The 288358-nt window shown below is 36.7% G+C and overlaps 16 protein-coding genes and 1 long non-coding RNA gene across 28 annotated transcripts in view; 8 read left to right on the forward strand and 9 right to left on the reverse strand.

Annotated features, from left to right (window-relative positions):
* The window catches only part of Prosbeta1 (proteasome beta1 subunit), a 276237-nt gene extending 191790 nt beyond the window's left edge, over nt 1–84447 (forward strand). The window contains exons 1-4 of one of the 2 annotated variants that reach the window (XM_069509827.1): nt 81966–82070; nt 82241–82507; nt 83266–83400; nt 84121–84447. In XM_069509827.1, the coding sequence (XP_069365928.1) occupies nt 82258–82507; nt 83266–83400; nt 84121–84398 (663 nt within the window). In that variant the 5' untranslated portion in view covers nt 81966–82070; nt 82241–82257 and the 3' untranslated portion in view covers nt 84399–84447. Of the gene's footprint in view, nt 1–81965; nt 82071–82240; nt 82508–83265; nt 83401–84120 lie in introns of those variants that run through there. The other variant, XM_069509828.1, reaches the window with a different exon arrangement.
* LOC117997020 (uncharacterized) lies at nt 6601–9012 on the reverse strand. Its single transcript, XR_011236665.1, has 2 exons — nt 8558–9012; nt 6601–8471 (listed from the first exon to the last, which is right to left on the reverse strand). It is a non-coding gene; the product is annotated as an uncharacterized lncRNA (long non-coding RNA).
* Nucleotides 35058–41169, forward strand: hb (zinc finger protein hunchback). Its single transcript, XM_034985183.2, has 3 exons — nt 35058–35252; nt 38100–38185; nt 39220–41169. Exons 2-3 carry the CDS (start codon nt 38102–38104, stop codon nt 40978–40980), a joined length of 1845 nt encoding a protein of 614 aa, XP_034841074.1. The 5' UTR covers nt 35058–35252; nt 38100–38101; the 3' UTR covers nt 40981–41169.
* A 2097-nt stretch (nt 84448–86544) lies between the features above and the next one.
* On the reverse strand, nt 86545–106961 carry MBD-R2. Of its 7 annotated transcripts, none has more exons than XM_069509751.1 (18): nt 106629–106961; nt 106249–106445; nt 103802–104224; nt 102966–103101; nt 101957–102216; nt 97548–98000; nt 96509–96774; nt 95245–95604; nt 94395–94658; nt 94033–94127; nt 93563–93866; nt 92721–92826; nt 91777–92604; nt 90464–90615; nt 89125–89336; nt 88406–88734; nt 87346–87489; nt 86546–86810 (listed from the first exon to the last, which is right to left on the reverse strand). In XM_069509751.1, the coding sequence occupies exons 3-18, from the start codon at nt 104172–104174 to the stop codon at nt 86683–86685; spliced, it is 4410 nt and encodes a 1469-aa protein (XP_069365852.1). In that variant the 5' UTR covers nt 104175–104224; nt 106249–106445; nt 106629–106961; the 3' UTR covers nt 86546–86682. The 7 variants fall into 7 exon arrangements, with proteins under 7 accessions (XP_069365849.1, XP_034841072.1, XP_069365854.1 ...); XM_069509750.1 differs by having other exon boundaries at nt 106249–106455; XM_069509748.1 differs by lacking the exon at nt 106629–106961 and having other exon boundaries at nt 86545–86810; nt 96632–96774; nt 106249–106593.
* Nucleotides 106962–107525: 564 nt separating this feature from the next.
* On the forward strand, nt 107526–110569 carry LOC117997017 (small G protein signaling modulator 3 homolog). The gene has a single exon (XM_034985182.2). It carries the CDS (start codon nt 107663–107665, stop codon nt 110051–110053), a length of 2391 nt encoding a protein of 796 aa, XP_034841073.1. The 5' UTR covers nt 107526–107662; the 3' UTR covers nt 110054–110569.
* Nucleotides 110570–110870: 301 nt separating this feature from the next.
* Nucleotides 110871–112713, forward strand: RpLP1 (Ribosomal protein LP1). Its single transcript, XM_034985197.2, has 3 exons — nt 110871–111041; nt 111252–111504; nt 112604–112713. Exons 1-3 carry the CDS (start codon nt 110970–110972, stop codon nt 112615–112617), a joined length of 339 nt encoding a protein of 112 aa, XP_034841088.1. The 5' UTR covers nt 110871–110969; the 3' UTR covers nt 112618–112713.
* Nucleotides 112714–113297: 584 nt separating this feature from the next.
* mRpS14 (mitochondrial ribosomal protein S14) lies at nt 113298–114051 on the reverse strand. The gene is made up of 3 exons (XM_034985195.2): nt 113882–114051; nt 113563–113786; nt 113298–113467 (listed from the first exon to the last, which is right to left on the reverse strand). The coding sequence occupies exons 1-3, from the start codon at nt 113945–113947 to the stop codon at nt 113365–113367; spliced, it is 393 nt and encodes a 130-aa protein (XP_034841086.1). The 5' UTR covers nt 113948–114051; the 3' UTR covers nt 113298–113364.
* A 2120-nt stretch (nt 114052–116171) lies between these two features.
* On the reverse strand, nt 116172–118832 carry RpL10Ab (ribosomal protein L10Ab). The gene is made up of 5 exons (XM_034985189.2): nt 118695–118832; nt 118314–118469; nt 117163–117318; nt 116649–116814; nt 116172–116370 (listed from the first exon to the last, which is right to left on the reverse strand). Coding segments are annotated over exons 1-5 (651 nt in total). The 5' UTR covers nt 118697–118832; the 3' UTR covers nt 116172–116199.
* A 1334-nt stretch (nt 118833–120166) lies between these two features.
* Nucleotides 120167–237926, reverse strand: LOC117997364 (uncharacterized). Of its 2 annotated transcripts, XR_011238573.1 has the most exons (8): nt 237766–237926; nt 222047–222327; nt 171606–171983; nt 161805–161929; nt 161117–161395; nt 159334–159523; nt 154862–159237; nt 120167–120197 (listed from the first exon to the last, which is right to left on the reverse strand). XR_011238573.1 is itself a non-coding variant. In XM_034985629.2 (7 exons), the coding sequence occupies exons 3-7, from the start codon at nt 171959–171961 to the stop codon at nt 155556–155558; spliced, it is 4632 nt and encodes a 1543-aa protein (XP_034841520.1). In that variant the 5' UTR covers nt 171962–171983; nt 222047–222327; nt 237766–237926; the 3' UTR covers nt 154338–155555. The 2 variants fall into 2 exon arrangements, 1 of the variants encoding a protein (XP_034841520.1); XM_034985629.2 differs by lacking the exon at nt 120167–120197 and having other exon boundaries at nt 154338–159237.
* On the reverse strand, nt 120492–121693 carry LOC117997026 (uncharacterized). Its single transcript, XM_034985194.2, has 3 exons — nt 121501–121693; nt 120994–121164; nt 120492–120650 (listed from the first exon to the last, which is right to left on the reverse strand). The coding sequence occupies exons 1-3, from the start codon at nt 121642–121644 to the stop codon at nt 120510–120512; spliced, it is 456 nt and encodes a 151-aa protein (XP_034841085.1). The 5' UTR covers nt 121645–121693; the 3' UTR covers nt 120492–120509.
* On the forward strand, nt 123361–127073 carry LOC117997024 (polyisoprenoid diphosphate/phosphate phosphohydrolase PLPP6). Of its 3 annotated transcripts, none has more exons than XM_034985191.2 (4): nt 123361–123470; nt 125136–125282; nt 126004–126103; nt 126534–127073. In XM_034985191.2, the coding sequence occupies exons 2-4, from the start codon at nt 125172–125174 to the stop codon at nt 126926–126928; spliced, it is 606 nt and encodes a 201-aa protein (XP_034841082.1). In that variant the 5' UTR covers nt 123361–123470; nt 125136–125171; the 3' UTR covers nt 126929–127073. The 3 variants fall into 3 exon arrangements, with proteins under 3 accessions (XP_034841082.1, XP_069365930.1, XP_034841081.1); XM_069509829.1 differs by lacking the exon at nt 123361–123470 and adding an exon at nt 123489–123753; XM_034985190.2 differs by lacking the exon at nt 123361–123470 and adding an exon at nt 123489–123718.
* LOC117997029 (single-pass membrane and coiled-coil domain-containing protein 4) lies at nt 127583–128577 on the forward strand. Its single transcript, XM_069509833.1, has 2 exons — nt 127583–127742; nt 127898–128577. The coding sequence occupies exon 2, from the start codon at nt 127905–127907 to the stop codon at nt 128085–128087; it is 183 nt and encodes a 60-aa protein (XP_069365934.1). The 5' UTR covers nt 127583–127742; nt 127898–127904; the 3' UTR covers nt 128088–128577.
* LOC117981974 (thiamine transporter 2-like) lies at nt 128577–147654 on the reverse strand. Of its 2 annotated transcripts, none has more exons than XM_069509786.1 (8): nt 147509–147654; nt 146908–147412; nt 135837–135967; nt 135018–135162; nt 133909–134051; nt 133317–133493; nt 130925–131142; nt 128577–129795 (listed from the first exon to the last, which is right to left on the reverse strand). In XM_069509786.1, exons 2-8 carry the CDS (start codon nt 147140–147142, stop codon nt 129543–129545), a joined length of 1302 nt encoding a protein of 433 aa, XP_069365887.1. In that variant the 5' UTR covers nt 147143–147412; nt 147509–147654; the 3' UTR covers nt 128577–129542. The 2 variants fall into 2 exon arrangements, with proteins under 2 accessions (XP_069365887.1, XP_069365888.1); XM_069509787.1 differs by having other exon boundaries at nt 147496–147650.
* On the forward strand, nt 148876–154346 carry LOC117997119 (uncharacterized). Its single transcript, XM_034985292.2, has 6 exons — nt 148876–149289; nt 149735–149856; nt 150100–150309; nt 151965–152102; nt 152850–152915; nt 153426–154346. The coding sequence occupies exons 1-6, from the start codon at nt 149171–149173 to the stop codon at nt 154172–154174; spliced, it is 1404 nt and encodes a 467-aa protein (XP_034841183.1). The 5' UTR covers nt 148876–149170; the 3' UTR covers nt 154175–154346.
* Nucleotides 237927–249736: 11810 nt separating the features above from the next.
* Nucleotides 249737–262090, reverse strand: LOC117997365 (MFS-type transporter SLC18B1-like). The gene is made up of 10 exons (XM_034985632.2): nt 261713–262090; nt 258113–258282; nt 257358–257505; nt 254980–255166; nt 254287–254402; nt 253807–254012; nt 253364–253459; nt 251794–251962; nt 251089–251240; nt 249737–250638 (listed from the first exon to the last, which is right to left on the reverse strand). Exons 1-10 carry the CDS (start codon nt 261818–261820, stop codon nt 250467–250469), a joined length of 1524 nt encoding a protein of 507 aa, XP_034841523.1. The 5' UTR covers nt 261821–262090; the 3' UTR covers nt 249737–250466.
* Nucleotides 262091–264573: 2483 nt separating this feature from the next.
* On the forward strand, nt 264574–283429 carry LOC117997366 (protein takeout-like). The gene is made up of 5 exons (XM_034985634.2): nt 264574–265161; nt 277331–277571; nt 279048–279181; nt 281459–281608; nt 282308–283429. The coding sequence occupies exons 1-5, from the start codon at nt 265065–265067 to the stop codon at nt 282457–282459; spliced, it is 774 nt and encodes a 257-aa protein (XP_034841525.1). The 5' UTR covers nt 264574–265064; the 3' UTR covers nt 282460–283429.
* The window catches only part of LOC117981975 (protein takeout-like), a 5238-nt gene continuing 146 nt past the window's right edge, over nt 283267–288358 (reverse strand). The window contains exons 1-6 of the mRNA XM_069509822.1: nt 288349–288358; nt 288162–288251; nt 287227–287374; nt 285846–285979; nt 284738–284890; nt 283267–284060 (exon numbers count right to left, since the gene is read on the reverse strand). The exon at nt 288349–288358 is cut by the window's right edge and continues 146 nt beyond it. Coding sequence (XP_069365923.1) covers nt 283915–284060; nt 284738–284890; nt 285846–285979; nt 287227–287374; nt 288162–288251; nt 288349–288358 — 681 coding nt within the window. The 3' untranslated portion in view covers nt 283267–283914. The remainder of the gene's footprint in view (nt 284061–284737; nt 284891–285845; nt 285980–287226; nt 287375–288161; nt 288252–288348) is intronic.

Genomic DNA, 288358 nt, shown 5'->3' on the forward strand with positions numbered 1-288358 from the left:
TCCTCTCAGAGTGAGAAGGGGTTTGGCCATAGTCTACCGCACTGGCCAAGTGCGGATTGGCAGACTTCACACACCTTTGAGAACATTATGGAGAACTCTCGGGCACGCAGGTTTCCTCGCGATGTTTTCCTTCACCGTTAAAGCAAGTGATATTTTAATTACTTAAAAACGCACATAACTCCGAAAAGTTAGAGGTGCGTGCCCGGGGTCGAACCCCCGACCTCCGATTGGAAGGCGGACGTCCTGACCACTAGGCTACCACAGCTTCTCTAACTATGTAGGTAACTATGTACTTACTAATTTACTAAAGTGAGGTTTAGACTAGCAAGAACTTCTTGCAAGTTATTCCGCAAGTACTTGCAGAATTGTTTACACTACGAGCAATATTGTACGTGTGCCTACATACATTAATTGTGACTTGCGGGCAGCAAGTTACAAAACTTGCGGAAGTGAGCTTGACGTGACACGGTAGAAATAGCTTGCGGAAGTCAACTTCTGCAAGTTTTGTTGCTAATCTAAACCTCGTTTAAACCTCGCTTTACATTAAAGATCACAAATTGTTATCCAAACCTCTATCATGTTAATGACTTACGCAATGATTACAGATAAAGCAATAAAGCAAGCAGGTAGTTGGACCGATTAATGACTACAATTACTACAAAAAAATAAAATCGCTTAACACCATTATTTTATTACCTATCCCTCAAAACAAAACTCGAACAACCTAGTTGTAACTTCTTTCTAAGATTTTAAAAGTAAGTTCATATTTTATTATTGTTTGAATGTGCAATGGTTATTCACTCACACACCCACACACACAAAACTGAGTATGAACTTGTGAACATCACGTGTCATCTACTTGTCTTCGAATCACCCTTGTCAGTCACGCTGGAACTGTACGCTTTCACCAAGCTTTCGCCAAAACTATGACTTTTTTATTATTGCTTGGTTAAAGTTATTATAAGTTATTCACCTCATAAATTTTAGCTGAAAGGAATACTTACATTTTAAGGCGATAGAAAATAGTATAACTATGCATTTCAATAAAGCTAGTAATCACTTTGAAAGAAAAGTGAAAGAAAATGCTATAACAAGGATAAAAAGGCGACCATCCTTGGTGTCTGCCTGAATCTACACTTTACACAGTAGGTACTAAAGTACTTTGTTTCTACATAGGTTACACAGTTTTTTAAAGTTGAAACACAAAGTACCACTAACTTTTTATACATATTAAGTAGAGGCTGTAATTAAATCAAGATATAAAATTTCGACCGATTGAAAATACTTCAGTTTGTGGACGAGCTTAGATCTTATATTATTTCCGATGTGTAGACTGTACAGAATAAGAGATTCGAGTTCAAAATAATGCCCGCATATCTCAGTTAACTGACCATCCGAATATCATGTAACGCACTTTCTTAAACAACAAAAAATACAGCTGCACGCTATTAAGCAAAAATGTCCCCCATTCGGGACATCTTTTTAACAATGGCCCTTAAAATGACCAGAAAAAGTTCACTCTTTAACACAAAGCGGGGGTGGACGATCGATGATCGTTTTAGGATATTTCAGTTTAAAAAAAGCAATGGTTAAAATAATTGTAGATTGTGTAGAGTAGATTTATGTGCAGTAGTCATTGTGGTCCGTTATAGGTGTCCGGTTGCAGATGTTTTGTGAGATGTGCTTTTGTTGAGCTGATTTTGTGCTAAATCAGCTGTATAGGTGAGAGCTTAAGATTGTGGCCCATTAATTTGTTCCGAAATATAAGCGGTGATACTTATAGCCTAGTGGTTAAGATGCTGGCAACTTTTTAGGAGGATTAGAGGTTCGCTTCCGAGCACACACCTCTAACTTTTCGGAGTTACATGCGTTTTATGCAATTTTAAAAATGATTAGAGAACATATATATCTATCTTCTTATATACATCTTCAAGATATTGAGAGGGAAGGTTTGCAATGCAGACATTGGCGCAGGTTAGTCTGTGTGCCCCGGAGAGGTACGTGGAGCGGAGACGCCGCCGCCCGCCGCTGCTGGCCGTGCCGTACGGGCGTACCAACTTGCTCAGGCAGGCGCCGCTGACGCGCGCACTCCGCACCCTTAACTTCGTAGCCGAAAAAATAGATATTTTTTGTTGCTCTCTGACTGAGCTCACAAGGATAGCAATGTGGATTATTAGTTACACATAACTATAAGATAGCCGTTAAGTAGTAGATTAATAATGGTCGTTGTAAATAATTAATTTTTTAATTTTAAGTATAATTATTGTTAATAGGTATAAGATAGATTAGAGTAGGTACACTGTCGCATTAGGACTCCCCTGTAAGGACAGTGCACGTTATGGTATAATAATAAAAATAAATAAAAATATATTAATATATGAGCTTATCGAAGAAACGCTTGCAAAAAAGTGTAGGTACCTACCTGCTTATACTCTAAATACATAGTAGGTACCTTCATGTAGTTATCTTAACCTTTTTAGGGTTCCGTACCTCAAAAGAAAAAAGGAAGCCTTTTAGGATCACTAATTTGTCGTCGGTCTGTATGTTTGTCCGTCGTGTCTGTCAAGAAAACCTATAGGGTACTTCCCGTTGATCTAGAATCATGAAATTTGCTAGGTAGGTAAGCCTCATAACACAAGTAAAGGAATAAATCCGAAAACCGTGAATTTGTGGTTAAACCACAAAAAAAGTGTTCGTGAACAAATAATTAGTTTTTTAATTTTCAAAATAAGATAACTATAGGTATGATATAAAAGGGCCTTATCTGTACATTCTAAAACAGATTTATTTTTTATTTTTATGCGTAATAGTTTTTGATTTATTATGCAAAATGTCGAAATAATACCACAGTAGTAAGGAACCCTCGGTGCGCGAGCCTGACTCGCACTTGGCCTTTTTTTTTGCATCGGCTCTGGCCTCTGACTAATAAATAAGGACAGAGTAAAACAAACATTTTGGTCACATTGTTCCGGGTGGTCAGTAATTAAGTGACCATAGTGAGGTGCCGCCGCGCCACCTCGGAGGCGATCTGATAAAATCTACTTGCCACCTTTAAGAATTTCGAAATTACTACCTACTTTGACAGATAAAGATTAATAAGTAGGTCCAAAACTGCGATTCGATTTTTTGTGGAATCTACTACACTTAAAAAGACTTGTCCTTACTGACTGACTGACTGCTATTGTAATGGGTAAGAAAGGATTTTTGGAATTACCACCCTTAAGGGATTTAAATAGGGGATAAAGTTGTGTATGTAAGTCTGTCGTTTTTCAAGTCATATCTAATCTAACCATGAAGTATTTGGGCTTTCGGTCAAAAATGAAGAATTGCGTGTTTTAGGATTTTTTTGGGAATTCCACCTTCTCAGCGATTTTGAAAAATTCCGCAGTGAAAAGTGAAAGGGGCACAGAGTTTTAGTATACCTATACATTATTGATTTAGTATTATTGTACAAAAGAAAAGAAACCAGCCAAGTGCGAATCAGGCTGGCGCACCGTAATACAGTCGTATTTTTCGACATTTTGCACGATTAATCAAACACTATGATTCATAAAAATAAATAAAAATCTGTTTTCGAATCCACAGGTGAAGCCCTTTCATATGATACCCCACTTGATATAGTTATCTTACTTTGATAATTGAAAATACTAATAATTATTAGTTCATGACCACAATTTAATTTTTTTTGTGTGGCCTAACCACATATTCACGGATTTCAGATTTTTCCCCTAATGTCTGTTATAAGATCTAGGTACCTACCTGCCAAATGTCATAATTCTAGGTCAGCGGGAAGTACTTACCTAAGTACCCACCCTGTAAGTTTCTTGACAGACAGACAGGTAAGGGTTGCGTTTTTCCCTTTGAGGTACGGAACCCTAAAAATTATATCAATGGTCTTTATTGCCTTACATAAACAGACTCTGCTCTCAGTCGACCTTTCTAAACATAATACCTAAAAACATTGGGTTTAAAAGACACCAATTTCCGACCCTATGAATTTTCCCAACAATGACAAAACAAAATACACTTCAACGTTATCTAGAATCTGTATTTTAATCCCCACCCTTCGTATAATAATAATGATTATTAGAATAGTCTATAGATAGTAATTTGTTATCAGAAACGCAAAATCACACATCAAATTGTAAATCACGATCGTAAACTTTACCCCCATAATAATTAATTTTGTACCCGCATTTAGTTTTTTTTTTAATTGGTTATATTACCACAATTTTTAAAAACTACCTTCTCAATTATAAGTCACTAGCTTATGCGCGCAACTTCGTCAGCGTGGACTACACAGATTTCAAATTCCTATTTTACCCCTAGATTTAGTTGCTTTTCGGAAGCTCAATGCCGGGATTGAAAGTTCCACTCCGTGCACACTACACATAAGTACAATCGTACGCACATACATACTTAGTTAGGTACGTTACGTACTTAGTTCATAAGGCGCATGTCAATTGTCACATAAAAACCTCAAAGAACACTAAAGTTTCGCTCGCAAACAGGTGTAAGTACCTACTTTTTATCTGTAAACTTTTTCACGCCATATGCCGTGTATAGCACGGGGCGTTCGATATTCAAACGCAGCTGAAGAGACTCGGAAATAAATAAGAGGCCGTGACACGAGCCGCGCGCCCTCCCCTTTTATAATTATTTCATTTTATTTTTAAATTGTTTTTTCTGCTCCACAAGGATTCCCCTCTTTATGTTCTCCGTTCGAAAACAATGTGTTCTCCCCAACACCTAAGCTAATGGTACGCGAGCGTGTGTTGTTTTAAATTGGATACGGGTCCATAATAATAAATTGACGGTTTTAACTACGCTTAGAGGAGCGTGAGTAATGATAATTAAATTGATCCTTATTTTTGTATCTTTTGTTGTTCAGGTTGTTGACATTTTCTGAAGCATTTTCGTTAATAGAGCCGTTTGAATGCTTTAATTTCAATTTATACATAAATATTTTTCTTATCTTTACATTATTTTCCTGTTATTCTATAGAGAAGTGGAAAAAGCTTTGAAATCATAAATAATGTATGCTAAGTACGTATGTTAAACAGAAAACTTGAAAGATATGCTGATTCATAGCTCCATGTATGATACGCATTACAATTTTTGAAGAACTATCAAACGTCATTTATGTGTGTTACGATTGTCGTAGCGTACGAGGGCCCAGGAGTAGGACCGGAAAATGTAACTTGAACACAGGTAAACATTACAATATCTAGGAAACCCGATCTGCCTCGTGACCATACCAAAATAGCGCCCACAGTATGCCGTATATTGACAAATCTTACGGCCTCACTGAGCCAACACACGCTGTGTATTATGAAAATCCCAAGTAACACCGTCAATATATCAAGCGAGTCCCCCTATACAAGGGGAACGTTCTATTTTTAAATAGTTCCCTACTCATTTTATATTTTTTCCAAGCCCACGTATTTTTATAAACCAACCACTTTTAGATGGTCTCTATTTTTAAATATCACTTCGTTAAAAGGAACAAGGGGAGGTTATTTTAAAATGGTAAGTTTACAATAATAACTTGCAGCCGCTCGTATGAGGCGTACGAGCGCGTGCGTTCGATATTTGAATTTGAATGGAGGAACGCGTGCTCGTATAGCACGCGTCTTTAGCTTTTTTATAGGGGAAACCCGGCCAATGAGGTTGATTTTATTTTGGTATTAAAAAGTAGGGGAGTTTTTTTAGAACTGTTATGTAGACCGTAACTTTTTAGGAGAAGGCGTGTTATTTGTTACATACTAGTTAATAGTCCCCTCTGGTCTACGCCCGTTTTTTTAAATAGTAGGTCTATGTAAAGACCACGTAAAACTGCTTGCATTTTGATATATCGAATGCTTTAGAGTAAATTAGGCATTTTCCCGGTAAAAAGACATATTTTTTGTAATTTTAATCTCGGCTTTTTAAAAGACCCAAGTGATACATTTTTTAACCGACTATATACTATATAGCTCTGGGTTCTAGATATTTTGATTTTATTAAGCCTTGCATATTACCTATTACCTACTTACTAGGACACTAGGTAGGTAGGTAATGGCCGTTCATCGTAAATTGACGCGTTTGGCGTGAGTAATATTATGTTGGCAGCATTGCAAATCACACAATAATAAACCCTAAGTCCTAAGGTATAAAGAAACAATGCAATGGTGCCAACATAATATTACTCCACGCGACAAGTTACGATGAACGGACAATAAGGACACATTGTACATAAATAAATAGATCAAAAGACTTTACTGCTTACACCACCCTAGATACCTACTCAGCGTCATTAAAGAGAGCTCTACCATAAACAATAATACTTGGCTGGCAGTATATCATTTTCCTAATCCCGTTATTTTCCGGAGCAAATAAGTCTACGGATAATTGATTTCCAAATATTAAGTTACGGCTTTATTTGCGAATCTACTACTTAGAAAGAATATCCAATTTTGTGTTTGTATTTCTTCTGTTTACTAAGCGTCCTAATTCTGATTGTACCTACTTACCAGTCAATATTTTTATAATTGAGGCATGGAATCAACATTTGGGCTAAGTGCCAAAATACATTTTGATGATAAATAAAATAAAACTGTATTTATTATGGATCAACATTTATTAAGACACATTATTATGTGCAAATGATTACAAATAATACTGTTTATTCACACACCTGTTAAGTATACTAATTTAAAAAAACATTTATTTCAAAAAAGACATTATTTAAAAACTAATTTAGAAATGGGTCAAAATGCAAGGTTTTTGTAATTTATAAGGACTTAAGTGCCAATACAGTTTTATTATCATTGGGGCTAAGTGCCATATTAGAATTTTTTTGTTTATGTTTGTTTTAATTAATAAATGCAATTTTTCCAGGTTTTTTTTTAATGATCAGCACACAAATTCCTGTAGAATTCTTGGCAGTTGTCTGGCAAGTATTCGATCATACTTTCTAGATCCCTCATTTTTTCTTTGCTTATTGTGTTGTGAGTCAAAAGTCTATGTAACTCCACATTTTTTAAATCTGAAATAGATTTTCCTCTTTTGAAAACATTAACTACCTTCCATGGTTCTATGTCTGTGAAATTTTGTTTTATGAGAACTTCACCTGGCTTATCTTTCGTTACTAGCAACCTTGATGCTGTTGAAATATTCAACTTTTTTGTCACAATTATGTCATCTGCAGCAGCTTGGAAGTTGAAAAAACATTCACTTGTCATATCAAGAACTTGGAAAGGTTGTGATGTATTTTTCGCACCGGTAATCACTTTTTTTAGGTCTTCAGGAACATAACTTTTCATAACCTTTTTTCTTTTTTCTATAATTCCGAAATCCCTGTCGCACTGTAAGAAACTGTGGCCTGTTATAAGAAATTTTTGTTCGATTGATTGGAAGTGACCATTTGCTACTAAAAACATCAATAGGAACAGAATCATTCTGTTTTTATTTTGGCCGGCACAGTTATCGCACCAAATTATCAGATGGTCTTTGTTTGTATTTCTTTTATTTACAAAACTCAAAAGGCATGATGCTATTTCATTGCCTCCTCTGCTACAGATTCCTTCGTGCCAAAGACACATGTAAGAGTTCCCAATATCAGCTACATTGATGCACAAGTTATAACAGCTAAGCTGGCGTTTGTAGAACATTTCTGAGTGTGTTAATGTAGGTACAAACAGCACCTGCTGAAGATCAATGGCTATTGTCATAGTATTGCTGCCTGGCAGTTGAGATTGCTCCCTATCTGTGGCCATAATCTGCCGAGATGATTCAGCTTTTCGATGATGTAATTCCAAAGTAGCTTTTGCGGACCGACTTTGTGCATTTTGAGATCGCACTACTGCAGATAAGCGATCACAAACTTTACACGTATCTGTTCTGGGCCTCTTGAACTTTAAATCAGGAAAATATCTCCGAAATACTTTTCTGTAAAATTTATATGTTACTTGTTTACCAGGGTGCAGTTCATTAAAGGCTTTATAACATCTATGTATGTTTAAATCAGGGCTAAGGTATTCTTTTGTGCTTTTTGCTCTTGTGTAATGGCTTTCATCCCTGGGGAACATATTAATATGTTCTTTAACTCTAAGCACATCCTCTTCCGTATACTTTAAACTTTTATGTGAAGTTCTATTATCACGAAAAGACGTATCACCATGTTTTTTTTTGTTTATCAATGTCTCTATTTCTTTTTTAGTAATTGCAAAAATGTCTGAAAATGTTTTCTTGCATACTGGTATTAGTGTACCATCACCTTTAGGCACAACATATGTAATGGTCGTTTGTCGTCTGCTATCAGATGGTACGGTATAATTACCATGTCGACGACGCTTAATATTATGCAATTGAAGCAAACCCATCAAATACGTTCTCTGTGTTTTTAAGTCTTCACGGTAGAACTTTTCAAATAAACTCAACTTCATGTCATGATCTAATTTGTGGCACTGATTTTTACATTTGCATATTTTCTGTAACATAAATATTTATTTAGCGTTGTTGTAAAATCAACTCAAAATGAAACAATAATAAACTACATGGTTACTGAGATACTAACCTCCATAGTCGGTGGCATTTTCGCCGGTATCACTTTTCCTTTCCTGTTCATATAACTTTTTCCCTGTACCTTCAACGATTTTCTTATTATAGTTTTATTTTTTGTTCTTTGTTTTGTGTTATCGTCCATTTTGAGATGCAAATTATTTCAAAGAAACAATAACGCCCATGAAATGACCATTGAACGAATCAACGAATGTTATTTTGACAATTTTGACATTGACATTTCTATGATCGGATACACGCACGACCCATTTGTAAAGAAACAACATTTGGCACTTACTCGTAACGCCATCTACCAAAAACTCTCAAAACTACAATAAATTTTACTGGGCACTTTGCACCTTTGTAACGGAATGGCTAACTAATGTAGCACATTTGACAGGCAAAATTCCAACTTTGATTTTTTTGGCACTTAACCCAAATGTTGATTCCATGCCTCAATTAAACTAGATTTTAAATACCCGCAACTTCATCCGCGTGGTCTACACTTTCAAACCCCTATTTTACCTTTCCAAAAATCAAAAAAATCCTTTCTTCCTGTCATAATAGCTACTTAGGTATCAAATATCAGCATGCCAAATTTTAGCCCGATCTATCCAGTAGTTCGATCTATGCGTTGATACATATCAGTCAGTCAGTCAGTCAGATATGGGTTTTTGAAAATCCTGTGTGAACTCTTTGATTTTCCGGACTAAAAAGTAGCCTATGTCACTCTCCAGATCTTTACAAAGATCACATCGATCCGTTGCGTTTTGACGTGATTGAAGGACAAACCATCAAACCAACAAACAAACACACTTTCGCATTTACTTATAATAATATGGGTACTGGGTAGTGATATACTTAGGTACTTAATATGGGTAGTACCTAATAGATGACGATCGTACCTATTTTTGAAAAGTTGCAGAGCCGGGCAAATACACGAGTACCTACCTAATAATGATTCTGCAGAGGACCAAATGGATTTAGTCATCAAGACCTAATCGGTGACCATAACACAGCCTGATAAGTTTTTCCTAACATTTAAGGGCTTTGAGCGTAGTTTAGGCATAAACTGGTAGTTCGACAAGATAACTTTTTCTAATCTTTCACATAGAAATCTTGACAGAAGATAAATGAGTTGCTTCAGCGATATCCATGCCAGTAAAAAGAACGTAGGTACATTTTTGCTGGCTATAAAATAGCGGGCTTTTATCGGTGGGCGGGGGCGGGCGGTTGCTAGGCAACGCGCGACCCTCCGAGGGGAAAAAACGGGTAAAAATTCCGGGAGCGAATGGACGGTGATTTTTTATGGCATCGTACATTTTTTCCTTAGCGCCGCGACGCTCGGCGTCCGGGGAGGCGGATCTGTGTGAGTATGGATCGTTATAGAGGGTGCTCCAAATATTTATTTTAATTTACCTGGAGTACAAGTTCAGATAAACACTTGCATTCATCTAGAGCCTCGAATGTGGCTTTTGAATACGTACGGGTACGTATTCAAAAGCCAGGATATAGGATGTCTCAAGTTGTGTGGCTAACCAGCTGTTCCAAAAGGTTCGATTAATTTACTTTTTTTTAATTACATACTAATTATTCATTTATTAAAAAATCTTTATTGCTAACGACATTACAAAGAATGAGAACACAATAATTACATGAGACACTCAAAACAACAAATATTATCACATACTAAGTATACCTATGTAATAATATTTTGATGCTGAGTTTACAGGCAAAACAAAATGAAGTTGTTATTAGTGGATTAGTATAATACAAGTACCAACTTATGTTTCCACTAATAGGTATATCTAGGCAGCGGATTCTACTGATAAAAGCCGCCAAGAAACTTTTAAAACATAGCCTACAACAATAGCTAAGAAGCAGGATTTTTTAATTTTGTACTTTCGGAGTAATTTTCCAATCAAAACATCCTGTATTCAGTCCGAAAGTCTCCAAAGAGAAGTAAATCGCATTGCACGTGTGTGAGTGAAGTGCGGAGGCTGCAAATATTATAAGTATGGATTTTATCGGCCTCTCCCTCTAACCTCGCCTCTCCCATTCCAACCTTCGGAAAAAATATTCTCCAAGAGAATCTAAAATTATGAGAGCAAGGGAAGTTTCCCAGTAATAAGAAAGGAATCTGGGAGTCATTTCAATCCATATATCTTGTGGTACTGTGCCGTTGATGGCATTGTTTACGTCGGACCTAAACGTAATTATGAGCTACAAATAGTTCCAGGTTCGGTTCCCGCTGGCAATTTTTTTTATTTTTTATTATTCAGATATACAAGTTAGCCCTTGACTGCAATCTCCCCTGGTAGTAAGTGATGATATGATGCAATCTAAGATGGAAGCGGGCTAACCTGGAAGGGATGTGGCAGTTTTTAATTTATATTAAACCCATACCCCGTTGGTTTCTACACGGCAACGTACCGGAACGCTAAATCGCTTGGTGGCACGGCTTTGCCGGTAGGGTGGTAACTGGCCACGGCCGAAGTCTTCCACGAGGCCAGACCAGAAAGGAGATCGAAACACTCCCATAGATACCTGGGCCCTGGTGATAACAAGATGAAAGCAGCACCATTTAAAAGCTTACATTTAAATAATCCATAATTGATAATTTGGCAAAATTTGTCAATCTAGGAGCTGAGCAATTCCAGAAGTAAAAAATGAGGTTACCTATGCCCTAAACTAAAATATGCTGACAGCTGATCTGTAGTAGGTTTATTAAATGCCTTGCTGCTAAGAATTTATCACATAGACTTATATTAGGGGGGGTAAGGGGGTGCGCTAACATCTTAGCACCCCAAATGTCAACCTCACCTGCACGTGGTGCCCCCTGCAAATCAGCGGACGAGGATATGACGACCGAAGAATGGCGGGATAACCATTCCATATGGCTTGGCTTTAAATAATACAGACCAGAGACGGGCAGCAGCGTCACTGGTGCGAAATAGCCTACAGCCCTGCGCTGACCAACCCGCCTGCCCAGCGTGCTCAGTATGGGCACTACTTCTAATGAGCACCGCCAATTTGGCGCGATCTTGGAAAGGCCTATGTCCAGCAGTGGACGCAAACAGGCTGATGGATTGGATTGGATTGACTTATATTAGGTAAGCAATTAGAAGGCATTTGCAGTTTCAGGTGCACACCATTCACGAATTACAGACTGTCGTTTGGTCCGATGAATTAACACATATGTAGACTAGATACTTCCACTAGATACACATATGTAGACTAGCTGTCCAACTGTAATATAATACCATCTGTGGATGTCGTAGAGAATTACATCTACCTTGGATCCCAAATTTGCAATGATGGCAGTTGTGTGCCAGAGATAAAGAGACGCATTGCGATGGCGAAAAATGCCATGACAGGATTAATTGGGATTTGGAAGAACAGAGGCATATCACTCAAAACCAAGACCCGTCTCGTTCGTGCCTTAATCTTCCCAATTTTTATGTATGGAGTAGAGACATGGACTATCAAAGCAAGAGAAAGGCAAAGAATAGATGCGTTTGAAATGTGGTGCTGGAGGCGGATGCTACGGATTCCGTGGACAGCCAATCGCACAAACGTGTCTATCCTTTCGCAACTCGGGATCACTGCTCGACTCTCCTCCATATGTTACCAACGATTACTCTCATATTTCGGTCACATCATACGGCGGGGGGACGACAGCTTAGAAAAGCTCATAGTGACGGGCAACACTGAGGGCAAAAGACCGAAAGGCCGCTCACCAACTAGGTGGTCCGACCAGCTAAAGGAGTCCAGCAGGTGTGGATTTCATCACATTGTAGAAATGGCCACCGACAGAAGCCGATGGAAACAGATAAGCCATTCGAGGGCAGTTTGCCAGGACCACGATCTTCAGCAATGAAGGAACGACCGGAAAGAGAGAGACTAGATACTTATTATCCTGCAAATAAACAATTAAAGAGTTTAAGAGACTAACAAACCTATATCCACGCGGACGAAGTCGCGAGCATCATGTTGTATTAGAAATAAGTAAGTATGGATATGGATGGAATAGCAAATTAATTTTTAAAAGAATTTACTTATTTTCTGCCGAATCACGATAAGATACCCTAACCCTTTATCGCAGACTGAATGAAAATAAATCAATACCCTTATATATTGCTCTGCGGACCCCATAGTCGACTGTCACAAAAAACTGTGGGAGCGCATTTATTAAATTGGTAACGGGGAAAGGGTTGATCCCCCTTGTCAATCCGCCATGTTTTATTCATGTTACGTTCGAACCGAATCAGGGCCCCCAGTTTCGCAGATTCGCAATCTTTCTTATTTACTTGTTTGGGAATCGAAAAAAGAGTTCTTTACTTAAAATACATAATAGGTGCCTACCTACATGAGCTACCTATATCCATCCCGAAATTGACCATAATATACATACCTACGAATAGGTACCTACAGTAGGTACTAGCTGATGGCCACAAGGATTGAGTTTTTTAAAAATCCCATGGGAACTCTTTGATTTTCCGGAAAAGTAGCATAAGTAACACTCCAGGCAAAAATTCACGTTGAACCATTGTTGCTTCGTTGCGGTCTAATTGAAAGACAAACCAAGAAACAAAAGCACTTTCGCGTTTATAATAATACTTTTTAGGATTAAGTTTAGAAGTTTTTTTTTCTTTATTGGAACACAAACAGCATTTATATTGATACTTACCTACTTATTCCTAGTTAGTACATACGCCATACCAATTTTGTGATGTTTTTTTTTTCTTTTTCTTTTTTTTTTTTTAATTATCATTTCTTCTTAATAATAAGAAGTATGATATTCCAAAAATGCCAAATTTCATAATTAAAGGTTTCATATTTGAAAAATTTCATAATTGATCTAAGTGTGCATATTTCTTATTATACCTATTTTATTTTAACTTCATGAAAACTGATAAATAAAAAGTACCTACTTACTACTTATGTACCTACTAGATTTTTACGTTCCGTTTGTACATTTGATCTCTACAAAGAATTGCTTAATGCAGGTGCGAAAAATGCATCGATCAAATGTGGCATTTACTACCGCCGACGATAAAACGTTACAAAATGGACATTCCTAATCGCCTTGTCCTTTTTAAAAAGCACAAAAGAATCCATAAAGAACGCCCGCTTTACACTTACAACAAAATACCTACTTGCACCTCTAATACGTATCCTTAGTTCTTAAATATATGGCGCGAAGAATTATAGTTCTTTGCAATTCATCTAAAAATAGGAATTTAACAGACTTAAAAAATGGTTTGCGAAAGTAAAAAAGCTCATCGATCTTGCTATTTGTGGCATGAATTGTTTAAAAAAATGAATAGTGGGTGATTTGTGCAAGTACCTGGGTATTTTATCGTTTATGCATTTAATACAAAAAAAAACATAATTTCGTTAGGTAAAAATTCAAGCTCAGAAGAAGCTTAAAATTTTACCGCTGTTAGGATCTCTGCAAGAAAGTAGGATATGTAGGTATAGCCACAGATAATAATTCAGTAGCTAAGTACAGTCTTATTTTGTCGATAGGGTATTTTACCCCTTTTTTGAAAGTGTCTTAATTTGATCCTAAAGTGATATTAACTACCAAAAAATTTATTCAACTTATTGTACCGTGAAAACCCAACCCGCCATCTTTTTAGGTTAGCAGTCATGACGTCACACGGATAGGCAAGCAGCGGTGTTTTCTAAGTGAAATACATTACAATTTCAATCCATGTGACGTCAAAGTTGGAATTAATATGGCGGTTACGGTATCATACGTTTTGGATACTCATAGGATGGCATGCAGGTTTCCTCACGATGTTTTCCTTCACCGTTAAAGCAAGTGATATTTAATTACTTAAAACGCACATAAATCCGAAAAGTTAGAGGTGCGTGCCCGGGATCGAACCCCCAACCTCCGATTAGAAGGCAGACGTCATAACCACTAGGCTATCACAGTTTTTTCGATTGCTTATTGCTAATACTATCTTGTTTACACATAGTACCTATACATTTTTAGATTTTTTCTCGCATGGTGTAAAATACTGGAGGTAACTATTACATTGCATTGAATATTTTATACATAGGTAGGTAAGTCGCACAATGGTTTAAAAATGTGTCTGTGAACCATTTGTTCGAAGCAAATAATAGCAGAAATTAAACTTTCCTGTGAAAATGTCTATCGTCAATGTAACGGTTCAATCCAATATTTTAGACCAAATACGCCCTTTCAAATGAAACTACAACCGTTTGTTGAAAATTAGCACTTAACTAACAGAAATAAAGATTATTTTAGTGTTCCTTTTTGCGGTTGGTGGTCATAAGATCCGATCTCCGTCAAGGGGTATTTTTGAGGCATTTTTAATTTATCTGCCCCCTGCCATTATTTTTGCCGAGGGGTCAAGCGTTATTGTCTGTCCAACTAATGGTCATCCACTGAGTGCGTTTTATGGCCGAACTAAATTTTGAGCTGACGCATGTGCTTGCGTTTCCTGTGAACATAGTTTAATTTATGGACTGTCCGAATGATCGGAGTCTTTTGTCCAAAGAAAAAATTACGATAAATTCCTCGTAGGTAGATACAACCCGTCGGGAATATCTGCGAACCTGGCTTAGTGACGTCATGCAACGCGCTCGCGTTAGCACCGGTATTGGATAGGCGAAAACTGGCTGCCGGTAAGCGTGAGGGGAAGCGCATTCCAGCGAGGTGCCCAGATATTTCCGACGTGTTGTATATACTTTAATTGGGAAAGATTCTTAACAGCCTTTGGTTTAACAGATTCAGTGTTAAATTTGACTTAAAAATGAAAATATGTCAATGTGTAAAGTGATACATTAAAAAAATCCCATTTCGATTTACTGAATTAGTAAAAAAGTCCACCTTCTAATTATGTTTTTTACTAGCTTATGCTCGCGACTTCGTCCGCGTGGACTACATAAATTTCAAACCCTTATTTGACCTCCTTAGGGGTTGAATTTTCAAAAATCCTTTCTTAATCGGATGCCTACCTCATAACAGCTATCTGCATGCCAAATTTCAGCCCGATCCGTCCAGTAGTTTGAGCTGTGCGTTGATAGATCAGTCAGTCAGTCAGTCAGTCACCTTTTAATTTTATATATTCAGAAGAAGATTTCCAGTTATTATTTTTCACTGTTTAACTTCGTAACGTACGTAGGTAGGTACTATCTCTGAAAATAATTGAATGTACAAAAAGTCAAGATTGTGTAATGTATACAGTAGGGCGATTGTCTAAATCCTGCATCAATCATTATTACAATCTCAATAGTTCTGATTGGCTGAATTGGTGCGATTCTTGTTGCAACAATGCATTGTAGCCAATAGTGAGCGAGCGTTAACCAATCAGAGATGATTGCGATCGTGACATTGTAGCTGTCATTCTCCCGCAATCGCGCAGCTGGTAAGATATAATTTCAGGAGTAATAATACTTATAGGTATTTCTCAAAAAGTTGTAACACGTTACCTACGCAACTTGGTTTCGTTTACTTGTGTTTTTTTTTTTTTTTTATTCGGGTACAAGTTAGCCCTTGACTGCAATCTCACCTGGTGGTAAGTGAAGATGCAGTCTAAGATGATAGCGGGCTAACCTGGAAGGGGTATGGCAGTTTTTATTAAACCCATACCCCTTTGGTTTCTACACGGCATCGTACCGGAACGCTAAATCGCTTGGCGGCACGGCTTTGCCGGTAGGATGGTAACTAGCCACGGCCGAAGCCTTCCACCAGACCAGACCAGAAATTTAGAAATTATAAAATTCCAAACCCCTGCCAGGAATCGAACCCGGGACCTCCCACTAATAAGACCACAGCGCTCACCACTGCGCCAGGGAGGTCGTCAATTGTGTATTTAAAAATAGGTATTCGCTATTGTATTAAGTCTAGACCACGTCATTACCAGTTATCATCTGTACCTATACATTTCTGTGACCGAGTAAAATAGCAAAGTATAATAATTTTATGCATATATAGGTACATTATATTGTGCATAGGTATAGAGAGTGAGCCAGCCAGACCTTCCTTATTTTATAAAGCTGATAGGTAGTTTCTCTGCGTATTGTTCCCAACACTGGGAGGAACGTTTGTTTGGATCATGGTGGCTTTGGGAGATAACCGGTAATAATTTTTTTTCCACCGCAACTCCTAAATGCCTGAACAGATTTGAATGTATCGTTAGAATCCTTACATCATGAATATAAATATAAATGATAATATATAAGTGGATATAATTTTTTTGACAAAAAGTTCAATATGGTGGCTGGCATGGAGCCATTTTCAAATGTGATTTTTTTTACTTTTTAGTTCGTTTTTGGCGTTTTTGGCGGCGCAATCGTGTTTTTTTTATAATTGCGACTTGTTTACATAATTTTTAAAATGTAGGCATTTGCTACTCATAGTAATAAATAGTCATCTGGATTATTATTTATTAGGAAGGTACTTAAGTAGTAATCGTAAATCCGACCAATATTTGTATTTGTAATGTAAATCTTACCTACCTTGTCTACCTAGTACTTACTGACGAACTGATTTTTTTTATCGTATTAAAACTTTCGGATTTTTGAACAGCCGAATCGTATTTGTCGATTCTTCGAAAAGAAATACGCACAATGATTTATTGTAATAATTACGATAGGTATCGATTGAAAAACTTAAAATCCGCATTTCAGACAGACGGTCACGGATGAAGCGAACCTATTGCAAATTGGTGCAGGCCTGGGGTCAAACACAAAGGGCCGGTCACACATATTGACACCCCGACAATGGTGGGGTCACTTTTATTTGTAGCTGAAACTTAATTTATAATCTTTTCACACACGCCATTAAGAAGATTACTACCCTTTTTCCTTCGATAACAATTGTACATTGTTGCGTGAAATAAAATGAAATAAAATAAAATGTAACCGTACCTATATAACTATTGTGCATACAGTCCATAGAGTAGGTAACTGTAATACTCTACAGGGTGTGGGTTTTAGTAGTATTTAGATACCGTGGATTTCAATTTAGAAAATAGAAAAACTGTCTCTATTATTATTCTTTAAATAAACTAGCTTATGCCCGCGACTTCGTCCGCGTGGACAACACAAATTTTAAACCCCTATTTAACACCATTAGGGTTACCCACCACAAGTCCAGTAGTTTGAGCTGTGCGTTGATAGATCAGTCAGTCAGTCAGTCAGTCACCTTTTCCTTTTATATATATAAGATAGATAAGTGTAAATTACAATATTTCGCGATTCTAACTTCAAAACTGACCGACTTTCATACAAATTTCAAACCCCTATTTTAACCTTTTAGAAGTTGAATTTTGAAAATTCTTAGCGGATGCTTACATCATAAAAGCTATCTGCATGCCGAATTTCAGCGCGATCCGTCCGTTGAGCTGTGCATTGATAGATCAGTCAGTCAGTCAGTCAGTCAGTCAGTCAATGAATCAGTCAGTCACCTTTTCCTTTTATATATATATATAGATTATTAGGTACTTAGGTACAGGTTAAGAAACTAATGGGGAAATCGTAAGCCCTGATTTCTTTTTATGAAGATTGATGATAAATCTTTCACATCCAAATTGAATCCAGCGTGAAAAGGTGAATGTCATTTTCATTTAGGCCAAATTCTTTAAACTTTCGCTTCGTTCGTTCGTTTAAATCTCATCCTGTACAAAGAAAAAAAAACTTAGTGACCGTAGACCATTGGTCTCGATTTTGACACATTTTCGAATGTCGAATTGTGCTCGATAGGTGATTTATTTTAGGAAAGTACGGATAAGCTGGGATGGGAAGATGTTTAGGTTACGGGTCAAAAGGCTGATTGTGCGGGATTTAATTGCCTAACGGTCAGATCGCACGCTTGCAGTGCAAAGGTTAACGGTCGACTTGAGAATACGATTCCTTGACAGATATATTTCTTTAAATTATATTAGGTGGAATGATAAATACCTCCATTGAAGCTTTCGAAATCCTAGTCATAAATTGTCCTGTTTTTTGGACAAGAAGGAACGTTGGTTAAGTACGTAGGTAGGTAGGTTGGTTAGGTACCTAAACAAGTGGAATGGCGACCTCGCACCGGAAGACGCAGCGTTGAAAGACCCCCCCACTAGGTGGACGGACGACATCAGACGAATCGCAGGGAGCCGCTGGATTCAGGCGGGGCAAGACCGTGGCGTGTGGAAGTCCCTACATGAGACCTATGTCCAGCAATGGAAACAAGGCTTAACTTATTCCTACAGTATTTATTTTATTTGTTTATAATTATTCCTACGATATAAATATAACTAGTTACCTACCTATTATAATTATTACCTACTTTTAATTTTTATATTCACTTTGATTGTAATATTGTTGTAAGTACCTAATGTATCTACATCAAAATACAACATTTTGGTTTACATTCTAAAAGCTTAATGGGGTATTTTAGCCTACCCTTTTTTGAAAAGTGGTGATAATATATTACGAAAAAATTCATAAAAACTTTATTCATATAAACTTTTCAAGTATATATATTTATAATAAGGTAGGTATGTAGGTACTTTGGTTCGTATTGCCTTAAGCCGCACAATTGGACGAATAAGATTAGATACAATCAACCTCTTCTCTTCTCTCTTCCTCTTTCGAATTCACTTTGCCATTAATTAAAGAGGATATAAAACAATAACTTAGCTAATGTTAATGGATTTAATTTACAGGTTCTTAAATATTTTTTTTGATATCACTTTTATTTCATAGTTTTAAGTTTTCATTTCTGTCGACAGTCCTCACTGACTGCCAATTTTTTTTTTTTGTTAGGTACAAGGTCTCGTACTTAGTTCGAAGTCCATAATATAATCCTAGCTTTACAAAATTTGAGGACAATGTCACGGATGTAATTTTTGTGAAAACGCAATAAATTGTTGACCCCCCGACCATTTGACCCCAGCGGCCGTCACAAAAGGACCCAGCGTCTTGGGGCGGCTGACCCGTAATAATAGCCTCAGCTACAATGCTTATTGAGATAACATAAATTATAAATTACTATTTACAAAAGTGCAAAATAAATTATTGTAGCAATCATGGGATTCAATCATTTTATAGTTTTACTAGCTGATGCCCGCGACTACATCCCCGTGGATTTTGGTTTTTAAAATCCTGTGAAGACTCTTTGATTTTCCGGTATAGAAATTGAATGACACTGTCCCACTGAGATACAGCATAACCCTGTTTGTTGTATCCTCCATGTAAAAGTCACGTCGATCCATTGCTCCGGTGCGAATGGTTGAAGGACAAACCAACAAACTTCGCATTTATAATTTACTAGCTCTTTTATTTTCCGGGATAAACATTGCCTATGTTACTCTCCGTCTCTTCAACTATCACTATGCCAAAAATCAGATCGATTGGCTGCTAAGTTAGGGCGTGAAGAAAGGACAAACAAACAAACACACTTTCGCATTTATAATATTAGCTTAGATGGGTAGTGAAGTAGGTACCTAGTAAATTACTAGTAGTAAAGTAATAGACAAGGGTAAACTAACTGACTGATTAGATAATTATGACCATCTTACGGTTCAAAGATTGAAAGATTAAAAGATTCTTTATTTGCGGAAACATTTTACAACGAGATGTTATTACATAAAATTGTCCAGTAAAAATGTTTTGCCTTAAATATTAGGCATGCAAAACGATTAGTAAACCTAGTAAAACAATAACTATAAGTAATTTGACGCACGTTGTCTTTGTCTATGGTAAAATTCAAAATTTAAAAATGTCTAAGTTGAAAAAATTCATTAATGTTATATAATGTCTTGTCTATTAAAAAATCATGCAATTTATTCTTAAATTTATTTATATTATTACATTTCCTTATCTCCCCTGTTATCCTATTATATATCTTTACCGCCATGACATAAACACTTTTGTTAAGGAATGAGGTTCAATCCGCTTGGTCTATAAAAGTTCCAAAAATTTTAAAAACTGTTCAAAAGACTTTATTTTATCAAACATCCCTTAACAATAATAGGTATACCATTCATATCATTCATTTTTATAAAAGCCAGAAAAAAGTTAACACGTGTAAACATACCTTAATCAAGTGAAATGAACGTGACACGTACAAAAACCTTTTAAAAAACGTGAGAGAGATCGTTATCTTATTAAAAACCTGCATCAAAATCATAACGTAAACGGCGAAATCTGTTTCGTGGAGCATAGAAGCAAAGAGTAAGATAGAGATAGCTGACAGCTTTATGAAGCAAAATATTTCAATGCAGGTTTCTCTTTCAATCGATCCCTTATCTATGACGAAACGCGCAGGTAATGTTATTTTTGCATGTAAAAAACTCACCCCCGAATATAAAAATAAATAAAAAAGACCCTCACGATTCACGCCGCAAATCGCTTTATCGTTGAATGTGTGCCTTCTAAAAAACCTGTTAGGTTTTTTATAAACCTGATATGTATCTAATAATATACCCCTGAATTAGGTACCTACCTAATGCAATTTATTGTAAGGTATTTTTATTACAGTGCGACAAGGCTATCTTGGCGCGTGGCGAGAGTAAGTAGTTTTGAGTAGATTTTCTGAATAGGTTCCCTATTTAGTATAGTTATTATGTAGTAGCCTAGCTACCCTAGATATACCCAAGTGAACCAGAAGTGATCAAAATCCGTCATTAACTCATAAGGCATTCCGAACCAGTGGTAGATGCATCCGACTATTCGTAAGTACTTGTAAAAGTATTTACGAATAAAAAAGATTTTTATTTATTTATTTTAAGAAATATGTAACAAAAACTTTCTGTTTCTTTACAGCAAAATCAAAAGCCGATCAAAAAAAATTGCATTCACTTTCTGTATTATCTATGCAAGTCCTTCTCGGAATGTGCGCAAAAAGCATTTTTTTAAGCAATTAGCTACTGGTTTGCAACCGGAAGGCCAAAACAGACAATGTAGCTAGTGTATGTAGGCAGTAAATAAATCCAACAAACTTCTCACATAAGAGGATAGAAAGTAGCTTACATTTTATATTTGAACTCTGTAATAATATGGGTACAATTTGCCTGAAACAAATAACATTATTATTAATATTTTTCGGTTTGCACAAAAAAAATGAAAATTTACCTATTTTTATTTTTAACTAGCTGATGCCAGCGACTTCGTGCGCGGATTCAAAAACCCATGGGAACTCTTCGATTTTCCGGGATAAAAAGTAGCCTATGTCACTCTCCAGGTCCTAAACTATACCTACCCACGAAAAAATCACGTCGATACGTTGCTCAGTTACGACGTGATTGAAGGACAAACCAACAAACCTGGTGCTGCAAATGTGCGTGGACGGCGGTAATCACTTAACATCAAGTGACTGATTGGCTGCTTAGATCCTATTCAGGCGCCTATATCTATTTTAAAAACTGAAAGTAAAAGAAAAATACCGATTTTACCGATTATTTTTAAGACTGTTTTTTTATTCTGATGTTTCCGTAGGCCTATAACTGCAAAATACACAGACTTCTTTTGGTGACAGCTCTTGATACCCAATATTTTCAGAGGGTTTTTATTTTTTCTAGGAAGAGGAAGCGACGGCAGCTGTGCCTCGTGCCGACTTGTGCCGTCAATACTTTTTGCATGCTCAACTAACAGCCATTTTTTTGTTTTCGAACGTTACATTTTTTTTATACTTAGGCCTACCTTAAAATTGGTTACAAGGTGGCTACTGTCCTGAAATTGCAACTTAAAATAGGTAAGTTTAATTTTAATACAATATAGTGGCTAATTCCTTTGTACACAATCTCTAAACTAAACTAAAATATCACGTCTAAATCTATTGCTATCCCTTTCATAATGTTGCTTGCGGAAAAGGAAAGCACTAGATTTAGACCTGTTAATTTAGTTTAGTTTAGAGATTGTGTACAAGAGAATCGGCCCCAATGTTTGGTTTCACGTTACACAGCATCGTACCGGAACGCTAAATCGCTAGGCGGCACGGCTTTTGCCAATAGAATGGTAACTAGCCACTGCCGAAGCCTTCCACCATACCAGTTCCAAACCCCTGCCAGGAATCGAACCCGAGACCTCCCACTAATAAGACCACAGCGCTTACCACTGCGCCAGGGCGGTCGTAAACGGGGTGGCTAGTAGGTAAGTAGGTATAAATCAGCTAAAAATAAATAATTATAATTTACTCAAAAGGTGTGCTCAAAAGTTAAAACAAAGTACATTAGTAGGTACCTACTATATCTAAGTAAGTAGGTATTCACCTATTTACATTGTACTAATTTGAATAACAATTGTTTGGCCAACCTTCGCTTAGAATATTAATTTACGAAAATATTTGAAACTGATTCATTGCTGTTTTCAAAAAATAATTCGCAAATTCTTACAAAAAGTTCCCTATAAGTACTTCCGTAACAATTAGGCCCTAAACCATTTAAAAAGTGTAAAGGTCCTAATTTCTGAGTAAAGCGAATTTTGGCTACTGAATGAGCCAACACTTGATTTATGAGAGCAGCTGATTCGGCCAGTGTCGTCCATTTTAAGCAAAAAAATCGTAAAATGAAGCTCACTTTCATAGGTCACTTTGCTTTATATACAGGCTGATTCGTTAATTACAGTAAAACTAAATTAGTAGGCAGGAATGTAAAGGTTTAATAAAGTAAGTAGGTACTTACATAACTAATTACGAAGAAATTAAACAAAAATTATAAGTTAAAAGTGTTATAAAAATAGTACAGTACGCGAAAAGTAATGTAAGTACATCAATGTAAGCCTTTAGAATGACATTTCAGCTTTGTAGAGCGTTGTCTTTGTCACTCATACCTATATGATGTTTTGTCGGTCTCAACGACAGAGACAACGCTCTACCAATCTGCTATTTCCTTCTAAAGGTCGATGTACGTTACTTTCTGCCGCGTACTGTACGAATATTACTGCTGACAGATAATTCAGAATACAAGATTAGTCATTTATTCCTAGTAAGTGTTTGCTCTTGATCACGAGAATGTTTTATGACATCAAGTAAGAATTATCTAATTAAGTAAAAGTAAAGTAAAGTAAAAGTAAGATAAGTATGCTTTATTGTACATCAAACCCAAAAAAAAAACCTGTACAATGTAAGTACTTACCTACATAATATTAGGTACTCAATACTTGGTCAATTCATTTTTTTTCATTATAGGCGCACGCTTGACCACGATCACATGATGGGAAGTGACGATGTGGCCTATTCACATTCCCTGAAATAAAATTATAGAGAAAGTTGTTCTTTTTACCAGATCCTGAGTTCACACTGATGTCGGTAGCGCACACGCATCGATCGCGGGTCAGCGCCGATGGCAGCATCCTGGCGGCGGCGTCAGTAGGTATCAGTAGGTATACGAACTACGGACGTATGCGACGGACATCAGCGAATCATCAGAATTTATTCTTAAAATGTTTGGCACTAGGTCTTCTCTCTTCTTTGCCGCTACACTCTTGACAGAGCGGTCGTGGTCGTCACTGCAGTGCTGTGGCCTGTGGTACGCAGAACAATACGTCTCCATTCCTTGTGCAGTGTGCACATATAGCATTATACATATTTAGCATTGATTAATAGTTAGATACAATTACCTATATCCGTAGAATATCTAGCGAGTAGAACTCTATCGATAAAGTCACCAAAGATTTTATAAAACCAAATAAGAATCATCAAAATAATGTAGGTGGAGGAATTGGAGCATCCTTTAGCAGAAACAAGATGGCAGCGCCAAAATACAACAATGGAATCTAATTTGGCAAAACATTGCGAATTGGCGCAAAAGGGATCACGCAGAGCCCACAACCACTTCCATTGCACGACTACGCGTAGGTAGCTGGTACATTTTCATTTCACACAATAGTTTAGCATTAGGTACCTCTTCCTTCTATATTATTCTTCTTCTTTTTCTATATATACATATATACACAGAGATCTGTACCAATACTAACTCTGTACCAAATTTCATCAAAATCCATTAAACTGTTGGGCAGTGAAAAGTTAGCGGACAGACAGACAGACAGACACACTTTCACATTTATAATATTAGTAATATAATATTAGTAATTATAACTAGTTTGGATAGGCCTCTCCATAGCTAAGTAGGAGAGTTCTCCGACACACTTTTTAATTTTCGTAATTTTTAGTAAGTATATTTTGTTCTTATAGCAGCAATAAAAATACATATTCTGTGAAAATTTCAACTCTCTACTTAGGCTATTGCGGTTCACGAGATACAGCTGACTGACAGACAGACGGACGGATGGACAGGGGAGGCTTAGGAAAGGGTCCCGTTGGCACCCTTTGGGTACGAAACTCTGAACTCTTTTCTTCTTTCACTATCTTTTTTTTTTGGTTAAAAAAGAAGAATGTTCGAAAACCTGTAGATACCTATAGGTACCTAATCTAATCGTTCCATAGTATTATTTTTGAGGATTCTTTATTGCCACTCTCGCTTTTTGCCGTTTGTCCTGCTTCCGGCACCCGGGTTTTGGAGCGAAAAATTGCCACGTGGCTGTTGTTAGTGACGTTGTAACGAACTTTAACGCTAATAATTATTATAGCTAACATGAGTAGGGTATGCCTAGAGAAAGTAACTTCATTTGGGATAGGCAATTTATCGATTCTTTTTAGCATGGATTAAACTTTAATTAATTTATGGAACGCAATTCAAAGTAACGTATGTAAAAAAAAGTATGACTATACGAGTGCAGGTGCAGGTACGAGCATGGCAGGCGGTTAATGTTAAGTTACGGTTGCCGATAAACTTTGATCACCAATAAAACTAAAAGTGAGTTTTACAAGTCAGTATTCATACCTACCTACTTGCAGGGTAAAATGTTGAAAAATTACGAAGCTAAGCCTAGGTTAAATCACTCATTTTGATTTTATTGACCAAGCTTAGCGGGAATCGTAACATTAACCGCCTGTCATACAATATTAAGACCCGATTCAACTAAGCATTTAACTCCCGTTTAGTTAAACTGTAATGCTATCCCTTTTTGGCAGAAAATGACATACGCAGTTTTCAAAGTTCACAGCCATTCACAGCCGTTTACGTGACTAAAGTAGACAAAAAATCATTTTCTTTGTCGATTTTCTATTGAATATCTCGTATTTTTCTTAACTGACTAAATAGTTGGTTTCAAAAATTCATATTCAATACGGATGCCATCAATAGATCCTATATTTTACATGCTGTCAAATATCCTATTTCATCATCATTTTAATTTAACTCATATTTTTGCTAAGTACTTATACCTACTAAGGATTCCTAGAAACCTTAACCTGAAACACCTGAACAATAGTAGAGTTAGTATGAGACATTTCGCCAACGTTGATAGAATTCGAATGTCAAATGTTAAACACAATAACGTCAGCCTGAAATGGAACTAAAGATTCTTGATTTACAGTCATTCATACATTCAATACCTACCACTGATTTTTATTTCGCATGGTTCTAGCTTTGTACCTACGCATGAAGTAAATGTATGAGCATAAACTAAAGCTTTAAAACATGGCACTACAAAAGGTGTTTAAGTAAGTTCCATTTTACGTGGAAAGTGTTTCGATGCTCGAATTCTATCAATATGTAGAATCTCGTACTAACCCTACAGATATAACACAAATATTACAGTGAAAATATTTAATCAAGTGTTTTAAACTTATTGTATGGTCTTTATTGGTTTATTTTTTCAGTTTTTTTCCGTTACGTATCATATATTTCTTTTTACGTACCTACGTACATAATACAACAAGATACCTATTAGTCAAAATAAGTTTCTTTATTGATACAGCTGAATTGTTTTATTTATAGTCCACCTGTGTTGCGTAAATTTTTTACCTCTGAGTATTAATTTTACTATGAATAGGTCCGTCTACAGTCCCGTAACTTTTTTTATTACATATCTTAATTTTATGGGACTTTTCTTCGACAATGACATGCCAGCCCCATCTTAGCTTATCATCAAACAGCCTGTTTGCGTCCACTGCTGGACATAGGCCTTCCCAAGAGCGCGCCACCACACACGATCCTCCGCCTTCCTCATTCACCCACTTATTCCGCTACCTTCTTAAGGTCGTCAGTCCAGCAGGATATCCTGTCCACTGCCAATTCAGCTAGCTCATTTGTTGAGCTATGTTTGGTTTTCCTACGGATTTCCTCGTTACGGATTTTGTCCCTCAGAGAGATAGGTACCCACTCCATGGCACGCTGAGCGACTTTAAACTTGTAGACAAGGCTAACTGTCAGTGTCCACGTTTCAGCGCCATACCTCATCAGAGGTAGTACACACTCATTAATGACTTTCGTCTTTAGGCTTTGGGGTATCGACGAATCGAAGACTTGACGCAATTTTCCAAATGCTGTCCATCCCAGCTGTATTCTTCCTGTGTTAAGTTACATTCTGATGTATTCGTTCAAGTTTATCTACACGTCATTCATTAAGTAGGTACCTATAGGTATTATTATAATTTTATAATTATATAAATGTCGATAATATTTTTTTATGTCACACCTAAAATATTACATTGTTTGTTGTATATTCTATGTTAGTTATTGTATATTTCCGTACATATATTTCTTCAAATTTTGTAAAAGGTCAGTTTAATGAATAAATAATACGTCATGTTATAATTTATTTTGTATGTTAATTTAATCAAAGAGCAAAGTGCGTAATAAACAGTACATAATAAAAAGTATTTTACAACACACAATATAACAATGGGTTACAACTTGTTTTCAAATTAAAATTAGCAAGTCATTTCCAAATGATGTTAAACACATATTTTGTTTACCTCAAAATTTATACGTACTAGGTTTAAAATACATAAGCTATGGATATTTATTAATTTTAATTGAAATACATAAAGTAAATGCCACATGTTCCAAATGAAATCCTTGGGAAATAGTACCTACCTAAACCTACCACATTAGAAACTAAATTGTAAGTACACCTAATAGAAATGACCGATGCTGTTCTGTTATTTTAATACCTATAGTACCTACCTAGAGCTAGAATTAGGCCCACTTGCACAATGACATTTAAACTGATTTAGTTATACTTTGTAATGCGGTTGCCAAAAAGTAAGAGCATTAAAAAAATTACATAGGTATCTAAATCAACTTAAGCTAAAGCGTTTGTTTTTATTCAGATATATTTATTTATTTATTTTATTTACAGATACCAGTTAGCCCTTGACTGCAATCTTACCAAGTGATGATGCAGCCTAAGATGGTAGCGGACTAACCTGGAAGGGGTATGGCAGTTTTCATTAAACTCTTTGGTTTCTACACGGCATCGGAACGCTAAATCGGTTGGCGGCATGGCTTTACCGATAGGGTGGTAACTAGCCACGGCCGAAGTGTCCCACCAGATCACACCAGAAATTTAGAAATTATAAAATTCCAAACCCCTGTCAGGAATCGAACCCGGGACCTCCCACAAATAAGACCAGCCTACCACCGCGCCAGGGAAGCCGTAAAAGTAGCTGAAGCTAATAGTATTTCGTCCTTAATTAAGCTTGTACCCCATGTCTTTAAAATAACCTTGACTTCTGCTAAGTGCTAACCAAAGTGACTTTTTTGACGGTCAAATTTAACGTTAACCAAGACAACCTTTTGTGCGCCTGGCCGTAAGCGTCCTTGTGCAAGTGGGTCTTAGCATTTTCTACTTCGTGGTTTTAGCCAAGCCCATTTGCATGAATAGGTACGCTAAATCTGGTTTAGATTTTGTAGTGCATTTCAATAGTAACATTTTAACTAGTGATATTTTTCTACAAAATTAACTAAACTAGATTTAGGTCTCCCAAAATATTTCTACTTAGGTATAGGTTGTAGAAGTCAGGATTCTTTAAATTATTACCGAAATTTGATATATGGCATAATTATTTAAATAGGTATATAGAAGGAAAAGGTGCCTGACTGACTGACTGATGTATCAACGCACAGCTCAAACTACTGGACGGATCAGGCTGAAATTTGGCATGCAGATAGCTATTATGACGTAGGCATCCGCTAAGAAAGGATTTTTGAAAATTAAATACCTAAGAGGGTGAAATAGGAGGCTTGGTTTTTGGTAGGCAGTAGCCAGTATGAGTAGGTATCTCTTTTTGTAGTTATTTAGTCAGAGTAGCTATAAGTGCAAGCCCGAGTCAAAAAGAAAACCTACTTAAGAAAACAGAAAAGCAAAGCCTCCCAAAATCAACGGCTCTCCAGACCATTTTATCGTACAAGATAGGCTCATTCATATACGCAGTGGGGGCTCATTGCGGGCGCATTGCGGGAGGGAGAGGGGGAGGCTGCGAGGGAGCTGCCCTCGGGCGGGATAGATTTGAAGGTACAATCATTTTTTATGCGAGGGGAAATAATACCCGCCCTCCCGGGGGCACACTGAGCTCTAACTTTTCCAGTCATATTATTATTTGACTTTATTCTTATTGTATGTTCTACAGCTAGGCATTACGTAAGTATCTATTTTTTAATCCCTGATTTATAAGAAGACAAATCGTAGAAGACTTCTTAGAGATACACGTAAAAGCGACATCATTTGCCCGGGTGGCGGCGCTTCAAATGGAAAAACTGGAAAAAGTTTTAAATAATTTTAAAATAGTTCGCAGTAGAAGCGACATTTGCGCCGTTTTTAGGGCGTCGGAACCGCTTACGCGCTTCTGTGATAAGTCATCTAAGGAAAAATATAATATTGCTGTAAGGACAACGATTGGAGAGATTGGATCTAAATATTTGCTCTTGCAAGATTTGTTTCTTTGATATATCGCGGGTGGTAAAGTCATATCTACTAGAACAGTCAGCGTCATTTTACCCATAACTTCAATTAATGACGTCAAATTAGATAGCTGACTGTACGACTTGGAAGACAACGGCCCTCCATGGCAGTCTGGCAAAGTTACAGAATACACAACAAACCTGTAGTCTGTCGACTGATTGCATATGAATGCAAATAAAAATAGACAGTTCTTGCTCGAAGAGCTTTTGAATTATGAGCCTCTTTTTACTTTTATTTATGAGCCCGTTGTGCCCCAAGCCTACTCTCCTGCCCTCCGTAATAAAGAGCGTGTCTCACAACTGCCATAAAGGCCGAGCACATTACTTTTTACTCGCGATAAGGGCACTTTCGGGCCCTACGCGAATATTTCTCCACCCGCTATCCACCGGCACCGGTCACTCTCCGAGCGCTGACCGGAAAAAAGTCTTTTCTTCGCGCCTAGCACGTTGGTATACCTAAGTTTATGGGCAAAACAGACTTGCGATAAATATAGTACTTAGTTTTAACTCATTTTGAAAGTAAATTTTGGTTCATTTACTTCTAGGTATTTTATAAGTAGGTACTAGCTAATGTTCACGACCTGTCCGCGTGGATTTAGGTTTTTAAAATACCGCGGTTGGAAAAAAAATGTAAGAACTGTTCGGAAGAGATTTTCTAGTACCAAACTGACTGCAACTACTACTAAATTAAACTGTACTAAACTGTAGGTATTACTACTTCATCATCATTATCAACAAACGGACTTCCACTGGGCATATATCGCGCCACGATCAGTGGCGTAGCTAAGTAACCAAGGGCCCTGGGGAAGATCAAAGAATGGGGCTCGGGGCTCCACTGCTATCTAAACTGGTTAGGTTTTATCAAGTAAAAATATTAAATATACAAATACATTCACAGAAAGAATTTAGGGGAATTCCCTAGTAACTTTCGAATTTCTCTCAACTGAGATTAAAGTCAGGTTGCAACCTGTCATATTTATTTTGAAAATAAGAGAAATTTTCAAAAGTTTAGTTCGATGGAGATTTTCTGGTAAGGATTCGAGGGCCCCCTGAGCTTTAGGGCCCTGGGGCATTGCCCCGCCTTGCCCCTAGGTAGCTATGCCACTGGCCACGGTCTCGCATCGCCTAAATCCAGAGGCTCCCTGCGACTCGTTTGATGTCATATGTCCACCTAGTGAGGGGGTCTTCCAACACTGCACTTACCGGTGCGAGGATTTTAGCACCTTGGGATCCCAACGTCTATCGGTTACTACTATGTGCCCTACCTACTTCAGCTTCCCAACCCGTTGAGCTATGTCGATTACTCCGGCTATCCTACGGATTTCTTCATTTCTAATTTGATCACGCAGAGAAACTCCAAGCATAAGTAGGTACCTAGCTCTGCACATCCCCCGCTGAGTGAATCTGAGCTTTCTTATGAGGCCCATCGACGCTTATCAACCATGTCTCGCATCCATGTCATCACTGTCAACACGCACTGTTTGAAGACTTTGGTCTTTAAGTACTGAGGAATTTAGAACGAGAAGAGATCTCGAAGCTTTCCGAACGCTGCCCTGCAGCCAAGTTGGATTCGGCGACTCGGTTCTTTCTCGAAATTGGTAAAAAGCTGGATTTTACTTATGTCCCAGGTAGGTACCTACCTAAGTAATATTCGTCTTTACTCTATGATTTCGAGTACAGAGCTGCAGACTGGATGGGAGGGAGTTGGAACATGAATATTAGACATGATTTAGTATTACTTAGTAGGTACCATCGATAATTAGTACCTACCTAAGTATAACTATTTAAAATTACTTTTTATCTCTATTAGGCAGGTAGATATATGTATGTCATTCCCATTGATTGTTTACACTTTTGAACATCATATCATTAACAGTTTGTTTATCATCTTAAATCACACATCATCACAAAATAAAGGGATATTAACTCGCAATTAGCTTTAATTACTTTCGTTTTATGAACCACTTAGTAACTAGGCTACTCTTCTTTGTGAATGCCGCTCTGTGATATCGTTGTGGCTATTAAAAATCAAATAACTATTAACAAAAAGAACCTTAATTGTCTTGATTATGACTGTGAGCGATTTGTTTATTTACAAGCCAGACATAGCTATACGGACGAGTATGTTTTTTTTCCTTGTTTCTGCTACAGCTAGGGTTGCCAAATGCCAACTCCACTATAATCCATATCCATACTCAATACTTAATATTATAATTAATGCGAAAGTCTATCTGTCTGTCTGCTAGCTTTTCAGGGCCCAACCGTTCAAACGATTCTGATGAAATTTGGTACAGAGTTAGCTTACATCCCGGGGATGGACAGGCTACTTTTTATCCTGAAAAAACAAAGAGTTCCCACGGGATTTTTAAAAAAGTACCTAAAGTAAGAGTAAAATGTAAAACACTACTAGATTCCTGTTTTTAACCTTCCAATAAATTACCTAGCTATACTTTATAGAAATATAGAAAAAAAATACTTTAATAATTAGTTTAAAATATATTGGCAACCCTAGCACAGGTACAACTCACACACAGATTACAGAAACTAAAGGGAAACGTACCTAATTTTATTTTCTGAAAACTTCAGAAACCATACTTCCTGAAAAAGTGCATGAGTGCAGTGAGTAGTGCATATTCCATAATTAATGGAGGTATTAAGATGGGTAAAGTGGAAAATTTCTCGAATTCTCACAGGTAAAGTGGGTACCTACTACCTACCTACCTTGATAGGTTCCTTAATGGAGTTTATAGTGCTTCATTTTAAATATAGCTTTACAGTATTACATATTATTATAAATTCTAATCAGTTAATGGGGCCGATTCTATAGGCGTTTTTCTAAATTTAAAATGGCTTATATTAGACTTAGAGAGATGTGCTATTCTAAAAACACACTTAAATGACAGGCCTAACATAAAATTTTAGAAAGTCTTTTAGGATAGGTAGTTAAATTTAGTTAAAGCTAATAAGGGAATGCAGTTTAGAGATAGAAAACCTTAAATTAAAGATTCTATAATTTAGTTTAGGTTTAGGTTAGGGGGCAACAGAATCAGCCCCAATATTTACCCATTTATTTTGCGTATTAGTATCAGGTGTTCATTTACAGTTGGCATACGCAGATGGTAGTTAGATGTAGATACGCATTACGCGTAGGTTCAGTGTATGCATATAGGCATAGGCATAGTAGGTAGGTATACCTACGCAGTTATATAATGGGTCCCTCAATGGGACCCATTTAATGATGGGTCTATAATACTGGTTCGGGAGTTACTGAAGTACGTTGAGAGCATTACATGAATATGTCATTCAATGTTCTCAGCGTACATATTCAAAATCCATTGATCTTTTATCGTTTTGTATTGTATGTCTTTTTTCTTGTACCTTTATTTGTATTTAAATTTATTATTAATTATCTAGTTAGTGTAAGTGGCACTGCCGTTCTAATAAGATATAAAAAATAAAATAAATAAATATTATTTCGTGTAGGTACCTACCTACAATTTATCATGTAAGTAGTTACCTACTGTGATAATTATACAAGTTAATATTTTATACAATAACTAGCCTAGTCCGCGTGGACTACTCAAATTTCAAACCCCTATTTCACCCCCTTATGGGTTGAATTTTCAAAAATCCTTTCTTTGCAGATGCCTACGTCATAATAGCTATCTGCACGCCAAATTTCAGTCCGATCCGTCCAGTGGCTTGAGATGTGCGTTGATATACGAGTAGATCAGTCAGTCAGTCAGCTTTTCCTTTTATATATTTAGATAATAAAAGTACCTATCTACCTAATAGTTACGTAGGTAAGTCAGTATTGTTACACTCACAATCCTCTTCCTATATTAATCTTGTGTACATGTAAATCCATGTACTGAAAATAAATATCGTATCGTATTTCCCATAAGATGTCGATTACAAAAAAGTTGTATATATATACGAGATTCCTTTTTTAAACGAGCTTCCACGATTGGTCGATTCAACGTAGTAAAAAGCTCGACGCCCTCTTTACGCGCCGGCCTTTTCAAGCGTTTTTTATGAACCAAAACATTTCCCGTTTAAAATATGTAGGGCTGATTCTGAAGGATAGCAAGTACCTACCTATATTATTTCCCTTACGTACCTATGTACCTACCTAATATAGTATCTGCAGTCTATACCTACTTTATTCTTATTGTATCCTATTTTGTTTTAAAAAACTTACGTTCTACTGCCAGAAAAAGGACTTAGATAGTTTTCAGAGTGTAAGTATGTATTAAATAGTCTATAATATGTGAGTTTCTTTAATAAACCATTTTAAATTAACGGATATGGGGTATCGTTAAAAATTAAAATCCTTAGCTACATCATCCCAACTGACACTGGGTATAAATTTTTAGAAAAAAAATTAAAAAATCAATATACCTACACGGCTGTATGGCACCATTTTGTGAATGTGTTTTTTTTTACCTTTTTTTTAAGTTAGTTTTTTGGCAGAGCAGCCGTGTTTTTGATTTTTAATTACGACTCAACGTACCTACGTACCTACACGATTAAAGCAGAGGCTTGTTAGAGTTAGAGGCTTGTTTGACTACCTATATGGTAGTCATCCTAACTTAACGCTAAAAGTGTTTGTATCATAAAACTTATTGTGACAAATAAACATAAAAATCTCATTATCGCATTAACGAATACAATGGGAAAACAATCTCATTTGCCTGTACTCCCGCTTTTATAGCCGTATAATAACCGAAACAGCGCGCACTTTATTACAATAACAGCCCGCCAGGAGTTGCTTATTTTTTTATCTACACTAATATTATAAAGAGGAAAACTTTGTTTGTTTGTTTGTTTGTTTGTTTGTTTGTTTGTTTGTTTGTACTGAATAGGCTCAAAAACTACTGGACCGATTTTAAAAATTCTTTCACCATTCGAAAGCTACATTATCCACGAGTAACATAGGCTATATTTTATTTTGGAAAAAAATAGGGTTCCGTAAGATATTTGGGTTTTTCGGACACAAGTGTAAAAAATCAACCAGAAAAGTTACTTATTTTGCGTACGCTGCCTAAACTATAAAAGATAGAACCATAAAATGTTCTAATTAATTGTAGATCTTATAAATATCTACAAAAAAGTCCGCGACACACTATACCCATCTATGTCGAGTGAGGCACAGCAACCATTTTTTTATTTAAAAATCTTGAATTTTTTTTGGACTACATTTAAACGCGTTTATTTTACTCATGCTATTAATCCTTATCAAAATAAATGATTTCATCACTAAGAACAGTTTATGGAGATAATATTTGGTCTTTGAATGATTAAAATTGGACGTTTGGTTTTGAAGTTATGGCGAAATTAAAATATTACGATTTCTGCTGCACGGCCCGTTGTATTATATAAAGAGGTAATAATGTCGTTAAGTTTGTTTGTAGGGGGTAATCTTCTGATGATCCTGAGTGACATAGGCTATACGGGATCTTTAAAAACCTAAATCTACGCGGGCGAAGCCGCGGGGATCAGCTAGTTATTAATATCGCATAAACAATAACTTAATAACTTGATCCCCACCCACAGTAGTCGGCCGCGTATTGGCTCGGGTAAAAATAGGCTGTGGGGGTGAGAAAAGGACGTGCATATCGCTGAATCATCCCGTCTAGCTCGCACTGGAAAACTCGTCGCCTTCAAATGTAGAATACATTTATCGATGTTTGGGGCATAAAAATTGACAGATTTTTTTTCAGTCCATTGTGAGACTTTGTCGAAGTCACACCAGGCTCGACCGCGGAGCCGAAGGGTTGTCTTTAAAAAACATTTTGAGCTTTTTTGCGTTCGCGAGCTTTCGTTGCGATTGTAGACCGAACATTAAGTGAAATATAAACAACAGTGCAGTTAAACTAGATTAATGCTAGGACTATCGAAGTGTTGTGTTTACTAACAAGATCTGATCTTAAGGGGAAGGTATGTAGCATATTTTATACAGACGTTTTTTACGTTTTTCAATTAAACTTTATAATATTTTCCTTATAATGTTACCTATTAACATTTTGTTATTTGTTTCAAGGTTGTTTTAAAAAATAATAACATTCATACGTAGATAGATAGGTATGTATTTTCATCCATACATAAATAATTAATGATTAAGTTTAATTTACTTCAGTGGTCTTTTAAATCATAACGTAGCTTTTACGTTTTAAGCTCTGGATTCAATTTTTTTAACTACCTTCTAAGGCGGAAGGCTTGAAATTTTAAACATAGATTGAAACTGGATGTACCTACCTAAATGGTATAGGTATAAACTCGCTTTCTCGTCTCTGTTTGTTTGTTTGTCTTCTCGATAAGCTTTAACTTGAAATTTTAAAAATGGATTGGAACTGAATGACATTGCAATATTAACTCACTTTCTTGTGTCAAAATGAGCCAGCCCTTCTGTCACCAGATGAGGTTATAAGCCACGTTGAAATGCCTCGTAAAATTTTTTTAGCACTAAGACTACATGGCCCTAGGGCACAGGGCAAAATAGCTCAATGTTAATAAAATTAGAATGGTCGTAGATTCGAAGTCCGAACCTCTTTCTTTAAGGTCCGCTCAGACGAGGGACTATATAGTTGCCTGTTGACGACAAAAATGTTTCTCTATAAGAACTTAGAGCTTAGACTATTTTCAGTAAGTCTTATAAAATAAGTAAAAAAGTAGAATACAAGTAAGTATATTTTTATTCAAATAATCTTTTATAAGTTTGACTTTTACATTTGAAATCGTCAAATGCATCTACCACTGGTTCAGAATGCCTTTCCTTCCGGGAAGAACCAGTAAGAAACTCAGCGATAGCTCTTTTCAAAGGTTCGATTTATATTATTATGTAATATTAATATGCAATCAGGTAGGTAAGAGCTAAGTATCTCTCATTCTGCATCGTATTAGGTAGGTACCTATTAATTATTGCTGCGGATTGCGACACCGTTTCCATTGATCACAGTAGCGGTTTTCTGTGAGGGTTTTCAGATAAAAGTATTTGTTTTGTTTTATTTACCTGGATTTAAGTAAGTACCTACTAAACATCTCGAGGGTAGGTAAGAATGTACTTCAAAGGAACTTGGAACCGTTAATCACTTTTAAAAACAAACTAGGTACCTACCTATACATACCTAAATAAATTAAAAGCCGTCGGTACCTTTGACAATAACACTGACGGTTAATCAGTTAATTACTAATTTATTATAAACGACCCGCCCCGGCTTCGCATGGGTGCAATGTAGATACTTACTAATGTGGTGTCATTGCCTCGGAAACTCTCAAATGAGAGGATTTTTTCCGACCTAATTCACATTATTTCAATTTCTCTAGGGATCTCTAATTTTTTGAGAATTAAACTATAGCTATAAATCTTCCTCTTGAATCACTCTATCTATTGGTGAAAACCGCATACATACAGACTCGGGAAGCGACTTTATTTTATACTACTATGTAGAGATATTGCTACAATGAGAGCCGTGATAGCTTAGTGGTTAGGACGTCCGCGTCCTATTCGAGAGGTGAGGGGTTCGATCCCGGGTATGCACCTCTAACTTTTCGGAGTTAGGTATGTGCGTTTTAAAGAAATTAAATATCACTCGCTCCTTTACTAACGGTGAAGGAAAATATCGTGAGGAAGTCTACCAATGGCCAGCGTGGTGGACTATGGCCAAATCCTTCTCATATTGAGAGGAGACCCATGCTCTGTAGTGAGCCGGCGATGGGTGGATCATGATGATTGTTCTTACTTGTAAGTAGGTACCAACGTGACCTAACGATTTACATTTTTTTACCTATTCGCGTTTTGCAAGCAAATTTTTTCCACGAAGCATTATTGTTTAGATTCGAAGACATCGTCATTCTTGGAAAATTCATACGTGAAATTACTTTCATTATACTTATACCTAAAAAAATGTTTTATGGATTTCTAATTAAAAAAGCCAGTCAAGTGAGAGTCAAACTCGCGCGCACTGAGGGTTCCGTACTTAGGTATTTTTTTCGACATTTTATGCGTTGATAGATCAGTCAGTCACCTTTTCCTTTTATATATATAGATTAATAAAAATCTGTTTTAGAATGTACAGGTAAAGCCTTTCATAATATGATACCCCACTTGGTATAGTTATCTTACTTTGAAAATTGAAAATACCTAATAATTATTTGTTCATTATCACATTTTAATTATTTTTTTGAGTGATGTAACCACAAACACGGTTTTCGGATTTATTCCTGTACTTGTGCTATAAGACCTACCTACCTACCAAATTCCATGATTCTAGGTCAACGGGAAGTAGGTACCCTATAGGTTTTCTTGACAGACACGACGAACAGGCGGAATATAGTATCGCAGGGAGAAGCTTCATTTTTTTCATAATCTGCTAGTGGTGAGGAAACTTGCATACGGTCAACCTGAAAATCCATAGTAATATTATAAATGCGAAAGTGTGTCTATCTGCTAGCTTTTCACGGCCCAACCATTCAACTGATTTTCATGAAATTTGGTACAGAGTTAGCTTATATCCCGGGGAAGGACATACGCTACTTTTCATCCTGGAAAATTGATGAGTTCCCATGGGATATTTAAAAACCTTAATCCACGCGTACGAAGTCGCGGGCATCAGCTAGTTAATAATAATGAAACAATGCTCTCAAAGATGTTTGATGTCTGCTAATCTACACTTGACCAGCGTGGCTATGACCTTCTCATTCTGAGAGGAGACCGGTTCTCAGTATTGGGCCGGCAATGGGTTGATGATGATGATGAGTGATGAATAGTATTTTTGTTTGTTTCAGGTATGCTAAGTTGCGCTTCCCCCGCCGGCATGCCGCCCGCGCCGCACGCGCAGTCTTGGGGCTCGTTCAACCAACAACCTATTATTGTAAGTTGCCTAGTTACCTTATACCTAGTCCATGTTTCTTAAGTTTGCATAAAATATAAATCACAAAAAAAATTAAGTCGCTTGTGTGTTTCTCCGGCGACTGAGACCATGTGAAGTTTAGGTTTTCCACTCGTAGGTATCATTTTCGTACCTATTGGCCACACATAGTGCGCCTCTTATGCATTTCAGAGAGAAGCTACTTAAAAATAATAGCAAGCAAACGAGCAGTCAGGTCGTCTGATGTTAAGTGATTACCGCCGCCCATGAACATTTGCAGCACCAGATTTTATAAAAGCTGAAAGTTTATCTGCATGTTGTCCCCAACACTGGGAGGAACGTTTGTTTGGATCATCGTGGCTTTGGGAGATAACAGGTAATAAAGGTGTAAAAAATTGTACGTCAAAGTATAATTTTTTTTAATATTTTCTTCGGAGTAGTAGTAGAAATCACGTCATCCATTGCCAGACACTTTAGTGTCGTGGGAACCCCCGCCAGACACCCTTAAACGTTAATAGTTTATTAAACTTTAAAGATGTCTGGCAGGGGGTTGCCACCATACTAAGTGTCTGGCAATGCATGATGTGATTTCTAAAACTATTTTGAAGAAAAAAAAATTGACTTTATACTTTGACGAAAGATTTTTTACACCTTTATTACCTGTTAACTCCTAAAGTCACCATGATCAAAACAAACGTTCTTCTCAGTGCTGGGGACAATACACAGAGAAACTTTCAGCTTTTATAAAATAAGGCAGGTCTGGCACGCGCTGGCTCCTAGGCCATTAGTAAGTATCAAAGTCTACCAATTTTCTGGTTCCTAGAAAAATGCCGACAAATGAATATCAAAGAACGCCGATTTCGTAAAAACGGTGATTTTCTTATGATCAATCTCATAATCATTAGTTACCGATTAACCCATAAGTCTAATTGGGGACCAATTTTTTGTAACAACATTAGCATCAACATTAGTCTCGCGTCTTATTGATCTTAATTGATAAAAACTAGGTACTTAATTATTTATTTTTCTTTCTATAGAAATCGGAACCAATGGAGGATGGAAGCTTCTCGAAAGAACAGACAAGTGGATTCTATTCGGAAGGCTTCCACAGTGCATCGCCGTCTTCATCGAGCAAGGACTCCAATGGTCATTCGCCCCGAAGCGTCGGCAGCGCGGGAGAACCGTTACCGTTCTACGAAAACATGCCTTTGAAGGCCAAAACTAATCTTGGTATGCATTTAGAATCTTATCGTAATGGCCTGCCATACAGTCTTCTTACTCCTCCTGGTTTCGAGCACGGTAGACACATTGAAGAACGCGAGTCGTCCCCATACGAACCGTACTCTCCGCGGTCTGTTGCAGCGCCCGCTCACGTCTCTACCCCCTTGGCACGTGCTGATGCAACTCCACCCAAATCTCCCCCCAGAACCCCTACATCTCCCGACAGAGAACATGATAGGCGGTCATTCGATCGATTCCATGACTCCGGCTTCGATGGCGTCGGTCAGAACAAACCCGATGGCGATGACGGTCAAGAAGGATCTGGACTCGAAGATTTTGATGAAGAACCAGGTCTACGCGTTCCAGCAGTTAATTCCCACGGAAAAGTGAAAACTTTTAAATGTAAGCAATGCGAATTCGTCGCGGTGACCAAACTTAGCTTTTGGGAGCACAGCAAAGAACACATTAAACCCGAAAAGATGCTAACGTGTCGGAAGTGTCCCTTTGTTACGGAATACAAACACCATCTCGAATACCACATGCGAAATCATCTCGGATCTAAGCCTTTCCAATGCACTCAGTGCTCTTATTCTTGCGTAAATAAATCGATGCTCAACTCGCATCTTAAATCACATTCGAATATTTATCAATATAGATGCGCTGATTGTAATTATGCTACAAAATACTGTCATTCTCTCAAACTTCACCTACGCAAATATAAACACAATCCTGCAATGGTGCTGAACATGGATGGAACACCAAATCCTTTGCCAATAATAGATGTGTACGGCACTAGACGAGGGCCGAAACAGAAGCCCATTTTGAAGATGTTTGACCAACACCACATACCCAATAACAATAAACCCCAACCTCCTCCACCATCCCATCCTCTGTTTGGAAATCATTTCCCTGTCAATCTACCGTACTTACCTCCACTCTTGCCCCATTCATTTTTGTTCCCGCCAAACAATAACTACGAACAACAAAGAACTTCTCCAAAAGTACCTGAACATACAGTCGAGCAGCAACCTTCACCACAATCTATTTTACACCACCGTTTGTCATATGGAGAGGTCCCTGTCGAAGTTTCCTCTCCTCCACCAGTAAAATCACCTGCAAGTTTACCTCGGACACCGACGGCTCCACGCTGTGTTTCTCCACCTCCTGCTAACGATGCCCTCGATTTAACAAACACGAAGATTAGTGAGGCTGGCTCACCGCCGCCCACAGAGCGTTCTGCCAATGCAGTGACACCCACCACAGCGATGAAAAACAGAAGAAAAGGGAGAGCTTTCAAACTACAACCTGCGGCTTTGAGGTTGCAACATGAAGACAGCAAAATGGAAGCAGATGCGTCTGACTCGGAATCTGATGCGTCAGCAGAAGCTGCTACTTCTACAGCCTCTAATTCATACACTTGCCAATACTGCGACATTACGTTTGGCGATCTCACTATGCACACCATACACATGGGATTCCATGGATACAACGATCCCTTCATGTGTAACAAGTGTGGCGAACGAAGTTCTGATCGTATAGCGTTCTTTATTCACCTCGGTCGTGCGCAACACGCTTGAACTCTTAGAAAAGCTATGATTAAAATTGTAAACGAGTTTAACTAGTCCACGCTGTACTAGTGTTGTAAGCTACTAGAATAACTGTTGACAAACATAAGTGACTAGCTGATGTCCGCGACTTCGTCCGCCTGGGTTTAGGTTTTCAAAAATCTCGTAGGAACGCCTTGATTTTCCGGGGCAAGAAACTAGCCTACACTCACCAAGTCTTTAATTATATCCACGCAAAAATTCACGTGGATCTGTTGCAAAGTTGCGGCATGTTTGAACGACAAACCAACAAACAAACACACTTGCGTATTTATAATATGGGAGATAGTGATTAGCTGCTTAAGGTAAAGTATACTAGTTTTATTGTAACTTAACATATTGATATTTCAGCCAAAGATTAATTTCAATAATATACAGGAATGTGTTTTGTGTAACACTAAAATGTCGTTAGTTTAAATGTAAGTTAAGAAAAGCTTGTAACCTTAAAATATAGTACCTATTTGCGTTTTTGTGTTTAATTGTAAGCTCTAATGTAAATAGTAGTAGGTTTGTGCTTTTAGAATTTAAATCATACTACTACAAGTTACAGCTATGGATGTACCCGTACCTCATAAATAAAATTAGTGAGTGACCAATAAGTAAATAAGACTGTATCGTTTTAGTACAAATCTAATGTTCAAGTCAGTAAGGAGTTTGTTTGTGATAGCTTTTAAGAATATTGTGTAAGATGTACATTTCTATATTTACGGTGAAGTTACCTATTATCAGCGTTAAAATTTTACGGATCCGAGAGGTTGTTCATTTTTTTACATTTTCTGAATTGTTCACACTCCCTAAACACATGACATTAAATACAAATAAATGAACAGCGCCTTAAGAGGGGTTTACTCGTAGTGCGCTCCAAACAAACGTAGTTCTACTGCTCGATTGCGGTAGAATGACAGCTACAATGTCACGATCAAAATCATCTCTGATTGGTTGACGCTCGCTCACTATTGGCTACAATACATTGTTGCAACAAGAATGCCACAAATTCAGCCAATCACAACAATTGAGATTGTACTTAATAATGATTGGTGCATATTTTACGAAATCGACCTATGGTTCTCATTTGAATATGTACTAACTTATCAACCTCAATGATTTGTAGATACGTTCTGGGACTAATGGAGCCAGCGCGTGCCAGACCTTCGTTATTTTATAAAAGCTGAACGTTTATCTGCGTATTGTCCCCAACACTGGAAGGAACGTTTGGTTGGATGTTTGTTTGGATCATGGTGGTTTTGATAACAGGTAACCTTTGTCCTTTATTACCTAAAAATTCTCACGGAAAAGTCTAATTTTTTTTTATTTTCTTCAGAATCCTAGTATAAGAAATCACATCAGGCATTGCCAGACTCTTAGTGTCGTAGCAACTTCCTACACTTAAACTTAACCTTTAAAGGTCTGACAGGGGGTTGCTCTATAATGTCTGTGTCTGTTTTCCGTTAAAATATTCAGATTAGAATTTACATGACATAAGTAACTATTTTCATACCAATCATTAAACCCGTGTAACTTTTTATCTAGTATTGTAACGGAAATTGGGCAAATCAATATAAATAGAATATATTAGTATCTAGAACACGTCTACAAAATTACATCGAGTTTGACTGGTTAATATTCAAATAAGAACAAAACTACGTTTGTATGGAACGAGTGACGCAGAGACTGTCGTTAAATGTAAATTTTAATGCAACATTTACAGTACCCGGCAAGAAATATTGTACATCGACCTTTAGAAAGAGATTGTGGTTTCGTAGAGCGTTCTCTCTGTCGTTGAAACCGACAAAACGTCACATAAGTGTGAGTGACAGAGACATCGCTGAACAAAGCCGAAATCTCATACTAAAGGTCGATGTACATTGTACAATATTTCTTGCCGGTCACTGTAAGTCAGAGCGTATTTATTTTATAGTGGTAGAAAAAGATTTATTATTTTATTTATTTACTCGCTTAAGTTATTAATATAAGGTTTTTTGTACGGTTAGTTGCGGCACCAAATTGTGTTTACTATAAACGAGCATAATAATAATAGCGCCAAAATTCTGGCAACAATTTTTGTCAAAATAATATGATAAATTAATTATGCATGAACGACTGAAAATAATAATTGTAATTTGACTAAAAATATTCGTTTGTGTGCTGGAAACAAATTAATAAAAATACCAGTTTTATTCAAGTTTTTTATTCAACTCGTATAAAAAATTATCTACTCGTACCTTTAATATTGTTTTAAGGCGTATTAAATAAACAATACGATATATCTATTTATAAAATAACGGGAAATATTTTATACTTACAACAGCATTGATATTTTTTTTAATTGAGAACTAAATAAATTTATTATTAGATATTTTTATATACTTACCTTGGACTTCTTTACAAAAAATGAGGTAGGTATCTACTGAGTTCCCTTTTTAAATATTACCTACCTATTTACTAATCTGATTAAACGTACACCTACTTAGCTATCCTATCTAGAATAAAAAGTATAATGAATACAACAATTTCAACTAATTATAATAAATACTCAATAAAAAAATATCCTCAAAATATAAGAATTAATATTTTAATTTTGGATTGACCTTGTGGCTTTTGAAAAAATAGATAGACTGCAAGGATTTAGTTTTGTAAAATGTCAGTCATTTAATTTGTAATAGGTATGATTTTTTCCCAAACATATTTGTATTTGTATTTGTATTTATTTATTTCGATTTAGACTCATTACAAGCGCTTACGAAAGTCAGATCGGCATAGAACTATACAATAATAAAATGATTGTACAAAATATGGAATATTATAATCTAGATAATACTAGTTAAAGATGGCATAAAAATTATTAATTTACTCAAGCACCTTGTCGTAAAGTGTAATCAAATGTTATATTACAAGTACACAAGTAGTTGAATAGCTTGTGCAGTACTATATTTTCCTTTTTTTTATTAAAATTTCTTTTATTTTATTTTTAAATTGCCTATCAGAAAGGTCGGTTATATCCTTTGGAATCCCGTTGTAAAAGCGTATCGAACTGCCCATAAATGATTTACTCGTTTTAGACAACCTGAATGCCTGCCCAGTTAACTTATGTTTGTTTCGTGTATTAAAGTGATGAGAATCCGAGTTTTTCTTCTACGATGGTAGATGTTTTCTAACGTACATAATATTCTCAAATATATAAAGTGAAGGCATAGTCAGAATGCCGATATCTTGAAAAAAATGTCTTAGAGAATCCCTGGGCTTCATCTTATAAATGGCGCGAATAGCTCTTTTTTGAAGTATAAAAATTGTTTTCCAGTCAGCAGCAGAACCCCACAACAAAATTCCATAAGACATCAAGCTTTGAAAATAAGCAAAGTATACTATTTTAGCAGTTTTAACATCTGTTAGTTGCCTTATTTTACAAATTGCAAATACTGCTGAACTTAGTTTACTTGCCAGAATATTAATGTGCGGTCCCCATTGTAATGTAGAATCAATAGTTAGTCCAAGGAATAGAACCTTGTCCACAATGTCTAATTTTTCATTGTTGAGAAATATCTCAACATTTCTTTCACCACGAAAATTCGATGAAGCAAAATATACACATGTCGTTTTTTTACTATTTAATGCTAAGTTATTGACCGAAAACCACTGCGAAAGCTTGGTGAGTGCTTGATTAAGGTTGCTCAAATCGCAGTCTTTCCTATTAACTTTAAACACGAGAGAAGTGTCATCTGCAAATAATACGATATCTGCTAATTCTTTTACTATATTAGGAAGATCGTTAATATAGACTAGAAACAAAAATGGACCGAGAATTGATCCTTGCGGCACTCCTAATTTCACTTTTGTTCCCACAGATGTTCCCTTATTGACATATACTCTCATTTCTCGGTTAGTTAAGTATGATGAAATAAGTTTTAGGGCCTCATCAGTAACTCCATAGAACCTCAGCTTTCGGATTAGAATTTCGTGGTTTACGCAATCGAAGGCCTTTGAAAGATCGCATAAGATGCCAATTGCATTTTGCGATTTTTCCCAGGCCTTTAAAATATTCTGTATCAGGTCAGCTCCAGCGTGAGTTGTAGATCTGCCCTTCGTGAACCGTGAACGTGAATATAACCTACCTACCTAATTTTCAGCCATTTTTCAGCTTATCCCGATAACAAAGAAACCAAACCGGAAGTTTTGATTTGATTTGTGAATACTTACTTAGGTCAAGTCAAGTGACTGAGCAACTTACGTACTTTCCTAAGTAGTAGACATGTGTCCGCTATAGCTTAACTTAACTGAAAACCGCTGCCGTGCCTATAGCGTACCGTAGCGTTATTGTCGTAGCTAGCAACGGTTTTCAGTTATCATCTATGACGAACCACCTGACAACGCAACACTGCCAACTGGCAACTGACAATGCATTGTTTGGTTTTTTGGTAACTAGAAACGCAATAATTATGCCTTCTCTTTCTTTCTTTCACTAAAAGCTGAGAAGGAGCGGTTATTGGCTACCGGCTTAGTAACTAAGAACTTGGTAAACCAAAGCCGACCTTATCTCTATTACTCTAAGGCTTAACTGTACAAGTACTTGTCCATTACACTTTGATCTATCATTCTAAATACAGTTAGCCTTAGAGTAATAGAGATAAGGTCCTCTTTGGTTTATCAATCTTCATGAAATGTTTTTGGTTAACTGGACTGTGGCAAACTATTCGTGCAGGCGTCCACTATAGTTTGACCTATGTCAATGATCAAATTAAACTTTACTGCTATGAACTTAAGGTTGTGATTACTTCACGATATTCATGAAAGTAAAATTGGTTTTATTTTAGTGAATATGCGCGCGCTAGCTATACAGACGGTATTGATACGGCAGCTAGCTTAGTTACTACTACGGAAACCGCTGCGCGTTGCGCATATTAAATTAGTTGAAACACAACTCTGATACCGATATTCGGCAACGGTTAACAATATCGGTATTGAAACTAAGTAACTGTTGATTAACCGTTGCCGTAAATAGCCAATAACGCCCATCTTTACTAAGTAGGTACCTAACTACTTAACCTCTTTTCATACATCTGGTTCTTTAGTGCCATTATATAAGTATGGCAATAAAAAAGAACAGTGATTTGAGATTTTGCATGTAGCTAGTTTTTCTCTATAATCTGCAGTGTTACTTACCAAACTTATAAGAAACATCAGTTTTTCTAACCTAAATTTTTGGCAATAACAAGCTAAGCTTAGAAATAATTCTATAGATAGATTGAATAAAATAGAAAACGAACGTTAACGATACCGTCTATTCTACCTAGGTTTAAAACATACGCTTTTACAATAGATAAAAATCGCACGCTTAATAATATTAAAGTGACCTTATTCAAAATGAGTCAAGCACACTTTGTACCTACTTACAGTGACATTTTTGCTGTCCAAGTAAACAGCAAAGTCCTAATTGCAAAACATTTTTTGCGATTCGTCAAAAAACTAATATTTTGACTAGGTCATGGCATTTTTTGTAACTCATTACTTAATGTGTAAGAAAGTTGAAAAAAAACCTCCTAGAAACGATGCAGAATTTTAAACGGTAGCATGCCTATAGGTACTTAGATACGTGACGGCTAAAAATACAGCAATCCTTTGTTTTAGACATAATTGTTATGGCTCGGCTATTTTTTTAAAAGAACAATACTATTTTATGTCACCGTTACGGGTAAAAACTGCGTATGAATATTCATAAGCTCTTGTCGAACCTCTATTGCTTTGAATGATTTAAATATATTTTTAAGATTTCGCACACAATTTTTGCGATTGAAAAATAATCATACTTCCTACTTGGTAGCCTCTCTGTTGGTAGGTTAGGTAGGTAACGACGACTAGATACTTTTTATGAAAAATAATCCTATTTGTTTGTTAGTTCGTTACATAAAGGTATGCATTCGCGCATCGTTCGTCCGATTGAGTTGAGACGTTGTACAGTTGTGGTCATGCTTGGCAGGATATGTGATTACCTAATTTTTAAGACCCCATGTAAATAATATACCTACATATACCTACCATATCTGAGCAAAATAAATAAATGACTATGAGTATGAACACTTGCGTGTACATTTCTGGCACAATACCATCAAGTTTGCTTAAAAACATAACCAGGTTTGACCTAGGCAAAGCTATGTTATCCCGGCGACTCCATCACCTGATGCCTTAAGCAGAAAAAAAGGCCAGAATAAACATTGTCACGTGTACCTAGCAGTCGGGCCTCGCTCTTTTAGGGTTCCGTATATAATTATGAACCACATATTTTGGTTGTATGAAATATTTCTTTTCCGAGCCCGACATATCGCAACAAACCGTGAAACAAAAACCCAAAAAATGTTTTTGTTTTGGTCACAGCTTACAAAGTCTAAGTACCTACCTACTTAATGAATTGTTGATTTCAGTATTTATTGTTTAAATACAGTAGATAATAATATATGGTACATAATATGCAGAAATTTCATATTCCTAACGAGTTTAGTTTTTGAGATAGACCTCGTCACAAAAATGGTCTACAACTGACAACTTTCATGGCCCCCAATTTCTTTATTTTTAAGACAAAAAAGAATAAAAAAATATATTCGTACTTACCCTACTTTATTCAATAGTAGGTAGTACCTATCACTTGCTTTAACGTCCCATCTTAGGCCGCATCATCACTTTCCATCAGGTGTGATTGCGGTCAAGCGTTTGCCTATAATACATAATAATAAAAAAACGGTGAAGAAAAACATCGTGAGGAAACTGCATGCCTGAGAGTTCTCAAAGATGTCTGAAGTTCGGCAATTCGCCCTAGGACAGCGTGGTGGACTATAAACCCTTCTCACCAGTCCTCAGTAGTGGGCCGGCGATTGATCATGATGATGATGATGATGAGGATATTTGGAAAATGCTTACCTACTTGTTTAGGAAAAATATAAGTCCAAACTTGAAAATTAAAAACTAATGTAACTGAAATGCATCTTTTGTATGCGCAAACCTTAAAATAATTAGTCAAAAAAAACTTACGGACAAAAACTCTTTCCACGTGTAACTGCAAACGTTTTTCTCAAGGCTGAAAATTCAAACGCTAAATCATAATAATAATGTATAAGTAGGTACCTACTTAGTAGTTTTTTAAACATTAATTAACATTTACATTTTCAAGTCTACGAAAAAACTTCAATTAAATAACGCTATTGTCTAAATATTTCCTTGTTAGATAATAATGTATGAGTCTAGCAATTCTACCATATGGACAAGGTATACGTATAGCTACATTAAGATACTTGTGTACTATCTATGCAATACTGAAAAGCACAACGTAGGCAAACCCTCTCCCTAGCTAGAAATGGACAGACGATATCAAACCAGTCACAGGGAGCCGCTGGATCCAGCCGGCGCAAAACCGCGGCGTGTGAATTGTGGAAGTCCTTACAAGTGATGCAGCTGTGAGCTTCTATCGATCGACGACGATGACGACTAAAGTAAGTAAATAAATAAATAAATGAAAATATTTTTTATTCAATTAAACTTTCACAATGCATAGCTACTATTCGGTAACTATCATAAGGTAGCTAAACTAGTTTTGACTACAAAAGAGTAAAGACGTCATAATATTCAGTCGAGAGGCAGTCTGGATTGTTACTTGAAAAAAGCTAAAGCTTACATTATCATAGCTTTTCATAGAACCTTGTAGGTAGATATTAAGTATAGTGTGAACAACGTAGACTAGTAATTCCGTGAAAGTTATATCATTTAGGTAAATTATATAGGAATACAACGCAAAGGACAATGAGATGTGGTATAGAAACAAATTTTTAGAGAATTTGGGAAACAGGTAGGTACATACCTACCTATTAAGTACAACCAACTGAACATCTATAAAACGTAAACTAAGTACTTAGTCAAATCTATACTCTACTTTACATTTACATTTAGAATAATATATCTACTAGCTAACCAGCCCTTTGCTAGGGTGTTTTGTTGCTGAAAAACTTTTGCTAGTGGGGTTCTAAGTTATAGAGAAAACCATGCCCAATTTCTAGGCCTGGTGGTTTGAGCTGTACGTTGATATTATGTCAACCAGTTCTACCTAGGTAGCTACCTTTTAATAAATTCTTTGAACTTTTTCGTCCAGTATAGATGGAATATTTTAATGGCATTTACTAGAAATGGTTTCAATAAAAGTAATACATTATCGCTCTGGGATCGCAACAATTGTCGTCTGACCCAAATCCTACGGATGTTGCAGATTCATGAAACGCGAAAAAAACTTAAAAAGAATTCGGTTTAACTCCACATAAAATCAGGACAGCGAAAATGTGGAGTCGACTGATCGTAGCATAAAATAGTTAAAATGGTTTACTATAAATATGTATGACTTTGATGTAAAGTTCAATAATCTAAATATATAAAAGGAAAAGTTGACTGACTGCCTGACTGACTGACTGACTGATCTATCAACGCACAGCTCAAACTACTAGAAGGATCGGGCTGAAATTTGGCATGCAGCTAGCTGCATGCCAAATTATGACGTAGGCATTCGCTAAGAAAGAATTTTTGAAAATTCAAATCCCAAGGGGGTGAAATAGGGATTAAAATAGGGAAAATTCAACGTCTTAGAAGGTGAAATACGGCTTAGAGGGGACAGTGTAGTCCACGCGGACGAAGTCGCGGGCATATAAGCCAATCCTTATATATATGTAATCATCATCAAAAGACTGATTGCGAGAGCTTTCCGCAAATGGTCCAGCTTATCGAATTGATAATACTTACCTACATAATAATTAATAATATACTGCATGTATTGAAGTGAAATAAAAACTAGTGTAGGTATATTTATGTATCCTAAGCTCTCAAAGCAAGTGGTATTTGTCTAAAATATACATAACTCTGAGAAGCTAAAGGTGCGTGCCTGGGATCGAACCCCAGACGTCCCACTATATTTTTAGTAAGGCTACCATCACCCAATATTCCACTAGTAGGTACTTATCTACAGTAAAAATAATTTGAATAAAACTACTCCAAGACACTCTGCGTTCTACTTACACCTCAAATAAACCTATGAATCGGTGTCTGAATGGCAGAGAATGCATGTTTTTTCACGGTTCGTGCTGACGCAGGTGTCTTTACGCCACAAAAAATCACGAGACCTGCTTAACATACATTTTTAGCGCACAATACCTCTGCAACTCAGCCAAAAAATGCTAACCCACTTAGATTTATTTGCCATTTTAGAGCGCACCGTACTTCTTCATACCTTTGTCAATTTAGAAAATACCGTATAAAGGTCCCTGTATTGGAAATCACAAAGAGGTGCTAGGTAGGTAAGGCACTGGATGTAGACTTGCTTTGACTCTGTCTGATCTTCATCATGACATACAGAACTACTGAACTCATTATACCTAGATAGAGCTAGTTTATCAAGAAATTATCTACTAGTACCTACTTGTACTCCGAGAATGCTCTCTCGAGAGTCTGTTTTACTTTTAGATGATTTGAGTGGTGGTGCGAATTGCTTGCATTTTTGCATATTTAAAAAGTGGGAGGGCTGGTTGTATATATCGCATGCTACACTTTGTACCATACAAACTTGTCTGTTTTGGCCGATTACAGTGAACCAAGCTTGTTTTTCAAATGGACTTCCGCAAAGTAACGCCTGCTTAGTGATAGTGATATTAGCTGAGGACATTGATATAAAATAGATATGTAACTTTAAGTTGTATATTACCGCGTACCGGTAAGCGCAATGTGGGACGACCTCCAGCCACACGAGTAGAATATCTACTTATGTGCTCCAGCCCGTTGGACTGATGACCTGAAGAAGGTGGTGGGGAGCGGATGTATGAGGAAGGCGAAGGACCGTGTTTGGTGGCCCGCTCTTGGAAAGGCGTATGTCCAGCTGTGGACGCAAACAGGCTGATGGATTGGATTGAATTGAAATATTATATTGATGCCTTATGTAGATAATAATGAGGTCTGCATCTCTATAATGGTCTCAAACTTATTGTGTAGAAAATCATTAGGTCTATATATCAAAAAAATGAAATAAAATGCTATTAAAAACAATAAACACAAAACCTAATTATTATAGCATCATAACAGAAATGATGGAAAAGCAAACCGTAATCTCAATTCCCTGCATTTTTACGCTTTTGTAGAAATATGTAACACAAATGACTAGCTACAAACGAAAAATTAAGCGTGAAACTAAAAAGCTCGGGGACAGACTTCGTTCATAAATCATTCATCAAAGGGCGGCGCCAACGTTTCTGAAATACCTTTTTTAATCCTACACACAAATGAACGATAATTTGTGATTTTTCACACACTCCTCCCTTATACTTATCTATTAAATAGTAAAAGATCGGATAATCAATCTCTTTTTTAATATTTCTATAAAAGCTTTCAGAAGCTCCATCAAGTATTCTCATTGGTTCCTTTTTTAATTTAGAATGTTATTTTATAAAATTGAACACACTTTCCAGCGTTGTTTTTTTCCACTTATTCTTTTTAATTAGGTAGGTAGGTATACTATTCAGTTTTATCTTTTATTTTTTTGGCGTGATAAGCTTGCGTTTGATGACAATCATGCATTAAAAATGCAATGAACAGATGAGGTCTAGGTTGGAGCACAACTATTAAAAATGAATCGTATTTATTATATTTTCTTTTGCGAATATATCCTGCAAAGGTAAGCCAATGCCATATGGCCGAATAACCACATAGGTAGAGGTACCCTAGCCGCCTTTTAATAAAAAAAGTAATCTAAGTAAAAACGCAGTAAGAGGCGGTACTGGGCCGGCACGCTTCAGAACCTCATATGCGTATTTTTTCTCTTCTTTTTCAAAGACAGCTGTTGTTTGATGACCACTCGTGAACCATACAGCACATTTTTTTGGGCAGCGGACCATGTTAAATGATACTATGATTGAAGTGGTTTCCAGAAACGTATCCGACCTTTAAAGATTTTATTCGTACAGTAGCAGATGCCACTAATTTTTAAAAAAAGAGATATTTTTTAAACCCACGTGAAATTTGGAAAAATTGGTTTTTTATACATTTCGTTTAGAAATCCGTACCTGTACAAGTCTGTGTTTTTCTCACTGTTATAATGAACTGAATATACACATATACAGTGGCGTGCACAGGAGTTCAAGCCAGGGTATGCAATTAGGTTATAATGAAACATAAGCATTGATTTATTACAACGAGGGTAAGCAGTGCGTTTATGCCTCTATGAGCTGCACGCCACTGTACATATACCTAATCAAAACTTGGTTATATATAAGTTTTATGGAGTCCTATCCCCTATAGTAGGAGAGCGGAGAGTACATCAATCAATCAGCCATGTTTGCGTCCACTGCTGAACATCAGGCCTTCCCAAGAGCGCGCCAGCACACACGATCCTCCGCCGTCCTCATCCACCCACTTCCCGCTACCTTCTTAAGGTCGTCAGTCCAGCGGGTTGGAGGCCGTCTCACACTGCGCTTGCCGATACGCGGTCCCCACTCCAGAACACGTCTGCCCCAGCGGCCATCGGTTCTGCGGCAGACGGCGGCCCGTATACCAAACCATACCAAACCATACCAAAGTACCATTCCAAAGTAGTTAATATAATAGACAAAATTTTCATCTCTTAATCTTTGCCACCAAAATTGTCCTAACATTTTGTATAGATACCTACTAACGGTTTAAAAACAATAATTGATATAACTATTAACTTTACATATACTTACCAATATTGTGCTTGTGAAGTGTGGTTAAATTAAATTTAAAATTGCTGATTCCATTTTAGTACTTATCCACAAAAAAACTATCCGCGTTAATCCTAGAGACGCGTTCAGAAACACATTATTGGAATAAAAATCGATTTCACCCGCTTCTCGGAAGAGAATGCGACACTTGCTTAATCTTCCATCGCAGATGCTCTATTATTCCGCGACACGTGTTCAGTTTGTTTTTTGACAATCTGTGACAAATAAATCTGTTGTTGCTTTGATATTTTATCCAAAACACCAGCCAGCCTCAGAATACAGTTGTTCTGTATTCCGAGCAGTGGCGTGCAACTCATAGAGGCATAAAAGCGCTGCTTACCCAAGAAATAGTTAACTCTGTTGAAATTGCTTAATGCTCATTATTCTTTGACTTGCTTACCTAACTACTGCTTACCCTGGCTTTAAACCCTATGCACGCCACTGATTCTGAGCAGCCAGCTTAGAAAAAAGCAAACCTAATCTGCATAAGCCTAATGTCTTCCACATGGTAGAATTTTTATTGTTGAAAAATTGTTTTTATTTACTTTAGTAATTAGTACTTTTTACCTTTCGCCCTAAAATTTCTATCAAATTGTGACTTCAGTAGGAACACAGAAAAAATAGAATCTGTTTTTAGCTTAGTTTCAATATCCTACACTAATATTGTAAAGAAGTAAAAGATATGAAAAATTATGAAAGAAAGGTTTATGAGCTTTTATAGGGGGGGTAATCCCCGGATCTAATAATTCGATTTTGAAAATTCTTTCACTGATACATAGACATTATCCCAGAGTGTTAGGACTACAACTTATCGCGGAAAAATACACAGTTCCTGAACGTCACTCAGACGAAGTCGTGGGCAAAAGCTTGTTGAGTAGGGTAGGTAGGTATACATTTTGTAGCTAGGTATGTCCTACGGGCTACGGCTACGCGGTTACGCAATGCTACGCTACGACAAGACGCCACGCCACGCCGCGACGCGACACGAGGTTTTAAAAATCATCCTCCTATTTAAACTTGAAATCATATTTTTAGAGGCTACTAATCGACTTGAAATCGTCCTACCTAGGGAAGAGAAAAATATTGATATTAAACCTTGATTAAACAGTATTTGAAATTTGTTTTTAATAATTAATTGATGGTTTTCTACAAAAAAACATTTTAATATCACTCAGTGGAGCAGCAATGTAGAACCACTCAATTTCAGATTACTTTATACACTCACTTTATATCGTCGGTCGTCGTGCTGGAGGGCGTCCCACAATACACTTTCTTAACCGCGGTCTCCAGTCAAGGACTTTCCGGCTCCAACGGCCATCGCCTCTACGACAGGCATGACCTGCCCACTGCCACTTCAGCTTGCTAATAGTTTGGGCTATGTCGGTGACCTTGGTTCTGGTGCGGATCTCCTCATTTCGGATCTTATCCCTCAGGGAAACTCCTTACATAGGCCTCTTCATAGGTCATAGACTAAGGATTATAAATAGGTAGGTACACACTACAATGCGCCTTGTATCTGAGACAGTGAGCAATTTATACATGTATAGGACAGAGGTAGATAGGTTAGTATATTCCAAATAATCATCTTACCATTTCCTTTCTTGTCTTGTTCGATCTTGTCTTATTTCTTTTCTTTTTATTTGCAGTAAAATGAGAGTGGCACCCCGTAAATAAACGTACAAACGTATTGGAAATTCAAATGAGGCCCAGCAAATTTATGGCCTCGTTCCCGCGCCATTCCACCCTCCTCTGATGCATATATCACATTTATATACAGACTACATACTAAGTTGTATACCAATGAACGTTGCTTTACTTAGTTACTTGGCTATTGTACATCAAAGATTAGATAGAGCCTCAATAGCTCAACCGGTATAGGAGTGTACTGAAAACCGAAAGGTCGACGGTTCAAACCCCGCCCGTTGCACTATAGTCGTACCTACTCCTAGCACAAGCCTGACGCTTAATTGGAGAGGAAAGGGGAATATTAGTCATTTAACATGGCTAATATTCTTTATAAAAAAATAAAAAAAAAGATTAGTAAGTAAGTAGGTAAGTACCTATGTATTATGTACTAAAATTCCTTATAGACAAAGTAGTAATACAATTGTAAAAAAGTGAAGACAAATCCATATGCTTGTAGGTATGTGTAACAAATATGCGTAACGTCACAGAAAACATAGATATTGGCGGGGGCTTACGCACCTTTCGACTACTACGAAAGTGCTTCAAAAATGGGTTTTTCTACATAAGACAAGACAAAAGTTCACTTTGCAATATTTCTTATGTCATCTTTCCAGCTCCTGTATTGTTTCGCTCTTTGCCTTTGCCCATCTCTACAGGTATAAGGTAACCGTTCGGTTATTTTTTGTGTTCATTTTTCATTGATTTCCCTTGATATATTAGCCCTGACATAGTAGTAGCTATAGAAAGAATTAAATAAGTTACTACAAAAAAATTGATACAAAAAATAAAAAGCAGGCCATACAGCAATTATTATTTTAAGATGAATCCCTGTCAAGCGTTGTCGGGATTATTTATTTAAAAGAAAGTTTTTATTGTAAAAAGCGCGGAAAGGAAATGCAAAAACGCGAGTACCCAACCTACCTGCTTATTCTGTCCCTTTGCAGCCACATGCATTCCATTTCAAAACGGAGACCATACGAAAAATATAGACAGTGTCCTGTCAAAGTGAAGCCAGTTGTAGAGGTCCGTGTCACACATGTAGCGTTGCATAATGCATTACGCAGCGTTCACATGACAGGGCAATATTAAACATGCTAGCACCTCGATAGTCGATACAATGCCGCGTAGATGTGTCTGTCTATTAAGTCGTGGCCTCGAAGACTGCGGTGAGCAGAGCGGGAGCGGTGGCGGGAGCGAAGCGATGATACGCATACATCTGCTCTGTTGTCGTCCAGGACGGCATCATATAAATGAATATGTACTGCATCATCGCCCAGCTCCTGCTGCCGCTCCCGCCACCGCCTTGCCCACCGCTGCTGTCGGCAAGGCCGCGGCCTTAAGCTTCCATATAGGTAATTATCACTTAAGCACATTACCAGCTTTAAACTTCTAAATTACTCGACTGTAGTTGCGACTGCATCTACGTGTATTTCTCGTACCGTTAATTTGAATGCACAGACTCACGTGAGATTACAGCAAACATTTTAATCGAAAAAAAAATCGACTTCTCCAGAAGTGGTAGTGGTGGTTCAACACCTGTCTATCGATTTCTATTAATCTATGGTTAAATATTATTCCAGTGATCATCAGGAAAAAACGACCATAGAGCGTAGACATCCATCTTTAACGCGCGAAAAAATCTTTTGTCGATGCATTGCAATTTCTTTGTTGGGTTATGGATAGAATTTGCAAAAAAATAATCCTTTTAGTAAAAGGCTTTTACCATGCACAAAATGTTAGGTATACCTACTTACTTGAAAATATAAGCTATTTTTTTAAAGTAAGTACATAAGTACATCTTCCAACTCGGCTGGGCGGCATTCGAGAAGCTTCGAGATGTCTTCTCGTCCGGAATCCCTGAGTACTTGAAGACCCAAGTCTTCGAACAGTGCGTGTTGCCATTGATGACATATACTTATTATGGATTCGGGACATGGTCGCTAACTATGGGCCTCATAAGAAAGCTCAGAGTCACTCAGCGGGCGATGGAGAAAGCTATGCTTGGAGAAACTCTACGTGATCTAATCAGAAATGAGGTGATCCGTAGGAGTTCAGCGGGTTGCGAGTTTTACGGGGCAATGGGCAGGGCGCATATTTCAAAAAACCGATAGACGCTGGGGCCCAAGGTGCTGGAATTGTGACCTCGCACCGACAAGCGCAGCGTTGGAAGACCCTCCCACTACGTGGACGGACCACATAAAGCGAGTCAGGCGGCGGCGTGAGACCCTGGCCTACAAGAGACCTATGTTCAGAAGTAGATGTCTATCAGTTGATGATGATGACATACCTCTTCTTATATCTCTCCGCTGCGAATTAAACAAACATCTTTTAAGATTTAAATTAAATAGGTAAGTATACCTACGAAAGTAAAGCTACTTAAATGAAAAAAATTGCTATTTGCTAAGTAGCTAGACTGAATTGTAATGACCTTCTGTTGATTTTAAATAATTACTATTTTATTCTAGTGCTAATTAAAACACTTAGTTAGGTACTTAGTTTGAGATTATTTTTTGTATTTTTTGCATACCTTGCATAATAGATGAGTTTATTTAGTTTTGAGCTTCGGCGCGGCGCACATTGGCTAGGTAATATAATTATTTTCACATTAGCATTTAGCCGCTATATAGAGGACATAGTATAGCTAATAAATAAGCCCAAGCCTCTGCAACAGCTTTGCTTTGAAATGCTACAAATACTTCCAATCGGGCGCCTGGGCCGACCACGAGCTTCTTGGTGGTTACACATTCTGAAAGAAAGCGATTGCTAAGCAATTAATCTGATGCTATAGTAGCCGTGAGAATTCAACCCGGTACCTATATAGGTACCTATTGTAAAAACCTTTAGAAGGAGATAGCAGATTTGTAGAGCGTTGTCCCTGTCGTTAAGACCGACAAAACGTCATATAGGTATAAGTGACAGAGACATACGCTCTACAAAGTCGAAATGTCATTACAAAGGCCGATGTACATTACTTTCGGGCGCGTACTGAAAAGTTTTAGCGTTTAAACTACCGTGAGTGATTTCCATTATAAATACTATCTGTCCCGGCTTACTCACGTGTGTAATCGACGTTAGCCCGACTAGTTTCGAACCCATCCGGGGTCAAACCCCGGGGGGGGGGGGGGGGGGGCAGTCAAAACCGCGGCGCGTGCGCGGACGGACTCCCTTGAAAAAGGACCCCGGATGGGTTCGAAACTAGTCGGGCTAACGTCGACTACACACGTGAGTAAGCCGGGACAGATAGTATTTATACTGAAAAGTTGTTGGTCTTGGTGGTAGCGCCACCAAATTTCTAAATCCTGGCTGTTACATAGTTAAGTAGGTACTTACTCAGAATTTCGACCCGGGAGTCTAACGTGGGACCTCATGTTCCGCAGCCGAATAAAGTTAGTTAAGTATACTAGGTAGTACTAGGAACTATATTAACTCTTGTATACATAATATATTCGGTAATAAATTAAATTATTTTTCAATTTTTAGTGTTTGTGTATCGAAGTCGGTTTTTTTTTTTTTTTTAATTTCATACAAATAATTCCCGATGTAAACTGACAACATCTGAATTCGAACGAATTGAAAATCAGAGTATCTACTACGATAAACGAGGAAGTAGGTACTAGGTAGATTATCGAACAGTGACCTCAAATCGCCAGTTTGGCTGTATATGGAATAAAATTATTGTTCGACTAAAGGCCAACCTGTTCGTCGCCGAGTTCACTTCATGATTCATGATAGCAATCAATAAAATAGTTGCGTACTTATTTTGTGATATTATAATAACATCGTGCTTTTAGTCTCTGCAAGTTGATTTCATGATTGGCTTTAACGTAACTTAGTGATTAGGTACATACTCTTTGGTAGCTATCGCGAAAAAAAAGAGGAAGTGTTTAAGTACCGATATAGGTAGGTAAGTGCTCCATTATATTCAAACTAGCTGACGCCCGCGACTTCGTTCGCGTGGATTTATGTTTTTAAAAGTCCCGTGGGAACTCTTTGGTTTTCCGGAATAAAAAGTAGCCTATGTCACTCTCCAGGTCTTTAACTATATCCATGCAAAAATCACTTATTATATGGGTAGTGATATTTTGGTCTATAATGCAATGAACCCTTATTAAGGTGAATGCATTGACTCACTCTACATGTACAGTAGGCAGGAACGTAGGACTTATTTACTTCTCTCACCGGCGACATATTTAGATAAAAAATACAGTATCATTAACAAATATAACAAAAACAGAAGGCGTTTGTGTGATTATTTAATTAATTTGGGTTACAAACATTAACAAAACAAATATGACACATCTGTTTACTTACTTTGATTGTAACTAGTTCCTAAAAATGCATGGTTATCACTATTCACTATCCCTGAGACGTGACTTCTTGCGCGCGATAGGTGTCCCATCTATAGTCGGCGAGTCGCGACAGTACGAGATGGCAATCGGGGAGGGAGCGCCACGCACATCCGCACAGACCCCGCACTAACCCGGTGTGGGCGAGCGCGGCTGACAAGCGGATGTGTGGAGCATCCCCCCGCCTCATACCCCGATTGCCATTGGTACCCATATGGGGGTGAAATAGGAGTTTGAAATTTGTGTAGTCCACGCGGACGAAGTCGCGACTCGCGAGCATAAGCTAGTAATAATATAGAGACGTGCCAAAAGCAGGGCATATCTAAAGCCTCATTCATTTGCATTTTATAACGCTAAAATAAAATTCTGTACGAGAAAACATCTTAGAAAAAGAGTAATTTTAAAATCTGCATAAAACTCATAAAGTGGGCAGTTGACAACGCGTTCACATTGATTTACATTTTATAACTCAACTCTTTGTCAACGAGAAAAATATAAAAAGCCCTTCGCTCCACAAACAAAATGCAAATCCGGTCACAATATGCAAATATATTACTTTATTTCAGCGACAAAGGGACATCGGCCGACGTCTTCGCCCGTCGTAAAAAGCTTTAACTGAAAACAATAGAAATGTTCTATATATTGCAGGAAAACGGTATTTTGGACAGCGGGAATAAAAAAAGGGTTGACGAACCGACAGTTTTTGCGAACGAAATCCTTTTAACTTGATTAATGAACAAAGGTATTAAAATTTGTTTAGTTAGGACTGTCTTCTATTGCTTGTAAGTATAAAGTAACGGTGCTCTAAGTACATTCATCTTGCCGTTGCAACTTTTAAGCTCTTTTATCTGTCTTAAAACTTTTTTAAAGAAAGCTTTTGATGATAGCGAAATATAATATTTATTACTGCATTATTATTTTTTACTTTTCAGGGTTCCGTACCTTAAAAGGAAAATAGGAACCCATATAGAATCACTTCGTTGTCTGTCTGTCCGTCCGTCTGTCGTGTCTGTAAAGAAAACCTAATCCCGTTGACGCAGAATCATAAAATTTGGCAGGCAGGTAGGTCTTATAGCACAAGTAAAGGAATAAATCCGAAAACTGTGAATTTTTGGTTACATCACAAGATAATTAGTGTTTTCAATTCTCAAAGTAAGATAACTATACCATACTAGGGTTAAGGGTATCATATGAAAAAGCTTTACCTGTACAATCTAAACTAAAACAGATTTTTATTTATTTTTCTGCATAATAGTTTTTGATTTATCGTGCAAAATGTCGAAATATACGACTAGTACGGCCCCCTCAGTGCGCGATTCTGACTCGCACTTGGCCGGTTTTTTCTACACAAAAACTTATATAAGCTGACTAAAAACTTAAAGATTTATCCAACGAGACCTTACCATTATTTGCTAAATTCTATTTTCATTTTATTGAAGTTTCATATTTAATTAAGAAGTTAATAAGTATATAGTATACAATTAATTAAGTTTCTAGTTTTTACATATTATATTACAATTCTGTAAATAAACTGAAGTACCTAGGTATAACATAGGTACCTATTTACTATATTTTTTACAAAAAGATAACAAAAAATATTATCTTAACTTGGTATCAAAAAAGCCACGTGTAAAGCCATAAAAGATATTTTAAATTTTAATTACGTGTAAAACTTCTTCAATTAATTCGCATTAAGTATATTTTGTTATCATGTATGTGTCTACCTGTTTTTATTATTATATTTCACACACTAACTTTTTGTTCTATTCTCTGACGTTTCTAGGTACGTCGTTCTTCTATAAGTCCCGCAAATTGCTATTGCGCTGGAACTATGTCTCATTAACATCGAAATGACGTCATTTTGACGTCAGCCGAAATAAAAATATACCATCAGCTCGGAACTTCGGTCTAGTGCTGACGTCACTAAAATGGTGGCCTGCATGCGCATTAGCAATTTGCGGGACTTAGGTATACTTTGACTATTATTTATTAATTGATAAAATAGGAAAAGTGAAGATATTTTTTTTTTTAATAAAAGGAGAAACTAACTGACTGACATAATTATCAACGTACCTACAGCTCCAAACCACTAGCTCTAGAAACTTGAAAATTTGCATGTTGGTTCACTTTATACCTATCGAAATCCTACCCGAGAGAAACCGAGGTGGGTAAAATAGGGGTTTGAAATTTGTGTACTTAGTCCACGCGGACGAAGTCTGGTGCATAAACTAGTCATTTATAAAATGCATTCTGCCCAAAGCTTCTAAAAGAAACGACGGTTTTCTACTATGGTTTCCTCAATGTATGAACAGATTCCAAAAACCGGTCAAATAAAACGCAAATTAACATAATGCGTACAAAATGAGTTCTCCCCGATTCATCCCTTTTATCCTACCTCCTTCACCTTGTATATATAAAAAAGTAGATAGAATAGAATAGAATAGAATAATGTTTATTCGAGGTATATAGGTGGTACATGGTGTAGGCAATATCGTCCTGTACAGCAGTGCAACACCTCGAACAGGTAGGCCACTCAGCTTGTGTTGAGACGTCGGGCCCCTCAGACACAAACCTCTAGAGCAAATATCTGAGGTACCAGATGCCCCAACGCTGATTTTCAGTGACCGCCTTTTAAATATTACCTAAACGTCAGTAGCATAGAATATATAAAGTTGGCGAGTAAATGGATAAATAAAATGAAATAGTAGACACCTACACTAAGATTTGTGTCTATTCAATAATACTTAGCGCATTTTAATAGTCACGTGCCAAATAAAAGGTTCCCCGTGATCAAAATAACAAAACATACGAGTTTGATTGTAAAAAGAACCCTCGTGGCAATCTTAAAGAGGGTCGCGGTTTCCGGAAGCACGCTTGACATTACACGCCTTCGAATAAAAACACGCACGCGAACTCCAAAAAAAAGCACATCAAAAAAGCTGGAATTGTTTAACCCACGTTTTAAGCTCCCCTATAAAGTATGAGGCACTTAGCGGTTTTTTCTGCGTATGGTACCGTTTTAGTATTACACGCATGCTCCTGCTAATTCCATGTTTGCGGTCAACAGGTGATGTTTTGGTTGTCGGCAGGTTTTTTATTTTTAGTAAAAAGTTACAAGCCGTAGGATAGGTACAGGCGCGGATCCAGCCCTCAAAAAAGGTTGTGGGCACAGCGACCCAAAAATCGGACAAGTGAAAGTCGTTTTTTTTTTAATTTTATTAAGGCGTTGGATGTAATATCATTAGCCTATCGTCCCTATCATCAATAGACCTTGAAAGTGCAAGGCATGCTTTTACTTTAGAGGCCTGTGGCAAAATCGGATAGGGCTCCCCGTCAATGCAAAGGAATTGACGGGGAGCCCGATGCAGTTAAAACAATCAATGATGTATGCGTAGCGAGCAGACAGGCGCGTTGAAATCCAAGTTTTTGGGGATCAGTTCTCAGGGTCAACTTTAATAGTTAAACAAGTAAGTAAATAATAACAAAATCAGAGCCGGTCCGGGTCAATTTTGCCTGCAGTGCGAGTATCCAAACCAGGCCTCAATTTGCAATTTTTTTACATTAATTTGTTTACTTATTCACATCAAGTCAACCTTTATTCAAAACATTTTTTTTCTCCCATACACCATTAAAGTACACAACTACCTACAATTTTTTTTATTATTTATGTAGAAAAATTTACCGGAAAATAAATTAAATCTAGGTACCTACTGTATCTACCTAGATGCTACTAGCACTTGGCTACGCTACTGCATTCGCATTTTACTGAAAATTAAAGAAGGTATCTTAATAATCGCAATCTAATATTTAAATCAGTTTAGAATTGCATTTAGGTATCCTTATAATTATTACTAAGTAATAAAATTATAAAACAGACTTATTTTCCTCAATTATATCCCACATTATACTTCATTTACATATAAATTGGTTAAAAAACTGTACTTAATTTAATCTTTTTTAAGAAATCCAGATACCTACCTAATTATTATTCTTAACTATTTGGTGGTTTTCAGCAAGGTAACATAAATTACGTTCTCTTCAATTTTGTTTTTTATTATTTTCATAATCTCTATTGCCTCCTCCTGTCCTATCCTATCATCCTGCACTACGTTTTTACGTAATTAATAATTATCTATCACTACTTAGCATTTAGGTATGTTAGCGGTATCTAGTGGATAATAATTATATGGGTGAAAACTGTTCGTAACATTGACTTATACTTATAATATTACTTCGTATGGACAGGGCTATTGAACAAACAAAATGGCACCGACTCAGTGGTGCTTTAGAACCAATACAACCTCAGTGAAGTCTGGATTTCAAACGGGTCGTTCATTAGTATCTAAGAGGTGGCGCTGATTTATTTGGTTCCAAAACCGTAAAAAATTTTGTTCGCTTGACCATATCTTGTCATTTATATCGATGTATTGAATGCTTTCAAAGTGTAATACCGCAGGCTGACTTTACTTTAGATAAAAACTAGCTTTTTCCCGCTACTGCGTCTGCGTGATATAATTTAAAACCTATATCACTCGTAGACAATGTGGCTAATAATTAATCAGTAAAATAATTTTCAGGATCGGATCATTAATTCGTACATCCAAACTTTAGGTGCCTCTTTTTAATAAGTACTATAGCCTATAGGTATGAGTCTAAATAGTGTAGATATAAAAGGGACAATGAATTAGGTAGGCGCAGGTCCTTACCTAGCAACTAAAATGCGGTCTCCCACATCATTATTTCTAACCAAAACACTTAAAAAACAACAAAGTTTAACCTGTCCTCTGTCATTTATCTCCGTACCATAAAAAGTCCCCTTCTAAAAAGAGGTCAATTGTCGAGGTGTAGTTTTAAAAACTGTGGGGTCTTTTTTATCTCGTTTTTTATTTAATGGGCGTGTAAAAAGTGGTTAGTTTACAATTTTTACACAATTTGTTTTCTATCATCACTGGTTTGTAGTGCAAAATACATTATGGGGTACTAAGTATCTTCCTACCTACCTATTACTTAGTTCTTTTTAGTTTTTAGGACTTTATTGAAAAAAATGTGTTTAATCGAATTTCAATGAAAAAACCAGACAAGCGCGAGTTAAACTCGTGTAGAGAGAATTCCGTACCATGAATAGGTATACCTACATACATTGTAGTTTGTTTTATACCTAACGAGGTACCTACGCGCAATAGGTATACTTATGTATTGAGAAAGTTAGAAAAGTGTGATTTAGTAGTTAGTTTTCTCTTGAATGTGGAAGTAATTTAATAGCGTTCTTGGAAATTGTTCGCCTATGGAGGTAAAATAAGAAACGCGAATACTAGAAAAGTCAGATGTTCCTGATGAGATGTAAAATCCCATCGGCATCGAAATATAACGCTCTAATCGGGCACACAGCTACTGCGCTAGTTTGAATAATTGCATTTTTATTTAAAGAGCTCTACAATATAATGTTATCAAAAAGATATCACCTTCCATCTGCCAAGGCCCAAGACACGAGGCAAACGTAGCAAACAATTTGCTACACAATTGAGTTTTCATTCCTCAAAATCGATAACCAATTTCACGTTCCATCAATGCAGATATCTTCATTACTTTGATCCGTATCAGAGTTTGGTCATTGCCAATATCAAGATGTGAAATCTATCCCCCGTTGGAGTAATCCGTTATTTTGGAAAAGTTATGTTGAAAAAGTCGTCGGTCAGTCAACAGGGCTTAAAGTCTTTGTATGTATTTTTCGACTTCGCTCCACAATACCGAATAATCTCCAAAAAGTGACCCCAAAGTGCTCGGATAGGGCCCCTGAATACCGAGGATTCCCTAAAAAAATCTTTTAAATCGCGTATTTAATGTGGATACTTTTATGTAGATACACCATGTATATGCAGGGTGTTTTGAAAAAGTTAGACAGTAATTTGTATTAAGTATCTATAATAAGTATAATATTAAGTATAACAAGTATTTGCACTTTCATGAACCTATTCATGAACTTTCTTTTTGTCTACACTAATATTATAAAGAGGAAAGATTTATATTTTTGTATGTTTGTAACGAATGAACTCAAAAACTACTGGACCGATTTCAAAAATTGTTTGTCATAACTAAAAGTGTTTCAAATATCTAGATTTTTAGTTTTGATTAGAAGCTGAAAGGGCCTTCTATTTTCCAAGAATGTGTAGCTCAGAAGATTGTTCAGCTGCTCGATTGCTTGAAAACTGCATCAATCATTATCACAATCGCAATCGTTGTGATTGGCTGAAGTTATGGTATTATTATTGTAAGCCAGGATCAACCGATCAGAGATGATTGCGATAGTGACTTTGTAGCTGTCATTCTACTGCGATCGAGCCGCTGTATTCTGAGACTCTGCGTATGAGAATCGCGCGTACGTAGTTTATCGTGAGGTAACCGCATCACCCTGTACACAGACACAATGTGCGTGATGGGTGCCCACTCCATACAGTATCCGAGCAGCTTGTCCCATACGAACAATAACATAAAGGATGGACGCGCGTCCACACACCTGCGTGCAAAAAAATATTACAAAAAGTCCTCTAGAACAAATATAATATGGCCTATCAGCAGCGATCATCATGATCGCCGGCTCACTATAGAGCACGGGTCTCCTCTCAGAGTGAGAGAAGGGTTTTGGCCATAGTCTACCACGTGCGGATTGGTAGACTTCCCACACCTTTGAGAACAATATGGAGAACTCTCAGGCATGCAGGTTTCCTCACGATGTTTTTCTTCACCGTTATAAAGCAAGTGATATTTAAATTACTTAAAACGCACATAACTCCGAAAAGTAGAACCGTGCACAGTAGTGTCCCGGCGATGGGTTGACCATGATGATGATACCTAACTCATAGAAGAGAAGAGATCCGATTCTTCAAAACAAAATTAAGGGATAAGTACTTAATTGAATATTTAATGCCATTTTACCTAGAGCTTCGTACAAAATCTAAGAGCGATATAACACGAACTGCCAACGCACGCTGGATCAATATTGCTCGCCGTTTCATCACGTCGATGGGAAAAAAGAGGAGAAAAAATACATAACTTTTTAGGGGCCGGCCTCCCTGCGGTCCCGTGCCACCCCGCCCCTCCCCACAGCCTCCGAAGGGGGAGCAATCTTAAAAAAAAGAACAAAATATCGCGCGAGCTCAGCGCGTGCTTACAATGGCCCCGCTATAAAATAACGTATCAAATTTATATAAAGGGAAGAGAGTAACTTGGCCGGCACGAGGAAGGAGCAAAAAACCGATGCTTATTATGAATGGAACTCATAGGGGTTGGATAGACTATATAATATGAGAGAATTTAACGTTAAGCAGTGGGTGTTTGGAAATAAGAAACACCTAGGTACATCAAAGGACTTTTATTTTATACTTAAGTACTTACTGGTAGGTAACTAAAGAATAGTACCTACTTTTGACGTTCAGAAATTGAAAAGCGGTGTAGGTACTCGTAGCCTGAGGAAATGCGGTAAAAGGGAAGCCAGATCAAGAATCTTTCTAACTTCTATACCGTCTAAAAACCTACTGTAAGGGATATTTAGGTGTTCGAGCCTCCGCTTGACCCACATTGAGATTAGCTGTCAAATATCGTGCTTATTTGTCTATGGTCAGCCTTCATTAATGTGTCCAACCCCATGAGTATTTGATCATCCTGGTCTGTGACGCGACTTAGTGCCGACTAGGATCACAGATCACTTTCCTTCAGTACGCTTTCAAACATCGTGCAGAGTAGAAGTATTGAAGAGTGAAATATACTTAATATTTAGGTGTTCGAGCCTCCGCTTGACCCACATTGAGATTAGCTGTCAAATATCGTGCTTATTTGTCTATGGTCAGCCTTCATTAATGTGTCCAACCCCATGAGTATTTGATCATCCTGGTCTGTGACGCGACTTAGTGCCGACTAGGATCACAGATCACTTTCCTTCAGTACGCTTTCAAACATCGTGCAGAGTAGAAGTATTGAAGAGTGAAATATACTTAATATTATTATATAAGGCTCATACTGATAACAGCCCGCTCGCAAGACGGCTGAGTTGTAAACAGTCATAGTTTCGCTATACTGTTTAACATGTGAGTTGTCTGATTATTACTTCAGCAACGTACATAATACGAGCCATGTATTGCTTTGGAGGCTGCTCAGCCGACTGACGGCTGCGTAGCCGACCGACGCGTCGGCTGCGCCTGTCCGACTGAGGGCTGAAGTCTGTTGACGACTTGACGCCTGCACAGGCGACACAGCAGCCGACCGAAGGCGTGAGTCGATTGACGTCTGGGACGTCTACACAGCCGACTGACGCCTGCACAGCCGACTGTCGCCTGCCTATTCAAACAGCATCTTAATTTTTCTTGTTTTACTGGCCTCTGTGGCTCTGACTTAGATTCATAGCCGATCACCTAGATCGTCGGATTATATGAATATATGGGTAATCTTTGGTCGGATTGCTTACATTGATAGCGCTCTGCGCACTTGGATGAAATCGTAACCATAGCGTTGAATGTCTATATAGAGTAAAGTAATAACTTGGCTAGTTTGACGTTTCACGCACTAAGTAGTGAATACGTTCTAGTACTCGGTGTGTACATGTTGCAACTTGCAAATTGCATTAAAGGTGTTCTAAAGCTAGCCGTTTGTTTGCAGACATTATTGTTGCTGCATCGCTGCCCCAATGGCCTTGACTTTTGACGATATATTGAAGTGGATTCCTCCAGAGGAAGACGCACAAGTCTTTAGAAATCTGACTACAGTGCTGGATGACCATTACCCAGATGGATGGCGCAAGTGGGAGGTGGAAAACTTATCCTATACCGAACTGTTTGGGGAGGGGTTATCAGCAGATACAGAATGCAGACTTCGTTTTGCAATTCCCACAGTAAAATTAATACAATGTTTCGATATTAATGCTACTTCTATTAGCGAACGGAAGTTTAAATATATCAAGCGAAAGCTAATTCGTTGGCCATTAGGGCGCGCTTTAATCTACGCCCCGCACGCTCTAATGGAAAAGATGCACAAAGGTGAATTTTATTTAAAATTTATGGATACGGTACATAACCTAAAACAAGCGTTCATTTCGCGCAATGACGCTCAAAAAATTTTAAAAGAGAAAGAAGGGGGAATGACTCCCCCCTCAAGTCTTGATAGACGCAGACCTTGGAGCGAGGAGAGATTGGATTGTTCTCCTGAAAAAAGGACCAAAAGAGAAGATCAATTAATTCTGATGATTCAGAAACAGAATGAAATGTTTAGTCAACTAGTAGATATGTCGGCCAAGCAATGTGCAAGTCTAAATGAGTTAAAAGACCAAATATCTACACAGCCTATTGACACTGGACTTAATGAATCATTTGAATCAGTTACAAGTACCCAAGAGGAAGCAAATAGTCAGAGTAATACTGAAACGCAGAGTGGGGAATCTGTACCGTGGCAGGCTCCTACATTTCAGGAGGCAGTTATTTTAAATGATGGGGACCTTCAGCTGTTTAACTTTGACCCAACAACTTCGGAGACAGAACCAAAAATTACTGCAGCTGATCCCCCGCTGGCAAAACAAGGAAAACAATGTCAACGATTAGACTCTCCAGGATGGGCAAACATTAAATATGGGGATGTCCAGAAACAATTTCAGGCATCGCCTGTGTTCTCTAATTTGAAAATAAATAGTATACTTGCTAATGTGACCCCTCCATGGCAGCAAGTTGCCACCTTGGAGAGAATGGATTTATGTTTGGGAGCAATATCACATGGGCTCCTAAAACAGAGAAAGTACTTTCAAGAAATTTATGATCAAAGTTCACCAGATATCAAGGGATTTATCAGTAAATATTTCTTAAATCCGGACTCCACATTTAGAAAGACATCAGACTCATTACTACAATATGTGTGTGGTAGACGTGCAGAGACAATCCAACATCGAAGAGCGATATATAAAGGTCGTAATAAACAGCTAAACGAAATCCTCCAAAGTATACCCCCATCGGAGTCACATCTATTTGCAGAAGCAAAATTATCGGAAGTTATAAAGGAACAAGGCGGGCTTTTCAAGTTTTTTCTTGACAAAAAACCTCGTACCCAAAAACCTGCTCTACAAACAAAAAGGAGTTACCATTACAAAGGCAGAACTTCTCAGTCAACGCGGCCACCAACGATGCGGCCACCGACCACACGACTACCGACCACACGAAAACATGACTTCTCAGCAAATAAAAAGCCCTTTAGACAACACCAAACAAAAGGGCAAAACAGTAAGTTCTTTGCAGGTCAAGTAATTAAGAGGATGGATGAATGGAGGGCAATAGGAGCCCCGGATCCGGTTATATCTATTTTATCAGGCTATAGGATCCCTTTCTATAAAAAACCGCCTTTAGTGAGATTATCTAAATTAAATTCCTTACGCTATCTCACTAAGCCTTCTCTTAAGATGGATGAGTGCATTGCTCAAATGAAAGAATGTGGTGCTATAGCAAGAAACTCAGACAAAACTGGATTTTTATCCCAGATGTTCACTAGAAACAAAGGGGATGGCTCATACAGAGCTATTTTTAATTTGAAACAATTAAATGATTATTTAAAGCCACATAAGTTTCATATAGTAAATATATATAGGGTGCCTTCCTTTTTGAAACCGAATGATCATATGATCAAAATCGATTTATCTCAAGCATATTTTCACATTCCTATTGTGAAAGCACATCAAAGATTCCTTAGCCTTTCTTATAAGGGGTACTTCTATCAGATGACATGTCTCCCATTTGGATTAGCTTCGGCGCCCAATGCATTTGCAAAAATCACTAATTGGTTGGCCCATTATTGCAGGGAACAGGGACTAAGGATAATCGTCTATCTCGACGACTTCTTGGTTGTACATCAAGATGCTCATGTACTACAGAGACATGCAAAATTCCTTATAGACTTATTGGAGAGGTTGGGCTGGTGCATCAACTACCAAAAATCAAGAACAATTCCAAGCACACAGCTTATCTTTCTAGGCGTCCAGTGGGACACCAAAAACAACATAAAAGAACTCCCGGAGGAGAAATCAAGAGAACTGATGAGAATAATCAACATCATACTAAAAAAGAAAATTTGGTGCTGGAAAACGGCAAAAATGTTACTAGGAAGACTGAATTTCGCAGCATTTACGGTACCAAGGGGGAGATTGCATTCAAGACTCATTCAAATAAATGCGAATCGATTACCAGAGAACAAACCATACCAAAAATATGTTATTCCAAGGGACGTTACCAAAGAGTTACAGTGGTGGCTAGACCATGCTCGAGATCAATCCCCAATAGTCATGAAGAGCCCAACGGTCTTCATGATAACAGATGCAGCAGACGTAGGATGGGGGGCATTGGTGAATTCCCTTCATCTAAACGGCTTATGGGACCCTATCCAGAAATTTTGGCACAGCAATCAAAAGGAACTCTGGGCGGTATACGAGATTCTCAGGTTACAGGGGTCCAAGTTGAAAGGGGAATCAGTAATGTTACAAACAGACAACAAAACAGTCGTTGCTTACTTGACAAAGCAGGGGGGAACAAAATCAATCAGACTCTTAAAAATGACATTTGCAATATTCGAACTACTGAGAAAATTCAACATACATCTCTTGGCTCGGTATCTCCCAGGTCGATACAATGGAATCGCAGACAGTCTGTCTCGTTGCAGTCAATTGCCAGAGTGGCACCTGAACAGGGAGATAATACAAGTAATATTCCAGAGATTCGGTCAACCGCAGGTAGATTTGTTTGCCTCAAAGGAATCTGCAGTGGTGAATGCATATGTGTCAGAAGACGCTCGGGATCAGGAAGCCCTATTCATAGATGCTTTCACAAGGACATGGCACTTCAAGCTAGCATATGTCTTTCCTCCTCCGGGACTGATACCCAGAGTTTTACATCACCTAGACAATTGCACGGGAAGTTATCTGCTCATTGCACCCAACTGGGAAAGAACTTTTTGGCAGCCAATGTTGAAACAGAGGGCAGAGTTAGCCCCAATGACAATTCACAATTTAGAGAACCACTTAATAGACCTCCGGACGGGGAGGCCACCCCCAGCAGTAGAGTCCTTACAATTGCAGGTATGGAAAATACGGAGTGGTCCAATCTCTTAAGGGGATGGCCCCAAAATAATATCAAATTACTAGAAGCGTCATGGCGCAGGTCTACACAAAAAACCTACAAACACGCGTGGGATAGATGGCTGCAATGGTGCACACGGGAAAGGTATTCACCTCGTAACCCATCAGTAACACAATTAGCACAGTACCTGGGCTATTTACACAACGAGATTAAACTCGCTCCTAAAACGATATTGCTACACAAATCTGTGGTGGTGAATTTCGCTAATCCAGAAAAGGCTGAGCTCATGAATAACCACCCAGTCATAAAACACATATTAAAAGGAATTCAACTAATACATCCCAGTGTGGGAATGCCAGCAATATGGCCAATTGGAAAACTCATTAACTATTTAAATGAATATACTATCAACACAGAAAGTTTATTCGAAGTGTCACGACACCTAGCAGTTATTCTTCTGTTGGCTTCAGGTCGCAGGGTTCATGACCTCACCTTGTTAAAGATGGACAACAACTCTCTGGTGGACCACGGGTCTGAGTTAACTTTATGGCCACAGTTTGGTTCAAAGACAGATAGGGCTGAATATCGACAGTCAGGTTGGAGGATTATCAAATCTTCCAATCCAAAATTGGACTTAGTCACGTGGGTACGTACTCAAGTTGAGAAATCGAGTGAAAGAAGAGCGAGTCATAAAGAAATATATAATCTTTTTATTACAACAAGGGGAAAAGTGAAGAATGCCTCTCGTACAGTCATAGCAGGCTGGATACGGACATTATTGAAGGAAGCCGGTATACATGGCCCATCAGGAAGCTTCCGGGCAGCGGTCGCATCTGACATCTTGCATAACAGGCATGAATCAATAGATGATATCTTGAAGCGGGGAAATTGGAAATCTGAAAATACAGTATTCAAACATTACTTTAGAGAGATTAGTCCAATGAATGTAAATAGGGCTAGGAATAATCCATTATTGAGCAGTTTTACTCCAATATAATAACATTTGATTTGTATAAACCGATTTTGTGTAATTGCATAATATAGTGAATAATTGGGTTCCTATATGTTTTTCATTTCATTACAACCATACATTCTGGTCACAGTACGCGATTAGCGCCGTCAGAATATAAACACGTCTCAATGTGGGTCAAGCGGAGGCTCGAACACCTAAATAGAACCGTTTTCCCCCCCGTAGGGTAGAAAACGATTATTTAGGTTTCAGCCGAAGCTTGACCCACACACTTAAAAACTTGACAGCTATTATGAGACAGGTACTGAAGGAAAGTGATCTGTGATCCTAGTCGGCACTAAGTCGCGTCACAGACCAGGATGATCAAATACTCATGGGGTTGGACACATTAATGAAGGCTGACCATAGACAAATAAGCACGATATTTGACAGCTAATCTCAATGTGGGTCAAGCTTCGGCTGAAACCTAAATAATCGTTTTCTACCCTACGGGGGGGAAAACGGTTCTATTATTATATAAGGCTCATACTGATAACAGCCCGCTCGCAAGACGGCTGAGTTGTAAACAGTCATAGTTTCGCTATACTGTTTAACATGTGAGTTGTCTGATTATTACTTCAGCAACGTACATAATACGAGCCATGTATTGCTTTGGAGGCTGCTCAGCCGACTGACGGCTGCGTAGCCGACCGACGCGTCGGCTGCGCCTGTCCGACTGAGGGCTGAAGTCTGTTGACGACTTGACGCCTGCACAGGCGACACAGCAGCCGACCGAAGGCGTGAGTCGATTGACGTCTGGGACGTCTACACAGCCGACTGACGCCTGCACAGCCGACTGTCGCCTGCCTATTCAAACAGCATCTTAATTTTTCTTGTTTTACTGGCCTCTGTGGCTCTGACTTAGATTCATAGCCGATCACCTAGATCGTCGGATTATATGAATATATGGGTAATCTTTGGTCGGATTGCTTACATTGATAGCGCTCTGCGCACTTGGATGAAATCGTAACCATAGCGTTGAATGTCTATATAGAGTAAAGTAATAACTTGGCTAGTTTGACGTTTCACGCACTAAGTAGTGAATACGTTCTAGTACTCGGTGTGTACATGTTGCAACTTGCAAATTGCATTAAAGGTGTTCTAAAGCTAGCCGTTTGTTTGCAGACATTATTGTTGCTGCATCGCTGCCCCAATGGCCTTGACTTTTGACGATATATTGAAGTGGATTCCTCCAGAGGAAGACGCACAAGTCTTTAGAAATCTGACTACAGTGCTGGATGACCATTACCCAGATGGATGGCGCAAGTGGGAGGTGGAAAACTTATCCTATACCGAACTGTTTGGGGAGGGGTTATCAGCAGATACAGAATGCAGACTTCGTTTTGCAATTCCCACAGTAAAATTAATACAATGTTTCGATATTAATGCTACTTCTATTAGCGAACGGAAGTTTAAATATATCAAGCGAAAGCTAATTCGTTGGCCATTAGGGCGCGCTTTAATCTACGCCCCGCACGCTCTAATGGAAAAGATGCACAAAGGTGAATTTTATTTAAAATTTATGGATACGGTACATAACCTAAAACAAGCGTTCATTTCGCGCAATGACGCTCAAAAAATTTTAAAAGAGAAAGAAGGGGGAATGACTCCCCCCTCAAGTCTTGATAGACGCAGACCTTGGAGCGAGGAGAGATTGGATTGTTCTCCTGAAAAAAGGACCAAAAGAGAAGATCAATTAATTCTGATGATTCAGAAACAGAATGAAATGTTTAGTCAACTAGTAGATATGTCGGCCAAGCAATGTGCAAGTCTAAATGAGTTAAAAGACCAAATATCTACACAGCCTATTGACACTGGACTTAATGAATCATTTGAATCAGTTACAAGTACCCAAGAGGAAGCAAATACTCAGAGTAATACTGAAACGCAGAGTGGGGAATCTGTACCGTGGCAGGTTCCTACATTTCAGGAGGCAGTTATTTTAAATGATGGGGACCTTCAGCTGTTTAACTTTGACCCAACAACTTCGGAGACAGAACCAAAAATTACTGCAGCTGATCCCCCGCTGGCAAAACAAGGAAAACAATGTCAACGATTAGACTCTCCAGGATGGGCAAACATTAAATATGGGGATGTCCAGAAACAATTTCAGGCATCGCCTGTGTTCTCTAATTTGAAAATAAATAGTATACTTGCTAATGTGACCCCTCCATGGCAGCAAGTTGCCACCTTGGAGAGAATGGATTTATGTTTGGGAGCAATATCACATGGGCTCCTAAAACAGAGAAAGTACTTTCAAGAAATTTATGATCAAAGTTCACCAGATATCAAGGGATTTATCAGTAAATATTTCTTAAATCCGGACTCCACATTTAGAAAGACATCAGACTCATTACTACAATATGTGTGTGGTAGACGTGCAGAGACAATCCAACATCGAAGAGCGATATATAAAGGTCGTAATAAACAGCTAAACGAAATCCTCCAAAGTATACCCCCATCGGAGTCACATCTATTTGCAGAAGCAAAATTATCGGAAGTTATAAAGGAACAAGGCGGGCTTTTCAAGTTTTTTCTTGACAAAAAACCTCGTACCCAAAAACCTGCTCTACAAACAAAAAGGAGTTACCATTACAAAGGCAGAACTTCTCAGTCAACGCGGCCACCAACGATGCGGCCACCGACCACACGACTACCGACCACACGAAAACATGACTTCTCAGCAAATAAAAAGCCCTTTAGACAACACCAAACAAAAGGGCAAAACAGTAAGTTCTTTGCAGGTCAAGTAATTAAGAGGATGGATGAATGGAGGGCAATAGGAGCCCCGGATCCGGTTATATCTATTTTATCAGGCTATAGGATCCCTTTCTATAAAAAACCGCCTTTAGTGAGATTATCTAAATTAAATTCCTTACGCTATCTCACTAAGCCTTCTCTTAAGATGGATGAGTGCATTGCTCAAATGAAAGAATGTGGTGCTATAGCAAGAAACTCAGACAAAACTGGATTTTTATCCCAGATGTTCACTAGAAACAAAGGGGATGGCTCATACAGAGCTATTTTTAATTTGAAACAATTAAATGATTATTTAAAGCCACATAAGTTTCATATAGTAAATATATATAGGGTGCCTTCCTTTTTGAAACCGAATGATCATATGATCAAAATCGATTTATCTCAAGCATATTTTCACATTCCTATTGTGAAAGCACATCAAAGATTCCTTAGCCTTTCTTATAAGGGGTACTTCTATCAGATGACATGTCTCCCATTTGGATTAGCTTCGGCGCCCAATGCATTTGCAAAAATCACTAATTGGTTGGCCCATTATTGCAGGGAACAGGGACTAAGGATAATCGTCTATCTCGACGACTTCTTGGTTGTACATCAAGATGCTCATGTACTACAGAGACATGCAAAATTCCTTATAGACTTATTGGAGAGGCTGGGCTGGTGCATCAACTACCAAAAATCAAGAACAATTCCAAGCACACAGCTTATCTTTCTAGGCGTCCAGTGGGACACCAAAAACAACATAAAAGAACTCCCGGAGGAGAAATCAAGAGAACTGATGAGAATAATCAACATCATACTAAAAAAGAAAATTTGGTGCTGGAAAACGGCAAAAATGTTACTAGGAAGACTGAATTTCGCAGCATTTACGGTAACAAGGGGGAGATTGCATTCAAGACTCATTCAAATAAATGCGAATCGATTACCAGAGAACAAACCATACCAAAAATATGTTATTCCAAGGGACGTTACCAAAGAGTTACAGTGGTGGCTAGACCATGCTCGAGATCAATCCCCAATAGTCATGAAGAGCCCAACGGTCTTCATGATAACAGATGCAGCAGACGTAGGATGGGGGGCATTGGTGAATTCCCTTCATCTAAACGGCTTATGGGACCCTATCCAGAAATTTTGGCACAGCAATCAAAAGGAACTCTGGGCGGTATACGAGATTCTCAGGTTACAGGGGTCCAAGTTGAAAGGGGAATCAGTAATGTTACAAACAGACAACAAAACAGTCGTTGCTTACTTGACAAAGCAGGGGGGAACAAAATCAATCAGACTCTTAAAAATGACATTTGCAATATTCGAACTACTGAGAAAATTCAACATACATCTCTTGGCTCGGTATCTCCCAGGTCGATACAATGGAATCGCAGACAGTCTGTCTCGTTGCAGTCAATTGCCAGAGTGGCACCTGAACAGGGAGATAATACAAGTAATATTCCAGAGATTCGGTCAACCGCAGGTAGATTTGTTTGCCTCAAAGGAATCTGCAGTGGTGAATGCATATGTGTCAGAAGACGCTCGGGATCAGGAAGCCCTATTCATAGATGCTTTCACAAGGACATGGCACTTCAAGCTAGCATATGTCTTTCCTCCTCCGGGACTGATACCCAGAGTTTTACATCACCTAGACAATTGCACGGGAAGTTATCTGCTCATTGCACCCAACTGGGAAAGAACTTTTTGGCAGCCAATGTTGAAACAGAGGGCAGAGTTAGCCCCAATGACAATTCACAATTTAGAGAACCACTTAATAGACCTCCGGACGGGGAGGCCACCCCCAGCAGTAGAGTCCTTACAATTGCAGGTATGGAAAATACGGAGTGGTCCAATCTCTTAAGGGGATGGCCCCAAAATAATATCAAATTACTAGAAGCGTCATGGCGCAGGTCTACACAAAAAACCTACAAACACGCGTGGGATAGATGGCTGCAATGGTGCACACGGGAAAGGTATTCACCTCGTAACCCATCAGTAACACAATTAGCACAGTACCTGGGCTATTTACACAACGAGATTAAACTCGCTCCTAAAACGATATTGCTACACAAATCTGTGGTGGTGAATTTCGCTAATCCAGAAAAGGCTGAGCTCATGAATAACCACCCAGTCATAAAACACATATTAAAAGGAATTCAACTAATACATCCCAGTGTGGGAATGCCAGCAATATGGCCAATTGGAAAACTCATTAACTATTTAAATGAATATACTATCAACACAGAAAGTTTATTCGAAGTGTCACGACACCTAGCAGTTATTCTTCTGTTGGCTTCAGGTCGCAGGGTTCATGACCTCACCTTGTTAAAGATGGACAACAACTCTCTGGTGGACCACGGGTCTGAGTTAACTTTATGGCCACAGTTTGGTTCAAAGACAGATAGGGCTGAATATCGACAGTCAGGTTGGAGGATTATCAAATCTTCCAATCCAAAATTGGACTTAGTCACGTGGGTACGTACTCAAGTTGAGAAATCGAGTGAAAGAAGAGCGAGTCATAAAGAAATATATAATCTTTTTATTACAACAAGGGGAAAAGTGAAGAATGCCTCTCGTACAGTCATAGCAGGCTGGATACGGACATTATTGAAGGAAGCCGGTATACATGGCCCATCAGGAAGCTTCCGGGCAGCGGTCGCATCTGACATCTTGCATAACAGGCATGAATCAATAGATGATATCTTGAAGCGGGGAAATTGGAAATCTGAAAATACAGTATTCAAACATTACTTTAGAGAGATTAGTCCAATGAATGTAAATAGGGCTAGGAATAATCCATTATTGAGCAGTTTTACTCCAATATAATAACATTTGATTTGTATAAACCGATTTTGTGTAATTGCATAATATAGTGAATAATTGGGTTCCTATATGTTTTTCATTTCATTACAACCATACATTCTGGTCACAGTACGCGATTAGCGCCGTCAGAATATAAACACGTCTCAATGTGGGTCAAGCGGAGGCTCGAACACCTAAATAGAACCGTTTTCCCCCCGTAGGGTAGAAAACGATTATTTAGGTTTCAGCCGAAGCTTGACCCACACACTTAAAAACTTGACAGCTATTATGAGACAGGTACTGAAGGAAAGTGATCTGTGATCCTAGTCGGCACTAAGTCGCGTCACAGACCAGGATGATCAAATACTCATGGGGTTGGACACATTAATGAAGGCTGACCATAGACAAATAAGCACGATATTTGACAGCTAATCTCAATGTGGGTCAAGCTTCGGCTGAAACCTAAATAATCGTTTTCTACCCTACGGGGGGAAAACGGTTCTATTTTCTGAAAATAAGCTTATTGCTGCTAACGCTTAGGGATACCAAGGTAGGTACATACTACATACATATTAATACAAGCGAAATCAGTTCAGCTGTTCTCGAGATTTGCGATCAGCAACACATTCAGCGATTCATTTTTATATATATAGAGCTTTGTAAGTTGTAACACCAAAGTTTTTGAACTTTTGGTGCATCAAAACAGTCTTTAAATCTAGAATTCATCATCATCATCATCATCAACCTTGGACGAATTTCGTCCAAGTCATCAAATCATGCCGGCCCATCACTGAGAACGGGTCTCCTTTCAGAATGAGTCCACCACGCTGGCCTAGTGCGGATCAGCAGATTTCACATACCTTTATCACATTGTGGATAATTTTCAAGCGTGCAGTTTTCCTCACTTTCGTCTACGTGCCCGGAATTTCGGAACCGCCGACGTCCCATGATAGGAAGGAGGCTGACATCTTAACCTATGTATTATTAGGCTATCATCGCTCTTTCTAGAATTACTATGAGCTTTATGTGCCATTTAGTTACTAGGCGGTTATGCTTATACGAGTATATCCAGACGTTAAGCGATAACCAAAAATGGACATCCATTTGATACTTAACGGAAACTGCCATCTCCGTCACAAAGCCGAATTGAAACTTAAAATACATTGTAATATCAAAAAAATACCAACATCTGGCCATTGTCTCGCCGGCGGGGGAGTCTCTATAAAGTGGAATAGAATAAAATAAATAAAATATAACAAAATGTCTCCACCGCACCGCACGCGTCATTATTCAAGTGCGATTGACAGCTACTTCCATAGGAGTTAGGACGGGGATTCCGCATAATAATACGCCTACTTATTGCTCCTGAAATTATAGTGCGCGAACAGTCTTGATATTATCAAGTCGTCATCGTCATCATCATGATTAACCCATCGCCGTCTCACTACTGTAAAATCGTAGTATTTGTTTCCTTTTTGCACCGCGACCGCCTGAAATCAAATCTAGGTAGGTAGGTAGGTAAATTTATGGGCGGTCGGCTTGCGCCCCCTAAGAATCTGCGCCTGGGTGTACCGCACCCCTTGAACCGCCGCGCCGCGCCGGGTAAAGACGGCCCTGCATATTCATATAGTCCACAAATCGGACCAGAAACCTCGAAAAAAATCGATGTACATAAGTAGGTACATTAAAAAAAACCGCAGGCTCGCGCAATGAGGGTTCCGTATAACAGTCGTATTTTTTCGACATTTTGCACGATAATTCAAAAACTATGATGCATAAAAATAAATAAAAATCTGTTTTAGAATGTACAGGTGAAGACCTTTCATAGGATACCCCACTTGATATAGTCACTCACTTCGAAAGTTGAAAATACTAATTATTAGTTCATGACTACAATTTAATTTTTTTTGTGTGATCTAACCCTAAATTCAGTTTTCAGATTTTTTCCCCAAATGTCAGCTATAAGATCTACCTAGCTGCCAAATTTCATGATTCTAGGTCAACGGGAAGTACCCTGTAGGTTTCTTGACAGACAGACAGACAGACAGACAACAAAGTGATCCTATAAGGGTTCCGTTTTTCCTTTTGAGGTACAGAACCCTAAAAACGGGCCAAACCACCTCTATTTTGGAAGTCGGTTAAAAACATAACAACTAAAGAGTTTTTATCAGGAAGAGCAAAATAGAACTACCTAGAGTAAATTATATTGTTCCATAGTTACATTATTTAGCTTTATCGATAATAATAAACAAATATTTGTGGTATTGGCGCCTCTCGAGATAACATCCTAGGTACTTACCTACCAGCTACCTATACCTACATGGCTATTTGTTAAGCACACACTTTCCCAATTAAATAATGCACACTATCTTTTAGTACTTACTAAGAATTATGGCGGTAAAACGATAAAAAAATAACTAGACAATTAATTAGGTACTTATATGTGTAGTGTGTGTAGGTACTTAGAGCAGAAGCTTCTTCTTTATACAGTTGGTAAACGCCAAAAAACATGGGATTTTTCAAAAACTGATGTTTCTAAAAGTTGCATTTTTTTCTAGAAACTCTCTCTCTAGTTGTTGAAAATCTCCTTGTTGCGTCTTTTTACGATACCTAACGGAAAACTACTTTTTGTAGAATACCTACCGCTTTTTAGAAATAGGATGGCAGATGTTTTTGTAACTCATGTTTAAATTAGGTACCTATGTACGTAGGTATAGGTATAGTACACGACAGGTCGAGATGGCAATCGGGGTGAGAACGCCCTACATACCCGCACAGCCCCCGTGCTAACCTGGTGCAGGATAGTGACGCGCGGGTGTGCGGGGTGTCTCCTGCCTCATACCCCGATTGCCATCTCGACCTGTCGCGTACTGTAGGTAATAAGTTATCTGTAAAATGTACTACGCAAGTACACACGTGAGACGGTGCACCATGTGGCCATACCTAGTATTAAGACTACTGTGCTTTCGTTACAAAATAAAAATACAAAATATCAAGACTTAACGCAGCGCTACAATATCAGCAGAAATGTTCCAACTTCCAAGACGCTTGGTCGTAGCACCCTGGACGACGGTGGCGAATCGCAAACTCCATGAATTAATATAAATTCGATATTCCTTTTAAATAAAATTTCAAATAAAAAAGCGATTTATCAAAAACTTCTGCTCATTCAAAGCTATCAATGGTCTTTTATATTTTAAATAAACATCGATTTGGGATGACGGACAAAATGGTGCGTGCAGAATTGTGATATTTTTGTAAAGGAACGTTTTCAGTGGTGTTATGAGTACTAATGAGTGGCGGACACCCACGCTACGATGATCTGCAATTTCTTTCATAGTGATACAACATTGTTTATCAAAACTTATTTCGTAAAAATCCTTACTTATAGCTACAGTGATTGCAAAACAAGTAGGTAGGCCAATCTGAAGTTGCACCATGGCGATATGGTCATAAACAAAAGATTATACCTATAATAAGATACCTATAAAATAGGTACTTACAGATTACCCAAGAACCCAAGAACGATGACAGCATCGTATTCTATTCGGGACGGCACAGGAGCTCAATCCTAGGCACGCACCTCTAACTTTTCGAAGATAATACCTAAGCATCTTCTCTATATGCGTGTTTTGATAAGCAATTTAATTATTATAAATATCTCATGCTTTAACGGTGAAAAAAAACATCTCGAGGAAACCTTCCTAGCTGAGTTCTCGGTATGGCGTGAAGGTATGTGAAATCTGGCAATCCGCAGTGGGCCAGTGTGGCAGACTATGGCCTAAACCATTGATTTAGAATAGTATGACTTATATCATATCGCTGGCCTAAACTCTTCTCATTCTGACAGGAGACCCGTGCTCAGTAGTGATCGATCATGATGATAACGCAAGCCCAGTTGAGATCTGTTTTTAAACAAAGCTGTTTTATGCCTCGTGTTTAAATCAGACTAGGGCTAAATTTTAAATAAATAAATATTTATCTAATTTAAAAAAAATCTGACGGTGAAAAAATCTCACGTGTATGCTTTAAAATGCTGTAACTTGTCATACATTAGTAAAATATCTAATGTTTTTATTTCTTTTGTTGATGGTTGAACTGTTGAAAGCATAAAAGAAAGACGGCTTTTGTCTTATTTTAAAATTAGTTTTTGCAGGTGATTGATGTTTTTACTTGGATACCACTGAGCCGCGTCAACTCACAATCACTACCCATATTACAAATGCGAAATTGTGTCTGTTTGTTGGTTTGTCCTTCAATCGCGTCGCAAGCAACGGAGCAACGGATCGACGTGATTTTTGCAAGGGTATAGTTTAAGACCTGGAGAGTGACCACAGGCTACTTTTTATCACGGAAAATCAAAGAGTTCCCACGGGATTTTTAAATCTAAATCTACGTGTACGAAGTCGCAGGCCTGCATCAGCTAGTCTTTAATACGTTTACAATGTTACCCGTGACGACTATAGGGTAAAACCACAGATGTACATGAAAACCTTAACACTGCAGCCATAGAGTAGGAGGTCATTGTTGACAGTTGACACGTCTTGACAAACGTCAAAGTCAATAAAATTGCAGCTGAGAATCGTGACTTTCAAATATTGTTTTAACTTTTAAAATTTTATATTGAAAAAACAACGTAAGTACCTACATACTACATATCTAGAAAATAAATAAATTAATAGGTAAATTTTACAAAGAGTTTGAACCATTTTTCTAACTTTTGTACGGATACAGTGCTTTTTAAATTTTTCCAAGTTATCAATTCATTTACTCAATTTTAACTCTTTATAATACGGATTATTACAGTTCTACGAACCATAAACATGCCTACTTCAGTTATGGACCCAAACATGAGTTGGATGGACGCACCTCATAGCACCGGCACGTCGATCATGGCTTGCGAATTTGACGGCGGCGTCGTGATCGGCGCCGACTCCCGCACCACCACCGGCGCGTACATCGCCAACAGAGTCACGGACAAGCTCACGAGGATCACGGACCACATATACTGCTGCCGCTCAGGGTCTGCTGCGGACACGCAAGCCATTGCTGATATTGTTACTTACCACTTGAGTAAGTATGTCTAATGTGCACTCCATAATCATATTCCTCATTATCATCATAAGCTACTCATCACACAACTGAGCCTGGGTTTGAATGAGAAGGGCTTCTTCATTGCGAAGGCATTGTTTCTTTCCATTAATCACATAATAGTAGGTGTTTTCTTAGGATATTAAGGCAGTGGATTACCAGATCCTTCTGTGTACAACTTGACTAAGAGAACAAGATTTTGACTTAGCTGTTTACAGTTACACTTAGTTATTATCTGATGTTAATGATAATAACTAGGTCTGATTCTTGTCTTCGTCCCTCTGTCTCGGGTGTCATTTGACATCAGTTCAGATGATTGTCTGCATCATTTACACCGGTTCATTCTACTAGCTTGGGATAAAAACCGGTCAAGTGCTAGTCGGTCGGACGTGCACACAAAGGGTTCCATACCATCATACAAGATTTACCTTACTTGTTTATGTAGAACACTGCCTTTTAATGAGGGACTGTGCCATATAAATATTGTGATTTAATAAATTATTTTTTTCAAGAACACATTTTAATTTTTTTTTGTCATGTAACTACCAATTCACGGTTTTCGTGATTCTAGATCAACAGAAAGTAAGTAACCTATTACCTATAGGTCTTGACAGACATCAAAGTGATCCTACAAGGGTTCCTTTTTTTCCTTTTGAGGTAACCCTAAAAATGAGCCTATTCTAGTCCTAGAGCAAAATTCATTCCCATTTCATACTACGATCATGTAATGCATGTTTCAGACTTCCACAAGATGGAACTGGGTGAAGAACCACTTGTGCAGACTGCTGCAGCAATCTTCCGTGAATTGTGTTACAACTACCGTGATTCACTCGTTGCTGGTATCCTAGTTGCAGGCTGGGATAAGAAGAATGGAGGTATATTCATTGTTACTTGTAGAAATATTACCACACTAGCTGCCCTGGCGAACTTTGATTCAACAGTTGATTCAAATTTTTAAAAAAAATCTCTCAGAACCATCCTCGTGCTTCAAGGAATATTATAAAAAAAGAATTAGCGAAATCGATTCTGCTGTTCTCGAGATTTGCGATCAACACATTTAGTGATTCATTTTTATATTATAGAATAATCACTATACAATCTTTCTACTAAGTATCTAGTTGTAAAACGATTAGCGCAACCTTTATGCACTGTCTAGTTGTAGACAACTACTGTATAGTAGACTATGTGGCACTAGGGTCACGCCATAACTATAATTATTATTCATTAATTGAAAACTTGTAATTAATGAATAATTAATCAATAATTTATTTTAATGACACAAAGTTAGCCGCTTGCCCTAAAATTTTGGGAGGATTTAAGAGGATCCAGTAACTTTTCATGAGTCAGATTAGTAAAATAAGTGTAGGATCTTATAATATGTCGGTTCTAGGAGGTAAACTGTCAAGATCAAAATTGCAAGGAATCATACTATGTATTATTTTATACTAGATGATACTCACAACTTCATTAGGATTTTGAAAAATTCTATGAGAGCTTTGTTTTTCTGGGATAAAAAGTAGCCTGTTTCTGTCCCTGGCATGCAGGCTATCTCTCTGTACGAATGTATTATTAATATAATATTTTTCATCTTCTAGGCCAGATCTACTCAGTGCCAATCGGAGGAATGGTGCAACGTCAAGCAGTCTCCATTGGCGGATCAGGTTCCTCCTACGTTTATGGTTATGTTGACGCCAATTTCAAGCCCAACATGAGCAAGGAGGAAGCTAAGAAGTTTGTCACTAACACCCTAACCCTGGCCATGCTTCGCGATGGTTCCTCTGGTGGTGTGGTGAGACTTGGTGTGTTAACTGAAACAGGTGTTGAAAGATTGGTGATTCTTGGTGACCAACTGCCCAAGTTCTATGAAGGTTGAATGCATTTGTATTTTTAATTTTATTAATAAATTTTACTTAATACCTCGAGTTTTTATTTTTCTTTTATCCATATTAATATTATAAATGCAAAAGTGTGTCTGTCAGCTTTTCATGGCCCGACGGTTTAACCGATTTTGATGAAATTGGGTACAGAGGTAGCTTATATCCCGGGGAAGGACATAGGCTACTTTTTATCCCGGAAAATAAGTTCCCACAGGATTTTTAAAAAACCCTAAATCCACGCGGACGAAGTCGCGGGCATCATCTAGTAACTCCTACTTTGATTTGATATGCATTGGGCTGTTGTTGCCGAGCGGTAATGCGCAAGCAGAGTGAACTAGAATCAGGGAACTCTCGGCTTGATCCTGAATCGACGATATTATGTCAAATAGGCTATGGGTGACGTGAAATCAAAGAAAAATAGGCACCTGTTGTAAACTGTGGCTCAAGTTCCATTGTTTCGGTGGAGCATAGTGTAATATGGACATTCTGTATTTTATAAAACCTGAAGTTTCTCTGTGTATTGACCACAACACTGGGAGGAACGTTTGTTAGGATCATGGTGGGCTTTGGGAAATAACAGGTAATAAAGGTGTATGTGTAAAAGTCTTACATCAAAGTATATCCATACTCCATACTAATATTATAAATACGAAAGTGTGTCTGTCTGCTAGCTTTTCACGGCTTAACCGTTCAACCGATTTTGACGAAATTTGCTACAGCTTGCAACCCGGGGAAGGACATAGGCTACTTTTTATCCCGGAAAATTTAAGAGTTCCCACAGGATTTTTAAAAACCTAAATCCACGCGTACGAAGTCGCGGGCATCAGCTAGTATAGTATATTTTATGTTTTCTTCAGAATAGTATTAGAAATCACGTCATGCATTGCCAGACACTTAGTATTATGGCAGTCCCCTGCCAGTCACCCTGTTTAAAAGTTTAAGGGTAGGGGGTTGTCACGACACTCATGCTGAGATCTATAGAGCGCACTCTACCTTTGCTTAGACTTTAGACAGAGCTATATATCTCACATAAATCTGTCTCGTGTTAACTCAATCTTAAGTTTGAGCAAAGTTAAAGTGCGCTCTATAAATCTCAGCCTAAGTGTCTGGCAATGCATGATGTGATTTCTAATGTTTCTAATACTATTAAAAAAATATTATTAATACTTTGACGTAAGATTTTTTACACGTTTATTACTTACCTTTTCGACCAAAGCCACCATGATCCAAACAAACTTTCAGCTTTTATAAAATAACGAAGGTCTGGCACGCGCTGGCTCTCTCTATATAGAATATATTTCAGAACTAGCTGACCCGCCCCGGCTTCGCTCGGGTGGAGTATTTCGGAATGGGAGTGTCATCGTGAAGCCATTGCTTGATACCTAAAATATCAATTCACTATCAGAAATTCTAAAATCCCCACGATTTAGGACTTTAGTACTTTGCAGCATCAGGATTAAGGAGTTGAATCCAGAATTTTTTATGTGACCACCACGAAAACTTTTTTGTTGATTAAAAAAAATTTGCAAATCGGTCCACAAACCTCGAAAAAATCGATGTAGAAAAAAAACCACCTCCTTTTTGACAGTCGGTTAAAAACCGATGACCTTGAAATATTTACGGAACAATCTTTAAAATATCCCCTTTCTAACAAAAAAAGAATGGACGACGGACTACGCGTTAATGAATTACAACTCAGTATACAATTTAACTTTCATCCCCTCTCCTACGGGAACCATGCTGAATTTCGGGATAAAAAGTATCCTATATTCTTCCTCATAGTATGACCTCAAATCGTACCAAGTTTCATTGGAATCCATTCAGTGGTTTCAGCGTGATGCGCGGCCGTGCTACAGACACAGACAGAGAGACAGACAGACAGACAAAAATGTAAAAAATTACAGTTTTGGGTTCAGTATCGATTATAGAGTGCCCTCGAAAAAAAATTTTCTAAATATCTTCAATGTACAGAATTTGACCTGTTACAGTTTTATTATAAGTATTGATTTCCAGGACATAGCTACTGTATCTATTGGCAAATTTTTATCAAAATCTCTTCAGGATTACTATAATTACAAATATGAAATATTCAATACTTAACGCTAAGTAAACCTATACACAATATTGTAATAATATGTGGGTAAATAATAATAATGTTATATGGATGCCACTATTTATTTCTTGGTTCTTAATTATTTTCTATATACAGTAATCAATAAAGTTTAATTAATTTACACGCTTAAGCAAGACTCCATTTTCCATTAGACTAGTTTTGTTATATTATGTTATAATTCCCAGCTCCTCCATAGTGTCGAGGTCCCGCATGAGCATCTGTATAGTTTGCTTGGTGCGGGGGAAATAGTCTGCAGTCTCATCGTCTTCGAAAGAGGGATCTTGAGACTCCAACTCTGCAAAAGATTCATTTTCATTTAAATTAATATTTTAGGGTTTGCAAGATCTACTGGGAGGCCTATTCTTTGTTGAAATATGCATGCATTACAACTTTTCAGTTATGCGTTTAAATATCACCTGCTTTGACGATGAAGGAAAACATAGTGAAGAAACCTGCACGCCTGAGAGTTCTCCATAATATACTCAAAGGTGTGTAAAGCCTGCCAATCTGCATTTTGCCAGCGTAATGGCAGCCTCTCACTCTGAGAGGAGTGAGATGTTGATGCAAACGAATGCTCATGACAATCGTCGCACGGAGGAAGGTTTCATTTTTCAGTCATCTACAATGAGGATCCCTCTACGAGTTTCCACGGTTGACCTCGAAATTAATATAGCCGGAAAAGTACACCAAGTGGTTTGATGATATGTAAGGGAGGGGACCCAACAAATACTCAAAAATAAAGAAAATTATGCAAGACTGGGAAAAGCTGCTGACGCTGACCGTCTCATGATGAGCTATGACAATTGAGAAGTCCTAGTTTGTTCACTCACCAGCGACCTGTGCCTCTATAGAGTCGAGCCTGGCGTCAATGAGCGCCTGGCTTCGTTGCACGTGGCGCAACAGGCGCTCTCGACACGCGCCATTCTCGATGGCCGCTTCGGGCTGCGGGGCTGATACGTTACGAACTTCTTGCTCTGTAGAAACGTGTAACTTTCAGTTTTATGACGAAACTAGCTGCGCCGGCGAACTTCGTACCGCCTAACAGTCGATTATTTTTCAGGATTAAAAAAAAAAAAAAACTCTCCGTAAGAACCATCCTCGTACTTCAAGGAAGTTCAGATGTTTTCGAGATTTGCGATCAGCATTAATTTGCATTCAGTGAACATCATTTAAACAAGAGGGCGGGTTTGGATATGAAAATGTATGACATCGACTGGCTCCGGGGACCGGGGGGCTCGGAAGCGCGCCATAAATTAAGCATTGTCGCGTCAGTTAGTTACCGTCAGTTACCGCGCATCATGGAAGTCTACCTTGGACACAGACATGGACGATGTGATTATCATACTGCAATAATCGAAATGTTGTTAATCGTGGTTTTTTGTAAATATTGTAATTCATTGAAATTCTTGCAGCATCAGTGTATTTAGTGGTACAGGTTTATAGAACTGCTTAATTTCAACAGCTCTGATATAGTTTGTTTTCCCTTTGTTTTGACAGACACACTTGACAGGCGTTTGTTGTGGCAATTTTACGTCAATTTTTAGTGCCGTCATGATTTCTTCTGAATTTCACAGGCATTTTCGCATTTGGATCATGGCAAGTTTTTGTTGAAGTTACTTGCCGATGAAGTAACTGTTCCGATTTATAATGCCTAAAGTGCGAGTCGGACTCCCACGCGAATGTTTCCGTACCATCGTACAAGATATCATATTATATATTTTTTAATTTACAAGGCAGCCATTTTAAAATTTTTATTATATTTTGTTGTTATAGCAGCACTTTGCGAAAATTTTACCTCTACTTATTATTGTTCATGAGATACAGCTCGCTGGCAGACAGACAGACGGAGTATCCTACAGATCAAACTACTAAATAATGATAGTTCCTCACCTTGTACAGACTTAGCCAATCTCTCCAACTCAGACGTAGTAATAGGCAGATCCAAAGTACCTCCAGGACTGGACAGAGCTGCCGTGAGATTCAGCAAGGAGTTGGAAGAGTCCCTTTGACTAAACCTATCGTGGTCCAAATCATCAGTCAAAGGCGCCCGCAAGTCTAAATGCACGTCTTCATGTTTGATGGGCAAGTTCTCTTTGCCGATGTTATTGATTATTATGTTCAGGTCGGAGTAGTCAGAGTTCAGTCTCTCTTGAGTGAAATTCACTTCGGCGTTCTCCCAGTCTTTCGCCCAGAGGTAGAGTTTTGGATGGTCCTTTTTACTGAATCATTAAAAAATAACTTATTAGTTCCAAACTGAAAAATTTAAGAGAAACTTCGGACTATCTATCTATGTCGTTGACATGCCTTCTACACGTACGAAACGCTATACGTCATCATTCCTTATACGCATGGCTAGGGGTTTAGAATACTCTTCAAAGATTAGTGTTTCATACCAGCTGTTATAATGAGGGTATCTTTAAAACAAGAGTGAGTAGGCATCTTCTAGGCAAACGTGTCCCATCTTAAGCCACATCATCACTAATTGCCATTACGCATGATCGTGGTAAAGCATGTAAAAAAGTTTGATAAAAACCTGTTTCAAAATTGTCACGCTTTGAAACTAAGATATCAATATCAACATAGAAAACTAGAAAAAAAGATACACTTACGTGGCAACATAGTACTTGACTCTCAATGCATGCAAGGCGTCCTGTATCCGGAGCAGGTTGCCCGACAGTTCGTGCGACCTCCTCAGCGACTCGCAGGGCTTCGCCCCGGGCAGCAGGCCTTCGTACAATCTGTCCTGATCGTGAAGGAAGCGCTTGGACCGTCGCCCGCGCTTCGGGTTGAGACATATACTGCAGGTGTACTTTTCTGGAACCTGATGAGGGAATAGCAAAATTTGTTAGTAGAAATATTTGCCCAACTGATAATAATAATATAGAGTGGAAAAACAACAACAAACAAAAAAAAAACAATTTTATAAATCGAATTTATAGATAAAAGAGCATAATCCTCGATACTAAATATTATAAATGCGAAAGTCTGTCTGTCTGTCTGCTAGCTTTTCACGGCTCAACCGTTCAACCGATTTTGACGAAATTTAGTACAGAGGTAGCTTGCAACTCGGGGAAGGACATAGGCTACTTTTTATCCCGGAAAATTTAAGAGTTCCCACAGGAATTTTAAAAACCTCAATCCACGCGTACGAAGTAGCGGGCATCAGCTAGTGAGCACTATTTTCTTTTGCATAATTGTGACGTTCGTATGCGCATAAAATTAAAAACAAAACTCGTTAAGGGCTTCCGATTTCCGAGACAGTCAAGCGGCTGGATGGCAAGCAAGCAGATTTTTGCTTGAGCCAAGCATGTTGAATGTTTTCAATGTTAGCTTGATGCTTGAAGTCAAGCATTTACGTGTTTTGATGACTGATGATTGACGCAATTTTTACTTGACGCGACATTCAGACTGTTCGAAAAATGAGAAAAGTACCTTTTGCTGGATCAAGCTGCTTGACGGGCGTATCAAACTGCTTGAGCAAGCAAAACAAAATTACACTGGCATCAAACCGCTTGACCGTCTCGGAAGTTCTTTAGATGTCGTGGAACCGGGTATTCTAAAACATCTATTGTCATGTCTTCAGTTGACAGAAGTGAAGCTTTGTATACAAATTGCGCTGCTTGATGCATTTTTTCGCTTATGTATCTCTTCCGAGGATCATTTACAAAGCGATTGGCGCGCGCTACGGGCGCGATTAGACTAAGCACTATGGGAGATTTGTAGAACGCACTCTGACTTAGCTTAGCCTTAAGACAGAGTTAAAACGAGACAGAGCTATATCTCTCACATAAATCTGTCTTGTTTTAACTCAATCTTAAGTCTGAGCATAGTCAAAGTATGCTCTATAGATCTCAGAGTATGAATCGAAAATGCATTGCGCCACCTCTTGTGCACGTCGCGGTCGCTTCGAAGCGTTAAGAAGCTTCGATTCCTTGTTTTCCTAATTACCTCGGACTCCTTCTGTATGTTATGACAAAGCGCGTGCTGCCAGCACAGACACAGCTCGCACTGCACCATCAGCCCGTCCTCCTCGCGGAAGCCGCAGTGGCAGTTGATGATCTCCTCCCGCCTCATGTGCTCGATCTTTATACGTTCACCAGCTAAAAAGATAAATTGAGGACGGGTTAACCAAAGCATTTTCTTACTGGCCAATTTTCTAGGGATCAATGTAGCGGAATTTGTTATATCTTCGGCAGGAACAATAATCTTAATTCGCTATAATCCACACAGAAAAATCTGTACTGTAAATACGTCTGCACTCTGCACGTTGTGATATATACGCAGGAAACGTAGCTTGCCGTTCCTGAGGACGGACGGTGCACGGTACAGTGCGACAAGACTCTCTTGGGACTTGAATGACATTGACAGGGGGCGCTGTTGGAGAACAAAGGCTTGACGGCAACATTAGTTCCGATTTTCACCACGCGCCATACAGATTTGTCTGTCTTGGTGGGTTGTAGCATATTAAGCTTGTTGTTCCTTGTGTATCACGGACGTCAGTAAAGTAATGCCTGCTTCTATCCAACATAATGTTATCTTCGGCGTATTGTCTGCGCGTATATTAGGCCACATTATAACGTAATTCTGCTTGATTTTTCCGTAGCTTTAGGCAGCCCTTCCACCGAGAGTGCGAATGTTTAACGAGTGTTTTACCCGTGAGCAACGCCAATTTTTTTACCATTTTTAGCTTCTTTTTTTTTGTATATTTGCCCAAGCGTCAAGTTATCGCACACGTATCGTATAGCAGTAATGCTTCATTTTCATAGCACTAGTGGCAAAAAATGAAGCAATGAACTACGCTAAAAATGTACCGATTCTTATAGTGAGTTTCACGCATATCTCTTGCTGTGTACGGCGTGCCCAACATATTCCTGGTGGAAATGCTGCCTATAACCGTATTTAAAGTTATCAGGCAATTTGCAAGATGCATAATATATTATAAAAATTCGCAACTAATCTTGCAGAATAGCGCAACTAAATATAAGGTACTTATATAATAATTTGCCAAAAATGTTAATATGTGCAAAATTAAAACAAAATTCATGCAATATCTAGACAAATACAAATATGTAATCAAATTTAATTGATTATTAATATTTCGCCGTTTAAAAACTTTGACTTTCATTAGGTTATTTTTATCAAGCGACCATGACCGATCCAAACTACAAACACCATTGCTGGTGGTGAAAATAAAATATTGATAAATAAATAAATGACCGTTAGAATTATAAAAATTATTAATTTTGCACAACAGTACTTACTTTCCGTAAACATATACGTATTAGCGCCCTTCTGGTCTTCAGCAGATTCTGACGAAACCGCAAGTTGATGATTCATCACTTTATCCATGGTTTTTGAATCCGGAGTACCAGAACCGGGGAAACTTGACCTGGTTTCTACATCAGAGTTCATTCCAAACCATTCATCTTCCTCACTGGCCGGTCTCTTAGGAGCAGTCGAGAAACATTTACGTTTCTTGTCCGCCTTCTTTCCAAAAACGTCGATCGGCCTTGTGACGGTATGCGTTGAGATAGCAGTTTCGAAATCTTGCGGTTCCATTATATCTAACGTAGACTCCATGGTGTCGTCATCGTAAACTAGTGCTGGAGATTCTTCTTCAAATTCGTCAGGAGTCGGCTCAGAATCCGGTCGACGGACCGGTAGTAAAACTTTAGGCCTTTTGACCCGCGGTTTATTAGCTAATGCTTGGCGAAGTTTCGGCGAATCTTGTGACCTTGGTATTGGCGGGTCCGTTTTTGTCGGAATCGTAGCCTCAACATCAACATTCATTTCAGAGGACACCTTTAATTCCGGTTTAGGATCCTCGACACGTTTTGGGGGTCGCGAAATTTTAATTTTCAATATTCTAGAATCCGGCTGTCTAACTGGTTCCAGTTCTGTAGGTAAAGTTCTTTGTTGCGCTAAATCTAGAACTTTCGGCGTCGCTCCCAACATCTTTCTCAGTTCTCTATGGTAATGTTTTATATGCATTTGCAGTAAGGTGTTGTTTCGGAAGTTTTTAAAGCAGCCCTCGGCCGGGCACCGTAACAAGTTTTCGAGTATTTGAACCTTCAGTGAACCAACATATACTGAAAATGTGTACGAAACATAAAGGAATTAAACCATGCAGCATATAGGAAATGTACAAGCTAACGATATACATAGCATTTAATTATAAACATATTATACTATATTACAAACATACCATATCCATCTTCAAGAGCGGGATATTCCATAGGTGTAGCTTCGAATTCTGTCGAGCCTAAAGATGCTTGGCCACTTGTTCCTGCCGTTGTAGTAACTAAGGACGCCTAAAAGGCATGGAAATATTGTTGCTTCAGTTGTCATGGCAACAATAACAACACGCGTAAAATTCGATATTATATCAATGATTTGTTTCGTCGAAAGTTGGTGTAAGGGCCGAAACTCAAAACCGCAATGCAAACGAGTGTGGCCAGATGTTTCTTTTTTAGCCCTTTCAGAACGCGCCCCGTCAGCACCCAGAGTGGGACGCTCAAAATCCCACTTTTTAATCTAAAGTTTTCGTTGAAAATAAGATGAAGATTTTTTGAGCTGTGAGAATAAAACTCTCTAGATAGAATAGGACTAAAATGATTAAAGAGTTCTAACAACTGGTAAAAGAGGAGTTTCGAGTCGAGTGTCTGTGGCGACAGTGGCGCCGAATCACGTTCCCTATATATTATACCTACTAGCTGCCCCCGCGAACTTCGTACCGCCTAACAGTCGATTATTTTTCAGATTTTTTTTAAATTTTTCTCTCCGTAAGAACCATCCTCGTACTTCAAGGAATATTATAAAAAAAGAATTAGCGAAATCGGTTCAGCGGTTCTCGAGATTTGCGACGAGCAACACATTTAGTGATTCATTTTTATATTATAGAGATTATGCCTACTACATTAATCTGTTGCTCTGTTGCGACGGCACTGTGCGGCGCCACCGACGTTACAAACGCTCGACTCGAAAGACCACTTTTATCAGTTGTTCAAAGTCGTTGACTGAAATAAATAAAACGTCGCGCAAACTTACATTTTTTCGTCGGAATGCAGCGATCTGGTTCTTTCTCTTCTTCTTCTTTTCTTTCCTGTCATCCTTTCTGTAAACTCGGTATTTCTTCGCCTTGGCCAGTGGGGACATGGTATTTACAGGCGTGTTTACTACCGGGTCTGAACTGCCGTCGACAGTGGTCGTGTACCAGCCCATCCGTCGGGATAGTTTCAGGTGGACCCCGAAATCTAGTAACGCGTATTCGTAGGGTTTCAATTCCTCGCTCCGATTTAATTCTAAGTAATTACGCATGTCATTTTTCGTGTGAAACCGATGGTTTGTTGGACTAAAATAAGAAATTAAATGTATTAAGCCTCTACATTTTTTGACGTCTAAAAAATCTATGTTCGGCCATACCTACTTCCAATATTATGAATGAGAGTGTCTGTCTGTCCAGCCGTCTGAATGGATATAGGATAAAAAAATTGTTAAATCAAATGAAAACAACGTACCTGACCAGTACCACATCCCACTTCCCGGCCGACTGGCCCAGTCTGCGGCGTACCATGTGCTTGGACCAGCCTTCAGGCAATCTCTTATCTTCAACCTACAACCAAAAATTAAGTAATAGTACATTACAGTCCAGTCCTGAAATAAAGTGATTACTGGCCGAGTGTGATTGGAAGGCCTACTTTGAGCACAGGAGGATTTGCAACAACATTCAACGTGTACTCACTAAGATACTCTCCATGTGGCGCAGCGAGCTCCAGCGCAGACTACACACGACAGGCGATCAAGGAGTTTATACCTATAGCGGCTAACAGATATGCTGCTCAACGTCCTGAACAGCGCGACGACTGCTCAGTCTCGTTACCTGTACACTGCGTCGCGGCAAAGCCACCCTGTTGTTGGCGTCCATCTTGCAATCGCCCTCGATCTCGCTGACGGTGCCCACTGGCTGGCCGTCGCGCCACTTGCAGCACCACTCGCCGGGCAGCAGGAAGCTCTCCGGCATCTCGCTGGGACGCGCGACCGGCGACGACAGCTCTGTCTTGAGGAGCATCTGTTTTCTCATCTCTTCGACTTGACGTTTCATCTCCTCCAACTCACTCTTTACTTTTTCCACTTGCTTCTTGACCTGTAATTTTTATACTTTCAATTTTTAAAATCAAAATTTAACCTTAGGCCAGCCATACATGGACTGCTCGAGCGGTTAGCCAGTGATCAACATACACGGACCGCTCTTGCAGTCAGAGTCAACAGCTTGAAGCTGCCATCGAGCAGTTAGCTTAACTGCTCGATGGCAGCTTAAACGACGCGTGCGGGCGGGAAACGTGCGCTACGTGGAATGAGGAGCGCGGGCGGAGGTAACTGCGCGAGAGCAGTCGACAGCTCGAGCAGTCAGTGTATGCCAGGCGACTGCTTAACCGCCCAACCGCCCGAAACAGTTTCAACTGCTTGAGCGGTTCGTGTATGTACGTACGTAGAAGTCTGTCGTTCAATATGCAGTCGCAGCTTGAAGCAGTCCATCCTGACTGCTTCAAGCTGTCTGTGTATGGCTGGTCTTAGACCTAACGTCATATTAAGTGACTTTGATGTTTGTTTCGTCCAAGAAAATCGATAGCTAAGCGCCAATTAATAGTGTATTATTGTAGTAAATTTTTACACACACATCAACACAGACTCGAAATTAAAATACAACATAAATATATAAATAAACGAACTTTTTTCTCCTGCAGCAGCCTCAACTTTTTACTCTTCTTTATCTTGGACAACTTTTTCTTCGACTTTTCTTGTGGCTCCACTTTATCAACCTTATCGACTTCGCATGCAGCCGGGTTCACTTCTATCACTTCAATCTCTGGCTCAGGTGCCAAATCAGATTTCAGCTCTGATTTCAATTCTGTTTTCAGTTCTATTTTCGGTTCAGGTTTCGGAGAGTCGACTCGATTTTGATGATCATCTTCGATTTTGATCAGTCCAACCTCTAGCTTGCTTATGACTTCCTTCATTTTCTCTATGACTTCTTTCTTGCTTTCGTCCGGTTTTTCAAAATTCTCCAATTTCACCTCTTCTTCTAAATCCTAAATTTTCAATAAACCAAATTAAAATTTCAAGTCGCCAGCTTATCGGGAAGAATTAGTTTCAAATCGATTGCATTTGTATTGAACAAACAAACAGATCAACAAGAAAGCATATTAATAAAAAACGTGTTACAACAAAATCGCACATTTAAAGCAAAACTATACCTATCCAAAATATCGATTTTTCAATATCGCAAGATTTTTAGTTATTGAGCCTAAAATGACAAAGTATAATAAGACACTAGTGTCATCTAGCATATATAATAGAAAATACTGAAAAAAGAGTCTTTAATACCTGTTTTTTCCCACAGAATTACAACTTATGTATAGTACGCGACAGGTCAGGATAGCAATCGGGGTGGGGACGCCCCGCACACCCGCACAGCACCCGCGCTCGCCCGCTCCCCGCGCTAACCCAGTGCGGGCGAGCGCGAATGACGTGCGGGTGTGCGAGGCCTCCCCTCGCCTCATACCCCAATCTCGACCTGTCGAGTACTTTTTAATCCAAACTGCCCCTTCTTCTGCGTTTCGTGTACGTCTGCCCCAGAAAGGGGAGAAAGACAAAAAGGGACAAAGAAAGGATAGAAAGAATTTGTAGGGAGTCAAGAAGGCGCCCCGGGAAAGAGCCACCGAGCAAGTACCGAACGGGCGCCCTCCCGCGTTTCGGCCCATATAACCGCGAGGTTGGTGGGGCCATGGGAGGTGGTGGGTTGCACCTTCTTGGGAAAACGCTAAGCAAGAGTAAGTACCGGACGGGCGCCCTCCCGCGATTCGGCCCATATAACCGAGGTTGGTGGGGCCATGGGAGGTGGAGGGTTGCCCCTTCTTGGATAGTGCTAATTTTGTTTTCAATGTGCGAAATATTAACTTCTGTACAGGAACATTATTAATTGTAAACACTTACAGGTTCCATATCTAGTGTAGGTTGTGGCAAATCTAAGTCAACGGGTATCTCGATTTCTGTGCTAGCTACTGAACGGTTATCAACCAGATCGTCTAAAGTAATTTTATCACTTCCTTCCTGTACCTCAGATTGTTCAAGTTTAATTTCTTTGTTCACTTCGATTTTGTCAAGCGATTGTTCTGTGTCTGGTTCCATCTTTATTTCGGGTACTGTCGGTTTTGCCGCTTCTTCTTTCGCGACGGTACCAATGATAGACGCTACAGCATCTATAAATTTTAATAAATGTCAGCGAAAACATCGCGAGGAAACCTTCATGCGTGAGTTCTCCATAATATTATTCTCAAAAGTGTGTGAAGTCTGCCAATCCGCATTCGGCCTAGTACACAGCGTGCAGCGTAGTAGTACAGCGTAGTGGATTATGGCCAAACCCTTCTCATTCTGAGAGGAGATCCGTGTTTAGTAGTGAGCCGGCGATGGGTTGATCATGATGATGATGCCGACAATGTTGTCGCTACGTAAGGCGTATACGCTACGTATACGTAGCGCTACGTACTACGTATACGTAGGCCGTATTCCGCTGCTCGATTGCGGTAGAATGACAGCTACAATGACACGATCGCAATCACCTCTGATTGGTTGACGCCCGCTCACTATTGGCTACAATGCATTGTTGCAACAAGAATCGCAGAAATTCAGCCAATCAGAACAATAATTGAGATTGTAATAATAATTGATGCAGGTTTTACGAAATCGACCTACAATCTGCGTCCGTGACGTGTCATGGCGTAGTATAACAATAATAATCAGCAGCCAAGAATAAAATACAATCTATTCTACTATCAGCGACTATGTCTTTGCGTAAAAGCATATTGTCGGTTTGGTGTGAGCCAAAAGTGGAATATCTATGGAAAAGCAGTAAACTGTGTAATGCTTGCTCACAGTCGGCGGCTGGCATGTTTGACGTGCTTACTTTAACATTTTTCAAAATCCAAAATCCTACATTGAATAAATTGAATTGTATTGATATTATAACACTTACCAGGAATCTCAGCTTTAGCTTCAGTCTTGACTTCCTCGACTGATTCCTCTTTAATTTTTCGCAGAAGTACTCTTGGTTTCTTTTCTTTTACAACCCGTGCAACTTTTTCTTTTGGCGGCGTGTCTTTTTTCTTTTTCTTTTGGCCGATATTAAAAATTTCTTTGATATTTAGCTTTCGTTTCATTTCGCGACGTTCGGATTTAGGCCCTAAATAGTCACGGGTGGGGTCAAAGAGGTGGGTGTGGAATATAGGGGTAGAGGTTATTGGATTTAAGGGTAATGCAGTGCTAGGTCCGGCCCCTGCTTGGACCGGAGAAGGGGTAGAGGGTTTCGGAGGCATGGATGTGTCGACGGATAGAAACTCTGAATGCTTTCCTGAATCTTTTAATTTGTACAATCGAGACGTATTGCACTTCCAATGGAAGCCGTCGTCGAAAATGACTTCGTAAACGCCTGTTGATAAAAAATCAAATAAGTTAATAAATTATGAATTTGATTACTTATTTCTTACCCTATTACCTACGTGTTAAATAATTTTATACTACCTAATTATAATAGGATAGTAATATCGTAAATTATTACAGTTTTTTGCATTAAAAAATAAATTAGCAATTGCTAAAATTAAATCAAATGCCAAATAATTAATCATGGCGTCGTGGCCGTCACGTTTTATTTTTAAAAACATTTTTTTATTTTTAAAAATAGAATACCTATTATTGTGCAATAAAAACATTGTTTTGTCGTCTTTGGCGAATTCCAATTTCAAATTTAGTTTGAATTTGCCGCCTGATGCTACTTGATTCGATTGTATGCGATAATAATGCACGCAAATTATACGTGCCCTGCTTGGACGATTTAACCTAAGGACGCGCCTCGCATGATTATTCCCCTCTGTCAATAGAAATGGATTTTTAATCCACTGCGTTTATAAACACTGTTTGCGGAATCGATTTTGTCATTGTCAGAATCGTTTTCGATGTGTGACGACGTCTTACACGCTGGGTGAAAAATGCCTGTTTGTGCCGTTAGTGAGTGCAAGAACAAATCAAACACATCAAATTTACAAAAAGATGGAATTTCATTTCATAAGTAAGTATTTTTGGTGTAATAAACGCTTTCTATAAATTAAATTACATAAATTATTATAATAAAATAACAATCGAGAACTTTACCGATTCAGTAATTGAGTACGTAATAATTCGGTAGAAACGAGTCATACTCCTCACGAGACTATATTTTGTTTTTTCTAAACAATTGCAACCCTCGATAAATACAAATTAGGTTAAAATTTGAATACGCGTGAACAGCATGAAATTACGTAGTAGTACGATAGTGATTGCGGTTCGATTATCGATATCGATGTAAACATTTTCTTTATTATTAACGACTAAATTAACGTCTTCAAGTCAAGTAAAGAATAGTTATTATTAATTACCACAATTTTTTCGCTACCTATACTTGTAATAAAACTGGTCGATTTCTGTGATAATAATATAAGTGTGTGTGTGTGTGTGTGTTATATAATAATATAAGTCATTAATAAGCACATTTTCACTATCGAAATTTTAAATGAAAATTTCGTTATATAAAAAAATACAAAAGATTAAAAATGATATAAAATAAGTAAAAAAGTATGTGCATATTTTTTAAATAAATATTTTTCTTATTTTTACGTTGCATTATTAGTTTTTGGGATAATTACCTATTAAGTGAGGTGAATGTATGCAAGAATACGCTACGCTTACCAAACACTGGTTTTAAGTAATTAAATACGAGTAATAAATTCTTACTTCTACTTTTGTTTCTGAAAAACTATCGATATATTTTAAAATATCGATACGGTAGCATCGCAAATCAATTTGACTGTCTTACACTCGTAATAACTTTGTATGTTGATGTATATAACTTATTAGTGTGCGTAAAATGTAGTAGTGTTGAAGATTTAGATATGTGTGTGTTAATAATGACACAAACCTTTGTTGAGTGAGTGTGTCAAGTTGTCTATGTAGTGTTTCCTCGTCCCGCACCAAAAGTGACAGAAATTTTTATTCGTAATATTAGGCGCGTTACAAGTCCATAGGTTAAATCGTCCAAGGTGCCCTGTCACCCGAGCGTAAAAAATTTCAGTACAAAATATAACGAATGCTATCATCAAATACGCGTTGACGGCATCGGACGCGCCATAGAGTTGCGGAAAACGTCATCAGCCGCATTTTGCAAGAAGTGTTTCTTGCGGCAATGTATAAGTCCCGCAAATTGCTATTGCTCTGGAACCATGTCTCATTAACATCGATATGACGTCGTTTTGACGTCATCAGCCGAAATAAAATATACCATCAGCTCAAAACTTCAGTCTAGTGCTGACTTCACTAAAATGGCGGCCACGCGCATTCGCAATTTGCGGGACTAGCAACCATCCATCCATCAGCATTTATTATGCGTAATATTTAGCATGTAAATAAGCTTTTATCAATTAAATTAGAAATAATTAAAAAAACTAAAATTTTATTGCATTAAGATTTATTTATTATATTAGTAATTATAAAATATGTAAATTTATAGAACAAATTAAACTATACATTAATAAAAATGGCTCCAACACCACATCACCACTATATACCACAATAGGTCTAGATACACGTAGCTACTTTGATCGACAGCGACTTGATAGAAAGAAAGAAAGAAAGAAAAGACGTTTATTTATACAAATTGTATAGCGATCTATCAGTCTTTGTTTTGCGGTACACACCTGTCTGTTTTGCCTGAGCTCTATTTATAGTAATGTCCGACGAAAGGCAAAGTGTTGTTAGCGCTAGTAGCTGTTTGCAAACATACATGTATGAAAACGATAAAAAAAGAAAAATAGACGAGTTTTCAGATTTGGAGATTTCGGATATCAGATTCAATCGCTGTATTTTCAGAAATATCGCGATCGCCACTATTTCCACGTCCACACAATTCGCCAGCGAGTCGCTGTCGACCAAAGTCACTACCTTGTGTACCAGCATTATATCAACAAAAACAGCAGAATTACTTGTGACTGGAGTAAATATAGTCCGCGAAAGATCAAGATGGCCCTCAGGGTGGGAACATCCCGCACACCCACACAGCCCGGTGCGGGCGAGCGCAGGCGCTGTGCTGATATGCGGGGCGTCTGCCCGCCTCATACCCTGATTGCCATCTCGACCTGTCGCGTACTATACGTGTCTCTACAAACTCTTAAAACTAATTACTATTGCTATTCTTAATTACATTTTAAAATTACAATATTTTATAAAATTTACCAAAAACTTTAAACGGAAGAAAACAGATCTACACTCGAGAAATTTCTTCCAATAGGCTTTAAATTTTAATATTTAAATCGTGATGTGTCGAGCACCGAGCTCCAGCTTTCTTGATTTCGTCTGGTCGGAGACAACCAGTTTGTGTTTTAAATTAATTGTGTTTATCCTGAATTATATCTTGTAAATATGTGAGCAGCCGTTTCATTCATACTCCGTGCTACCACATATTCTGGTGACCCCGACGTGATCAAGAACGGTCGCACACCTCAACAACCGACGAAATCAAGAATGGTCGCACACTACAACAGCCGACGTCATCGAAGATCAACCGCACACCACCGCACTGCGCGCACATAACGTGATCAAGGGTGATCGCATACATCGCAACACCTTTGGATCACACACCGCAAGCCCGACGTCTCCTCCAACTCCAAGTCTACAAGCAGCAACAGCAAGCACATCGAGGCCTGTAAGACGGATGTAGCCACAGCTTCGGGGCACAATGGCTCTGCACTCCATCACCAGCTACAAGCGTCCTGGTCCACCGCTTCTCTGGATGGTTAGCAGCCATTGCCCTTCCTTCACACGCCTTCACGCTACAACGCCACCTCTCTTCACTGCTTCACACTACGCGTTCGTCTCGGAGGGGAGTGATGTGGCGGTTGCCACAATAGAAACTAGATGGCGCTGTTCAATCGATGACATAGTCCCGAACAAATGTACCGCCGACAGTACTCGCAATAACAGAGTGTTCTGCAATCTGGACTATATATAGAAGTTTCAAGATACAACCGTCGGCCCAGCTGGCGCTACCGAGCACAACCAACCGCTCGGTGGGAGATCTCCCCTTTGGTATGGTCGAGCCTGCACACCGCTCCCGTACACTAAACTGAAAACAGCCATGCAAATTTGCGACATGCAAAAACGAATTCAGAACAAAATGCTTGATCATCATCATCATGATCAACCTATTGCCACTCACTACAGAGCACGGGTCGCTTAAAACGCACAGAACTCCGAAAAGTTAGAGGCATACACGGGATCTAAACCCCAGACCCTCCGACTAGGAGGCCGACGTCTTAACCACTAGGCTATCAGTCACTGTTCAAATTCCAAAATGCTTACCATTGCTCAAATCATTAGCAATCGTAGCAATAAATCTACGATTGTCCCTCCATCGGGCCAAACATCTCTCTCCAACTACAAAATGTAATTTCGGTTTGTCTTCTACTTTGATCTCCTGAACTGGTTCCGTTGGAGCTACTTGGTCTTGAGGAGGAGCCTCTTCTGCGATTGCAGGTGTCAATACTGGTGTCTCTGTCAGTGTCGATGGTTTAGTTATAGGCCTAAGTCTGGGACTACTTATGTTTATCCACTCGTCATGTCTGAGGAATAACAAGTTATATCAAACACCAAGTAACTACAGTACGCGGCCGAAGGTGATGAACATCGGCCTTTAGAATGACATTTCTTCCTTGTAAATAAATAAATAATAAATAATCTTTATTTCACAGACATCAAAGGCCCACAATATTATGTTAGTAACCATCTTAATCTATGTTAGTAACTATATTATAATATAATGTATGTTAGTAAGAAACTTATTCTATGTTAGTTAATATAATTAATATACTTATTAACTAATGCAGACATCCAGTGCGCCTTGAGAGCGCTGTCCTGTCTGTCTGCTATCACGCACGTAAAGCGTTGTCTCTGTCACTCATACCCATATAAATATATGACGTTTTGTCGGCTCCAACGACAATCTCCTTCTAAAGATCGATGTTCATCACTTTTGGCCGCGTACTGTATATTCTGTTCATCAAATTCGAAGAAGAACAAAAGCGACCGACATAGCTCAAAGGATTAGGGCGAAACATTAAGAGATATATTTATATTTATATATTTTCAAAGTAGTTTCGATAACTGTGTCGCTACTAGATGGCGTTAAGTCGCCTCAGTTCTGAGTGAACATACATATCACACATTTCGTCACTGGCAGCGAGCGAACCTTGGCTTAGCGGTCTGAGCGTCTGGCGCGATCCCATGAAAGTGATGAAACGCAGGTTCGAATCCTGCCGGTTCCGTAATTTTTGATAATATGTATTTAAAAATTATTGAAAGCTATGCTTACTTGTTGGATACGTTTTCATAGTGCACCAACACTTCCATCTCATCATGATCAACTTCCACTATCTCTGCTGGGTACCAGAGCTCCGCAAAATCTTTGGCTACCACCTTTGATCCCACTGATAATGCTATGCTATTACCTATAAAATATAATTGCACAGGTTATAAAAACTTAGATATGCATTACGCTTTATAAATCCAAACTAATATTTAGCTTTAGCTTTGGCTTTAGCGATAAGGCCGCCTTTGCATGCTACAGCTATTAGATTAAGATCCTTGTATGTTTTTCCAATGTTTACTTTGTGTTGTGTGCAATAAAGTATAAATAAATTAAATAAATAAATAATATTATAAATAAGAAAATGTGTCTTTCTGTCTGTCTGCTTTTCACGGCCCATCTGTTTAATCAATTTCGACGAAATTTGGTATAGAGATAGCTTGAATCCAGGGTAGAACATAGGCTACTTTTGGTCCCGAAAAAACAAAAGTTCCCACGGGATTTATAATGAAGAAGAAAAATTGTATGATGTCAAATTGTATGATGTTGCCTGTACATACTAAATAATAGAATAGAATAGAAAAGAATAGAATTTATTAGCTGAATATGAGTACATCGGATGTTTACAATAAGTTATAACTAAGTATAACCAACCATCATATTCTACTACATATCTAGCATGCAAATATTCAATACTCATCAGGAAATCTATACATTTACATGGATACATATATTTTTATATAGATATCTATATTTATATAGATTTTCATCAATGCACATGACAAGTTACTCATAGTTTACTTAAGAAGTTACAATATACTCCTACATAGTCAAGAAATTACCTTTTGGACTCACACTCTGCTTAGATGTAGGTTTTATGTCCTTCTTAGAATCAGCTTTGTCCTCAGATACACTCAATATCATGTCCATCACTCTTGTACGTAATACCACATTCTCAACTTGGTCTATAACATTTATTTTTTCTATAGTTTCTGGCCTTTCTGGGAATTCTGGATTTTCTGAATTTTGTTTTTCATCCATATCTGCCTTTTCTTGTGTTTCATCCTCGTTTTTTTTATTTTGTATATCAATTTCTTGTTTGTCTATATATTTTTGTATAGCATCCACATTTTCTTCTTCAGATTCTTTACTGCTCGATGAAGTATTGTGCGTTTGTTCTGCAGAATTTGATTCTTTGGTTGATTCTGGGTCCATTTTGTTAGATATTATATTTGGAGTCCAAGAAAATATTGATGGCACAGCATCTAATAAAACAATCAAAATATATAATTAAAATTACTTACGTTAACTTTTGTAACTTGTAACTTTTGTACAATGTAGGAGCATAGGAGGTTTTCAAAATCAGTAATTAATACATCCATAGAAAGTAGCGAAACAAAACTAAAAGTTTACAATTGAATGTTACTTTTTTAAGTCAAGTAAAAGATTTACTAACACTCAAGTATTTTTTAATACAGGATGCTGTTTCAATTCACTTGACAACAATCATGCCTTATGGAAAACAATCATGAGAAGTCTAGGTGGATAGTGTTTGCCTAGAAAATTCCTATGCACTCTTGCCTTGACGGTACTTAGGTCCGATGTGGCAGGAATACGGACGCCGGAAGGGCATTCCAAACTTTAGCAGTTTACATAAGTTTCTGAAACAAACTGCTAAAGCTAAAGCGACAGCCACCCAAACAAATGGTATTAGTAGTAAAGAAAAGCAACTTTAAGTGAATGAATATTAATTATTCTACACAACTATCAATTCATTATCAAAATGATGAAATTGTGCCAATTTTTGAAATATACAATTAGCTATTTGGTTATGTGTGTGTAAAAAAAGCTGTAATAGCCTAGTGGTTAGGACTTCCGCTTTGTAATCGAAGGTTGGGGGTTCGATCCCGGGCATGCACCTCTAACTTTTCAGAGTTATGTGCGTTTTAAGTAATTAAATCTCTTGCTTTAACAGTGAAGGAAAACATCCTGAGGAAACCTGCATGCCTGAGAGTTCTTCATTATGTTCTCAAAGGTATGTGAAGTCTACCAATCTGCACATGGCCAACATGGTGTCCCTCTCTCAGAGGAGACCCGTGGTCTGTAGTGAGCCGGCGATGGGTTGATCATGATGATTGGGTTGGGTAAACCATTGAAAAATTTGTGGAGTACAAAACACAGATCACAAGACATATCAAACCATAAAAAACTAGAAAATATCAAAATATGACAAATTAGAACAATCATAACATCTACAGTAGCCAGCAAAAAATAACAAGCTGATGCTCACGACTTTGTCCGTGTGGAATTAGGTTTTTTAAAAATCCTGTGAGAACTCTTTGATTTTCCGGGATAAAAAGTAGCCTATGAGGCTATGTCACTCTCCAGGTCTTTATCTATACCCATGCAAAAAATCACGTCAATCCGTTGCACCGTTACGACATGATTGAAGGAAAAACCAAAAACAAACACACTTTCGCATTAATAATAAGGGTACTGATTCACACTTATAGGAAATCGATTTTGTGTTGAAACCTACTGCCACTGGAACATCAAATGACAAACGAAGAGTAGGAAAGGGGGGGTTATGCATCAACTATGTCAAGTTGTAATATTGTGGCTAATTCCTTTGTACACAATCTCTAAACTAAACTAAAATATCACATCTAAATCTATTGCTATCCCTTTCATAATGTAGCTTGCGGAAAAGGAAAGCACTAGATTTAGACCTGTTAATTTAGTTTAGTTTAGCGATTGTGTACTAGAGAATCGGCCCCACTATTGCATATTAAGTGTTACGATCTTAATGAAAATATTCACAACTTTAAATAGCTGGGACCTATGTTTTTGTCACCACAGTTCAGTAATTCTACAATAGATAAGATGTTGTTATACATGATTTTTATTGTATTTACATTAATAAAATATTATTATAGGTTTTCTATCTGCTGTGACATTTATTTGCTACTAATAACTAGGTATTTTAGCGTGTAAACTACCGTGAGTGATTTCCATTATAAATACTATCTATAGATAGTATCTATAGATATATAGATAGTATTTATAATAACTAGGTACTTATGCTCAAACAAATAACTGCATCCAGAAAAAGCATTCATTTAAAAAGTAGACAAGAAACAATAATTAAAGTGCAAAACCAATGTCAATGGCTTTGATTAAATAAATATGAAGGCAAGAAAAATGAAAATGTAGAAATTAAAAACTAAGTTCTATTAGAAAAAAATCAATCATAGCCAGAACTAAACATTTATACATTTTAAATACCTACCTGACTTCAAGGCATATTTTGAGTCCTGATACACTTTAAAATCACTTTTGCAAAAGTGGCGAGAGCACACATATGTATAATTATCTATGTTATTATAAGTCTGGCGTGTGGCAGACAACCAGGTCTCACGTATTCGTGTATCTTTAGGATACTTGTGGTATGTCACACCAATATCTTCAGGTCTTGATAATGTAGAACTACAATTTTCTATAGAACATTTTTTTACAGCCATCCTATTTTATGAAAGTTGTTAGCCAAACACAGTAATTGTAGTATTAGTACACATTCTCATTTTGGTTTGATGGTTTACCAAATACCTCTAGTTTTACACAGTTTTTTTCTACAGGTTATAAGATTTGGTTTTATTTAATGAAACTCACCTGCATTCTATTTAGCACAGGCTATTCCTATTACTTTAGCTTCACTTTAGCCTCTATTATTATTTAATAAAGTATTATGAAACACAATACAAAAACTGTTTACATTTGCTGGGTTTATATGGTTTCATAGTTGTCACTTCAGTACTGCATAAGTATACTGTTTTGTCTAATTCAAAAAGCAAAAGCTGGAAATGAAAAATATAATATTGAATACGAGCACGCTGAGTAAATAGCGTCGTAAATAGTAAATACAAATCTTGCAGCACGCAATAAAATAAGATCGATGCAAATTGCAAAACACAGATTACAAAGCAAAGAATATAATAATTAATTTCTGGTCGGTGATAATAATCAAAGAGTATATAATCACGACGTTTTAATTAATATAAAGACATAGGTACTACCTAGGTAATCACTCTGCAAAGTGCAAACACCATTTTTCCATTTGGTGCTACGGCTCTGGGTTCTAGCTTTTTTGAGTCTTCGCAGACACCACAGACCGTAAATCATAGATTAATAACATATTAAGATACCTACCACCACTTAGTCATTTATCTTAAGTACGCAAGCTAACAGCTTCCACACGCGTGCAATGCTCATTGGGCTCGATTTATGTCGATCGTACGGCAAGCGCTCTCTGGAAGCGTCTAAAGCATAGATTATCTACTATATACTAGGTCTAAAGCTTCAAGTTACACCGGCTACACACGTTGCTGTTTGTCGTCGAGAGTGTATGCATTTGATAGACTTTAAAGGGCTAGAACCCAGAGCCGTAAAATCAGTTTAAAAAAACTTCTTGTCTCTTGATGACCAAAGAGTATATACTATATAATCACTTGTTGATGAGTGATGACTTCACAGAGTACTTTTAACATATGATGACTTGATGCAACTTGATGACGTTAATTTTAATAGGAAAGTTGATGTTTTTTCTATTGGTTTTTCTTGTAAATGGTAAACTGATTAGTGATTACTGAAGACGAAAGAAATCTTGGAAATTTGTATTATAGGTGATGTAAATTACAATCAGAAAAATGGATCTAGCTAAATCTCTATTTAGCTCACGCGATCATGTGGGATATGTAGGGCGTGAAGAACATGAACGTAAAATCAGTGCAGCACTAGCAGACGACGACCCAGAAGATATTATTGATGCAATTCGGGGCATGAACGTAGCTGACGAACTACTACCAGCGCCTGGGGGACCATTTTCTGCTCTCACACCAAGTATGGTGCCACAGGATATTATGGCAAAACTAGCACAACCGGAATCCGAAGGACATGGCGGTGGGCTCCCCGACTATAGATTTGATGAGTTTGGTTTCTGTGTAGACGAAGAAGACGGCCCCGAACAAAGCTCCAACAAGTTACTAGCAAACGTATTTGTGGAAGATGACCAACACCGTCTCCAATGGGAATTTTACAGCAAGGAAATAAATTTTTCAGAAAGTGAGAATAAATTGGTGAAAACTGATAAACTCCAGAGAATGGTTAAGGACGGTGTTCCCCACTCATTGCGGCCTCAAGTCTGGATGCATCTATGTGGTGCTAATAAAAAACGAGCTTCCACAGAAATTACTTATCATGAAATTGTAAGAGCGTCCAGTGACGACGGATTAGTCACTAGCAAACAAATAGAGAAAGATTTAGTTCAGATATTACCTAATAATGTGTGTTTCTCACATCCAACTAGCACAGGAGTGCCAAGACTGCGGAGAATTCTTCGAGCATTAGCCTGGTTGTATCCTGATATTGGTTATTGTCAAGGTACAGGCATGATTGCAGCATCTCTTCTGTTGCTTATGGAAGAAGAGGAAGCATTTTGGACAATGTGTACAACTGTAGAAGATCTCCTGCCCGCATCATATTACTCTGCCACATTAATTGGTATACAAGCAGATCAAAAAGTTCTCAGGAGCTTAATCTCCACATATTTACCAGGTATTGATCAAGTGTTGAACGCACATGACATTGAGCTTTCTCTCATTACAATGCACTGGTTCCTTACTTTGTATGCAAATATTGTTCACATGAAAATACTGCTTAGGATTTGGGATCTCTTTTTCTTAGATGGCTCGATTGTACTTTTCAAAGCCACATTAGCAATGTTGAAAATAAAAGAGAACAAGTTCACTGAGATATCAAATTCTGCTCAGATTTTTAACACTTTGTCGGATATACCTGGTGAAATTGATGATGTTGATCTTTTAATAAAAACCATAGATGAAGTCTGCGGTGACACTTTAAGTCCAGCTTTGATTGAAACTCATAGGAGAAGACACTTGGCTTATTTGATGGCCGATCAAGGTGCACTAGTAGGGAATCCAAATGCAGTGCCCAATCTGCCGAAACAACAACTACAGAGACGGCAGATAAAGAGAACCAAATCAGTTATTCAGACGATATTGTTTGGAGATGATACAAATAATGAAGATGCTGTATCTAAAAATGTGAAGCAAACAGAAATTCTGGTTGATCTCCGGGAGGCAATCCTGCAAGTGGCGCGTCATTTTCTTGCCCTGGAACCTCAACTGGCATCTGACGTTCAACTAACTGCAGATTATACGATGCAGAGTCATGCAGCTGATAGAGAAAGATATGTAAATGTGTCCAGAAGCAAAAGGCGCAGGGCTAAAGCTCTCCTAGACTTTGAAAGGAGGGATGGTGATGAATTGGGATTTAGAAAAAATGATGTCATAGAAGTGATCAGTTCAAGAGATGAGCATTGTTGGATTGGTGAATTAAATGGCCTAAGAGGCTGGTTCCCTGCACGATTTGTAAAATTATTAGATGAAAAAGGAGTCAAATATAGCCGAGCCGGTGATGATTCTGTTACAGAGAAAGCAGCTCACTTAGTAAGGGGAGTCTTAGCTCCGGCATTCAAAAGGGTACTACTACATGGTATTAAAAAACCTAGTTTCTTAGATGGACCATGTCATCCATGGCTATTTATAGAGGAAGCATCTTCAAGAGAGGTAGAGAAGGACTTCAATTCAGTGTATAGTCGTCTGGTTCTTTGCAAAACCTATCGCTTAGATGAAGATGGTAAAGTACTCACACCAGAAGAGTTGCTCTACAGATGTGTCCAAGCAATCAACTTGTCACATGACAATGCCCATGCTCAGATGGATGTCAAGTTACGCACATTAATATGTATGGGATTGAATGAAGAAGCGTTACATTTATGGTTGGAGGTGCTATGTTCATGTGTTGACGTTGTACAGAAATGGTTTCACCCCTGGTCATTTATCAACTCCCCAGGATGGGTGCAGATTAAATGTGAACTGAGAATTTTATCTCAGTTTGGATTTAATTTGAATCCTGATTGGGAGCTGCCTTTGAAGAAGGACACCCAAAACCAACCACTAAAAGAGGGTGTTAGAGATATGTTGGTAAAACATCACTTATTCTCATGGGACCTGTAGGATTACATAAAACATTCCAAAGATAGCTTATTCTTTTAAAAAAATCTGTATAAATTACTTATTTTATTAGTTGCTCTTTGTAAAGTTTAAGTTTTCTCAATTATTAACATACTAAGTACCTATATTAAGTATTAAAAAGTACCTATATTAAGTATTAAAAAGTACCTAAATTTTAAATTTAACATAATATTAAGCTAAACTTTATTGTGTTGTAGATATGTACTTATATTTTTATGTTGCGAAGCTTGTTGTAATTTAAGATAATAATTGTAACCTTCATTTCTATTAGCTGTACATAGCTGGTTACATTTCTAAATAAATATCTGTATAAATAGCTAATTTTGGAAAATATGTCCTAATTTATTCATGCTTAGTTTTTTTATAGGTATGTAGTTGTATGTTATTATCATGTAGTAGGTATGATAAGATGAGCTTTCGTTTTAGTGTGGCTTCTTTGTTTTTTATTATGTAAAATTTAATTTGTTAGTTATTTAAAAAATAAAATACTTAAGCAGATTAATAGTAGTATTATTCATTTCCCAGATTGATTAATTCATTAGTTTTAAAATTCATTTTGTAGGTTGTAATACCAGTGTATTAGGCAGTGGTCAGACCATGCCGCCGACGATGAACGAGAAACGAGGGTGCGATCAGCGGGAAGCGAGTGTGTAGTTTCGACAGTTTTGTCGCCGACTGCATTCAAGGAGAATATAATCATTTTGGATCATAAGGCCTGTGGAACATGCATCCATGACCATAGACTAGAGATATGTCAAACTGACAGTTGGGAAATTGTCAGTGACAACTGACATTTGACAATTTTAAATAGATTTTATCTCTCCAATTTCAGAAGTCAAACGTGCTTGTTCTCTACGAGCTAAGGCCATTTGGCGACTTGCACTAAAAATATATAAAAATGACATCAAAGGCTGAATTAGCTTGTGTTTACTCCGCTCTCATCCTCGTTGATGATGATGTCGCCGTCACTGTAAGTAGAGATTTCATATTCACTAACCTAACCTCAAACCGAACTTACTTTCATGTCGTACTTCGGATATATCCATTTCCATCTCAAAAACTGTTATCTATCTGATAAAAAAAGTATTGTTGGTTAGTTTCTTGTACACAAAAGTAGTCAATTTAATTGCTATTTCGATATAAAGTGTTGATCAACAAGTATTTTATTTAATGTTTACAGGGTGAGAAGATCTCTACCATCTTGAAGGCCGCAAATGTGGACGTGGAGCCATACTGGCCTGGTCTGTTCGCTAAGGCGCTGGAAGGCGTCAATGTTCGCGATCTGATCACGAACATTGGCTCAGGAGTAGGAGCAGCACCCGCTGGAGGCGCTCCCGCCGCCGCCGCCTCGGCGGCTGCTCCCGCTGCTGAAGCAGCCAAGGAAGAAAAGAAAGAAGAAGAACCTGAGGAATCTGATGATGACATGGGCTTCGGTATGTAACTAAACTTTTTAAATATATTCAAACCCCAGGTTTTTTTTTAATGAAATGGGAAACCTTTTAATCTGTCTATGTAGTGATCACAAAAGTAGTCCAATCTGAAGTTGCAATATTATGCTGGTTTGATCAGGTTAAACACAAGCCCAGCTGAGATCTGTTTTTACACACTGATGCGTAAGCCTCTTGAACTACTTATTTTACATGCACTTCAATTTCATTCTAAGCAAACGAGTCCTTGACAGGGAAGAATCTACAATAGCTATTAATATGTATCCCTTTTCTGTTAGTTAGGCTACAGTTTGCAGCATATTTTTGTGTTATGATGATGATTTTAAAGAGATTGATTTGACTAATTTGCATCTACTTAATGGGATATGTTTTAACCATCTCTTGTTAGATATTGTGGTTAAGCAAACATTGGTACTGATTCTGAGCACAACCAATTTTAGAGTATTTGCATCCTCTTACTAATATGAAAAGGACAGACACAGTTTGACAGTTTTAAACTTAATTTTTAGATGTTAAAATCCGTGATAATAGTGCACAGTCGCGAGCCTACTGTTTAAAGTTATAGAGTGCACTAAAATTTAGAGTGTTTAAATGTAAAGTTCATGTTCTGTCCTTTTTTAGCAATATTAAAAAGTAAAAGATGCAGATACTCTAAATTTAGTTTAGTAGTAAATTTAGAGTATCTGCATCTGCAGAAAGTAGGCTCGCGACTGGCAGCTCTATATTGAATTTAAAACTTTCAAACTGTCTGTCCTTTTCATAATACATTAGTAAGAAGAGGATACAAATACTCTAAAATTTAGGTGTGCTCAGAATCAGTACCATTGAATAGAATAGAATATAATTATTGCTCATACAAAGGAAAAACATAGGAGAACAAACAAGATATTTAGGAGGTCAATAGCTGCAGCATACAAATGTTGATTTATTACAATATATAATTTAGGTCCATTCAATGATGTCTGATTGTATTAGCTTCAGAAAACTAATGATTGACAAAAAAATTACTGAGAATATCTACCTACGACTATTTCTAAAACTTTATAATGAACATAATCTAATTCTTTGTATTTGTTTGTTTCAGGTCTTTTCGACTAAAAAGCTTTTTATAAAAGTTTTTGTATTCCATTGTAAGCTTTATGAAGCTTCTTTAGTTGTAAGGAAACTGAAAATATAAAAAAAACAATATAAAAACTGTTTTATTGATCACCTCTATCTTAGATTAATAATCGATTGAGGTGAATGATCTATCCACTGCATAGTGTAGAATGTTATTTAATTAGGGCAGTTTTTAATATTCAGTCTATCTGCAATCTGTAGATACGAGCAAGTTCTTGGCAAAAGTACCATATTATTAATGACAACAATGTTGCTAAATAACTTATTCTCTTAGATTGAATATTGAAAACAGGTGCTAGTCTTACTGATGATCTATTAGAACTAGAAGCCCCAGCTTCTTATCTACTACTGATGTACACTATTGGATGTCAGTAGCTCTAACATAATACCTACATAGTAGTACATGGAAGTAGCATAATACATATTTTATTGTAAAAGGTATTGCAATATGCAAGTCATCCAATCCATTAGTAGTCAATTTGAAGTTGTATCAATTGTGGTTTGCACAGCTCATAGACCACAGATTAGAGGTGTCATAGATCGAGGAATAAATACACAAGACTGGCAGAGATCTATTTTCTATTTCTGTTCATGAACACTGCTCAGTCAGATGCAGATGCAGATGGTTCATGGATATAGTACAAAAATAAAAAACAATCTGTTTATTCATCGAATTTATATTACAACTAACAATAATTATATTTTACAATGAATGCTTGATTATGGTTAACCCCACATAGCTCTCTGCACTCCAGAGAGTTTGTTATAATCTGCCAGATGTCTCCAAACAATTCGACTCATCCTCCATTCTTTGACAATACCACGAGGCCTGCAAAATATTAAAAAGTTAGCTGTGAAGTCTTGAAATGAAGTCAGAAGTTCAGATTTCTGCTACTAGGTATAATAATTTAATTCAACCAGCACCTTGAGGTAATAACACATCTATTGTTGATTCTAAGTGGTATAGCGTTCATCTCGAACTTGTTGATTTCCTTATCGGCCAGTTCTCTGATCTCCAATGGCAATACATTATTCTTTCTCAATGCATTTATTCTAGTCCTTTCCAGAAAATGTTCAGCGCTCATCCTTCGCCTCTTTACGTCCCTTATCATTAACCAATTTGCCCATTTGTTTCGTACCTGTTGGAACTGATAAAAAATATTATAAGTATAGTAAAATTCGTAACTAGAACCCATGAACCTAGTACCTTAGAATAACAAAGTACTTTCTTGGTTCAACTTACCCCATAGCCAGGTACAGCTTGTGATTTCCATATAAATTTACTAAGACCACCAATATTTAAGTTCATCGTTACGTGAAAAATACAGTTTCGAATATATATAGTTTTTAATAAATTTAATTTCTAACCTCTAAACATTTTCGATTTTTTTTCACTGACAGTGACAGTTATTTTGATATTTTGCGCTGGGCTGCCAGTTTTGTTTGAAAACTGTGGTCTGTGGACCCATTTTAGAAAAAAATCGATCAAGTGCGAGTCGGACCTCCACACTAGGTTCCGTACCATCGTACAAGAAACAACACTATTGTTTTAATAGGCTACTTGACTCATATCTAATTTCGTCCAATAAATGATTATTTATTATAGTATTTTGCTTAAGACAACGAAATATATCAATCACAATTATTAAAAACGCAGGATGGATATATAAATCCAATTTAAAAAAATACAGTTTTTATTTTTATTTGAAACGCAGAAAACGCTGTCAGCCATGATGTGACGTCATTAAATATGTAAACAAAGAAATGTCATCCCTATGTCACGCGGGGACTAACTTAGTATCCATATATATAAAATTTAGAGTCCTGACTAACTTATATATCAACGCACAGCCTAAACAGCTGGTCCTAGATACATGAAATTTGGTGGGTGTGTTCTTTGTAGGTAAAGAGAACGTATCCACTAGGAAAGGATTTTTTGAAATTCCACCCCTGAGTGGGTTAAATGGAGGTTTGAAATTTATGAAGTCCACGCGGGCGAAGTCACGTGCATAAGCTAGTTTTTATATATTTCTAAAAACTCATAGTAAACGTAAAAAAATATCGTTTTCTCTTTATAAATTGAATAAGTTATTAAGTAAGACTTACAACAAAGTGATCTTTGCAAAAATAAATTTGGGTTGAAGTCGTTAGTCATATAGGATCCCTTTAAGCAAGTCTTCGCGTGTTACGTATATTTATTTCACTGGGCACTCTAATCCACAACTTTCCTGTGGTCTTTATCGATGCGTTTTTTACTTTCTCGGATGATACAATAACGATAATTACTATATTTTTCATGTAAACGAGTACCTATAGAAGTCATGTTTATTAAACTTTGGGAGGTTATGCTGTTGTTTACAAATGCATGACGTCAGAGCACAGATAATCTATCGGCCAAACATGGCCGACCAGTGTTTTCACCTGTCTAAGAAAAATATATTTTTAAATTAAAGTTTTACGGTTATTAGGGCGCAAAAAAATATAGTGTTAATTTTTTTGATATAATAGGACAAATATTAACCATTTAAGACCAACTTAAAAAAAGAGTCAAGTAGCCTATTTTCACAGCGATCATTTTGAAATTCTATCACAAAGCAATCCTCTAGACTAGTATACAGTGATATGAATGTGAAGCAATCTGTAATAGAAATGCACATTCTGTGATGACTCTTTCGTAGTTATTATCAGTTTTTAGGGTTCCGTACCTCAAAAGGAAAAACGGAACCCTTATAGGATCACTTTGTTGTCTGTCTGTCAAGAAACCTACAGGGTACTTCCCGTTGACCTAGAATCATGAAATTCGGCAGGTAGGTGAGTCTTATAGCTGGCTTTAGGGGAAAAATCTGAAAACCGTGAATTTATAGACACATCACGCAAAAAAAAATTAAATTGTGGTCATAAACTAATAATTAGTATTTTCAATTTTCGAAGTAAGATAACTATATCAAGTGGGGTATCATATTATGAAAGGGCTTCACTTGTACATTCTAAAACAGATTTTATTTATTTTTAGGTATAATAGTTTTTGATTTATCATGCAAAATGTCGATAAAATACGATTGTAACACGGAACCCTCAGTGCGCGAGTCTGACTCGCACTTGGCCGGTTTTTTTAAAATAGAGATAGCGCGCAAACGGATAAGTGATTACCGGTGCCCATTAGCATTTGCAGCACCACTCTGCCGGTGCGTTGCTGGCCTTTTAGGGATTTGTTGGTCGCCCTTTGAATAACCTCAGATTTACGTGATACAGCCCGCTGACAGCACAGGCCATGGTTTCAGTTTTCTCTGAAGTGGGGACACTTCAGAGCATTTTTTAGAATTAATATTAATAGGTACATTTTCACCACTTATGACGACTCAAAACTTTGCAGTTAGCCGTTTTTTAGAACGGCAAAGTTTTAACCTTTAGGGTACCATGGTTACAATCCACTCCCACAGACGCCGGCGGACGGTACACCGTACGGTCATTCATTGGTCATAACATAAACCCTATGACAGCTCATGGCTACAAGAAAAATAAAACCATGTGGCTACACAGTCAAATTTTATTTATAAAGAATTAGTACAATCTCTGGGGTGGCCCCATTGTAGACTTCATATGCAGCGATCGCACGTTCTGCCAGTGTTTCTTCAAGAGGGACACCAAGAAGTTGATCGACAGATGCACATTCTGTGCAAGCTCATCTGGAGTCATGTCAACGTGACCAACTGCCACCGAGAGACACAGTACCTGAAATAGAATAACCAAATGTAAATAAGATCAAGATGTCTACATGCAATGGGTAGATTAAAATAAGATCATTATTATATTTCGTACTAGCTGATCCCAACAACTTCGCGTTAAATTAGGTTTTTAAAAATCCTGTGGCAACTCTTTGATTTTCCACATCAAAAAGTAGCCTATGTCGTGATACCCCTACAAAAAATCACGTCGATCCGTTGCAACGTGACTGAAGGACAAACCAACAAACCCCCTTTCACATTTATAATATATGGGTAGTGTTTTACCTTCTTCATTTGGAATTTGATGGTAGCCTTGACTTCATCAATCTTCTGTGTCATGGACTCCTGGTGGGAGAGGAGACCAGGGAACTTGCCTGCCTTGTTCAGACCAGGACCCAGCAGACGGGGGATCTGTTTGATGAGGGACTCTGATGCCAGGAAAGCATCATATCTAGAACCAAAACATGCTCATTAGGCCAACCGATGCTATTTATCCAGAAATCAGTAGAAGTAGATATACAATTATACATGTCTACTTATAGTACCTGAAATATTTAATAGCATAAAGTGTTTAAGAATGGACCAAAAGGTTGGCCTGACTACAGTTTTGACAATTGACATTATTGGTTAAAATGTACCTACTGTTGCAGCTAGAATACAAAAAAAATTAATCATTATCGTCATCATCATTAACTTATCAACCCATCGTCTTACTGAGCACAGGTCTCTTCTTAGAATGAGAAAGGCCATAGATCATCATGCTGGCCCAGATAATTAAGAGTAAATTGTTTTTACTTACTTCTTGGCTAGTTTCTTGACAAGCTTCTTGTTCTTGTTAAGTTTCTTCAGGGCTTCAGCGTCCATGCAGGGGACAGTTAAGGTCTTAGCTTCATCACAATGCTGCTGGTCACCCAGAACACACACCTGCATTTTTGGCCTCGGGATGTACTTTAGCCTGAAAAGGTTTTCATGAAATTAGTAATTTTATATTGTATATTGGTAATTTAAAAACAATATTGTATAAAATCAGATAGAGTACATCATCAATGGTCAGATAATACATGCAATTTTTTTATAATCATCATTTAGGCATCACCTACACCTACTCAACAACTTTTTTATATCCACATAATAATATGTACATAGCAGCGTTGGGACCCATTTAGCAATAGACATTTTAAATGATTATTAAATTATGAAGGATTTTAAGGACTTCTTTCTATTTGTTTCATATGTTATGATGGATCAACTAATAAAAACAAATACATTCATTCAATCATATTAAATTAAATGCATAACAGCTTTGTAAGTCACCAAATAACTATGGAATTAATGCGATGCTGTGACTTGTGAGTTTTTGAATAGGAAATATTACTAAACTCAATTTTATTAGTCAAAATAAATAAAAAACATCAGAAACTATTTAAACAACAGAGTGGCAATGATTTAACCATAATTCCACTAATCAAGCAACATACAGACATACATACATACAGTTTACATTAGTATCTTACCAGTGCTGCTTTTTGATTGTTTATAGTTTAATACTAATTCGGTAAGCCGAAGCAAACCTACCCATTATTTTAAGACTCTGGGTCAAGTCCCGTCAGTTTTCACTGACTCCCTGTCCAGATACATTTTTGTGGGCTTTACCTTTATAATTTTTATCATATTAATCTAATTTCTATATTTAATAAAATTTAAACTTAAATATGATGATATCTTCCAATAATTTGAAATGCTTTTCATAATAGGCTAAACAAAAGCAAATATTATCAAAGATTTGAGAGAATGGACTAGTGCTTAACACATGTGCAGACTCCATAGTAAAAAATATGCAATCCAGCGAAAATGTATTTGGGGTCATGATAAACCCGAGAATTTACGTTTTTACAATAGAATTCGCGACATAATCAAGTCCACAAAAATGCTCTTTCCAGGTAAACATACTTGACGGTGCCTGAGAAACGCTTGTCCTTTTGGGGGTCATAGTTCTTCAGACCGATTTGGAGTTCGACAGTCTCCAAAAAGTTACGCTTCTTATCCTTAGATGACTGGAGGACGGCATTTACGCATTCGTATAGCGTATCACGCGATACCTTCGACCTGAACATATGAACATCATTATTTATAAATTTTAAATAACCATCGATGTAAATAACACAGCACTCAGCAGGGACTTTAAAGGTTATATTTTGACGTATAGGAAATACATCACGTTAATCCTAAAAATAAAAGGATTTTTAAGTATCGTAACTATAGTTTGTAAAGTTGTTAAACAGTAATAATGTTAATTTTACTAGATTATCAAGATTTTTTCAGATGACTTACATTTTGGTCACAACCTCGTCCTCCCGTTGTCAGAAAACTTCAAAAAGAAAAAAAAAGACTACCCACAGACGTGGACAGAGCAGACCAAGCTGTGCACAGATTTAGCCAGTAGCCACAGATAAACTAAGCTTTAATTACTTTACCAAAGAGTATGTAACTTAACTAAAGTTATAAGGCAGTGCTGCAAAATTTTAATTTCAGTTTACCCCATGACTTGACCATATTGTAATAAAAATTAATTGACTTCTTCGCTCCGCAGTCCACGCACGAAAAAAAAAGAGAATTATTTTAATTTGAATCATGGTTATAACGATAATTGCTTCTAAAATGTTCATGTGGCAGTGAGTATTCAATTTTAAAGTCTTCTCTCTTGTTTGGTGGCTTTTTGTAAGTCATCTTTTAATTGTTTACTAAAAATACCCTAAATAAATTATTTATGCCAAAAAATTACCCAAATTAAATAATCAGCTTTGCCCCGAACTGGGGGTAAAATATTTTAAGTTGGCAGCACCGCAAAGACTTTTTTCAGCTGGCTTTACGGCTCTGGATTCTAGGTTTTTAAAGCCACAAAACCAATGCAATGTACTCTGTGCCACAAACACCATGCCTTGGATAAATGTATACTACCCCTATATTCAATGTACTCTGTGGTATACTATATCTCTATGCACCATGCAGTGTCTGTGGCTTTAAACACTGCCTTACTGCGACACTGTTCCTAAATAAACGCAACCGAGTTTTTGATCAGTTTTCACACAATTTGTATTTGTAAACCTATTTTTAAATTTCTCTACCATCAACAGACATTTCCTTTATCATTTTTATTTTAGCCAAAGAGTATATTATAATCACTCATTTTAGCAATATGCTTGAATGGGTGTTGCTGCAAAACGCAACCGAATTTTTGATTAGCTTTTACCGCTTTTACATACATTCATTGAAATTTTTACATTAACATAATTTTTGATTATTTTGTACACAATTTGTTTATTATATGAAGCTAGTCCATAGGAACTCAGATTTAGTATTTAACTAGCTTATGCTCGCGACTTCGTCCGCGTGGACTACAAAATTTCAAATCCCTATTTCACCCCCTTAGGAGTTGAATTTTCAAAAATACTTTCTTAGCGGATGCCTACGTCATAATAGCTATCTGCATGCCAAATTTCAGCCCGATCCGTCGAGTAGTTTGAGCTGTGCCTTGATAGATCAGTCAGTCAGTCAGTCAGTCAGTCACCTTTTCCTTTTATATATATAGATAATCAAAAAATGTTGTTTAAAAAAAGTTAGTTGGCTGAATCCCACATTCAGGCGACCTCCTCTATGTAGAGTGCAGCGGCCATCAGAGCCGAACGGGCCAAGAGACGCAAATATGAAAATCTTCATATTCATGCCTTTTGGTGTGGAGACCTTCGGGCCGTGGGGCCCGGGGCTCGAGCTCTTTTTGATGAAATTTCGAAAAGGGTTATTGAGTCAACCGGGGACCCGAGAGCTGGCAGCTATCTTGGACAAAGAATTAGATTGGCCATCCAAAGGGGTAATGCTGCCAGCATCTTGGGTACAAGGTACAATGCCCCACCGCGGTGCTCTCGATGAGGTTTTAGATTTAATTTAACTATTTTAGTTTTAATTAAAATAAATATTATTATACTTATTAATAACAAAAAGAAATTAACTTCCAAAAAAGTTATTCTTTAGGTACCTACCAACCTATTGGTAAATAATAAACTCCTTTCTCAATCTCTCTCGACAATCTGAACTTTAGCTCAAGTAAACGACATAATAATAATATTACTTAGTGATAAAAATGTTTATTCAAAACAGAGTAGCGTATTTATTATTTCTTTTGACTATGTCTAGAATTCGACTATTTGGAGATATAGGTTGAGGGTATCGTGGATAAGTTACGTGCCAATTCGAATTTGTTATCGCTGGATCGTGTTGCCACCATCCGAACTGAAAATATATCATGAAAATACAGGGTTAATAAATAAAAATACTATCAACCTCCAGAAACTTCTTTGAGTAATCATGATCATTATCAACTGATAGACATCCACAGCATAGTAATAAATTAAGTTGCATTGGAAATGCTTATCTCTGAATAGAGATTTCTTCCAGCTTCCCATTCAAGTATACATCCCCTGAGAAATATACCTATAACCTACGTTGGCGTGGCCCTTCGATGGCTCTCTCATGATTCTATCTTTTACTAGCGGCCCGCTAGTAATATTATAATTAAAATCATACAGACACTTTCGCAATATACTATGGATTATAATGATGAGTAATAATTAACCTCAAGTGATGTGGTTGGTGGTAGCCTATACATATCTGCTGGGCCAACAGGCTTAATGACACCCTTACGTTTCATTTTCATAAACCGTTGCGAGGAACCATATGCGAAACCGTCGACTCTACCAATATACACATCAATGATCCTGACAGTGTCTATATCAGGTCTTTGAATCTGTTGGTACGTATAAATATTTTTAAATATTAATTAAAAACTAGCTTATGCTCGCGACTTCGTCTCGTCGTGGACTACACAAATTTCAAACCTCTATTTGACCCCCTTAGGAGTTGAATTTTCAAAAATCCTTTCTTACCGGATGCCTACGTCATAATAGCTATCTGCATAGTGCATGCCAAATTTCAGCCCGATCCGTCCAGTAGTTTGAGCTGTGCGTTGATAGATCAGTCAGTCAGTCAGTCACCTTTTCCTTTTATATATTTAGATTAAGTAATATCATCATGCTTGATTTTATAGTGATTTGTGCATTGAATAAATCCAACTTTGCGTTACCATTTTAGGAAGCGTAGAATTTAGAATAACTTTTTTCATTAAAGATTTAACTTCTTTCTTCGATGTAGGCTCTTTGTAATAATCTTTTATTGTATCTTTAATATAATTTTGAGGTCCATACAAGGATACTCCAAAAAATTCCATTACGAATCATAAATCAAGTAAATTAAATTGATTTAATTTTTAAATTTGATTTAAAAAATTATTGCCATAGTCCGTTCAAGATCCGTTTACCTCAGACCAAAGAATTTTGAAATACCGGAAATACTACTACGATGCCTCAGACATTGAAATCACATCACAGATCACTAATATACTAGATATTTTCTTCATACACTGCAAGTCTTTGTTCAAGTGTATTGCGAACTGCGAATTTTAAAATACAGTGCAACAAGGCTCTTATGGCACGTGGCGAAAATCGGTACTAACAAGTAACACTTTGAAGTGTCACCCTGTCCCTGTCCCCTTAAATGCGGTGTTGCAAAGTATAAAATCTGAAATTCACTGTTTTTGTTAAATATTAGACCAACTCCATATACACAACATCACGATATAATCCTGATAATAGATACAGCATAAATGTGCCTGCATCTTATAGCTAATATGCTAAATATTTACAGTAGGTAAATATAGTATTTGAGCAGGTAAACATGAGAATTTGCAAGTCGATGGCCTATAAATAATTTTTATTATTTTTTCTCGATTTGAATACAGGTATGGCTTTCCAGTGGCCCTACCGCGGTTGTTTGACAGCTACAATGTCACGATCGCAATCATCTATTGGTTAATGCTCACTCGCTATTGGCTACAATGCATTGTTGCAACAAGAATAGCACAAATTCAGCCAATCAGAACAATTGAGATTGTAATAATGATTGATGCAGGTTTTAGACAATCGCCCTACTGATTTCTCATTCACTTAAAATTAGATAAAACTTACTCGATTTTCGACATTGACATTTGCATTATATTCCGTAAAATCAAGGTGATTTTATTTGTTGGCAATCTTTGTTCTATAACTACGCCCACCTGTCAATGTCATTCAAGTGCCAAAAGAGCCATAAAAGAAAGAAAGAATCCTTGTCGTGTACTTTTGTTTTTTAAACTGGTTTTACAGCTCTGGGTTCTAACCTTTTTGAGCCTGTGTACTTTTAAGACTTAATTCGTGCTTTTAATATAATATGACAGCTGTTAACCGTTGAGTCAGTTTATAGGTACCTCAGACGGATGCACAGTGCGACAAGGCTTTTTTTTTTTTTTTTTTTATTCAGTATAGGTATACGCTTGACCACAATCACACCTGATGGAAAGTGATAATGTGGCCTAAGATGGGACGCGTTTACCCTAGAAGCTATATTGGCGCGCGGCGAAAATCGGAACTATTTTAAGCCTTTGTTCTCCAACAGCGCCCCCCTGTCAATGTGGCTAATTCCGTTGTACACAATCTCTAAACTAAACTAAAATGGCACGTCTAAATCTATTGCTATCCCTTTCATAATATTGCTTGCGGAAAAGGATAGCACTAGATTTAGACCTGTTAATTTAGTTTAGTTTAGAGATTGTGCATAAGAGAATCTGCCCCAATGTCATTCAAGTGCGAAGAGAGCCTTGTTGGACTGTACAAGTGATTACATACTCTTTGGGACTGTATATGTAGTTGTATATGTAGGTATATGTAGTTTAAATAGGTAGGTAGGTCTACTCTTATACTCTTGTATATGTAATACTCTTTGGCATAGATTATCTACGGTATCTCTAAGGTTTGGTTTCACTTGACCTTACTTGACCTTAAAGGACTGTTATCCAGGGCCGTAAAATAAATTAAAAAAAAAAAAATTGGTTTCACTTTCATATATTACAAAGTACTCTGTGGGTTTCACCCATAGTTCCATAGATTGTTTCACCTTTCAATCAAAAATCAAAATAAGTAGGTACCTACCTACTATTCAAAAGATTCGAATAAAATCGTGGTATGCTTTATAAACGTTAAATAATTAATTAATCATTTGTATCTATACGTGTACTAACTATTAAATCTACATAGTAAAAGATAAGAGTATTTTGCAGCTCTGCTAGTGCCACCATTTTCGTTGCATGGTTTTTCCGTTTTACTGTAGTACCTACTACCTACCTATTTCAGCTATATCTTTTGTTTGCAAATTGTATAAAGTTCAGCCACTGATAAAGATTTCATAATTACTTGTTCAAAATGAGCGTGGTAAGACATTATTTTGTGCATACTCATCTACTTAGGTATCTATTTATAGTTTTATAATTTTTTGTTTTCCAGAATTGAAATCCTGTAAAATTATTTTGCGCTAGATGCCGATTAGGTGCCTAACAAAACCTCATGTATCTCTTATTGACCATTTCACTATGCCCACTTAAAATTCATATTATCTTTATCAATGCCAACTTGTGACTAGAATGACATCATCGATACTGATTATACCTACCTCACCTGAACAAATAGTGCATATAAAACCTAACTCACATAATATGCTAATTGAGATTGGTGCCTCTTGATCCATTTGTCTGGTTTGTTTGTTACCATTTCACAGCTGAACTAATCTGGATAAAACTTGGCAGATATCACTTTCATCTTGAACTAGCTTCTGCCCGCGGCGTCACCCACGTGGCCTACAGGAAACAAATGGCATTTTTTTTTCAGAAACAAACATTATAACATCAGGACGCGCACTCTGAACAGCACCGAATAACACATACAGCTTCCAACCCCCATTTCACCCCTTTAGGGGGGGGGGGGGGGTTTCTCATAGTCGTTTCTTAGCTGACACGTAACCTCAAGAAAAACCCAAAAGTTCATTATAATATCAAAAATTAAAACTTTCCCATACAAACTTTCATCCCTTATTTTACCACCCTTATGGGCGAATTTTCAAAAAAACCTGAAACGTATTTTTTCATTTGTGACCGAAAACCCAAATACCAATTTTCATGCAAATAACTTGAAAAATGACCGACTTTCATACAAACTTCCATCCCCCATCTAACCCACTTAGGGGTGGAATTTCGAAAAATCCTTTCTTAGTGGATACCTACTCTTTACAAAAAATAGAACCTCCAAATTTCATGTCTTTAGGACCAGCGGTTTAGGCTATGCGTTGATATATATGTCAGTCAGTCAGTCAGTCAGGACTTTGAATTTTATATATATAGATATACAAATGTTTTTTGTAGAAAATCAAACCATTTCCACAGGACTTCTAAAAAACCTCAACCTAAAATGCAGTTGCAAGCAAATAATATGCATCATGATAAACCCATTGCTGGCTCACTACTAAGCATGGATCTCCTTTCTGAATGAGAAAGGTTTGGCCATAGACCATAGTCTACAACACAGGCCAAACACAGTTTGGCAGACTTCACATACCTTCGAGAACATTATGGAGAACTCAGGCATACAGGTTTCCTCACGATGTTTTTCTTAACCGTTGACACAAGTCATATTTAATTGCTTAGGATGCATAGAACTCTGAAAAGATAAAGGTGCGTGCCATGGTTTAAACCCTGAATATCCGACCAAGACTCCAGCGTCTTAACCATTAGGCTATCACTGCGTTTTTAAAGTCAATATAAAATTATATAAACCTTATTTAACTTATTTGTTGTAGATAGGAGAGACTCAGGACAAAAGGAAAGTACCAACGATGTTGCAGAAATTATTACGCTATGACAGCCAAGCCACGAAAAAGTTTGTGGACATGTCCCATAACATAACAGCATTGAGGTCCCTTCGCATACATTCAAAGTTCTTAGAGGTAAGCACAACTGCCTTTTTAGGATTCTGTACCTCAAAAGGAAAAAGGAACCAGGATCACTTTGTTGGCTGTCTGTCTGTCTATCTGTCTGTCTGTCTGTCAAGAAAACCTATAGGGTAGTTCATGTTGACCTAGAATCATGAAATTTGGCAGGTAGGTAGGTCTTATAGCAGACAAATCTGAAAACTGAATTTGTGGTTACATCACACAAATAATAAATTGTGGTAATGAACTAATAATTAGTATTCTCAATTTTCGAAATACTAGATCAACTATATCAATTGGGGTATCATATGAAAGGGCTTCACTTGTGCATTCTAAAACAGATTTTTATGCATTATAGTTTTTGAACTATAGTGCAAAATGTCAAATAAATAAGACTGTTACTACGGAACCCTCGATGTGCGAGTCTGACTCGCACTTGGCCGGTTTTTTCTTTTAATTTATGGTACCCAACTAGATGTCCCACCCTGGCTTTGCCCAGGTGGAATTTATAAACAGGTTTATGTTATAAGGAAGCCTATAAGCAAAATCATGTCAAATCAACTCGGCGGTTTGAGTATGTTGATATGTCAGTCAGCTTCTCTAAATTATGAATTGATGATCTATCCATTAACTTCATTTATTAAATTAATAAGTACTGGAGTTGCTTGGAGTTGGAGGTGGAGATGTTATGATTTTTTTAAATTTTATTGTAATGGTCTATTTTTTTATCACTTAGGTATCCTGCCATGGCATAGTTTGGTTGGCAGGCTGGCTTAGCTTCATTTGGCTGTTTCACGACAAAGAACTGTATCAATTACAAGTGAATGTGTTAATTGGTATGTATATTTTGAACTATCTCTGGGAGGCTTGATGCATCCTTCACAAAATAGGATTTGTTAAAAGATATAAAATCCTCTAAGGATTGTTATTTCCATTTCTGTTCATTGTCTCCTTGTTACTCTAAAATGGACTTACAAGTATTGCTGGTAGAGGTGCATCAAAGAAAATGAAAGTTATTTTTGTGCTGATTCGTAGCACCTTACTGAACATACCGGGAGTCAAAATTGGCATGTTGACAGATGTCTCATCAGTCACTAATTTTTAGTTGAATACACTCTCATGACGCTTACTACTGCTATCAATGACAAAATGGCGAAAATCAAGTAGCATCTAATAACCAGTTTGGCAAATGCAGGTCCAGCGTACTTGTATTAGTAGAGGTTGATGCCTTATTAATTTTTATTTATCGTTTTTTGTTTGTTTCAGCACTATTATTAGACATTATCGTAATAGCAGTTTTAAAAGCCTTTGTAAGAAGACGTCGGCCCGTACCAATGAACAAATTATTGCCAGGGAACCCTGACAAATATTCATTTCCATCAGGCCATTCGAGCAGAGCTGCTGTGATTGCATTCATTTTGATCTGTATAGACCCAATCTCATTTATTTTCTACCCTCCTCTACTAGCTTGGGTTGGAGCTGTGGCTCTTTCGAGAGTTTTGTCAGAGAGGCACTACTTTTTGGATGTATTCGGCGGACTGGGCATTGGAGTGTTGGAAGGTCTATTTATGTCTTTGATTTGGTTCTCTCAAAGTACAGCCATCAGCATTATATCAATGTTGTCTGATGAAAAGAAAGATGGAGGAGAATACCATGTTTAGAGTAAAATATAAATAGATATTCATATTCTCTCACAAGTTTGCATTTCTAATGTTCTTCAAATATTATGTTATGTATGATCAAAAATCAAAATATTAATTTATGTTACTGTTTGTGTAATTATTGAATAAAAATAAAACCCTTTAACATTGTTTTATTGTTATAATGTCGCATCCATACTAATATTATGAATGCGAAAGTGTGCCTGTCTGTGTTTACTAGATTTTCATGTCCCAACAGAGGATTTGATGAAATTTAGTACAGCGTTAGGTTATATGATGGAAGGACAGGCTACTTTTTATCCCGAATAGTCTGAACAGGCTCAGCTAGCAAGGATTTTTAATAGATGATCTCGTTTATTTAATAGTCCCCATCCTGAGGCTTGACATTTTAATAAAAAAGCTAGAATCCTGTAGGGCGATTGTCTAAAACCTGCATCAATCATTATTACAATCTCAATTGTTCTGATTGACTGAATTTGTGCGATTCTTCTTGCAACAATGCATTGTGGCCAATAGTGAGCGAGCATTAACCAATCAGAGATGATTGCGATCGTGACATTGTAGTTGTCAAACAACCGCGGTAGGGCCACAGAACCTATGATAAAAACTACAAACGTCGAAAATTGACATTTCACAAGTAATTGATGTTGTGCTTGTCAGTGTCAGGTGGTCGTTGACATGTTGACTGTCAACAAGTGTCAAGCATTGGAATTGGAACACGATTTTCGATATTATGGATGTGAATTGCTGACGTGTTTAATTAAAATTTCTATAAAAATTGGAGATTTTTGTTACTTCGAAATAACAATTGAAGGTACGGTATTAATTGAGATCGAGTCTTGTAGCGAGGCCTTTTGTCTAATGAAAAAACTGCATATTAAGCGGACGTGATTATAACAATAATAATATAGGTACCTATCTACTTTCATTGATATTAACTTTCTATATCATTCCACGAACTTGTTTTAGTTTAATTATGAGGAAGCTCAAAGGAAATGTTAAAGAAACAGCGCGCCAAAAACGTGAAAGAAAACAGGAATTCGCCAAAATGCGACAGCAAATACACACCATTGTACTACCGACATTCGCAGTTATTTTTCTCTTGATATGCATCTACGTATACTTCAAGACGAGGCCTTCCGGTATGCAATATGCATAACGGATGCATTTTATTGATTAGCATGTGAAGTGTGTAAATAAAAAATTGGTATTGGTATACTATTATAGCGTGACAAATGGGAAAATAATTTCTGTATACAACTAAATTTAAGTAAAACGGTTGTGAGTTTATTGGTGTGAATATTATCTTGTATTCAGGACTCTGTTGTCTATTTAATAAATAATAATTAAAAGTATATTTAGCAATTTGCTTTGTAACATTCCATCATTATCAATTACATATCATGATAATATTGTAAATACTTATAAATATGTACTCAACCTATAACCTACCTAATAACCTTTGTGGTCATTACCTAAATTTCACATTCCAGACTTCAATTGGTTGTTAGTCAAAGAAAATACTGTATTTATGTATTGATAAAAATGATTTTATTTGATATTCAACATACTTAATATTGTACAATATTATATAAACAACGAATTATGTATGAATTTTAACAGTAAAAAATAAATTCTATTCTAATATACTTACAACCTAGTATTTATTTCTACATTTTTTCTAGTCTTTTTAGTCTCATGTACCTACAATATAATATGAACCTTTCGGAATGATAATATTATTAAAGGAAGAGTCTACCTATTCCACAGAATTCTTAATAAGCAGTTTGCGTTATCAGGGTTTACAGATTGTCATGATAGCAAATGAGAATAAGAGCTATTTTAAATTGGGTAAGCAGTACTTTCAAGCCTCTATATCTTGCACACCAGTGTTAATAAGGTATAATATGCGGCCGAAAGTAATGTACATCGACCTTTAGAAGGAGATAGCAAATTTGTAGAGCACTGTCACTGTCGTTGAGACTGACAAAACGTCATATAAGTATGAGTGACAGAGACAACGCTCTACAAAGCCTAATGTCATTCTAAAGGCCAATGTACATTACTTTCGGCGCGAACTGTAGTATAAATGGTATCTGCTGGTTTAATATCATAGATGTCATATTCATTGGCATAGAAACTAATTTTTGATGTGTATTTAAAAATCATAAAAATATGGCATATAAAATTGTTCTTGCTGATGAGTAAGACAAGATACAAAATATGAATGTAACCCAAAAGCATCATTTTAGTGATTTTTCTTCTGAATGCCAAAATCAGTACACTGTACACTTATTGTAAATGCGAAAGTGTGTTTGTTTGTTGGTTTATTGGTTTGTCCTTCAATCACGTCACAACGGTGTAACCGATTGTCGCGATTTTTTGCATGGGTATAGATAAAGACCTGGAGAGTGACATAGGCTACTTTTTATCCCGGAAAATCAAAGAGTTGATGTACTTTAAATTTAGTTTATGTAGTTTAGGGAAAAACAACAATCAGCACCAGTGTTTTCTCAACTTTGTGAATTGTTTAGCCTAAATCCTTGGGACTGTCACTAATTATTATCTATTTTATGAAAACTAGTAGAAAATTCCTGAAAAATAATCTTCCAAGTTAGCCATACTGATTAGTTACATTAATACTTTTATTCTGTTTATACAAGTGTACCATCCATCCCAATAGCCAGGCTGAGGCTAGTAACAGGTATAGTCCACTGATGGTGAAGTACTGGGCGGTGATCGGCAGCTTTATTGTTTGGATGAGTATCAATGTCAATAGAGACTGAAGTCCTGTACCCATGAGGGTGTTGATGCCAAATATTAGGCCAAAGCAGCTCTCGTCGGTAAGCTGGCTTGCTATTTTTGCACTGAAACAATTTTTTTTAAAAATTAACTTTAGATTCAACTATGCTTAGAGGGTTCTCCTCATTCTGAGAGGAGACCGGCGGGGTGATTAGTATCTCGCGACAGGTCTAAATCCCCCGATCATTGCTGTCAAACGTCCAGCTAGAGAGAGACAGCAATAGCGACAAAGCAAAATAAGAAGAAGAGGGACAGCAAATGAACTATCGCATTGCTACTGCTGTCACATTGCTGTCGCTACCTACTGCAACGTTTTACGTAATCACCCCGCCGTGCTCGGTAGTAAGCCGGCTATGGTTTGATCTTGATGATGATGATGATGCTTATAGGTTTTGTAATAACTATGGCTTTAACAGAATCAGTAGAATTTCTAAGCAATATTGGCATGAAAACTTTTACAATGTGGCCACTCATTGTAAGCATGGGCGCAAGAAACGACGCTTTGTATTATGTAAGTACAAGCTTAAGCCCGCGACCTCGTCCGCGTCGACTACACAAATTTGAAACCCCTATTTTAAGCCTTTAGTGGTTCAATTTTTAAAAATCCCTTAGCAAATATCTACGTCATAACAGCTATGTGCATACCAAACAGCCCGATCTGTTCAATAGTTTGAGCTGTGCGTTGATAGATCCGTCGGTCACCTTTTCCTTTTATATATTTAGACTAGCTTATGCTTGCGACTTCGTTCGCGTGGCCTACACAAATTTCGAACCCCTATTTCACCCCCTTAGGGGTTGAATTTTCAAAAATCCTTTCTTAGCGGATGCCTACGTCATAATAGCTATCTGCATGCCAAATTTCAGCCCGATCCGTCTAGTATTTTGAGCTGTGCGTTGATACATCAGTCAGTCATTCACCTTTTCATTTTATAAATTTCGATTAGTGTAAATTACAAAATTTCGCGATTCTAACTTCAAAACTGACAGACTTTCATACAATTTCAAACCCCTATGTTACCCCTTCAGGGGTTGAATTTTGAAAAATCCTTTTTTAGCGGATACCTACGTCATAATAGCTATCTGCATGCCAAATTTCAGCCCGATCCGTCCAATAGTTTGAGCTGTGCGTTGATAGATCACTCAGTCAGTCACCTTTTCCTTTTATGTATATAGATAAAGTGTCACATAAATTACCTGGCTAAAGTGATCGTATAGTGGAACAGCATGCCCATAACGATGTATCCGACATAAGACGCAAATACATTAGGCACGTAGGTGCCCACGAACATGGCCACTCCTTGTACAGCAGCCACGGGCGCAGGAAGCAACGCTTTAGTGCAGTAAGAGGCGATGAAAGCTCCAAACGCGCCTAGAAGTGTTAGTATCGCTTCTACTGCTCCATTGTATGCTACCTAAAAAATAACTAGCAATACATATTTTTGTCTGCCAATCCGCAATTAGCCAGCGTGGTGGACTATAGACCAAAGCCTTCTCATTCAGAGAGGAGACTCGGGCTCAGTAGTGAGCCGGCGATAGATCATGATGATGATACATATTTGGCTCATAAAGTGTCTCTTATTTCACCAGTACTAAAACTCTCATCGCATGTGGTCTTGCGTGACGGCATGCTGTTTCAATCTACAGTTACGGCCGGGACATACTCAAGAGCGAGATGCGCGATGTTTTGATCACGATTTTATTACGCTTAAAGAAAAATTGCAATAAGTACTAAGTAATTTTATTGCATTTTGCACACTGATGCAGTTTAATTTAACTAAATTAGCATAGATTAAAACTAATAGATATTGATATTAAAATAACTCCGAGTAACTCGGCGGGTGATGGAGAGAACTATGCTTTAAGTTTCTTTACGTATTCAAATGATAGTGATAGTAATGAAGAGATCCGTAGGAGATCCAGCAGGGCGATTGTCTAAAACCTAGGCTAGTTGACACTTTTTTTAAGTAGGTCTTAAATGGTTAATATTTGTCCTATTAGATCAAAAAAATTAACACTATATTTTTTTGCGCCCTAAAAACCGTAAAACTTTAATTTAAAAATATATTTTTCTTAGACAGGTGAAAACACTGTCGGCCATGTTTGGCCGATAGATTATCTGTGCTCTGACGTCATGCATTTGTAAACAACAGCATAACCACAGAGTACATTATATTATATACTGAGCATAACCTACCAAAGTTTAATAAACATGACTTCTATACTAGTTTACATGAAAAATATAGTAATTATCGTTATTGTATCACCCGAGAATGTAAAAACGCATCGATAAAGACCACAGGAAAGCTGTGGATTAGAGTGCCCAGTGAAATAAATATACGTAACACGCGAAGACTTGCTTAAAGGGATCCTATATCACTAACGACTGCAACCCAAATTTATTTTTGCAAAGATCACTTTGTTGTAAGTCTTACTTAATAACTTATTCAATTTATAAAGTGAAAACGATAATTTGTTTACTATGAGTTTTTAGAAATATATAAAAACTAGCTTATGCTCGTGACTTCGCCCGCGTGGACTTCATAAATTTCAAACCCCCATTTAACCCACTCAGGGGTGGAATTTCAAAAAATCCTTTCCTAGTGGATACCGTCTCTTTACCTACAAAGAACACACCCACCAAATTTCATGTATCTAGAACCAGCTGTTTAGATGTTTAGGCTGTGCGTTGATATATAAGTTAGTCAGGACTTGAAATTTTATATATATGGATACTACGTTAGTCAATAGGGATGACATTTGTTGGTTTACATATTTAATGACGTCACATCATGGCTGACAGCGTTTTCTGAGTTTCAAATAAAAATAAAAACTGAATTTTTTTAAATTTGATTTATATATCCATCCTGCGTTTTTAATAATTGTTATTGATATATTTCGTTGTCTTAAGCAAAATACTATAATAAATAATCATTTATTGGACGAAATTAGATATGAGTCAAGTAGCCTATTGTTCTGATTGGCTGAATTTGTGCGATTCTTCTTGCAACAATGAATTGTGGCCAATAGTGAGCGAGCATTAACCAATCAGAGAAGATTGCGATCGTGACATTGTAGCTGTCAAACAACCGCGGTAGGGCCACAGAGTAACCAACATAGCCACAGTTCACGACAGTTAGGGAACTTGTAACAAAACCTCGAGGCCTCGACGTCACTGGTAGGCGACAGCTTCTAAATAGGTAACCTAACTGACTAATGCCTACCCTAGCTTTGGAACCCTATGCACGTCACTGCCTATGAATCGCCTATTATTCTTTGATTTCACGTCACCTATAGTATAGCCTAATATTTGACATATCATCGATTCAGGATCAAACCTAAATTTTGAGAGCCTCAATAGCTCAACGGGTAAAGGAGTGGACTGAAAACCGAAAGGTCGACGGTTCAAACCCGGCTCGTTGCACTATTGTCGTACCTACTCTTAGCACAAGCTTGACGCTTAATTTTAAAAAAACCAAGATTTTACGCTAACATAGTTTAACGGATTGCAAAGCTGCAGTGGTAGATCGCCCTGCAGTAGTGGTCTGTGGATATATATCGGTTGATAATGATGGTGACTTCTACTCACTGTCGAGTCACTCTCGCCTTGCACTGTTTTCCAAAGTATCTGCATGTTAGTCTGTGCGAGCACGAACAACGCCAGGGCGACCGCATAAAGCGCGGACCACACGAGCACCTTAGGCCGCGTGTAGGCTATGCGGGCGTGACGCGTTATTAGAATCGCCGCGTCTGTTACGTCCTTACGCTGTAATGAAAGGTATTTGTGAGGATTATTCATATTGTGTACAGACGTTTCATTTCAAGTGGGTTGCCAAAAGACTGAAATGAACAAAAACCGGTCAAGTACGAGTCGGATTCGCACACGAAGGGTTCCGTAGCATAGTACAAGATGTAACACTTTTATGTGCAACACTGCAATTTAAAGATGGACAGCGCCATCTACATGTGATTTGACAACGGGTAGTACTATAGGTTTTGATTCCCTTTTCTTGACAGACACGACAGACAGACAGACAACGAAGTAATCCTATAAGAGTTCATTTTTTATTTTTGATGAACAGAACCCTAAAAATGAACCATCTAATATCACCATAAGGAAGTACTTAAGTTCATCTCTAGGATCTCTAGAATACATATAACATTCCAAGCGTGTGCAATACCTTCTTATTTGGACTGGACGGAGCTATCTGTTTGTCCATATGAGCTATGTCAAGTTGCGGGGAAGGACTCGAGCGTCGATGAAAATATATCCCGTAAGGCACTGGAGGCAACCAGAACGCCCAGAAAGTGGCAAGAATTTGAGCTGAAAATTTAATTACTCCTATAACTGACTGACAATGCACTGCCGCTTAAAATCCAGATTTCATAACATCTTTAAATAATTCACGAAACAATCGTATATTTATACCAACTACTTTAAGCTAGCAAACAAAAAATGTTGATTTTAATTTGACATTGGCCGGACCTGGTGCCAGACAGTGGCGCCCCCTGAGATCAGTTTTGCCTGAGTGTGGATCCCCATTGCACTTTATTGCCTCGTATTACAAATTCGCTATTAGGTTAATCAAAAATATAAACTACAAAAAATTGTACAAAATTGAAGATAAAGTCTTACAGTGATTTCTTTGATGATAAATTAATATTGATAAAAAAATCGTAATTGATTGCAGATTCAAAGAGACTTATTAAAGCTTTAGGTAGGTAGCTATTAAAATAACAACTAAGAAAGTTTATGAGCAAGATTACGGATGAATGCTTTCTTTTAAACTGAACATTAATTTGTTTTTAGATAATTTTATCAATGAAGAAAGTAAATATAAAATGTTGCTTTAATAATACCTATCTGCAGGCAATTCTAGTGTTTTTTCCAAACTAAAGGGGTTTGAATATTGTACCTGGGCCTACCTAAAGGTTCGTTTTTTTTCTTCAAAATAGTGGCCACACATAAAACTTGTACTAATCAATAGCCGACGGACGGACAGCGATACTGACAGACACACTTTCGCATTTATTATATTAGTTTTTGTACAAGTGCAAGACATAGGATTTATGCTGAATTGGGACATTTTTTTCGGGTTGTGCCACAAATGACCTAGTTTATTCTGGCGCTTCTTTTGCTTGATGTTTTTCTACTTTACTGCTCAAGTATTAGAGGCGCCGGGATAACCTAACCCATAGGTTTAACTGGTAATGTGTGGCACAGCTCTAAATATAAACGTTTTTCTTTCTTCCTTTTTTTTTAGTTTTGTTAATAGACATTAGGACTTACCAACTAAAGTAATGTAGTTGAGATCACGATAGTTCATAACATTAAAATGGGTAAGTAGCTGCGAGCTGACGCCGGACAGGAAGCGGCCGGTCAGAGCCGCGATCCGAGTGTATGAAGATACCAATGGATACTTGTCAGGATCAACCTGCAATAAGAGTAACAAATATTACTATATAAAAAAAAATTGGCAGTCTGTGGGGACCGCCGACAGATTATGAAAACTATGACATAACAGTGATTTTTTTGCATTTTTAAATTAGGGTCTTTTTGTCTGGTGGGAGGCTTCGGCCGTGGCTAGTTACCACCCTACTGGCAAAGCCGTGCCGCCAAGCGATTTAGCGTTCCGGTACGATGCCGTGTAGAAACCAAAGGGGTACGGGTTTAATAAAAACTGCCATACCCTTTCCAGGTTAGCCCGCTATCATCTTAGACTGCATCATCACTTACCATCAGTGATTGCAGTCAAGGGCTAACTTGTATCTGAATTTAAAAAAAATTAAAAAAGGGTGGTTAAGGCACCTGTTTGTTGTTGAAATTCCACGGACACGTACAAAGCGAACCAATCACAAACAAAACTAGGTTTCCCAATTGAATTTCGAATGTTTTTGAAAACATTATCAAATTGAATTTCAAATGTTTTTTTTAAACATTATCGATTGAATTTTGAATGTTTTTTGAAAACGTGTTTGTGATTGGTTGGTGCCTCAAAATGGTTAACGCCCACTGAGAATTTTGGCTCTGTCATTTGTATGGGATTACGTAACAGGGAGAGCGCTATACAGATTTCTATCCGTGGATAGGTATTATTGTAAATCTTACTTTTGCATATATGTATGTCAAGTATGCAACTTCCGTGGCCATGTAGAGGCCGTAGAGAAATTGTGACACCTGCAACCATTCCACACTTGAAGTCCATAGCAGAACTGCATAAACTGATATCCCACTTAGGCCTGTTAATAATTGAATAATAAATTAATGTACACGAATAAGTTGAAGAAAATAATAATATGAATTTCGTAAAATATTACGGTCAATGTCATTATCTCAACCCATCACCTGCCCACTATTATGCACAGGTCTCGTCTCAGCAGCCAAAGGATTCAAGAACTAAACCCCTTAACATATTAGCTAGCCTAGCTTTACCCACTAGAAATGGACAAAATATGCTATTGTACGGGAGCAGTGTATGTGTGCTCGACCGTAACAATAGGGAAATCTTCCTCCCGAACGGTGTTGTGCTCGGGGCGCCAACTGGGCCGACGGTTGTGTCTTGAAACTTCTATATACCTAGTATATATAGCCCAGATTCCTAAACACTTCGTTAGTGCGATCCAGATTTGCGTGTTCCACTTTCACTTCCCAGGACCCGTGTTGCCATCTAGTGAGAGCGACGTGCTGTTATAAATTAATAATTTTAACATGACGTGTTAATTCGCTGCTTCAGCATTTCAATTTATATAAAGCGAACAATCCGCGAGGCGGCGAGGCAGTCCACATTTCCATATTGAATAGTTAACACTGAAACTACTGTATTCGCGTGAAGTAAAAGTTCCGTGTGTGTGAATTTCCAAATTAAATTCGTTGGACATTTCTTGTGGTTTTTTTTTTCAAAAGACTGTCGAAGCGGACCTCCTAACAATTGGTGTCAGAAGTGGGATGCTGAGAAGGTTCACGCAAGAGGACCCTTAGCATCCAAAGAATCCTGAGGTCATCGCAGTCGTGATCGACGATAAGCCTCGCCCCCAGGGTTGAGCCCGCATCACAACCACTAAGCACCGGTTCTACTCAAGATCGACGATAAGTCTCAGCCTGCCAGACTGAGCCCGCATCTCACACGAATAACGCGAATATCCTGGACTCACTCAAAAACATCAGTGAAATAAATTTTAAGCCTTCAAAATTACGAAATACAATTTCTTCAATATCTTCAGAAACCTACTCGATATCGTCGCCGCGTGAAATACGAGACGCATTCCGTACAGTTCAAAGCCTTCACGTGTCGCAAACGCATCGACCTAATTTAACTTTCAGTGCAGTGACATCAAAGTGAAAACCTTTTTGTGAAAAATAAATCGTGATGTTTGCCGTTATCCTGTAAGTAGTTTATATTAATTTTGTATAAAAAGCGTAAATTGTCTAAATTGTATATTTTCGTACTGTATTTTAAATTTAAATCCTTTTTTTTTCTCTCCATATCTCAGTTTCAGTAATCAAAAATGAGTTTAAAGTCAGAAAGTTCGGACGTAAAAGTGCCTCTCTCTATACTCACTAAATTCGTAAGGTCTTATGATGGGAATCGGGAAACTCTTCCCGCGTTCCTAACTAACTGCGATAACGCAATTAGTTTGGCTGCTCCCGACCAGCAAAATATCTTATGTAAATATATAATCTCCCAACTTGAGGGCAAAGCACAATTAGCCTGCAGCCTTAAAAATTTCAATAATTGGGATGAATTAAAATCATATTTAAAAAGCACGTTTGGCGAGAAAAAACACTCGTCCCATCTGCTACTTGATCTCCAAAACTGTAAACAGGGCCAGTCCGAAAGTGTGACACAATATTCTATCAGACTCGAAGCATGCCTAACTCGACTTCAAGCTGATATTCAAAATTCATGCACTGATCGTAATCTCCTTCTAGGCAAAATCACAGCTATGGAAGAACTCGCCTTAAGCTTATTCCAATTAGGTCTTAACCCTAATATTTCTAATATTGTCCGCTGCAGAAACCCTTCGACACTTAATGAAGCAATTTCTCTAGCAGTCGAAGAAGAAAAAATTTTCAAACTTGTAAAAATTACTCAACCAAAACATCCAACTAAATTTTGTTCCTTATGTAAGAAGACCAATCATAGTTTCTCAGAGTGCTTTAAGAAAAAGCACGATTTCACACAGAGATCATCTTTCCATATTCCTCCCGCTAACCCTCAATATTCTGCAGAAACAAGTCAAAGTTCATCAAAGGACTCAAATTTCGTCAAAACCTGTGCCTATTGTAAACACAAAGGACATCTTATCTCAGAATGTCGTAAGCGCCAATATAATAATAATCAGCGTCGGATGAACTCTCACCCTCCGTCGGGTCCCTCTCATAGTAACAGTGCTAATGTTAACATGTATGAATACTCTGAATCCTTAAATGAAGTGACGAATAGTTACGTCCCTGAATCAAAAAACTTAAACTGATTTCGGATGCGTGCCTGCCGAAATCAACAATCCAAAATGGCACTCGAACTACTAAATCCTTTATACTAATTCTCCCAAATCGTTTATATCTCGGCAATCGCTACATGATTGTCCGAGTCACACTGAATCTTATACCAAATCTTTTATATCCCGGCAATCACCAAAAGACTGCCAAAATATCGCTGAATCATATTATCCTAAATCCTCACTGATTCCTACAAAATCGAATACAAAGCATTCCAAAGAAGATTGCTCAAATAATACTATATCTCATTCTAATTCTTATACTAGCTCTTATACTACAAAATCCTTTAAATCTCAGTTTCCTTCAAAGGATCAACTGAGTCTTACAAACTCTAAAGTCATTCAAAATGACCCCCAAAGCGACGCAAGCAAAAGCTCATTGCCTCTTAAAGACGTCCCAATCTTCGAAACAAGCACCCTGAAAAAGTTGGTGTCCTTACCTCATGCATTTTTACAAATAGAATGTAATAAAAAACCTCTCTGTTTCTTAGTTGACACAGGCGCAAGTGTCAGCATTATTAAGCGCTCGTGTTTACCAGCAGAGCCCCAATTGTCTCAAGAAATTATAAAACTCAAAGGCATAAACGATAAAGATTCCTATAGCGAAACTTTAGGAACAGTTGTGCTTAACCTTATTATAAACGACCACACCATTTCTTTTAAATTCCACGTCATAACTGACGCTCTGAATCTGGAATCAGACGGTATCTTAGGTACCGATTTTCTACATTTTTTTCATACTAATATCGATTATAATACTAAATCCCTTACTATCTCAAATTACACTTTACCAATTCATTATTCGAGCCCTAGATATATAATACCGGCTCGCTCCGAAGCTATTGTTGAATGCACTGTCTTAAATGACAAGTTCGAGTTACGTCATTTAAAAGACGCACTCGTATTAGATCACTCTATATCCGAAGGTGTATATATAGCAAACTGTATAGTAAGTTTGAAGCCTAATTATAAAGTCAATGTCTCTGTTTTAAATACCACTGAATCTCAAATAGAAATCCAAGACTTCAAGGTTCATTTAACTCCTATAGACTTCTCTGAACTACGCCAAGTGTCTCAATCCCCCGAAATTGTCAACCACGTTTCTAATTCTTCATCAAATCGACTCGATCGTGTTCTAAGTCTTATAAGACACTCACATCTTAACGATGAGGAGAGAAAAGTTCTCTTAGAGTGCTGTTCTGAATACTCTGATATATTTTATCTCGAAGGAGACACTCTAACTCATACTAACGCTATCCAACACTCTATTGACACGGGTAATAGCTCTCCTATTAATGTAAAATCTTACCGTTTTCCCGAATGTCATAAAAACGAAGTCGATTCCCAAATCCAGAAAATGCTACAACAGAAAATTATAAAACCGTCTATCTCTCCATGGAATGCTCCCGTTTGGGTGGTTCCCAAAAAAATGGACGCATCCGGGAAAAAGAAATGGCGAATAGTTATCGACTACCGCCGCCTCAATGACGTCACTGTATCCGAAGTATATCCTATTCCCTTGATCACAGATATCCTAGATCAACTAGGTCATTCCAAATATTTTAGCACACTGGACTTAGTCTCCGGTTTCCATCAAATTCCGCTGAATCCTTCAGATGCACCTAAAACTGGTTTTACTGTAGTCAACACAAATGGTTCAACAGGCCACTACGAATTCACTAGGATGCCGTTCGGACTTAAGAACGCTCCCAGTACTTTTCAACGTCTTATGAACACAGTGTTATCAGGTCTTCAAGGTTTACATTGCTATGTCTATTTAGATGACTGTATCATCTATAGTGCAGATCTCAAATCACATTGTGAAAAACTGAAAATGGTATTCAACCGTTTCAGAGATTATAATCTCAAATTACAACCGGATAAATGTGAATTCCTTAGAAAGGAAGTCACCTATCTAGGTCACATTATAACGGATAAAGGTGTCTCTCCAAACCCAGAAAAAATTAAATCAGTCTGTGATTTCCCAATTCCTAAAAATCCTAAAGAAGTAAAATCATTCCTCGGTCTCGTTGGTTATTACCGCCGATTTATTGACAATTTCTCCAAGGTCACAAAACCTCTAACATCTTTACTCAAGAAGGATGTCACTTTTCATTGGTCTATAGAACAGGACCAAGCTTTTAACCTCCTAAAGGAAAAGTTAACCTCAGCTCCTCTTCTCCAATACCCTGATTTTTCTCAACCATTTATCGTTACCACAGACGCCAGCAACTACGCCGTTGGCGCAGTGCTATCTCAAGGCCCTATCGGCAAGGACAAACCAATAGCCTATGCTTCTAGAACCTTAAACAAACAAGAAGGAAATTACTCGACCACAGAAAAGGAGTTAGTTTCTATTTTATTCGCCGTTAAAACTTTCCGACCATATCTCTACGGCACTAAATTCAAAATCGTAACAGATCATCGGCCCTTAGTATGGCTCTTCAACGTCAAAGATCCTGGTTCCAAACTCGTCCGTTGGCGCCTCAAACTTGAGGAATACGATTACGAGATTATTTACAAACCTGGAAAATTAAATTCAAATGCAGACGCTCTGTCTCGCATCCCAATTCATGCTATAAATACAGATAATCTTACTAAGCTTTCCTACGAGGCATATTTTAAGAAACAACTTACAAACTCTTTACCAGATTCTAACACAAAAATTGAAGAACACTCACAAGCTTTACATCTTTCCAAATGCAAAATTATTGCATGCCCCGTTTCTCTAGATTTCGACAACTCAATGCCACATTGTGAGGAATTATTATCTCAGATAACCGACACCGCTTCATTGTTAGAAGCCGAACGTGAACAATGTTCGGTAAGGTCAGTTACAAAAAATAATAAAACATATTATTTTCTTTTTACCAAGGTTCATCATTACGATGAGACAACTTTTCGCTCCATTTACGACACTTTGATGATGCTTCGTGATGAACTTATATCACATCACCCTAGCATTGATGAAATAGCTATCTCCGATTTCTCTGAACCTTTTACTAAATTATCCTATACCAAAATTTATAATATGATTTCCTACGTATTTCATAACACTGATATCAAAATACATATTTATAAAAATCAAATAATATTTCCAACTCCAGCTGAAGTTCCTACAATTCTCAAAGAGAATCACGACACTCCCATAGCAGGACATCCTGGTGTGAATAGGATGTATAGTCGAATTAAAGCCTCATACTACTGGAAAGGAATGAGAACTGACATAGAACGCTATGTGAAGTCTTGCAAACTATGCCAAGTTAACAAACCTTTACGAGCCTGCAATAAAGCTCCTATGGTTATTACATCCACGAGCACAAAGCCTTTTGAACGATTAGCTCTGGACATAGTTGGTGTCTTACCTGAAGCAGGTTTCCAAAAGTTCAAGTTCATTCTAACTCTGCAAGATGATCTTACCAAATTCCTATGTGTCTATCCTATGATTTCTTCAACAAGTGAAGAAGTAGCCCGTAATCTGGTCCACTTTATGTCCTTATTCGCTATTCCTAAAATGATCCTTACTGATCAAGCCATGACTTTTACATCAGAACTGTTTAAACAAGTTACCGATATTTTCAAAATCAAACCCTTACTTTCTAGCCCTTACCATCCCCAAACTAACGGTGCGCTGGAACGCAGCCACGCTACTCTTAAAGAATACCTAAAATCCTTTGTAAACGAAAATCAAAATGATTGGCATTGCTACCTAGCAACAGCTGTTCTCGCGTATAATACAACTCCTCATACTACTACTCAATTTACTCCGTTTGAACTTCTGTTTGGACAGAAACCAACCCTTCCTAATTCTCTCTACGACACAGATAATAATGTTACATACCACGAGTATGTCCGTGCGCTTCAGTATAGAATGAAAGTAAGCCGCGAAAAAGCTTTAGAATATATTAGATCAAGTAAAGAATCTTCAAAACAAATCTATGATTCAAGTTCTAATCCTAACATAGAATATAAAGTTGGTGACATGGTATATTTAAAATACCATCACAGACTTCGTAAAGCCTTATCTCCAATATGGAAAGGCCCTTACAAAATCGTTAAAATAAATGGAAAACATAATGTTACTTTATTAATAAATAGAAAACATGTTAAGTATCATACTAATTTAATTAAGCTCGCTGTAACTTAAGCTTATCATTCTTTTCAGATTTTTCTCCTACGTCTCGTCTGAGCCAATGATTACACCCATAACGCATAGCCCTGGAATATATTTCGACCCCATTACAAAAATTTATTTCTACAATGATTATTGGAGAGTAATCACGCATCTCAACACCGTCTCATTGGAACCACAGCTTGACAAAGTTGACCGGTTGATTGTTAAAACCTCTCTAGTTTGTGCTAAGTTGCAACCAGAAGAGTACTCTAGCTGCAAAAATGTTTTTAGTCCAATTGAAGTACTTCTAGAATCCAATTATCTCAAGGCTCAATCTCTATCTCATATTATCTCAAGCGAAAATCCTGCTAGATTCAAAAGATCTTTAGAATTTGGTGGTGAAATCCTTAAGTTTTTCTTTGGCACTTTAGATGCTGAAGATGCCCGAAAATATGATGCTGCAATTAGCTCTTGTCAGAGATCTGAATCTGAGATATTTCATTTAATGAAAGATAATATTCATATAGTTAAGTCGTCTATTAATACTTTTAATTCTACTATTTCTAGGTTAAATCAAAATGAGATAAAGTTAAACTCTCAGATTAATAAATTAAACGATATATTGTCTTATGTTACTAGTGATAATGAAAAATTAATGTATTTAACTAGATTTAATAGCTTAGTTAATATAATCGAAAGCTCTTTACTAGCTATCTCAAATTTTCTCGATACTGTAATAAACGCAATTTTGTTTTCAAAAGTTAATGTTCTACATCCTTCTGTTCTAAGTCCTGTAAAACTGTATGATGAACTGTCTAAACACAGAAACTCAATCAATAAAGGTTTAGATTTTCCTGTAGCACTAAGTATAGAAAATATACATACCATTATAGATATATCTAAGTTAGTCTCCTATTTCTATAACAATAAGATAGTATTTGTAATACAGATCCCTCTTGTCTCTCCCGTTAAGTATAACGTCTATAAAACAATCCCGCTCCCGACTCCTCATTACGAAGGACAATCCAAAAGTTTTGCCTTAATCAAACCTACTAAACCCTATTTAGCTATAACTGACGATAGATTAAATTACGTATTATTAGATACTTTAAGAGATTGTACTATTTTAAATAGTGAAAATTCCATCTGTAAATTAGAGTCAATTTATTCTGTAAATTCGAATCCTTCATGCGAGACAAAACTTTTAACTGAAGTGACTCTATCTTTACCAAGGGAATGTGAACCGAAAATCCTATATGGTCTTATTGACATATGGCATAAATTAAAAAATAATCAATGGATATTTGTACAGTCAAAAACAAGCAAACTAACTATCAATTGTAATGATAACTTTAAGGATTATTCTATATCTGGCACTGGAATATTAAAACTGAACAAAGGTTGCATTGGTTACTTTAAAACGATTCAATTTATACCTTCTACCATTTCAAATTTAACTATTGATAATAATAACTTTAATATTAATTTTGATATAACTAATGATAACTGCTGCAACCAAGAGATTGTTAACAAAACGATTCCTCTTCTATCACCTATTAACCTAAGTAATATTAATTTAGATTCCTTAAAAAATTCGATAAACCAATTCAACGATCTTGAGTTGCAAATCAACAGGATCCAAGAGGAATCTCATTTTATAAAATATAGCTCGTATTATTCTGCTTTTACTTATATAATTATTTCGTTAATTTTTCTATTTTTATGTTATAAGATTATCAGATGTTTTAAACAACGTAATTGTAACAAATTCTGCATTCAATTTTTTTTCCAATGTGATCGCAAAAAGATTTCGCATAAAGAAAACAAAGCCCAAAGTTCTATTGAAATGTCACAGATAACAGATGATGAAGATAACGCATCTGTAGACCTTCGAAATCTTAGTGCATCAGTGCAAAGAAATCTTTCAAATAATTAAATTATGTAGAATATTTTACCATTTCTCTCCTTTTCCTTTTCTTTTTTTTACTACGCTTTATTTTAAATTAAAGCTTCGTCTAAAGGGGGGAAATGTTATAAATTAATAATTTTAACATGACGTGTTAATTCGCTGCTTCAGCATTTCAATTTATATAAAGCGAACAATCCGCGAGGCGGCGAGGCAGTCCACATTTCCATATTGAATAGTTAACACTGAAACTACTGTATTCGCGTGAAGTAAAAGTTCCGTGTGTGTGAATTTCCAAATTAAATTCGTTGGACATTTCTTGTGGTTTTTTTTTTCAAAAGACTGTCGAAGCGGACCTCCTAACAGTGCGATTGCTGATCGATTTTTTCGTATGAGTGAGGAGCGCCATCTGTTTGCGAATGTGGCGACCGCCACACTATAAATTGAAGCATTTGACTCTCTGACCCTTTCGAATAAGCGAATGTTTCATCTATATCGGTCTAGCGATCTCTCAAGATAAAATCTGGAATAAGGAGATTCGCAGAACAAAAGCGACCAACATACTCGTAGCTCAAAGGATGAGCAATAGAATTCCATTGGGCAGGCCATGTCTGTCGCAGAACAGACGCGACGGCCGATGGGGCAGACGTGTTGGGGTGGAGACCACGTACCGGTAAGCGCAGTGTGTTCTGCTGGACCGATGACCTGAAGACGGTCACGGGAAGCGGGTTGACGAGGAAGGCGGTGGACCGTGTTAGATGGCGTGCTCATGAAAAGGCTATGTCCAGCAGTGGACGCATACAGTCTCATGGTTTGGTCCAGCAATTATTGGAAGATTTGCACGACATTTAAATATAGACAAAAGGAAATCAATAAATCACATGCTTGCATTGAATCCACTGTGAAGAGTAATAACCTTGAAAATTAATTGCTAATAATAAAACCAATTCAAATTGAGTTAAATTATTGACTACACCTACTTAGCTATTTAAGTAGATACTACAACTCTATGTATGTTCTGCCTGTAAGGTTTTTTATTGCACAGTGAAAAGATTAATCTATACTCCAATTTGCATGTGCGTAATTTTAGTAAATTCTTTCCTAATGAAGGTATAAAATCTAAATTAAGACGCGAATACATGCCACGCGGCAGACAGCAACTTTACAGTACCTATTCCTTTTTTGTATGAGGCTGATTCTGACATACGACTGAAACTGCCGCTAGGAGTTGCGCGGCTTGGCCAGCGTGGCGGACTAGGGTCATTCTGAGATGAGACCTGTTTTCAGTAGTGGGCCGGCGATGGGCTGATTACGATAATAGATAAATAAAATAAACAATTTTTATTTATTTTATTTTATTATTGGTCCTAGCACATGCATCTGATTTATAAATTTTTATTTTATTTCACTGAACTTTACTTCAGTGAACTGTCTTTTCTGGTGGATTTTCCAAAAAAACCATTTTTATACAAAACCTTGTCCTGTCAATTACAAATACAACGAAAAAAGAATTATCCAATTTGGTGCCATTCGGACGCTATGCGCACGGCGATTCATATAGAGGATTAGAACCACCAACAGATTTACACACATAATATTCATTTTTACATAATTTAAGTCCAAGTTTAAGTTTCGGTAATCTAATCTGCATCTTTCATCCTTTTTTAGACAGATTATCTCATAATACTATATCTTTTATCTTATAATCTAGCTAATTATAACTATGCATGATTGTATGAATAAACAGTTATCAAGCATAGTCGTGGAGGTATTATAATATGTAGCTATCTCTCTCTCTACAAGATAATGATAAGATATCATTTGTTAAGACAGTTTGTTTTCTACATAAAAACTTTTAAAATACTAACTGACCTACAAATGTAAGGAAGTTAAGAATAGGTTGTAGTTGGTCCGCGTGGATTTAGGTTTTTAAAAATCCTGGGGGAACTCTTTGGTTATCCGGGATAAAAAGAAGCCTATGTATTTTCCCAGAATGCAAGCTATCTCTGTACTAAATTTCATCAAAATTGATTGAAGGGATCGGCCGTGAAAAGCTAGCAGACAGGCAGACATACTTTCGCATTTATAATATTAGTACCTATTTATCTTAAATATATAAAAGGAAAAGGTGACTGACTGACTGACTGACTGACTGACTGACTGACTGAATGACTGACTGATCTATCAACGCACAGCTCAAACTACTGGACGGATCGGGCTGAATTTTGGCATGCAGATAGCTATTATGACGTAGGCATCCGCTAAGAAAGGATTTTTGAAAATTCAACCCCTAAAGGGGTGAAACAGGGGTTTGAAATTTGTGTAGTCCACGCGGACGAAGTCGCGAGCATTAGCTAGTGGATTATAAATGCGAAAGTGTCTGTCTGCTAGCTTTTCACAGCCCATCCATTTAACTAATTTTGATGAATCCAAATCATATAAGATCTCCATTTTACCACAAAAAAATTAAACAACTGATGGCTAAATTGATTGATGTGTTCAACCCTTTCCTAATTTTTTTTATTTAATATTACACAAAAAAAATCACATGGTCCAATAGTTGACTCCAGCTTAAATCACAAAGGGTTTATATTATATTTAACTTGTTTAAGTTTTTTGTGGTAAGTTATTTTGATTAGTATGCAACAATATTTTTCTTACCTGAAAGAATTATCACTGGCTTGAATCTAAGAAAATCGGTGACCAAAAATACTAGCACTAGCAGAGCCAAGTATGAGTATGTTCCCACAGGATAAATTTCTTGGTTCAACTGTTCCTTCGTAATATTGCGCCATTCTCCAGCCAAGAATTCAGTAACGAATGGTTCCGAGGGTCGAATTTCCCGTAACGTCCCAAATAAACATAGTACGAGAGTAATTTTTATCCAGTCTTGCATGTTTTTATTTTTCAGTATAAGTTTAAGTCAAGAAAAACGTACGTTTAAGACGACATGGCAGTAACGTGCACCTTGTAAGAGTATCACAGTGCAAATGTTTACGTAATATTGTTTTAGCAGGCAGCGTCGTACGTATCATCATATCAGTTTCAGAACATATTATACATCCTACTCTATGTTCAGAACTTTCACACGTTGTTTACCATCTCTAATATTAAATGAGTTCTTCTGATTACCATTACTTCTTATGTTTAATATACATTTTTTCATCTATGTAAAACAACAGAGGTTATGGGTTAAACCAAGGGTTATACGGTTTCGTCTTTCAACAGGTTTTTCAATAACTTACTTACTTTTTATACCTACCGCAAAAGCAATCCCTGGCTAGAGTCCTTGACTTTGCAGTACAAAATCATCTTTTGTCATACATAATTTTTATACAGAAATATCGCAAATTACTTTATTTTGCCTTCAACTCACAGCTGATTCCATTTTACAGGCAAGTAATCTATGATGATAATAACTCATAAATTAGGTTATTTATTCGCTCAGAACAAATACCTGTAGAAGTAGCCCTATTGTGACTCTTACTGTTAGAGCGAGATAGCTAAATGCATTTAAGCTCTTATTAGAACGTGACAAAATGATTACTTTCCGTCCTTGTCACCGTGGCCACTTTTTTTTGGTTGTCAAAATGTATTTGTACGTGAGATTTTGACAAACAACCTGAAGTGAGGTTATGTTGACTCAAGTATTTAAAAATTATGGATTTGTTTTGTTGTTCTTTGTTTTAGAAGTTATTGTACAATGGTGGGTTGCAGTATACTAGGTTATAATAGCCGAAGCGAACGTAAAATGGAAGAAATAACATTTACAAGTATGTACCTACCACCGGGTACCTACATCTGCTTGAGCGAGAGGGACTAAAGGGGCCACGCTAGTTGCATATCTGGACATATCTGTGACAAGCACGTAGTTTGTTTGACAAACACGAGAAAAACGACCGCAGACGGTCAAGCATGTTTGTCAAACACGTAAAACATGACAGATCTGTGTAAAACATGCTTAAGCTTGAACGTTTACGGGGCCTTTGGTTCTCCAACGTAGATTGAGTAAAAAAGCTAGATTGAAGTACTGTGTAACCGATTATGAGATATCGGTTACACGATAAGGGACAAAAAATAGTACCTAATAGTAAAAACTTCAGAGTTGGTCCCATTTAAATTTGGTGAAGATCTGATGAACATCTTCGAAGATAGATAATGGAACTCCTCAACAGATAAGAGTAAATTGCTCGCGGACCAACTTTGAAGTATATCCTTTCAAACAAAAAAAGAATTTTCAAAATCGGTCCAGGCGTCTTCGAGTACTTAACATACATAAAAAATAAAATAAAATAAAAAAGATTCCGACGAATTGAGAACCTCCTCCTTTTTTTGAAGTCGGTTAAAAATAGGTTAGCTGCGTCTCTGTTTATCACATTTGTAACTTTATCTGTGCTCTCTTTTTAGGGTGAATGAGAAAGCAAACGTTCCTGTATCTAGCTTTATTACTCTATCTACGGGGATTCTATCTACGATTGGCCCCCTGTCAATGTCATTTGTCATTCAAGTGCCAACGAGTGCCAAGATTGGTCTGTGGCACCGACCAGAAATAAAATCTGTGGTGCCAAGAGAGCCTTGTCGCCATGTTAAAAGTACTCTGTGCTTGTCGCACTGTTGTTCCCATAGTAGATAATCTATGGTTGTTCCTTTAAAATTCGAATTTAGTTTAATAATTTGCATGTGAACGATAAGAGCGCTAAGTGCAGTGATAACAACTTATTTTCCATTCCTAATAATATAAAGAAAAAGACATCGTCGCGGTGATTAATATGTCTTGGACAATATTCAGTAGCAATGTGGTTTTGGTTTTTACCATCGTATGTCGCACTGGCGGAAATAAATTATTAAATTGATTAATTAACAAATTATTGCTAATAAAATACTTAGTTATTTTTACTTGATTTAACTACCTATTCCATTAATAATGCATGAGTGCTCATATTGTGATAAAAAGTTCAAATATGAAAGTGAGAAGAAAAGACATGAACTGAGTCATATTCCACAGTTTGAGTGTAAGGAATGCTGCAAAAAGTTTAGTTTTATGTAAGTCCAAAGTTTCAATAAGCGTACCTAACATTCAAGTTACAAATTTATCTTATCATGCAATGCTGCAATGTTGATTTCATTTTTTTCAAAATTCATTCATAAAATCAAAGTAGGTTATTTACATTTTTATTCTACTACAATTTTACCATATAAACTTAATGACTTTGTCGGTTGAAATCGCTGCATGGTTTAAGAAGCCATATAGATTGTAGAGGCCTATTCTTATAACTTATGCTATATGCTAAGTAAAAATAATATCTCTTTTTGCTTATGCTCTAATAACAAACACTAATTAATAGATTATAGTGTGTTTTTGTCATTTGCTGTGTAAATGGAATATTTAAAAAGTGACAAAATATGGTTAAAATCTGTAATTTTCAAATGTTTTTCAGTATTCCTATTTACATAAATATGACTAGATCTCATAATTCATATTTTGTAGATCTGCATTGAAAAGGCACCAAAAGCAACATGAAAGAACCTGTAGTGTGATTTGCAGTGACTGTGGACGCAGCTTTAGAGATGACATATTACTCAAGCGGCACATAAAATATGCACATAAGGGTATGTATATTGGTTAACAAGTAAAAAATAGTAAATATAGTAAAGGCCTACTGCTACAGGTATACTTTTAGACTTAAAAGTAGACCTGAGCCATTTATTTTTACTTAATTTAATTTACTAAAATTATATTATTTCATAGTATAAACAAATGCCGAAATATGAAAAATCTAGAGCCAAAAGTCTACAAATTGATTACCTATGTCAGTCAGTTGTTTAGAAAATAATTTTTAGTTTTCTTTTCAGGTATCCACGTTTGCTCAAAATGCAGTTCAACATTCCACAGCAACCTTGCGTTATCCTCACATATGAAGTCACACAGACCAAAGTCTGAGAGGAGGTTCAAATGTAAATACTTTGGCTGCAACAAATCTTTCAATTTCTCACACCATCTGAAACACCATGAGTTAACCCACACAAATCAAAAACAACATAGTTGCAAAATATGTGGGAAAGGTAAGGGAGTCTCTCTGTTTCCACATAACTTCATCATGATCAACCCATCGCCGGCTCACTACAGAGCATGGGTCTCCTCTCAGAGTGAGAAGAGTTTTGGCCATAGTCTACCACGCTGGCCAAGTGCGGATTGGCAGACTTCACACACCTTTGAGAACATTATGGAGAACTCTCAGGCATGCAGGTTTCCTCACCGATATTTTCCTTCACCGTTAAAGCAAGTGATATTTTAATTACTTAAAAACGCACATAACTCCGAAAAGTTAGAGGTGCGTGCCCGGGATCGAACCCACGACCTCCGATTAGAAGGCGGACGTCCTAACCACTAGGATATCACAGCTGTTACATAACTTAGCTACCCTTTTTCCAAAAAATGGCTAAACTCAAGAACCACATGGATTTTGAAAAACTGGTGTTCCTACAAAAGTTATTTTTCTTTTGGTATAGGGATGTTGTATATTATGTCAAAAATAAATAATTATTCCTTAAATAGAGGTGATTACAAAATAGGTATGTAAAATCCATGTCCTCGGTTTCTATTAGTTTTAAGTTTAATAATCGATTAAACTGAAAAAGCATGTCAATTAATGTTTATGAAGGGATGTCACATGTCATATACATCGATGGTCACTATTTTATACAAGCTCCCATACTGTGTGTGCATTTTGACCTTCATAAAGAGTTAGTTGCTGATTTGATTATTATACTTGGCAATATCCCTATTCCGAAACTGCTTCCACCACATTCAAGCCACGGTGTAGCATAAAATATATGTATGAAATAATTTATTTGGTACCCCTGATCATATGACTGACCAGATGTTGCATATTGTTTGAGTGTGGTATGAGGAGTATATATTGGTCTATGGGTATGAGTATGACTAATAGTAAATTGTTCCAAAGATTGCCATTCCAGTGTAATATTGTTATAAATGAGTATTTCTATGTATCATCCTATTATTCATATTATATAAGCAGATAAATAATGATTTTAATATATAATTGAACTCTGAACCATTTCTGATTCACCAGCTAGCTTATGCTTAAAACTAGCTTATGCTCGCGACTTCGTCCGCGTGGACTAGACAAATTTCAAACCCCTATTTCACCCCCATAGGGGTTGATTTTTCAAAAATCCTTTCATAGCAGATGCCTACGTCTTAATAGCTATCTGCATGCTAAATTTCATCCCGATCCATCCAGTTGTTTGAGCTGTGCGTTGATAGTTCCGTCAGTCACCTTTTCCTTTTCTATATTTAGATATATACCTTATGTTCTTTGTGGTATTGTACCGAAACTGTTCTAAAAGGTACAGTGACTGATAAAAGTTGATATTGTGCATACCGATTCAGGTCTTTTCGGGCGGACCGCTTCGGACCGAAGATCTAAAAGGGATTGGACTAGATGTTGCTTGCGACTTCGTCCGCGGGTTTAGGTTTTTTAATTAGTAGTAATTGTCCGATTTTCCGAGATAAAAACTAGCCTATGCCCATCTCCGGGTTACAAGTTATCTATGTATTACGTTGAAATCTTTTTAATGAATTCGCCATCAATTTTTTTTGATTTTGTGAGATTTTCGTCAAGATCATATTTTAAACATTCAATAATTGAATGGATAGATTTATCATATCACACTGATTATATCTATTTTTTTAGGTTTCATCCAATTGCATCATTTGAAAACACATTTGAAATCCCATGTATTGGATAACTTGAAACCAATTTCTTCTGTACTAGATTGTGATCATACCCTTTCAACTGATGGCTCTAAAAAGCGACATATTGCTGCGAACAGTAAGTATCATCATGTTATTATTATTAATCTATACTTACTCAAACTAAGGGCTGTAATATACAGAACACGCAACGGAAACTTATCTCATTCCATGCACATATACAAAACGATTTGCCTCATTGTTTCTAATTTAAACAGTTAGAGTATGGAACTCCTGTCCGTCATCAGTTTTCCCCTCCACTTTTAATATAGGTACCTTCAAGTCAAGAGTGAATACTGATTGACTTGAAAAATCTGATTAGTTAAATGTAAGATGAATTGAAAAAAATATGCTCATATCGCTGCTGGAATCATTTAAAAAAACAATTAAATACCTAACGATAATCTTAGGTAATGAGTTCCCGAAACCAATTTGATGTATTTTCTGAAAAATGTTCAGCACCACAATTAAGTAATCAGTTTATTCATAATAAGTTACATATTTTCGCGACTTCGTCCGCGCGGACTACACAAATTTCAAACCCCTATTTTACCCTCTTAGGGGATGAATTTTCAAAAATCCTTTATTAGCGGATATCTACGTCATAATTGCTTACTGCATACCAAATTTCAGCCAGATCCGTACACTAGTTTGAGCTGTGCGTTGATAGATCAGTCGGCTTGTCTTTTTATAATATTTAAATACATATCTCTAATCTTGATTTGATTGTGCGTTAGAACTTGGAACGTTTTCCAGATAATGCCTCCAATTTGCACTTCATTCTTGCATTAAACTTGCATTTTAACAGTATTCTGTATCTTTTTAGAAACAACTATAGACAGCGGAATATCATCCGACTCCAATTGCGACATTTCACAAGATTCCACCAAAGGTTTGTTACAATCATTTTTGTTTTACGTACTAGATGATGCCTTATTTTAATTTATTTATAATAATGCACTAACAAAAAGCTGTGATAGCCTAGTGGTTAGGACGTCCGCCTTCTAATCAGAGGTCGGGGGTTCGATACCGGGCACGCACCTCTAACTTTTCGGAGTTGTGTCACTTGCTTTAACGGTGAAGGAAAACATAGTGAGGAAACCTACATACCTGGGAGTTCTCCATAATGTTCTCAAAGGTGTGTGAATGTCCGTCTTTTGGATGCAAGCTATTTCTGTATCAAATAGATGATGCCCGCAACTTCGTACCCTTAGATTTAGGTTTTAAAAATCTCATGGACTCTTTATTTTCCAGGACAAAAAGTGTGTCCTTCTTCAAGATCAGGATGCAAGCTAGCTCTGTAAATTTCGTCAAAATTGGTTTAACAGATAGCCAACAGATAGGCAGACAACATTCTTGATATGTAGTATACAGTAGTGATTTAGTTTAAATATTTTTGCAGGCTCAAAACTCTGTGCAACATGTGGTCAAATGATAAAAACATCGCTGTATGAAGTTCACAAGGAAAAATGCATACTCAAGGAAGAAATACCTGAAGACCTGTCTTTAAAATTACTGCCCAGTATTGAGTTCAATAACAACAATACGACAGAAAAATCAGAGCTGAACTGTGAGTCAGTATTAGGTGCTTGTATTGTTAGTGGGGACTCACCTGGTAGTAACTGCTTGTGTGCTCAAATTAAAATAGATGTCGATTTTCACGACATAGCGAGTCCTATAGAACCTTTTAACGTTAAAAATGAATTGCTACCTATAGAATCCCTTGGCGATAAAGGAATCACGAGAAATAATTGTGGTAGCTGTGAGTGTTCTAGTAAAAAGGTATGCAACTTAAGTACAAATGTAAGAGAGTGTGATAAAAAAGACTTCCCAGAAATAGAATACAGAAACGATGGAGTTATAAAAATAAAAGATACATTTGATTTCGACGTAACCGAAACCACTACTCCTGTAAAGGAAGTGAAAACGGATGAACAATATGATTCATTCAAGTTCAACAATTTTGTGCCATACAATAGTTGCCAAGCTGTACTAGGAAGATGTATTGTAAGTGGGAATGGAACTATAAGTGAAGAGTGTCTTTGTGCAAAAATGGCCATGGATGACCAGACTAGCTTTGCTCAGGAGGAGATTGACGAAATAACTCCTCACCCAAACATATCAAGTGACAAAAATGTAATCTGTGATTAAATAAAATAATAATAACAATATTAACTTATTATATAATATTTATTATCTTTGTTACGTACCGATTAGAGTGCTGATCAATATTAATTATAAATATTTTACTACACATTTTTTTTGTGTTCCAAACTCATCAAATAATAAAGGGGCTTTAAATAAAAGTAAGTTATTATTATGATTAACTTTATATTTATTTACAACATACTTCTTTACATTTTCAACCATATTATACAAAAAATATCTTAGTTAACAATAACTACACTAATAAAATTATTATTTTACAATCAGACCTCACTTCCGCAAAGCGTTACCTAAGTTAAAATTATATTTTTATCAACAATTGGAATGCCACATTCTCTTTCGACAGTATCACATTACGTCACAGATCAAATTAAAAGTATTACAAATACAAGTTACTGTAATTGATCCCTATATTACAATATTACACTATCAAATATAATATTGATAATATTATTTATAGTTAAATTTTGATTTGTTAAGTTCCAACAAATGAAGTATAGACCGTACAAAATAATCTCTCATGCGCCATTTTAACTGTTTCAACTGTCATGTCAATCATACGGTTTTTCTATAAAAATAAGAACTCGAGCTCTTTTTGAGGAAATTTCGAAAAGAGTTATCGAGTCAACCGGGGACCCGAGAGCTGGCAGCTTGCCAAACTAATTCTTTGACCTTGGTCAAAGAATTAGTTTGGCCATCCAAAGGGGTAATGCTGCCAGCATCTTGGGTACAATGCCTCGCTGCGGTGGTCTCCATGAGGTTTTAGATTTAATTTAATTTGTTTTAGTTTTAATTTAATGTTGTTTTTTTAGATTTAAGTTTATTAATAGTTTATTTGTTTAGTTAAATGTACTTATATCTTGAAATAAAAACTAAAATCGTAGGTACTTTTGACGTGCCAATTGACACAAAGTTAAAATGGCGCGGTGAGAAGTCATTTTGTACGTATAATAATAAAATATACATTTATCTATGGTAACAATAATTTTAAAAATCATTAAATTCTACTCTGTGAGGGAAGTTTTGAAATTATGTAATGATACATTTTAGTCGAGCTTGTATCTAACGCACTTGAAGTAATAAATAATCTAAAATCCTCATGATGATTTACTTTTTCTAATTTGACTAGTCTAATAAAACAATTAATTATTATTTATTATTAATCAATACAATATCGGTAAATATCTTTAGTATTTATCATAATAAACTTAGAACCATTTGGAATCTTAGCGAGAATATTGATGTTACTTATGTCTATAATGTTTATGAATTTACATTGGTATTTTAAATCGCAATATTTATAGTTTTTAAAATCACAGGAAACAAAGTAACAATAATGTACATTTTCACATAAATAAAAATATTACTACGCTACATTGTTTATAACAGAATCCAAATTATTAACATCGATTGTCCTTCTGTCACTCTTTTTTGGAGAATCACTGATAAAATTTAGTTCTTGACTGCTTTCACTCTTATAATTGTTCTTTTCAAATGATTTCATAAAATTTTCTTGCTCAATTGGAACTACACTTAAAAATTCACTATTCATCTGTTCTTTGGCAAGAGAAGGTTTTGAATCACTTTCTGTTAGTGTACTTGGCTTTTTCGTTGTATCCAAATCGTCTGTGTCTAATAGAAATGTAGAAATAGGCAGTACTTCCTTATCATTTGTTTCTGTGGTTATTGTCCTGTCTTTATATGAAGTCGATGGAGACGGTAACATTTTATTTACTTCTGTTGTAAATTCATTTTCCTGTTCATGGGAATTAGTAAAAAGCTGATTAAATAGGAAGTCGTCATCTTCGATCGGCGTAGTGCTCGCTTCAGTTTCTGTTTCAGGAGTAATCAGTAAAGTTGTATTCGATGAATGAGTTTCATTATTTTGTGTTGTTTGTTTAGAGTCGACACTAGATATATCTAAATTACTAGGGTTATGTTCTTCTAGGTTTTCATTTTGTGTTTCATTTAAACTTGTGGGCTCAAGGTCGTGCCCTTCTTGTAGTTTTTTCACAAGACTTTTATTGTTTTCTACTTCCGGTAAAAATGGATTCATTTCAGTTTCATGATCTACAAACTCAGTTGACGGTGAATTGGTAGGTTTCATAGAAACAAATGATTGATTGCCACTATGATTAGATATTTCATAAATTGTTACATTAAGATTATTTACTACTGTTGTGTTCTGTGCCATCATATCACTCATTCCAGTTGAATTATCTTGATCAAATTGATTTGTAGAAATGGTTGTTAAAGGAACAGTCGTGGAAGTTATACTAATACTATCCAACGGTGGGTTATTATCATTAACATTTTGTTTCGGCAATTCTTTTACAGTAAGATCTTCACTTTCTTCCCATACAGGAGCTGGATTTGGGGTTGCTAATGAACTTTCCGTGTTAGCTAACGAATCATTCATGTTTTGTGCCGATACTTTGTAAATGTATTGACCTATAGTTGTAGTTTCACTTGCAGAACTTGGCACTAAATCTGTTGCCACAGATATTTCATGATTAGCTTTAGTTCTAATATCTTTCGGGATGATGTCAGATTTACCTATATTAACTCTTTTAAACCTAGAATCTTCATTGTCGTAATCTTGTGACATACCGTATGAGAGTACATCTTGGTCTGGCATTTTGCTAGTCTTAGAACCCATGTTATTTAAATAGTCAGGTTCAAAATCATCTTTGCTAACTCCATGACCCATTATTTCGTCTATTTTAGTTGGAGAAGGTTCAGTAGTTTTTTGTTTTTCAATTTTATTCATAACATCTTCATAATTGACTTCTGCAACTGTTTCAGATAACCAATCTGAGTCAGTCGTATTTTCTCCCGATTCCTCATTTGATTCAGTAAGTTGTAAATTTTTATTTTCTTCTTTTTCTATTGACTTTGATGATCTATTGTAAAGCATACCAATATTGTCAAAAGTTATATCCGTACTTTCTTCTGGTATGTATTTTTCTGTAGATGTAACATTGAACATGTTAGAGGTTTTATTTTTATTCAATACAATAAGATTTTGGTCTGATTCGCTCCTTTCAAACTGTTTGTTTATAGAATACTCATCTGTGGGTGTACTTTCTGATTGAATATCTACTTTATTTTGAGTAACAAATTCTGTGTTATTTTCTACAGGAATTTCTTTCACTTCTTCCTCTTCTCGCTGAATATCAATTTTGTTACTAAACTTATTAGTAAATGTTGTTGTTTCTATATTATTTCTGTTCAACGTGACTCCATCTGTAAAATCTTCTGTTTTTTCTATAGTTGGTTCTATTGTAGTGAGAACTGGTGGCATTTCATTATTCTTTTTTATAAGATCGAATGTGATATCTTCATTATTGTTTACATTTAAACTATCCGTTGTTGATTCTAAAGCAAAGTTTTCAAACTTCTTTCTTTGTTCAGTACTATTGACATATTCATTACTTCCTTCATTTTGCATTTCTGTATCCATTTGATCATAGATATTTCTTGTGGATGTTTCTGAATTTATGTTACTATTTTCATCTTCCGCCTCTAGCCAATCATTTTCAGTTGTAGTATAATTTGTGGTATCAATACTTGTGAAATTCATTCGTTTTCCATTTTCCATTAAAATAGATATAATTTCAGGCTTAGGTTCGTAAGAAGATTCATTTACAATGTTAGGTTCAGATTGGGAAATTCTCATTGTCGTAGTCATAATTTTTTCCATGTCTTCATAAGCGTTTTCGTTCTTTGCTAACGGCTTGATTTCCAAATTACGTTCGGTATCTTGATTCGATTCCGGCTCTGCTGTTGTATGAAGGCCAATTATGCTATCTAAATCGAATGTAGGATGGTCAAACATAATGGTTGGCTTAGAAGTGGCGTTAGGCTCGGTCGGTTCATCTTGTTTTGTCTCTTCGCTTGAAACTAGTATCTCCTTAGGTGGAATCATTGTTACTGAGGAAACAGTTGTCTCTGGGTTAGCAATAATTGTAACGTCTCTTTGTTGTTGTTCCTTACTTGATTCTTGTTCTGTGGCGATTTTAACTGCGAGTTGGGGTTCTAATATAGATTCTGATTCTCGTTGAGTTTCTGTCGACGAGCCAGGTTCAGGTTCTGCGTTTGGTTGTGGATCAGGATTTGGTGATATTGTTGGTTCAGGTTCAGGATGAGGTTCGGCAGTTGGTTCAGGTTCGGGCTTTGGTTCCGCTGTGGGTTCAGAAGTTGGCTCTGCGTCAGGTTTTGGTTCAGCTGTAGGTTCCGGCGCTGGCTCTGGCTCAGGTTTTGGTTCAGCTGTAGGCCCATGCGCAAACTCTGGTTCAGACTTTGGTTCAGGCGTTGGCTCTGGTTCAGGCTTAGGTTCAGCCGTTGGCTCAGGTGTTGGCTCTGCTTGTGGTTCGGCTGTAGGTTCTGGTTTTGGCTCGGTTACGGAATCCAAGTCTTCAGGCTTTGGAGTAAGTGTAGGTTCTGGAATAGGAATGACTTCGGGTTCTGGATTTGGTTCTGGTTCAGGTTTTGGCGTGTCCGGACTAAATATATGAGAAAAGTTTAGGTCAGGTTCCGATTCGGTTGTTGTTTCAGGCGTGTAATAGCGCGGTTCCTTCCAATCAAATACATTTTCTTCATTAGCTAAACGCACTTTTTCTGTGTTCACTTTTTCTTCGGAATCAGATGTCATTGTGCTTTCGTTAAATAGCAAACCATTCGTTTCCTTCTTTGTCGTAATTTCGGGGTTATCTTGCTCTGAGTTATCTAACAGGGGCATACATCTTTTGGGTGCTCTCATGTCTATGATTTGTCCATGTGGGCAAACACACATAAAATCAAGTGTAGAATCATCAAATTCGCATTTATATTCACATTCATAGTTATTTATTTTGCATAAATCAAGTACTTGTGTTGTAGGTAACTCTTCCTCGGCAACGTGGTATACGTTGATCATTCTATTGTTATTATTAAGGTAGTTTTCAAGATTAGTTTTTAAAGCGGTCGCAGTCATAAGTTCTTCAGTTGGTTCTGCATTATGTTTGGGTATCCAGTGGATTCTGTAGGTTACAATCAACGAGCCATTTCTGTAAAAAAGCAAATATTATTGGTCAAATTGACATTTCTTTTTAATTTTTATTACTATAGTATCGTCATGGAAATGGTTTAACTTTTATATTTACCTTATCTGGATGACTTCGACCATTATCTCATTATCTCCGTTTTCTAAAGTGTCCCTGTTGAATAGAGCGTGTTTCAGAGCATCGCTGAAAGACGTCGTGAAATCTCTGTACTTCTCGCTTTCTGTATCTTCAAGATCTGGTGTGAAAATTTCGTTGTCTATTTTCAGTGTCCCCTCCAATGTTCTTGGTACTGAAATGTTACACATGATTTTTTTAAAAATATTAACAAAACAAAATCAAAGCTGTTGTAAATTAACGGCCGATATTTAAAAAAACCAATCTATAATCTGTCGAGAAGATACTTAATCGTTTTTTAGGGTTCCGTATTCCCGAGAAAAAGAATATATATATATATATAAAGAATATATATATATATATATATATATATATTCTTTTTAGGGTATAAGGGTTTCATTTCATTCATTGAAACGGTCTGACAGACCGACAGACAGACGCTATAGGTTTAGACAAGTGTCTAAACGTATGTACGGGTACCCAAATACTTCCTGTTGACCTAGAATAATGGGCAGGCAGCAAAGTCTTAAAGCAAAAGTAAAGGGAAAAACCCGTAACCTGTGAATTTGTGTACATCACAAAAAAACCGGCGAAGTTGGAGTCAGACTCGCGCATCGTGGGTTCCGTACACCAGTCATATTTTTTCGACATTTTGCACGATAAATCAAAAACTCTTGTGCATAAAAATAAAGAAAAATCTGTTTTATAATGTACAGGTAGCTAAAGCCATTTCATACCCCACTTGGTATAGTTATCCTACTTTGGAAATTGAAAATACTAATCCTATATCATGAACACATTTGATTTTTTTTTGTGATGTAACCACAAATTCGCGGTTTTCAGAATTATTCCTTTACTTGTGCTATAAGCCCTAGCTAATAGCTGACTTGCCTTGCAACCTACTGTACGTTGATATACTGTTATTACCGTCTATATCCTGATATTAGTACTATCTATATAAAAAAAAGCTGTGATAGCCTAGTGGTTAGGACGTCCGCCTTCTAATCGGAGGTCGGGGGTTCGATCCCGGGCACGCACCTCTAACTTTTCGGGGTTATGTGCGTTTTAATTAATTAAATATCACTTGCTTTAACGGTGAAGGAAAACATCGTGAGGAAACTTGCATGCCTGAGAGTTCTCCACATAATGTTCTCAAAGGTGTGTGAAGTCTACCAATCCGCACATGGTCAGCGTGGTAGACTATGGACAAAACTCCTCTCACTCTGAGAGGAGACCAGTGCTCTGTAGTGAGCCGGCGATGGGTTGATGATGATGATGATGACATCTGATATCTTATAGCAAGTCCCAACCTCAACTGGACATAGATCTAACTCGATCGAATAAACACATTGGTGAAGGACAGACAGACTGACGAACATTAATTTTTATACATGTTAAAATTAAGAGATTGATCACGAGTGGAATGGTAGGTATAGGACGCGGCAGAAAATAATGTACATCGGTCTTTAGAATGTCATATACATTTCGACTTTAGCGTTGTCTCTGTCACTCATACCTATATGACGTTTTGTCGGTCTCAACGACAGAGACAATGCACTACAAATTCGCTATCTCCTTCTAAGGGTCGATGTACATTATTTTCTGCCGCGTACTGTACTTGTAGGTATAATGCTGTATAAGATAGAGGACGCTAATCGTGATCTAAGATATCGCATTCGAGAAAAAAAAAGGACCGACTACGACAGAGAGATCTCTTTCAAGTAGGTACCTACTTAGATAAATTTTCTTGATTATCTTTATCACTCACCGTACATTGACGCATCACCGGCTTCTTCGGAGATGGTAGGTAGTTGTGCTTCGTCACTTTGAGTCTCTGTACCCATTTGTGGTGGCGAAGTACTTTGTTCATGTTCATGATGATGATCGTGGTCGATGTGGTCGTGGTGATGATTGCTGTGATCATGATCGTGGTCGTGATCGTGATCATGACTGTGATCGCTTGTAATGCCGCCGAACGCACGCGCCGAGCTTACGGAAGCGTTGTATTGTTCGAGGGGTGTTGGCGAATTAGTGAAGAGAATTCCAGCTGAAACGTAAAAGGTTTGTTTCATAAGTGTAACAACTACAGTGCGACAAGGCTATCTTGGCGCGTGGCGAAAATCGGAACTAACGTTGCCGTCAAGTGTCCCCATTGTTCTTGTTTGAATATTCTAAGCCTTTATTCTAACCATTCAAGTGCCAAGAGAGCCTTGTCGCACTGTAATCCATACTAATATGGGCTACTATAATGGGCCTTTCACGGCCCATCCGTTCAACCGATTTTGACGAAATTTGGTACAGATATAACTTGCATCCCGGGGAAGGACATAGGCTACTTTTATCCCGGAAAATCAAAGAGTTCCCACGGGATTTGTAAAAACCTAAATGCACGCGGACGAAGTTGCGGGCATCAGCTAGTTAGAAGTAAATATAGATAATAATAATAGATAACTCACTGGCTGCTAGCACGATGAGGGCGACGATGGCAACGACGACTAGACCGAGGAGTGTCCAACACAGAGGCCGCTTGCAGCCTCCCTTCTCGCCGCGCTTATCTGCTGTCACGTATAGTTTCTCTCCTCTGGAATTAAAAGAAGTATATTGTTATTAACGTTAAACGTAGATATAACATTTTTTGGTCTGTGACTTGTGAGAGTTTAGATATAATAGTTCTAAGAACGAAATCGCGGGAAACATTTTTTGAAAGGCATTTTTATCGAATTACTTGTATGAAATATGAAATAAATATAAATAGGTTCCTTCTTTATCTAGTTTAGTTTCTTTCTCTACGAAACCACAGTGAAATGTTTTACATTACGAAGGGGCGCTATATAAAACAATAAAACTTTTATGAGGAGCGGAGAATCAATAGACTTCAACGCGCCTGCGGCTTCAGCGATAGTCTCACAAGCAAGAGGATTCGACTCCCTAATGAAGAATAAGATTTCCCCAAATATACTTGTATTCGAAACCATTTTATACACTTTTGCATCATACACACACACCGTCTCTCATAGCACACATACATATATGTAGATATATATGTACATATATCAGTACCCTTATTATGAATGCGAAAGTTCGTTTGTTTGTTGGTTTATTGGTTTGTCCTTCAATCACGTCACAACAGTGTTGCACTGGATTGACGTGATTTTTTGCAAGAGTATAGATAAAGACTTGGAGAGGGATATAGGCAACTTTTTATCCCGGAAAATCAAAAGAGTTCCCACGGGATTTTAAAAACCTAATTCCACGTGGACGAAGTCGCGGCATCAGCTAGTGTAGGTATATATTAAATGCCACGAATGTTTTTGCTCTGAATTATATTTTTCATGAATTTCTTTTATTGTTTTTAATATTCTAGTCTGTAAGGGGAGGACACTGATGCCTATAACACGGGTGTACAACTTATTTTGGGCATCAGTGGCTCAACCAAATTTTGGCTGTATTTATGTGAAACAATAAATGATTTATTTATTTATTCATTTAGGTATTAGTCACCTGCCTGCGCAAACCGCCATGTTGCACCTTCATATTGGACTAGTATATATTGTTTTGTGTGCACTATACCTACTGACGACCTTGACCTGAATACGTATCTAACAAATTATTTACATAAGTAGGCACGATGTTCTGTTTTAAACGTAAAAAAAAAAAATTTGCGTACACAGCCTTTCCATTTTTTTCTGTTAATGAGTCATGAGTCATCAACCAATACCTTATTAATATTATGTATAAGTATAAAGTGCAGTATATTTTAAATAGGTAGGTACGTACTTCTCAATTTCAATTGCCGCGCTGCCCGGTCTATTTTTATTGAGAAGTTGTCGTATCTCTGGAGGCGTTCCATCCATTTCAAAATTTTCAACCACGCTTAGCTTAAAACTCAAGGATTGTTCCATTAGATACAAGGAGGTTTCCATAAAACTCAGATTTCTCAGTTTGTCACATTGAAACAAGCCACGATACTGACGTTAAAGTAAGTTAATTAATTTCTATTTATTCAACGAAATTTTATGTCTGCGTGTGGCATCGTATTTCCAATGTGTTTCCGAACTACACAATGGTAGAGCTAACTAATAACATAATAAACAGATCTCTATTGCGGTGTAATACAGTGCTAAATGCTTTATCCTTATTTTTGAGGTGTAAAGCTATATTTTGTCGTAACGTGCTGACTGCTGAGTGTAGGTTTACGTTTACACCCATGATGCACCTATGCAAACGAGTTATAATAATTTATGTTCTGGAGGTTGTACAGCTTTTTTTTAACTAAGAAAACGATTAGACATACTAAGACTATCTACGATTCCTAATTTGTTTAAAACATTTGACGGTAATAAATATCATTTTGGAAATCATTCCTACCGCATTTTAATAAAAAAAATTGCTTAAAATGTTGCATAGGTAGGTAGTACTTATTCAATGATTTATTTATTATTAAAACTAGATTTGCCTTCGTTTTTGAAAAAGTCCTAAGGAAACCTTTAATTTTCCTCGTAAAAATCACTATACCCCTATTATAAATGTGAAAGTGTGTTTGTTTGTTGGTTTGTTGGTTTGTCCTTCAATCACATCGCAACGGAGCAACTGATTGACTTAATTTTTTGCATGGATATAGTTTAATACCTGGAAAGGGACATAGGCTACTTTTTATCCCGGAAAATCAAAGAGTTCCCAAGGGATTTTTAAAAACCTAAATCCATCTACGAAGTCGCGGGCATCAGCTAGTAATTTATAAATGTCCGTCTCCGTACAAAAACCGCTTGCATACTGAAAGCAGTTTTTGTACCCGACCGAGATTGGTTAATTGGTAGAACCCTGAAAAAGCAGGTAACAGACACACAAAGTATGGGCAGCGAAAGTAGCAGTATTTCACATAAATTAATTTAAAAACTTCAGTTTGATATATTTAATTACTTAACAAAATTGCACAGCAAAACTTTCCGAGAATATAAAATTTTCTGATTCCTAGATTTTCACACACTAAATTTTATATTAAGGTATCCATTTCTAAGTTATTTTAAGTACAATTGTATTTTGAATCTTGAAACAAATAAATATAGTAACTCTGTCTGTGTATATCGTCAACATGTATTACAACTAGATATTCAACTCGTTGATCGGCACATGACACATATTGATTAAAAAAATATTGAACCAGTTCTATCGTAAAATAAAATTTTCCTACGACTGGAATTACGTATCGCGAAAAAAAAAAACAAGTTAGTAAGTATTGGATCATCTCTATACCTTTCCCATTCTATCATTCACAATAGAGCGGGACGTAAAGGGATAGTACAATATGGAATTATGGAATAATGAGACATGTTATTATTATAAAATCCACTGGTATCCAGGTATGGAGCGGGCAGGTTGTTGACCTGCGCTTTGTTCCTGTGACCGTGCCTTTCCTACGGTAACGGTAAGTTACAAAGGCGCAGGAACCTTAGTGGTGTTACGTGACCCTTTTATTAGGAGCTATGTTGGTGGCCCTTTGCTACTTGCATGTAGATTTAGAGTACAACCTGTGGTACAACTTTGTACTGAAGGACAAAAAGTAGAAATTAGTTTTGAGGACTGTTGTTCGTTGAGCTTTTAAATGATCATTTTCGGCATAGTTAACGAAAATGCATTCGGGGTGCGGAAGGTTCATAAAACAAATTCCATTTTTTTAATTTATTGACTAGTGCTTTACTGCAATCAGACCTGCTGGCAAGTGATGAGATGCTGGAAGCACATGAGTAGATAACTCCTGGACGGGACTTCCGTATCCTAGCGGATGGAATTAGAAACGAGGAGGCAAATCGCTTCGTGCGTATCCATGAAGTTTCGACAAAATTTAGCTGAACTGGTAAATATCAATGGCCGTTTCGCTGCCTGGGGGTTGTCCCCGCATGCTTTGTGGAAATCGACCGCGTTTTCGACCATTAATTTTGATAAAATCGTCAATTTAGAAATTTTACTAGCATTTACTCAGTAAATCTTAGGTATGGCCGTTTATACGAATGGCTGTTTAGTTAAATTTTAAGCGTCACTTGTTTAAAAGCTTTATCTATTTACCAAATGCGATTTTCGTGCATAAGTTAAGTGTTATTAATGCTTGAGTATTTTTTGTAAAACGAGCGTAGGTAGTTACATACGTAAGCTGTATTGCATACAATATTATGAAGGAACTGCTTGTCACTTCGTCCGCGTGGACTTCATAAATTTCAACCCTGTATTTTACTCTCTTAGGGGTAGAATTTTCACCTTCTTAGCGGATGCCTACGTCATAATAGCTATCTGTATGCCAAACAGCCCAATCCGCCCAGTAGTTTCAGCTGTGCGTTGATAGATCAGGCAGTCAATCAGTCACCTTTTCCTTTTATATATTTAGATATAATTAAGATAAAAGTTCTGTAAACATAAAACTAAATAAGAAAATAAAAGTAAACAGTTATAAAATCGTTATAGATTTATATATTTATATTATTCACACTAAATAATTGATAAGTACCTAATGTACTTATTCAAAACATTTAATTTTTCAGTTTCACCTGTAATTACCTAACTATTAATATTAGTTAACCTGGTATTAGTTTCTCTTTTTTTTCAAGCAATCTATTTGAACCTAAATGTTCATAACGTTTCCTGCAAAAATTTAAATTGAGTAGTTAATTGTTGAATACAATTTGGCAATTAGGTATAATTTATTTATTGAATATAATGTTTAAGCCGACAGTTCATAAAAGATTGCTTCCCGTGTAATTATTTTTAAAACTATGTAATTAATTTTAACTAAGCGGTGATCAGTGATTAAGACTTCACTCGTCAGCCTCCCATTCCTCTGAATTTTCGGAGTTATGTGCGTTTTATACAATTATTCAATATCGCTTGCTTTAGATGAAGGAAAACATCGCGAGGAAACCTGCATGCTTAAGAGTTCTCCAAAATGCTCTCAAAGGTATGTGCAGTTTGCTTTTCTTATTAGCTTATTTTGACATAAGTAAGTATAGCTAGGATGCTTATCAGAAAAATTTCTTAGTTAGGTAAGTACCTACTTATTACAGGCAAAATTAATAGTTAACTTTGTTTTAAGAAAAATATAGTAGGTACCTATAATTACGAGGTATTTTTGTAATTTTCAACATCTACCCATTTAGGTACTGATAGAAATTTAAAACTCTAGCTCAGAGAAGGACAGTTTAAAATGTAGGGCTACGAATTTGCTGCTTTTAGTAGTACATAGTAGTAGGTAGATACCTAAGTAGCTTAGCTAAGGAAGTAGTAAAGAAAATGTAAATGAATAGGAGCAAAAACAAGATGTACCTATCTACTCTAACCGTTGAAAAGTTTTTCTAACAAAATTGAAACGAAAAAGTAAATTGCATCGTTTGAACGATGTTCTCTAAATTTTATTAGTTGGAAAGATCCATTGTTGTTCAGCAGTTTCACTCTCCATTGACAACAGTTGGGCAAGCGTATCTGACATTCATGAGTGGGATCAAATAAAAACGTGTTTTGGATTGCGTAACTATCATCGAGTCACACCATTCATCAGTTTTAAAGGTAGACATCCGTAAAATGGATAGTCCACGACAGGTCGATATGGCAATCGGGGAGGCAACGCCCCGTATAGTTAGCCCCTGCGCTAAGCCGGTGCGCGATAGCGCGGGTGTACGGGGCGTCCCCCCGCCTCATACCCCAATTGCTATCTCGACCTGTCGTGTACTAAAATAGATCTTTTTGGACAACTCACGCTTGATCAAAAAATTGACTATGCCAAAATCGTTTTCACAAAAAATGACCTAAAAGTTCCCAACACGGTTTCCTTTAACTCATATTGTTTTGGATTTCGCTATACCTACTGTTCCTTTTAAAAAATAGCACACTGTATAGGCTACTTGACTCATATCTAATTTCGTCCAATAAATGATTATTTATTATAGTATTTTGCTTAAGACAACGAAATATTTCAATAACAATTATTAAAAACGCAGGATGGATATATAAATCCAATTTAAAAAAATACAATTTTTATTTTTATTTGAAACGCAGAAAACGCTGTCAGCCATGATGTGACGTCATTAAATATGTAAACAAAGAAATGTCATCCCTATGTCACGCGTGGACTAACGTAGTATCCATATACATAAAATTTAAAGTCCGTAAAAGTTTGTCAGGACTTTAAATTATCTACTTTTTTTACATTCTCGGATGATACAATAACGATAATTACTATATTTTTCATGTAAACTAGTATAGAAGTCATGTTTATTAAACTTTGGGAGGTTGTGCTGTTGTTTACAAATGCATGACGTCAGAGCACAGATAATCTATCGGCCAAACATGGCCGACAGTGTTTTCACCTGTCTAAGAAAAATATATTTTTAAATTAAAGTTTTACGGTTTTTAGGGCGCAAAAAAATATAGTGTTAATTTTTTTGATCTAATAGGACGAATATTAACCATTTAAGACCTACTTAAAAAAAGGGTCAACTAGCCTATTGTATATATATCAGTAGCTAGGCTTTTGTAAACTAGACTTGGATGGTAGTAGTAGTCGATGTTTCAAACCCCACTTCTTGCCCAAGCTATACGCTTAGTTCGAGTGTATTTACATCGTATTAAACATGGCAAATATTCTTAAAAAATTGAAAAATAGCAGGTTGCCTAGATCACCATAAGAATTACGAGAACAAATGAGGTTAGAATGCTCTGTCAATTCTCGTCAGCCCGCATTGTTTCGGATTTCTTTCAGCCGTTCCTTTGTATTGAGCTCTGACCGGCCATGAATATGCAACAGGCCAGCTTTCACGGACTAAATACCTAGGTAGCTTACGCATGTGGAGCACGATCTGAGATCTTGGGTTAGATATTCTTAACCTCAAGGACCCGTAAGTAGAAAAGAAACCTGCACTTCTACTAAATTAAGTATCTACTATTTCAATTACACGCACCAAAATTATCGCTTTCTCGCTAATATTAATAGTTAAAATTTACGTGCGATGTTTATTTAGGTACTTACCTATTATAATAATTAACATTTTGTCTAATTACCTGTACATTTGTAAACTTGAAGTTATAAATTTATGTAGGTAGATGTTATAAGCTGTTGGTAAACTTAATGAATGAAAAAAGATATTACAGAACAACGCCCTAAAATATAATGAAATCTTAATGAAAATAATACTTACAACGTGAGACGAAACCCCATGGTTATCTAATCTCATTCCACTAAAATTACGTTTAACTAAAATGGAGCATGCTCCAGCAATTAGTGATAGAAAAATATGTCCCTGATAGTAGTTGTTAATAGTCCACTTGACCCTACTTATACTAATTGGATTTTAAACAATAACTATTAGTATCTAGGTACTTACTGGAACAAAAAAAAATAAGTTACGCACAATGGTAATTACGTGTATGGAAGAAAACTGGCACTCTTGGAAAGAAAATCAATTCCTGTGAAGCGCTTTAGAAAGATGGACTGAAATCGGAGATATCTTGGATCACTCTTACATAGAAGTAAATAATATGCGGAAGTCCATGATATACATGGATTACCAAGCTTAACTCACTATAATTTGCCAAAACAGACAAACCTGCATGGTACAATTTGGGATATGCACCGATGCATGAAGTCCAGATAGGAATAAAGATAAGATTAAGAACATTTCATACCTGAATGTTATTAAAAAACATATAAAGAAATCTGACATACCTATATATTCCCCTTTTAATTAGGTAGGTACCTGAGTCCTGGTCAACGATGTCTCTTTTTGGAACCAGATATCACTGTTTGTTATCTTTCATATGCCAGAGATAATATGGTTACTCTCAATCTAAATGGTAGAATTTATTAGCTTCGTGCGTTGAACTATCTACAATTTTCTACTACATCCATTATATTACTATCTAAGTAAGTACCTACCTGTTATTAAAATAGCTCCATGTTTTTCACCCAACTCTACCTAAATTCAAAACTATTAATTCAGCTCAGCAGTTTAAAATTCCGTCCAATTCCGCTGGCGCCTCGGCATGGTATGTTCAATCAAGCTTTAAAAACACATTTCAAGTTTTATAATTCACAACAGGCTTCAACTAATTGTGGATTCCTAAACGAAAAGCGCGGGTGACACCGTGGTTTGCTAGTGATACCAAGGTCGACGAGTGTGTTAAATAACTTTTATATACATTTATCTAAATATATTTCTAATACTAATAAACTAATAATAAGGTCCTTATTAGAACGAGGTCGATTGAAGAGGTGGCTGTGGTTTCTCGGGTGACTATTTGACATATGAAATTATTAAAGTAGAAATTTATAGTTGATTGAAACTGGTTTATTTACATACATTTGTGTGCATGGAACGTGTTATATAATTTTATTCATTAATTCACCTACTTCTAAATATAACGTATGTGTAAACTTTTGCAAAGTTTTACTAAAATGTAAGAAATAGGGTTAGCGAAATAGATACCTACTTAAAGATCGATAAATGAAGTAATTGGCAAGTTAAATGGCAAGATATGCCTCCTATCTCAGACAGCTATAAATAAACCTATAAATTATTTATATTGCAATAGGTACTTGCTTTATTGACTGAATTTATTGAAACTGTCTAAAAATCATTTTCATTGGTCGATAAATTTCGATCGATGCACAAGATCCGGGGACGTCCCCGCAGGCTTGCTAGTGAAATGAGCCGGTTTTTAAAAACTTATACCATTTGCACTACATTGCTTTATAAAAATGTTCTTTATCGCTCAATGAAAAACATGGTTGGCATGCTTTCTTACAATTTCCATCCAACCAATGAAAACAAGTCTTTAGCCATGGAAAAAGAGTCAGATACTTATTGATGAATTGAAAGAAGAAGAAAGAAAGAAGAAGAATGAAATTGAAAGAAGAAGAAGAAATTCCAGATAGGAAAAGCTCATACAATTCTTTAGCGGTTACATAGATATTGGCGCGGGATTAGATCTTTAGACATTTTCAAGCATGCTTCAAACAGCGGCGGCGCGTTATAAGTCCCGCAAATTGCTATTGCGCTGGAACCATGTCTCATTAATATCGAAATGACGTCAGCGGAAATAAAAATATACCATCAGCTCGAAACTTCAGTCTAGAGCTGACGTCACTAAAATACCAGCCACGCGCATTAGCAACTTGCGAGACTTATACCAGAGAGGCAAAGGGTAATTAAAGTTGTTACAAATGAAATTGTATAAGTAACTTCCTAATGTTGTTCTGACTTCCTTATCGATATAATTCAATTATTGAATCGGTACTCTATGCGACAAGGCGACACTACAATATTACAGTTGGCTGAGCACGGTTGCGTAACAAACCACATTCTAGCGAGGCAGCTTTGCAAGCCGCCCGGAGTGACGCGAATTACAATTTGTCTACAGTCTACACATTGCGTTCTATTGGTAGTGACAAATACGATAATATGTTCATATATCTACACTGACGCAATGTAAAAAGTAGGCCTTACTATTGTTATTTATAAAATTAGCATCTATATTTTTGTCTTCTCTATTCATGATTTTCGAGAACTTATGAAAGGACTTCGTACATACAGAATTTATTTAAGGCGTTCTAAAGTTCTTACCAGAACTGTAAGTTTTATGCAATGCCAATAAAGGATCGGTCAATTGTAAGGATTCTGAATGAAGCGCTATCGCTGTAAAATATAAATACTAGGTTACCAACACCTCCCTAAAGAATTTAGTAGAAAACTTACTATCACTAACACCGATAAAGAGTTTTAATATTATTGTGTACCTACACCGTGATCGGAACGGTATTACAGATAGATAAGTATCAGATTGTTGTTCGAATCGATACTACAAATCATTATTTTATTACATCGATAGCGGTTCTTTTTGGAACGAGTATTAGGTGTACTACGAAGTACCAATACAATATTATTAGATGTTTGCACGATTTGTATGCCTAGACAGTAGACAGAACTTTATTCAATAGGGGTCTACAATTTGTTAGCTTTAATAAAAGTTTGATAGATTAGATCAAACCTACTTTTTAACAGAAGTTGGAAGAAACCTTAAACAAACTTCCAAAAAGGAGGAAGTTTTCAACCCATTATTTTTTTGGTGTATAATAAAGCATATTTCATTCATTCATTTTGTACTTACCCAATTACTTCCAGATTTAGAAACATTGGGTATAACTCGCCAAATTGACTAAGTTTTACGAAAGTTCTATCTGTTGATGCGAGAAAATCCAAAAAGAAAATTCTACATACCTCATATACTTCCGATGTTCATTGACTGGCACGAAGTACTCATCATAGGGATTAGTTGAATTCATATCAACCTCCACATCCTTCTTCTTCGACCCATTCTTAGGCGTTAGATTTATCAGTTCTAAATTAACTGCTTCCAGCGTTTTAGTGTCTCCATTGGGTTCTTTAGTGTGTCCATTTTGGTGGTTTTGGTGTTGGCCGTTGGATGTGAAGCTGTCGTTGTGGTTTGGGTCTGATTCGTCGTGCTGGTACGCTCTGTTGTCGAAGCCTGATTGAGGGGAAGATGGTGGAGAGGGCGGACGATGCTGCGGCCGCGCTGGTTCCCTTGGGGACGCCGATCTACTGTGGCTATCCATTACTTTTGGAGCGGACTGACATCTGGAAAGAAAAAAGGTAATTAAGTATTTAATTCAGGGACAATTTAGCGTTTGACTGAATCCATACTCGTGATTGGATTCTACGTGACTATAATATTATCATTAAGAAGGGACAAGATTCTACATCATCAGAGGTCATTCAATTTATAACTACCTAAATGTCCTTTGAATTAAAAGCGGATATCACTACTTACCCATATTAATATAAATGCGAAAGTAGGTTTATTTATTGGTTGGTTTGTCCTTTAATCGACGTGAGAGCAAGAGAGGTTTATACCTTTTATTCCGGTTTTTTTATTCGATTACAAGTTAGCCTTTAACTGCGATCTCACTTGGTGATAAGTGATGATGCAGTCTTAGGTGTTAGCGGGCTAACTTGGAAATCTAAGGATTCCCGCGGGATTTGTCTAAACCTAAATCCACGCGAATGAAGTCGCGGGCATCGGCTAGTACCTAATTTATAAGGTTTCTACGGCCATAAAGCCGTTATGATTTAAAATTGTACGATCAGACAAATTCAATAAGTTGCAGTGCCAACTGCCAGTGGTTAGAAACAAGCCACTAATATAAAACAGGTTTTTATTATGATCGGCATCTATCGGAACGTTCGCGATTTATTGTGAATAACGTAGCACGAAATGCATTGGTCACGTCTCAGTGTTTCGACGGCCCGAACTTTGAACAATATCCCGGTTACAAAAGATTTTGCCGCTTGTTAGGATTTGCACGAATGTCTCCATGTTTGTAACGTTTGGCAAGGAAGCAGTTTGTTTCATTTTATTTCGCTAACTTGGCCTTAGACGATTATGAAATACTTAGTGTCTATCCACAAAAATGTACCAATAAGCAACATTTTTTGCTACGGTCAGATATTAATGAAACGTTTATTTACAAGGTAAAGTAGCAGTGTAAAAAAATAAGCAGATTCAGTATATACTGAGATATTATGTTGGAACTTTATCTAAGCTGTCTTGCAAAGCCACCTGTTTGATAAACGTTTACAAAGAAACGGGAGATTTGACGATACGTGGTTCGACACGAACATTAAAAAACATATTTATTTTTATACTTGTGAATCTTATGATTCATAGAAATAGGATGAATGCTATGACAAATACGGAGGCGTAAGAAAACTTTGAATTCGATACCTTATACGAGAAATACGTCGTAAAGAAAATCATCAGCGGCTCGATAACGGTAAAATGACAGCTACAATGTTACGATCGCAATCACCTCTGATTGGTTGATGCTTGGTCACTATTGGCTACAATGCATTGTTGCGACAAGTATACCATATATTCAGCGATTCATAACAATTGAGATTGTATCTAATAATGATTGGTGCAGTTTTTTCGCAATCGACCAATTCAAATAGGTGCATATGTTTTATAGTATTGTTCCCTGTGAAAAAAAAACTGGGAGGAAGAATTATTTTTATTTTATTTTTTATTTTAACAAATATGTTTTTATAGCTTTACTGAACACTTATGAGTATTTATTTTGATTGATAATAATAGTAGGTACCTAGATTCAAATATATGAAAATGTTTAACTTAACATGCTGAATAAAAATGCTCGCAATGCGTCGCCGTCCTTACTCTCAATACTTACTGTAATGGCGAGGCAAGCCACCTTTTACTTCTTGCCACGAAGTAATATAGCTATTTTTCCGAATTCTTCGCATTCTTTAGTTAGAAATGTTTAAACATTGGTTCGATTTTAGAGTAATGTTGTTGAGTTTTTGAACCTATTTAGGTACAGCTTTAAATATAACTAACTTTTACTGAACGTGTTATCTTTTAAAGATTATGATAGTTCAATAAGCATTTCGTTTTATAGATTTTAACCCTTTCCTTATATTATATTCGAGACATAATTTTAATTTCTGTCATCATCACCAATCATCAATATGCATCATTGTTGGGCATGCCTCTAAAGTAGCGCCAACGTTGCATGTCCTGTACCGTTCGCTAGGTACCATGAGCTGCAAGAATAGAACTGCTAGTAACTAGCGGCATTTTTTTTGCTGCGCTACTCGATAACGAATTTTGTCCTAATCCACGCTGGGCCAGCGTTTATTATGTTCATAATAGAAACAAATTATAAGTTCTACCTAAATAATTTAAGTTCACGGTCGCCGATTATAATCAGTGTCTCGACTTTCGATCTTTTATAATAATTTGTATTTTGTAGTGTCAAGGAGTTTTGTTCAGACTTTTTGCTTCAAAATTACGCCACGTATAAACAATAAACATACGACTGCCAAAAAATGAGTGTGTATAACTAAAACTAATGTTTTCACATTCAACCATAATTTCTAAATGCCTTAACAGATTTAGATGTTTAGAGTATTGTTAGAATCCTTACATCATCCCGAGTGACCTATGGCAAAGATAATATATTAAACAATCTTTGCCTATGGTATAAGTATATTGAAAAGAATCAGTCATTTGATCCATTGTCAAATGTATTTTTTTACTTTTTCTGTTTTTTCTAGTACATTTATTGGTATGGCAGTCTCGTATAAATTTTTTTTGTTACGACTTGTTACAATACTATAAATTACTCACACTAGAGAATAGGTAGTAGATTTTGCAGTAATTTTCACGTACCTAGGTATATTTTTTATGATTGATTAAAATATAGGCGTTAGGAGTATCAAAATTATTCGTCCTTCTTTTGCATTACAGTTGCAATGATGACTCACTCATCATCATCATCATGATCAATCCATCGCCGGCTCACTACAGAGCACGGGTCTCCTCTCAGAGTTGAGAGGAGACCCATGAAGCGTTTAGCCATAGTCGACCACGCTGGCCATGTGCGGATTGGTAGACTTCACACACCTTTGAGAACATTATGAAGAACTCTCAGGCATGCAGTTTCCTTCACCGTTAAAGCAAGTGATATCTTAAAACGCACATAACTCCGAAAAGTTAGAGGTGCGTGCCTGGGATCGAACCCCCGACCCCCGATTAGAAGGAGGACGTCCTAACCACTAATCTTCACAGCTTGATGACTCACTACTTGTCACAAATTATAATAAAGTTTATTTAGTCAGTTGTATCATGAAAATCACAGTTGACCGTAGCTAGTTTTAAGGTCAATGGTAGGTATTACGAGTCATCGAGTGTCACATGATTTCTCAATTTCAGTACATTTTCATCAAGGTTTATAACTACACTTGAAGCTGTTTGTGGGCTGCCGAATTCGTCTAAATATTTCCAACGACCTTTAGTTAAGTATGCTGTGTAACCGGATTTGTCTCATGCCAACTGGTAGGTAGGTAACTCCTAAAATGTGACTGAATAAGCTCATGGTGATGGAATGTGCCAACCGAGAGAGAGGTGTAGGTATATCGTCGTCGACGTCGTAGGTATGTCTACTTACTGCTGGATATCAATTTCATTTTTTAGGAATTTCTACACACTTTGATCTTGTGCCGCGTATATCCCCAGCAGCTCCTCGCGACTTGTTCGATGTCATCTGTCTGATTCTGATGTAATCTTCGAGCAATGTTCGGATGGTAATTATTTTCTTACCCCCTACGGCGGTTATGCGCTCATGCGATCCGAGTCCGTGAAAATACTTTCCGAAGTTGTCATAGAACTATTTGCATGGTAGCTTATGACATATGACGTAGATATTTTTATATCCGTATTTTTACGGATTCAGATCGGTTGAGTGCGTGATCGCTCTTACCCCTAATTTTAACAGGTTGATAATATATCCTCCCTCACCATCTGGGTGTCTGGTGCACTTCGACCGTCCGCTGCGCCAGATCCTTCTTTCCACGCACGTGCAAACTGTGGAACCAACTCCCACCGGCGGTGTTCCCACTAGATTATAACATCGGGTTATTCAAGGGGCGGACCAACAAATTCCTAAAAGGCCGGCAACGCATCGGCGGCTCCTCTGGTGCTGCAAATGTTCATGGGCGGCGGTAATCACTTAACATCAGGTGACCCGCCTGCTCGTTTGCTCGCTATATGTATTAAAAAAAAAACTCCTAAACGGTATGTCAGCTAAACTTACTAAAAGTACACTAAGTAATTTGTATTCTATGCCTGAATGCTAAGATGGTTAATTGTACTTTGGCAGTAAGACGAAACCTTCCATAAACAATGCTTCTTGTTGTACGGACTTATTTTCTACAAAAAGGGTAGCTACAAATTCTCTTTTTCGACCTCTACTGCATCCAAGATCCATCGGTAGGTAGATATCATTTTATTTTTTGAAAATCAGTAGGTTCTAGCCTGTTTCTGCTTCTTTTGTTCTGTTGTTCTTTGGTGCATAAGTTTGTTACAATGTTGCGCATGTAACAGGAATAATAAAGTTCATAAAGCGAAATTAGTATTAAATAATGTGACTCGTTATCAAATAATCTTCATCGGCAAAAAACCGGCTGGCCTTCCAGGAGGGCAGTTGTCTGGCAGGTGATGCACAGTTCAATTGAAAGCCGATTCCACTGGCCCATTCATTCGCTTCCGGGCCGATGGTTTCCCCAATGAGACGATTGGCATTTATTTTGCTTTGCGGTTGAGGCCGTCTTGACGTGATAGAAGATAATATAGATAAGTTGGTATGCCTTTTCAAAGTTCAAACATGATCAGAAAACTTTGCCTCAAAGGTTTAATAAAGTTCAGATCAATTCCTTCAATTACAGTAGGTAAATTGTTCCTTATTTGGCGTTGTACTAGAATGAGATGTCATATTATAAGATTCCTTTGAATGGCAATAGAATAGAATAGAGCAGTGCGAAAGAGTGATTACCTAATTAAATTATGGAATTGTAAAAATATATTTAACTAGCTTATGCTCGCGACTTCGTCCGCGTGGACTACACAAATTTCAAACCCCTATTTCACCCCCTTAGGGGTTGAATTTTCAAAAATCCTTTCTTAGCGGATGCCTACGTCATAATAGCTATCTAACTGCATGCCAAATTTCAGCCCGATCCGTCCAGTAGGTTGAGCTGTGCGTTGATGGATCAGTCACTCAGTCAGTCAGTTAGTCAGTCACCTTTTCCTTTTATATTTTTAGATTGAGATGCAACAAACAGGGGGTCAATTGATAGCTATAGTCCGCAACAGGTTGATATGTCAATTAGCACCCGCATGTCACCTGCAATCGCCCACACCGGGTTAGCGCGAGGGCTGTGTAGGTATGCGGGGCGTTCCCTCCCCGATTGTCATCTCGACCTATCGCTTACTATACATCGTTTGATAGCTTATCGTAATCACCTTTCATTGGCTATCGCATATCACTGTTTCGCAATTGGACATAATGCACTGTCGCATCGCAGCAAGCGAGCAATTGAGTTTGTAGCAACTTTCGAAATCGACGATCTAATAAATTAGTTCAAATTGTAAAAGACAAGAGTGGTTACAGATTTTCATCACGGATGAAGGTACTTCAATTTTGAAGATACGCCAATAAGGAAAATGCAGCAAAGGAAAGGAAAATGAAAAGAGGCCAACTAAATTATTCCTCACCTTGACCTTGGCGTGTTGGGCCGTCGCCGAACTGGCGAGCCCACCACCAAGGATCTAGTATAGTAGTACCGGACATGCGCTGACTTGGATGTCCGCGGCGTCTTTCTATACCGTTCATTGCGTAACAAATTCCCGCCACCTGGCATTTTACTCACTCACATACTACCGTTTAGAAAAGGACACACTATTAAGTACACTATTTGACATTTTAAAGTTTTTTTTTAATTTTTCAGACAACGAATGGTTTTAAATTCAAGAAGTGCAGTTGACGTCCGTGCGGACACGCAATCCACATCAGTTTCAACTTTCAGATGACGAAGAAAACAATCATGTAAACAATAATTGTTGTCATTGTTTTGTACAGGATGTATTATAAGTTGAATTGGTTTTAGAATTTCTTTATACCTACGCTATCCATCGTCAGTTGATAGCAAATCGCAGGCAGATAAAGGTATTAGGTACCTAACCTAATATAATGAATGATAATTAATTTTACCTAAATGGAATATTATTATTTATTTATGCTTTTAGATTCAAAAAGGGATAAACAATAAAATAAAATAAACTTAAATCTAAATAAAAAGTTAAATAAAAGAATATGAAATTAAAACTAAAATAAATTTAATTTACTTAAATTATCACCATAGAGTGGAGAATACGGTCAAAGAACAGGCAAAGAAAGATAATTATGTTTAGCTAGGTTTATGAGGATAGATAATTTAGAAAACCTTTCAACATTGGTGACGTAAATATCGGAGATTTTTGAATTGAGTGAACTGGACCAATCGATGGAGCGTTGCAGTATAAACCTATCTTCTGTGGTATCATCGAGGAGTAAAGTGAGCTTGGAAACTCTGCCAGTAATATAGCATAGGGTATATATTATATTTATATTTTTATTCAGGTACAAGTTAGCCCTTGATTGCAATCTTACCGGGTGGTAAGTGATGATGCAGTCTAAGATTGAAGCGGGCTAACCTGGAAGGGGTATGGCAGTTTTTATTAAACCCATACACGTCCTTAGTTTCCACGCGGCGTCGTAACGGAACGCTTAATCGCTTGGCTTTGCCGGTAGAGTGGTAACTAGCCACGGCCGAAGCCTCCCAACAGACATAAGAAGACGGGGGAACGAACGTATAATTAGGGAGACAGGGTGACATTGGGGACTCGGAGAGTGATAAGACTAGTCCGTATAACCCTGAAGTCATGAATCCACATTCAATTACATAGAAATTGGGGAATTTTATTTATGAAAACATCACAATTATTGCGATGGTCATATCAAAATTACTGAGCGATCCACGGTAGCTTCATACGATGGCGGTTTATAGTGGCCAACAATCCGACAGCACTTAACAACTACAACATAGACACGACCTTCAGCCATGTAGCTAATGATGATACTAATGGTTACCTACTGAAATTTATGATCCGCTAATGATATGAAATAACTATGCATTTGTACAACGATGTAAGAGAACGGTGGTATTGAAATGCTATCGTCTAAAAATCTTTTTTTGGACGATTAACGAAGTCAGTGCCAACAAACTAACAATAACAAAGCAACTAATATTCGCCAGATGCGGACGGTGGTGAATATATTAATTAAGTACCTACATCGAATAACTGTATTGTAAATAGCTCTAGCCAAGGGTGAGATACCCCAAAGCCTAAAGACAAAGGTCTTTAATGAGTGTGTCCTACCTGTGATGACGTATGGTGCTGAAACGTGGACACTGACAGTTGGCCTTGGCCACAAGTTCAAATTCACTCAACATGCTATGGAGCAGGCTATGTTGGGTCTCTCTCTACGAGACAAAATCCGTAACGAGTGGTAAGAATTAAAATTCTTAAAGCCAGCTCTCTCCTTCACACTCCTGTACCCATATATTTATATCTCTCCTTCGCACCAATTCGCCTTTCACTTAACTCAAAAACACGCTGCGCCGGCGCAAAATCAATCGCAACAAAGACATCGTGCTGGGCGCTCGCTTCTCCGCTCCAAGAACCCGTAATGGCGGACGCCGTGTTGTGTTAAAAACGTGTGTAAACGTGTCGCTAATCGCCTGAACGCCTCAGCTGTGGTCGATTCTCTCGCGAAAAGAAAGTGAAGTGAACAGAAAAGGAATTTACGAAGAACTGTCGCGCATACGTGAGTTATCCTTTATTTTTCCTTTCTTTATCCTAGCCCACTGCTTAGAAGCTTCCACTTACAGTCCTGGAGCTATCGAAGATATTATTCATCACGCTTTTGAATCTGACCATAGTTTTTGGATCCTTACGACCGGAAGTTTGATTCCGTATAAAATAAAAATATAATTTTCTCGCAGCATATTCATAACGCCCCGCCTGTGACGTGTCACGTTTGCGATTCTATCATTATGTTTTACTTATTTATCGCTAAATAAACGCTTATTGTATGTAAAATATACATAATAAGTTATTTTGTGTATATTTTTACGTAACTTTCGCCATAATATATATCATATACCTATGTATCGCTAAATAAACGCTTATTTTATGTAAGATATACATAATAAGTTATTTTGTGTATATTATTACGTAATATTCCCGCCACAATATATATTATATACCTATTTATCGTTAAATAAACGCTTATTTTATGTAAAATATACATAATAAGTTATTTTGTGTATATTTTTGCGTAATACTTCCGCCATAATATATTAGATACCTATTTTTCGCTAAAATAAACGCTTATTTTATGTAAAATATACATAATAAGTTATTTTGTGTATATTTTTGCGTAATACTTCCGCCATAATATATTAGATACCTATTTTTCGCTAAAATAAACGCTTATTTTGTGTAAAGTATACACAATAAGTTATTTTGTGTATATTTTTGCATAAATATATCTCTAGAATAAATAAATACTTGATATTTGTACATAATATTCATTTATTAAATAAAATTGCTACCTACCTACATCAACTATAGGTAATTATTGGGTTGAGTAGAACTGCTTACAGTCGAATCTAGAATCATTTTTCGTTATACTTCGCATAATAATTGAATGTTATTAAAGTTTAAAGTCACGTTAGTAAGTTTAGTATAGTAGGCAAAAGGAATAAGTTATTTTCCTACTAACCGCACCCGCTAACTATTATATTGAACCTTATTTCGTGGTAATAAGTAATATCCATTTGCAACTAAGTAGGTACTCTCCTCAACGCCTTTCGAATTGCTTATCCAGTATACGTCTAAATATAACGCCCTGCGCCTGCACCGCTTGTATAGCTACGTACTCGAAACACTCCGAAGAGGTCGCTCTGGTAGGCTGTAGGTAACTATTATAATAAGTAGGTGTGCCGGCCGCTCGCTGGTACTTATCTTACCTACTGTATTCGCTCGCGAAACGCGTGTCTCATTCATGGTCACGCGCTTTCTTATCAGTTTACGAACATTTTAACGTTTTACCGACTTAATAAAATTGATAGTTGTGTATTGTTGTGTTGTAAAAACAATATACAATTATTTATTGTGATTCTAAACGCTACACTTAATTAATTAAAGTGATACTAACGTTTTAAAAATAGGAACTTGTTTTGATTAGGTAACTTTAATTTTTAACATTCAAAATGAGTAAAAATAGCGCTGCTACGTCGTATGATAAAGATGAAACTCAACTACTATTATTGGAATCGAAAAGAGACGCAATGTTTGCGCGCTTACAAAGAATTTATGATACTGCGTCGCAAGTCGATTCTGACCGCACCAAATTATCATCATTATCGATACAGGCGTCTAATATTGATACTTTGCGCAAAGAGTTTGAATTAAATTTAGATCAATTTAATTTGGCACTAATGAAATTCGATCCTAAATCTACAATTAGTTACCAATCATGGACTTCGTTTGAAGAAATGTACTGTTTCGTGAAACAAGTGTTAGAGACTTATTCTAATAATAAAAATACTAACTCTGAGAATATTGCTATGCAGTCAATCTCGAATTATCCTAAAATAAAATCTCGCCTACCTCCTATTGAATTAATGGAATTCTTCGGAGATATAAAACAGTGGCCCTTATTTTACCAACAGTTTAAAAACTTAATACATGACAACCCTAATCTTACCGACAATGAAAAAGTATTTTATTTGGTAAGTAAATTGAAAGATAAAGCTTCTTCTGTTTGTGCTGGGTTGCCAACTTGTGCTGAAAATTACCATATTATTTGGAAAGCTTTAATTGAAAAATATGATTATAATCGCTCGTTAGCAAGCTCATATTTAAATCAGTTATTAAATTTGAAATCGTTAAATAATAATAGCGCCGCTGGTCTTGAATCATTTTTAAACAATTTTAATTCCGCTGTAGACGCAATTAAGCAATTAAAATTAAAAGATTTAACTGATTTTATTTTGTTACATCTCGCACTGCAAAAATTAGATGCAGATACCGGAAAGCTTTTTGAAATAACTTATCGCAAAGAAAAGATGCCCTCTTACGCAAACTTAATTGAATTTGTTAAAGAACAAAGTAAAGTCCTATCTAGGACTAATAATTTTAAATCTTCTGATTCTCACGCTGTTAATAAATCACAACCTAAGGGCTCACCTATTTCTAAATTAACTAAAACTTTCGTTACTACTGAAAATAACGAAAAGTCAAATGATAATAGATGCATTCTATGCAAAAATTCACAACATATTCATTTATATAAATGTCCGCACTTTATGAAATTGTCTCCGCACGAAAGATTCGAAGTAGTGAAGAAGAATTCTTACTGTACAAATTGCTTAAGTATTCTCCATAGAAGTTCTTCTTGTTCTTCTTCACGCAACTGTGCCCATTGTAATTTAAGGCATTCTTCTTTATTATGCTTTTCTAACGCTAGTAAATCTGATTGTAGTGTTGTGGTTAATAATTCCACGGCACGAAACGCACCGCACCATAATTCTTCAACGCTAACCGCTATTCAAGTGGAACCTATCGCTAATAAAATCGCTAATGATTACAACCCGCACGCTAATTTGCCAGTCACTAAATCGACTGAGCAAACCGCTAAGTCTGAGCTTACTATTAGCTCGTCCGCTAATGGACACGCTTCTTTATGTTCTATATCGCGCGATTATCGCAATCACCCCGCTACTACCGCTTTATTAGGCACCGCTAAAATTAAAGTACTAGATAAGTACAATCGCTCTCACTTTGTGCGCTGTCTCATTGACCCCGGCTCACAAAGTGATTATATTTCTATGTCTTGCTGCAAGAGACTATCGTTACCTGTTAACACGCAAAGCCGTTTCTTTGAAGTTCAGGGAATCGGTGGAACTTCTCAAAAGATACTTGGGATTTCCGATTTTAAATTCAATTCTCGATTCGATGACACTAAAGAATATCATATACGCCCTCTGGTGGTAGAAGAAATTACTTCTCAGCTACCGAACACACGAGTTGATGTATCCGCTTTAGACCATTTAATTAAAGATATTCCGTTAGCTGATGATAGTTTTTCTGAACCAGGCTGTATAGATATATTAATCGGAGTAAAGCTTTATACGAGGAAATCCGTAGGAGAACCAGAGTGACCGACATAGCTTAACGAATTAGCCAGCTGAAGTGGCAATGGGCAGGCCACGTCTGCCGTAGAACCGATGGCCGCTGGGCGGCACTGGGGCAGACGTGTTCTGGAGTGGAGAACGCGTATCAGCAAGCGCAGGGTGGGACGACCACAGGAACGACCTCCAACCCGCTGGACTGACGACTTTAAGAAAGATGAGGAAGGCGGAGATCGTGTGTGGTGGCGCACTCTTGGGAAGGCCTATGTCCAGCAGTGGACGCAAACAAGCTGATTGATTGAAGGGTGAAATGGAATTCTATTTACTATTTACATACTTTAATATTGCAAGTGATACTGTTTTCCCTTGAGGTGAGGTGATCCTAAAATCTTTATTACAAAAATCTATATAAAATTACGAATCTTCCTAACTCTGTTGATATTACTGAAAGTATCAGACTGTATAAATCTATTATTTACATCAAGGGTGACTTCATGTATACACAAGCCGCGGTTCCGTCTTAGACAAAGACGAGTAATTAATAACCTGGTATATAATTCACTCATTCATAATAACATTTTATTTTTAATTATACATATTTATGGAGACCCCAATTCCACTGTTTTTAGGGTCCCGTACCTCTAAAGCAAAACAGAAACCCTTATAGGATCACTTTGTTGTCTGTCGTGTCTGTCAAGAAACCTACAGGATACTTCCCGTTGACCTAGAATCATGAAATTTGGCAGGTAGGTGACCTTATAGCACACGTAAAGGAAACAATCCGAAAATCGTGAATTTGTGGTTACATCATAAAAAACAAATTAATACCAAGTGGGGTAAAATATGAAAGGACTTTACCTGTACATTCTAAAACAGATTTTTATTTATTTTTATGCGAAATAAGTAGTTGTTGTTTTATCTTGCAAAATGGCAAAATGTGGAGAAATACGACTGGTACGAAAGCCTCAGTGCGCGATGTCTGACTCGCATTTGTCCGGTTTTTTAGAATAAGAAACAGTAGATGGGTACATGATAAAAATATCGACGGCACAAAAGCTTGTAAAATCTATTTCAATAATAATTTAATAAGCAACTTTGAACTCGGAAAATGATCAATTTAAAAAAAATATATTGTGAACTATGTTACACCATCCTTACAGCCTAAAGGAGGTCCTTGGGAAAGTATAGTTCATAACCAACTAGCTGAACCGCCCCGGCTTCGCTCGGGTGGAGTTTAGAAAATTGAGGGGGAGGTTGAATTAAATTTTTCTCTCCGTAAGAACCTTCCTCGTACTTCAAGAAATATTATAAAAAAGAATTAGCGAAATCGGTTCAGCTGTTCTCGAGATTTGCGATGACCAACACATTTGGTGATTCATATTTATATTATAGATTAAGTAGAATTAAAATAGCAACATTAGCACAGAATATAAGAATGAATTCTTTTGAGATTACTATGTTCATTATTTTAATGTTTCTTATCATTTGGTCTTTGGTCTCGTTAAAATACCAATTAAAGGTGTCAAGCGAGATCGGCTAATAATATTTTTACAACAATATAAATTCAAACCGCAATTAATTACTTATTCAAATTCAAACTTGAATTTTTACATACAATTTGAACGTCACAATCCGCCATATTTGTGTTTGGCGGAATGAGCGACATTTTTATATGGAAATCGTTTTTCCCACAATTCTATTGTATGCTGGTAATAACTAGTTGTGAGTCTAATAAAATTATACCACTTCAGTTATCCGGTTAAGTGATAATTGTGTAATTGTTAATTAAACAAAATATTTTTATTTCTGTCTCTCCGGTCGTTCCTTCATTGCTGAAAATCGTGGTCCTGGACTTAAAAACTAAACGGCACATTGGAAGAAGGCAAACAAAAGTATGGAATTAGTCACTTTCAAATTATGCAAGATAAATGCTGTACTCTGTAACTGTCTTATAATATTCCCTGTAGCAGAGGAATGTTTGCCACGCAGTTGTGAAAGGCAGCCCCAGCCTTCCTGGGCGCATACTAGACCAACTGCATTTTGTTCTTGCCTTCATAATAGAGGTGTCAAAAAATAATGTACCTAATAAATTTATTAAATATATAAATGTATTCAAGATATTCGTTTTTAGATTAAAACAAAATTGAATACAATATATAATAAGTAGTGAAAATTTGAGAAAATCCTTCCTAAAAAATAACTCAGGCGTTCGATCTTTGATACGCCGCGCGCGGCGCGACCGAGCGACGATATTAGAATAAAATATATTAGGTAGGTACAGCTGAATACAAATATCGTCGCGATTCGACGGTGAATAATTATTACATCGAATTTTCGTATTGGCCTGTTACATGTTGACAGTGATGATACGAGTATGCGGCTAGTATTTTTATCATTTTGTTTGTTTCGTAATAAATTTTGAATGCAGTTTTATTTATTCGTGAACTTGAGTGTCGATAAATATTTAATGCGAATAATTGTAATGTAGATTAGGCAAAATAATGTAGATTAGGTACATTTTTGTGTTGTGATAGATTTGTGTCGCGCGTTAATAATACCTATTATAGTAGATTTGTTCTTTTTGGAAATACTTGCGTCATTTTATAAATCGTATGAGAAAATGTTTTTCAAAGTGTAGGTATTATCATACATTTAAGTATTATAGGTAATAGGTTAGGTACGTGAAGTGGTATTGTTCTTTTTAGAAATCATCATCATCATTTTATAATTCGTATGATAATAAATATGTAGAAATGTATGATAATAAATATAGTACGTAGTTACCTACTAAAAATATTTTTTATAGGTAACTAGGTAAACTTACCTACCTATTGTATTGTAGGTATCTACTTGACATTGCTTTATCGTTCTATTTGTTTTTATTTTTACATACATAGGTAGGTACTAGGTACTGTATTCCGCGACAGGTTGAGATGGCAATTGGTGTATGAGGCGGGGGTGACACCCCGCACACCCGCACGTCACCCTCGCTCGCCCGCACTGGGTTAGCACAGGGGCCGTGCCGGTGTGCGGGGCATTCCCTCCCCGATTGCCATTTCGACCTGTCGCGAAGGTATGCATTGGGTACCTATTAAGAGTAAGATTTAAAATTTAAATCAATCGAGTTAAATACAAGCTATACCCTAGTTCTCGACCTTATTGACGGTTATGAGAAAGTTGTTTTTTGTCATATTCTTGTTCAGTAGGTATCATTCATAGATTGTTAAAATGTTGTTCCCTATGTCAATAAGGTCGGAAATCGCTTGCACCCATTTATCTGCTTGCGCCTCATGGTGAAATCGGTGCAAGCAAATCTCGACCTTATTGACGGTTATGAGAAAGTTGTTTTTTGTCATATTCTTGCTCAGTATAATTCATAGATTGCTAAAATGCTGTTTTCTGACGTATGTCAATAAGGTCGAAAATCGATTGCACCCATTTTTCTGCTTGCGCCGCACGGTTCAAGCAATTTTTTTTTTGTAACAAAATAATGTAACGTTAATAATTATTAAATATTTGTCTGTAACACGTGATAATATTGTGATACACACATGAACCTGTATTTGACACCTCTACTTCATAACACTAGTTTTTGCTTCTTGTCTGATGCATAAAACTTTTGTAAATGGGCTTTCATCGTTAAGCTTCACTTGATCTACAGTTTTTATACCGGAGCAAACTCTTTAAAGAAAATCAAGTAAGTATTTCTACATCACAAAACCGCAAAAAATAATAAAAACATGAAAGACTTGTCTGACTGACTGAATGACTGCAGATCTATCAACGCACAGCCTAAACTGCCGGGGTTAGGAATTTGAAATTACGACACTAGATCCAAGTGTTTTGAAAATTCCCCCCTAAGAGGGGTTAAGAGGGGTTATCTATGAAAATTGGTATTTTGAATTTCAGCTATAAATGAAGAAATAAGGTAAATATACCAGTTGAAAAATTAGTCCCTATTTAAAATTTCAAGTTGTGCAAACGGTCCTTCGAACCGGATCTTTTGTAAAAAACACAATCATATTACAAAATTAGCCGTAGAGTAGATACTACAAACCTTTCCTAAGGCCGTTGCTACAGCGGTAGTGTCGGGGTTCGATTACGAATTGTTCACGCTCATAGCTCGATGCACGAAACGCCGGCACTAATCCGCACTTGCATGCTTGTGAAAGTGAGCTCCGGGCTACATAAGTCACGATTCTCTTACTATTGAAAATCAAAGAAGCCTATCTTCATATATATCCCTATTATTATTTTCGCAAAGACGGAAATAGGCCATGTCAAACTACAGGCATAACGAAAATAGGTTCCTGTGATAGTAAAGCAGTGCGGTAGGGGCTTGGATTCTCTATGGGTAGGGGACAGGGGTGTGATGACGTGACACGAGAAGTCAGTTGTACTACGTAGTAGTACTTGCAAACTCTTTGGTGATTCGTCAATTTGTGACAATAGCTGTCACCCCTCCCGCACCGCTCCACTACCGCAGGAGTCTACTCAGAACGGCTATAGTAGCGCGTGTTATGCGTTATGCCTGTAGTTTGACATGGCCTATTTCCTACTCAGTTATGCGCTATATCTTTGACATAACTTTTGAATTTGTGAATTTGTGTTAGTTTTTGTAATAAGTAATAATAAATAGGTATATTGCTGAGTTCGGCCAATTGATTAAATTAGCGATTTTTAGTAACTAGAGGTATTAAAAAGGTATTTTATTTATCTACCCTTTCAAAGTCTTGATTAGTCCGTTTGTCTAGGTAATAAAGCTCAATAACTTTAATAGCGCGATGTAGATTTGAATGATCGCATATTTAGAAGTTTTCAATGTTCATAATTTAGAATCATGCTCTCTAGCGCCACCCAGATAATACATTTAGGTTCTTACTAATTAATAAAATACGTCCTGTAATAACATCCAAGGATCTTGGAAAATTTATTGCTTAAATGCGGATATTACGGCTTTCAAATTGTGAGTAAGTAAATAGAACAAAGTAACTAAGTGCTAAATAGATCGTAATTGTAATAGGTATTAGGTACTAATTATAATACCTAATTAGTAAATGCCGTTTGGCTGTCAATTATAGCGCTAATCAAGACTGATTTAACACTTCTCCAAAATAAAGGAAGATGATGAAAAATGAGTTTTTTAGGCAGGAAAATTGTTCGAAAATATTTGATAAGAACAAAATATTGGCTGTTTTACTTAGCGAGTTTTATTTTGAAAAAAAAGTGGCAGCGAGATTATTCTGATCCGGGTACGAAGGCTTTAAAGGTGACATCACGATTCACAAGGTAGGTATGTCGTCTTGTCTGTAGTGTTAAAATGACGATTTTGATTACTATTTCATGTGACTTAAAGTTTATTATGGTTTGGATATTATTCCTGCTTAGATACGTAGTGTATTGAAAGTTTTGTCTGTAAAACCTAAATAAATTAGTGAAATGTTAATTTTGCTTCCTAATGTAATGGAACCAATAATGATGGCAATCGTCTGCCAATCCACACTGGGCCAGCGGCAGCGTGGCAAATGGCCTAAACCATTCTCATTCTAAGAGGAGAACCATGCTCAGTAGTGGGCCGGCGATGGGTTGATCATGAGATGAAACCAATAATCCATACTCCATACTTAAAATTATAAATGCGAAAGTGCGTCTGTCTGTCTGCTAGCTTTTCACGGCCCATCTGTTTAACCGATTTTGACTAAATTTAGTACAGAGATAGCCCCGGGGATATTCCCCGGGATGCAATCCCGGGGAAGGACATAGACATAGACATTTTTATCATACAATTTTTATCCGGGAAAATCAAAGAGCCCACGGGATTTTTAAAACTGAAATCCACGCGAACGAAGTCGCGGGAATCATCTAGTTACTAGTATGTCATAAGTGTTTATTTTTGTGAACTACCTACCTATTAATAATTAGTGTATAGGTACCTATCTCACTTCTGATGTCATCAGATGTCCTTTCGATGACCAAACGTAAATTCCGAAGGCTCATTAAACAGTCAGGAAAACTCCCTGGCAAGATAAACAGGTAGGTACAGATTTATGACGCAGGAAGGAAACTTAACAGGGTTTTATTCGGCACGATCAGTCTCAAACAAGTATTAAACTATTCAATTGATTAACGATTGAAGATAATGTACTGCATGCTTATGTCTGTTAATGATGGGGAAACTCGTAAGAATATACCTAACAATAAAATGAAACAAACATCATGCAGGATTCTCGATGAGTACCTTACCTATCTTTTATTGGGTAGTTCTGTCTGCTTTTGAACTCTAGAATATATTCTGTACTTTATTATTCTAGTATCTAAGTACACTTGAAAGTTGGATGTTTGTTACTCCTTCAAGTCACAATAACTGAAACTGGATTTGGCTGAAATTAATATAAAATTATTTAGTAATATGTATATAAAATTATTTAGTAATTTCCTTGAAGTGTAGGTAAAACACTATCATAAAAATTATAAAAATTATGTAGTCAGCTTGCATTCAAAATGTTTCCTCTATGAAAGAGCAATGAGAAACTTATAATTATTTGAAGGAAGGCCTCAAAACATGAAGGCTCAAATCAAAACATAGTTAAAATTTCATGCGCAATCGACTACCCAACATGTTTTGTATGCGAGCCAAAATGTACTTTAAAGCACACATTTCCAGCCCTTGTGCTCAATAATTGGAATTCACTGGGCGTACTGTCAAGGCCGTAAGGTGTATATTTGCATGAGCCTCGTCTTGTAAACGTACGACATAGCTCAAGCCAAAGTTGATCAGAGATTCAAAGCGGAGCGTTGCAGCCAGTGGGCATTATTAGGTAATTCCGATCATGGCGGGTTGTGACACGCTATCCGATCTGCATACAATTGCAACTTTAACTAGTTTCAAACATCGCAACTTATCTTAATATTCAAATTAGTATGAGGTCACAGTGCAAAGTTGCTTCCAATAAATAATTGGCCTTGGCGGTAAAACGTAACTAAGCCAACTTGACTCGTGCAGCTTAGCTGACAACATGCTGACAAAATATAGGTGACTCAAGAAGTCAATTTGTGCAACGCTGTCGTAAACGCATCGACTGGGATATAAAATAAACAATTATTTTGTTTTTAAAAATAACAACAATCGCATGCAAATCTTTTTTAGTCCCGGAGTGAACCCGGAATCGAAGTAACTAAAAATAGACACTCATTATTTTATTCAATCAATCGAAAGGGTAAATTCCTTTAAGTAATTATAGATGTCTTTGCCTCCAAGTCTCGTTCTTTTTTTCATCTACCATCTTTTACCTACCCTGCAAAGAGATTCTTTATTCACCTTTTCATTTGTTTTACTGTAAAATTGCGCCCATGAACCTGACAATATCCATAATATTATGTTTTTAACTATGCAAACAGTTCTATCAAATATTATGCCCTTTAGTACTTAAGAGAGTTAGATCACAACATTTGGCCATCCCTTTCCTGTCTATACAAAATAATATATTTACACACAGTTAACCACCACCACCATTTCAGCCTGCCTTCGATGAAAAATGTAACCTGCGGTCGTCCACTCATAAACAGAAGTATTTCCCAAACAGTGCAACCACACCCGGTCCTCACCCTTCTTCATCCAGCCACTTCCCGCCAACCTCTTTATTTCGTCGGTCCATCTTACAGTACAGCACAATTTAACAAAATTACACTAGAGCCCCTGATAGAACCATTTGCATAGTTAAATCATGATAGAATGTTTATGAAGATCCATTAGCACTTGTCTTACTAATTTACAACCTTAGTAGCTTTTTTACGTTACATTGAACCTTAAGCTGTAGGTATATCATGGGAGTGTGATGTTGATTGTTTAATGCTTTGAATCGTGATGGAACATGGTAGCCCACGCATTAGTTTAGTGCTAATTAAAATTCCGGTTTTGATGTTTAATTCTACCAGGTCTTCATAGTATAATATGATATACCTACATAGGTACTTATCCTTTTATGAAATGTGCAAGGTTGATAGAAAGGCAGTTCAAGTAGGTATCTCTACTAACGTTACCGGAAATCAAACAATTTTATTATTAGAACTTCATAAGTAGGTACCTACTAACTAATAGGTATTTCTTGATTTTTCATGCGGAGAGTGAATGTTAAAGGTCGTATGAAGGCTGTTTTACTGAATCTATGGTAAAGACGTGCTACCAATTTCTAATAAGTAGATATTCAATAGCGTAGGTACGCCGTACAGGTACAGGTCTTCCCACATTGTACCTACTGACTCAATGATTACTGACTCGATGTCGACTCCACTCCGACTCGACCCACAGTAAAACATGAAAATTTGAACTTTAATTACCGTGTTCCTCACGGTGGAATTTTCAACATTGAATCGTTGAAAATCGTCGCACACTAAACACGACATAAAACTCACATTTCCAAGCTTTTGCTTTGCTGAGTCGAATCGAAGTGAAGTTGGCATCGATCGTGATTACGAAGATCTTAGCTTGTTTCTATTATGTTATGGTATTATGTATGATTTTAAATTAAAGTATTAAAATTATTATATTAATTTAATTAAAAATAACAATGAATACACTGAGTTTATGAAATGTACGAGTATGCATGTGCGACGCTGCAGGTTTGAAAGCTTCATCAAAAGCTTATTACAATAAATACACCCACAGCTATTTCTGGATGCGGTTACAATTATAATTGTAGATTGATATAAAAAATGGATACAGAATTTACATAGACACAGCTGGGTTAACTCGAACAATAGCATGCTTCGGAGATTCAGAAACTTGACTCATATGGTATGCGTGTACGCAAGCCGCCTTCGCCCTCTCGCTTAGCAAGTAACCTTGGAGAGCTTTCAATCGAGTCAAAGTTGTTAAGAGTCTTGGTATTAGTCACGTGGAGTATGGACCTTAAATTCATTCATAATTACTATTGTCTTGGCCGGATGTAATATAGGTAATTTGGTTCGAATTATAGAATTCTTTTCAAATTGCACCGGAATTTAAACTAATTAACAAACAGGAAACTAACGTTATTACCGAAACTTAAGTTTAAAATGAAGTTTAATATAGATAGGTACCTACTTATGCCATTAAATTATAATTGTTTTTGTATCAGAAAAATTTAATAGTCGGTAACTACTTAGTTTTGTTTGGATTTTATTATTCTTTTTAAAGTATTTATTCGTATAAAATAGCTATAAATTTAAGTGGGTATTATAGAAACAATCTTCTAATAACTCTGTTATGTATAGTATTAGCTAAAGTATGAATAATGTCAATAATTTTAAGATAATGTTAATACTGCGATAAGATTGCGTAAAGCCATCTTACTTAGGTGTGACTTTGGACATCTATCATTATTTGTAAATGAACTTTAACATTCAAAGTTACTGCAGTATTAGGTTTAAATACTTCATCATGATTAACCCATCGTCGCCGACCCACTCTTGAGAACAGGTCTAATCTCAGAATGAGAAAGAAGGATTTATTCCACGCTGACCAATTACTAAGGGTGAGGTCTTTAGAGCGCACTCTGACTTTGCTTAGACTTAAGACAGAGTTAAAACGAGACAGACGTATATTTCTCACATAAATGTGTATTGTTTTAATTCAATCTTAAGTCTGAGCAACAGTGATATAAGTCAATGCTGAGCAAAGTCAAAATGCTATCTATAGATCATAACTTAAGTGCGGATTGGCAGACTTCACACACTTTTAAAAAACATTATGGAGAACACTCAAACATGCAGGTTTCCTTACGAAAAGTAGAGGTACGTTCCCGGGATTAAACACCAAATCTCCAGAATAGGAGGCCAACGTCTATTGTTCTTGTACTTGTTCTTCAGATAAGGTAGTATTATCTACAAAAAATATCCAAATCACCTTCGTACTTTGTAAGTTAAGTTAATCAACTTTCGCCCCCTCAGAACAAGTGTCGTGACACCAGACGACCTCGGCGGGTTTGAATTGATTCGGAATTTATCATGCTCTATCCGAAAAGGCTTGTTAAGTTATTACGTACTTAAATGCCGACACCGAGCACCGTGTCGCAAAGCAATTATAGTGCCAGATTAGTTGTATACCCCTAGTTTACAAACAAATTATACTTATCAGTTTTTAAAAACTTTAGTTTAGTTTTTGACAAAAATATCAAAGTATCAAAACTTGTATCCACAGATGAGTGACTTAGTTTCTCTAATTCGTGAATATATCTCTCTTGTGTTAACATATAGGTACTAGAACCAACAAAAAAATATCCCAAGTATTTTATACAATTTTGTATAAAATTCCTTTCACCACTCGTTTTTGGTGTACCTACCTACTTACAAATCACAAAATGATGCATGATTGATGCATGTAGAATATCAGATTGGTCTAAACGATGTGTAAGAAATACCATGTTATAATCATCTATGAGTATGTAAGTGATGATATTTTGCAGTCTTATGGACGAAACTGGCTACTACTCGTATACTAATCATACAAACTACCGCCAAGGCGCAAGATCCTCTGAGCTGTAAAAGCTCGACCTCAGGTATTTAGAGACGTTTGATGCTGCTGTGATTTAACTTATTTTCAGGCCGGGTTCCTTTATAAGAGACTGGTCAACCAATCAGATTTTTAAAAGATTACGTGATAATTTTTTCACGTTGATTAAACCTTTTCCTGCACTGAACGCAATGAAATTGTTTAGAAAGATACGTTACGTGCACCCATTTTTTTTCTGGCAGCATTTGCAGCTCTCTTCAGTCCTCATGGGGTAGGCAGGTATACTTAAATTTAAATAATTTTACTTAAATAGTCTGTGGTACACATTCACAATCACCTCAATATTACGTTAATAAGTTAGAATAATGTTTCATTACTTTTTTACATCACATAGCGTGATCACATCACATACAAAGTAACGGTACCTATCTGTAAAATTTGCTCACAAATTGCAGCTGTCTTAATATTATGTAGCTTGTGAAATGAAGATTGATTACAGACTTTTTATATTTAGCAGAACTAAGTTTAAGAGAAGTTTCCCTAACGTGCTCCCCAGCGCTCTTCATACAATTTTTTTTCGATTTAGTGCACAGTGATATTATACGGCGTATATTCCTCCTACACCAATGATTTATAGTGATCGATTGTATAGTGCACTACGAACTTCTCTATAGAACTACATACCTACCAGTCCAACAAAGAACTGAAAGATTTGCCCATTGAACACCACAAACCATAGATATTCTGTAATTTATTTATTTATTTACTGTAGGCACAGGCTTGAGCACTATCTATGATGAAAAGTGATGATGTTGCATAAGATGGTATGCATTTGTCTAGAAGATTCCAATTCTAATTTCAACCCTGATTGAATGATTGAAACTACATTATAATCTATGAAATAGACAACACCTTAACTTTTAGATCTACTAATGTAGGAGAAGTTTTAGATTTACCTATAAAAAATTGTAGAGGTACGCTTTACAGGCGCTCTACAACATTTCTTGCAAAAAAAATAACTTTGGACTGCGAGTAGGATCTTTAATTTCCAATATCTTTAATAATAAGTTCTTTCTGCTACAGTGAATCACACTTTTTTTCTCATCGACACGATTCCTTATATGCGCCTTAAGCGCCATTTTGGGTAACTGTAATATGGTCAGTGACCATCACTGGCTACTCGGTATCGAAGGTAAATGAACCAAGGCGCGTGGGATATTCGCCATAGCCGTACAAGGAACCGTCATTTGTTGGAAACATTTCACTTTAACTATGCATTTGGAATTGGCTTACTTAGATTCAATTATATGACGGTTGATCATAGTCGCTGTGATGTAGAATCTTTGCCAAAATACATTACAGAAATAGAAACAGAAAGATTTTTATTCAAATATAATTTTTCAAGTGCTTCTACAACTGGCTCGGAATGGTTTATTCCACTAATCGACAATTCACATCAATGGGTATTTGAGAACTTTTCTTTACAAATTCGCATTGACACTCTCTAGAGTTCCTAATGGGGAAATGTGAACATCTTTTCCACAAATCCCCATTGCTCGAGAAGAACCATCGAGAAACTCCGCGGTTGCCCTTAACAAATGTTCAAATACAATTTGCAGCCCTGTGAAGCGCGTTAAACCCACAATTTTTATCATTTATATAGTATAGGTAATAATTTCATTTAAATTCATTTATTTTAATCTTCGATTATACCTATAGCTTTTTTAGTAGTAGGTAGTAGTTTTTTTAGTGGCAGTAGGGTGTGTTCGGTTCTAACTATTCTAGTAGGTATACTATCTGTTATTTACCCACAATTTTCCAAAATAAGATTGATTTTAAATTCTTTTAACTTTTTTAAACTTTATTAGAGCTTTTGCTATAGTCAATTTTCATACCTACTCGACGATTCCAAAGAATTTAGGCAAAAAAGGCATTAGGTATAACTACATATACATCCCCGATTGGGTATCTTTCAGAAGATTTCCCCCTCGAAAAAGAAAAAAGGTATAACTAATTAGAAGGCTTGCCCGGAAGGCACGGAAGCAATAAAATAATCTGACCAACATTCAATTCTTGTCAGTGGTCTATCTCCGTTATCAAATCGGTTCGGTTAAACGGGTTAAACGGTTTTTTCTACTTTTTTCTGCTCTTGTTTTGCGTTGAATGTATCACAGACATTTTTTGTAGGTATGTCTACATCTACTAGCGAACACATCTGAGTATCAGATACTTAGTGTAAAAAAATCTATTGTGCCTTGGTCCACAAACCAATAAACAGTTACCTACGTAGAACCAGTGTCTGACACTGGCTATAATTTTTTGAAAAAGTTCAATATGGTGGCTGTATGGCGCCATTTTCAAATGTGAACTTTTCTACGTTTTAGTTCGATTTTTTACAGAGCAGTCGTGTTTTTGATTTTTAAATTTTACGAATACTATAACATATTGTGTTTTGTAGCTATTTTTCTTAATCAATGACTCAAATATGTCATAACTTTGGTTAAATAATTGAAACAAGTATTCAGCTAGACGATACAAATCCGGTTTCATAGTTAAATGTAATTAGATACAAGTTTTCATTGTTCAAGCTATGTTTCCCGTAACGAGTTTCTTATTCTAGTTTTGAACTATTTAGCGAGCAGTAACGACGGAGGAATTTTTCGCACGCTTCATAATGATGATGAAGATTTTAAGAAGGCGGGGAAGAATTTAATGCAACTGATATGTGAAGACGACATTTTTGTTCTATTTGTTTTGTTATTATAACTTAGTGATCGTCCGCAGCTACGCTATCGTGGGAATTTTAAAAAATCCAGCTTTATTCCTTGTTTACATTACAAAAAACAACTGTGCACAATTTCTGATTTCTATATTCAAGAGATCCAAACCTGAGGGTTGATGAGTCAGTCAGTAAGTCAGGGTTTTATCTTTGTATAAGCATTCTATTATGCATAACAGCTTTACAGCTTTTAGTATTAGGTAAATACGGTATTTAGTATTGATGGAAAAAGGATAGAAACTTTTCCGTCTCTTTTCTGTTCATTCTAAAAGACAGATTTACACTAGGGCCTTCAGATATTCCGTCTGCGTCGCTCACAGTATAGTCCTCGAGTTGGTTCGCGTGCTGTGGTTCCTGCATACCTCTCGGTATTTGGGGACACCTACTGTCCCAGTTTACTTCGACGGACAACCACTGGTGGAGCAATGAGGAGTTGCCGATCCCTTGTGTATTTTTCTCACGAATAAGGGCCTAAGGCTCTTGTCGCAAAACTGAAAACTTGGTAGTCGAAATGCAGTGCGCGCGACCAAGAAAGTAAGCCGCAAAGAACCACACGAGTAGATCACACAAAGAACTCCGCCCGCCCTATGCAATCCCGACTTTACCAACTTTTGTGACACGTGTCTTACATTATACAAGCATGTGATAGGAAAGTTATCATTATAATCGCAAGGCCGGTAACATAAACAAAGACTTTGTCGTGAACATAATCGAAGTATTGAATGCAACCCGTCAACCTTATTGGTAGCATTGGTCACGCGCAGTGGTTAAGGCTTTATAGACTATAGTTTTATAATATTAATCTGTATTCTGTATCCGCATTTAAGGTGAACGATACCGTTTACAAGGATTTCAGGTTTTGTTACAATAAGATGAGTGACAGGGTCGATTTTTATACGATACGCAAAAGAAATAGATGTTCAATATCATATTACTGTTTTTGTTAGATATTCACTACAAAAAAACAGCAGTTGGATGAGTTATAATATATCAAGTTAAAAAATGTATTAGACGTAGTTTTCGTCGCTTTACTGTTACCAATTTTAATAGACAATAGATTAAAAAAATTGGCAGTCAGTGGACTGACAGTGGAAAACCTAAAACTTTGAAATAATCACGAAATAATAGTATTATCGAACGCGCATATCATACGCGCAATACGTCATACTTATAGCTACAGTTGTTACCATGTCGATGACGCGACCTTGAAGTTTTACCCATCGCACCTAATGAATTTTTCACTTGTATAAAACTAATCATAGTTATATGAATGTATCTGATAGATATTGGTTCTAATCATTTTCGTTGCAAGATTATGTTTAAATATTATACTGAAACAAATATCTAGAACAGAAATTCTGGTTTAAAAAATCTGCTGTGCAGGCGCTATCGCATTTTTTAAACATCAATAAGAGCTAAAATGTGGACACTTTTAAGTGCCTTTAATTCAACAGGTATACCTACAACATAATTAAATCAAAACCTGTCTGGATGTAGAAATGCGGTATGTCGGTTGTAGACGTACCTATACCTACGCCGAGACAAGCTGTCAACTGCAAAGAATTTGGGTGTGGTGTCACGCCTGTGTTGGACACAATTGAATTGATCTCATTAAGCATTTACACATTTGTCAACTTTCAACCCCAGCTCTGATCAGCAACAGGGTCGGCTCTCTTACAGCGCCCGGGTGCAATCAATACCTTGGCGCCTTCTAACAGGCGCGTGATCAAAACGGAATAGGTACTTATAATTATTTTCACCTCAAATCAGAAATTCGGGTTCAAATGGAGCAATTGTAGGTATAAAATATGATGTTGGGAAGGAATAGCCCGTTTACTTCCACATAAGGAAAGACTTACAAGAATAAAAAAGCACAACTTGGTTGTTAATTCAAAAATATTAAATTTAAATGCTCGAAACCGGCGCCCGTGTGCGCTGCACACCCTGCACCATAGGCTAGCACTGATCAGCAGGCGACTTTCTCTGACGTCTGTTACTTTGGCAAGTTGGCCCGACACAGCCGCCGATTCAACGTTGGCACATGCGTAGGTGCTTTATAGTGTCGACAGGAATTATAATTTTTTTTTTTTTTTTTTTTTTTATTAACTATCAAATATTGAACATTTTACAAATACTTTTAACACAACAAAAAAACCACTAAGGTTTAGTATGTTGCTTATCATTCCGTCCATTAATCGATTTTGGGTATAGTGCTTCCATAAATAATATATACATTATGTATAGAAGCACTAGCACTAGGGAGCGTTACATGATAATAATTTGTTATATTTAATTTTTCAAAAATGGGAATTGTTAATATTTGTTTTGAAAATATGATTTTAACTTGTGTTTAAAGTTAAATTCGGTTAGTCCTGACCTAAAAGTATTATCTAAACTATTTATTAGGCGAGGGATCATGTACGCGCTGGTGCGCTCACCATATTTATTTTTTGCAGAGATGGTAACTAGTTTTTTTTGAGTTACTTTGCGTGTCTGAATTTTGTTAATAACTTCCTTTTGCATGGCTAAATTAAAAAATTGTTCTTTTAGGATCGTAAGTTGAACTTTGTCATAAATATTAATCTCTTTACAATACTTAAATATAAGATTTTCATTATTTTTTGCAAGTAGTTTAATATTTAGAGGAACAATGGTTTTTAAAATCCTTAGTTGCAACTGATAAACATGTTGTAAGTGCGACTTGTCGGTTCGACCATAGCTACTCAACCCATAAGCAATTATGGAGTCGGCAAGAGCATTGTACAGCATCAATTTGACTTTAAAATTTAACCTCTTTCTAATTATAAATAAGTTTGCCAAGAATGCTCTGAGCTTATCACAGACATGCTTTATGTGCTCATGCCAGTTGAACTTATGGTCAATTATTAATCCTAAGTATTTATGCGAGTTAACTATTTCAATAGTGGGACAATTACAGTTGCTATGTGGTTGGTGCAAACAGTTATGATTATGCGCAATAAGTTTATGTTTTAACATGCTATTAGCTTTTAAATTTGGTGAATGTATGTGGACTAATTTTGTCTTTTGAGAGTTTAATATTAAACCACTGTCATGACACCATTTATTTAAATTATCAAAGTCTTCCTGTAGCATTAGCAAGGCATCATTGACATCTTTAGCTGCTACAAGCATGCATGTATCATCAGCATATTGGTACGTAGTACAGTGTCTAAATATCTTATTCATATCATTCACATAAATTAAGATGGGTGATAATAATAAGTACGGATTATTAGTTCTTTTGCCATTTGAAAACACTGACTCAGAGATTATGGCGTTATAGCGAAATGGAAGAAGCTTAGGAATTAGAGATTAGTTCTGATAGGATTTTAATTCATCTCTGAAGATATTATATGTAAATCAGACAGTTATTTTCAGATTTCATGTATCTATTTAACTTAGCTATTTTGAGTTTCGACTTTTCTTTCATGAGTAGGTACCTATTTTGGCAAGGTACATACCTATTATAATTATTAACTATCGAAATAAAAAAATTTACCTAGTTACATAAGACTAACCTTCCTAACTTTGCAACCAAGAAACTAAATAGGAAATATATTACATGGAATAGGAAATATATTATCCCCCCAAAAACATTTCATGTAAATTTGGTTGCCAAGACTCACAAATGATGATCAACAGTGAGTCACAAAACAGCGTGCTTCAGGTATCAATAAATCTGAAACTATAAAAGTTAAATAAATGATACTTAGTATTTTTAATAAGTTTGCTGAGGACACCTTATCTTGAAAATTTCAGCTTTCTAGCGTCATCCAGACCGAAGCTATGACTGCTCGAAAATACGACGAAACGCTTCGAGAAAAGTTACGTAGTGCCCCGTCCTTTAGTTTGGCTCGTCTTGGCGGGGGCACTGCCGTGCCCCCTGATACCTAGGTTGCAAAGTGTTATTTTTTTATATTTAAATATTTATTATTAGAACGTTTAACCACTCACTTAACTACTCATGTAGTGTAATGTAAATAAATAGCTTCGACTTACTTTTAGAAAGGCTTAAAAATCTAAATACATATATAAAAGGAAAAGGTGACTGACTGACTGACTGACTGATCTATCAACGCACAGCTCAACTACTGGATGGATCGGGCTGAAATTTGGCATACAGATAGCTATTATGACGTAGGCATCCGCTAAGAAAGGATTTTTGAAAATTCAACCCCTAAGGGGTGAAATAGGGGTTTAAAAGGTATGTAGTCCATGCGGACGAAGTTGCGGGAATAAGCTAGTTAATGAATAAATTTACTGAGATTTCGGGTCTAAAGGGCGAAATTACTTTTTTTTCTACGGGTTGACCGATTCATATTATTAAGGTTTTTTTTTAATTTTGTTTTGATAGGTAAAATTATTATCAAGCATATTAGCGATATCACTATAGCATGTAATATGTTCGCCAGTTGAAATCATTGAACGAAAGTGTTTCGCAGTCGATCTGATATCTTCAAAAGAACTGTAATGGACGCGAGACTAGCTTTCGATTCGTCAATTAGCCGGTATGGTTTATGTAAGCTGAACAACTTTTACTTGACAATGAACTACTGTATCATTAATTATCTTCGACCTCGCTCGAGCGGTGGCTAAAGCTTTGAAAGCCTGTATTTTATCAAAGGATTAAACTATATTTATAATTAGTATTGTGAACTTGGTAAAAATATTCCTTTCTCCTTCTACAACCAATTTTAGTCGTGCCTTTACACAAGGATAAACTTCTGAATAAAGCAAAAGCAATATGTAGATAAAAGAGTTTTGACTCGCATCTTGTTCCAGCAATGCGCGAAACTGCATGTATTACTTTTACATTGCATTCATATTGTATACCTACTAAATATTTGAAAAGAGCAGTCACCTTGCTGGTTCTTCTCGGTAGGAAGGGCATTCTGAGCCAGCAGTGGTAGATTCAGTTGAGTTCAAAAGCAAATATGACAGTTTATTTGATTCAAAATCTTTGTATTTCCATCTATATATACAACGAATCTTGTTATAGTAGCAGTTTTTTTCCATTACAAGTTAGCCCTTGGTGCAATATCACATGAAGTAAGTGATGATGCAGTCTAAGATGCTTTACAGACTGATTTTATTATCGATCTTTTTTGTTGTTTACAATTTAACGCTTGAATAGGTCCCATCAGACAAATTGTAGTCAAGCACGAACATATCAACGATAAAAAATATTTTAATTTCCTCAATTTTTTTATACAGGTCTTCAATAGAAAATGCTTCCTCATTACAGGGTTAAGGTTCATAACCTTTATAATTATCGAAGTTCCTATAACCCGTTGTTTTCTTTTGAAATCTGCGTACAAAACAACGAGCAGGCAGGTCACCTGGTGTTAAGTGATTACCGCCGCCCATGAACATTTGCATTACCAGAGTAACCACCAACGCGTTGCCGGCCTTTCAGGAATTTGTTGGTCCGCCCCTTGAATAACCCCATGCTGTAATCTAAAGGGAATACCGCCGAAGGGAGTTGATTCCACAGTCTGCATGTGCGTGCAAAAAATGCTTGTTAAAGGAAGAAGAGAAGAGAAAGACCAAAGAAAAGGGGGATAGACTGCGTAAAAGAAGACATGCGTGTAAAAGGAGTGGATAATATTGTGTTGACAGATGACAGAAGTAAGTGGAAGAATAAGACATATTGTGTCGACCACACTTAGCGTGTGATAAGGTCAGGAAGAAGAAGAAGAAAAATGATGTAAGTTAAACCATATCTTTAGATTGCCCGTTGACTAGTTGACTATGGCTTCCAGAGGCAGATTATCCCTTAGGCAAACTAGGCACGTGCCTAGGAGCGCGAGGCTACAATGGGGCACGCGCAATCATGTAGAGTTCCATTACCTGGCCTATCAAACTATCCCTACTAATATTATCTCGGAGTGACCGAAACTGCCTCTTCTTAAATTTAACAAAGTGTCATGACGTGATGTTCTTCACTCGTTCAAATAAATAGCATAATCATTAACTACCAGCTATGCAATGAGACGATTCCTCGTTATTTCAAAGTTCGTTAGTAAATTTTTTTAAATGGCTGTTAGAGAGGCAACTATGAGGTGCTTGCCTAGGGCGCTCTTGAAATTTAATCCGCCTCTGATGGCTACCAGACTCAAAACAACATAAGAAATTCAATTCACGTCACAGAGTCACAGACCCCCGCATAGATCGTATGCCATATTCGCACGCGACTTGCACCGTTACTTCCGCACCAGCCGGATGTGAGGCGAAATGTGAACGGACCACTCCGAAAGCGTTTATCATATCAACAATTGTGTAATGCACGACTGGTTGATGTCTTACGCCATACCTACGTCTGGCTTTAAGCTTGCTATAAACTTTTTATCTATTTATATACATGTCGGAGAATATAATGCATACGAACGTACGACGGCGAAATAATTTCCATTGAATTTATTGATATGACAATAAAGTTTATGACGGACAATAAAGTGACCGCGGGAAATTAAATCTAAATGAATCTCCGAAATACACTTTTTACGCGTTTCTCCATACAAAGCTACTACGGACGTATTGTTCTATTATTTGTTGTTTTAGATCTACATATATCTACGCCCTAAAACAATAATATACTTAATAAAATTATATTTGCTCTAAAAGTTGTGGCCCATGAAAAATCTCTATTTTAGGGCAAATTTTGAGGCAATTTCGTGCGTTAAAAAAATAAGAAAATTGAAAAATGAACAATTTCATGGCACACTTTACTTCATAATAATTTCAAATGTCTTTAGTTTGTGTAAAAAAAATGTTTTCTTTTGCCAAAAATAGGCGTAATTCCAACGTCGATTTGCAATGTTCACTTTACCGTTTTTGCTTAAAAAGTCTTGTATCTCAAGAAAAATTCGTTCGCCCTTCCTCTCTCGAGGTGTGGTGCGGTCAAAAGGAAAGGGTGACACCATAAAGTAAAGGGTGACACGCACAGACGTTGTTCCCGTCATCTGTGCAAACAGCGTAGTGCTGTATGTGATTATTTTAGGCTCCACCAACCAACGAGCGAAGTGGGATCTTAAAACCCATATCGGGTTTTAGATTATTCATCTGCAAGTGACCTACCTTATTAATATCATAGAGATACTAGTCATTATTAGGTTTAGGATAAAAAATAGCTTATTAATATTCGCTTGAGTATAAAAAGGATGCCTATAAACATTCAATTGATGTAATTATTGCTTTGCCTAATATGTTGATTATTACCTTTGATCGAGTTGCGTTTCGGTCCAATGAAGTGGGCAAAATTGCTTTAGCGCCACAAAAAGTGGTTTTATATTCCTTAAGCCAGTAATGAAGTAATAGGATGTTTTTGTTTGTTGCAGTCTGCATTACTCGTCGACTCCAAAATATTATTATCAACTTTACTCTTGTAAACACAATATATACTGTAATATTTTTAATTTTAATTTCATACTTTCGGTAAATAAGTTGTGCAATCTTGGAAGTAATAAACGTCGAAATATGAAATATATATATAAAAAGGAAAAGCCCTGACTCACCTACTAATTCATCAACGCCCAGCCAAAACTATCCTTTTATTTTATCTAAGGCTGCATTTTTAGAAATGACAGCAGAATCTAAATATATAAAAGGAAAAGTTGATTGACTGGCTGACTGATCTATCAACTCACAACTCAAACTACAGGACGGATTGGATTGAAATTTGGCATGCAGATAGCTATTATGACGTAGACAGGAAAGAAAACTGCTGAGAAAGGAATTTTGAAAATTCAACCCCCGGCGGTTACACACTCATCCGATCCGAGATGACATATGTCGTAGATATTTTTTATATCCATATTTTCACGAACTCTGATGAATGCGTGAGTGCTGTAAGGGGGTAAAATAGTGCTTTGAAATTTGTGCAGTTCACGCTAACGAAGTAGCGAGTATAAGCTAGTAGGGAATAAAGAGGATTTATATATTTTACCTACACTGAACGAAGCCGCTGACGGTCACGACCCTAATCAATGAGAATTACGACGCAGAGAAAGAGACGTAACATCCAAAAATCTGGTTTTTTTTTTCTACTAAGAGTTATAATTTTGCATACAATGAAGTAATTACGCAAAAAAGCTTTTAGTTCTCATGGTGAAAGGCGTGAAGAGTTTGGTACCTATTAGGTAGGTAAGTATAATATTACTATGAGCTAAAACTTTACGATGCTTTGTTACATTTTACCAACTATGGAAGAAGATTTTAGACGAATATTGCAATTGAACATTGAAAAAAATAAAATTATTCTATCTATAAGGTACCTAATTTGATTTTTGCATTCTATTTGCATAAATAATAATAGAATTCTGAAGTCGAGTTTTTAGTGTAGGTAATGTTTTCAGGGTTCCTATACCTATGTGAGTTTCTTTAAGTTTTCCGCTATAACTATTAAATAACTGAACAGATTTACTTATAATTATGTTTGTGGTATCGTTAGAATCTTTACATCATCCCAAGTGACACTCACTGACTATAAATTAAAGAAAATAAATAACATTGCAGGGCAATCGCGTGTCGTTTAATTTTATTATTATTATTAAACAATACAATAACATCACAAGACTACAAGAGTTCTATGTCCAGCCGTGCACGTCTATTAGGTGTTGTCGATGATGATTCTTACAACATTCCATAATAAGACGCCATGTTAAACGTCGTCAGCTACATAATTTGTATAGTACCTATACCTAACTATCTGAGTTTCTCATAGTGATTAATAAATAGGTATGCGTTACTGTAATAATAAATTGTCGTATACACTTAGTTTGATTCCGCATTTCATAATTTACAACAAACCTTGCTCATACTTGCTCATTGAATGTCAAACGAGTATTAAAAAATCCAGCTAATTGCTGACTACGCTGATTAGTTTTGCAATTCATGTTAGTTTAAAACTATAAGTGAATAAATAGGTAATTGAAAATATTGTTATGTCTACAATTTATACTTACATGAGTTTTTAATTTCTGAATGAAGTCGTGGGCATCATCTAGTAAAGAATAAAGAATGCTACGTATACCTATTCTTTACTAGATGATCGGCGATAACTCACGAACTACTTTTTGCAGTTAACCGATTTGTAGAAATAGGATAGCTACATGATAGGTACCGAATTATAAAACCCCCTGTGGCTTGGCGGTATATTTATAACGCCGGCTTCTATAGTTGAGCTTATCTAACATCAAGCTATCGATACATTCATGAATGTCACTAGCACGCGACTTTAGTGATTGTGCTGTGGGTGCCGACCCTGAAAAACCGCCTGTAGGCATAACGTTAAACGCTTAATCATAGGTTAGGTAACGGTTTGCTACTTATTCAAATGAGACACGGATAAAAATAAACGTAGGCACTTAATTAATACAAACAACCATTACAAAGTTTTAATTCGTGAGTAATAAATTACCGATTGCCTTTTTACCCAAAGCAGCATATGATTATGATGAAGCCTATAACATAAGGTTTATATTATATGAGCTCTTCCACGTGCTCTGGTGCCCTCTACTCTTCCTTGAACGACTAGACGTTCAATGGAGACATCATCGCGACCAGATAGGTCGCCCATGAGATGGACAGAGCAAGTGAGGGCTATGATGGATACCCCTTACATAATAGGTATTATGTGCACTAGGAAGGCAGCCATCAGAGAGGAATAGCACTACAGTGACGACCGCGACCACTGCGTGAGGGCGAAACGACATGACGTAAGCCATGTAAATTAAATAAAAAACCGGCCAAGTGCGAGTCAGGCTCGCGCAATGAGGGTTCCGTTTTACAGTCGTAATTTTTCGTCATTCTGCACGATAATTCAAAAACTATGATGCATAAAAATAAATAAAAAATCTGTTTTAGAATGCACAAGTAAAGCCCTTTCATATGATACTCCACTTGATATAGTTATCTTACTTAGAAAATTGAAAATACTAATTATTTGTTCATGACCACAATTTAATTTTTCTTTGCGTGATGTAACCGTAAATTCACGGTTTCAGATTTTTCCCCAAATGTCAGCTATAAGATCTACCTACCTGCTAAATTTCATGATTCTAGGTAAACGGGAAGTACCCTGTAGGTTTCTCGACAGACAGACGGACAGACAAACAGACAACAAAGTGATCCTATAAGGGCTCTGTTTTTCCTTTTGAGGTACGGAACCCTAAAAATCAAGAAGTAGGCACCTCATTGTGTAGGATGATTTTTTTTTAAATCTTTATTTTCATGAAACTTTTGTCCGACACGGACACGCCAGCCCCATCGTAACATATTTTTTTTTGTAGGATGTTACGGGACCCTTCGTGTGCGAGTCCAGTCAATTCACCGGTGTTTTAATACGGTATTTGACAACTAGTCAAATCAGTAACTTTTTATCAAACGTCAAAAACGCGCGCTTAGTATGCGAGATTCTATGGAATACCGGTGTGTGACGTCACAATCATTTGACGTGCTTTTTTTAGTTTAATCGATAATTTAAAATGGTTAATACACTTAAAACCAACAAAGGAAGTGGATTTTGACGTATTTTGGAAGACCCTCTATTTAATAATCACTGAGATATAATTTATTTTTGATGTAGTCAAATACCCAATTGTGAGCTCTGTGTGTTTGTGTACTTTTGTATAAATTAATGTACCTACATTGTAGATTATTTATATAGTAGGCTATCGAAAAAAAAACCAGTACAAAAATCTCTCATTTTACCGTAATTGGTTTTAATTGGTTAAGCCTCGTTTCCGAACCTTGACCAAATAGCCAAATACGTGAGCACGTTTGTTAACACGTTGCCAAACATGGGAGCAATTTAGTCGTGAACTACTCGTGCCTTCACATTTCGCAACCCACGGTTATATTAACTATCGTTCAATTTTAATTTTCTAACAAAATAGTAGTTTTAACTATTATGGACATAATTGAGGTAAAATCTGATTCTAGGTAACTAGATAGCAATCATTTCTGTCGAGGATCGATATACTTGAATCTTTATTTGAGGTTTTTTGAACAGTCATAACAGTACATTATCAAAATCGTGCCGCGTGGTTTTTAAAAATTAACATTGGTGCTTCGTCTGTTCACAATCTTTAACTAAAATCACATTTCTAAATTTATTATAGTGCCCTTTTACAATGTGAGGATAACACTACTTTTAGACATGTTTTAGACCTGTCAATTTAGTTTATAGATTGAATAGAACCGAATTAGAAAATCTTACTACTTACTTATTAATAAATGCTAAAGTGTGTTTGTTTGTTGGTTTGCCCTTTAATCACGCCGCAACAGAGCAATCACAAGCTAAGTTGATTGATAGCTTCATGAGATGTACGTGGTTTTTTTGACATGGATATTTGCAGTTAAAGACATATAGGCTACTTTTTATTCCGGAAAATTAAAAATTTCTCACGGGATTTTAAAAGACCTAAATGCACGCATAATTATCTAGTTTTAGTTTTGAATAACTGCTAAAGTGAGGTGCCTCTCTGTTGTGTTTTACACCACTAACATATCAATTAATTTAGTTGCATGCCCTTGGATTTATCAGCTTCATAATTCGATCTACCATGCGGGCTTTTCGTTACTTACAAGCCTTCTTTTTAGCATGTACTCAAAGATAATAAAAATATTGAGTATATACTCGTATGTTACTACCACGAATTACACTGATTTATTTTGGGAATGTTTTCAGTTAGGGACAGAGTATACTTACGTTTAAACGAAATGCTTATCATATGCTTTAGATCCCCTGTTTAATAGGGAGCATTAGTTTAAATAAGTAAACTGTTTTCGTGTTTATTCGCAACTATAATTAATCTTTCTCCAAAACATTTTGCTAATTTAATGTTTAGAATCCACCATATAAGATTAGACTATTCTAAAATTTTTTTAGCACATTCAAAATTTTTATAGAGATTCTGTTTTCGTATAATTTGTAGATATTCGATAGCTTTTTTTGAAACTTTTGAGTATTAGAGAGGTAATTTTAACGGTTAAACCAATTTACCGCAAATTAAGAAAATTAAGAGTTTTACTTTAAAGGTGTAATTTTACCGTGGCTTCCTGCGGCGAAGCCTATCTTCATTTATCTTAATGGCCACTCAACTTAACCACTGACTGGTCTGTACTTAAACAGTAATAGATTAACCTTAGCGTCCAATGACCTGGCCATGTGTTTGAGCTAAATTATTAAATGTTTCCACAGTAAGTACGCCCAACGACCCAGGCGTTGTAAATTCCTTTAGACTTTATGATACGTGACAGCGAGGTATGACTGTAACACGCGACACAAGTGTCGCGCAATTGTATACGAAGTACAAACAGTCGCGCATCACGGTTGTTCACCTCAAATCCACTTCATACATTTCTATACAAAACAAAGCACTGCAGAGTCGCCATACGAGTAGATATAGACCATATTATTGTGGTGTCGCCTCCCAAGTGTCATGTGTTACCGTCGCGCGTTGCGATCAGAGCCACGGGCGCATGAGTAGAATAGTCTTTTTGTTTGTTGTCAAAGTTTGTTGTTACTAGTATTGGTGGAATGTTGTCGTACGAGTATTAATAATATTATGTAGATACAAATACATAAATCACAAACTAAGTAATACGTTAATTAATTGATTAAAATTGAATAATCATTGCCCTAGTAACAAGTGTATCGTGAGATAGCGGATGACATACAACAGGTGGGTAATCAAAAATATATTCAACGTTGTCTTCCGCTGTCGGTGGAAGTGAAGCCTTAATTTCCGCTCAATCAGTTTCACGTTCGAAGAGATATGATCGTTCTTTTTTCGGTCAGTGAACTTTGTAGATTTCGGTGCAGATTTTCATCTCAGTTCAAGAGATTATATCCCCGTAATAATAGAAGTGCAAATTTTGTTGTAAGTTGTTTTTAGAGTTCTGTACCTCAAAAGGAAAAAAGAACCCCTTTAGGATCACTTTGCTGTCTGTCTGTCGGTCCGTCTGTCCATCGTGTCTGTCAAGAAAACCTTCCCGTTGACCTAGAATCATAAAATTTGGTAGGTAGGTAGGTCTTATAGCACAAGTAAAGGAATAAATCCGAAAACCGTGAATTTGTGGGTACATCACAAAAAAAATTAAAATGTGTTCATGAACAAATAATTAATTAGTATTTTCAATTTTCAAAGTAAGATAACTATACCAAGTGGGGTATCATATGAAAAGGCTCATGTACATTCTTAAACAGATTTTTACTTATTTTTACGCATAATAGTTTTTGATTGATCGTGCAAAATGTCAAAAAAATACGACTGTAGTACGGAACCCTCGGTGCGGGAGTCTGACTCGCAGTTGGCCGGTTTTTTAATGTGGCATTCAATCTTTAATCATTTTATGTAAGCACAGACCACTAAACTGAAAGCCTTGAACAATTTTATTTATAGCTAGGTTTATTAATTTTGTTTATCAAAATATATAGTCGTTTAGAATAATTATTATCCAAAAATGAAAAAAGAAAAGTCAAGCAGAATATTCTGATTAAAATATCAACCCTTTTTTCAAAAAGCTTAAAGCTTTTAATATTCTCTGTAATTCGAAAAATAGTTTTTTCTAAAAGTAAAGTTTTCAATAAACTACCGTTAGTGCACGGTTTGATCAATGCCACATCAATGCCTACCTAACCTTTAGCATTGAATCTAGGCTACGGCATATCAACAGATGCTAATAATCTACTTTGAAACTTAGTTACTGAGATAGAAGATTCAAAATTCCTTAGTTTTGTACTTAGTAAAAGTTATTTTTGCTAGCGTCTTCTTTGATTGGGTAATACTGAGAACAATGTGGCTGTGTTAACGAAATAACTTACTTGGTTTTATTTCATGTCTGGACGTAAATGTTCGTAATTATTTATTGATTGCGCTTTTACTAAGACTTTTGAATGTATTTTGCAACGTTTCTGGAATGTGAGTTTATCTGATCTATAAGATTAAATTAAAATGTATTCGATTAGATGATGCTCGCGACTTTATCCGCGTGGTGCAAGGCGTTTTAAAATCCCGTGAGGATTCTTTGATTTTCTGAGATACAAAATAGCCTGTATCTTTATTCTTTCATTGGGATACAATCTAACCGGGGTACCAAATTTTGTCAAAAAAAGTGACATGGTTAGTTTGTTTTTAAAAAAAGCTATCTATGTCAGCTCTATAAGATTTCTGCTCATCATTGTTTTTTTATAAAAAAAAAACAATTTTGGTTCGTAAAAAACAGTTAAAAAAAATAGTTATCCGGATAATATGGGTGCGGATATGGATCGTGAATAGATGGCGCGTTAATCGCATTGCAACGCAGGCCGGGCTTTCAGTAGGGCTCATCAATTGCAGGATTTCAGTACCTACCTAAGGTAAAAAATAAACAAGACATTTTGTAATTCGAAATCGTCTTCGTCAGGCTAAAAGTGAAACTCTACTTTTTGCTAACAGATGCCTTTTAAAAGGTATTACTGAACAAATAAAATAATCTTTAATTTCAAAAAAATTCAGGCAGACAACTTCCTAACTGATAAAAGCAATTAAATAAACGAGGTAGGTACCTGTAAATTCATTTAATTGATTTATTTGGTTAGGAAGTAAAAGTGGAACAATTTACCTCGTAAAAAGCTTTGCAGTTTTTAAGATATGAGTTTAAATAACATTAACAATATTTGAAACTTTTGTTTAAGAATTTTTACTTTCACTGAGTGTCATGGTTTCCTACGAATCTTTCTATCCGCTGCTAAATTCATCAACTTTTATATTTACCACAGGAATTAGGTACCTTTGTTGTTAAAACTCAGTATACAGCTCAAACCGTCTGCGTCAAGAAACTTGAATTTTTCTATGTAGGGTTGTCATAGATTCCCACTAAGGATTTTCCGAAATTTAGTCATATAATAAATATAGTATAATAGTCAGGTCGGTTGGTGAGTACCTACTTGGTAGTTAGTAATTACGATAATTTCCAAAGTTGTCCAATCTGAAGTTGCACCATGGCGGTATGCGCAGAACAAGTAAACGATTAACTACAAAAGCTCGGTTGTGATCTGTTTTGTACAATGTGAATTCATACTCCTCGTGTTCAGGTTGGACTACTTGTTTTGCTCTATAATTATAGTATTAATAAAAACGCATGCATAAGGTCGAGAGGTCGCAGATCGGTGAGGGAACGCCCCGCACACCCGCACAGCCCCCGTGCTAACCCGGTGCGGGCGAGCGCGATTAACTTGCGGTGTGCGGGGTGTCCCCCCGCCTCATACCACGATTGCCATCTCGACCTGTTGCGTACTATAGGTACATTTTATATTTATCAATGTCTTTATTTGCGGCCTGAAAATTTTTAAACTACTTATTCATAAAAAAATACCTTATACGACAATGTAACCAAATGTTACGCCGTAAAAGCCGCAAGTAATATTACATACTTGTAAATTATTGCAAATAAGATGTAAGAAGTTTAGAAAGTACATATTGAAATCACTTTATGTAAGATGTTGAGACGAGAGAGCTAGAACAAACATCCGAAGCACCAGTTGAGGATGATTAGATACAATCAATCAATACTTATAATAATACTGTACCTACATAGTGAATGTTAATAGGCTTTTAGGCTGTGATAGTGTAGTGGTTAGGCGTAGGACGTCCACCTCCTAATTGGAGGTCGGGTGTTTGATCCCGGGCACGTACCTCTAACTTTTCGGAGTTATGTGCGTTTTAATTAATTAAATATCACTTACATTAACGGTGAATAATAACATCGTGTGCAAACCTGCATGCCTGAGAGTTCTCCATAATGTTCTCAAAAGTGTGTGAAGTCTGCCAATCCGAACATGGCCAGCGTGGTATGGCCAAAATTCTTCTCATTCTGAGAGAAGACCCGTGCTTGTAGTGAGCCGGCAATGGACTTATCGTGATGACGAACGAATAATACACCGATGCAAGTTAATTTTATCCTGATTTGTGCATCAAGCGTTATATTACTTGCTAGCTTCGTAAGCTCGGGTTGCCTTTGAAAGATTACTCTAGAGATGAAGCCGCCTTTGCACCTTAGCACAATTGTTTACCTTCTTGTTTTTTTGTCTTATTCTTTAAAATAAAGCTTATAAGCCAAAAAGTGTTTAAAAACATTATTGCTCTATCAAGTCCGAAACATTATCATGTGTTTAAGAACTAAATATACGATAATTTAGTAATATAACATGAACCAAATTATATAGTGTTACGACTTAAACGGACTGTGGCGGCAAAATAAGCTACAGGCTTTATATGAACTGGTTAATAGGCGTGTAAACCGCTGCTAGCGTAGAATTTACGCAAAACGTTAAGTATTGTACCTACCTACCACCATTATGTAAATAGCATGTGATTACTTAGGCTATCTTCGGTATGATCTACACGTACTTAGTTACAATTAAAGAACCATAACATAGGTGAAGGATGAAAGTGTTAACGTCTGTTTTGGTTAGTTTATTATGTGTACATACATTTTTGGTAATCTATCGTCACTAACTGTCGAAAATGGCCCGAAATTATCTAATCAATCTATCTGTAATCTGTCGATAAATTACTTAACGACATTATTATTTGTCAAAAGAGATAAATGACAACGTTGATGAGTAACTCATCGAATTGACAAATTTTATCGATTTGAAAACAGCAACAGCTGAGTATCTTGTATTTTACAAATTTTTATAAAGTTATTACAAACTAGATGATGCCCGCGACTTCGCCTGCGAGGATTTAGGTTTTTAAAAATCCCGTGGGAACTCTTTTATTATCTGGGATAAAAAGTAGCATATATGTATATATGTCCTTCTCCGGGATGTAAGCTCTGTACCTTTCATAAAAAATCGGTTGAACTGTTGGGCCGTGAAAAGCTAGCAGACAGACAGACTTTCGCATTTATAATATTATTATAGATTTTCCGAATTTACGTTTTTCTTAATTATTGTTTGTAGAGTTTAAAAACTATGAATTCGGGCACACTATACCTACTTAGTGGGTTATACATATGTGCTTATTAGCTGTAGATATGTGAGTAACTGAAGGCCTAATTCTGCCTAATACTGCATACACCTACTTAGTAATTTCTGTTAGATTAAGCGGTAAAGCAAAAAGTTCGTTATTTATTAATTGCTTATTAGCATAAAGCCATACAGAACGTGTGACCATAAGCAGTAGATATACTAATGTACGTAAATGGTCAGAGCGAGAATTCTAGGCAAGCTTGCGATCAGTGGGGAAAAGTGCTGTTAATTAAACGGTTCCACTCTCGATTCTCGTGCATAGCTGATTAGATGAGATGAGTTAGATAATATTAATGACTGGCAGATGCACGTGTGAGTTTCTTAGGAAATAGATGGAATAACTAATTCAAAAAGTTTTCTAAATATCCGCCTGCGTTTAGCACTGCATCATATCATCAAAGTTCTAAGCATAAAAAATAATATGACGTTGAAACCAGCAAAATATGCAAAAGTGTGCCTGTCTGCGTGCTAGCTTTTCACGGCCCATCTGTTTAAGCATTTAGCATAAGGAGTATTTTTAATCCCGAGAAACCAAAGAGTTCGCACGGGATCAAGAAAACCGAAATTGAATGAAGTTGCGGGCACCATTAAATTATATTCGAGAAGAGATTTAAAAATGGCGTAATAAAGTGAACAAGCTATCATTTCAAAATAATGTGTTTTAGCTCGTAGTGCGTAATATTTGTTTTGCTCAATTCGGAGTGGCTAAGTAATTGACGAGTATTTCAATAAATATGTCCGCAATGACATGAAAATCACGATCTACACGACTGACTTGCATACCCACTTACCTAACTCGATTTTAGGAGTAGTTTCAAAATTACTGTAAGTAGTATGTAATCACTAATCTCCGACATTCCATAGTCTGTTGCGTTGGCATGAACTTGAATAAAGTTCTATGGCAGACGCAATACTATGTAATAGTAATGAACATATTATTACATAGTATATACCTATATGCCTCAAGGCAAACAGATTGACCCATATTAATAATATAGGTATTAGGTATGTAACGTATTGCATTTTCCTTCAGTCTTTACTGGAACAAGTCTTTTAGAAACATTCCAACTTCAACGATAGCTTCGTCTTTATATGGGCTTCACTGTCGTTTACTTTCTGATGTCCTGGTATCCACTGTCCAGTTACTTTATCGCCATATAAACTTGATTTGTCTATATCCATTTTTGTTGTTCTTAATTAATGTCTGGTTATGCACATGCGACATTTTATAGAAAAGTAGATATAGAAGTTTGTAGCGATATACTGTGTACCTAGTTCATATTTTATCAAGACTTAGGTATGTCTTAGATAGACGACATGTTATGTTTTAAGGCGACTTTTTTGCTTTATTCAATTAGGGGTTTTGTAACTACCAAAATTATTAAATTAACAAAATAAAAAATATAAATCATTAATAAATAAGTAAGTAGAATTACAAAAAAAAATACTCATCAAGAAAATAGGTAAATGAGACATAAATTGCACACATTCATACAATGTTGAAAATCCTCAATTTTATTTCACACGACTCACAGAGAAGAGACTCCGTAATTTTCACCAAAAAATAAATTTAGTTAGAGACATGACGTGTCCAGATAATGATCACTTAAACTTCTTCTTTAGGACTAACCATCTTTAGAACTAATTTTATTAGTTCTACTTATACAAAATTATCTTATATTATTTTTCAAATACGAAGGTACTCATAAAAAGTACTGATAATCCGGTCGAGCAACGCATTCTAAATTAGTTGAGCTTTCAGGAAGTTGACAGTCAGTCTAGTTTTAGTTACGAGTAAGTTTATAAAATAGATATACCTACTTTAATTAAATGTCAAATTTATTTTCTTTAAGATATTATGTTGAATGCTGATGAAAGTCTAATTATGAATTATAGCCGCTTCAAAGCGTGTGAATTTTTTCTACACTTCACTTGCTTTCTTTGATTGTCCTCCTTTAATAAAATGGCCAATTAGTCGCCAAACTGACAAACAGTTTCACCTAAATACCTATTTTAACGGGTGAGTATATTTTTGCTAGTCACTGAGACAGTGAAATGGATATAGGTAATATACAAGTACGCTGGAAGACGTGTGCCATACAAAATGCAAAACGCCCTACCAGCGTACCTACTGGGAATTAAAATTGATAATTTGTGTGGAATGGTAGAGTGCACTAGAGTGAGGAACTATCGGTACGACCCTGAATCGTCGATACGTCAAATGTGATGTGAAATTATAGAAAAAAATAGAGCTACCTGCGTCTAACTAACATTTGACACCTGCCAGTGACGTCAAAGCCTCGACGTTTTGTTAGAAGTCGTAAACTTTTTAAACTGTGCTAAATATGGTCTTGTTGACACTATGTTGACAAATGTCTCATCTCTATAATTTAGTTTCGAGTACGCTCACATGACGCTCATTGCTGCTATCAATTGCAATGTCAAAATGACGAAAATCAAGTTGCTTCAAAAAAGTATCAATCGCATTCGCATGTCCATTGTACCCGTCAGAGGTCAGTATAAAGTATTCAGGACATATCTTTTAAGGGTTCAGTACCTCAAAAGGAAAAAAAGGGACTCTTATAGAATCACTTCGTTGTCTGTCTCTTCCTCGTCCGTCTGTCGTGTCAGTCAAGAAAACTTATAAGGTACTTCCCGTTGACCTAGAATCATGAAATTTGGCAGGTAGGTAGGTCTTATAGCACAAATAAAGGAAAAAATCCGAAAACTGAGAATGGCTAGGTTAGGTTAGGTTACATCCCAAATACTCAGTTAAAAAGTGTTTTCAATTTTCAAAGTAAGATAGCTAGGTATACTAAGTGGGGTATCATATTATGAAAGGGCTTTACGTGTACATTCTAAAATAGATTTTTATTTATTTTTATGCTAAATAGTTTTTGATTTATCGCGCAAAATGTCGAAAAAATACGACTGTAGTATACGGAACCCTCGGTGCACGAGTCTGACTCGCACTTGGCCGGTTTTTCAAACGCAAACTAACTCTAACTAGCCTCATTACAACGTCCTTCCTAATTTAAATCAACGAAAAAATTGAATAAAATATAACGGGGAGTCTTTTTATACGCGAGATACAAAAAAAAAATATATCGGACGAATTTTGCAACTCTACAATTCGAAATGCTTTAAAAAGGCTTAATAATAATACGATCGCCAATATTTTTACATGTCGAGGTCGTCGTCTCTCGAATATAGCCTGACGAATCATTTTGAGCCGTGAAATATTTACTTAAGTCGAGTTTGACATCTCCAAAAATAATCTATTTTTATGAAAATCTAGGTGTTAATGAGCATAAATGAAACTAAGCATTTTCTATGGACATCTGCCATTTTGAAAGTTAAACCGCAGCAGGCATAGATTACTTATAAATATTAATTTATTATCTATATGTAGGTGATCCGCCCGGCTTCGCTCGGGTAATACTTACGTATATACACACAATTTGTAGCCTATTTGTTCTCAATGAAATAACTTTCTAATGTAAAAGAATTAGAGTCACAATGCTACACGATTGGGTATGACTCGTTGGGGACACACCATAAAATCAGTTCCGTAGTTTGAGTTTGTCGATAGCAAACAAATCTTTCCTCTTTATCACTACTCTTATTATAAATGCAAAAGTGTGTTTGTTTGTTGGTTTATTGGTTTGTCCTTCAATCACGTCGCAACGGAGCAATGGATTGACGTGGTTTTTACATGGGTATAATTGAAAACCTGGAGAGTGACCTAGGCTATACTTTTTATCCTGTTCCGTCCTTCTCCGAGATGTACCTAAGCTAACTCTGTTCCAAAATTGATCGATTTCGGTTAAACTGTTGGGCCGTGAAAAGCTAGCAGACAGACAGACAGGCAGACAGACAGATAGACAGACTCACCTTCGCATTTATAATATTAGTATGGATATTGGATATATTGTATGTTTCAAATAATTATAATATGCAAATTGAACTATACTATATTAGCTCGTGGCAACCTATGTTTAAATTAAATCTCAAATCAAAGTTATATAATTAATCATTAATGCCGCGAGGTGGTTTCAATTAAATAATAATTGACGTAATATTGTGCGGTGATGCAGAAAATGCAACGTGAGAGTTTGTTATGTAAAAAACGAACAGGTTTGCGGGAACGGAACTAGGTCGTGGAGCTTTCCGTAAGAACAGAACACAATCGACTTGTCTCTGAATATTCCACTCTGAAATATCTGCGAAAACCTTTCTATCAAATTACAGATATAGTTCGTACAAAATGACCCCTCACGCGCCATTTTAACTTTTTTAATTAAGTTGCATAACGCTTAGCTTTTTACACTGGAAGGAATCCAGTTTCACAGGCACTCCCTGCACTTTCCCTTCAAGACGTGCCTTGAGACATACGCATTTATTTCCGAGTGCATTGACTGCGGTATACCAGCCTTAGGTACCTCCTTCCAGCCTTAACCATCTACGGCGATGGAAAACTTTGTGATCAAACCAGCATTTTGTTTTGAGGAAATTGAGAATGATTCTTTTAGTAATATTGAGGGTAACCATGATTCAAAATTTTGGTGTTTTACTTATTTGTTGCCTTCATGGCGTTTGATGGTAATCAATAAATGTTGTTAAAATAATACCTATTAACCTGTGAGATACAGGTATATACAATTTTGTCTAGAATTTAATTAGGCTCGATCGGGGTTATACAAGACCGTGATTAGCGGTCCTTATACAAGCGAAGCGTCCAAAAGTGGTAAATTAAGATGGCATATAACCACCTGTCCTCTTGGTGGTTTTAGGTTATGTCCAGCTGTGGACGTATTCTATGATTTGTATGATGATAACGTAAGCATTATAATCATGTTAATTTCTGTGTTATAGTGTCTTTTAGCTGTTAAATTCAATATTACGGAAGGAAAAGCGAAAGCTGCGAAAAGTGAAGTTGTTTAAACATTTGCATACCGCGCTCTTGACGCTTGCCTCGGTCGGAGATGCAAGAACATAAATATTTCCATTTTATCTGTTTACCGATCATTACATTGACATGTTATGTAAGAAGTTTGAACGTACACGTAGATATGCGAAATGAAAATTGTGCAATTTTCCATTACTGTTAGCCGTTTATTTTAATAAAAGTACTTAAAGCAAAATGTTTTTTTGTATAATACAAAGACTTACTAAACTAACAACAATCTCATTTGGCTTATCCGATTTACGAAAATAATTTTTCGGGCACACTTAATTAATAGTAAATAATTTGAATTCTCCATCCTCATATATAAGAGTTTGTAGTTTTTAGAGGATAGCAGGTTTTTATTTACTTTATAAATTACAAGCTTATCCCCGCGACTTCGTCCACGAGAACTACACAAATTTCAAACCCATATTTCACCCTCTTAGGGGTTGTATTTTCAAAAATCTTTCTTAGCGGATGTCTACGTCATAATAGCTATCTGCATGCCAAATTTTAGCCCGATCCGTCCAGTAGTTTAGGCTGTGCGTTGTCAGTCAGTCAGCTTTTCCTTTTATATATTTAGATTGTGAACAACAAAAAATAAAACTATTGCAAAATCACAACAAGAAACAAAGATAAAAAGGAGCTAAAAATTCGAACAACAATTGTGTTTCAGTTTCAGAGACCAAAATTTCAGCAAAGTTTCACTTAATTTGAGCAACATAAATGCCCCGGCAGTAACAAAACACGCAAAAAATATTTAATAACGTAAAAAAACTGAAGCCTATTGTGCATGACAAATGGCAATGGCGGCACAACAGTGGGGATGATTTTCCTACGCACGCTGCGTGACAATAAAATTGCTTGTGAATGTCCTTGGCCTTTCAAGGCTGTTTAGAACCAGTGACTATGGATCAGTTATAAGTATGTATAGTACGACACGTCGAGATGGCCATCGGGCAGATAACGCCCCGCACACCCGCACAGGTCCCGCGCTAACCCGGTGCGGGCGAGGGTGGGCGACGTGCGCGTGTGCGGGGCCGTCCCTTCGCCTAATACGCCGATCTCAACCTGTCACGGACTATACTTATATTATTATTCTTATAAATGCGAAAGTGTGTCTGTCTAGTCTACCTATCTATCTGTTACCTTTTTATGGCTCTACTGCTAAACTGATCATGAGGAAATCTGGCACAGGGGTACTAAGTCAAAATTTATGCCGGCAAGAAACTTTGGAATTACTCAAACCATAAAAAGTCAGTATACATATATTCACTACACCATCTTCTGGACAACTGAAAGCTCAGCTGGTTGCTTCCACAAGGTATCTTGCATACCTAAAGTTCGCAAATGATTTTTAAAAACCTCATTAAAGCGAACAAGCTCACGTAAAAATGCTAGTTGTAAATATTTTTAGACATAGCGGAACTACAAAATGTTTGTTTTTTGTTGTAGAACTTGTGGATCGACTAAGAAGTCATTATAATGTGAGGAACTACTTAGTCAAACTCAAACCACCCAAACAATGTTAACAGCACTAAATTATTTAAACTGAATTGTACCTACTATTAGGAATCTAAGCACCTTTATTAAATTAAATTAATTTTGGTGAGCTGACGTTTTTTGAAAGAGAGAATCGTGACTCATGATAAAATATCATTTATTATCAAAATCGCGATGTGTTAATTTTGTCTCAAAACTTGAATAACGTTTTTCATCTTTAATTTGTAATTGATGTAGACCTTCGCAGCCATGTTTTGTTAAGTTTTTTCGTAGGTATACCTATTACAGACCATTGTTATTGGCTTTAAAAGGTTATTCTCATTTATGCGGAGCGTCCATCTCATTCATAGCGCATGACAAGTGCAACCGTCCGTAGAAATAATAATAAATAATCATTAGTACAGAAAAAATAAAAATTAAAACCGGTCAAGGGCGACTCGGGCTCTCGCATCGAGGGTTCCGTATCTTGGATAAATACGTGTAATTCCTTTGTTGTTTAAACTATCCGCAACTGCAAATGTAAGTTTGTAAATTTTTTATGTGATATTAACTACAAATTAACAATTTTCAGATTTTTCCCTTTACTTGTACCGTAAGACCTTGTTTCTTGTCTTTCATGGTTCTAGATCAATGGGAACTAGGTACTTTATCGGATTTAATTTATTTGCGAGTGTCAAAATATGCGGCATATTAATAATTATGACCGTATTTTCTGATTGCATTGAGTTAGAAGCTTGATTTTTGTAAAGCTCCAAGGAACAGAGGTAATTGATTAATAATAATTATAATTTGATGTACAGGTATCCTAGGTTCCCGAGAAAAAAGGTCTTGACAGACAGACAAACAGACAGGGTTCTTTTTCCTTTTGAGGTACGGAATCCTAATGAAAACGGTTAGGTACGATTCTGCCAAATCAAGAAGTGTGAACGAACAATTCCTCAAATTCTCGGCCTTGATGCCACTGCAAGGGCAAGATCATCAGCGACCGGAACAGCTACAGCGTATAATGGCTTAGAAAACTAGTTTCATTTCCTACGATATGATTCTAAAATATTATATAATTGCAAGCGGATTTTATGGTTATTATTCTGTCAACGCAAATATAATGGAATATTTCGTCTGTTTGATATGCTTGTTATTGAAAATAAATAATTTAATGATATTTGATTTGGAATAATAGTTGTTGCATCAGCATGTTTTTTGGCCTCATTGGTAAATAGAATTAGGTATTGTTTCTTTTGTAAATCGAGTTTCTTTACGAACGAACTAGAAACAGTCTTTCAGTTTGATTATTTATCTTATTTAACACTTTCAAGCATTGAATTATTTATTTATTTATTTGGTACTTTTAAGTCTTATTAAAATAGCTACTTGATTTAATATTGCACAAGTTACTTTCGGAGGTTCAATAATATTTGTGGGACTGCAAATAAAAACGGAGATAAAAGACGTTTCATACGACTATTGAATTTCAGACTACCTTAATAAATATACCTAGAATTGTATTTTATTATAACTTTGAATGAAGCAACTCATATTAAAATTATGACAAAATTTCACACTGTACGTTCTTGTAATCATTTAAGTCATTGTATTTTGTGCTATTCAAAAAGTAATTATTACTTATAAAAAATATATATCAGAAAATATTATTAGATATGGTAAATTGATGGTCAAACGAACGTATCTACTTCTTTAATAATATCTTGCTTGACATATAAACCCTAATTTACTTTCCCTTAATGTTAATCCTTAAATTTATACCAACGAGAATATCAATTACTTACTTAGTACTAAGACTTCAAATGCGTATAGTAGGGTTTTTTTTTATAAGCTTAAAATCAAACGACGCAGCAATAAAAATTTCAGGGATTAAGAATGTTTAATGTCATAAGCTGGCTCATATTGTATTGTTAGATAATTCCAGCAAAATACATTTGTATTATTCGGTACATTACTAGACATGATGTAAGGAAGGTAGCTAACTAATTTACCCATGTAAATAAAGTTAGTTAAAATACGCATTTTAGTGAATATACAACTGCTAATTCTTGAAAACTCTCTTCTTGAATACTTCTGGGACTCTCGTCATGTCAAGGCCAAAGACATGGGAAACAACTGCTGCAGCCCTAAGTTCCACGGGGGATCAAAACAACTCCATAATCATCATCAATTATTGAAAAGCTAGTTTACTAAATTAGCCCTATGTTTGGAATAAAATGTCTACTTTTGTACTAGATAGAACGCTTAGCATTTTTTTTTATGTTTAATAGAAATTACTTACCAAGACAAAAACGACCAAGTGTTGAGCGCGGCCCAGTGGAAGATCACTTTGCTGCACTTCACTTAGTCACAAAGTTTCACGTTAGTTTCTCAAAGAAACACTGCAGCAAGTAGGTACAGTTTCAGAGTTTTAGTAATGGCGTAAACACATTTTGTAAGGACTGGATATTCGATTAGTTATTCGTTTAACAGTAAATCGATTAATTGATGTCAATCGATTGTTCGTATTGTTTGTTTACAACACAGGTCACGCTCACAGTCACGGATTGCACCTTAACAAATCTGAAAACAAAGAAAAATATTATTGGTATATGAAATCTAAAATTAAATAACTTTATGTGATGTAACGCGGTCGAAGCCAATATAATAAGTATCTTTCGATATTTTTATATATTACTTGACCACTATAATAAAGTACCTACTCGTACAAGCTTGACCTATTGGAAATGGCAATGTGTGGCCGCTGATAGCATCATAAATACGTTATGGTCAAAACACAGATTAAATTAAACAAAAAAGATGTAGCAGCCTTCTGATGGAATGTAAATTTTAATCAAGACGATGATTAGAGTTGTTCAATCACATCACAAGAATATCAAAGCAGCTTTTTATAGTCTATTGATCACGCTGAAGGATATTTCTTATGAAATAAAAGCAAGGTTGTGATTTACTAAATAAAACGCTAGTGACGTGACCTCAGCGATGTAACACGATCGTGATCGGCTACTTGTGTTCAGCGTGTCGTCGCAACTCGAAGGATTAGCACTTTACCAACAAAGGCACTAACTTAAATACCTACAGCTAACATGTTGGGCAAACACCTTGTTAGCTGTAATGGAAAATCCACAACATTTATTTAAGTTGATACTCGAAATTATACTTAGTTTTGACCTTTGGAAAGGTATAAAATTGTATGACGTCCCTTAGTAGAATTTTTCATTTTATTTTGTAATCTTAATTTTTATGGGACTTTTGTTCGACACGGACACGCCAGTCCATCGTAGCCTAATTAAATTATTACAATCTAAATTAGGTACTTAGTGGAATGCAACAGATAAGTATAACTAAAGAGATGTTAATGTTTGTTACATATAGATTTTCTCAGAATTACAATATTGTCGTTTTTTACGCTACTAAAAATATTCGCAAAACAAAGTCTTTGTCAAAGCAAATAAAACATTATGCACAGTGGAAATATTCCGTAAAAAATAAATTGTCACCAAAAGTTGTGATAGTGCTTTTTGGTCTGACTTTGTCTTTTTATAACTTGTTTTGTTAAATTTAAATTTCTTGTTCATTAGTCAATAAACGAGTTTTTGTTTGAATTTGCTATTTTCATATTCGAAATTGTTTTTAAATTATATATTGTGATACCATCAAAATAATATGTTTAAGAATTAATTAGATATTTGCCTTTGTCATACTTTACTAACAATATTAGGTAGGTATATAGTTGATAAAGTTGATCCTGAATTGTCATCATTTATTTATTTATCAATTGTTTATATTTTATCATATTAATTGAACGAAGAGTTTAGGTATTTTATATTACGCTGACATCGAGATCGCGTGTATTTCCTAGTCGATTTCTTCCCATACATCACGTTTCTCTAGATTTATCTATTTTTATTAATTTAAGCATTATTATAACAAACGTAGTTGATCAACAAATTAGCGTAGCGATTGTGTATTTATGTTTTTAAAATACATACATAGTACCTATTAAATATATATACAATTTTTATGTATTAAATAATAAATAATAACTCTTTGAAGATTTATATTGTTTAAAAGAAATAACCTTTGGTTATGGTTGCTTAATGCAGACTAGATAATATTTTAAAAAAATGTTTGACTTCAGTGAATAGATTTTAATAAAGTTTTGTGTTTTTAAAGTCTGACCCTCGAGCACAGAAAACTCTATTGCAATCTATCGGATAGTTGTTATGATCAAAACAAACAGACAAAAAAATGCGAAAAACGATATTTTTTGGCACCAGCAAAATAATATAAAGACCATCAAAACAAAATTATCCTTGTTTTTGTTAGCTAAGCAAACATTCCAAAACAATAGATATGTGGATATTAATTTTTTATGAATATATTTTATACACTTTATAGGTATAATAATAATAATTCATCTGGTTTTAAGTCGTGTAATTATGTCAACTTGTAAGGAAAATACTTATTAAAATGTAAAAAGCTCGAATGTCCTTATTACTTGGTTTTTATATTTATTTATGTCGTACAGATTTTTTCCTACTTTAAATATAATATCCTTAAGAGCCTCAATAGCTCAGCGGTTAAGAAGCGGACTGATTTCGGAAAGGTCGCCGGTTCAAATCCCAATCTTGGCAGTATTGTTGTACCCACTCCTTTTCGCTTAGTTGGACGGGAACTTAGTAATTTATAACTCTTGGTGTTTATATAAATATTTAAGGTTTTTAGGGTTCTGTACCTCAAAACTTCGTGTCTGTCAAGAAACCTATATAGGGTACTTCCCGTTGACCTCGAATCACGAAATTTGGATTTCTGGAATCTGGATCAAAGTGCTTTCCAAAAAAAATACTTATGTATATTATTACAAAATCCAATGTAAAGGTAAATACGAAAATTGACTTTCCAAAGCTCCATTCGTAACTGGTTACGTACGTTTTCGGTAATCACAAGGCATGTGACAGCCAGTAGGTCAACAATTCAACGAGGTCACCCACTAGGCTGTGGTTTGACATTTGGTTCTTTAGAGATCGATCCGTCTTGTTTTGGTACTTATTATGCTAATATATAATAATATATAATATTATGAATTTTCTACTCTATCATCACTGACTGACTTCGTCTATCGTACATATTTTCTGATTTCTCAAATATAAAACTTGCAGAAGTCGCTAGTGCTATTATAGGTCAGAATTTCGAATTTCGTATGTACCTACCTACTTTGCAAAAATTGACTGTGCACTTATATTGTACCATAGACAATAGACATGTTAGGTATAGGTACGTTCATAATATTACTATGGCGTGTAAAATTCGTGCTTGGTGAGAGGCGAGACAAGAACAGAATGAAAACGCACAAGGAATAGCGTATCGTGTGTGTTTTAGCCCTTATAGATTTATTTTAAGACGCAAATCATTTAAATCAATATGAAGAGTATTCCATAGGTAGATATCATAAATGACAGCAGTATAAGCAATAACATCAATATGTAAATCTTGCTACTGTAGTGCGCAATTATCTCTTAGTCAATGTGTAATTATTTTGTCACTTTATGATTTTAGCTGTCCGCCAACGACATTATAACATAGATATGTTACGTTCACGTTGCATGGCGTATAAAATTCGTGATCGGTGATGAGTAAGACAAAATATACATGACGTATGAGAGTAGAAGAGATAGATCTCTACAATGACCCAAGTGTCATATACCTATTTAAGTCTTCACTTTAGAAACGTATAGTACCTACGCGATAGCTCGAGATAGCAATCGGGGAGGGAACGCCTTGCACACCCGCACAGTCCCCGCGCTAACCCGATGCGGGCGAACGCGGGTGATGTGCGGGTGTGCGGGGCGTCCACCCGCCTCATACCCCGATTGCCATTTCAACCTGTCGCGGACTTATAGGTACTATGTAACGTATCTACTTCTTTATAACATGTAGATGTAAGTATAGGATAATATCATTGCTTTTTAGCGATTAGTAGGTACATTTTATAATTTATGCTTGCTGTCCGCTATCATTGCTCGTGTAAAGATTACACGTGTTGACTTCTCATGAGCTGGCTTTTCATACATATTTACTTAGAGAGCTAACTTTAAATGTCAATGAACGATTAGGTCTGTTTTCCTAGACCACCTAAAAGTAAACAGATAAAGAATAATAATCTAAGTCTATGAATAATCTAGAGTCTAGATTATTCATAGACTTAGATTATTATTCTTCTTATCTAGATTCTAGACTGAAAACTTGTGTAGGTAGGTACAGCTTTTCACGCACAACATTTTATAGATCTATTAGCTTATTCTTGCGACTTCATCCGCGTGGACTACACAAATTTCAAACCCCTATTTCACCCCCCTTAGAGGTTGAATTTTTAAAAATCCTTTCTTAGCGGATGCCTACGTCATAATAGCTATCTGTATGCCAAATTTCCGCCCGATCCGTCCAGTAGTTTGAGCTGTGCGTTGATAGATCAGTCAGTCAGTCAGTCAGACACCTTTTAAATAAACAGTCTGGTCTTTTCAATAGAACACTAGGTGTTTCATAAACGGTTTTACTCTGATATTAAGGAATTCGTATCGCAAAAAATCAGTTTAGCAATCGCTCAATTCATTAGTAAAGTTAATAGTGCTTGCAGTTTAGTGAACGTTGGCCGAAATAGCTTGTGGGTGCACGCGAAAGTAAGCGGGGACCGGTCGCTCGAAGGCCAACGAGCGAACGCTTTTGTCTAACGTTCTTGATTGAGTCATAAGCGATGGCGGTTTCGTCTTCTTAGGCAAATTAGTAAAGTTAATAGTGCTTGCAGATTATTGAGCGTTAGCTGAAATAGCTTGTGAGTTCACGCGAAAGTAAGCAGGGACCGTCGACCGGTCGCTCGAAGGCCAACAAGCGAACGCTTTTGTCTTACGTTCTTGATTAACTCATAAGCGATGGCGGTTTTCGTCTACTTGGGCAAATCAATTCACTAGTAAAGTTAATAGTGCTTGCAGTTTAGTGAGCGTTGGCTGAAATAGCTTATGGGTGCACGTGAAAGTAAGCGGGGGCCGGTCGTTCGAAGGCCAATCAGCGAACGCCTTTGTCTAACGTTCTTGACTAAGTCATAGGCTATGGCGGTTTTCGCCTTGGGCAAATCAATTCGTTGGTAAAGTTAATAGTGTTTGCAGGTTATTATTTATTTATTTTATACTTCATTGCATACAACACAAAGTAAACATAAAAAAACATACAAGGATCTTAATCTAATAGCTGTAAAGTTATAGTTGTTAAGTCATAAGCGATGGGGTTTTCGTTTTCTTATGAAAATCACTGTGATTTTCATCTTTTTGAACAAATCAAAAGGAGTTGCAATAGGAAACTGGCTGCAACTCACTTCAATCGGTGTTAACTGTTACCCGAGTAGTTTCGAACCTATTCTTGGTTTTGTTAAAGATAATTAAATTTCATCAGTTAAACAATTTGATGCGTCATCATCATCATTCTTTTTCTGGTTGGGCCACACATAACAAAGTTTATTCCGGCGCTTCTTCTGCTTGAGGCATTTTGGCTTGCTCAAGTGGAGGAAGCGTCGGGAGAACCAACTCTTAGATATAACATAATAGCAGACGACCTTGAGGTCGTCCGCTATTATGTTATGTATCGTTTATGACTTGGACCAATACTGAAGGCGCAGAATGCCTCGACAAAAACGCATACTGCACCACTCCTGCCAACCAAAACATGCGTGTTTTCTGTCTCCTTCTGCCACGTTACATTTCTATATTCCGTTCCTTTCTCGCATTGAAAGTTTTTATTTTATCAAATGCAATGTTAGTAAATAAAACTCAAGGGACACAACGACCTCTAAGTAACTGATAAAAAGAAACGAAATCCAATGAATGCATAATTTATTATTCGCACCAAATGCAATCGTTTTCTTTTTCTTTTTTCTATTGCAAGTTTTTCTTATTTGAAAAAGGTAATTTACGAAAATTGGTGTTTAGATTTTCCCTAACGACAGTAACTACTTCTATGTTTTGACATCTATACTTATTTACTTATAATATTATAAAGAGGTAAAGTTTTGTAAGTTTGTTTGAAGGGGGTAATATCTGGAAACTACTGAACCGATTTAGAAAATTCTTTCATCTGTAGAAAGCTACATTATTAGGTATATTTTATTACTGAGTAACATAGGCTATATTTCACTTTCAAAAAATTTTAATAAATCGCCCTTGCAAAGCCGGGGAAGGTCGCTAGTATAGCTATGTAAAAAAATCTGGCTTGTGTTCGTTACCTAAACGTTATACGGAAGTTGTTAGATCGCGGTCTGCCTATTTGCCTTTCAACGCTTCCGTATTTCCATAATTTCCATAGAAGATTAAATTAATTTTGACAACTTAAAATCCATACTAATATTATAAATGCGAAAGTGTGTCTGTCTGTCTGTCTGCTAGCCTTTCACGGCTCATCTGTTTAACCGATTTTGACGAAATTTGGTACAGATATAGTTTGCATCCCGGAGAAGGACATAGGCTACTTTTTATCCCGGAAAATCAAAGAGTTCCCGCGGGATTTTTAAAAACCTAAACCACGCGGATTCCACTAAAGTCGCAGGCATCATCTAGTATAAAATAAAATAGGTAACTAACTAGTATAAATTATAACTAACTAGATCATAGATGATGCCCGCGGCTTCACTTCGCATGCGTTAAGGTTTCTTAAAAGTCCCATGGAAATTCTTTCCTTTTCTAGAAGAAAATGTAGCATAAATATCTGTCAACGGGAGGCAATTTCATCAAAACCAGTTAAACAGATTAGATATACATACAGAAGCACTTTCGTATTTTAATATGAATTGGAAAACATGTATATAGATTTTTGATCCTTAGCACAAAAGCGAAGTCATTAAAAAAGTTTGATAAGTAAACTACGCTTGTAAAAAACTACTTACTCAAAACAAAGTAGTGCAGAAATGTACACAATAAGACCAGAACTATGTGAAAGGCAAGATTTCTTCATTTAGACCAACAACTATTCTAAATAAGGAATAGTTCTGATTCAATATCGTTGCTAGACTCAGCGTTTTTGTTTTATCGATGCAGGAAATTCATTTTAAAGTGTGAGTCACATTTTGTAATGAATGAGCTATTTTAAATCTTTTTCCACAAGTGTTCTTTTCTAAGAAAATTGTTTTGCCTTCCTTCACAAACCACAAATTAACTTTTATTGACTTGGTTGACTTGCGACAAGGCTGTAGGTTGTTAAAACCGATGGTATCATCTTTGATTTATATCCAAATCTTTACCATAGATGAAAGGTGAGATCTTTACCGATTGATGCATGTAAAGTAGGAGCTTAGCTTAGATTAAAGCATAGACTTCGAAGTGAGAAAAATGTCTTCACTTAACAGAACTGACCAACAAACATTCAATGCTTTGTTAATGAAAATTGACAACAATAAAAATTATGCATATATAATATCACTGATTTTAAAAAAATCGCAATAAAACAAGTATTCTTATATTGTGTTCGTTATTTAGACCACCTAACCTGAAGAATGATTTAAAAATACCATACATTTCAATGTAGTTATTTGTGCCTCTAACCTTGTGATTCCTTGAAATCGAATGCTATATTTTGTTCCCCCGGTGGCCCGGTCTAATGATATTATACCATAAACATGTTACGTTAACTGGGTACATGGCGTTAAATTCGTGTTCGGTGATGAGTAAGACAGAAGATACAAAAAGGACAAGAGTTGAAGAGATAATTTCACAAAATATGTGATCTAGGTCGTAGTTTTGAGTGTTCACTTGACGCTGGCCATACACGATCAAGTTTACCGTCAATTTTGCAGCGGACTGGAAGCGGCGCGTCCAGTAAACTTGACGGTGTATCGCCTCGCCAAAGTTTGCATGATGTCATGCACATTAATTTACGGTGTATGGCTATCAGTTCACTTGACGGTAAAACTTGACCATGTACCTATGGCTATGCCTTAGAATATATAGGTACATAACTAGTTGCACTATGGACCCGCCGCTAACTGGATTCCAATTAGATGAAGAGACAGCTATTAGATGTCCTCGGTTTTTTAATTTTTTTTGTTTCAATAAAATTATGCATAAGTAGGTATATCACACTGAACAAAATTATACAAAGAATATGTAACGCATCTGCGTTTTAACATGTGTAAGTCCCGCAAATTACTATTGCGCTGGAACCATGTCTCATTAACATCGAAATGACGTCATTTGACGTATATTTATGTAAAAATATACCATCAGCTCGAAACCTCAGTTTAGTGCTGACGGCAGTAAAATGGCGACCACGCGCATTAGCAATTTGCGTGACTTATATCATTACCCCGGTCTAATTTCGACTTAAGTTTCAAAATGCCAAAGTGGTAACATTTTTTAATGATAATAATTTATTTATCCCAAATCGGCCCCAAAGTAACACACAAGGTCAGGAGTAGCTTGAACTCTAAACCTGTTTTTATTTTTATGGGAAATCTGCTTCATTAACAAGCGAATTAATGATGTTATACAATAGAAGCCACAAAAAATATAAAATAACACAAGTTAATTCTTAGCACCAATATAAGCCATCACGATACACTTAAAATATTTTTCTTAGTATTTATAAGTGACAGTGTTTAAACTTAAATTAAATACAGAAACTACAGAGTATGAGTATGCTGTGGGCTCTTCTCAGACCTGGGCGCGTTTGGAACCCTCGTAGCTTTAGAATTAAGTTTACGTACCTAAGTAATTATATATCACTATTACATCATTATCTTATAAATTCCAAAACTGACAATCGAAAAGTGTTTTAATTATCAAAATATTTTGAATTTGAAAACTAATATATAGGTATCACTGATGGTAACTGCTTTGAATAATTCAATAATAATAATTATCATCATCTTCATCATCTCAATCTATCGCTATATAAACTTTACATACCATTTGGGATATTGTGGACAACTCTCAGACATAATATTGTAGGTTTCGTCACGATGTCTTTCTAATAACATTATATTTGACAATTAGTTATAGAATAGGATCCCGCTATAGAACGACTTTCACCGAGCTGGTTAATGGATGAAACGTATTTTATATTCAATTTAATATGTCAATAAATATATTACATATGGGTTGCCTAAAAAATTTCAGTCTAGAATGATTAATTAATAATATATTTTTTTTAAAAATCATTTCACAAATTCCATAACAATCGAAAGTATGAAGCCCATAGAATATGCAAACGTTAGGTTACCTAATGAAATAATGTTTATTTTCATTTAACTTTTATTCATTAACGCGGTGCAAGTTACTAGTATCGATTTACCTGTTTATACCTTTCTTCCTATAAGTCAGGGCTTTGAATTTTATATATACAGATTGATTCAATTTACATGTACTTACATACTTCAAGTAGACACATTGTAAGGCCAGGCAAACTTGTTATTATGTAACTTCTCTATAAGGGTGCTGATGAAATAAATCAGCGTCTTTTTAAAGGAAAAATAAATTACAAATTTTTTATGTGTGCAGCAACTATTAAAATTAACTAATAAAAATATGTGTAAATAATTTCAATTTTGAAAAAAAGGTAACCTTCACGTTTTTAGTCGTAGGTGCATGCAACCATGTACAGAGAAATAACGTAAGAGTACGGGTATGTGGCTTATATTACAGCTGATAGATCACGTTCTACTCATAATCGAAAAAAGTAAACGAGTCAATATTACGTAAATACCTACCTAGAATGTAACGATTTATTTATTGAAGAGAAACGTTTACCAATAATATTTATTATTCGTTGCATCAGATTGTATCTTAGAATTTTATTGTTATCACACGACTGCTCAAAACAAAACAAAAACTGGCCAAGTACGAGTCTGACTCGCGCTCAAAGGGCTCCGTACCATCTCTACATAGTATAATAAGGTCGCTTCCCGCGTCTGTATGTATGTATGTATGTATGAACGCGTAGATCTTTTAAACTACGCAACGGATTTTAATGCGGGTTTCACCAATAGATAGAGTGATTCAAGAGGAAGGTTTATAGCTATAGTTTAACTCTCACAAATTAGAGATCCCTAGAAATATTGAAGTAATGTGAATTAGGTCAGAAAAAAATCCTCTCATTTGAGAGTTTCCGAGGCAATGACACCTCAACGACACCACATTAGTATCTACGTTGCACCCATGCGAAGCCGGGGCGGGTCGCTAGTTATCTATAAAAACAAAACAATCATGTTTGTTGTATGGGAGCCCCCCCTTAAATATGTTTTATTTTAATTAATTAATTTATTTTAATTTTTATTTAAAGTGAATATACCTACAACTAAATATTCTGTGAATATTTCAAGCGTCTACCTGTTGCCGTTATCAATATCGAGCAAAAACGAGCAAAAAAAATCACGTTTGTTGTATGGGAGCTCCCGAAAATATTTATTTTATTCTGATTTTTAGTATTTGTTGTTATAGCGGCAACAGAAATATATCATCTGTGAAAATTTCAACTGTCAACTTATCACGGTTCATGAGATACAGACTGGTGACAGACGGACGGCAGCGGAGTCTTAGTAATAGGATTCCGTTTTACCCTTTGGGTACGGAGCCCTAAAAGAGAGTGTAGGTAAACAAGAAATATTGCACTTCTTTTAAATTGTGCATTGTAGTTTCATTCAGAAATTAATGCACAATTTTTCGTTACCTAACTTAATCTCCAGAAACGATATTTTACCTAACATATGAGCATAATATGAAATAGGAATTCCATATAATAAAATAGTGGTTTTAATGTAATCAAGTACCTACCTAATGGTAGATGTTTTTCTGATATTTTAATTTTTTGTGCAATAAAACTTTGCTACACTTTAAAATTCATTAGCATAATGAAGTTGAATATGAAGTTAATTAAGTATCTACCCGAGTTAGTTAAGTGTTACTGGATAATTGGGTATCCTACCGATATTATTTTCTAGCTCGCTACTTAACTATAGTAATATCAACTATCGAGTCTTAGACTGCTTTATTTTAGATGTATAATCATCATCATCATCATCAACCGATAGACGTCCACTGCTGGACTCTTGTAGGGTCGCACGCCACGGTCCTGCGCGGCCTGAATCCAGCGGCTCCCTGCGATTCGTCTGATGTCGTCCGTCCACCTGGACGGAGGTGGGTGGGGGGGGGGGGTCTTTCCAACGCTGCGTCTTTCGGTGCGAGGTCCCCATTCCAGCATCTTGGGACCCCAACCAGATGTATAATACATAGTATCTACTAGCTACTTAAGCTTAATGCCCTTCATGGCGATTCATATTTTAAAATCCAGTGGAAACCCTATTTTTCGGGACATAAAGTATCCATCTTCAGAAAGCTAGCTGACTCTGTGTCAAACGTCGAGATCAGTTCAGCTGTTAAGCCACGAAAAGGTAACAGACAGACAGACAGTACAGTAGACAACGCAGCAACGAATCGACGTGATTTTGTGTCTGGATATAGTTTATACATCTACAGAGAGACATAGACTACCTTTTAACCCAGAAAATCAAGGAGTACCCACAGGATTTTTATAAACCAAAATCCACGCGAACGTAATTGTGGGCATCAGCTAATCTCATTTTATAGGATTCACACCCGCCAGCCCAAATCTGATACGGAACTATGATAAGTGAATGCCAATCTAAATATATAAAAGGAAAAGGTGACTGACCCACTGACTGACTGACTGATCTATCAACGCACAGCTCAAACTACTAAACGGATCGGGCTGAAATTTGGCATGCAGATAGCTATCATGATTAAGGTATCCGCTAAGAAAGGATCTTTGAAAATTCATCCCCTAAGGAGGTGAAATAGGTGTTTGAAATATGTGTAGACCACGCGGACGAAGTCGCGAGCATAAGCTAGTTTTTAGGGTTCCGTACCTCAAAAGGAAAACGGAATCCTTATAGGATCACTTTGTTGTCTGTCTGTCTGTCTGTCTGTCTGTCTGTCTGTCTGTCTGTCTGTCTGTCTGTCTGTCAAGAAACCCACAGGGTACTTCCCGTTGACCTAGAATCATGAAATTTGGCAGGTAGGTAGATCTTATAGCTGACATTTGGGGAAAAATCTGAAAACCGTGAATTTAGGGGTTAGATCACACAAAAAAATTAAATTGTGGTCATGAACTAATAATTAGTATTTTCAACTTTCGAAGTGAGTGACTATATCAAGTAGGGTATCATATGAAAGGTCTTCACCTGTACATTCTGAAACAGATTTTTATTTATTTTTATGCATCATAGTTGAATTATCGTCCAAAATGTCGAAAAAATACGACTGTCGTACGGAGCCCTCGTTGCGCGAGCCTGACTCGCACTTGGCCGGTTTTTTATAAGACAGAACTGTGCATAGAAACGGTGTTATGTAGAAGTTTTATATACTTACTTACGTACCTATTAGTTAGGTAGGTATATCTTGACGTGAGCTTTGAAACTGGTTTATCTGAATATTTAACTGACTTGGATTCAATTAGAAATAACGATTTTAATGTTACAACGGACATTGCTGTTTTTATGTCACATGTTTGATAAGATCGACTCGGGTTCATTACTGCCGTCCTAAAGCTAAAGTGTCGTTAACTACCACAACCAAGTTTCGAGATATGATCAAAAAAGCGCGAATTTATAAAGAAATGATGCCATTTGATAACTAATAAACGTATACAAAACTTGAAACTATGAAAATGTAGAGCAAACAGAGCACTTTTGAATAGCTGTATTTTTAAGTTTCTAGAGTAAATAATAATTAAAGCAGGACAGTTTTGGCTTTTTAGTCTAGCATTTTTTCTAACAACGGCTTGTATTTACATAACTTAAATGTCGTTAGATTACCCTTTAAGACGTTTAAGGCTTGGATTGCATTTACTTTTTTTATCTTTTTACGACACTTAAAAAAAAATTATAATTACTAAAGTAAAATGACTCTAAAAGACTTTAACGACATTGTATGTTAGGTTATGATCCTTAAAACTATCAATAACATAACACTTAAATGCGGCTTTTGTAATTTAAACACATTTTAGTCTAGAACAATAGAAATGATTTGTTTACAGTAGCGTTTTTTGGGGAGCATTGCTAAACTAAAATGTGGTTTATTGCAAATGATCGAACCGTAGCGACGTTTTAGGTTAGCATTGTTTATAAATATTTGAGGTTTTCCAATGAAAGTAACGGTAACTACAACAATTGAAAGAGCAACAGTCCGAAAGTAGTCTCTTATTTTGTTAAAACTTATAGTAATAGTAGGTAATAGTGCTAGAGATCTGTAATTTGGCATGGGTATAAACATTAATCACGCCGACAAAGTGGTGAAATAAAATTGTGATAAATATTATTTTTAGAGTGGCTCCCCTACATGTAAAGTGGGGGTGAATTTTTTTTCTCGTCTACCCCATAGTGTGGGATATCGTTGAATAGGTCTTTTAAAAATACTGTGGGTGTGGGAACATCATTTTTCGATTTCTAGATCCGTTGTAAAATATGATGTTTTAAAGTGCTAATTTTTATTAGAGTCAAGTGTCCACCCAGTCAGTTAAATGGTTGTATATAGGAACGTGAAAAAATTCACAGCAGTAGTATAATATAATATACCTAATCAATTTCAAAGGAAAACTATCATGGCTAAGTAGGGTACACAGGTTAAGGAGTTATATCTGTTTTTCGAGGTTAATTATTGTACGTAGATATTACGAGTAGCATATTGATGTATATAATTAGTTTTATTGTATCTATTTGTGATTGATCGTAATCCTAATAATATTTTTTCCAACTTCCCCTGTCAAGCCAGCTTCATGACTCTTTCATGATGATGAATTTTATGACTCTTTCTTGAGTTACCATCGTCCTTTGTGGGCCCGTTTGTAGAAGTGAACCGAGAAAAACCATGGGATCCAAATTATCCTCAATATTCATAAATAAAATACAAGCACTATCCTAGGTCAGCTATAATAATAATTGCGACATTACAAAATCCATAAAATCATACAATTTTCTTCATAGCAAGCACTACCTGGTGGTGAACCTGATCACAGCTCATGAATGTATGACCAGGTTCAAAGTAGTAGAGCGTCAATATTTCTGCACAAATCAAATCGCTGTTTATCATGTATACGAGTAACGAGGAAACCAGCCAATTTTTAATTTCGAGAGCTGCAGTTATCCAGCCTTAGATGAATATGCGCAACACGCCTGTGACGCAGGAGAAAATGATAAAAAGCTGGCATTATGTCCTCTTGTTTTCTTCCCGCTATGCTATCATTCCAGAGTACAGTGAGAGGTTTGAACTCATTGGTTATTTTGCCTATTGGTGCAAACGTTTGATTGAATGCCACAAGGCGTTTACAGAAACATCTCGCAGATGCACTAGTCAAAGTTAGAAGCTTTTGAAATGTGGGTATACAGAAGAATGTTGAGAACCTCATGGGTACCTCGTGTCAAAAATGCAACTGTACTACAAAGGCTAAGTAAAGATCTTGAAATCCTGAAGACCATAAAAGTGCGGAAATTGGAGTACCTACTCCAGCTACATTATGAGAAATAGCAAATACGACCTCCTTCAGCTCATTATTCGGGGGAAAATAGCCGGCAGAAGACCACCAGGCCGTAGAAGAACATCGTGGCTTAAGAATTTACGCCAATGGTATGGGAAGAGTACCCGATTTCTTTTTCGAGCAGCAGTGTCCAAGGTGCAGATAGCTCTAATGATTGCTAATCTCCGATAGGAGACGGCATTGCAAGAAGAAGAAAGTCACAACCTCGCGAGATGCGGGAATAGTTAGAGACATTAAAGTTATGTATTGCGGGATAGAGTTATTTTAGGATAGTAAACAATATTTTTTTGCAAAATATCACTAAGCTGTAACGCGTTTATGTGTCATTAAAGACATTTTAGTCTAGCATTTTCGTTAAAAGACATTTAAGTTATGGAATAGTGCACCATCATTTTGGAGAAAAGCTTAATTAAAAATGTGTAAAGTGACTTTAAAGACATTTTAGTTAAGGAATTTAAGAAAAAACCTGCTTTGAGACATTTTAGACTGGCAAATGTTAGTTAAATGCGTTTAAGTTATGTTATCATGTGAACAAGTAGTTATTTAACGACGTTCTTCATATTGCTATTTCAAAAACTACAGCAGCTAGTAAAATACCGGTTAGATTGGTCGATAGAAAAAAAAATTCTGAGTAAGATAGCGTTAAAAAGTCAAATTTGGCCAAATGTTGGTTAACGACGTTTTAGCTTGAGGACGGCAGATTAGGTAATATCTACTTATTAAATGTAAGAAAGCTGTTTCATATAATATACCTACTCTAGCAATACAGGTAGGTAATAACTAGGTACTTAAATTATACTTAAATACCTAACTGTGTAATGCAATAAATGTAAAAGACGGCACAATAAGGAAAGATTTTGAGAAATTCTATTCCAGTATCTTTAAAAATATAAAATCCCGCGGATGAAGTCATGGAAATAAGCTAGTTACTTATAATAAACTTGCAAAAAACTGCACAGCTTTTGGGAGTCATTCCAATTCCTTTGAAGGAGCGCTGCTTACAATTTCGGTTACAAGAACTCGTTGATGTCTTTTCTTAAGGCGTTTCATTTTTGTATGTTAACTTGCGATTATATCAAATCTTCGCTACCCAAGAGTTAGTTAAGCGATAAAGTCTGAAAGATAAGGCTTCAAAGTAGCCAGAAAATTTGATATTTAAGTAATTGTTAAAGAAAAATAATTAAAATTTTCCTGTTTAAATATCTATAAAAAATATAACCTCAGTACTTAGATAAGTTTTTAAATGTTAGAACCTTTAATAAGAGTAGTCATAAATAGAACTAAAATTGGCATATTGTACCTACCCTGAAAGCTTGCGCAGCTTAAGAAACCGTTTAAAAGGTCCTTTATCATGCAAATCTTAAACGCGAAACACGGAACGCGCAATAAAAGAACTTAAATATTAAAACTAACCTGTTTTGAAAAAGGAACACAAAACTGGCACAAAATCCTCAGTTCCAAAAACACTGGCACTTCATAAAGAAAATTTAAAATGGCGATGACGTTGACGTTTGTAACGTTCGAAATTCGAAGCGGCTTGGTCCGCGGTGCGCGCGCGAGTGGCGCCCGGTCGCGTGCGCTCGCCGCTGCGATAAACCTGCGGAGTTTGGAAGGTTCTCTGCGTCATCAAGGTACTAACCTTTTTACCACGTTCGTCGAGTTTCATACTTCAGGGTTTGTAGTATTTTTTGTTGATGATGATGATGTTGTTGATGATGATTATCATATTTCTTATCTTGTGCAGTGAAGTCATCGTAAAGATTTTAGTGCAAGTTATATCGTTACTCAACGTGTCACTAGAGTTAGTAAATTCTTTATGGAGTTGTAATGTAGGCAGGCCATAGAAATTGATAGATTTCATCTTCTTAGGTGGTATAATCTTAGCAGACTGGTCGTGGCCATCATTTTAGCTGTGACAATCCGTCTCCACTCCTCCTTGAAGGTTATTCTTACACTCTTATTATTCTTACACTCTCGTGTAATGGAATTTCCATTATGAGCTTTGTTTTGATTCGTGCATCTTATGGGCAATCTACCACGTGCTTTGGTGCCTTCGACTTTCCCTTGCACCAGTAGTCTTTCTATGGGCAAGCCTTCAAGCCTAGACACGTGATCCAAAAAAAAATTAGGATGCGAGCTTGAACAATAATTTACATTTACGCCATCTCAAATGACTCGTTACATTCAAGGATTGATTGGCTCAGAGGTTCCAGTAGGTACAACTTTTCAAGTTAACGTTTCATCTGTTGCTATACTAAGTATGGACGGAAAGGTACCCATGGAAAATTTTTGGTCGTAGACTTGAGAATTAGTAATAGGTATGCCAACACAACACAGATCAACAGTATAAATTTTAATAAAACAATAAAAACCAATTGTCTAGATATCTAGATCTGTTATATTTTATACCTTTATTGTATCCAATTAATTTTACGAGGCGTAGGTAATTTATTTAATTACAAGTCTAAAACAATAGTGACAATAAAAGAATTTAAAATAATAGGAATCATTAAAATATAATTTTATTGGAAGGACAATCGGCTGTTGATGGTGATCGTTACACTGTATTATTATATAATGCATGATATTTATTAATTTATGTATCTAATTAGGTATATATCTATTCATAATAATATATCATGAGATCGAAAAAATTATAAATCTTCCGTGATAGCATTACATCTACAAACATTTATAAGCTATGTTCACGAAGCACCGAGGTCAACTTGTTTAATTTTTTGCGGAATCTTTGCCCTTTTGTTAAAACATTTTATACAATTATTATTCAGTCCACTGAAGATTTTTTATTTATAATACAATAACAAACATAAAGAAGCAAAAATCAGTAACTATGTACCAATAATCCTCAACAAACAGCAATTACAACAAGTTGGCAAACAATAAATAATTCATCGTACAAGCGTCTTCGAGTGGAAATATTTTGCGAAAGTTTTTCAACTCGGCCGGGTTATACGAGGGCAAAGCGCAGGTAAGCTTAGCCGTTATCAAGGGAATACTTGGAACCGCTTGATTACGATCCCGAAGCGATACACGTACGGTAGACCTATAGTTTTTGTAAGCATTTTGCTTAGTGTATAGTGAACGAGACGTGTCGCGTTGTGTTCCCAAGTGTACGTTCCTCTGTTGTGATAAATTAGGAATGTACGATGTATAAGTTTTGCGTGCTCAAAAATGTTAAGAGTTTATCGCTTTACATTTGACTAAGTTTTAGGAATTCATCAAACGCGTTGGTATCTTTATGTTTGGATAATTCTGGAGGAGGAAACTCTGACCGCCCCCACTGTTACACTAATCTTCAGGTGACACAATTCCTATGACGTGATTTGATTCCACTTTAGAAATTAGTGTACTTTAAGCGAATAGGACCATCTCTCGAGTATTTCCTACAAAACAAAAAAAAAGAATCATCAAACTCGGTTCATATTTGACAGAGTAATCGCGTAACAAACATACAAAAAATAAAAACCTGTACTTAGTCGACTTGAGAACCTCCTCATTTTTAACCAACTTCAAAAAAGGAGGATGTTCCCAACCCGACTATTTTTTAAATTTATTTTTTTAAGTCGGTTAAAAAGCTTGAGTTGGACTTAAAGTTTAAAAATTTTAAGGGTGTCTGGCAGCGGGGTCGCACGACACGTAAGTGCCTGGCAATGCATGACGTGATTTATAATACTATTCCGAAGAAAATATAAAAATAATAGTCTTTATACTTTTACGTAAGATTTTTTACACCTTTATTGCCTGTTATCTCCCAAAGCCACCATGTTCTAAACTTCCTATTCGCAGATCGTTCCTCCCTGTGTTGGGGACAATATTATACGCAGTGAAACTTTCAGCTTTTGTACCATAACGAAGGTCTGGCACGCACTGGCTCTCTCTTTGCTATTTCTTAGATGCGAGTGCAGTCTCACATGGAAATCTATATCCCCTAGAAATCCTCGAAGGCAGCCGTCCGTTAAGACAGTAGGACGGCGATAGGTTACGCTCTGATTCAGATCATCACACGAAGCCATTGTCCTTCATTGGACTATTTATACAAGATAACACTTCACCTTGGAAAGTTTGGAGATTCCAAAAAAATGTTTTTTAGGGTTCCATACCTCAAAAGGAAAAACGGAACCCTTATAACTTGTTGTCTGGCTGTCGTGTCTGTCAAGAAACCTATAGGGCATTTTCCGTTGACCTAGAATTATGAAATTTGCCCGTTAATTAGGTCTTATAGCACACCATAATGGGGAAAATCTGAAAACCGTGAATTTGTGAATAATCATTAGGTAATATTTTCAACTTTCAAAGAAAGATTACTATAAAAAGTGGAGTTTCATATTATGAAAGGGCACCTGTACATTCTAAAACAGATTTTTATTTATTTTGATGTATCGTGCAAAATGTCAATGGTGGTCAATTTGGAGCTTGAAATAAAGCTTGTAAGCGGAGTCTAAGATTTTAAGATTTTGAAGAAGGATTCAGTAGTTTGCTTCATTTAGGTATCTACCACATATTTTTAAATGTTTAAATTTTAAAATTGGAAGAATAGTTTTGAAGCGATTTTGAAGTTATCTATTCGCATTTAAACAATAAAATCTTTTATTGGATAAATCTATGCAAAATGCATTCGTGATAGATGAATGAATCCTTTATTACGTTGTATTGTGTGTTTGAATTATTTATAGATTCTCGGTAAAATGTCGGTGTGGCTTCCTTATGTGAAATGTCAGCTATTTAATATTATGTCCGATGTTATTATATTATTTTAAATATGCTTTCAATGAAGATTAAGAATGTTCAAGTTTTAGGGTTGATTTTATAAAACTTCAGACATTTTGACTGTTTCCGACGTTTAGTACAGAAATAGAATGCATTCTGGGAAAAGACATTTCCCGGGATTTTCATAAAGCCTAAATCCACACCGAAATAGTCACGGATATTATCTAAGTAGGTATTTGGTAGCTTACAGTCCCGAGCCGGATATACAAACTACTTTGTATTCCGAAAAATTGAACTTCACACGAGAGTTAAAAAACCAAAGTCGTCCACACAGATGAAGTCGCGGGCATCATCTATTTTTCTATAAAATGTAGGTATCTAAGCATTAACAATATTGTAAGTGCGATTCCAAAATCGATATAATCGTACAATCTTCTGTAATCTTGTCTATTTCTTCAAGTGAAAGTCAACCTACATCTACTTTTTCTAGTTCTCTGATAGCTAGTGATTGAGATTTAATACTCGATGAAATGTAGGTAGTTACCTACATTTATCTTTGTCATCAATCATTTGTAATCTTAAGATTGTATCGCCTATTATGGTATGAAATAGCATGCAGGAGTATTCAGAAAACTTGTTTTTACTTGTACCTAACTTATAATTTAACAGCATTAATAATTCAACAATCACCCCACTATGCTCCATAATCAGACCTCGCTCATTATTTCTCTACCAACTAACTACTCATCACCACCATCGTCAACAGATAGACTTCCACGACTTGTAGGGAATCCAGCGGCTCCCTGTGATTAGTTTAATGTCGTTGGTCCACCTAGTGAGCGGTCGGCCAACGCTACGCTTTCTTTTTCGAGATTTCCATTCTGGAAGAGACACATTCAACGAGTTCCAACTCGTTAAGTTGACTTCCTATTGCCACATATCTGTTCCACTATAATCGTCGTCGTTGTGAACCGATAGACGTCCACTACTGGATATGGGTCTCTTGTACGGACTTCCATATGCTGCAGTCTTGCGCTGCCTGAAGCAACAGCTCCCTTAAGATGATGTTCACCTAGTAGGGCTGGGGGGGGATTCTCAACGCTGCGCGGTCACCATTCCACACAGAGAATTAAACCTCAACAAGGTTTTGCATGAAAACAAAATCGTAAAATGTTGGCGGGGGACAAGGGAAATTGCTTTGTTGTGATTGGTGGAAAAGTCACGTAATCAAGGAGGGTACCGAGCGGGCGCGGGCCGACTTTTATGCTAAGCAACTGCCTATAAGCTTGGCGTTCGGGGGTGTCCGGCTATTAGGCGTCTATAGGTGGTGGTCTGTGCCTTTTCAGCACTTATATTATTATGCTTTAATATATTACGACTTACGAGTAACTACCGATTGGGTTTTTGAATAATTTATAATTCGTTTTTCGTAGTTAATCATCATTTCTTTTTGTAATAGTAAAACTTGGCTAAAAATTTAAACGCCAATACTTGTGACCGCCAGGTACAACAGCACTTTGCTAACTGGAAAGAGTAACTTCCTCAGGGTGTACTTACGACGTTTTTCCCTAGACGGATCCCACGTTTTTGAGCAAGGCAGTAGCAGATAATAATATTAGGTACTATGCATCGGAGTCTGCGTAGAATGCTAGTCCACGTCATGTTATATGAGCATAAATTATTTATTATTAGAGTGTTACACATTAGATGTGGGTATTTTATGTGTAGCAAAGACCTTGAATACTTAACGCGATTTAGGGAAATCCAGATTATTATGCAAATTCGATGACTTGTTAACTTGGTCATAGGTATCTACTACTTATACTTAGGCCTATCATACATAGTGGCTGGAAATTTTGATTTCCATAATAAATCGCCTACCTATCGCCAGTTCACTACTAGCAGAGGTCTTCTCCCAGAATGATAAGAGTTATTGGTCATAGTCCACCGCGCTGGCCAAGTGCGGATTTGTAGATTTCACACACCTTTGAGAACATTATGGAACACTCTCAGGCACGCAGGTTTCCTCACGATGTTTTCCTTCGCCGTTAAAGCAACGCACATAACTCCGAAAAGTTGTAGAGGTGCGTGCCTGAGATCAAACCTACGACCTCCTGAAGAGGAGGCTGACGTCATAACTAGGCTATCACCGCACTCTGCGCCTGAGTATGGAGGAGACTGACGACCAATCAACCATACAAAACTATTTACAGAAATAGTTCAAAGAATAAAATGCCATCTATTTGTATCGCTAACAATAAACAGCATGCTGCAAAAGGTATCCCTTTTTATAGCTCAATAAAAAATTCCTGCACATCCTCCCATTCACAACCCAGGTAAAGACGGATACTCGCGACATCGCACGTACGTGTTTCGATTAGTCTAAGAATAAGTCTTTTATTTGCAGGGGAACGGACTAGTCCGTCTCGTATTTCACCTGTGCATTTGCTTTGCTAAAACCTGAAATAACTGCGCAACAAATGCACGACGAAAACAAATGCACATTAATAGGGATAGTATGACTATGAGATTTTTCATCTCGCCAACGTTGATAGAATTGAGAGTATGGGAATAGAGAATGCTCAACTAGTGGTTGCGTTTCGAAATCTATGCATGTCAACACTGCCGGCAAGAGCAGATGCAGCACCAGCAGAGAGGAAGAGAACTATGAGAGTGAGGGAATAAAGGTACTCATCCATTGGTTATGTTCCAAAGTAGATCCGTTATCGTAATCATTAGTAAATTCTGCCCCTTGGACTTCACACACCTTTGAGAACATTATGGAGAACTCTCAGGTTTCCTCACAACGTGTTCCTTCGCCGTTAAAGCAAGTGATATTTAATTACTTAAAACGCACATAACTCCGAAAAGTTAGAGTTGCGTGCCCGGGATCGAACCGCCGACCTCCGATTAGAAGGCGGACGTCCTAATGACTAGGCTATCACAGCTTGTGTAATAAAAAGAATGAAATGCAATGTAATGTAATGAATGAAATAAATATGAAATAAAAAAATTGTAAGCTAAGTAACTGTAACTATAAGCAAGCACTACTCATATGACAGTAGTTCCAGTACCCTTATTTCGAATACGAAGTTGATTAGTAAACAATCCAAGACAGAAGGAAGTCGGTCGGGTAACATGTGCCTTCGCAGTCCAGTGCGCGCCCCACTTGCCCGAACCACTTCCTTTAACCTTTCCACTTGACTCCCTCGTGTCACCACTTTCTTTTTACACCTTTATGTTTGTACTTGAATACAAGATTTAATACCATTTTAGGTTTTACTTTTTAGTACCAAGTCCTTTATTTTATTAGTTTAAATAAAAGATAAAATGGCCTTTAATGCACAGTCCACAATGTTTTAGTTAATCAATTTGCATCATAAAAATTCGTCAACTAAGTTTAGTTCCAGAAGGCTAAGAACTTAGTTAGCTTTTTACCGGTTAGCGATAATTGTCCACAACGTTTTACTACCAGCTTTCAAAACAGTCCGAAATCTGTATTAGAATAGAATTGCATGGAATTTTTTTCGTACCTGAAAAGGAAAAACGGAACCCTTATTGGATCACTTTGTTGTCAGTCTGTCTGTCTGTCAAGAAACCTACAGGGTACTTCCCGTTGACCTAGAATCATGAAATTTGGCAGGTAGGTAGATCTTATAGCTGGCTTTAGGGGAAAAATCTGAAAACTGTGAATTTGTGGTCACATCACACAAAAAAAAATTGTGGTCATGAACTAATAATTAGTATTTTCAGTTTTCGAACTAAGATAAATATATCAAGTGGGGTATCATACGAAAGGGCTTTACCTGTGCATTCTAAAACAGATTTTTATTTATTTTTATGCATCATAGTTTTTAAATTATCGTGCAAAATGTCGAAAAAATACCACTGTAATCCGGAACCCTCGGTGCGCGAACTTCTTTCGCACTTGGCCGGTTTTTATTGTTAGTCTATCCAGCACAAAAACTGAACAATGACAAACGATGGTTGTCAAGCAATTTCCAAACAACATTGTTTCCAAATAACAACAACAACACTGTTCTGAAAATAAAATCTTCAGCTCTTGGTGAAATTACTTAATTATACCTTATCTTAAACTTATCACAAGGACCTGGCGTCCCTGGAAGCAGCTACTACATGAACAAAACCAGTAGGCTGACTAATCTTTTCACCACGACGGCTACCTTTAAAGACCGAGTTATCGTGGTTGCGGCTTTTTGGACTGCCCATGTTTGAGGTGACCGTCGACTCGAGAGGAAGAAGAAACTTAAACCTTCTTAGAAATTTCCTCTTTCTATTGATAAGAACTGTATGCAAACCAGTACAATAGTTTCAGAGATTAGTCCTAACAAACACAAACTCAGCGCGGCGGGGGACTTTTACGATGATGACCTCCGGATCCCGGTAGGTAAGCATAATCTTTAGGACATTACGTACGAATAATTTCCCACTTAGACTGAGCTTAGATCTAACGATTACCAGCAAATGTGAACAGCAATTGTACTCGTATTTTGTAACAACTAACAACCAACATACGCTTACATATGACCTTTAATTATATTCAAATATTGAACCATCAAAATATGATTGTTATGCGATAAACAAAAAATGATGATTCATCAATAAAGCGTGATTCAGAATTGAATAGTGGCCCATTAATGCCATATGGATTTAATGATTTTATAATTACTTCGTGTGGGTTTTACGTTATGTTATATTTATGTATGAACCATTAAGTATTATTTTTTATACATAAAAAACGGAATAAGTATTTGAGTGTGGGGGAATTCACGTAGCGCGTGATTCTTTGATCAGTGATTCCCAACCGTCGCGCGTCTGCAACCGTTACAAGTTATAACGTAAAAATAAGAGTGACTCATCTTCCCACAATAGTGGATTCAAAGTCATGCGCCAAGCGATTTAGCGTTCCGGTACGATGCCCTGTAGGAACCAAAGCTACCCTTAGTAGGTTTATAAAAACTGTATTGTAATAATATACTTCCAGGTTAGCCCGCTTCCATCTCGGACTGCATCATCACTTTCCACCAGGTGAGATTGCAGTCAAGGGCTTATAGCTTGTATGTATAGCTCATTTATTTATATTTAGGATTGCAACAATAAAAAGAATAGTGGACAGGGAAGCACTTATCTCTTTATGAGACCAGTGACCCTTAGCAGTGGATAAAGTAGGCTGTCAAAGATGGTGCTGACTGCTGCAGCTGTACCTACAGGTTTTTCATATCCCTATCTCACTATTAGCATTTTAGTCTGCAGATCATTTTAGTCTGCAGATCTCAGTTAGGTACTAGAAATATGAATCCCGAGTCGTGACTTGAGCACACTTGAGGCAGTCCAACTGGTTTGGTACCAACATTTAAAACGTTGCAACGGTGCTATTTCAGCAGCCGTCCCAGTCTAAACCCAAGATGAGAGAATGAGACAAAAAGAATTTATGAAATGCATGCGAATTTTGAGAATGTTACATTTCAAGTTTTATTGATGTAAAATAATATGTGAGATCGTGAATTCGAACGAAACAGAGACACATGGCTGACTTATTATTCCATTTATCCCATAGAAAGTAAAGGCTTCTAACATCAATGTATATACGTCCCGCAAATTGTTATTGCGCTGGAACCATGTCTCATTAACATCGAAATGACGTCATTTTGACGTCAGCTGAAATAAAAATATACCATCATCTCGAAACTTCCGTCTAGAGCTAGAGCTGACGTCACTAAATTGGCGGCCACGCGCATAAGCAATTTGCGGGACTTATACTCGGGAACGTGTGTCCGTTTTAAATCCAACCTAGACTATGACTTTATTTGGGGTTGTATAACTCTTAAGGGCTTACTTAAAAGTAAGCCTATAAGTAAAATACTTTCTTCAACGACACACTCTTACTTTATATTGCCATAAGCAGTTGCCCGCGACCTCGTCCGCGTAAAATTTCTGGTTTCTCATGAGATCAGAAATTTTCCCGTTGCAAAAGACCTCACTTACTGACTCAGTTTCACCTTAAGGCACGGAACCCAGAAAACCTAAATGGCAATTTTCATATCTCTAACTTTAAAAACTTAGGATTTTTATTTTTGATATAACCTTCCAATCCCCATTTCACCCCCTTACACCACGGAAATCAGAATACCTATACTTACGTATTATAAAGAATTCTGTAGATACAGCTATGCAGTAACGTAGATTCATATCGAGATCATGTTGGCGAAAAGTAGTTTCTCGTTTTAAGATGTTATGTTTAATAGGAAAAGGATAACGATCTGGATGATTCACGCAATTATTAAGTCACCGTGGTAGAGATGATCTCCATTGTTACTTTTTTTTTGCAAAAAGAGTTAGGTACCTACGATGCTTTACAACATACCTATTCGACTTTATTCGTCATCAGTATTTTTATTAGGTACAGCTTTTAATCAACGTCAGTTGAGTTACTACTTAGTCACACTCTTAAGCAGTAGGCCCTACGTAAAATAATTAGGTAGGTACCTTACCTACCTATTAGAAAAATAGGGAAAAAACACCTTTATTTCCTGTTATCTCCCAAAGCCACCATGATTCAAACTAACATACAAACAATCCTCCCAGTGTTGGCGATAATGCGCAGAGAAACTTTCAGTTTTCTAAAATAACGAAGGTCTGGCACGCGCTGGCTCTTAGTACACTACTTACTTACCTACCATATTATTTTATAATGCCTTCGTATTTGCACCGCGGCATCTACCTACTCCAAAAGCAACGCGTCCATTGAAAAAAAAACCACTTGAATATGGCGGAGTCTGTTACATGACAAGTTGAAACGATAATCGGGGTATGAGGCGGGGGGACGCCCTGCATAGCCGCATGTTACCCGCGTTATCCCGCACCCGGTTAGCGGGGGGCTGTCCCCACCCCGATTGCCATCTCGACCTTTTGCGTACTATACGTATTATGCTTTGATATGAAATGAAATGAAAATACATTTTATTGTACACCAATACACACAACTCACAAGTGATGAAGTTTTGATCTTTTCTAGATTACAACAGGAATGTGACCTTTTGCGCGTGTTGGTAAGATGTTCCCATAACCATACCTAAACAAATATTACAGATCACTCGGATGCCTCTGTTACTTGTATTTGTTGAATCAGATTTTACATCCTAATCCTAATAATAAGGAATTCATTTTTATATAATATATAGAAATGAATTCCTGGTGAAATGTTCTTAATGATCTTGAAAGTAATAACTTACTCGTATAAGCGAGTTGTACCACAGCTGTTGTACAAACAATGGATTGTAATTTTGATTTTTAATTCTTAGAGAATATACAGAATAAAATGTATAGGTATGTATTAAAATTCGTGAATAGTATAACTGAAATAACCAGTTTTTCTTAGCAAGATTTAATTTAAAATGTTGTTACTTGTTATTGCAATAAATTAAAGTTATAAATTGTAATTATTTAAAGACGCCGCGCATTACATTATAGCAAAGTAACGTGACGTTAACATTAATAGGCTGATAGTTTTACTTTTAAAGTTGTAAAAAGTTAAAAAAAACGGCCAAGTGCGAGTCAGGCTCGCGCACCGAAGGTTATGCACTACAGTCGTATTCTTTCGACATTTTGGACAAAAGGAACCCTGTAAGGATTCCTTTTTTCCTTTTGAGTTACGGAACTCTAAAAATGGTGATACCTTAATGGTTATAACATCGGCCTCTTAGTCCGGTTCCCGGGCACCCCACCTTTAACTTGAGTGTACGTAATTGAGTATCACTTACTTAACGGTGCAGGAAAGCATGGCGAGGAAACTTGACGGTATGTGGCTATCAGTTCGCATGACAACATACACAGTCAAGTAGGTACCTATATAGCATGCCGCTTCAAGTCTGCTGTAAGCTTGACAGTAAATCTACTATCAAGTAGCATTTATAATATACTAATATTATAAATGCTAAAGTGTGCCTGTCTGTCTGTCTGCCTGATAGCGCTAGTCACCGCCCAACAGTTCAACCGATTTTAATGGGTACAGAGTTAGCTTACATCCCGGAAAATTAAACAGTTCCCACGGGATTTTTAAAAACCTAAATCCACGCGGATAAAGTCGCGGGCATCATCTAGTATTATAATATCGCAGCGTTATACTCAAGGCGTTAAAAATTACAAATTGGGTAAATAGTTAAAATTTATATAACTACATCGCGTCCGCGGCTGTCAGATATTTGTTGTAGAGAAAACGGCCTGAATTCGTAATGCATTTACCAACAACAGACGTCCTTGCTTTCGAAACGTAGGCTAGCTGTCGTGCCACAGGTTCTTAAAAAATGAAGACTGGGCTGGGCGTGAGTAAGTCTATAAATACTTAGACCTAATATCGGAATTAATAAACAAGTGTAAAGCCTTTTGGTGTGGAGACCTTGGGGTCGTAGGACCCGGGGGATCGAGCTCTTTTTGAGGAAATTATTTATTTTACTTTTAATTTAGATTTAAGTTTTTTTAACAAATTAACAGTGTAAAGTAAATAATGTTTTCGCCCATATCAACTATCTTTTCATTCTCTCTATCTAAGTATTCTTTTAGCAAACAAAATTAAAAAAAAAAAAAACACTATTAGGATTTATTTACATAATCAGAACTCAATAAAAGGCAATTAATATTCGTTTCTTCTATTTAATAATATATTTACAGCAAATAACATCAATTGAACATAACATATTTGTTACTATTAAAGAGAATCAATTACACAAAAATTTGTCCTTATCGCAAGCAGTAAACAAATTTAATAACTCGTAATTATAAGAATAACGCATAATCAGTGGTATGTACCTATAGGAGTTGAAAAATATACTTACATAAAAAATAATTTATACCTTATATGCTAAATCTATATAAATAAAAACCGGCCAAGTGCGAATAAGACTGTAGTATGGAACCCTCGGTGCACGAGTCTAAGTCGAACTTGGCCGGGTTTTTACTATACGTGGCATTGCAACGCATGCCGGGTACAGCTACTAATTATTATAAAATGTCGTATACCTACTGTGACAGCTCGTAGTATTGTACCAAGAATCAATGAAGTACTTTATTAATATAAGTAAATACATTCCGTAATTTATTATTTGTCGTGAAGAATTAGAATCTACTAATCCTTTGGATGGTGGCAAGCTCAAAGTAGTTTTTTTTAATAAAAGCTAATAAAAACCTTTTTAAAACAAGCTTTTATGTAAGTCTGCCTTTAATTATTTTTTTAATGATTTATGACCCAGTTCGCACGTTCGTAATGGCCCAACTATAGGTACGTTTGTTTGGAGCGCGCTACGAATAAGCTCTTCTTAAGTATTCTGTGGTTATATGTAGTAAAGTAATGGCAATACATTCTCATGCTACTATGTAACGGAGAGCGAGGCACGGAAGCGGTGGTCGAGGCTGCCGTAGGAGGGCCGGTAGCGCGGCGTGCGCTGGCTCCACGGGCTGCGACGGTTCTTGTAGCTCGAGCAGGCGATCAGACTGTTCATCGCTGGAGGCCGCGACTGTTCCACACTTATGCCGTAACGGCGACTGGAAATAATATAAAATAGCTAAGTACTACATAGCTGACGCCCACAAACCGTTGAGCCTCGATAGCTCAACGGTTAAAGGACTGAAAACCGAAAGGTCGCCGGTTCAAATCCCACCCGTTGCACTATTGTCGTACCTACTCATAGCACAAGCTTTAAGCTTAATTGGAGGGGAAAGGGGAATATTAATCAACAATTAACTTGGCTAATATTCTTTACAAAATAATCATTTGCATGGATTTAGGTTGGGGTCCCGAGGTGCTAAAATGGCGACCTCGCACCGGAAAGCGCAGCGTTGCTAGACCCGTCTCTAGGTGGACGGACAACATCTGGCTAGATGCAGGGAGCCGCTGGATTCAGGCGGCGCAAGACCGTAGCGTGTGGAAGTCCCTACAATAGACCTATATCCTGCAGTGGACGTCTATCGGTGGATGATGATGACTATACACACCTCTTAGTTCTAGCAGGAGGTACGATGAATTTATCTCCAATCAGCACGCTCTCGTCAAGAGTGCCGTCCAACTGCATGAGGTCGCCCGCTGACACAGACACCTCCATTTTGTAGCGGTCACACGTGCTCAGGTACAGGAGAACTACCGCCATCTGTTGTAAAGAAACAAGGGTTGTAGGCTTTGTTTAATTTTGCACTCTCTTACCCCCAACAGACTTATATTTACTTTGTCAAGGCAGAGCAGCGAGTTTTGTCGCCAAAAAAACCAAGATTATGAGGCCTAGTATGCAGGCCGTAGCTGCTAGGCTAGAAGAACCATACTAGATAAATAGGCCTAGTATGAGTCTCAAAGCCCCACTTGATCTAGACCAAAATATGTAGTAAATAAATATGTAGAAAAATTAAAAATTCCGAAGCTGACTTCGGAATTTTTAATTTTTCTATGTCTATGCTTTTTCAGTAGAGCTGTCTCGCGAATAGTTCGTCAGTTTTTTTTAATCTGATATATTTTGTAAGGGGCTTTTACGGGTGACCTATATGCCAGCCCCATCGATACTGACGGTCGTCAGTTAATTTATCACTTCAAACGCAGTAGAAAAGTACAATTGGTACCTAAGCATGTACACATCCCTTCCACTCCTGTTTCGAGTTTTTTTACCTGATATTAACTTTACCCCGGTATTGTTCGTATTATGAAATACTTACCACGCAGAAATGAAGCATGACAATAAAATAAGTGGAAGCTCGGAAGAAGATGAATTGGAAGAGCAAGCCCGACACAGTGGGGCCGATGAAAGCACCCAGCGCGAAGGTAGACGTCCACATACCAGACACCAGGCCATACGTTTCAATAGAGTTTGGCAATCCACAGGAACTGTAAAACACAAATAGGTTCTTATCTTATAGTTAGCATTTATTAAGTAAGCTTAGCTTATTTTCCTACGTAATTTCTGAGTTATGGTACTAGTCAAACTTTGAACAGAATTTAAGTCTGACTATAATATGGTTTTATACTCCGAAAGTTGCTAGGTACATCTCAATCGGTTTATAAGATTTAAGTGGTTTTTAAATTCTTGCTGACACTTCGCTTATTGAGTGATAAATCGTTTTTCCTCAGATTCAGAGTCGTGTATAACCTTTCATGAATTCTTGTGTGTGTGTGTGTGTTGTAAATTGCGGTGTGACCTGTAATTTTGTTTTCCAAGCCCGGTGTGGGTTTATCATGACCTCTTCAATTGTTTGGAAGTGTAGAATGATCTATAGTTTGGGAAACTTTGTAATGTTTTTGGTGGTTCAGGTAAAAAAATCTCAATCTTTAATAGGTACCTACGACGGGTTATCAACACTGTCTCAATTAAGTGAGTATTAATTACTTGTTATGAAATGTGGACTACTTTGTTATCCTTTAAGGTTAAGGTTATCGATTTCTTGTTATTATAAGTTTTTTTTATCCTACAAACTTTTTTAACTTTGTAATATTTGCGCAGTAGATGTGGTAAACTGCGCAAAATATAATACACTCAATTATATTTTTTAATGTACCTATAGATTAATTAGCAATTGGCTGCAATCAACCCTGCTGGCAAGAGATGATGCAACATAATATGGCGGATTTGTTGACTTGTAGTTTCTCCACGTGATCAAATCAGAAATCAGGAGATCTGTAGTAGACCTAGAGTAACCGACAAAGCTCGACGGGTTGTGAAGCTGAAGTGGCAATGGGTAGGGCACATAGTTCGGAAAACCGATAGAAGTTGGGGTCCCAAGGTGATGGAATGGCGACCTCGCACCGGAAAATGCAGTGTTGGAAGACCCCCACTAGGTGGATGGACGATATCAGACCAGGCGCTAGTAGCCGCTGGATTCAGGCGGCGCAAGACCGTGGCCTGTGGAAGTCAGCCAGCAGTGAACGTCTATCGGTTGATGATGATGATGATTAGATCACGCTAACGAAGTTTTCTCTACGTAGCATTATTTACAAGTTCCAAGATACCACGGTCAGACCAGTTGGGTCCCCGGACATGCTGATAGTCCAAAAGACGACCTTCCTATTACGGTTGAAAGCATATCACCAGCTGTTCTCGTACCTCTACTACACCCTACCTATACGTACTAAAAGTACCTCTATACTATACTACCTAAGTACCTCTTTCAGGTTAGTGCAATTCCGTCTTAACTGCAGTCACTCTACTATGTGGCATCACCTTTAATTGTAATTTTATCGAATAAAATAACTTTACCATAACATTTATCAAAAATATATTAAAATACGTACATTGCAGTGCCAAGGGCATCAGCGAATGACGATACCAGAAGACTTCCGATCCCAAGACCGTGAAGCACCAGACCGCAAATTATGAGCCAGAGCATCCTGAAAGAAAAAGATAGAAAATTTAATAGGTTCCATTCTGATTAGAGCCAGACAGTATAAGGCTTTTACTTACAGTCTGTAAAACTGTTTAATAATTGATATTATGAACATCCATACTAATATTATAAATGCGAAAGTGTGTCTGTCTGTCCGTCTGTTTTTTTTTATTAGAATTGTTTTTTTAATCTGTTTTTTTAATTAGTCTTGTTTTTTTATAAGAATTAGTGCATTTTTTTCTTAACCAAATGACGCTTTATTGAAGGACTGCTTCCCAAATCATTATTATTAAGCATTAATTATTGGGGCATTAAGTTGTCTAGTAAGTACGAAATAAGTATAGCACTTACGTAGTTGAGTAGGGAGTGACTTCAATAACAGGCGCTGGCCCAACAAGCAAGAAAGCGCCGACTACGAACATGTGACCAACCACGGTGATGTACTTGGGCTTGATGTAGGGGTGGTCGCAGAGCCAGCCCCAAGCTGGGGCTGATATCGCGTATATACCACCGTTGACTACGAAGATCACGCCAAGGATTATTGGGGAGAAGTGAAACTGAAAGAAAAGAGATCTTTTAAAATGTGCCTACGGATCTGAACACATTTTGTTAAAGTCATTTTCTTGGCATATTCCTAGAAAAAAGAAAAATTGGGTTATTCCTTTAAAAATTCCATGGGAACGCTTTAATATTCCGAAATAAAAAGTAGCTTGTCACTCTCCAGATCTTCAACTATATCCATATTTCCGATCCAGCATCTAGTCAGGTGCTGGTTCGGGAATATGTTCTGTCAAGTAGGATAACAATATTCAAAAGTTTTTGTATTCTTACTTCTCGTAAATGTGGTTCGAGTGTCGCCTGTAGAAATCCAATGCTCATACTCGTCGAAACGATACTGATTGCGGCTAGCAATACTCCAGGAATTCTTAGCAAAGACATCATTGTTGCTACAAGTAGAAAAAAAGTGGATTTAAATAAGTTAAGCTGTTTCCTAGTTCCCTGACTTTATTTATAGTAACGAAGACCAAAGGACCTTTTGTTGAAAGGCTTCTCAAGCAACAAAAAATTACGCTCGATGGGATCCAGCTGTCAAACCTAAATGCAAAGCAAAAATACTTTGTCGGTCTAATTATCAAACTAAAACGCAAATAAACTTTTAACACTTAAATGAATTATAATAATCAATCATACAACTCCGTAAAAAGACGCAGTCACATTAGAATTATAGGGCCTTATACGTGCCAGACATACCTAGTGGAAATTCGTAGAATCGAACCTTCATTTTGTGCTAGACTAAATACTGCGTTCTTCTTACAAAGCATATAAGAAGAACGAACGGAACTTTTTTTTTAAAACTGTCTTTAGTGATTGCGTGTTTTTGCAAACTAGGTATAGGTACCTACAAAGTACCTATTTATGAATAAGTGTGACAAAATTTCAATTCAGCCGTGTTAACTATTTGCATGTCGCTCGTCGGAGTGCGTATTTCCAGTCTTTCGTAGAATAATTATCTCTAGAACTTACGCCCAGTCGGTTTAATATCCTCATCATCAAACGTCTTCGGCAGAGTGACGTAGCACATTATAGCGGTAAGGAAGAGAGTGGAGCCGAGTACAGCAAAGGGGAGCGAATAGCCACCCCAATTGTATAAAGCTCCGCCCAGCATCGGGCCCACGATGAGACCAAGACCGAAGAACGTTTCCAAGGACGCCTGTGAAATATTAAAGTGTATAAGACTTCTAATCAGTAATCACGTCCATCATAGGTAGGTACTTTGTCATGCATCATCCCAGCGATGGTTTTAGACGACCAACAAAGTTGAGTAGTGAGTAAGTATTTAACAAAGTTAAAAGGGACTGGAACAATGGACATAGGTCATTAAGATGTTGAAATCTTTGGGATCCGAAGGTCAAGATTTACTTCGGGTTACTAAGCCACTGTACCTACTGTACCACTGTTGCTACTTGCTATTAAGTAGGCGCTCAATAGTTCATGAATGTTTTTTGAGCAAAGCCTACAAACTCTAAGCTTGCTATGTAACATTTATAGGCACTTATTTCTTTAAGCAATAATAAAATACCAAAATTATTGTAACCCAAACGTAAATAAATTCCATAAAGCTAATTAAGAAGAAGAAGAATAATAAATAAATTGTTTTTGAATATGGCGCCGTCCGGTAGGTACTTTGGGAACACGGAGGCAAATTAGAAAATAAAAAAGTTTTCTAAATTACTGTAGTAGGTACCTCTCTCTACCTACCGTATGAAATCAAATGAAAGGGCTTGTTTTGAGGATCTCATTTATTATAATTTTAAAATGAATAGTTTTAAAGTTATTTATGATATAGATGAAAATTGACAGTTCTCTCCCCCTTATCTCCGAAACCACTTAGGGCCGGTTGTTTCAACAAACTTTGACGGACACGTAACCTTTAAATATGGCGCTAACGAACGTAAGTAAAGAAAAAGCGTTGATTCAGCATCTATTAGCGCTAACGTTCGTTAAAAAGTTACGTTTACGTTAACCGGTGCTGGCGCCATTGGTGATCGTCAAATCTGTTCGTAACTTCATACTACATACATTTATTAAAAATTATAATGGAATCAATTTAATTCAAAGCTTTTAATGATAGTTTTTTTGAAGATTTTGTAAGAAAGAAAAAGTGTTTAAAATGCGAAGTAGCAATATTAATAACTATGTATATAATTTAATATACTTAAAATGAAATAAGAAAAGGATACGGAGAAGTAAGTTAATTTTTAGGGTTAGTTTCGCAACCAAAATAACAATGACGAACAGTTTTTGTACAATGAAGCAACGCACTTAAATTAACAGATGTTAAAGTTCGTCTACGTCCGTTAAATTTTAACGAACGGATCTTACGAAGACCAATGGTTTGAAACAACCGGCCCTAAGCCTAAATGAAAACTTAATGGCAGATATTAGTTCGTTACTTGTAGATTAGGTATAGGTACAGAAAAATCTAAGAAGTCTATTGTCTTAAAATAACTATTTTATTTAAACTCAAACTTGAAACCTTTTAGCATTTACAGATACAGTTGAATTTATAGTAGGTATCTACTATGAATACAGATCAATGCGCAAATGCCCATCTTGACATAGAAGCTTCGATTACATAACATCTTACCGTGATGATAATTATATTATAAAACTTGATAATTTATGCTCGATGATTTCAGGTCATTTGAATTGATAAAAATAGGTCAAATTTAAATTGTGAAGTATGCTGTATGACACCAATTAGTAATATACTTGCAGTAACATAAATTATTATCGAGTTATTTAATTACTTATAACAATATTACTTTAATGGTTAACATTCGACTTATTCTCTGTAAGCTCAGTATAATATGTGATTAGATTATGATTTACTTTGTTAACCGTAACACGCGTAAGTATATAATAGTTATTACATAAGAACAAAGATACTCATTATGGCGGAAATTAAAGGTCAAGAGTCCACTGGTAGACTGATCTCTTATAGAAATAAGTGCATCTCTGTCCACTTCTTCTTTTTTTGGAAATTCTTTGATTTCCCGGGACGAAATGTGGCCAAGGTACCTATATCCTTTCCTACAAGGAACACAAGCTATCTCTGTAACTTTTATCAACATTAGTTTAACGCATGGGCCTTGAAAATTAAGCAGACAGGCAGACACACTTTCGCAGTCATATATTTTTTTAAATTTAAAGGCTACTTAGCCCAATCAGACCTGCTGACAATTAGTGATGATGCAGCCTAAGATGCAGCGCGCTTGCCTTGAACATGCCTAATGCCTATTCACTTTTGACTTGAAGATTTATTAAAAAAATAGAGGAGAAAAGTGATTATATTAATATGGATTAATTGAAAATCTGTAGGTATGTATTTGGTTACTTACAAACATGCTGGCTACATTGTTAGGGAACTCCTTGGCGATGATGGCGAAGGAGGCGGTGAGGAAGGCCGCGTTCCCCATCGCCTCGATGATGCGGATCGTGAACGCCAGGGTTACGAACGGTATGTGTCCGTCTACTTTGTCCAGTAATCTAAGACATGGAATACATATGTAATCTAAATACATAAAAGGAAAAGGTAACTTACTGACTGGCTGACTGGCTGACTGGCTGACTGACTGACTGGCTGACTGACTGACTGACTGATCCATCAACGCACAGCTCAAACTACTGGACGGATCGGGCTGAAATTTGGCATGCACTATAATGACTAAGGCATCTGTTAAGAAAGAATAGGGATTTGAAATTTCTTTAGTCCACGCGGACCAAGTCATGAATATAAGCTAGACTACATTATGAAAAGAAAAGTCCTGATTCACTCTCTGACTGCGCTCAGATCAAACTTTTGATCTAAAATTTTTTGCAAACTCGCAATGTATAGCGTGAAAAACTTGGGTCAATGACCCACCTACGACGCGGCATTGACTCCGAGTGGCCTACTTACGCAACGTTCGTTGACCTCTAGCGTCAGTAAGATGTTTTATTTGCAATATGTCGTAAACTTTTACAAAACTCTTATAGGATTTTTATATTTTTTCGCGTATTTTTGTGGTATCTTATCAGTAGTCATCAGTACTGTCACCTGTCTTCGTTTTTGCCAGTGTTCTGGTTACACCCTGTATAGAAAATGCAAGCTTACCCAAACAAAATAGCACATGTCGAAGTAGTCAAAATCCCCGCGTTGAAGACTAGCTTAGGCCCCAGCTTGTTGAGATGCGCGCCGTAGAAGGGACTTATGAGGAACACTGCCAGCTCGAACACTCCAAACACAAGCCCGTACTCTGTCGCTGTACATCCTTTCTTTTCAGCCTGAAAAAAATATTGTGGCTAAACTCATATGTAGAAGGAAGAATCTGGAAGCCTACAGCCTTATTCCTTTTATATTGTTGTTGGTATAATTATGTTGTTTGGTAAGCGGGAGGTCCCAGGTTCGATTTCTGGCAGGGGCGATTTCGGAATTTATAGTTTCTAGAACTGTCACTGATCTGGTCTGATACGGCTGTGGCTAGTTACCACCCTACCGGCAAAGCCGTGCCGCCAAGCGATTAGGCGTTCCAGTACTATAATATGCCGTGTCAAAAAATAAGACCCACAACAATGAGGATTACCTATAATTCTTTCGAAGACAGGACAAGCTTAGCAAAAGAATTTCGTCACTGGAATTGGTATTTTCATAATTAATTTATTATTTTTAATTGAAAATAATTTCTACTCCTACTTGTATTTCAGGCAGATTTCTCTATCACCAAAAAATATTTATAATATCTTTTAAATTATACCTGATTTTAAAAATAGTATGCGTCCTGTGGTGGCATAATATGTTCTTGGAATTATTGGTATTAGGTATTTGCAAACTGAATTTATTTCTATTTCCTGATGAGTTAAAATTAAAATTAGATAGGTGTTTTGTTAAAATAGGTAGCTGTAAAGTATATAATATGAACTCAACTAGAATATTATGGCATGTGCTATCAAATTGTAGGTAATTATTATATTTACATAAAATAATGTTATCAATGTGCTTACTTGTAATAATTATTGTCATTGATAAAATTAAGTATAATGTCCATTTCATTTAAAGGAAAAGCTGACTGACCGTCTGAATGACTGATTTATCAACGCACAGCTCAACCCACTGGCTGGATCGGGCTGAAATTTGGCATACAGATAGCTGTTATAACGTACTTAGGCATCCGCTATAAAAAGATTTTAAAAATTCAAACCCTAAGGGGGTAAAATAGAGATTTTTTGTATAGTCCACGCGGACGAAACGTGGGGATAAGCTAATTAATAAAGAAAAGAGATAACCAGTGAGGCGTCTAGACCGCACTGATCCCTCATTATACAGGCTTGCTGGATTTATACGAGTGTGCGAGAGTAATATAGCGTTCATTGATGCATTGAAAACATTCCTAATTGAAAAAAACCTATTATAAAATAAACGACTACCTACTTCAGTGATGTGGTTACCTATTGTAGTATCATACCTCTATGACCTACTTTGACATTTAATACAGCGTAAAATTGCTGTGCCCCAACAGGGTTCCAATATTAATCATTATGTAATAATAATTGTTCAATGATCATGTAATTAATATTAGAATGCATTGAATAAATAAATGATAAATGAAAATCATGAATTTGTGGTAACATCACAAAAAAATGTGTTCATGAACAAGTGTAATAAGTAAATTGACTATACCAAATAGGGCAAATTTCATTATATGAAAGGGCTTTACATGTACATTCTAAAACAGGTTTTTATTTATTTTTATGCATAATAGTTTTGATTTATCGTGCAAAATGTCGAAAATACGACTGTAGTACGGAACCCTCTGTGCGCAAATCTGACTAATAATTAATGTTGCATGTGTAACTAGAAGCGCTTCGTACTTAATTGTATTGTGAACTGATAAGTGATAACCCATGTGAGGTTATCGTGAACATTCTGGTTGGAAGTCTAATATAGACCTTTGATTTGGGACAATCGCTTAATGCTGTACCTATCGAATGTAGCTCATTAGTTTGACCAGCATATTCAATGTTTCCGGCCTTTTGCTAAAAAGAGGTTAACCCCAAAGAGTAGTTTGTGAGATAACACCAAAAAACCGGCCAAGTGCGAGTCAGGCTCGCACAACGAGGGTTCCGTACAACAGTCGTATTTTTTAGACATTTCGCACGATAAATAAAAAACTATTATGCATAAAAATAAATGACAATCTATTTTAAAATTTATAGTTAAAGCCTTTTCATACGAGCCACTGTATATTAAGCTTAATTCTAAAGTTGAAAATACTAATTATTTGTTCATGGACTCATTTTAATTTTTTTTATGATACCACAAATTCACGGTTTCCGGATTTTTCCCAAATTTCATGATTACAGGTCAACGGGAAGAAGCCTATAGGTTTCTGGACAGACAGACAACAAAGTGATCCTATAAGGGTTTCTATTTTCGTTTTGTGGTACGGAACTCTAAAAAAACTGATGTTTCTAAAAAAGATTGCTACGTAATACTAAACTAAAACCCTTCATCATCATCATCATCATGATCAACCCATCGCCAGCTCACTACAGAGCACGGGTCTCTTCTCAGAGTGAGAAGGGTTTTGACCATAGTCTACCACGCTGGCCAATTGCTGCGGATTGGCAGACTTCACACACCTTTGAGAACATTATGGAGAACTCTCAGGCATGCAGGTTTCCTCACGATGTTTTCCTTCACCGTTAAAGCAAGTGATATTTTAATTACTTAAAAACGTACAAAACTCCGAAAAGAGGTGCATGCCCGGGATCAAACCCCCGACCTCCGATTGGAAGGCGGACGTCCTAACCACTAGGCTATCACACACACTAAAACCCTTGGTTCTTCGTTACATTATTTTTTCAGAAATATCAGTTTTTAAAAGTTGTGTTGTTGGGAGCTTTTTAACGCTAGAATGTCTTTTTTTTGTTCAATCCATTATCTATTAATTTCATGCAAAAGTGTGTCTGTCTGTCGGTCAACTAGTTTTTCACAGCTCATCCGTTTAGTCGAATTTGACAAAATTTGGTAGGTGTACCTACCAAATTTTGTAATAGGTATAAGATAAGCTTAACACATTCATACCCATATTTTGTCTATGGAAGTAGGCTCCTCGTGCGAAGCCGGGGTGGGTCAACTAATCTTTAATAATGTCGTCTTCTGCAGTATCAGCTTCTTGGACATTCTCAGAATTAATCCCCATGCATTCTTTCCAAAAAATAGAACAAGTAAGTTGCAATTCTTGCAAAAAAGCCTGGTTCAATTGAAATGGTCAAATTTTATTCAAGAAAATATTTTATTACTTACAGTATTTTGAAGGAAAATTTATCTACTTTTTTCATTTTTAGCAATGTCTATACCTATTTCAGCCTAAAAAAAAAGATGCAGGCGAAGTCTCTCTTTATCTTTTTTGCACGTTAGTTTCGATTGTTTTGGCATGGAACTTTTTAAATTTTTGAAAAATGCTATTTTGATGGGAAATTTGATTCTCTATAAAATGTTTTATGTAAAGTATATTGAAAGTTTGCTTTGTTCACGAGATGTATTGAAAACTAATAATTTAAGAGCACTCCGCGGTTTTCTTTTTCTTTTGAAACTAATTGAACAACTCCTGCAATACAAACCCGTGAACGTCTTAGTTCTTTAAGACATCATATAATAGACGTCTATTATTTAAGTTTTTTTTTTTGGAAAAACATGCTGCCGTTTACTAACCTCTTGTGGAAAAAATGGCGCTTGAAGTGCGACACAAATTGCATTACAAAAATCAGCAACAGAAATAACCGCCACAGTTAACCACTGTCTTCTCGTAAATTCCCGCATTTTGCAAAAACACTTTAAAAAATGTCAAGTATCACAAAATTTTTTCTACATAAATAATATTCTCATCCTTTCATTAGTTTAACTTATTTTTGAAACTTTGTTGTTTGACGTTTAAACTGTTATTTATTATTTAATTAAATTAATGTAAATTATATAATCATTGACACTTTATTTAAATGCAATAAAAGTGAGATAAATACAAGTTAAATAAACCTAAACGTCATAATTTTCCCGATGCGGGTACGTAACTGACTAACTGACAAGGGAGTATCAAAGTGTGGCAATTGAATGATAACAAAGGCAAAGTAATCGGGTCGTCTTGAACGATCCCAATTTGGTATCCATTGACGCTTGTTTTAACATCGATGAAAGGATATCTTTTTAAAACAGCAATGTATTAAGAATTCCAGAAAACACCTTGCAAATTGAAGTCAATTAAAATGTATACCTACATAAAAAAAAACTGAAACTGGGTGATTTCAGTACATTTTAAAATATATTTTGATAATGTTAATCGAAGAAGCATTATTGTCACTTCACACTGAAACTGTTGAACGGATTTCAACTTCTTATACTTAGTACTTTGAAAGTCAAAAAATCTATTTTTTTACCGAAAAACAATAGGGATTGTCTGGATCATAATTTTTATTGAAAGTTACACCATAATTTCGTCGAATTTTAACCAATTTTGACATTTTTAGGGTTCCTTACCTCAAAAGGAAAAACAGAACCCTTCTAGGTTCACTTTGCTGTCTGTCTGTCTGTCTATCTGTCTGTCTGTCTATCTGTCTGTCTGTCTGTATGTCTGTCTGTCTGTCTGTCTGTCTGTCTGTCTATCTGTCTGTCTTCACCAGGCTGTATCTCATGAACTGAGATAATTAGACGGTTGAAATTTTCACAGATTTCACAGGTTGAAATTTTCACAGATTTTCACAGATATTTCGGTTGCCGCTCTAACAACAAATACCTACTAAAAACAAAATGAAATAAATATTTAAGGGGACTCCTATACAACAAACGTGATTGTTTGCCGTTTTTATAGATAATTTATTAATTAATTTAATAATTAAGGGTACGGAACCCTTCGACTACAAACTAGTCTGACTCGCACTTGGCTGGTTTTTATATTTATTGTATCGTAAATAATTTTAATTCATATCAATAGTTAAGTCCACCCGGGGCCGGGCGAAGCCTGGGCGGGTCAACTAGTGTAAAAATCTAATCCATTAATATCAAACAGATTATTTTTAGTAAATCAGCAATGTATGTGGTAATTCCAGAAAATTCCTCTCATATTGCTAAAATCAGAATATACTGTTTTAAAATTTAACGAGATGTTAAACAATCGAAACAAGATAAATAGGTATATTAAGTATAATTAAATAAGTTATTATTAAATTTATAATTGCTTTTATTACTGTAAACATTTTGATTGCTATAGACGGATCCACTATTGTTTAGAGTGAATGACTTGTCTATTACTATGTTGATACATGTTGTTACATCGTGCTTGTATATACTTACCCATTCAGATTTTACTTTTAAAGCCCACCCAAAAAGATAGTTATTTTCAAGATACGTACTTTCAGTAATTAGTTGGTTTGCTAATCTCTGCATCGTAGTTAGGTACTATCTACTAAGCTACGTTTCATTTTTTGGTATTACTATTTACTATACATATCCATACTAATATTATAAATGTGAAAGGGTGTCTGTCTGTCTGCTAGCTTTTCGGGCCCAACAGTTTTAATACCGATTTTGATGAAATTTGCTACAGAGTTAGCTTACATCTCAGGGAAGGACATAGGCTACTTTTTATCCCGAAAATTCAAAGAGTTCCCACGGGATTTTGCAAATCTAATTTCACGCAGACGAAGTCGCGGGCATCATCCAGATTAGTACATAATAATGTATATGTACTAATCTGTATATATACTTCCTTATTCATACATGATACTTATATTTTCTACATTGAGAAATAAGTTATCAATCCATACTTTCATATTTTCATATTTTACTTTAAAATTTTTGTGTCTTGCTATGTCTGTGTTCGAGTTTTCACAACTCTCAGACAGACAGACAGACAGAGATAGACAGACAGCCTAACAGTTTATCTGATTTTGATGAAAAGTTCAGCGTTAGCTTACAATTTACATCCCGGAGACGGACATCAAAGAGTTCCTACGGGATTTAAAAATCTATATCCACGCGGACAAAGTCGTGGGTATTATGTAGTGTACCATAAATGTACCTATATATACCTACTTAATATTTAAGTAGTAATCACTAGCTCTAAAGTTATTCTTGGTTAAAATAAAGACTGACTGCAGACTGCTTTTATTTTTAATCTTCCTTTTGCAAGGTAATTAGATAAGTATAGCTACATATGCGTCAAAATTTTGCCAGGTTACCTAATTAAAAAAATTAAATGTATTGTCATTAAGAATTGAAAATATTTTAATGAAGTAAAAACTTTATTTTAATTTATTGGGAACTGTAGTGGGTAAACCCTGAAATCTGAACGTTCGTAGGCCAAAATTCCACCTGTTGGACTGTTGTCGAACCTACCATGTCGTAGCATTTACGATTTTTTAGAAGCAAAAGGGGATATTCTTAGTATGATTTTTGTGCGTCAATAGTCATGTATAAAAATCATTTTCCTCTAGCTTGTTTAGAATTTTTGTCTTTGAAGTTTATGAATACTTCATTAAATATTCTTCTATATAACTTTTGACCACTTCCCTTACGCAGAAAATGGTGTAAGTGTGTAAATACTGTAAATAGGTGATTGGGAGCAATCTTACCGGCAAAGACGCACCACCAGATAAGAGCGCAGTTAAGGGCTAACTTTGACAAGTTAGTCCTAAGGAATAAAATAAAAAGTACTGCTCATGCCGTGTCCTGCACGTGGTGTTTGTGAACAGGTACCTGAATGGCGAGGGGGGAGCTGAGGCTGAGGCTGAGGTATGTCGAAAACCATGCCCGAATAAAACACAACGCTTGATGCTTTCACTTCAAACAAAATGAGACGCGCGTCCGTCCGCCCATCGACCGACCAGTCGCCTATTGCCAGCTGATTCCGCGGAACAACGGACGCGGCCGAATTAAAAAAACTAAAAAAAAAATTAAACTCGAAAAAGTGTGTCAAAACGTTTGTGTTCCTGAACTGTTATCAATAAGGAATCCAACCGACTAGGACTTCTTAAAACGAAAAGAAAACAGCTAAACTCGAATAAAAAAGAAAATGGCACGGCGAATTTTCAAAACATTCCTCGTCTTCTGCTTTACCATCATCTGTCACAATGGAGAGGCTGCGGAGAATGATAACATACCCACTCTGCGTAAGTGCAATACATTTTTAATCGATTATCAATTAGGAGGATCTTAATTTGAGGAGTGCAACAATGTACAATGCAAAAGGAGGTAAGATGACCGGTGTGCGGCCTGCAAAAACAACAGGTTTCAAGTTTCAAATAGCAAGAAAACGTCAGGTTTTAAAAAAAACTAATAAAAGTACTTAAATTTTCTCATCAGCTTTTGAATATAATTAGGATTTTTATCACTGAATACAAGGTGTTAACATCGAGACATTGAATTATATAAAGATCTGCAATGTCAGAACACTTATTGTATTAAAATATCTGTTTTGCAACTAGTGTCTTTCGGGTTTCGTGTTCTTGTCGTTGACTACACGCAGTTTAAAATGTTGAAATATAGTGCGTTTGGCAACTCAGTGAATTGTGATGAGAAAACTACGACCTTTGCCTTGTTGCGTTTTGTTATTATGTTAGTAATACATCTATTACCTATCTCAAGTCACTATACAGAAATGCTAATCTCGATATTTTTAATCGGAATTACAATTTAATTGATTTGGTCGACATTATTAAAGATACAAATTATGAAATTACTAACGTAATTTGGTTCTCTCTCGTATGGAAACATTTTATTATTATTCAGATACAAATTAACCCTTGACTGCAATCTCACCTGGTGGTAAGTGACGATGCAGTCTAAGATGGAAGCGGGCTAACCTGGAAGGGGCATGGCAGTTTTTATTATACCCACACCCCTTTGGTTTCTACCGAAATGCTAAATCGCTTGGCGGCACAATTTTGCCGGTAGGGTGGTAACTAAGCACGGCCGAAGCTTCCCACCAGCCCTTGTTAGGTGATTCGCTAACTCAGTGTCTAACACAGAATGATAGCCACCGAGGTTGGTTGGTTCTACATTGCTGCTTCACTGGATGGTAGTAAAATATTTTTTCGTAGTAATCCTTCAACGGATTAAAAAATGAGCTCGGTGGCTATCGTACAAATTTAGACACTGAGTTAGAGAATCATCCGACAGACCAGACATTTAGAAATTATAAAATTCCAAACCCCTGCCGGGAATCGAACCCGAGACCTCCCACTGATAAGCCAACAGCGCTTACCACAGCTGTAGCCTAGTGTGAGCGCGCCAGCTGTGCTAGCCTAGTGGTTAGGACGTCCGCCTACTACTCGGAAGTTGGAGGTTCGATCCCGGGCACACACCTCTAACTTTTCGGAGTTATGTGCGTTTTTAAGTAATTAAATATCACTTGCTTTAACGGTGAAGGAAAACATCGTGTGGAAACCTGCATGCCTGAGAGTTATGCCTCCATAATGTTCTCAAAGGTGTGTGAAGTCTACCAATCTGCACATGGCCAGCGTGGTAGACTATGGCCAAACCCTTCTCACTCTGAGAGGAGACCCTTGCTCTGCGGTGAGCCGGCGATGGGTGGATCATGATGATGATGATGCTTGCCATTGCGCCGAGGAGGTCGTCAAAACACTACATTAATTTCCCATCTTATCAAAGGGCAGATGCACACACAAATAATGTTAACTTTTAAGGGTCCTAACAAATCAACTAGATATACTTAATTTCCTAATTTAAGATAACCAGACCTTTTAACTGTTCGCATCGTAATAACTGTCATGAAAACTAGACATTTACCTTACCTTATCTAAAATTATAAAAGGAAAAGGTGACTGATTGACTGACTGATCAGCTATCAACACACAGGTCAAACTACTGGACGGATCGGGCTGAAATTTGGGATAGAGATAGCTATTATGACGTAGGCATCCGTTAAGCAAGGATTTTTGAAAATTCAACCCCTAGAGGGGTGAAATAGGAGTTTAAACATTTTTGTAGTCCACGCGGACGAAGTCGGGAGCATAAGCTAGTTAAATATACAAAATACAAAAAAGGCTTGTATCGCTATCACGACAAAAGTGAAGGCCACACTTTTAAATAGGTTTCGCACTTCTAAAGTAGGTACGAGTTACAAGCGAGTACTAGCGGCTTCGTTTGAGGAAAATGTAAACCCTTTTTAAACCTAGGGTAGGTTTAAAAAGGGTTTACATTTAGGGTTAAGGTTAAGGTACATAAGGGTTTTATACCGTGAAAATTTCAAAAATCTGGCGCCATTCCTTGTCTAAATGTGTAGAGGGAACTTCTGTGCAAAATTTCAACTTAATAGGTTTCAGGGCGTTGATGAGTCAGTTAGTAGGTAAGTTAGTTATTGTTTAGTTACCTACCTAAGTATATGTAGATAAATGGTAAATATGCTGATTAATAGTAATATAATGTAAGTATAGGGAATACAATCACATCTTGAATATCGGTTTACCTAACCATTAGTTGTTATTTAAAATCAGGTATTTGTTCTGAGCTTAAAATCACTTGAAATGGATAAGTACCTACCTAATAGTTTGTTTATTAGATTTTCCGCAACTTAAACTAAGTAAGAACATATTACTTTTATTTATATCCAATAATATCTACGTATTTACTGCGTTGTTAAACCAGCAATTATTACCGCATAATTACCCTTGTTAGTTTTGTAAAAATATCCTGACTAGTAGTTCAAGGTTATATCAAAAACACCTATGTGTTATTAGCCAGATAATTACCAGCTAAGCTTTTACCCGTAATGCAGGCAACACATAAATTCAAGTAGTTATAAATCTTTCAATTTGTATGAAGCTACATCAGCTTGATCATACAAACTACTTTTTAACTGTTTGCATATGAGCTTCTTATATTGGATGAGTAGCTGATAGTACCTATATTAAGAGTAAGATTCAGGCTAATATGATTTGACAATTGCACCTTCTTAGTAAAAAGTTGTATTTAATTTACCCATTGATGAAGATTACGTACGAGATAGTCAATTTGTTTAGTTTCTTGATACCTATTTTGTGTCTTCCTAAAAAAAGGGGTGGAGAATACGTTAACGGATGACAGAAGTCTGTGGAAGAAGAAGACATGTTGTGCCGACCCCACGTAAAGTGGGGATAAGGTAAGGAAGAAGATATTTTCTGTCTTCCTAGATATATGAATTTCCTGCGTAATATTTGACTCTCTATGTGCGTCGTTTTTCTCATTGCTAAGGGTTGTGTATTCTTTCAATTAATCACATAATGGTAGGAGTTTTCTTACTATAATGATACGGTGGGTTCCCAGGTCCTTCCGTCATAATAATTTTAAAACTACCACAGGTGACAGTAGGTTAAGTATTTATATTCATCTCGTAACACAAAAGAAGTCAAGCTTCTCAGACACGTGAGAGACAGCTGTTTCATATTGCGTAAATCGTGACTATAATTGGGGAAGATTATAATACAAGGTCACAGAAAATCACCATGAGACAGGCTGACAAACTAATGAGGATCATTTGGCCATTGTGTGTGGTCGCCAAAGAACAAACGGTCAACTACAATTTGGACGAAATTCACTGTTTCTATAAATGAACTTAGAATTCGATCATAGGATTTTTTCTGACAAAGAAAATATTTCTCGATATTTTTAACCGACTTCAAAAAAAGGAGGAGGTTCTCAATTCGTCGGAATCTTTTTTTTTTTTTATTTTTTTTTTTTTATGTATGTTCCCCGATTACTCAAAAACGCCTGGACCGATTTTGAAAATTCTTTTTTTGTTTAAAAGGGTATACTTCAAAGTTGGTCCCATTTCAATTTGGTGAAGATCTGATGAACATCTTCGAAGATAGATACTGGAACTCCTCAACGGATAAGTGCACCGGCACCAAAAAGTATTATTATGGAACTATATTAACTCTTGTATACATAATATATTCGGTAATAAATTAAATTATTTTTCAATTTTTAGTGTTTATGTAACGAAGTCGGTTTTTATTTTTTTTGTAAATTTTTTTATCTAAATGTATAAAAGACAACTACGCCCATTTTTCAAAAAATGACCAAGTAGGTACTACTACAATATAATAAATATATGTACGAGTTTCATATTATATAAATAATTATATATTTGGTTCAAGATACAAAATATTACAACAAAACCTATCTAATTACTACACAAATCATGCCCGCGTGGAATGGTGCCAATAATACTGGCTGCATTTCCACGCTGGACAGCCAGGCTGATCCGTGCGCAAAAAATGAGCCAGCCCTTCTATCACCAGGTGAAATGTCTCGTTATTTTTAAAGATCATATTATTTAGTATTAATATTTGCTTGTCCTTAATTTAAAATAATAACAGTTTCAATAAATCGATAATGTGATACATTTATTATTGACTAAATATTTGTTCTTACTAAGTGAATAAATATATCTACTTTATTTATTCTAATTAATAAAATTTCCTAGATAATATAGTTTTGAATTGCATTTGAGTTTTGCGTCAAAATGCTCTCCTGAAAAAAAAGCGTTTTTGTAGATAGCCGTTTGTTCTTTACGATCGTCGGTGGTCGGCTCTTAGAAAAATTCAATTCCACGAGCTATTTGTGCCAAGGTCACTTTCGAGCTGTCGAAACATGGCAGACATAATGTTTGTGCGGACCCCATGTTTGCAGAGTCTTGCGTAGGTATTGTAAGTTGGAATGGAACCGGTCACTGTGGTCTGTTAGGGTTACCATAAATTATACATTGTAGCAATCTTGACCCAAAAATGCGTCTTCAGATCTGTTACTTTTATGATTATTACATGAACAGCGCTGAGCTAAGAAATCTTGGCGTCTTTGGCAAATAACTGGAATCGCATCTATTCAGACAAAAATAATAAATAACGTAAGTAATTTTTATTCAAAAGACTATCAAAAACTCAAGATAAGAAATACATAGAAGTACCCAGCTACCTACCTCGCTAGTTTTAAACTACCGTTTCAAACTACCCCCTTACCGGTCGTCCTAATTGGCAACGATCGTACGATGATCGATGCATTCGACGACGTCGGCGTCGCACGATTGAGTTCAAACTTCAAACATGCAGATATCTTCAGTGTCCTAATTGAAGCTCGCAAGCCAACGCATGAGCACAGGCAATGATTAAAAACGATCGTACAATGAGTTTCATCTTACGATCACATAATCAAATTTACCGACATCTCTTTTAAGTGTCCTAATTAGTCATCGTCATCGTCATTAACAATTTTATAATTTTAGTGTTTATAGAAGTCTTTTTTTAATTTTTCATATTTATGACATGAAATAATAACATACTTACAATTAAAGTAATACATAAAAAAGCATACAAATATCCATATAAATATATGCGAAAGTGTTGTCTGTCTGTCTGTCTATTTGATAGCATTTCTCGGCCCAACAGATTAATCGTTTTTGATGAAATTTGCTACAGAGCTACCTTGCCCTACTTACCTACTACCCGGGAAAGGACATAGGCTACTTTTTATGCCGGAAAATCAAGAGTCCCCACGGGATTCTTAAAGACCCATCCGTTTAGCCGATTTATATGGGTAAGTACAGAGGTTGCTTGCATCGCGGAAATTTATATAGGCAATTTTTTATCCCGGAAAAAAGCTCCCACGGGATTTAAAAAAAACCGAAATCCACGCGGACGAAGGCGCGGGCATCATCTAGTACATAATAAAAATAAAAACTTACCTAAGCGTTAGTACCAATCTTTTTTCTACACTAATGGGTTTTTTAAAGTTGGCGCGATCTATTAGGACACCCCTGTTGGATCATCGTACGATCATTTTAATCGCACGATGAGAACGCATCGCGCCATCGTACGATCGTTGCAAATTAGGACGGCGCGCGGCGCCTCAAACTAAAAGAGAAATAAAAGACGCTGTCCACTAAAAACACAAAACATAGCAAACATAATAATGTTGTCCACCAGGAAGCTTGCGTGTTTGTTAATAATTGGCAGTCATTAAGTTGATTACTTATTAAAATATGTAAGTTGACATCTACATGTTATCTATGTATGTAGATAAATAAATAATCAGTAGACTAGGTATCTAGATAAATGACGTACGTTTCAAACAAAAAAATAGTTTATTTTTGACGACCTTACTGGCGCAGTGGTAAGCATTGTGGTAATATTAGTAGGAGTAAACCCCTGCCAGGAATCGAACCCGGGAGGGTTTCATTCCTGGCAGGGGTTTAGTATTTTATGTTTTCTAAATTTCTGGTCTGGTCTGGTGGAAGGCTTCGGCGTGGCTAGTTACCACCCTATCGGCAAAGCCGTGCCGCCAAGCGATTTAGCGTTCCTTTACGATGCCATGTAGAAACCAAAGGGGCATGGGTTTAACAAAAACTGCCATAGCTCTTCCAGGTTAGCCCGCTTCCATCTTAGATTGCATCATCACTTACCACCAGGTGAGATTGCAGTCAAGGGCTAATTGTATCTGAATAAAAAAACAGGTCACTGGAACATTTTGTTGGTCTAAGAAACAACATGGCCGAATTTTGGGCACCACAGCCAATCACAAGCAAGATTAGCCAAATCATCATCATCATTATCATCATCATCATCAGCCTGTGGGCATCCACTGTTGGACATAGGCCTTCCCTAAAGGGCGCCACCACACCCGGTCCTCAGCCTTCCTCATCCAGCCACTTCCCGCCAGCCTCTTTATATCGTCGGTCCATCGTGCTGGAGGGCATACACTCCGCTGGCATTAGCCAAATATGCAGGAGATATTAGCATGCACATTTGTGTGCACAAACACTGGTGCACACGGCAATCCGACACGACCGGAGTCAGCTTTAGTGCTCTCCGAAGTACGAGGGTGTTGTACAACACCAACATTCAATTCCGGGCCGCTATTAAGTTTTTCTTTACAGAAAATTCAATAGTGTTTTAGCCAACCCAAGTCTCGAACCCAGGACCTCACGATGCGCAGCTAAATGACCTAGGTCCTAGATAGCTGTAGGTCAACAAGGCACTGTAGGGTACACGTTGGGCCTACAAATTAATTGTCAGAAATAAAAATTAGATTTTTTAATGAGTTTTTGAGATGAATGCTTACTAGCTGATGCCTGCGACTTCGTACCCATGGATTTAGATTTTTAAAAATCCAGTGGGTAATTTACCGGGATAAAAAGTAGTAGCCTATGTCACTCTTCACGTCTTTGACTATAGCCAAGTAGTGAATATATGGAAAATTACTGTACTGTTTTGCTTACAAATTTTTATTCTTACATATCTAGTTATTACTTGAATCATCGCACGTATATATTTCTAGCAGAATACACAAAGACTCCAAATTAATTGTAATTCAAAGCACGACGCGCCAACATCCTTGTATGACCCATCTTAGAGCTTCTTATTAATAATATTATAGTAGGCCTAATGCAATCTGTTTGAAGAGCCTTGTATCCAGGAAAACAAATGACCAGTCGCATAACTCTGATCAAAGAATAATCCATTCTAATCCATACTAATATTGCGAAAATGTATAGCTGCCTGTCTGTTAGCTTTTCATAGCCTATCCGATTAATCGAAAAGTGAAGGAGATAGCTTGCACCACAAGGATGGACATGGGCTACATTTTGTCCCGAAAATCAAAGAGTTCTTACGAGATTTTTAAAAACCTAAATCCACGTGAAAGAAATCGAGGACATAATCTACCTACCTATTTGGCTCAGAAATAGAGTGCAGCCCGGACACGAATATAGTCTACTTTTTATCCCGGAAAATCAAAAAGATCCAACAGGATTTAAAAAAAAACCTAAATTCACACGAATTAATTTATATATGCATCATTTAGTAGGATACAACTTTAACAATAAATAAAACCATAGAAAAAAATGTTTGAAACACAGTGATAGGTAAAACTTTTCACGGGATTTTTGAAAACTTCATCCACGCGGACAAGTCGTGGGTGGTCGTGGTAGTAAATGTATATTTTAAGGAAATATTTTCTGAAAAATATATTTACGATTGAAACAAATTGCTCATTGATCAGAACAATCAGTAAGTACCTATATAAAAATAAAAGGATCAGTGCATGATCAGTGAAACCAAATTCGCATGACAATAGGCTATTAGCTGGAGAACAAACGATATTTATTGGAATTGTTACTGGGTATTCATTATTTATGACAGAAGCTATTTTTAACCGACAAAAAAGGAGGAAGTTCTCTAGTAATCGTAAATTTTTACAGAGTAGTCCGATATCGATAATTCTTTGTTATTGAATAGATACATCCCATAAACAACCAATGAAGGTCGTTAAATTATAGGTCTAAAAAGTTTTATTTTGTTTTTCGCTTTTCAGTTTCTAGTTTCCTCTACGTATGTTTTTGTTAAAGATTTTATTATTTTACAGACCTACTAGCTATTTTTTCCCATTTATCTGGTACTGATCTTACGAAAAATAAATAATCAGTATATTTTAATTATGTACTTAAAATTAGCTAATTTATGGGTAGCAGCTATTAAAGCATATAAATAGAAGATAAATGAAGTTATAACTTTGAACAATTAAGTACGCTTAGCAAGTCATAAGTCATAACAGTTATACTTCTTTGTTTTATAGATTATGCTTAATATTCAAAAATCACTTGTAACTATTAATACAAATTAGTCTATCGTCCTTGGTTCATAACAAAGAAATGTTTACTAAAAGTAAGTAATTAAAAATATGTTGATGCGACAAATAAGACAATGATAATTCTCCAAAGACTTCCGTTTTTTATATCATGTACTACGAGTTACGAATAAATAAATTAATAACTAAACTACACACATGGAAAAGGACAGTGTGTGACAGGCAAAGGTGGAAGTTACTGGAAGAGGCCTATGTGTCGAGAGGACACGCTGATAGCTAAAGGACTAAACAAATTTTATATTTTAAGACTAAAATTTTAGATAATTATTGAAAAAAAACTATCAGCAATAAAGGCTTAATAAATAAATAAATAATATAAACTACACAGATTTCAAATCCAGGTTATGTTTAGGCGAAGTCGCGGTCATTTACCATCGATATTGTTCGGCAAAGAGATGACCAGTTTCCAACCTTGCGGTTCTTTGTATGGGCAGCATAAATTTTAATGTGCAATGCGTGCCGTGAATTCGTTCGTAAATAAGGGATGAGCTATTGGGTCATACTATTGTCCATCACGTGTGACCATAAAATAAAATCGACATTGACCTATAGACCGGATATCTCTTACCTTAATATTAAGTCAGGGCCTGTGCAACTTTTTAATCTCTCATATAAAAAATTTACTAGCTTATGCCCGCGAAGTCAGGGACTGTGCAACTTTTTAATCTCTCATTAAAATTTTACTAGCTTATGCCCGCGACTTTGTCTGTGTGGACTACACAAATTTCAAACTCCTATTTTACCCTCTTTGGGGTTGAATTTTTCAAAATCCTTTCTTCTTCTGCGTCATAATAGCATCGATGTATAAATAGCCATCAGCGTGCAAAAATATAGCTCGACCCGTCTAGTAGTTTGAGCTGTGCGTTGATAGGTCAGTCAGTCAGTCAGCTTTTCTTTTTATAAATTTAAGATTGATTGTTATACCTACTTACTAATTCTATGTAAAACTTATAAACCTGAGGCAATTTAAGTAACAGGTCAAACAACAACATAACTGTGCGAATGAAGCGATCCAAATAGGAATTAAAGTAAGAATCTTGCAAATTTTGAAGAGGGCCATTCCCATTAGAGAGGTCCTGAAAACTTCCAAGCAACAAAATTGCAAATATCCGCTAATGATCATTGCCTTATTGCACAAGAAACATCACCGCCCAATTAGACTCATTTAGCGAAATTACCATCAAATCGCGAAGGATTAGTCATAACCTCAGAGTACAAGATAATTTCTCTCAGTTTCCAAATTCACTTCGAATCTGACCGCAAACCGTCGCATTGGAGCCTTGACACTCTTGCACCTTGCGAAATGATTTTCTGTAGTAATCTCACGATCAAAGGCTCGCCGGATACCCTATGTTGATAAATACTTATCTATCTAATTCGCCTATGAGCTGTGTAGGTTAAGGTGAATTTTGATTTACGGGCTTGCCCAAACTTACCTCCCATGTAGTTGGGACACATTTTGATAAAAACTAACCTATGAATTGAATAGTGTTTTTTTTTACTTAGATTGGCATATGTTTCTTTGCATTGCGAATAGAAATGCCCAGTCAAACAAACATAGATACAAATTATAATTTTTTTTAAATCATTTATTGCTCTTTTTTAATGAAAATATTACAATAAAAGTTAAAGCTAGCCTTATCTAATTACTATACAAATCATGCCCGCGTGAAATGGTGCCAAGAATACTGGCTGCATTTCCGCGCTGGACAGCCAGGCTGATCCGTTGCGCAAAAATTTGTTTGACTGGGTGACATGGAAAACCCTGAATTAAATTACTATTGATCTCAATGTTTGAAAAGGCATTGTAAAAAGTATCCAAGCACAATGTGAACGTAGAGATTTGTTATGTCGGCTTTGCGACAACTTTGTTATTTCGGTAAAGTTTTTAAAAATCCCGTGGGATCTCTTCGATGTTCTGGTAAACTATGTCCGTCTCAGGGATGCAAGCTATATACGTAGTGAAAAACTAGAAGTTAAATCTGAATTCGCCTCGTATGACTGCGTTTTGTATAAAACAGATCTTAGCCGAGCTTGTGAATTTTATTCATTGTCTTGTCTGTGACCTGCGCAAACCGCCAGGTTGCAACTTCAGATTGGACTATACCTACTCTTTTTGTGCGCACAGTACTGGTGTTCCAAATTTCTCCAAACTCGGTTAAAGGGCAACAGACAGACACACTTCCCCTTTATATTATTAGTACTCGTATGTGTACTCTGGTTGCCCGCTCGCCAGTCAGATGACCTGACCAGCTGAGGGACTCCCAGTGCAACTGGCCTCCGATAGAAGCCGATGGAAGCAACAATGCGTATGAAGTTTCAACAACACCAGAATCACGATTGTCAGAAATGGAGGAACGACTGGAGAAAGAGAGCTTGTCTGACGAAACGGCCCATGGTTTCATGTCAAGAGGAAACAATTAGTTTTCCTCTCGGCCACGGACTTGTAGCCACACTAACTGTATTAACTATTACGTTGAACAATAATTATTGTGTTACAGCGTGTTACACTTACAGTAGAGTGATTCTCATGTTATCTTTGGAAGTTTGTGATTTTATCATACTAATTAGCATATAAGCAGGCATTGATAGAAAAATGCTCACCAATGAGCAGTGCATTTTGTCTTTTGAATATCAGATTACTGATAATAGAAAGACAAAAATTGGCATTTATTAGTTAAGTCTGTTGGATTTAAACATTTAAAATATGATTTGCACCCAACCTGTTAGTTGCTACAAGCAAATAAAGAGGAACCAAACTACGCTTGCATGGAAAAAGCGTGCTAGAATTTTTTTGATTTATTTAATCATTGTTAAAAATAAAAATTCACGCTTCTGGTACCCAAGTCAATTTCTAGGATTTAAAGACAAAGTACATTGCTTTAAATGCTTGAGTGCTTGAATAAAAAGACTTTAATATAGGTATTTTGATGAAATATTTTCAAGTACGACACTTGAATGTCGCGCAGGCCAGTTTTCGTCACAAGTAGGTTTCCGGGCCGTTCTTTACTGCATTACATGAGCTGCTTATATAACCAGTGACCTTGTGCAAGAGTTTGTTATACAAATTGTGAGCGTTCAAGTTCAAGTTATAAGCTCTGTATACTTGGATAAGACTGACAGCTAGCCAGTCTACTTTCAGTAGGGTTTAGTTTAACCTACAGGTCACTTTGAATTGTTTCACTTCAAAACGTACGTAGGTATAATTTTTACAAGTACGTTTAAAAGCTTTCATAATCCATACTTTGTAGGTACAGCTATAAATTAAAAGTGACAAATTCATTTAGTAAATAACTTACTTTTATACATTTTACACTAGCTTATGCTCGGGACTTCGTCCGCGTGGACTACAAAAATTTCAAACCCCTATTTCACCCCCTTAGGAGTTGAATTTTCAAAATCCTTTCTTAGCGGATGCCTACGTCGTAATAGCTATCTGCATGCCAAATTTCAGCCCGATCTGTCCAGTAGTTTGAGCTGTGCGTTGATAGATCAGTCACCTTTTCCTTTTATATATTTAAGATTTTAATAATAGATACAATAGATGATGTACATGACATTAGTTTGGAATAAATAACTAACCTAACCCATTTCTATATGAGTAACAAAATTAGTAAGACCATAACGCTTCATTTACAGCGGAATACCTATTACCATGCAGCCGGAGTGATCCCCAACTAGACACTTGCATCAAAAGATCCTTCAACCACTTACGGCCGTACCTCGCGAGGGGTCTACCAGACCTGGACGTACCAGCAGTGGAACCCTTGCTCATAGACCGACTGACGATGGAGAACGAGGCTGGCCCCGTACGAGTAAGAGCTACTTTTAGCAACATCACCGTGATTGGACCTAGTAATTACACTGTTACTAAAATCAGGTACGTGTGACTGAAATACATATTTTTATCCTATTTATTTATTTATTTTATTTTTATTTTTCATGTACCAAAATTGTAGTTACAAAGTAATAATAAATTAAGTTACATCATCATTGTAAACCAAAATCCTTTTAGAAACTATAGAAATTGGAATAAACAGGACATCATTATCATCATGATCAACCCATCGCCGGCTCACTACAAAACACGGGTCTCCTCTCAGAGTGAGCCGGGGGTTTGGCCATAGTCTACCACGCTGGCCATGTGCGGATTGGTAGACTTCACACACCTTTGAGAACATTATGGAGAACTGTCAGGCATGCAGGTTTATTCACGATGTTTTCCTTCACCGTTATATTTAATTACTTAAAACGCACAAAACTCCGAAAAGTTAGAGGTGCGTTCCCAGGATCGAACCCCCGACCTTCGAGTAGAAGGCGGACGTCCTAACCGCTAGGCTATCACAGCTGACCATTTTGTCCGTGTATATAATTTATAGCATACCTAGCACTCGAGGATAGTGGCTATCTTATGACAATAGGCTTATTTTGTGGTTTGATGACATATTTTACTGTGAAAACAGGTAGGCACTTACCCGTTATTTCCAATAAAATATGAAAATATAATGAATATTTTTTCAGAATCAGGTCATTAGTTCCTCAGATTACCACCTACACACAAACTCACAAACTAATTTTACCTCTTTATAATAATATAACTATTGATGAATAAGTATTGTCTCGCCTCTATTTTAAAATCCGAAAATCGCCGTCAAATATTAATTAGTATCTACAAAAGAGTTGGATAAGTAGAAAATAAAGAAGCGGATTTTCAAGATACAATGCGGTAGATCTATAATATGATTGTCTATGCCGTCTCAAATTATTGTGGGTAGCCAGTTGGCTAGTAATAATCACCAGCGACATATTTTGACACACTTACCCAGTGTAGTATGGCTATTATAACTAGGTACATACCTGTAAATGTAATGCGATGCAATAGGCGGTATTATGGTAATAATAATCTTACGTGTGCAGATTCATTCAAAATTTTACACTATTCAGGTCAAGATCGACTCTTTGTTATGTTAAAGATTTTTGTAAGACAGTCAAACCAAATATGTAGTTTGGCTCTCATGTTCTATCTAGGAGTTAAATAATAATATACGACCATTTAGCAAAACCTCTCTAAAGTCAAGCCAAAATTATTATGAACAAAATATTTTACAGTACTTACATGCAACAAGCTGTGTTGTTAAGAAAAAATAAATAATTAATTGTAACGCTTAACTTAACGTTTTAGCGAAGCCTCGCTTAAGACTTAATTTATGACATGAGAGACCTAATTTACTAATTGATGCAATGCAATTTCCCAAACCCAGACGTGAATGTAACCCAAAACCTAACGCTCTCCGCCTGCCACGGCCGTCTCGAAAACTACATAATACGTCTAACTTGTTCCTATGAAACGTTTCAGATCTGATCTGAGGAAGCTGCGTATAGACATGGGGCTGGTTCTGCCCCGCATTGAAGTCAGTGGCCGCTACGAAGTCTCCGGACAGGTGCTGTTGTTCCCTGTACGCTCTCAGGGCGACTTCTGGGCTTCATTCAGTAAGTGTCCTAATTTTCTATTACATTAGCCACGTACGGTTTCGTGATATAGAGTTCTCCATATTAAACGGGTACGTACGAAGCGATTTGCCTCCTTATTTCTAATTCTAACCGCTAAGATACTACTACCCTTTCAATAAATAATATGGGTATTTTCAAGTCAAGAGTGAAGAGGCAACTTCTAGGCCAACGCTCTCCACCTTAGGCTGCGTCATCACTTGCCACCAGGCCTGATTGCAGCCTAGCGCTAGTCTATAAATTTAGAAAAAATCAAAAAAAAGTCATACGTCTTAATACTAATGGGAAAGTGTGACTATCTGTTTGCTACGTTTTCACGGCTTATCCGACATATTTCGTCTTTTGGTACAAAGATAGCTTGCATGCTTGCATCCGTTGATATAGGGTACTTTTAATCATGAATTCAGGGAATTAAAAAACAATCATGTGGACGCGGGTATCATCAGATATTTGGTAATGTACAGTGTATGTAAAGTGCATACCGAACACCGATAATATAGGCAGTTTTTACCTGCAAGTTTTTAGATAGTATTCGATTGCCAATGACCAGTTCTTAAATAAATATAACTTAATAAGTTGTTTTTTTATTTTTTATTAAAATAAATTCAAGGCCGCGTCTCCTGCACAAGGTTTGAGATAATTACTTTTTACTTGACACGGAACTGAGGTTGTTTTTACGTATTCTTATTTGGTCTGGATAAAGCAATTAAACGAGGCGCCTTGATCCGTTATTACTATTCACCTACTTTGTTTTTATTAAAAGTTAAATCATTAATTGCGCTTATTTTAACTAAAAAAACTCAAGAAAGATAAAAAAGTGATTTACATATTTATTTTGATTACTGACTCAGGGTTGAACCCATACTTGAGTGTATAAAATTATGACCTGCGTCAGGTATCATGATCAACCCATCGTCGGCTCACTACAGTGCACGGGTCTCCTCTCAGAGTGAGAAGGGTTTTTGCCATAGTCCATAGTCCACGCTGGCCATATTATTGTGCGGATTGGTAGACTTCACACACCTTTGAGAACATTATGGAGAACTCTCAGGCATGCAGGTTTCCTCGCGATGTTTTCCTTCACCGTTAAAGCAAGTGATATATAATTACTTCAAACGTACATATCTCCGAAAAGTTAGAGGTGCGTACCTGGGATCGAACCCCCGACCTCCTATCACAGCTTTTGCGTCAGGTATGAGTCTGTCTTATTTCAGGCTAGCGTGATACTATTGTTCACTAATTACACTATCGTAACCACTGGAAAAGATGTCCGATGAAAATTGTTTCAATCAAACGATGAGTTATCCCCTTAGAGTTTTTTTAGACTTTCATAGAAAATTTTATCTCATTAGTGATGGAATTTCCCAAAATCCTCTCTTGGTGTGTCCTACTTCCAAAATTTAAAGTTTTAAACCCCATCGGTTCGTTTGTGATGATATATATCAGTCAGTCGAGATAGCGTCCGTTTTCAATATGTTATCTATCTATAGTAGGTATGTAGCTAAGTTACTTAGAAACGTTTTTATTTGTCAATTACAAAAAAATAAAAACCGACTTCGATGCCAATGAGGTGCCATTGTGGAGTCTCATAAAAATTCGAAGTCTAGACGATTCGCGCAGCTGAAGCTAATTGGCACCGGCACCAAAAAATATTATTATGGAACTATATCAACTCTTGTATACATAATATATTGGGTAATAAATTAAATTATTTTTAAATTTTTAGTGTTTGTGTATCGAAGTCGGTTTTTATTTTTTTTGTAAAAAAAAATTATTTCACAATTTTTAGTGGCCCCATGGTATTATGCTATATTATGCATGGTATTATGTTAAAAATCTACTGATTACTAAGCTATTACACTGATCGCGAGCAATTTACTCTTATCCGTTGAGGAGTTGCATTATCTATCTTCGAAGATGTTCATCAGATCTTCACCAAATTTAAATGGGACCAACTTTGAAGTATACCCTTTCAAACAAAAAAAGAATTTTCAAAATCGGTCCAGGAGTCTTCGAGTAATCGGGAAACATACATAAAAAATAATAAAAAGATTCCGACGAATTGAGAACCTCCTCCTTTTTTTGAAGTCGGTTGAAAAAGACCACACAGTTTTTTATAATAACGTTGCTATAAAATAACTTATATACAGATAACAGATAGGGTAAATTGAATATTAAAAACGAACGTTATTAGTCTTCTTATTTGTGTAGAAGATTTTTAAACAAACAACGGATTTTCAATGCTTATATCTGTTGCAGATGACGTGGTAGCAATAATAAAGATTTTCGGCAAGGAGATCGAGAGGCAGGCAGTGAAGTACATGACGGCTGACCGCATGCAGGTGGATTTTAAGCTGAAGAGCTCACGCTTCAAGGTCAGGGACACCGTAAATCACGGCAGTGTTATTGGTAAGTTGATATCTTAATACTTTAGACCTTTCATTTTGTTATTTTCAATCAGGGTTCAAATCTTCTGACTGGGACCTAAATACTGAACAAATTGATATTTTAATTTTTTTTTAATCAATTTTGTTTGGAGGGGTTTGGTCACATAGTAAACATGTCACCCCATGTCATAGATAGTCATGGATTTTATTTAACATATGGCATTGCGTTTGTATCTACTGCAAATGACAAAACAGATAGTTACCTACTTAAAAAGCGAAGCTCTTATTTAACTTACGAGACTTTTCATAAACATAATTAAATATGTCGTCTTATTATGAAAACAATGGCGGAATATAATAAATAACCTATAGTATGTCCTTCTCCAGAATGTGTCTTCGTGCTAAGATAGGTCCAGGTAACAGGCACAGGCACATTTAGACCCGGTTTCCACCAAGGCGGAGATGAGCGAAGATTTCTTCAACAGATCAATCAGATTATTGATAGATGACGAGATAATTTTCACATGCTCTATCAATAGTTTAATTAGTCTGCTAATGATATCTCCGCCTATCTCAGCTTTGACGGTTATTTTAGTAAACAAGCGATTAACAAGGGGTAACATTTCTACCACCTTTTTTTGCAACCTATTTCTACTTCTTTCCTCATTTTTTACACAAATTGATTCATTAAATAATTATCTTCAAATACCCTAAATTTCAGGTGAGGCGATGAATCAGTTCTTAAATAACAACGCGGCTGAAATCATTGACGAGATGAGACCGGCAGCTTCCGCGGCCATCGCGAAGCATTTCCGCGTCTTCCTCAACGCTGCCTTCGAGAGAATACCAATCGACGTTTGGCTCACAGTCTAGTGGTGTGATGTGATCAATGAATGACTTATGACTTTAAAGTACAAGATAAGGTACGAATATCATAAATTCTATTTTTTTTTAATACCATATCAAAAATCCGTCAAGGCGTCCGGGCGCGATTCCCAGGAAGTCAGAAATTTGTGATATGTATATTAAAATATTTAGAAATTTCTTTGAAGTGTAGATAAAAACACTATCATATAAATTATAAATAGTAAAAAAAGTATCAAAATTTCTCTTTCAAAAGATTGTCTAGTAAATAATAATCATAAAATTTTGTTAAATCAAATGTAGCATAAATATTTTTGACGATATATTATGTTATGGCCTAGGCCCTAGGATATGTCTTTGCTATTATAGAGCCAACGAGAGATTGCGTTTTTGACTTCTGTCAGTAACACACAAAATAATATTATGTACCCTCTCGAACTTCGTACTTTGATATCGGCTATCGAAACGACAAAAACGCAATCTTTCGTTGGCTCTACATTAGTATGATGTTGTGTATGTCACACTCTTTTGTTTTGGTTACAAATGAGTATCTGGTATAGTGTTTTAACCTAAGGTTTTAACAATATTTGATCATTTACTATTTTTAATATTATTTCATGTGACTTGTGCCACATAAGCTACGTCAAAATTCAATGCCCAACAATGTGCATAGAATTTTTGATTGGCCAATAAAGTTACGGCTTTTCCAAATTCTGTGATCCAAACATTAATTATTGTATTATATTAATGTCTCTATTTTGAAGGTGAAATAATTGCATTAATCCTACTGAAGATAAAAGACATAAAATCTTGTACTTGAGACTAATGTTAAGCTTTATTATTTATTTAGTAAAATAAGGTATTTTATAAATACGATTTATTTGATTATAGTAACGTTAAGACGTCGTGATGATTATAGAATTACAAAGTAAAAGTATTCGTGATATTATTAACGCAATAAATAATTTCATAACTATATTATGACTCGCATCATTTCTAAAGTGTACAATACTATATTTACCCCAATCACGACTCATTACAATAATATTACAAACATCTAAATATATAAGAGGAAAAGGTGACTGACTGACTGACTTATCTATCAACGCACAGCTCAAACTACTGGACGGGTCGGGCTGAAATTTGGCATGCAAATAACAGCTATTATGACGTAGGCCTCCTCCAAGAAAGGATTTTTGAAAATTCAACCCCTAATGGGGTAAAATAGGGGTTGGAAATTTGTGTTCGCGTGGGGTCCACGCGGATGTAGTCGCGGGAATAAGCTAGTAACTAATAAAATTAATGTAATACATAATATCACTTTTTATAACTAACGACTAGTAGCGATTGTTTTCTTGATTAAATATTGACAAAATAATACTTAAGTTGATTGCGAGAGTATCGAGATCCAAGTTCTGATGAAATTTAAATTTCGTATTTATTACATGCATGCTATTTTATATATTATAATATGTCGTCAGCATCCATTGTGCCGAAAGCGTGGTCTGCTAACGGTTTCAGGAAATCCCTCAAAGCTTCCTCCATCGGTACTTGAAGTTCTACTATTAGTGGCTCCCAGTTTTCATTCAGAAATTTGTTCATGGCTCTTCCTGAAAACAAATGATTACCATTTAAAAATCTCAAATTAGTTCTAGATTTTATTTTTAAACTATTAGCCATGGCCCTTGACTAACATTCTCCTTTCCCCTCCAATTAAGCAAGAAGCTTGTGCTAGGAGTAGGTGTTGACAATAATGCAATGGGTGGGATTTGAACCGGCGACCTTTCGGATTTCAGTCCGCACCTTTAACCGTTGAGCTATTGAGGCTCAAGGTTCCGCGCTTCTAAGTACCGTCAGGTGAGATCGCAATCAAATGTTAATGTTGTATTATTCATTAGCTGATGCAGACCGCGTGCAGGCTTTCAAAAATCCCATAATATGGACTCTTTGATTTTTCAGGATTAAAAGTAGCTTTTATGTCACTCGCCGTAACTATATCCCTGCAAAAAATCACGTTGATCCGACAAACCAACATTTTTTTTTTAAATTCAGATATAAGTTAGCCCTTGACTACAAGCTCACCTGGTGACAAGTGGTGATGTAGTCTAAGATGGAAGTGGGCTAATCTGGAAGGGATATGGCAGTTTTTATTAAGTAATCTAAAACCATACCCCTTTGGTTAAGGTAAGCCTACAGCAAAGCTAATGCCTGAATTGATATTTCAGAGATTTCTTAAAACCTAAATAAGATTAGTTTAAAAATTAATCTGTAACCTAAGTTACCTTACCTAAATCATCGTCTCCTCCAAACAGGTTGTTCAATTCCATAGCAGCTTTTTTTATATGGAATTTGACATCAAGGCTTTTGCAAGCAAGGGCGTCTGCTGCGTTTTCTTTAGGTGTGCGACCCAGAACTATCGTCACTGTTGCATCGATGTCACCTGCATTCATAAATTAATTATAATAATAAAGAGTTAATGAGGACGAAAGTTCTTTGTTCCAAGGAGCATCACCCTTAGTAGGTAAGTATTTATATCATTAACTAGCTTATGCTCGCGACTTCATCCGCGTGGACTACTCAAATTTCAAACCTATTTCACCCCCTTAGAGGTTGAATTTTCAAAAATCCTTTCTTAGCGGATGCCACGTCATAATAGCTATCTGCATGCCAAATTTCAGCCCGATCCGTTCAGTATTTTGAGCTGTGCGTTGATAGATCAGTCAGTCAGTCAGTCACATTTTCCTTTTCTATATTTAGAAAGAAGAAGAATATTAAAATTGCCTTAATTGCTATATTCCGTAAAAAGATATCACATTAATAAAAAATAGTTCGAAGGACCGATAGACGTTAGGGTCACGAAAAGCTGGAATAGCGACCTTGCACCGGAAATTGCAGCGTTGGCAGACCCTACACTAGGTGAATTGACTACATCGCAAGGTGCCGTTGGATTCAGGTGATGCAAGACCATGCGGTGTGGAGGTCCTATGTCTTAACAAGAGGCTTATGTCTAGCAGAGGACGTCTATCGGTTGAGAACGATATGAAAATAATTATTTAAATCTAAGTGTTATTTTCTTGTAAAATATATGTACCTACACATTTTATTTTCGGTAATCTATTTGCATGAAGGCAAAAGTTGCGAGGCTGATTCAAATAAAATAAATAATTTATCATCAGTAAATACTACGAAACTTTCATGCAATCAAAGCGTTCATTACCTTATCCGCTTACACTCTCTTATTATTGGCTAAAATTGATCGAAGATAACAATGCATCAATCAAAAATTTCATCATATTAGCAGGGGATCGTGACTTCGTCTGTGTGTTTAAGCTTCATAAAATACGATTTCACAAAATAGGGATGGACTAAAAAATCCGAAAGGATGTTAAAATTACCGTATTTTGCTGAGAATTTTCCATTTCCTTCTATTGGTAGCATCAAGAGCTGGCCTTTCAGGCTGTAGTCACCCTTCATCTTGAGCTCAGGTATGTGTAGCGTAGCGACCACCGAATGGTTCTGTGAGTCCACCCTGAAGTCAAGAAAATATAAGAAAAAAAGGGCAAAGTGCAGGACACCAGAGGCCGAAGAATCGAGGTCGCCTATGCGACGGCGACGGGCCGGTGCATGGGCGACTCGGTCCCTTGCACGAGTTTACACAGCCTTGTAAACTCGTGCAAGGGACCGACTCGCCCATGCACCGGCCACGGGCTGTCCGAGGTGCACAGCATCTGCCCCTGAACGATATTACTTCTTTATGACCCGCCAAGAATTTTACGACGAAGAAGAAGAAGAAGATAAAAAGGATCCAATCTAACCACGTCGATATGTTCTACATTTAGCAAAATTCTGCAATCTCCAGCAAGTGAAATTGATCTAAGAACTACGAAATTGATTTGTCTTCACCCACTGCAGAACGCATCCAAATTATGCAGGGCACGAGTATGCTAATGAATAGGTTTTTTCCTAGCTACTAGACTGATTTTGATGTGATTTTGGGTATAACATTGATATCTTATTGTTAACAGCAGGTTTGTAGGTATAGTGTGCAATTTAAGAACACTAGGGTGCGCTGCAATTGTTTTTTTTAAATTTTCTATTGCTAAGTACAAAATATATTATTAATTCAAATTCAAAGGTCTTTATCCCATGGATACTTATTTGACATGCATGCATGTAGCAACGTCAATAGGTACTCTATTCTCTGGTTCGGAAAGCAAATTCTACCGGGAAGAGCAAGAAACCGGCATATTAAACAGAACTCATAAACTCATAATACTCGTATGATCTATCATCGCGGCACATGCATGCAACGATTTTTAAACGCTTTACAGTTTACACAGCTACTCAATAATAAGTGAGTAAATTTTGACCTTTAAAATTTTTCACCGACTATTTCCTCAACAATCGCTACTTGTCGATCAGTTACATTTATAATTATGATGAAATGCATAATGAGTGATGTAATTGCACGATGATTTATGTGCGTGGTTCGCATGTCCTAAACGTTTTGCAAACTTAACAGTAAGTACTCGTTTCTGTATTCTGTAAGCTGAACTGATGTTGCCTTAAGTTATTTAACGTAAGTTATACCTAAGTAATTAACTTTGTTTTCTAGGAGTCAATTCCATATCCGGCGATTAAAGTTACATTACGGATAGGTACTGTCAAACTTTGACGATCAAAAAAGCAAAGTCGGTTGTAGGTACTATTCATATTTCTAACCAGAATCATCATCATGATCGACCCATCACAAGGTACAATAAATGCAGAACTTACTCGAGATGCTTAACTCGCATCCGTGAAGGACCTCGTACAGTGACATCGCTGAAGGAGGATGTGATGGATATGGGGCCGGCGGACTGCTGGATGGCTAGCGTTGGAACAACCAGTGGTTCGCATGGTGGTATACCGTATTCAGGCAGACCTGTAAATTATCATAGAGACCAAAGAATATAGTTATTACTAGCTTATGCTCGCGATTTCGTCCGCGTGGAAATTCAACCCCTAAGGGTTGAATTTTCAAAAAATTCTTTCTAAGTGAATGTGTACGTCATTATAGCTATCTGCATGCCAAATTTTAGTCCGATCCGTCCAGTAGTTTGAACTGTGCGTTGATAGATCAGTCAGTCAGTTACCTTGTCGTTTTATATATTTAGTTTATAACTGGAGTTAAGTTAAATCACCCTAATCGCAATAGGAAAACGGCAAAATAAAGTCTCATAGTCCAATGGGATAATCCTATTTCGACAGAAGTAATGTCAAATCACAAATGAGAATATAAATCACAATAATAGAGATGAAGCCCTAAATTCTAAATAGCTGACAATATTTTACGTTTCTGAATATTCTAATCAGAGCCGTGTAAACCTTCATATTCGATATTATGGGTTATTCTCGTACCTTATCCAAAAACTTTCACTGTTTAAGTTTATTGGCAACCACACAAAACCTTGAAAAAATAATAAGTAGGTAGGTACATGCAAGGCAGGAAGGTTGATTTGGACCACCCTTTCAGCATCAGTTTTCCCCTCCAATTATAATATGGGTACCTTCACGTCAAGAGTGAATAGGCATCTTCGAGGCAAGCGCGCTCCATCTTAAGCTGCATCATCATTTGCCACCAGGTCTGATTGCAGCCAAGCGCTAGTCTATAAGTTTTTAAAAAAGGTACCTAAAGAAAATTGAACTTAATACAAATATATCGTGCGTACCTGTTGCTAATTGCGGTATGTAGGCGTTCAGTGCATCTCGAAGACATTTCCCCAGAGCTTTGTCCTCCCGAGGACAGACGAAACTACCGACTGAAATACATATTTTTTTGGAATTACCTACTATGGTTCTTTAATTTAAAAGTTTTCAAAAAATCCCGACGAAAACAGAAATAGATAAAATACTTACAGTTTATAAA

The sequence above is a fragment of the Maniola hyperantus genome, chromosome 4, assembly GCF_902806685.2.
Source record: "Maniola hyperantus chromosome 4, iAphHyp1.2, whole genome shotgun sequence".
Lineage (NCBI taxonomy): Eukaryota > Metazoa > Arthropoda > Insecta > Lepidoptera > Nymphalidae > Maniola > Maniola hyperantus.

Bases quoted from the DNA above. Each gene is read 5' to 3' on its own strand.
- LOC117997119 (XM_034985292.2), top strand. From the start codon at position 149,171: ATGCATGAGTGCTCATATTGTGATAAAAAGTTCAAATATGAAAGTGAG. The intron at 150,310-151,964 runs GTAAGGGAGTCT...CTATTTTTTTAG, and splicing joins TTGCAAAATATGTGGGAAAG to GTTTCATCCAATTGCATCAT. The intron at 152,916-153,425 runs GTTTGTTACAAT...ATATTTTTGCAG, and splicing joins TTCACAAGATTCCACCAAAG to GCTCAAAACTCTGTGCAACA.
- LOC117997029 (XM_069509833.1), top strand. From the start codon at position 127,905: ATGAGGAAGCTCAAAGGAAATGTTAAAGAAACAGCGCGCCAAAAACGT.
- MBD-R2 (XM_034985181.2), bottom strand. From the start codon at position 106,480: ATGGCTGTAAAAAAATGTTCTATAGAAAATTGTAGTTCTACATTATCA. The intron at 96,775-97,547 runs GTAAGTGTTATA...TAAAATTTATAG, and splicing joins AGCTAAAGCTGAGATTCCTG to ATGCTGTAGCGTCTATCATT. The intron at 92,605-92,720 runs GTATGTTTGTAA...ACACATTTTCAG, and splicing joins CGCTCTTGAAGATGGATATG to TATATGTTGGTTCACTGAAG.
- RpL10Ab (XM_034985189.2), bottom strand. The intron at 117,319-118,313 runs GTATGTTTACCT...AAACCTTTTCAG, and splicing joins CGTTTCTCAGGCACCGTCAA to GCTAAAGTACATCCCGAGGC. The intron at 116,815-117,162 runs GTAAGTAAAAAC...TTTTGGTTCTAG, and splicing joins GTCAAGAAACTAGCCAAGAA to ATATGATGCTTTCCTGGCAT.
- RpLP1 (XM_034985197.2), top strand. From the start codon at position 110,970: ATGACATCAAAGGCTGAATTAGCTTGTGTTTACTCCGCTCTCATCCTC. The intron at 111,042-111,251 runs GTAAGTAGAGAT...TAATGTTTACAG, and splicing joins ATGATGATGTCGCCGTCACT to GGTGAGAAGATCTCTACCAT.
- LOC117997026 (XM_034985194.2), bottom strand. From the start codon at position 121,644: ATGGAATTTTTTGGAGTATCCTTGTATGGACCTCAAAATTATATTAAA. The intron at 121,165-121,500 runs GTAACGCAAAGT...ACGTACCAACAG, and splicing joins ATTCTACGCTTCCTAAAATG to ATTCAAAGACCTGATATAGA. The intron at 120,651-120,993 runs GTTAATTATTAC...ATATATTTTCAG, and splicing joins CACCAACCACATCACTTGAG to TTCGGATGGTGGCAACACGA.
- LOC117981974 (XM_069509786.1), bottom strand. From the start codon at position 147,142: ATGCAAGACTGGATAAAAATTACTCTCGTACTATGTTTATTTGGGACG. The intron at 131,143-133,316 runs GTGAGTAGAAGT...GTTATTTTTTAG, and splicing joins AAGGCGAGAGTGACTCGACA to GTAGCATACAATGGAGCAGT. The intron at 129,796-130,924 runs GTAATTTATGTG...AAATTGTTTCAG, and splicing joins TATACGATCACTTTAGCCAG to TGCAAAAATAGCAAGCCAGC.
- LOC117997364 (XM_034985629.2), bottom strand. From the start codon at position 171,961: ATGGATAGCCACAGTAGATCGGCGTCCCCAAGGGAACCAGCGCGGCCG. The intron at 159,524-161,116 runs GTGAGTGATAAA...GTAACATTTCAG, and splicing joins CGGTGATGCGTCAATGTACG to TACCAAGAACATTGGAGGGG. The intron at 159,238-159,333 runs GTAAATATAAAA...GCTTTTTTACAG, and splicing joins GTCGAAGTCATCCAGATAAG to AAATGGCTCGTTGATTGTAA.
- mRpS14 (XM_034985195.2), bottom strand. From the start codon at position 113,947: ATGAACTTAAATATTGGTGGTCTTAGTAAATTTATATGGAAATCACAA. The intron at 113,787-113,881 runs GTAAGTTGAACC...ATTTTTTATCAG, and splicing joins AAGCTGTACCTGGCTATGGG to TTCCAACAGGTACGAAACAA. The intron at 113,468-113,562 runs GTGCTGGTTGAA...AATATTTTGCAG, and splicing joins AGATGTGTTATTACCTCAAG to GCCTCGTGGTATTGTCAAAG.
- LOC117997365 (XM_034985632.2), bottom strand. From the start codon at position 261,820: ATGCGGGAATTTACGAGAAGACAGTGGTTAACTGTGGCGGTTATTTCT. The intron at 257,506-258,112 runs GTAAGCTTGCAT...TCCATGTCTTAG, and splicing joins ACATGTGCTATTTTGTTTGG to ATTACTGGACAAAGTAGACG. The intron at 254,013-254,286 runs GTAAGAATACAA...CTTTTCTTTCAG, and splicing joins TCGAACCACATTTACGAGAA to TTTCACTTCTCCCCAATAAT.
- LOC117997017 (XM_034985182.2), top strand. From the start codon at position 107,663: ATGGATCTAGCTAAATCTCTATTTAGCTCACGCGATCATGTGGGATAT.
- LOC117997366 (XM_034985634.2), top strand. From the start codon at position 265,065: ATGGCACGGCGAATTTTCAAAACATTCCTCGTCTTCTGCTTTACCATC. The intron at 265,162-277,330 runs GTAAGTGCAATA...CTTCATTTACAG, and splicing joins TGATAACATACCCACTCTGC to CGGAATACCTATTACCATGC. The intron at 281,609-282,307 runs GTAAGTTGATAT...CCTAAATTTCAG, and splicing joins AAATCACGGCAGTGTTATTG to GTGAGGCGATGAATCAGTTC.
- hb (XM_034985183.2), top strand. From the start codon at position 38,102: ATGCTAAGTTGCGCTTCCCCCGCCGGCATGCCGCCCGCGCCGCACGCG. The intron at 38,186-39,219 runs GTAAGTTGCCTA...TTCTTTCTATAG, and splicing joins TCAACCAACAACCTATTATT to AAATCGGAACCAATGGAGGA.
- LOC117997024 (XM_034985190.2), top strand. The intron at 125,283-126,003 runs GTAAGCACAACT...TTTATCACTTAG, and splicing joins TACATTCAAAGTTCTTAGAG to GTATCCTGCCATGGCATAGT. The intron at 126,104-126,533 runs GTATGTATATTT...TGTTTGTTTCAG, and splicing joins ACAAGTGAATGTGTTAATTG to CACTATTATTAGACATTATC.